At 51.8% G+C, this 283,954-nt stretch overlaps 2 protein-coding genes, 1 long non-coding RNA gene and 1 other non-coding gene across 6 annotated transcripts in view; 3 read left to right on the forward strand and 1 right to left on the reverse strand.

Annotated features, from left to right (window-relative positions):
- Positions 1–24,890: 24,890 nt before the first annotated feature.
- ATXN10 (ataxin 10) lies at positions 24,891–170,479 on the forward strand. Of its 3 annotated transcripts, XR_011256221.1 has the most exons (13): positions 24,936–25,272; positions 50,000–50,191; positions 55,412–55,494; positions 64,806–64,902; positions 67,225–67,383; positions 69,953–70,033; positions 78,930–79,095; positions 87,099–87,207; positions 89,368–89,537; positions 144,129–144,212; positions 156,288–156,396; positions 168,507–168,743; positions 169,239–170,479. XR_011256221.1 is itself a non-coding variant. In XM_069586165.1 (12 exons), the coding sequence occupies exons 1-12, from the start codon at positions 25,157–25,159 to the stop codon at positions 169,239–169,241; spliced, it is 1,428 nt and encodes a 475-aa protein (XP_069442266.1). In that variant the 5' UTR covers positions 24,891–25,156; the 3' UTR covers positions 169,242–170,479. The 3 variants fall into 3 exon arrangements, 2 of the variants coding, with proteins under 2 accessions (XP_069442266.1, XP_069442265.1); XM_069586165.1 differs by lacking the exon at positions 156,288–156,396 and having other exon boundaries at positions 24,891–25,272; positions 144,129–144,192; positions 168,556–168,743; XM_069586164.1 differs by lacking the exons at positions 156,288–156,396; positions 168,507–168,743; positions 169,239–170,479 and adding an exon at positions 145,806–147,681.
- LOC138437976 (uncharacterized) lies at positions 133,313–134,585 on the forward strand. Its single transcript, XR_011256222.1, has 2 exons — positions 133,313–133,448; positions 133,751–134,585. It is a non-coding gene; the product is annotated as an uncharacterized lncRNA (long non-coding RNA).
- On the forward strand, positions 137,737–137,873 carry LOC138438490 (small nucleolar RNA SNORA29). Its single transcript, XR_011256415.1, has one exon. It is a non-coding gene; the product is annotated as a small nucleolar RNA SNORA29 (small nucleolar RNA).
- A 61,838-nt stretch (positions 170,480–232,317) lies between the features above and the next one.
- Positions 232,318–283,954, reverse strand: part of WNT7B (Wnt family member 7B) — a 54,276-nt gene continuing 2,639 nt past the window's right edge. The window contains exons 2-4 of the mRNA XM_069581778.1: positions 259,071–259,297; positions 240,883–241,154; positions 232,318–235,096 (exon numbers count right to left, since the gene is read on the reverse strand). Of these exons, the coding sequence (XP_069437879.1) occupies positions 234,617–235,096; positions 240,883–241,154; positions 259,071–259,297 (979 nt within the window). The 3' untranslated portion in view covers positions 232,318–234,616. The remainder of the gene's footprint in view (positions 235,097–240,882; positions 241,155–259,070; positions 259,298–283,954) is intronic.

A 283,954-nucleotide genomic window follows, 5' to 3' on the forward strand; every position in this document is an offset into this window, starting at 1 on the left:
GAATTAGATGTTGATACAGTAGGTGTTTCAAATGTCAGATTTCAATGGTAATGGGAAGGAAAGGAAAGAAGAAAAATGGCTCCTTTAGAATAAATCAATTCATCATTTCCCCCTTTGCAAACATTGAAAAAAGCAAAAGAAGCTGTGTGCCTCTCCTTGAGAGGAGCCTTTAGTTCTCAGAGAGATGAAGTTTGGGCTGATGTCGAGGTTTCTAAGGAAACGATGTAGGCTTATGAACAGCAAAGCAAATAGACATATAGCCCTCGAGTAAATCATTAATTCATTAATATTATTATTGATGGAGGCTGGAGAGACTTATTCCGTCTTTATCCCAAGTTCTCAAAAGTTTTCTTTCATCGCAAGGCAAACACTCGGATGGCCACTTTATGGATAATTATTCCCTCTTGGCCTCACTCTTGAGTCGAAGGAGGACTCGCTCTCAGATTTTAATGGATCAAAGAGAATGAGAAACCAGGCAAGAGAAGTGTGCTTCGTGGTTTTTTTTTTTTTTTCTTTTAATTGGCGGCTGTGGGTTTTGTAGAGAATGGAAAATGCATCAAGGATAGTTTGACTTAAACACAAAGCGCTGGCTGGCTTGACAAACAGATTGAGCGGAGGCTAAGGCGCACTGTCTGCCCCGCGATTATGTCCATTTTCACGGGGACATCTGCAGTGGCCAGACTCCGTGGCACAGGCAGGGGTGCTGGCAGGAGGCGGTGAGGGGCCCCGGCCTTGATGCAAACCCGGGGGGAATGCGGAGCTGGTGGCCAGGCAAGGCCAGAACACCCCCGGGAGGCTGAGGTTGCAACACGAGGGAGTGTCCTGGCTTCTCACTATTTCCTATTATTTCTGCCCGCCAAGTGAGTCAGCATTTTCTCTTCAGGTGCCCACCAGGCCCAGGGGGTCCCGGTGGAGGTGAGCGAGAGGTGAACCCACCCAGCTGGGCTTTGCCTCTGGCCTTCCTCCCCAGACCACCTTCAGAGAAAACCCCCCACTTCACCCCTGTACCCATGTTCTCTCAGGATGACATGCCTGTGATCATTGCCACTAGTGAGCGTGAGACTGGGGCCAGGTCTGTTACTGCAGGGCCACTCCTGGGGTGCTTGCCAAGAGCGCGCTCATGCATGGGGGCTCCTGCACCTCCAGAGCTGTGTGCCCTGGGCAAGTTGCTTACCCTCTCTGTGCCATGCTGTCCTCCTCCATAAAACCGGGTTGGTCACAGCACTTACCTATGACAGTGGTTGTCAGAGTTGCCTGGAGGTTTTGTGCATGTTGCCAGCCTTACCACAGCGAGAGGAGCCGGAGCCCAGAGAATCTGGGCTAAGTTGGCACCAGTCCACCTCCTGGCCCTGCTCTGGGTACTGGACACCTGCAGAGCCTCCTTGGAACATTAAATGCGGAGGCACTTCAAGCCCCCCACCCCCCCACCGTCTACCCCTTCCCTTTAGACCAAGGAGAAGAAATCGTTTGCCTTCCAGCAGATTGGAGGGAAGCTCCCAGTGCAGTTCCGGGCTCTGGGAGCCTAGTCTGGACAGCCAAGGTGAGGACAGTGAATCATCAGCCAGGAGCAGGATGAGTGTTTATCAGTCAAATTAACACTCCTTGCCAGGAGGAGCTGTTGTGAAGGGAGACGGGAAAAGTCACAGCCCTGGGCACATGTGAGCCAGAGGTGCCTGGGAACGAGGTGCGGTGGGGGAACCAGGGGAGGCTTCCTGGAGGAGGTGGCTTTTGAGGTGGGTCTTGAAGAATGAAGAAAAGTTTGCAGAGGCTCAGGAAGCCAGGGAGCAATCCTAGGGAGGTGTGGTGTCATTGGGGGGGCTTGACAAGAGGAGAGGAAGCTTCCTGTCAGACCCTAAGGCCTCTGAAAGCAAAGCCACTCTAACCCCTCTTGAACCCCAGGGGCTCAAGGCAGCGGTGCCTGGGGACAGTCGGTGATACAGACTCACAGACCTGGCAGCCCCCAGTCAGGAGGTCATACTTAGGCTGCAGAGGGCCTGTCCCACGCTAATTGTCAGCCTTGGTAGGGGCAGGTCCCAGGGGCCTTGGTGGCAGGGTAGGGGGCTTGGGGAAGAGTCCCTGTGTCCCAGAGGAAGGGGACTTGGGGTGCTGGTTGAAAGTAGTGCCCAAATGTCCTCCTGAGCTTGCTGGCTCCGGTTCTGAGGCACATGGGTGAGGGATCCTGCAACTGGGGGTGTCCCAGAGGGGGGATGGCAGGTGGCCTGTGGGGTCCGCTGGGCACATTGCATTTGTGGCAGCCACACTCAGCTTTGAGGGCAACCAAGAGCTGGGGGCTAACGCTAGAGCAGTGGCCACCCTCCCCTGCTCAAGGGGGGTGTGGGAGGACAAGGGGGTCACCCCCACTGCCCCCAGCACTGGTCCTGCATGGTCAGAGTCCTTTCAGCCCCAGGAAGAGGCAGAGGCGTTCCATCTCCCGGGTCCACAGATAAAGCAGCTGAGTTTCAGAGAGGCCAACCATCATTCCCGCAGCTGTGCAGCCAGGAAGCAACCTGACGGGTCTAGGACCGAACTCCCAAAGCACCCCACGCTCCCCTCCCTGGTGCTCCCAGCAAAGCTCACGGATGGCCCAGCTGTCTGCCTCCCCAAGAGGCCGAGCAATCTGAATTAGAGGCAGTCACATGTCCTATAAAGATGAGTGGGGAAGCACTGCTGTGCCAGGCACCAGGTGACGACCGGGCCCGGGATCTCGGGTCCAACAAGCACGAGCCTCGACCTGGGCTGGAGCGTCCGGGCCCAGCCGTGACCTGGTGCTGCCCACCAGCGGGGTTTAACCAGGCTGACCCCGGGGAGCCCTCAGCAGCCGGAGGTTGAGGAAACATTTACACAGGGAGTGTGTGCGACGCTCCTTGAGAACGTGGCAGGGATGGGGCAGGACCTTGGCCCAGGTGGCGTTTTAGATTCAGTATTTCCATTGGCTTGTTTGGTTACAGACTCTGATCTGTTTCCTAAATTTGCGTGGTGCCCCATAGTGTGAAGCATGGCTGGGTCGGATGTCCACCCTTGGGCGAAGCACAGAAAGGCGGACTGGACTGTCCACCAGCGCCTGCCCTGTTGGTCTTGACTTAGCAAGTGGCCGAGTCTCAGAGGTGATGGAGAGCCAGACGCAGAAGGGCCGGGACGGGCCCGGGAAGGTGGGGTTTCAGCCAGCCCGCAAGTGACGGACCCTAAAGCAGGTGGTCTGCAGGGGTCACTCCAGGCCTTGGCCCGGGGCTGGGACCGCACCAGCGGAGGCCGGGTTGGCTGAGAGCTGCCAGGCCTTGGGAACCCAGGCCTGATGGGACTGGATTTGCTCTGGGTTTGGGTGTGGAGCCCACATGAGGGAGCAAAGCGTTTGTAGTCAGGTCATCATCAAGAATAAAGTCCTCATTCGCGGCTGCCACTGGGCCCTTTGCTGAATCTGTCCGAGGCGTCAGCCACTGCAGGATCCCCAAATGATAGGGCTCGAAGTCAAAACCCACTCCTTCCTCCTTCCCCGCAAGGCCTGTCTAGTCTGGACCCAACCGTGGGTGGAAATGCGTCTGTTTTCACCCTCTCCTGCCAACAAAGCACCTTTACTTCAGCTATTTAAAAAAAATTTTTTTTGTATTGGGGTATTGCTGATTAACAATGTGATGGTTTCAGGCAAACAGCGAAAGGACTCAGCTATACGTGTACATGTATCCATTCTCCCCCAAACTCCCCTCCCGTCCAGGGAGCTATTGTTTTTAGATTTGGAATTTCCATTGTCCTGTTCATATCAGTTACAGACCCTGACCTGTGTTCTAATTTTTCAGAGCAAAAACTCCCCTGGATGGGAGCCCCGAGTTTTCAGAGATTCATCCACTGTGCCCCTTTGGGGCCTGAGAAAGGCCCAGATGGGTGAGCGTCTGGGGGGCAGGGGGCTGGACCGCGGAAGCTTTCCGCGGGGGTCCCTACATTCCACCCGGTGTCCCTACCGCTCCCAACAGATTCTTTCTGCAGGGATTCAGCCCTCACACGACATGAACAGGCTCGTTTTATATCAGAAGGCTGAATTTTAACTGACAAATTGGACAGTTCCCTAAGGCAAGGGTTACTAAGCTTTGTCATTCTCACTAAAAATGTGATTTATAATATATTCCTATTTGCTAGACACTCCTGTTCCCAGGAATGAAGGCCTAGCACAAAAATACAGGAGGACAGGAGGTCTACTTAGTATCTTGACCCCACATAAAAATCCACCCCACCACTGTCTCTGTGAGCGTGTGAACAGATGTGCATAAATTAGGATTCCACAGAGTCCAGCAAGCTTAATTTCATTACGTTTTCATGACAGTTTAAGGGGTCAAGCACTTAAAATTCAGGATCTAGCAAGAGTAACACACAATTTGCTTTTGAATTTTATGTGTTGAAGGGAAGGTCTAAGGGCCTGAAGAAAGCAATGCTATTTCCTCTGCTTCCAGTTTATAGAGGTAAAAACAGTATTTGTTGTTCCTAAAATATGCTGATATTTATGAATACGGGTATGTCAGACATCGGAGATCAGTCCTCAAGCTACCTCAGAAATTCTTTGTAAAAACCACACTCGAAAGGGCAGCAGGGAAACCATCTGACCTCTTAAAAGTCGGAGTTAAAGTTGCAAAGTCATTTTGCCCGAGATAACCAGAACTGCTCTAAAGCTAAGTGGGCAGAAATGGATTTGATCTCTATATCTGATTGCTTAGCAGAAGCCATCCAGCCAATTTTTCAACAATGTCTCCATATCGTGGAACTTCCTAAAAAACTTCAAGGGGGTAACCTGAGCTTGTGAAAAATGATCCCGAATGTCAATAGGACAAAGTTTCCCTTCCAAGATGTAATTAGCGGGGTTTGGAGCGCCTTTCATATTTCACTTGACAAGCATCTTTTGCCTTTGTTCTGCCTGCTCTGGAGGGCTTTGCAGGGCTTTGCCATTTCTTTGTTAAGAGGAGTGGTTTTAAAAGACATATTTAGATAATAGTAATCGCTGAAAGTTGAATGCACCTGATAGGAATGTTCATATTTTACCGAATATTTTTGTGTGTGGAGAGAATCCTACTTTTTCTAGTAGTATTTATTTCATCGTAGGCACGTTTGACTGTGTAAGTTCTTTGTTAGAAACACTGACCAGGGACACACTGACCACGTGAGCCAAGGATTGCTAAGAAGGCTGATGGAATCTCTAGGCTCCACTGAGAGACGTCCGGCGTGTAGACCAGACCCCAGGGTGCCCAGGTGGGTGGGAGCCTGTCTGGAGTTCTGTACCATATCATGGTAGAAACATCGATGACAAATGGAGAGTATTCCTTGAAGAGGCCAGGTTGTTGAGCCATCTTGGGACTCAGAAGCAGGATTCCACAACCTCAGCACTAAGGCATGGCTGAGGACTTCCCTGGTGGTCCCAGGGGTTAAGACTCCACGCTGCTGATGCAAGGGGCACAGGTTCGATCCCTGGTCAGGGAACTAAGATCCCACATGCCACACAGCCAAAAAAAATTCTTTTAATGTATGCTCAATTAAAGTTGAATTTCAGATTAAATAATAAAAAAAAGCATCTCTGGGTAATTGTGTGGTGGGGAAGTGGGCACAGTCCCCTCCTCTGCAGCAGTTTCAGCATCTTGGCCTGTGACCACTAGAGGTCAGTAGCAGCCTCCCACCTCCAGGTGTTTCAACCTAGAGGTCTCCAGACCCTGAAGAACGCTGCCTGAGGGGCAAAGTCGTCTGCGGTTGAGAACCACTTCTCTGAAGAATGAAGGAAGCCGGGCATATTTCACCCCCAGATGACAATGTTGACAGAGAATAAGAAAGCTGTTTGTGGGCACTGCATAAGAAAAAAAAAAAAGATTTTGAATTGCTTCAGAAGGCTGAATAAGAACAAATGGGGCAAAATTGTAGAGAGGTCAACGTTGACTAAGGAACAAGGAGAACTTTCTAGAAGAAGTGGACAGCTCTCATCCCTGTAGTACTTATGTTTATTTGAGGCTAGAATCCCAGTTCAACATTCAGAGCTCTTTCCTCCACAGATCTTTCTTGGAGTGCTCAGGGCGGGCAGAGCGCTGTGTGGCTGCTTTCCACACACCGTCGAGTTAGTCTTCTTTGGGGGGCAACAGTTCAGTCAGTCAGTCCAGTCGCTCAGTCTTGTCTGACTCTTTGCGACCCCATGGACTGCAGCGCGCCAGGCCTGCCTGTCCATCGCCAACTCCCAGAGTTTACCCAAACCCATGTCCATTGAGTCGGTGATGCCATCCAACCGTCTCATCCTCTGTCGTCCCCTTCTCCTCCTGGCCTCAATCTTCCCCAGCATCAGGGTCTTTTCAAATGAGTCAGCTCTTTGCATCAGGTGGCCAAAGCATTGGAGTTTCAGCTTCAGCATCAGTCCTTCCCATGAATATTCAGGACTGACTTCCTTTAGGTGGTTGCTTTCCACCCACCGTCGAGTTAGTCTTCCGCTGGGGGCAACTGGAGCAGCTCTAAAGGCGGGCTCGTGCCCTGAGGAGTCCGCCCTTCCTCCAAGCCCACCCCAGTCCCACAGGGAGGGTGGGCAGGACAGCGGGGACGGGGGCTGTATGTGTGGCGGGCTGGGGGCTGCCGGACGACGGGGGTCCCAGAGCACGGGGGCAGCAGGAAAGAGCCGGCCGACACGCGGACGGCTCCCAGCTGGGGTCTGAGCAGGGACTGGACGCCGGAGTCGTCACTCATGCTCTTCCCAGGCGTCCTCCAGGAGCAGAGCCAGGTGAGCTCTCCGGGGCGAGCACCCAGCCCAGGTTCTCCCGCCCCGTTCCTTAGAGTCTTCAGTTCTAGGGACCCCCCTGGACCCACCCCTGGGCCCACTCCTGGACCCACCGGCAGCCGGCAGCCTCAGCAGGGTGCACGTCCCCAGATGACCACTAGGTGTCACCCTATGGTCTCAAATGCCGGTTCGCTGGTGCCCCAAGCAGAGAGCCGCTTTTTTCAGACTTCGACATTTTTCTCCTCTCTGCCTCCAGCAGAAACATTCCAAGATTCTGTGTGGCAGGTATTTTTGCTCTTCTGCTAAATGGCCTCCCTTCTCTTCTCCTTGCCTCTGCCTCCTCAACCAACTTCCTCCCCCTCTCGCAGACCCTTCCGTTGGCTTTGTCCCCCCGGGGGGCTCACCCGGCAGTGGTGTGGCTCCTGGGGTGAGAACGGCATGGACGGTCCCCATGGAAACGATTCTGTGAGTGCCTGAGAGGGCAGGAGAGGCCAGCTCGGCCTCCAGGGGCTTCTGAGCAGCCCTCCAACTACTACCTCTCCAGGAACGAGCGCATCTGGCCCCATACGGCCCCAGGCACGTTGCTTGTCCCTCTGTAACCTCCCATGGTCTGCCCCGTGAACGCCTGCCTCTTTGGTATGTTTCAACTTCTCGGCTGTGAGCCCTGGACATCTCCCACCTTTCTGGTCCCCACATCACGGAACAAAGCATATGGTAGGATGTGGGCTATTTGGGGTTGAAGGAAAAGAAGCATCTTAAACATTGAAGACTGACACACGGAGCCACTTTTGAAACCAGAACAGCTCTAACCACGAAGGTGAAGAGCACGGGAGATGTGTGTCCATGCCGAGGATGCGTGTGTGGAGGCCAGGAGCTGGCTCGGAAAGCTCTGGGTGGGGGGCGCGGACCAAGGGGACAGGGAGCACCCCCCAGGGGCGGGGCAGGGTGTGTGCTGTGCGTGGAGCCAGAAACCAGGGGTGCCCGTTCGGAGGAAGCAGAGTCTTCTGGCTGCCCAGGGGTCACCAGGGATTCCTGTAAATCCTGAGAGCTGCTCCAAACCCTTCCCCCTGCACCCTGGGACTCACTGCCCCTTCCAGATGATGTATGAACGTCTCCTCTCCCGGAAGCCTAGGTTAAAAAATGGCCAAACCGTCAACGACTTAACATTCTCTTCTGGGTGGTCCTGCAGGTGGTGGTGGTGGGGCTTGTATGTGGCATAAAAACAGGAGAAGACAAAGTTGGGGGCCACTGAGGAAGGTGGGAGCCCTTCTGCGATCGGGTGTCAGGCTTGCGGGATTGCTCAGCCCAGGACATGAGCTCGTGTGACCATCCCAGGGGGCAGATGGCGGGGGCTCCATGCAATGGAGGGGCCATGTGGACATTTTTAGACAGCGGGGTGAACTCGCAGGTTTCATGGTAAGAGCTCGTGTGTATTGAGCACCTACTATGTGAGACACTGTTCTAGAGCCTCTCACACCCTGGCATTAAATGCTCACAGTTGCCCAGTGAGGCAGGGCTGTCACCACTGGCCCATCTACCCTTCAGCTGTGGGAGCCGAGTCACATGGAGGTTTGTTACATGGTGGGGCACGCAGCTGGGGGTGCTGCCTGCAGGCGTTTGGGCACAGGCTGCTTGGCCAAAACTCCCCTCTCAACCAGTCTTCATCCATAGCCTCCGCTACAAAGCTTCTTCTTTTTTTTTTTCTTCAATTTTTGGCTGCACCCCATGGTATGTGGGATCTTAGTTCCCCCACCAGGGATCAAATCCATGCCCCCACCCCTGCATTAGAAGGCAGAGTCTTAACCACTGGACTGCCACAAGTCCCACTGTGAAAGTTCTGAATGTTATGAATAAACTAGCATTTTTCAGAGAGTCTTCTCCTCAGATCCAGACTGAAGGGACCCACATTGAAGGTAGGTACATGTTTCGACTTCCCAGGTGGTGCAAGGGGTAAAGAATCTGCCCACCAATGCAGGAGACGTAAGATATGTGGGTTCGATCCCTGGATCAGCAAAGAAGTCTGGGACAATAGTTTGCTTACATATTTGAGACTAAAATATTGTCATTGTATATGGAAAAAGAGTCTATATATGTATAACACAGCACTGTAAATCAACAATATTCCAGTAAACATTAAAAAAAATTGGAAGTATCCAAATGTTTAAAAGGATATACCACTATAACAATTAAAGGCTAACTGCTTTATCTGTGCAAAAAAAAAAAAAATGGAACACCATCACTTGCAAAGTATCTTCACCCACATAGTCACATGTGGTTCTCCCAAGGGGCCTGTGCAGAGTACAGAGCAAATGTTAGTGACCCCACCTCACAGACGAGGAAGCAGACTCACAGGCCAGTTGGGTGGCTCCTCAGGGGTGGAGCAGGGCTTAACTCAGGCCCAGTCTCTTCTGCCATCCAGTGAACTTCGGATAAGGCTGCAGCTATAGTTGTTCTACTGCAGGGGAACTAGCATACAGCAGGTGCCTACTATGTGCCTGGTATGTTAAGAGCCACCAAAAGTGAAAACAGTGACAGATTTTATTTTTCTGGCTCCAAAACCACCATGGATGGTGACTGCAGCCGCAAAATTAAAAAGATGCTTGCTCTTTGGAAGAAAAGCTATGACAAACCTAGACAGTGTATTAGAAAGCAGAGATGTCACTTTGCTGACAAAGGTTCCTATAGTCAAAGCTATAGTTTTTCCAGTAGTCATGTATGGATGTGAAAGATGGACCATAAAGTAGGCTGAACACTGAAGAATTGATGCTTTTGAACTGTGGTGCTAAAGACTCTTGAAAATCCCTTGGATTGCAAGGAGATCAAACCAGTCAATCCTAAAGGAAATCAACCCTGAAATATTCATTGGAAGGACTGATGCTGAGGTTCTAACACTTTGGCCACCTGATGTGAAAAGCTGACTCATTGGAAAAGACCCTGATGCTGGGAAAGATCGAAGGCGGGAGGAAAAGGGGGAGACAGAGGATGAGATGGTTGGATGGCATCACAAATTCTATGGACATGAGCTTGAGCAAGCTCCGGGAGATGCTGAAGGACAGGGAAGCCTGGCGTGCTACATCCTATGGGGCCTCGAAGGGCCAGACCCGACTTAGCAACTGAACAACAACCTCCCATTAGGCACCATCTTCCTTGATTTACTAAGGCTGAGAGAAGTGGCTTTCCTGAGGTTCCCCCGTGGCTGGCACAGACGGACATAGAACCCACATCTGTCTGACTACAAAGTCCTATTATTTCTATCCGGTCTGAGGGCTCCTTCCTGCCCGTTTCCTCCTCTGTACCCCCGCCCACCGGAGATTCAGCCCCTCTCTCACTCCTCACTTTGCGGATCTGTGTTGCCAACTCATGCGTAGGGTTTTAGCTTCGAAAATTGGAAGAAGGGGCTTAGCTTAAAACCCCTGTTATGGCCAAACTAATGTCCGAGGATGTGCAATAGACTAGATGGCTGCGGCAGCAAAGGCAGCAGGGAAGGAGAGGAAATGAGTGACAGAAAAACTGGGGGATGGGGAAGGCAATGACAGGGTGGCGAGAAAGGGAAGGCTGGGGTAAAGAAAGTAGGTTCTGTTTGAGAAACGTTCGGCCGTCAGGGGTGGTGAAACCTTGTTCACAGGACCGGGGGTGAGCGGGGAGGCAGAGAGGAGCGCAGGGCCCAGGAACCGGCCCCCAGGGAGGACGGGGGTCCAGGAGCGCAGGAGGCCGGCGGGAGGGGCCGTGCCTCCGCGCCGCCCCGCCCACCGCGCCCCCTCCGGCCGGTGACCTTCACCTCCGCTCCCTCCGGCCGCCCACACCCCGGGCCCTGTCATCACTCCAGGAGCCCACTGCCTGACCGCAGCTTCCGACGCGGCCCGGCCGCTCCCGCCTCCGTCCCGCCACACCCCCCCGCTGACCTCACCCTGATCCCCAGTCCCCGGACTTTCCCACGTGGACCAGCGCCTCCCGGCTCCCAGCTCCAGGCCTCCAGACCGCACAGGGCATGTCACGGCCGTGCTGGTGCCAGGACCCTCAACTGCTTTGCCCCAGTGTCCTTCCGTCCTGCTCATCCGGCCAGACTTGAGCGAGGGATCTGCTTCAGCACCTGTCTCCTCTGCCCTGACAGAGGACACCCCACACAAGGATGTTCGGTGCCCACGAGGCCTTGGTACCCGGAGTCAGCTGCCCACGGCAGGACTCCACCTCCCCCGCGCCTGGGCATCTCTTCCAGTCCTCCGAGACCTGCTCCCGGCAGACGGCTCTGCCTGCCGGTTCATGAAGGACAGAGAGGAGCTGGGCGCGCCAGCCGATCCTCGCGCCTACCCGGGCACACGCGCTCCGTGCTTTGTCCCTACGTTATCTTGTCTATGACAGAGACCTTCCTCCACTCTCCTTTCACAGCCAAGGCGCCAGCAGCCCCGTGAGTGGCCTCAGGCTCCAGAACCTGCCAAGTGGTAACAGTAGGCTGTCTTCACACGCGGGCTTTGCTTTTCCTTCTGGCTGCACTGTGCGGCTTCCAGGATCTCAGATCTCTGATCGGAGATGGAACCTGGGTCCCCGGCAGTGACAGCCCCGAGTCCTAACCACTGGGCGGCCAGGGATTCCCTCAAACGCATGCTCCTAATCCATAGAGCCAAGCGCTAAGCCAGATCCTAAAGTTAAAACAGTAAAAAGACTGGCAAGCTTCCTGCCCTCATGAAGCTCGTGTTTCAGAGGAGCAGACGGGCGGTACATAGGTAGACGAATGACTGTGTTAAATAACTGCAGGCTGTGTCACGGCCAGCAAAGGAAGCTGCAGAGTTCAGTGATGAGAACGCAGCCCCGACTGGCTGAGATAAGGCAGAGAGCAGGGGCCAGGAGGCCAGGTGTGCCGTCGGCCTCACTCACCACCCACTCGCCTGGAAGACATGCCTCCACCTGTTCCAGGGTGTGCACTCTGGATCCTATTCTTGGCAAAACAGGGTCGCCTGCCCTGGGAGCAGCTGTCTCTGGGGACTTGATGAACTCAGTGGCTGGATTACTGAGGCCCGCAGGTGGGAGCCAGATCAAACCAGTCCATCCTAAAGGAAATCAACCCTGAATATTGACTGGAAGGACTGATGCTGAAGATGAAGCTCCAATAATTTGGCCAGCTGATGCGAAGAACTGACTCATTGGAAAAGACACTGATGCTGGGAAAGATTGAGGGCAGGAGGAGAAGGGGTCGACAGAGGATGAGATGATTGGATGGCACACCGACTCAATGGACATGAGTTTGGGTAAACTCTGGGAGTTGGCGATGGACAGGGAGGCCTGGCGTGCTGCAGTCCATGGGGTCACGAAGAGTCAGACACGATGTTGTGACTGAACAATGAACAACAGCAGTAGGTGGCAAGGTAGTGGGGGCATTTCCAGGGTCAGTCAATCATCTAGGAAAGAGCTGGGTCCTTACACGTTTGGATCACCAGCTTTGGAGGGGGGCCTCAGCCGTCTTTCTCCACGGTCGGGAGAAGGATGGAACTGACCATGACAGAGGCAGGTAGTTTAAGTCCATAAACACAAACAGGTGTGGAGCACCTTGTCCCAGGCTGGGAGCCCCCGGGCGTGGGGTATAGAGATCTGGGTGCAGGAAGCTGTTGGGAAGAACCCTTGGGACCAACTCCTGCGTGAAGGCAGCAGAACCGCAGGGAAGGAGGGGGGCAGAAAACAAGACATTTGACAGAGGCCGTGGGCTTTGGTGGGGGCTGCCTGTGCTGCTGGGCCCACCCGTGGATGGCCCCAGTCTCTGCCACTGCGGCCCATCAACTCATGGGAATTCATGTGTCAGTCCCAGGGTGGCTGGTGACAAAGGCTGGCGCTAAAGCCATTCTGTCCACTTAGATGTCTGGTGCCTTTTTCTGTACTGGATGCTCTCCGGTGAGCATTAACAGGCAAAAAGCTTTCTTGCTGGTGCCTGTTCTCTTAGGTTCATACACATCTTCTTTTTGATCTTCTTGTTCCCAATTTTCTAACATTTCTTCTTTCAGGACTCTGAGCAAGCAACAAGCTATTTGCCACTGCTCTTTGGCTTCTATATATTCTAACCTTGGACCAAATCTCTTCCCATATGAAATGATTGACCAGACCCATGCTCCAAACTCTGTCTCTTAAGATTTCAACTCACTGGTGTCTTTCAAAGCCACCCCTGAACGGGGCTGTGGGGGGCCACAGTCCACTTTTGGCTCATACCCACATGCCAAGGGTGGTAAACAGAATAGTGTTCCCCAAAGGTGGCCCCACCCAATCCCTGGAACCTGTTGTTGTTATTCAGTTGTTCAGTTGTGTCCAACTCTTTGTGACCCCATGGACTGCAGCACAGCAGGCTTCCCTGTCCTTCACCATCTCCCAGAGCTTGCTCAAACTCATGTCCATTGAGTTGGTGATGCCATCCAACCACCTCATCCTCTGTCGTTCCCTTCTCCTCCCACCTTCAGTCTTTCCCACCATCAGGGTCTTTTGCAACGAGAATATGCTAAATTATGTGGAAGAGGGAATGGAGGATACAGGTGGAAGGTTGCTACTCAGTTGATCTTGAGATGGAGATTACCCTGAGTTAGCTGAGTGGGCCCGGTGTCATCACAAAGGTTCTTATACATGAAAGAGGGAGGCAGGGTTGTTATTGCAAGAGTCAGAAGAGGAGATGTGATGACGGAAGCAAGAATCAGAGAGACGGCAGCAGTGTGAGAAGGGCTCAGACATGCAGCTGTGTTGCCGGCTCTGATGGTGGAGGAAGGGGTCACAAGCTACAGAAAGTGGGTGGACTCTGAGACTGGAAAAGACCAGGAAGCATCCCCCTCCAGGGTCTCCAGAAGGAATGCAGGTGTGTCCCAGTCAACACCTCGATCTCAGCCCAGTGAGATATAGTTCAGTCTTCTGAACCTAAGTTTGGGTTGTTTCGAGCCTCTAAATTTGCAATCATTTGTTACAGAAACGAATATTACATGGAGCAGTCCTATCAGTGAACCGAGCTGGCTGTTTCCCTTCTCCATCTGATCATAAAAGACTCCCATGGGGTGGCCAGCAGTGAAGAGAGCTTAGGAACATGGACCAGGGTCATGGTGGAAGGACAGGAGTTTGGGTTACTTACTTTCGCCTGCTGACATGGCTGGTCCTCAGCCCCAGGTATGCCACCTCCATCCAACAGCCAATGGCTGTTGCACCCTTGGAAGTTCTGATGGAATTCAGCTCTTAATGGGTAGTACTGGCCACACGGTCTCTTGACATCGCAGTTAGGTGTCCCATGTCTACCAAGGCCTAGTAGCATGCCAGAAGCTTTTTTAAAACGGGTGTACTATTCTATTAACATGTAAAGAGTTCTTGAACACCAAGAACTCTTGAACACCAAGAGTTCAAGTATATGCTTACCACACGTTCAGATTTTTGAAATAAAAATAAAATGGATAAATAGCTCTGAGGGTGCAATGTTACCACTGCACAAAAAATCCACCAACTAGACAATCTCGGGGGGTGTAACTATACCCTTAGGAACACAAGTATAAGGACAAGCCCTGGAACTGGAGCAAAACCTTGCCATTCAGGACTGAACAGAGCTCCTTAGTGGCTGACGGAATCTCCCCTTGACCTCACACTTGAGACAGATCGAGAGAATCTGTCAGTATATGAAACTCACTGAATTCAGAACAAACGGTAAACAGAAGAGATTGGCCAGAGCCAGCTCGGATTGTGGGGGCCAGTCTGAAGTGGGCAGGGTTGGCTGGGGGCTGGAAGGTTGCAGGTACAGTCCAGGACTGATAGAGGAGGGCAGCCATCTTCTAAAAATCGCTGATTTCCAAACAAGCTTCTAAGATGCTTTTTCCAAACAGGGCCAGGAGTTTTAAAAATTGATCAGTTTGATGAGTTTTGGTAAATTTTTCAGTTGTGCCATCCCGATATTGCAGCCTTAGAACGCTTCCGTCATGCTCCCAGGCTACCCTCCTGTCCGTGCTGGGTCCATCGGGGATCCCACCCCCATTTCTACTTTCTGTCTCTGCAGTGTTTGCTTTTTCTAGAAATTTCATACAAATGTGATCACACCATATGGTGTCTCTTTTGTCTGATTTCTTTCACTTATCACAATGTCTTTTGCTGGGCTTCCCTGGGGGCTCAGTGGCAAAGAATCCTCCAACGTTGCAGCGACGGCAGAAGATGTGGGTTCGACCCCTGGGTCGGAAGATCCCTGGGAGTAGCAAGTGGCAACCCACTCCACCCACTCCAATATTCTTGCCTGGGAAATCCCATGGACAGAGGAGCCTTGCAGGATACCGTCCATGAGGTTGCAGAGTCGGACACGCCTGGGCATGCACGCACGCACACGAAATGTGTGTGAGGTTCATCTGTGTGCTTATTTCTCTCTCCAACCCGACTGGCCAACCTGAGCACCCTCCTCGCTGTGTGAGTGCTGGGGCCTGGGGCGCCGCAGCTCCTCATAGCTGTTCTTTGTCTCGCTTCATAAACTCTCGCCCTGTGCACGCACAGTTTAATAGTCTGAAACCCGAGCAGATTCCTATCTGCTTTGTTCTCTGCAGGGTTCCCACCTCTGCAAATTCCAGCCACTCTTGGTCTGCAGCATGTGATCTCCGTCTTATTTCAGTGAGACGAACTCGTTGTCCAGAGTCCCCCGCTTTCTGCGCTGCTGCATGGAAAGTGAGTCCTTGCAGAAACGCTGGGTGATCACAAAGACCCCCTCATGTACTTGGGTTCTCTTGGGGATCCCAGTGCTACATGCTTATTGTTCAGGGTCTAAAAAGGGTCTTTCCATATATTTTGTCCGGTTTTCCAGTTCTTTATAAGCATGAGGGCAGGGCTGCTGGTAGTTATCTATGATGGCCTGTCATGATTTTCTTGTTGTTGAATTTTTTTCACTAGCTATTATTATATACAAATTCACCTTTTTAAAAGTGCATAGTTTGAACAGTTTTGGTAATTGTATACCATCGGTAGCCACCTGCACCGTCATGATACAGGTCAATTCTTTTACCCTAAAATGCTTCCTCACTGCCCTTCATATCCTCCTGCCTCACCTCTACATGCAACTTCTTCCTGCCACTGTGAGTCGGCCTTTCCCATAATTTCGAAATTATACAGTAGTAGGTTGATATTTTCACTTAGCATGAGGTGAGATGCTCCATGTCGTTGCAGGCATTATTTTGTTCCTTTTTATTGCTGAGCAGCGTTTCATTCTGTGGAAATACCACCATCTGAAGTCAACATTCACAGAACTAAGATCATGGCATCTGGTCCCATCACTCCATGGCAAATAGATGGAGAAACAATGGAAAGCATGAGAGACTTTATTTTGGGGGGCTCTAAAATCACTGCAGATGGTGACTGCAGCCATGAAATTAAAAGACGCTTGCTTCTTGGAAGAAAAGCTAGGACCAACCTAGAGAGCATATTAAAAAGCAAAGACATTACTTTGCTAACAAAGATCCATCTAGTCAAAGCTATGGTTTTTCCAGTAGTCATGTATGGATGTGAGAGTTGGACTATAAAGAAAGCTGAGCGCTGAAGAATTGATGCTTTTGAACTGTGATGTTGGAGAAGACTCTTGAGAATCCCTTGGACTGCAAGGAGATCCAACCAGTCCATCCTAAAGGAAATCAGTCCTGGATATTCATTGGAAGGGAGTATAGCAGTATAGTATGAAGATGAAGCTCCAATACTTTGGCCACCTGATGTGAAGAACTGACTCATTTGAAAAGACCCTGATGCTGGGAAAGATTGAAGGCAGGAGGAGAAGGGGACAACAGAGGATGAGATGGTTGGATGCCATCACCGACTCAATGGAGGTGAGTTTGAGTAAGCTCTGGGAGTTGGTGATGGACAGGGAGGCCTGGCGTGCTACAGTCCATGGGATTGCAAAGAGTCGGACAGGACTGAGCAACTGAATTGAACTGAACTGAATCGAACCACCATTTGTCTACCCATTCACCAGATGATGGACATTTGGATTACTTCCTGTTCGAGTCTATTACGAATAATGTTACTAAGAGCGTTTCTGTATACCTCTCTGTGTAGAAAAGTATGTACATGTACTTTGCGTATAAGGAAATGCTGGGTCATGTTGTACACGTATATTTTAAAGACATTGTCATACTGTTTTGCAAAGCAGCTATACAACTTTCAGTCCCACCAGTGTCTCTGCATCACCAATAATACTGTTCCTGTCTTCCTAACTTTAAGCCTTTCTAATGGATGCATAGTGGTATTTCATTGATTTCTTCTTTGAATTACCTTGGTGCTTTTGCCAAAAACGAACTGACTATTGAAGTGTGGGTTTATTTCTGGGTTCTCTATTCTATTCCATCCATCTAGGGCCAGTTCCATACTGTCTGGATGACTGTAGCTTTAGAGTAAGTCTTGAAATCACAGGGCTTGCAGCCTTCAATTTTGTTCCTATTTTTCAAAATTGTTTTGGTTATCTTAGGTTCTTTGTCTTTTCATACAAATTTTTAAATGTCAATGTCTTTTTACAAAGACTGTTGATATTTTCATTGGAACTGCATGACTCTGTAGATCAATTTGAGGAGGACTGACGTCTTAATAATTTGAAGTCTTCCAATCTATGAACATGGCATATATTTTCATTTATTTGGGTCTTTTTCAGTTTCTCTTTGTAATGTTTTATAGTTTTCATTGCACAGGTTTTAAATATCTTTCATTTAAATTTATTCCTAAGTTTTTTCTTTTTTTGGCCATATGACACGTGGGATCTTAGTTCCCCAACCAGGGATTGAACTCATACTGCCTACACTGAGAGCATAGCATCTACACTGCTGACCTGCCAGGGAAGTCCCTATTCCTAGGTATTTTTGATGTTATCATAAGTGAAGTTGTTCATTAAATTGAATTTGTAATTGTTCATCCCCAGTATATAAAAATACAATTGATTTTCATATATAACCCTGCTATACTCCCTTACTAGTTCCAGTAGAGTTTTTATAGATTCATTAGGGATTTTTACAAACATGATTAAGTGGTCTGCAAAAAGGACATTTTTTTGTCTTTCCTAATTGGTATATCTTCCATTTCTCTTTCTAGTCTTGACTAGGACTTCCAGTAAATGTTAAATAGATGCAGTAAGAGCGCGAATACTTACCTTGTTAAGCACAGTCTTTCACCACTGAATCTGATGTCAGGTGTAAATTTTTTGTAGATGCTCTTAAACAGGTTTTGAAAATTTCCTTCTGTTTTTACCTTTCTGGGAGTTTTTGCCAAGAAAACCTCTTGAATTATATAAAATGCTTTTACCTGCATCTATTGAAATGATAATATGCCTTTTCTCTTTAATCTATTAATATGGTGAAATATATTGATTGAGTTTGGGATGTTAACCTAATTTTACATTCCCAGAATATGGCCCTACTTGGTCCTGATATATTGTCATTTTTAATATATAGCTTGATTTGTTAATATTTAGTTAAGAATTTGGGGGTCTATGGTTATGAGAGGTATTAGTCTATAGTTCTTTTTTTTCTTTTCTTATGAGGTCTTTGCTTGGTTTTGGAATCAAGATAATACTAGCTAGATTTATAAAATAAGTTGAGAGACGTTACCTCTTTTTTTTCTGAAAGAATTTGTGTAGAATGGATATTCTTTCTTAAATGCATGGTAATATTTGCCACCGAAGCCATGTCACTCTGGAGTTTCTTTATGGGAAGGTTTTTATTTATAAATTCAATTCACTTAATTGATAGCAGGCTATTTAAGCTTTATATTTTTCCTTGGGTGAGTTCTGGCAATTTCTGGTTTTCGAGGAATCTGCCTGCTTCGTGTAGATTGCCATATTTATCGCCATAAAGTTGTCCATAACATGCCCTTATTATTCTTTCAATGTGTATGGATTCTGTGGTAATGTCTTCTCTTTTACTCCTGATATTGGAAATTTGTATATTCCTCTTAAGAAATTAGCCCAACTAGAAGTCTCTTGATTTTATTACCTTTTTCAAGGAGCTAGCTTTTGCTTTCACTAAAGTTCCAATTATTTTCTTCGTTATTTCAATGATTTTCCCCCTTATCTTTACTATTTCCGTCCTTCAGGTTGCTTTGGGTTTAATTTGCTCTCCTTTTTCTAGTATCTTGAGGTGAAAGCTTGGGCTTCCCAGGTGGCATTAGTGGTAAAGAACTCACCTGGGTCCGGAAGATCCCCTGGAGGAGGGCATGGCAACCCACTCCAATATTCCTGCCTGGAGAATCCTATGGACAAAGGAGCCTGGGGGGCTACAGTCTATGGGGTTGCAAAGAGTCAGACATGACTGAAGTGACTTAGTACACATACATGCTAGGTTAAAGCTTAGATAATGTGTTTGAGCTCTTTCTACTTTTCCAATCTGTGCGTTTAAAATTATGTTTCCTTTTAAATGCTGCTTTAACCTTATCCTGAGTTTCCCTAGTGGCTTAGACGGTAGACTCTGCTTGCAATGCAGGAGATTTGGGTTCGATCTCTGAGTTGAGAAGATCCCTTTGAGAAGGAACTGGCAACCCACTCCAGTGTTCTTGCCTGGGCTATCCTGTGGACAGAGGATCCTGGCAGGCTACAGTCTGTGGGGTTGCGGAAGAGTCTGATATAACCCAGTGATTAAACAACAACAGCGTGGGGGGATCTTAGCTCCCACCAGGGACCGAACCCCCACCCCATGCGTTGGAAGGCAACCCAACTGGAATGCCGGGGAAGTTCCTGGAATGTTTTTAGGGATTCCATTTCAGTTTTTCTGTTGGCATCTTATCTATAATTCTTCGCATTTTTAAAGTAGTTGCCGCCAGGAATCTATTACACAATGCCCTCGCAGGTCATTATCTTCTCTCTTCTATTATTGCTGTTACACTTCATTTATAACCTCACAAGAACATGTTCTAACTTTTATTATAAACCAGTTTATAAAACAATTAAGAGGAAAAGAGCAAATAGAAGAAAATGGCTGCTTGCATTTACCCAGGTATTTACCCTTTCCAATTCTCTTCCATCTTGTCAGGATTTGCATTTCTGCATTTCCCTCAGCCCAAGGAAGCTTCCTTAGCATTTCCCATGGTGCAGTTCTGTTGGAGAGGAATTCTCTTACTTATATTTTACCTTAAAACCATGTCATAAAATACACATAACCTAAAATTGGCTATCTGAACCATGTTAAGTGTACATTTCAATGATATTAAGTGCTAGTGTGTAATAACCACCAGCAGCCATCTCCATAATTCTTTTCACCTTGAAGTTGAAAACTTTACATGCGTTAAAAAGAAAAATCCTCATTCTTTCCTCCTCCAGCCCCTGGCTGCCACATTCTGCTTTCTGCTCTAACTTTTGACTACTCTAAGCACCTCATATAAATGGGATTGTGCAGTACTTGTCTTTCTTGTGAATGGCTTACCTCACTTAGCTAGCCTAAAGCTCTTTAGCTCTAGAGCTAAATATATGACAGACACTGGGTTGACACAGACTATCTCACTGAATCCTCCAAACCACTAAATTAAGTAGGTGTTATTAATATTTCATTTTACAAATGAAAAAATAGGCTTTCAGAGGTGGTTACTTGCCCAAAGTTAGGTGCTAAGAGACGAAGACACAATTCCCATCATCCAAGATTGCCTAATGATCTAGAGCTCATGTTTTTTTACCAGAGATTAGCAAACCTTTCCTATGGAAAACCAAGCAGCCAAACAGTTAATTTCTTTTCTTTTTTTTTTTTTTTTTGCCACATGGCATAGCATGTGGGTTCTTAGGGGATCCTGACCAGGGATCACACCCTGTGCCTCCTGCACTGGGCGCTCAGAGTCTTAATCATTGGACCACCAGGGAAATCCCCTAATTGTTTTAATATTTTAGACTTGGTAGGCTATACAGTCTCTGCCACAACTACTCAACCCTGTCACTACAGCATCAAAGAAGCCACAGGCAATATGTATAATGAACGAGTGTGACAATTTCCAATAAAATTTAGGAAAATAGATAGTAGGAAAGATTTGGCTTGCAGGCTGCAGTTTGCTGATCCCTGCTCTTAACAATTACACTATTCTGTTATTTTTTCCTTTGGTCTTCAAAGTTTTCAGTTTCACAAATATTTATAGCCTTGAATCTAGGCACAAGGCTTTGAACTTGATCCTGAACAGGATAAGGAAGATAAAGTCCCTGCCTTGAGGAATCTCAGATTCAAAGGACAGTACACAAACACATGTGTAGCACGAGGGGGATTCTCCAAAGTCAGTGCCAAAGAGAGGTATGGGCTGACTTGAGCATCCACTGAATATTATGTTTTGGAGGAGGAGCTGATATCTGGCATACGCTTTCTCTTTAAAAAAAAAACCAAAAAACATTTCTTTATTTTGCGGAGTCTTAGCTGCAGCACGTGAAATCTTCAGTTGTGGTACACAGGGCCTTTAGTTGCAGGATGTGAACATTTGGCTGCTGTGGGATGGCGTTTCCTGACCAAGGATCCAATCCACGTCCCCTGCAGGGGAAGGTAGATTCTCAACCACTGCACCACCAGGGAAGTCTCTTTCCTTCATTTCTTTTTCCTTTCTTTTTGTTTATTTTCATTTCTTGATTATTGAATCGTGACAGATCCAGTTCTTCTGCAGCAGGCTCAAGACACGAACATACCACAAATCTTCATCTAAAGTTTAATTCACGCACATCTACATGGTGGCATGTTCATCATAAGGCATCATTATAAAACATTTTTTAAATGCTAAAAAAATGCTATTTAGCCCAAGTGAAATAATAACAGTTCTGTCAGTTCATCCAAGGTTGAAATCCTCTAGCCAGTTCCAAGCAGTCAGTAACACTCCACGGTTTGACCGATTTCATATCCTTTTGTTTCTCATACTCACCTATACGTCTAGCCTGTCCTGTTAATGTCTATTTTTCCTTCCATGGCCTTTAATGATTTTTTTCTTCCTCTTCCATCTTTCCTCTTTCTTGTACTGTGTGGATTGTTCGCCCACTTCTGGAGGCGTGTTATTTTCTTTCTCCTTTTTGAAAATGTATTTTAAAATATTTCTGTTCATTAATTTAACTGATGTTTATTGAGCAATTACCACATCCAGTTCCAGTTCCAGTTCAGTCGCTCAGTCGTGTCCGACTCTTTGCGACCCCATGAATCGCGTAAGTAGTCCTTTTCTAGAGGCTGAAGAGATAAAAGTAAAAAAAAAAAAAAAAAGACCAAAATCTCTGTCCTTGTGTAGCTTAAACATTTGGCAGCAAGCAAAATGGTAACAATAAATAAATAAACAAGTAAAGGATGTGATATAGGAAGTGTTAAGGGCCATGAAGAAAAATTCCAGAGGATCAGGAATTTGGGTGGTATGCTACAATTTTAAAGACTGACAAGGGAAACTCATTAAGAGACCTTTGGAGCAGATGAAGGAAATAAACCATGCAAGTATGTGCTAGATAAGCATTGAAAGTGTTTCAGGCAACAGGCACAGCATGTGCAAAATCCTGAGGCAGGAGCATACATCCCCAGGTGGAGGACAAGGAGGGCAGGGTAGTTGAAGCTCAGTGGAGGATGAAGAGACTAGCAGATGTGATCATAATCGGTGAGGGAGGCAGCCTATTTAGGGACACTTCCACTGGAAGAACTTTGACGCTTGCTCTGAGTGAGATGGAAATCCTTTGGATGGTTTTGAGCAAAACAAGATGTTGATTCATATTTTTAAAGGACTTATAATGTAGGGAGACAAGAGAAGAAGCTCAGCGAGTAGCCACGTTCACACTGCAATATTCCAGGTAATGAATTTGAATGTCATGGGACATGTTTTCTATGAGAATCAGAGTAGTTACTTTTGCTTTACAATTGACGATGGAAAACTAAGGGGTAAGATCTTGATTGGTGACAATACATTTTACTATTTCCTGTTCCTCGGGGAAAAGTTGGGAGATCCTGCCCTGTTAGTTTAAGGATTGTTAAACATTTTGGATGGTCTTGAGCATCTCTAGCCGATATAATGCCTGGCACAAAGTAGGTACGTAGAAATATTTGTGGAATTCATGAACATATCGTCAGTTAAATGGATAGGGCTGAATTACAGTCTCAGCTGCCTTGCTTGTTCATGTTTCATTTCTCCTGCATATTCTGGTGGTGTCTATCAGGTCTTTAAATTTTATTTAGCAAAGAACATCAAAAACATGTTATAAACACACCCCTACACTTCAAGTCAAAATGTAGAGAGTATTACTTATATATTCTAATTGGCCTCACAGCAATTTGTCTAGTCCTTTATTATAGCAGTAATCAACTGTATTCAATTCTGTTTGCCTCTCTCTCTGAATAGTCTGTGAGTTCCTTCAGGGTTGGGATCATCTCTTATAGATCTTTACATAGTCGGCCCTCTGTCTCCACACATTGCAGCATCTGTGGATATGGAGGGCTGACTATGGGACTTGAACATCCATGGTTTTTGGTGTCTGCAGGGTAAGGGGGTGTCCTGGACCCAATTCCATGCAGATACTGAGAGATCACAGTTTGTCCTGTACCTAGCATGGGGTCTGGCAACAATGTCTGTTCAAAGAACATAAACATGATATGATAAAGAAGTGAATCCTATGCAGTGAAAAGAGTGAGTTACCAGCACCCCTAGAGAAGCCTTGTCTGATTCCTGTAAAATATACTCACTTCCCTTTGCTGTTTTTCAGTCACTCAGTCGTGTCTGGCTTTTTGCAACCCCGTGGACTGTAGTATGCCAGGCTTCTCTGTCCTTCACTATCTCCCAGAGTTTGCTCAAACTCACATCCTTTGAGTTGATGATGTCATCCAACCATCTCATTTCACTTCCTTTAGAAAAACACAATTCTTAGCCTAACTCTGTAGAATTTAGCTTCTTGACTTCAAATTGTATATAAAGCCCTTAATGAACTGGAACAGAGTCCCTGGCCCAGTGGTAAAGAACTGGAACTGGCCCAGTGGTAAAGAATCCGCCTGCAGTGCAGAGAAGCAGGTTCTATGCCTGGGTCGGGAAGGTCTCCCGGAGAAGGGACTGGCAGCCCACTCCAGTATTCTTGCCTTAACGCCATGGACAGAGAGGCCTGGTGGGCTACAGTCAATGGGGTCGCAAAGACTAAACTTAGGGGCTAAACCACCACCAATGAACTGAAACAACAGTATTCTCACCCCAAGCGGGCCTGGTAAATGATCTGTTACTGTCCGTGTGTGTAAGCTGCTCAGTTATGTTGGACTCTGCGCTCCCACGGGCTGTAACCCACTTAGCTCCTCTGTCCATGGAATTCTCCAAGCAAGAATATGGGAGTGGGTAGGTAGCCATTCCCTTCTCCAGGGGATCTTCCCAACACAGGGATCGAACCTGGTCTCCTGCATTGCAGGCAGATTCTTTACCATCTGAACCACCGCCAGTAATTGATCACTAAGATCACTAATAAAGAAAGCTGAGCGGGGAAGAATTGATGCTTTCAAACTGCGCTGTTGAAGACTCTTGAGAGTCCCTTGGACTGCAAGGAGATCCAACCAGTCCATCCTAAAGGAAATCAGTCCTGAATATTCAGTGGAAGGACTGATGCTGAAGTTGATGCTTCAATACTTTGGCCACCTGATACAAAGAGCTGACTCACTGGAAAAGACCCTGATGCTGGAGGGATTGGGGGCAAGAGGAGAAGGGGACGACAGAGGATGAGACGGTTGGATGGCATCACTGGCTCTATGGACATGAGTTTGAGTAAACTCCGGGAGTTGGCGATGGACAGGGAAGACTGGCGTGGTGCAGTCCATGGGGTCGCAAAGAGTTGGACACGACCAGCGACTGAACTGACTGACTGAAGAACTGGGAACTGAGCTTCCAGGGACTGAGACCTGCAAGATGGACACAGACTGCTCCAGCTCCCAGGGGGTCGGTGTGAGCCCTGATCAACCCTCCCCACCGCTGGATCGAGGTCTTCAGTCTTCTCCTCCACGGGAGCCTCTGCAGGACTCCCCAGCCTTCCTCACATCCCCTCCTGCGGAGACCCCCGTCTGCCCGCATCTCCCCAAGGTGCCCTCGTCCCCCACACCCGCTCCCATGGAGACCCCCTCTGTCCCCACTGCCCCGCTCAGGGTGTCCTTATTCCGGGCCCAAGCCCGCCCCCCACCCCGCCGACTTCTCCTTGGGGACCCTCCGCCCTCCTGATGTCCCCACCCCCTCAAACACAACTTCCGCCCGCGCCCCCTCCCCACAGGGCGAACTTCCGGCCGGCGCCCCCTCCCCGCAGGCGGGACTTCCGCCCGCGCCCCCTCCCCTCGCCGCACCGTTGCGTCCTCCGGTTTGAGGCGAGCCTTGGGCGCTTGGTCTCGCGCTTTCTGGGCCGGGCCCGTGGGCTGCAGCGGCGCCGAGGCGGCGGCGGCGGCGTGCGGAGGCAGCAGCCCGCGCTCCACCCCCTCTCGCCGGCCCTCCTGCCCCTCCTCCTCTCGGTTCCTCGTCGTCGGCCGCTCGGCCCGAGCTGCGAGCGGCAAGATGGCGGCGCCCAGGCCGCCGCCCGGCAGGCTGTCGGGCGTCATGATACCCGCGCCCATCCAGGATCTGGAGGCTCTCCGCGCGCTGACTGCGCTCTTCAAAGAGCAGCGGAATCGGTAACGGCGCGGGCGGCGCGGGCGTCGGGGGCGGCCCGGCGGGGCTTGCGGGAGCGGGGCGGGGGCGCCCCCTCGTCCCGGGGCGGCGGTGAGGTCGCTGCTCCGCGCCTCACCAGCGGGCCCCGGGCTGGGGGCCGGGGGTGACACCTGCTCCCCACTCGTCAGTATGGGCGTGAGGCCGGGCGCAGGAACGGGGGCCTATCCAAGCGAGTCCTTCGCCGCTTCCTGCCTGTTGGGTTAGTTGAGCTGCGGTGATGGCGCCCGGATAACGTTCAAGATGGTCTCCTTGGCCTGGCTGGAGAGGTCTCCGGGCCTGGCAGGCCCCCAGAAGCCGCGGAACGTGCAGCTGGGGGAGACAGACGTTGCAGATGTGCCAGGTGGGAGGCGGCGTCACTCCGTTCGTCCTGTGAGCCCAGGCTCTGCATCCCCAGTGGTGGCCCCGCTTTGCGCAGTGGCCACTTCAGTCCCGACTCTGCCGCAGAAGGGCCAGATGTCCGTTGCGAAAGGTGACCAGGAGTCTGAAGATCTGGATTTGGCTCCTAGCCCTACAAGCGATGCGTTATGGTGCCATTTCTCCAAGCCTTAAGATTTCCTGCCTAAAAATGGTCGTACAGAGGAGTAAATGAAATAAAGCACGTGAAAATACAAAGTACCTGATGTCTCCAGTCAGTGCCTGTTTTGTTCTAGTCTTCTCTGGGCCGCAGTTTGTGTGTCTGTTTAATAGGACTAAGGTTGGACAGTACTTTCCTGGTGAGGTTGTCAAGATTAAGCGAACTCATGCATATTAAGTCCTTGGCACATATCTGACACATAGTATTAAACCAAGTTAGCTGATGCTATCCCTTAACACATTTATGGATGGTTCTCCGTAAGTGTTTTGTTGGGAAGCTCTGTTCTGCAATCGCAGAAGTATGTGTAAAGAGCAGAGGGAGTGTGGGAGAAGTCCAGATTGGTTTTAGAGGTTCACGTGGTCTGAGCACTTCTGCCTCAAATCACAATACTGTTGAGCAATTCAAAGAGTGTTAAGAGCCCTGGGCACTGCTCCTTTGGCTTTTGGGGAGATAAGCTAATTGATGTTGTACCTCAGAGAGATTTGTTGATTGCTTTAATGCTTAGGATATCTATACCATGATGGGCTCTCCTTTTAGTCAACCAATCATTAACCTTCATTGAGGACCTGCTCTGAAGCAGGTTCTTTGCTAGGGCCGAAGGTGCAGAGATGAACGTGATATCCCTTTTTTCAAGCAGGTTAGGGTAATTGCTGTGTAAACAAATTGTAAGAGGGTCTAGCCAAGAAGAGATGGTGGAGCTGGGGGAACTGTGGAGCTGGTGGAGAGATTTGTGGTCAGGGAAAGGCCTTAGGTTACTATGGCTTCTAGGCTTACCGATGAGAGGGCTAATTAGAAAGAACAGTATGTGCAGAGGAACAGTGTGCTGATTTTGCATGGTCTCTGAGTAAATGAAATAACATAGATAAGATATCTGGTAGAGAGGACATAGTCAAATATCAAGTTCCTTTTTATAAGCTGAAGGATAAAATCCAAGGCCCTAAGCCAGTTTACAAGGCCTTTCCTGACTGCTTATTGTGAGAGGAGTTTATGGGGAACCATGCTAGGAGATCAAACCAGTCAATCCTAAAGGAAATGAATCCTGAATATTCATTGGAAGGACTGATGCTTAAGCTCCAGTACTTTGTAAAGTGAAGAGCTGACTCACTGGAAAAGACCCTGGTGCTGGGAAAGATTGAAGGCAGGAGGAGAAAGGGGCAGCAGGTGATGAGATAGATAGCATCATCGACTCACTGGATATGAATTTGAGCAAACTACAGAGAGAGGAACCTGGCGTGCTGCAGTCCATGGGGTCCTAAGGAGACGTAACTTAGCAACTGAACAAAAACAATGGAAGTTTGTTTCAAGGGCATGGCCTGGCAAATCGGTATATTAGACAAATCTCTGGCTGCCATTGAGAGAGATACATTGGGGTGAGGCTAGAGGCAGATGACTTGATGGAGAAGCCCAAGTGAAAGAGAAAACTGTCGGAATTTAGGGTATTGTCTATGGGGGATCGGTAGGATAGATACTGAAACATCTTTATCAGATTGAATGGACAAGACTCAGGGACCAGTTGGATTGCTGGGGAAGAATGAGAAGAGGTGAAGGTGCATCCCATGTTTGAGTTTTTCCTGGGGCAGGCAGGAACTCTGTTCTAGTTCAGGAAGAGTTGAAGGCCGGGAAAGGTGACCTGACGTGTAGGTCTTGGAATCAGGAGGCAGATAGTCTGTGGTGGTGCAGAGAGCCCCTGATGAGGGTTTCTGAGCACAGGCTTCTGGTTCTCAGCGTCTTTGAACAAATCACTAGTTTCCCCTCAGAAGGGTCTCAGGGTTTCCAGAGGCCAGCTGCTCTGAGAAGATCCGTCCAGTGCTGATGGACCCAGAGGGAGGATGGGTGGAGGTGTCAGAGGCTGGATGGGACATAAAGTGAAGCAGAATGAGGCCTCACAGTAGCAAACTGAAAAATGCAAGACACAGCAGAATCACACTGAGGAAAGGAAGAAGGAATTTGACCTCTCCTCTTGAGCGTGGGCTGCACCGAGTGACTTGCTTTTAAATACTAGATGTGGGGGAAGTGACAGGGTGTGACTTCTGAGCACAGAAGGCCCTGAAGCTTCCTCGTTGCCTTCTCTCTTGGATTGCTTGCTCCAAGAAAGCCATCTGCCATGTTATAAGGACACCCAGGGGTCCACCTAGACAGGTCTGTGCGGTGAGGAACTGAGCCCTCCTGCCAGCAGCCATGTGAGGAGCATCCTGGAAGCAGATCCTCAGTCCCAGTCAAGCCCACAGCTGTTTGTACAAGTTGATAAGGGAATCTGACCTGTGTGAGACCATGAATGGAATGGCTTTAAAACTGCTCAGTTTGGGGCTCATTTGTTACGTAGCAGTGTGCTTAGTGGTTCAGTTATGTCCCACTGTTTGTGACTCCATGGACTGTAGCCCTGCCAGGCTCCTCTGTTCATGGGGATTCTCCAGGCAGGAATGCTGGAGTGGGTTGCCATTTTCTTCTCCAGGGGATCTTCCCAAACCAGAGATTGAACCCAGGTCTCCTTCCTTGCAGGTGGGTTTTTTGCTGTCTGAGCCGCCAGGAAGCTCCCCTGTATTCAAGTGTAGAGCCAAGTGATACTTTTTACTTCCACTGTCCATGCAGCTGCTCACATGTGGCTATTTAAATTAATCAGCAATAAGTTAAATTAATCGTTCCATTCCTGACTTGTCCCAGCCACATTTTCAGTACTAGCAGCCACACGTGGCTAATGGCAGCTTCTCGGACCATGCAGATACAGATTATTCCCATCACAGAAAGTTCTGTTGAGTAAGCTACTGTGTTTTTTTCTATAGGATTCTTGAGTATTCATGAACTAGTGTAATGTTTGGGTCCTGCTTTCCACAAATCTTCTCATGCTTAAACTGATAGGATTGCTCTTCCATCTGACAGGCTTGTTGAGTAAAGTGAGTGTATCACATTCCCTGGGTCCCTAGCATCTAGCATACAGTCTGATAATTGTAGGTTCTTAACAAAGTCTTGTGGAATTACTGCTATTTGTGTAAGTCATTATTTATGCGGCTTCTCAGGTGGCTCAGCGGTAAAGATAAGCCTGCCAGTGCAGGAGACGCAAGAGATTTGGATTCCATCCCTGGCTGGGAAAGATCCCCTGGAAAAGGCAGTGGCACCCCACTCCAGTACTCTTGCCTGGAAGATCCCATGGACGGAGGAGCCTGGTGGGCTGCAGTCCACAGGGTCGCCGAGAGTCGGACTTGACTGGGCACACACCGCACAGTTACTCATGGCACATGTGTAGTCTTTTGGTTCCATGGCACATGTGTAGTCTTCTGGTTCCATACTCGAATGGGTAAACTTTTTAAATCTTCTCTCAGTATGGGTTCTTTCTTCTTGTTAATGTGTGTTTAGTCCAAAGTATTTTCCCGATATCTTCCTTCCAGGCTTTGTGTATACTCTGTAATAGGGCAGGTGCTTCCCTCCCCTCCATGCTTTGGAGCCCCTTTATCTTATAAACCATATTTTCTTTTTTATTTTTTAAAGAAAGCACTTACTAGATTCTACATACTATGTAATTATTAGTAGAGGTTTCTCATTTATGCTCTGTCTTCTTCCAGAATGAAGGCCCATGAAGACAGAAATAGTTGGCTTCTTTTGTAATTACCCTCTTTGGATAATGCTTCTTGAATTTGATATCTTTGAACAGTTTAGGAAATTGTCAGCCAGTATTTCTTCAGCTGTTGCTTCTCTCATTCTTTCCTTTCCTTCAAGGAATTTAATTACACATATATTAAACCTTTCACTGTATTTTGTATATCTCAAAGCCTCTTTCCTGTATTTCCGATTCTCTCTGAGCTTTGGTTTGAAAATTTCCTCCTGTCTACTCATTCTCTCTTCTGGTTTTTGCTGTGTCCGATGTGCTGTCTATTGTATTCTTAGTTTCAGGTAGTTTTGAGTTTTGTAGAATTTCTGTTGGATTTTTTAAATGAATTACTCTGTTGAAATTCATAGCCATTTACTTTCTTAAGCATATTAATTACACTTATTTCAGATAACATGCCTGATAAGTATCTGTTGTCAGTTTCTGTCTTGTGTGCAGTCATCTGGTCTACTCTTGACTGAATGCTGAATGTCGTATAAGGAACGTTAAGACTGTTTCCAAACTATGTGCAAGTTCCAAGCCAAAGTCAGTCTAAAAACTCTAACCCTAATCCTGAATTCAAAAAAAACATTTTTTGAATTTCATTCAAAAAAAACATTTTTTGAATTTCATTCAAAAAATGATGGTAGGACAACTTGATATCTAAATGAAATAAAATGAACTTTGACCCATACCTTTTACCATTCACAAAAATAATTCCACATGGATTGTAGACCTAAACATAAAATTTAAAACTATAAACTGTTTAGAAGATGGGAGAGTATCTTTAATCTTGTGTGTAGGCAAATATTTCGTATCCAGGACACAGATAACATTGACCTTTCAAGAAAAATTGATTATCAAATTAGACTATCAAAATTAAAAAAACTTCTGCCTATCAAAAGAAAATGGAAAAGGCAAGTCATAGACTGAAAACATTTACAACACATATACCTAACAAAGAATTTCCCTTAAAATGTATAAAGTGCTCCTGAAACTCAGTAACAAAAGACAATCTGGTAAAAAATTGGCTGGAAAAAAATCTGGTTTAGAAGGGAAGATATATAAATGGCCAGCACACATGGTAAAGTACTCAACATCATTAATCATTGAGAAAATGTAAATTAAAAGCTCCACTGTGCTCTTTAGGATGGCTGTTACTAAAAAAAAGGAAAAAAAATGTTGGTAAGGATGTAGAAAATTTGGAACCCTTGTACATTGCTGGTGAGAATGTGAAATGGTTCAGCTATTGTGTTAAGAAAAAGTTTTTTTATGGTACCTCAAAAAGCTAAACATAGAATATGATCAAGCAGTTCCACTCCTAGGTATGTATGTACCTTGGAGGATTAAAAGCAAAAACTTAAACAGATACTTGTATGCCAGTTTTCACTGAGGCATTATTCATAATAGACCAAAGGGGGAAACAACTCAAGTGTCCATCAACAGGTGAATGGCTAAAATGTCATACGTACATGCAGTGGAGTACTGTTTAGCCCTAAGAAGGAATGAAGTACTGGTACATGCTAGAATGGGAGTGAACCTTGAAACCATGCTAAGGGGAAGAAGCCAGACATAGAATGACCGATATTGTATGATTCCACTTCTATGAAGAACTAAGAATAGGCAAATTCACAGACAGAAAGGAGATTAGAGGTTACCTGGGTTGAGGGGGAGGGAAGAGTTATTGTTTAATAGTTACCAAATATGTTTGGGGTACTAAATTTTTGGAATTAGTGCTGAGGTTTGTACAACATTATAAATATAATTAAAGCCACTGAATTCTATACTGAAAAATGGTCAGAATGTAAAATTGTATATTATTGGTTGGTGCAAAATTAATTTGGTTTGGCATTGTCGAACTTTGCCGTTTGATATTGGAGTACATTCTTAAATTTTCATGCACATTTCTCACTTTATTTGTTTTGCTAATGACATTACTTGCTGTTTATTTTATATTTATTTTAGACTGGAAATGTTAGACAAAAGGCAAGTTCAAGTTTGGTGTTTTTTTTTTTTTTTTTAAAATTCGAGTTCAAAATGCGTTGTAAAGCAGTGAAGACAACTGGCAATATCAACAACACATTTGGCCCAGTAACTGCTACCAAAGGTACAGTGCAGTGGTGGTTGGTTCAAGAAGTTTTGCAAAGGAGATGAGAGCCTTGAAGATGAGGAATGTAGTAGCAGGCCATTGGAAGGCGACAAAGGCCAATTGAGAGCAGTCATTGAAGCTGATCCTCTTATAACTACTCAAGAGGTTGCCAAAGAACTCAGCGTGGACCATTCTGTGGTCATCGGGCATTTGAAGCAAATTGGAAAAGTGAAAAAACTCACTAAGTGGGTGCCTCAGGAGCTGACTGAAAATAAAAAAACTGTCCTTTCGAAGTGTCTTCTTTTACTCTATGCAGAGGCAACAAACCATCTCTCAGTCAGGTTGTGATGTGCGGTGACATGTGGATTGTATATGACAGCTGGTGACAACCAGCTCAGTGGTTGAACCAAGAAGCTCCAGAGCCCTTCCCAGAGCCAAACTTGCACCAGAAAAGGTCATGGTCACTGGTGGTCCGCTGCCCATCTGACGCACTACAGCTTTCTGAATCCCAGTGAATCCATCACACCTGAGAAATATGCTCAGTAAGCCGATGAGATGCACTGAAAACCCAACGCCTGCCTTGGCACTGGTCAGCAGCGGGGGCCTGGTTCTCCCCACGACGCTGCCTGACTGCATGTCGCACAGCCAGTGCTTCAGAAGCGGAGTGACTTGGGCTGTGAAGTTTGGCCTCATCCTCCACATTCCCCTGACCTTTCGTTGATTGACTGCCGCTTCTCCAAGCGTCTTGACAACTTTCTGCAAGGAAAGGAGGCAGAAAATGCTTTCCAAGAGTTTGTCGAATCCTGAAGTACAGATTTTTATGCCACAAGAATAAACAAACTTATTTCTCATTGGTAAAAACGTGTTGATTGTAATGGTTCCTATTTTGATTAATAAACATGTTTGAGCCTACTTATAATGACTTAGAATTCACAGCCCGAAACTGCTGTTACTTTTGTTCCAACCTGATATATACATGCTGCTGTCGCCAAGTTGCTTCAGCCGTGTCCGACTCTTTGTGACTCTATGGACTGTAGCCCGCCAGGCTCCTCTGTCCATGGGATTCCCCAGGCAGGCGTGCTGGAGTGGGTTGCCATGCCCTCCTCCAGGGGATCTCCCCTATCCAGGAGTCAAGCCCGCATCTCTTAGGTCTCCTGCTTTGGCAGGCAGGTCCTTTACCACAAGCGCCCCGTGGGAAGCCCCTAATACTTAGATACTTTACCACAATTAAGTTAACGTAATATACCACAGTTGATAAAATTATGTAGTTAAGTGAGTGAATTGTCTGCTTTGTTTAATTATGTCTCAGTAAAGCTGTTATAAACTAGTAAAATCATGATGAGATACCTTTGCAGACTCATTAGATTTGCTGGGATTGAAATGACTGACAGCTTTTGGTGAGGCTTTGGGGCAGTTGGGGGTCTCGTCCATTGCTGGTGGGAGCATGGATGGTGCAACCGCTTTGGGAAACGCTTTGGCAGTTTTTTATAAAGTTAAACACTCCTGCCCATAACCCTAGGTTTTTATCTTAGAATATATGTCCACATGACTTGTGAAAGAGTGCTTGTAGCAGCTTTATTGATAGTAGCCAAGCACTAGAACCTGCTGCAATGGCCGTCAGTGGGCGGATGACTAAACTGCCTGCTAACTGGACCACCAGTTCACACAGCAGTGCAGGCGGGGCTCATAAGGCACCGACTGAACAAGGCCAGACGGACAGAGCGTGCTTCACGACTCTGAAGTTCTGCGAAGCTGGCCTTCTCTGTGTTGCTGACTGGTAATGAAGGCATGAACAGTGGTTGTCACAGGAGGCTGGGGGCTGACTGGGAAGGAGCATGAGGGAATTTTCTGAAGTGAGGGAAACCTGCTGTACCCAGATGGGGGTATTGGTTGCCTGGATTTGACATACTCGTGAAACAGTAGCCATCTGTATAATTCACTGTCCATTGTATCTCAGTTTTCTGGGTGTAAAATTATTCTCCCTGCCACGCCCAGAAGAACTTACTTGAGCTGAATCTCAGCCAGCCAGACGGAAAGGCTTGTGGAAATATCACTGGTCTCTTGCTTCCTAGTTGAGAATTATCACTGGTAAAACAATGTTTCTGAATTGTCACATTTCTTCCAAGAACAGAAGGAACTGGGCATCTGATGTTCTTAGTACACTCGGAGTGAGTCGGGATTTGATCCACGTGTTCCTCCATGCCAGACAGTGCTCTCTGTTTCCAGAGCCTGAGATGAGCTGAGGTGACTGATACTCATGAAGTGCTTGGAACCAAATCTAGGAAAAAAGGAAAGAAATCCTGGAAGGGTGCGGGCAGTAACGTGGCTCTGGAGAGTTCAGCTCCTTGTCCACTGAAGAGTGCAGTGGAAGGGCACTTTTGGAGTCTCGCTTTGCAGTGATGTCATGCTGCTGGTGTGGGGCTGAGATCTTCCTCAGGGTGGGGAGGCAGAAGTGGTTTATCATGGCTCCTCAGGATCTCTGGGTAGCACTGGTGGTTGTGCAGAGTGACGGAAATGGTTTTGTAAACAATTTGAGTTTGAGAGCGTCTTCCCCACCCCCTTGAAATGTATTGGTATGAAATACTGATACCTTCTGGGACTCAGTAGGTTTCAGGGGGAAGAGGCTTTTGTAAGGCATAGAGAAGCGAAAGGCAAAGGAGAAAAGGAAAGATTTACCCATTTGAATGCAGAGTTCCCAAGAATAGCAAGGAGAGATAAGAAAGCCTTCCTCAGTGATCAATGCAAAGAAATAGAGGAAAACAATAGAATGGGAAAGACTAAAGATCTCTTCAAGAAAATTAGAGATACCAAGGGAACATTTACTGCAAAAATGGGTGCAATAAAGGACGGAAATGGTATGGATCTTACAAAACCAGAAGATATTAAGAAGAGGTGGCCAGAATACACAGAAGAACCGTAGCAAAAAAATCTTCACGACCCAGATCATCACAATGGTGTGATCACTCTCACCTAGAGCCAGACATCCTGGAATGTGAAGTCAAGTGGGCTTTAGGAAGCATCACTACGAACAAAGCTAGTGGAGGTGATGGAATTCCAGTTGAGCTATTTCAGATCCTAAGATGATGATGCTGTGAAAGTGCTGCACTCAATATGTCAGCAAATTTGGAAAACTCAGCAGTGGCTACAGGACTGGAAAAGGTCAGGTTTCATTCCAATCCCAAAGAAAGGCAACACCAAAGAATGCTCAAACTACCGCACGATTGGACTCATCTCACATGCTAAAGTAATGTTCAAAATTCTCCAAACCAGGCTCCAACAGTACATGAACTGTGAACTTCCAGATGTTCAAGCTGGATTTAGGAAAGGCAGAGGAACCAGAAATTGCCAGCATCCATTGGGTCATCAGAAAAGCAAGAGAGTTCCAGAAAAACATCTGCTTTATTGACTATGCCAGAGCCTTTGACTGGATGGATCACAGCAAACTTTGGAAAATTCTTGAAGAGATGGGAATATCAGACCACCTTACTTGCCTCTTGAGAAATCTGTATGCGGGTCAAGAAGCAACAGTTAGAACTGGATATGGAACAACAGACTGGTTACAAATAGGAAAAGGAGTACGTCAAGGCTGTACATTGTCACCCTGCTTATTTAACTTGTATGCAGAGTACGTCATGAGAAACGCTGGGCTGGATGAAACACAAGCTGGAATTAAAGATTGCCAGGAGGAATATCAGTAACCTCAGTTATGCAGATGACACCACCCTTATGGCAGAAAGCGAAGAGGAACTGAAGAGCCTCTTGATGAAAGTGAAAAGAGGAGAGTGAACTAGTTGACTTAAAGCTCAACAGTCAGAAAGCTAAGATCATGGCATCTGGTCCCATCACTTTGTGGCAAATAGATGGGTAAACAGTGGAAACAGTGACGGACTTTTATTTTTTGGGGCTCCAAAATCACTGCAGATGGTGACTGCAACCATGAAATTAAAAGACACTTGCTCCTTGGAAGAAAACTTATGACCAACCTAGATAGCATATTAAAAAGCAGAGACATTACTGTGCCAACAGAGGTCCATCTATTCAAAGCTATGGTTTTTCCAGTGGTCGTGTATGAATGTGAGAGTTGGACCATAGAGAAAGCTGAGCACCGAAGAATTGATGCTTTTGAACTGTGGTGTGGGAGAAGACTCTTGAGAGTCCCTTGGACAGCAAGGAGATCCAACCAGTCCATTCTGAAGGAAATCAGTCCTGAATATTTATTGGAAGGACTGATGCTGAAACTAGAACTCCAATACTTCGGCCCCCTGATGCAAAGAGCTGACTCATTTGAGAAGACCCTGATTCTGGGAAAGATTGAAGGTAAGAGGAGAAAGGGACAACAGAGGATGAGATGGTTGGATTGCATCACCAACTCAATGGACATGAGTTTGAGTAAACTCCGGGAGTTGGTAATGGACAGGGAGGCCTGGCGTGCTGCGGTTTGTGGGATCGCAAGGAGTCAGACATGACTGAGCAACTGAACTGAACTGAGATGAGTGCCATTGTGCGATAGTTTGAACATTCTTTGGCGTTGCCTTTCTTTGGGATTGGAATGAAAACTGATCTTTTCCAGTCCTGTGGCCACTGCTGAGTTTTCCAAATTTGCTGGCATATTGAGTGCTGCACTTTCACAGCATCATTTAGGATTTGAAATAGCTCAGTTGGAATTCCATCACCTCTACTACTAGCTTTGTTCATAGTGATGCTTCCTAAGGCCCACTTGACTTTGCATTCCAGGATGTCTGGCTCTAGGTGAGTGATCACACCATCGTGGTTATCTGGGTCGTGAAGATCTTTTTTGTACAGTTCTGTGTATTCTTGCCACCTCTTAATATCTTCTGGTTCTGTTAGGTCCATACCATTTCTGTTCTTTATTGTACCCATCTTTGTAGTAAATGTTCCCTTGGTACGTCAAATTTTCTTGAGGAGATCTCTAGTCTTTCCCATTCTGTTGTTTTCCTCTATTTCTTTGCATTGATCACTGAGGAAGGCTTTCTTATCTCTCCTTGCTATTTTTGGGAACTCTGCGTTCAAATGGGTATATCTTTCCTTTTCTCCCTTGACTTTAGCTTCTCTTCATTTCAGAGCTATTTGTAAGGCCTCCTCAGACAACCATTTTGCCTTTTTGCATTTCTTTTTCTTGGGGATGGCCTTGATCATTGCCTCCTGTACAGTGTCATGAACCTCCATCTATAGTTCTTCAGTCACTCTGTCAGGTCTGATCCCGTGAATCTGTTTCTCACTTCCACTGTATAATCATAAGGGATTTGATTTAGGTGATACCTGAATGGTCTAGTGGTTTTCCCTACTTTCTTCAATTTAAGTCTGAATTTGGCAATAAGGAGTTCATGGGCAGGAGTCCCAGTCAGCTCCTGGTCTTGTTTTTGCTGACTATATAGAGCTCCATCTTGCCTGCAAAGAATATAATCATTCTGATTTCTGTATTGACCATCTGGTGATGTCCATGTGTAGAGTGTTCTCTTGTGTTGTTGGAAGAGGGTGTTTGCTCTGACCAGTGCGTTCTCTTGGCAGAACTCTGTGAGCCTCTGCCCTGCTGACGCAGAGGGTGTGACTGCCGGCAGTGGATGTGGTGGGCAGGGGCTCTTTGTCTCGCTTTCCAGTCTCATTCTTCCCTCCCGGCTGTGTGTTACATGGTGTGTTACGTGCTGTATATGCTTGAGTTGACATCTTTAATTTTTGCTCTGTTTTTACCAGTTTTCATACGTAGAGAGCTAGATCATTAACTTCAACTGTTGCGGAGTGTACGGTCATAAGATTACATCATCATTTATCTGCCTTTTCTTACTGTTGGGCATTTGGATTTGTCTTTAATGTTTGGTAACTCCAACAGCACTGTAGAGACCATCTTTATAAACGCCTCCTTGTATGCCTGAGCCTTTGGGCTTTTTCTCCAAAGCAGAATTTGAGGTAGGAACTTGGGTGAAGTAATTTAGCGATAGGCAAGCCCCAGCGATCAGAAGTGTGGGAGAGGGGAAGCTCGGTGTGGAAGGAGAGAGAGCTGACGTAAGGATGCCGTATTCAGTGGCGGCTGTTGGAGGCAGCTGGGGCTCAACCTGACTGGGGTTCCCTGGGGGATGCACCTCTGAATTGCCTGAGCATGGGGGTAATGAGAATTGCCCTTGGGGTCATTAACTAGATGGGCCAATGGTGTGTGATGAGGGATGCCATGAGCATCTGCTACAGTCCGCTCTTCTCCTGAGACCTCCCCTTGCCTGACACTGTCCACTCAGTCACGGACTCTTGGAGGCCATCGCTGTTTGGAATCTTAGGAGACCTCACAGGCGTGTCGGAGCAGTAAGTCCTGTCCCCCTGGCGCAGCCTATCCTGAGGCTGTTAGTGGACAGGTATCTGCTGGCCCCAGCTTCCCGTCTGGACTCCCTTGGCTCTCCAGCACTGTCGCCAGGCTCTGATGCCGCTGGGGCTGAGCCCTCGGTGGCCCTGCTCCCGTCACTGTGCGGTTGCTGCCCCTGCCTACTTATTGTTACCCCTAGACACACAAGTGCCAGGAGACAGCCCGTCGAACCCTGAGTTCCAGACCCACTCCTCCCTGCCCCCGCGTGTCATCGCAACCCTGGCTCTGCACGCTAATCAGGTGGGTTACTCCTCCTGTGTCGCCAGCTGGAGAATCTCAACGTGCTTGTTCTGTGGTCTAGTCTGAGGCACCCTGACCCCTTTCTGTGCTCCCTGCTGGAGTTCTGTGTCCTGGACTCAGGCTTGGCCCAGCACAAGCCTAGAGCTAGAGCCTAGACTAGCCTAGAGCCTAGTCTAGAGCTGCAAGGTTGGGAAGCACACACTCTGAAGGGTTGTTACAGAGAGCACTGAGGAAAGGCCTGTTTTCCCTAGGGTTAGACTTTGTCTGTGAACTTTCAGTTTGCTGGCTCACCTTGAGAGATTTATTGCGTTTTCTGCCTTTCTGGGCTCACTGCTCTCTGTATAATCAAGTTGCCCTTTCTTCTGCCTCCAGCCTAAGGTCAGGCCTTCCTTCTATCGGTTGTTTGTATCCTAGTGATACTGGGGGCTCGTGTAACTGGTCACCATGCTGGCCAGCATCGTGGACCAGGTTCCATCTATGAAGTTCCGTGGCTCCCTCCTGACATTGGAGTGCACAGCTTTGCATGTGACCCATACATAGGGCTGCACTGCCTGTGTGCATGGTAAGTCACGTCTGACTCTTTGTGACCCCGCGGACTGCAACCCACCAGGCTCCTCTGTCCATGGGATTCTCCAGGCAAGCGTATGGTAGAGGATTGCCATTTCCTTCATCCAGGAGATCTTCCTGATCCAGGGATTGAACCCGTCTCCTTCACCTTCTGTACTGGCAGGCGGATTCTTTACCACTGAGCCACCTGGGAAGCCCAAGGCTGCACTGAGTCCAGCTCTTTCCTGCTCTCTTCAGATGCAGGTCACCCTGTCCTGACACTGACTTTCCCATAGTGGCTCTGATCGCCAAAAGCTGGAGGGGCGCTTTTCGTCTCCATTGTGCCACGGTTGAACTGCAGATGACTTCAGACCTTCTGCATTACGACCTGGGTGCTTCTGCCTTATTCCCCTTACCTCTTGCAAAGAACTGCAGTAGAGCATTATGATCACTTAATCACCTACCTGTCCACTAGAATGAGCCCAAACCTGAGGGCAGGCGTCTTATTTACCTCTGTGTCCTCGGGGCCTCCTTTAATATCTAGCACAGAATGAGCCCTTGGTTGTGTTTTTATTACTTCCTTAAATAATTTCCTGGAGTCAGCATAGAGGAAGGACTCCGGTAAGAGAGGTATGAAACATTGTCACATATGACAGAGGATCGTGATTTCAAGAGGTCAGAAATGTTTTGGTGTCCCTCATTGCTTGCATCAGGACGTAGACTAACACTCGTAGGGAAAGGGTCTGTTGAGCGCTTGAGAGGCCGGCATGATGTAGAACTCGGAATAAGCCAATCATCTGTGTGTACGCAGGCTCACATAGGTTTTCGCCAAACACAACTGAGCCTCTGGCCCGCAAGTCTTTGGCTGCACCAAAGACAACAGCCAAACAAAACAAAAAATGCACAACACAAAACAGGCCCCCTTCAGACCCCCATGAGTTGTCAGCTTAGTGAAGGGGCCACATGCTGTCTTGACTCAGGCGTGACTCAGATCAGCTGTGCTGAGAGAGGACGCAATTATGCAGCACTGTAAACAGAACTGTGTAGAGTGCGGTGGCGGTTCCTTTATTTTTACCTGTGCCCTGAGCTGGACTGCCACACGGAACCGCTCGGTAAGGTGTTCTGACTCAGCTTCAAAATACAGATGTGGTCAGTGTGAGCCACCCCGCACATCCAATTATCTTAAATGGACAAGGTAGACAGGAAGAAGCTTGAGCCAGCAAATCAAAATGAATAAGGTTAGAATGGTGACCCACTGTGCCCTCAGAGGAGAGCTTCTCAGCTCTTTTCATCCTCCCAGTCTTTTGTAGTGGTCCCTGGACCAGAGGGTGTGGTCACTGGACTGTGGGCAAGGATACTCATTCAAAGGCAGAGGAACCCTGGGGCCCACTGCAGGCTGAGTTAACCTCTGACGGCCACAAGCCCAGAGAAGTTGCCTTAGAGCCAAGCGTGTAGCGGAGCGTGGCTGAGCGCAGACCTTAGCAGGGGCTGTTGCTGTGCGCTGGTAACCCGCACCCCCTTACCGGGAACCGGTCACTATTGGTTCGTGACGTGGTGGGCCCGCCCCTAGCAACCAGTTGTCAGTAAGCGACAGTTGGTGATCCTGGTTCCCTCTCAGCCATTGGTCGGTGCTGCAGTGAGCCCCTCCTACAAGCAACCAACTGTCAGTGAGCACTGTTAGTGGTCTTGGTTCCACTGGGGCCCCCTGGAGTGCCTTCTCTTAGCCAGGATCAGGACTTCGGAGGATGAAACTTGTGTTTTGGGACCTTGCCTTTCTTGTCAGAACAGGGAATAGCGTTCGTTTGGTAGATTTACAGGAACATCGCTACTGACTGTGACCTGACACTAAGAAGCTTGCAACAACTGCCTGTGCCCCTCCCTTACCTTTCCTAGAAAAGGGCTTTGCTGAAAACCTGGGGTTGTTAAGGCGTGAGCCACCCGTCTCTTGCATTGCCCTCAGTAAACCTCTCTCTGCTCCACACTCTTAGAGTTTTGGTATTGCCTGGCCTCTCTGTACATTGGGAACACAGACTTGCGTTTGGTAACAAGGACACTCTGTAAGTGAGGAATCCACTTAGGATGGCCATGGAGGAGTGTGTGTGTGTAGTGCTTAGCCAGGTGCTGGGCATGGCATGAGCACAGTTCACAGTGGCTGCCATCCTCACTGAGAGTATTATAATGCTACCGAAAGGTTACACGGTTATACCGTGATATGATAGGGAACACAGTAACACGGAGACATCACCTCTCCCCAGGCTGACTGGTTTCGGTGCCATTCAAAGGAAAATCTCAGCAGGGTTTTTGCTAGACATTTACAAGCTGATTTTCTAATTAATATGGGAAACAAGGTTTTCTGTTACTCACTGGTTCCCTTAAGGCTTTGTATGGATCCTTTTGGGCTCAACTTTTAAAACCCTTCCCATGTGCAGGGGGCTTTCCCGGTGGCTCAGTCAGTAAAGAATCTGCCTGCAGTGTAGGAGATTGTCTGCAGTGCAGGAAACCTGGGTTCGATCCCTGGGTCAGGAAGATCCCCTGGAGGAGGACATGGCAGCCCACTCCAGTATTCTTGCCTGGAGCATCCCGTGGACAGAGGAGCCTGGCTGGCTACAGTCCATAGGGTTGCGAGAGTTGGACATGACTTAGTGACTGAACCACCATCATGTGCAAAATTCCCTGTGTCTTCAACTTCTCTGGACATTCCTGTCATCTTGATCTAGGCGAGATATGGCTCACTTCTAAGGACAAACCTTTCCCAGAAAGCCCTCCCAGGTGGGTTGTTTTCTCCCATATCCTGTGTATTGCTTAGCTTGAGGATGTGTAGGTGCGAGGGTAACTGTCATTGCTGCTTTCAGAACTCTTTCCTCCATGATCCCTGCAACTTCCATATCATGCCGTCGGAGTGTGTGTAGCTCATAGATAGTCTCTTTTTCTGTTAAAAGTTCAGGTGGTCACTCTCATTCCTTGACGAATCTAACTTTGGTTCATGGTTAATTCTGCGTTACTTCTCCCATCTCAAGTCTTGGTTATTTTAGTGTTTACCTGGATGATCCTTTCATTACCCTGACTTTTTATTTCTTGACTGACCACCTCTCCCCTCCCCCACTTCCCCATCTAACCACACACTGCCGTGTGCTACCTAGGCCTTGTGATTAACCATGGCTGCGTGCCCTCCGCAGTCTTGATTCCAAGAGTCCCACTCTGACTGCCTGTCCTGTCTTGTCTCTCTGTGGGTCCCCTACTCCACTAAGTGTTACGCTCCCCGCTGGACACAGTCTGTTGATCCTGCTTCTTCCTAGTCTCTGTCCCTTTTGTTCCTTATAGTCACGTATCCCTTAAATCCAGGTTAGACCTATGGATCAGTGATAAAGCATTTCCTTGTATACATTCTCAGTTCCCTTGCCTCTTCTTTGTGATACTTTGCTGGTAAAACTCTAGTCTAGTTAAATCCAGCTTGCTGCTGCTTTTCCACTTGCACCCAAATAACTGAACAAAGATGGATAAAAAAGTAACAACATACTGATTGGGCTTTCTGCAAACTGAGGATCACTGACCTTGTGTAGGGATTTCGTGCTACCTGGCAGTCCTGCGGTTGCCCTGGTCCGTCGGATTCTTCCGCTTTCCTGGTTAGCTGACGTATGCATTTTGCGCTCCCTCAGCCTCCACTGGTTCTCCCTCCTCGTTCTGAGCTTCCTGCCTTTCCAGGAATTCCCGCTCTCCTTTCTGCACCACTGCCTCTATCTGTCCCCGCAGTTCGCCCTCCCTCGGGTGCTGTGGCTGAACGGCCTTCTCCAAATGCCAGCCCCCCTGAGGTCTGCACGTATTCCTCTCTGTCTTACACGTGTTGCTCCAACAGTCCTCTTCCCTCCCCTCTTTCTTAAATCATCTGTTTCACCCTTTCTATTGGACTATTCTCATCAGTTGATAAATCTGCTATAATTTTTCCCATCCTAAGAAGAATCTCTCCCCCATTTCCCTCATTTCTTTCTCCCATTTATATAAACTTCTCTGAGGGTTTTTATATTCATCTGCAACAGTTTCCCCTTTCTCTCTCTTGAACCCATTCCACATTGCCAGGCCCCTTGGTCTTCATCTAAAATCCTCGTCTTCTCTGCTGGTTGAGGTCGCTCATCACTTCTTTCTCCCTGGAACACCGTCTTCATTTGGCTCCTAGAGCCCCCCCCTCCCCATTCTGACTCTTCTCTCTTGTTGGCTGTTCTCTCTGAGGCCCCGCGCTCAGTCCCTCAGAGTTCTCCCCGCCTACCTGTGCTGTCGTGACGGTTGCCTTCAGTCTTGGGGTTTTGTTAGAGTTGGTGATAGCTCTGACACTTTCTTTAGCTGGACTTTGCTGCTGATGTTCAGACATGTAAGCTCATCTGCCTACTCCACATCTCTGCTTGTATTTCTAACAGGCATGTCAGATGTGGCAAGTCTCAAACTGAACTCCTGATACCCCCCTCCCCCAGTATCTTTACAGCAGTCTTCTCCAGTTCGGTCAACAGGAGATCATCCATCCATTTATTGCTCAGGCCAGAGCTGGGTCAGAGTTTGGCACCATCCTTGACTCTGCTTTCTCTGACACCCCTCATGATAATTTCTCATCAAATCTCATTGACTCCATCTTCAGAATATATTCAGAGTCTGGTCTCTACTTATTATGTCTGCCGCTGGCCCCTCCTTTCCCAGCCGCATGGTGGAAGAGTGTCCTAACTGATCTCCATGTATCTTTTCTTTCTTTTGCTGTGATCAGTTCTTTACGGAATAGCAGAAGGATCCTTTAAAAGTGAAAGCAGGTGACATCACTCCTCTGATTAGGACCCTCCCTGGCTTCTCATCAGGTGAGTGGTCCTTTCAGTGGCCTGCAGAGCCTATGTCTAACATATATTCCTAAATCCAAGTGGAGTTCCTCTTTACTTAAGGCTCCGGTTCTGGTTTTTCCCCATATGACTGGTAGTTGCTCCAGCGCCTCTTCTGGAACAGACTGGCCTTCTCCCTGGGCCTTTAGTGCCAGCCCTGCCGTCTGCCAGGCTCTGTGCGCACAGTTCTTTCCTGGGCGCCCTGGCTACTTCCGTGCATCCACCTTCTCTCTGCTTGCTTCCCTTGGCATAATGCACTTGAGAGTCTGTGTTCTGAGGAGAGATGCATTTTGAGTATGGTGAGGACATTGGAGTAAAAGGAGACAGGATTTTTTGGGGGGGATGAGGAAAGGACATTGAAACCCTTCAGAGCTGGGGTGAGAGTCAAATTTCGATCTGTGGGCCAAAACTGACCCATCACCTGGTTTTTTTTGTTGTTGTTGTTAATAGTTTTTGAGTTGAGTGATTTTTACATTTTTAACGGTAGGGGAAAATAAATTAATAGAATTCCATGAAGATGATGTGAGGTTTAAATCCCAGTGTCCATAGAAAGTTTCACTAGAACACAGCTGTGTGTGTGTGTGTGTGTGTGTGTGTGTTTGGATCCTGTCTCTGACTGCCCTAACCCTGCAGCAGCGGATCAGCTGGGCCAGAGTTAACAGGTCCTCACAGCCTGAACTATTTACTCTCTGGCCCTTTTCAGAAGAAGCTTGCCAGCCCTGCAGCTCTGTCTCAGGGGCAGCTTGAGAGTCCTCGTCATGACAGAAGAGGGGAAGACAGTGTATAAAGGAGAGGTTTGAGGTCTGCCAAAATGAGTTTCAGACTTTGGTGCAGGCTGTTTCTGACAGGAGCTAGAGATGCTTTTATTTCCTGTTTCAGTTCTTCCTAATGCAGTCAGATCAGTAAGAGGTTTATGGTTTTAAATAACAACCAGTGGTGGTTATTTTAATCTGAACTTGTGTGTGTTCTAATAGTTTTCCTCAGTGACAGTGGTTAAACTACTCTAAAGCACGTGTGCCAATTTTTAATTAAATCTCAGGTATTAGAATAAATCTTCTAACAAGGATGAAATTCTCAGTTGTGGTGTTACAGTGACAAGCAGTTTCCTTTTCAGTAGGAGGTCCCACTGATGAATTAACTGTAAGGTGTGTGCACAGATAGTGTGCTGGGCCTCTCTAACCCGCTGCACATAATCGCCGGTAGTTTTCTTAAATTTTACTCAAATGGGACTTGCCAAGATTAAACCTACAGATCTGTTCAAACTTGAAGGAAATGAAATTCTACCGTGTGTATAATTCAGAGGCTGTTTTTGTTCTGTAATGTAACATTTCATTTCAAAGTTGTCTTCAGGGTATGCATTCCTATCTAAAAGGAATGTCTATCGGTTGGATTTTAATTGTCCTTCTAAGCACTTTGGGCTTTCTGTGAATGAAGTAGCTAAGCTTTTTAAAATCTTTGCGAATATTTTGTGTTAGTTTGGTTGAAGCAGAAATGACAGCAATTTTTTACTATAAATCACATTTGTAACATACGAACGATTGACTGATCTTCACTAGTTATTTCACTGTCGTTAATCATTACACAGACTTAGCTGTGCTGTCTCGACAGTGAATGTGGAATTTGCAGACAGAGTACGTTAGGAGCGCCGTGTGTCTGTGCTGCCAGATAGCCTCCGTTCAAGGCCATGGGGAAGGTAGAGAGAGTCAGATGTTTTCCTCCTGGTTACTGTTAATGGAGCGCTTTCTTTGTCCTCATCTGGTGAAAGTTGTGTATTAAAATGTGGAGTAAGATCTGTAGCTATTTGTTATATGTCTCTGGAGGAAAAGGGTTTTTCCCCCCTCTTTCACCCTTTATAAAGGGATACAGACATCTGAGAAATAGTGTCTGCTTTCAGGAAATGTAAAATGGAGTTAATCGGGTTACAACGCCTCTCCTTTCCCTCCCCCTTTACGCTTACCCACTGTATCGTTTAGTAGGGGAGAAGAAATTAGATGTTTCTTAAATGCCAATTATAAGATGTCTACATCTTAAAATGTGACCCTGATTTTTCAAATTTTTGGGTCCAGGGGTGTGGATTTCTTAATGGATGAGTTAAGCTGGTTCCTGGGTGTTTTACCTGGTTCTGGTTGCTGCTGCAAAGTACGCCGATAGCCCTGTTCCCGACAGGCCTGGCGCCTGCCTGCGGGCTCAGAGTACAGGCTCAGTAGGCGTTTGGGTTCCATGGCAAGCCTGTGAAGCAGTGAGATGCTGCCCTGAAGATGTGACTAGTCTCATCTCTGTTTTAAATTTGCACAAATGCAAGTTAGTTAGTGCAGGTCTGGACCCTGAGGTGCGAAAAAATACGGTCTTCTCTTTTTTGGGGATCTGTGGCCCAGCTGGGGCGGTGGACCGGATCAGTGAATGTAATCCGACGTGGAGAAGTGTTACTGCATGCTGTGGACTGAATTCCAGGGGAGCGTATAGTAAGTACTCTGAGGAGTTCCACCAGGAGCCTCCCGGGTTCTCTCTTCCAGGCAGAGGCTGGGGTGGGAGTGGTATGAGGAGGGATTCTGGCGGAGGGCGCATGTGTGAATAAACCCAGAGGAGGGCCAGTGCCTGCTGCCCTCGGGAGCCCACGTGATCACAGTCCCCATGGATTTTCTCTTTGTATCAAAAATGTAAACTTTTGTGTGTGGAATAGAAGCTGCCAGGATTACTCTTGAGGAGCTGTTAGTAGTTATTTGTGTCAGGAGTCTTTTGATGGACTTTAGTTCAGTTAAACGTTTTCCTTTTGGCTGAAAGTGTAACAGAGGCGTGTGTGTGACACACAAAAATTGTGTCGCCCTTGGAAGTGGTTGACTTGGGGTAGTTCCTGAGCTTACTGATGGTGCGATGCTTGGCCTGCCAGTCACCCAGGTTTCTGGGAACAGGGCTTTTATTTAGTGTAGTCTGCTATTTGTTGTTGCTCAGCTGATGAGTCGGGTCCGACTCTGCGGCCCCGTGGACTGCAGCATGCCAGGCTTCCCTGTTTTTCACTCTCTCTCAGAGTTTGCTCAGACTCATGTCCATTGAGTCGGTGATGCCATCCAACCATCTCATCCTCTGTCTCGCCCTTCTCCTGCCCTCAATCTTTCCCAGCATCAGGGTCTTTTTTTCCAGTAAGTTGGCTCTTCATATCAGGTGGCCAAAGTATTGGAGCTCCAGCATCAGTCCTTCCAATGAATGTTCAGCTTGATTTCCTTTAGGATTGACTGGTTTGATCTCCTTGCATTATAGTTTGAGTTCAAAGCTTTTGTTGTGCTTGATAGCAGTTTTGAGTAAAATAGATGTTAAAAAGAGTGACACCAGAGAAGACCATTCACAGTAGGGAGGTGGTACCTATGTGAGAGGCAGCTGGCGAAGGACTGGCTGAAAGAAACCACACTGGCTTCTTTCTCGCTTCTTAGTCATCATAGTAGGAAAAAAGAGGCTTTATTGTAGCAGATTATTGAAGTTGTAGAGCTCTATTTTTATTTGACTGGAAGATTAAGTAATAAATGTCTTCAAAACTTTATGCAGATGGAGTAGATAGAAGTAATTAGGCTTATTCTTTGTTGTAGAAATCTTGACCACTCTTGGCATTCTTCAGAATACTTTAAACCTGTGGGTATTTTCTTTGTGTATTAATAGGGCCTGCTCTATATTTAGTACTGTTGGAGCTCAGAACACACCTCCCCAAATAAGCCTCAATGGCACGTTGAGTTTTTTGAATTAAAGTTAGTCAAGAAAGAGCTGATGCAGGAGGGACCCTCTGACCCTCCTGTCTGTGTCTGAAAGCAGGCAGTAAATCTCCATGTGAGAGGTACCCTCCCTGACTCCCGAGGCAGAAGGCCGCTCTCCCCAGAGACGGATTCAGGGCCCAGAAGCCTGTATGAACAAACCTGGTATCTTCTTGAATTTACTATCCAGGTGCGGACTCTGGTTAGGTTCTTCGCTAACTAAGCACCCAAGCCTGTTTCTTTGTCCTGTCAATTCCTCACAGATGTATCCTTTCCTTGTCTGAAAAGTATAAAAGCTGCCTGCTCTGGCCTACTTTCTTGGTCCTGTTTCTAGGAGACCTCCATGCACACAAACTAAAATTTCTGTCTCTCTTGTCACTCTGTCAATGTTATTGTTAGTCCAGCCTGGAGTAGGCAAGGTGGGTAGAATGGGAGATTTCCTGCCCCCGAGCAGCGCTCTTTAGAGCTGTCTTGATGGAGGTAGTGAACGTTACTGTCTCTGAAAGTGGCTTATACACTTCATTGTTTTATACGGTTTCTGAGGCTGGACTAATGCACAGCTCTGAACTTTGACCTTTTTAGTTGGTTACTCAGTCACTGAGACCTGAACCAAAGCTTCATGATCCTTGTTTTAGAGAAGGCTGATGGCAGGGGGCGGGGTGGGGAGGGGGCAAGTTATTTTCTGGGTGAATTTCCAAGTTTAGTTGATTAATTTATACTCTGTCTCTTTCTGAAACAAAATTTGAAGTGCTTTAAAAAAAAATACTTCGTAGCTCATCAGAAATAACTGACTCACACTCCATGGAAGCTCTCCTTGGTTTGGAGCACAGATCAAGAAGTGGGAACCGTGCTTGCTTTTTTTTTTTTTTCCCCACAAAGTGTTTTTTACATTATTGAAATAGATGCCAACGTTTAGAAATCAAATTTAACATGAAAATCTAGCTTGTCTTTTAAAATAGGTGGGTGTGTCCCCTTTCCCCAAGCCTGTACCAGCCATAGGCTTTAGCAGAAAAGATAGGACTTAGGCTTCCTGCTTTCCACAGCCCACACTTGGCCCAGCTTGCCACTCAGGGTACTTACTCCACGACTTCAGACATTGAGTAACTCTAAAGAGATTGGCTAAACTTGAACTATAATTTTTATGTATAAATTTTGTGTAGTCTAACAGTATACAAATTGGGGGAAAATGTAGTACTGTTGATATCTGTAATAAAATCAAGTTACCAAGCCAAAATAAATAAATACAGCTAGATAAAATAAAAGGTAAGGGAGGAAGTTGGAGGGAAGAGAAAAGCCGGATAGGAAAAATAAGGTTAGCACTCAGAAGTCATGCTGAGGGGTTTGTAGTGTTAAATATGGGTGGTGGCTTTGACTCCATGCTTCTTAAAGGCAAAGACAGGGAAGAGGACATGATGAATAATGTGATTTATTCTGTCCATCCTTAAGGTGAAAAGACAACACTTAGAGTACAAGTATCTATGGTCCTGAAGCTCCCAGAGAGGGTGTCTCAGTGGCCTGGGGCGCTTCAGTGGCGGTGGTTCTGTGGAAATGCTCTTCACCACCATCCCTTCCCACCGTGGTCTGGCTTCATTCAGGGGAGTAGTGTTCCTCTTCACTCCGCAGTGAGAGCACAAAGAGAAACCCCACGTGGTTAGAACTGAGCTGTGAGCATCTCTTCAATTGTCTAACAGCAATCTGTCTTCTACCATTAGAGCAGATTCTTGTTTCTCTAGGGGATTCATGGAATGAGGAAATTGGCTGGCATTTAGGTGCCGTGTTGCACACGAAAATTCTTCTCTTCATAACTCGGAGATGATAGCCAGTGCGGGCAGCGCTCCTGGCGGGAGCAGCGTGTGGGAACCGAGGTGCGGGCTGCATGGGAGGGAACCACTCTCCCGGGAAGGGCACTTACCCTGGCTTTCTCTCAGCTCTCTCTCTCTCTCTCTCTCTCTCTCTCTCTCTCTCTCTCTCTCTCTCTCTCTCTCTCTGTCTCCCTCTGCTTCTATCTCCTTCCCACTCCCCAAGCCCCCATCTCTGTGGTTGCACATGTATAAGCTCAGAGACCTGCTGCTGGCTTGCTGTATCTGAGAATGCATGGTGTCTTGCCCCTCAGGCAATCCTTCATGAGTTTTCTTTCTCATAATTTTACTTTAGGTACAGATACTGGGTGACAGAGGATGTGGTTATACTCTCGGTCCAGAACAGGAGATGCAGAGCTTCTGTTTTGAGAGCAAATCTGTAACCCCCATACTCAACAAAAGAATCCGAAATGCAGTACTTAGGTGCAATCTCAAAGCCCAGCAGAACTGACCATGAACAGTCACTGTAAATGGGGATTTGGGTTGTTGTGGGGAGTGGAGATCGAACCGTTTCAGTTGGGATTGTGGCTCCAAGGGTTGTGAGCTTAGTGACAAGGGCGAGTCACTCAGACTCCTTTCTCTGTTCAGTTACCTTTAAAATGCCTAGGACAGTGTTGGCTTCTGAGGTTAACGCGAAGCTTCAGTGAGATAATACAGGGAACGGTTGATGAATCGCTTAGTCTCTGTAGCTCTTTTGTGTCATAAATCGAGGAGCTGAAACAGATAGGCCTAACCTACCTCCCCACAAAATTAAGTTATCAATACAGGCAGTGTTCTGAAAATGACATTTGGAAATGAGTCTTTTTTTTAAACTGATGTGCAGCAATTTTATCATTTTTCAGAGAAACAGCACCCAGGACTATCTTCCAGAGAGTCCTGGATATCTTAAAGAAATCTTCTCATGCCGTTGAGCTGGCCTGCAGAGATCCATCTCAAGTGGAGCATCTGGCTTCCAGTCTGCAGCTGATAACGGAATGCTTCCGATGTCTCCGGAACGCATGTATCGAGTGTTCTGTGAACCAGAATTCAATCAGGTACTGTTCTTTCTAGTTACATACATGCCTTTGATTATATGGGCCTCCCAGCTGGCACCAGTGGTAAAGCGCCTGCCTGCCAGTGCAGGAGATACAAGAGATGCAAGAGATGTGGGTTTAGTCCCTGGGTCGGGAAGGTCCCCTGGAACAGGGCCTGGCAATCCACTCCAGTATTCTTGCCTGGAGAGTCTCATGGACAGAGGAGCCTGGTGGGCTATAGTCCATGGGCTCACAAAGAGTCAGACACGGCTGAAGCTACCTAGCACGCATGCATGCTTTGATTGTATTTCTTTGTGTCTGTGCGTGCTGGTTCTGCCGTATTGGCTTATCCAGTAGAAATGATTTTGGCATCACAGCTGCCTGTTTTTATTCAGACTCTCTCTCCACGTCTCGGGGACAAGCGCTCTGAAGGACTTGGCGTGGGAGACTCTTAGATGAGTCTGTAAAGGAACAGCATGTTTAACATTAAGGTTGTTCTGTTTCTTACTTGTATTTATATGTTTAGAGGTATTTGGTTTTCTACATAAAAGTGATTTGAACTTATCTTTGATCCTTTGATTCTGCCTGCCTAAAGGCATATGCAGTTTAGACTTCACTTATTAGCTGTAAATCTTTTAACTAGTTTTCGTGTTTTAATTAGTTGCTCTTGTCTTTACTTTCAACAGGGAGCACGTTGTGAATTTCTGAGATGAAATTCATATTGTGAATTTCTCAGCTTTCCTTAGGATCCTGTAAACTTGCCAGCTTTACTTCCACCTAACTTACAATGTACAATTAAAATGTAATTACAGAAACGAGCGAGAGAATTGCCCTGCGCTGTTCTTGTTCTTTTTCATGTTATACTCTGCTCCTGGAACTGAGCACCTTTCCTCTTTGGTTTTGTGGAATCTACTTTTTATTAAAAATTTTTACTTGAGGGGAAGTCAGAAGCCATAGAGCATGCTCACCTTTATTTCCTGGACTCGAGTGTAGACAGAGCCCAGGGGCCTCGCTGTCAGCTGCCAGGATGAGTGAAGTCGAGCTGGTGCAGAAGCCAGTAGAGGGTTTCCCTTTGCTGCCTGGACCGTCTTACACCTGAGGCTTGAATATGATTAATGAGATTCTTTAGATCAAAGGAGAGGGCAGGCGGGGAAGGCGAGGGTTTCACTTCAACACAGAGTTGAACATGGCATCCTATGCAGATGAATGGATAGACACAGTGACAGTCTCGGTAGGAATAGTTGACACGGAGGAAGCGCAGCTAGTTATGCGCTGGGTGCAGCAGGCCAGAGCCAAGTTTATTTTGTCACTTTCCGGGCGGGGAGGCCTGTAGTGTAACAGGAGAGGGAAGGAGAGCCCTCAGTGGAGATTCTAACCATCTGGGGCGTCAGCTCCTGGAAGAACCATTCCTCTAGTCAGAAGCACAAGAGAGATTCCGGTCAACCTCAGCTAAAGCTGATGTTGCCAAGCCTGTCAAGGTTCAGATCTCAAGCAGAATGCATTTTTCTGATGTTTTAAGTTATTAAAGAATCAATGAAAAAGTAGGATGCTGTTAGGGCCTAGGTCTTTTTATATCCTTTGTCTGAAAATTGCACTTTGTGTGGACTGGAATTGCTGTTTGCCAAGGCTGTATGGAACTTGGGATTTAATACAGCAGAGAAAACAACCTGAGTCATGAAATTTCAGGAAGTACTCCGAGAAGACTGTTAAAAGCAGTGAGCCCTGCCTGTAAACATGACCCCTGTTGCTGGGGTTGCTGGGCTGCTACTGCAGAGAGCCGGATGAACAGTTCAGGCTCTGTGGTCGCTGTCAGATGGCTCGGCTTCCCACTGCAGTGTGAAAGCAGCCCTACGCTGTGCGTGAAGAGACGCGTGTGCTGTGTCCAGTGAAGCCTCATTCGTGAGCATCGAAATTGAGTTTCATAGAATTCGCATGTCATGAAGCTGCATTTATTTCCTCCCCCGAATCTGGCTGATAGAAGTAGGTAGCCAGTGCGCCCAGTCACCTGGCAGCTGTTTGTATGTGTAAAGGCAAGGGCAGAGAGGGGAGCAGCGTCTTCCCTTCCGAGGCAGACGCTGAGCCGCTTTTCCCTCCAGCCCCGAATTTGAATAGAGGAGGGGCAGTGCCATCTGCCCGCCTAGGCTCGGGGAGGGGAGAGAGGGTCCTAGCCTTCGCACGCCCACCCTGACCCTCGTCTTTAGCAGTGAATGTCTTGGCCTAATTCTGATTCATGTTGAGGAGAAGTGAAGAATGTAGGGAGCTATATGAGTTTCTTTCGCTGCTGTAACAGATTACTACAAATATAGTAACTTAAACCAACAGAAATTTATTATCTGACAGTGCTAGAGTTCAGAAGTCCAAAATCCGTTTTTCTGACCTAAAGTTAAAGTGTCAGCAGAGCTGGCTCCTGAGTCTCTAGCAGAGACTCCATCCTCTTGCTTATCTGTCAGTAGCTTCTAGAGTCTGCCTGCTCTCCTCACTTCATGGCTCCATCTTCCCATCTCCAAAGCAGCACTGTAACATCTTCCAGTCTTCCCGACTCTGACCACCTGGTGTCCCTCTGGTAAGGACCTGTATAGTACATAAGGCCCACCTAGTAATTAAAAATAATCTTCCTATCTTCAAATCATTAATTTAATATACCTAGAATGGTCTCTTGTATTTTCTGACCAGTTCTTATTCTCCAACACCAGCTGGGAGTCCAACAATTCAAATCCATTCTGACCCTAGCATCCTCACGTTAGTGGTATCAGATCCCATAACTTGGTGATATCAGTCTCACAGGACTGTCCCACTTGATGCCAGGTGCAAATGGGGTCCCCAGGCTACATTTCTGCCCAGCCGACTGCAAACTCAGGGCTTCCCAGGGTACCCCCCAGGTTTGATAATTCAGTAGAATGACTCAGGGAACTCAGGGAAGCACTTTACATTCTATTGCAAGTGTCCTGTAAAGGGACAGTCACATGGAAGGGATACTCAGGATGGGGCAGGGCACAGAACTTCTAGGCCTTTTCTAGGCCTGCCAGCTTCTGGACACTTTGCAGTTGAAACCTTTCCAAACTCATTGTTCAGGATTATTCATGGCAGTTCTGTCACAGAGGCACGGCTGATCGGGTCATTGGCCAATGGTAGCTGAGCTCAGTCTCCAGCTGTCTTCCTTCCTCTGAGATGGGAGGTTGGGGTTGAAGGTTTCAGCTGTCTGACCTGATCTTAGAGTTGGTTCCTGTGGCAGCAGCCCCCTCCTGAAGCCGTCTACAGACCTAGTGATAGTCACCTAATATATTAGCATAAACTGAGGAGGGTTGAAGGGGCTTGGTAGGATTAACGAGAGCCCTTCCTGTCACACAGGGACTTGAAGGATATCAGGAGCTCTGTGCCAGAAACGTGGGGTCAAAGATTAAATAAATATTTATTATATCATACCTCTTTGGCCATGTGAGGTAACATTCAAAGTTTCAAGTTCAGTATGTGGACATTTTTCAGTGACCATTATTTTGCCTAGCATAGTCTTCCCTTTGGCCCCTAAAGATTCATGTCCATACTATGTGCAAAATACATTCATCTCATCCTGAGATCCCTCAAATTCTTGAACCGTTATAGCAGCAACTCAAGTCCAAAATCTTATCTAAGTCTCATTAGTGTCCCAAGTCTTACTGTCTGAATTACATATGGTTGAGATTCTGGGTGTGATTCACTCCGGGGCAGAATTCCTTTTTATCTTTGGGCTTGTGGAACTGGACAGCAGGTTGTCTGCTCCCAAAATACAATGGAGGGACAGGCATAGAGTAGCAGTTTAAGACATTATCCTCTAAAAAAGGAGAAAATTGAGGGAAAAGAGGAGTCATTGGTCCCAAGCAATTTCAAAATCCACTTGGGCAAGCTCAGGTTTTGAGGCTTGGGAATAATCCTGTGTGGCTTGAGGCTCTGCCCTTGCCCCTACCCTCAGAGTCATCCTTCCTTTTTCTTGAAGGGTAAGGGTAACACATGTTTTCACCCAAATAGTTTTATCAGTCTTCTTTTACTCTTTCTCCGTGCATTTCATCCACGTTGGCAGGGTTTCTACTGATATGACATTCTTAAAAACCTTGTGGGTCTCACGTGTATGTCATGGGGATTTATGCACCAGTGGGCAGCATAGAATGTGCTGTCGAGCTTTCTCAGATAACCCATCTCTATTCCTGACTTCTGCTGAGACGACCGAGGGGGATGCGGAACATGCCTGATCTCCTTAAAGAGCTCTCTGGGTGAACACTCACCTTTGAGTTCTTCCAAGTCATTAGCAAAAGGTGGTCCAGCCATGCCCTCAGCTTTCTCTCCAGAGCACACTTTCCTAACAGTGGATATTCTAGTTTTCAGCGTCTTTTGCAATCTGGATGGACCAAGAGTTTCCCAAGTTGTACCTGGCTCCCTTTTAGTCTGCTTTATCTCTACTTGCATTCCTACCGTGTGCAGCAAGAGGGAATCAGGGCACACCGTCAGTATGTTGCTTGGAAATCAGCTCAGCTAAATATCCAGTTTCATCTTTTGCTAAGCTTCTGCCCTGGTAGGAAAAGGATTGCCTTTCTTCCAGTTTCCACTCCCCTGTTCCTCACTTCCTCCTGGGATCTCACCGGCGGTGCCTTCAGTGTTCACGTTTCTACCAGGGATTTGTTTAAGGCGTCTTGGCTTTTCCTGTCATGCTTCTCAAAAGTCTTCCAGTCTCTGCTTGTCGCCGAAGTCCAAAACCACTTCTGTGTATTTTTTATCTGTTACAACAGCACCCTGTTTCTGCTACCCAAGTCAGTGTCTTGTTGCTACTGTGATAAATTACTAAAGCTTAGTGGTTTAACACAACACAGATCTATTATCTCACAGTTGTGGGGCTCAGAAGTCTACAGTGGGTCAGCATGGCTGAGTCCCTCCTGGAGGCTTTTCCTGGCCTTTTCAAGCTTCTAGAGGCTCCTGCATTTCTTGACTCATGGCCACCTTCTCTGACTCTTATGAGACCCTTGTGATATACTGGGGCCCCCTGGTTAATCTGGGAAAGTCTTTTCATCTCAAGGTCCTTAATTTACTCACAACTGCAGAAGTCTCCTTTGCCACGTAAAGTGACACGTTGACGAGTTTAGGAGATGAAGATGTGGGTACCTTGGAGAGCCACAACCTGCCCGCCATAGGAACGGTTAGCCAGTGGTCCCTGCATTCTTGGGATCATCATTCAAAGTGCAGGAATGTGTCTGACTTTGTCTTTTTTGAACACAGGAACTTGGGTACAATTGGCGTTGCTGTTGACCTGATTCTTCGTTTTCGTGAACTGCGAGTGGAACAGGACTCCCTGTTGACAGGTAACTGACAGTGTGAATCGTGGATTATTTATATCTTTGACAAGGATTTAAATACCACTGCTTTGAGTATTACATCGTTCATTAGAGCAAATATTCTGTATATTGTGAAACAGAGAAACTTCATTATTAAATGATATTAAAGGGTGATCATAAAAGAAAGGTGTAGTAACTTCCTTGCCTCCCTTGTAGGCGGTGTCCCTTTCTGAGTCCTTGCCTTGGGTCACTTCTGCATGTGACTGGCTGTGGAGACAGGGCCTTTACAGAGAGGATTAAGATGAAGTGCGGTCACGGGTGGGCCGTAATCTGCAAGACTGGAGTCCTGCAGGAGGGGGAGATTAAGACACAGACAGGTGCAGGGGACTGGGCACGTGAGAACACAAGATGACCATCTGCAAACCGAGGAGAGAGGACTCAGGAATCCAGGCCTGCCGACCGGAAGAAAACAAATTCTTGTTCAAGCGCCTCAGTCCCTGGTGCCTTGTGAAGGCAGCCCTGGCAGAGGGAGTGTCCTCTAACACGTGTGGTGGCTCAGGCCCTCTCCTGGGCACGGGGTGTAGTCTGAACAGGGGCCGTAGCGTGCAGATGTGTCTCTCTTCAGGGTGCTTAGTCCCAGTGAGGGCAGCCTTGCATTGCACGTATTAAATAAGTCAGATACATAGCATGACAGAGAAGGGAGTTAGCTCTGATTGTTAATAGCTCCTGATGTGGGAGCAAGAAGAAACCATGCTCCTTAATACGAGGACAAGAACCCCTTCCAGGCTTTGGGATGTTTTTGGTTCTTGGGCTACTTGCATCAACACGACTCCTTTGGACAGGGTTTATTATCATAACATATTTTAAAAAGCAGAATTTTAACAGATGATCTCTTTACGCAAAGAATTGAAATACTTGCTGGTAAACCTGTCATTTAGTAAGAACGTTTCAAATGTATTAAATATCCAGTTTATAAAATGTACTAGATTGGAGGTGAAGAAAATTCTTTTTTAGTAATAATTCAGTGAATCATTACTTTTAAATGAGAAATCTCCAGCTGTATTTAAAATATGATTTGATTTATAAGTTAATTTATATAGAGTTCTTAATGCCTATGGTTATATGAAGTGAAGCGTACTTCTGTGAGTGTTAGTGGGACGCTGCTGTGAGAAGGTAGAGAGAGAATTTGAGCTGATCATTTTTCTTCACAGGCCTGGAAACTGAGGCCCATGGGAAACAGGCTAAGTGAGCTGCTAGAGGTGCCGCCTGGCTTGCTTTAATTCTCATCCTCCTGTGATTTCTCAGTATTTTCATTTAAGATGCATTTGTTAAGATTCCTGCATCATTCTGTTTGATTTAGAATTCTTCCTCTGGGATGTTGTAATTGTTTACTTGTTTTTTATTCTATTTATGTTTTTTAAAGTTTTTTTGGGAGTGGCCCACACCACATGGCATGTGGGATCTTAGTTCCCTGACCAGGGACCAGACTGGCACCCCCTGCATTGGGAGCTCGGGATCTTGCCTTAACCCCTGGACCACCAGGAAAGGCCCTGTAATTATTTTTTGAACTAATTATGCAAGAATTTGCACAAAAAGTGTTTGCTCTAAGTTTTTTGAAGCAGCAGTAATTTCTTGAGTATTCTCAATTTGGTAGGGTGTAGGATTAGGTTGTAAAGTGTTTTAAAATGTTATGTATTTAGAAGTATTTTCATAGCTCCATTTTATGATAAAGCAAAAGCCTCAGAGCTCAAATTAGAGGATTAAAGATCAGCAATAAAATACAGATTTCACTCCCTTGCCTGGAAAGGCAGTTATTTTTGAAGTCTGACTGGTATGGTAATCCAGACAGGGAGTTCAGCATGTACTATGTTTTGTAATTGTTGTGAAGTACGATGTGGTGGGTAGCATGTCCCTGACAGAGCTGAGGAACTGGGGTGGGTAGGAGTAGGCTTCTCTCATAATGACGGATCCCTAAATAAGACGCCCAGAGGAAGCTGCACAAGCGCTGTGATTAAATAACCATCAGTGAGGAGCCGGCCGCCTCCGCTGTGCTGGGGTCCCGGCCCCACTTGCCCCTCAGAGGCCAGCTCTCCTCTCAGCACTTTTGCCCTCTGCTCCACCGCCTGTCAGCCTGTGATGGGATGTGCTCTCCTATCCTCCATCTGTCCCCTTGACCCTGTGTCCCCCTCGATCACTGTCCCTTCTCTCGGCCCCTCAGTGGCTGCGGAAGATCGGTTACTTGGTGTTTACAGTATAGGATAAAAGGTGTTCTGTCCCTTCTTCTCAGGATCAGTTTTCTGTTCCCTGGGGCAAATAGATGATCTAACAGAAAAATCTGAGGAGCCAGTTTCCAAAGCTGTTAATGAACTAGTTTGGCATTGATGAATAAGCTAGTTGTTTGGTTGGTGGCTTGGCTGTTCATTGGTACTTACCAGTCAGAGAGAGTAGGTCTGTGCAGGCCTGCTTGATGTAAGATGCCCTGAGAGCTGCTCACAGGCTAGGCAGCTGCGGCCGTATCAGGTAGTCACTGTCTTGCTCGCTGCTGGGACAGGCACATAGCGTAGCTCACCGCTTTAAAGTGAGCGGCGGGTGCGTTCGGTGCAGCGGCAGTGTTGCTCACCGCCACCTCTGTCTGGCTGGAACGTTCTCCTCACCCCAGAGACAGAGTCCTTGCCCCCAAGAGGCCGCTTCCCGCTCCTGGCCACCACCATTCTGCGTTTTGTTGCTATGGGTTTGCCAAGTCTGGGTTTTTCATATAAATGGAATCATAGAATTATGTGACCTTTTTTGCCTGGCTTTTTAACTTAGCATAATGGTTTTTGAGGTTCATCCACATTGAGCATGTGTCAGAGCTTCGTGTATTTTTATGACTGAGTGATACTCCGTTGTGTGCACAGACCACATTTTTGTTCATCTGTTCATTCATTGTCTCCATGGTTTGACTCTTGGGCCACTCACTCTTCGGCTGTTCAGAATAGCGCTGCCATGAACGTGCGTGTATGTGGATTTATCTGAGTACCTGTTTTTTTCAGTTCTTTTGAGTATATACCTAGGAGGGGAATTGGTACATCAATTTTATATTTAAATTTTTAAGAAACTGCCAGACTTTTCCATAGCAGCTGATGCTTTTATACTTTCACCAACAAGGTTCCAGTTTCTCCACATCCTTGCTGACATTTGTTTTCCTTTCTTTGGATTATAGTCATCCTTGTGGGTGTGAAGTGGTATCTCATTGTGGTTTTGATTTGCGTTTCCCTAATGACTAACAGTGTTGAACATCTTCTCATGTGCTTTTTTGGTTATTTATAAATCTTTGGGGAACTGTCTATTCAGATTCTTTGCCCAGTTTTTAATTGGGCTATTAAATTTTGCTGTCAGGTTGTGAGAGCTATTTATTTATTGTGGATACTGGGAGTTATGTTGAATCTGTAGACCCACTTGGGGAGAATTGCCATCATAACGATGCTGAGTGTTCTGGTCCATGAGTGTGGGACATCTCTCCCATTTGTTTAGGTCTCCTTTAGTTTTTCAGTTGTGTCAATTTCAAGTAGATAACTTGTGTTTATTAACCGAGTTGGAAGGATATTACTGAGGCAGGGAGGAGAATGAAAGGGATGTTTGTCATGCATTCTTGAAAGACGCAGCCAGTGATGTTAATGAATCTTATTTGGAATTCAAGAATGAAACTTTGGTGGCACAATGAAACTTAAACACATTTTATAGTGCATAAGTTCAAACTTAATACAGATCTTTTTTTAAAAAGTGTTCTAGCTCCTAATACAGCGCCTGTACCATCTTCTGATTCTTTTTCTGTGAGAACCTTATTCTTCATAGATTTTTAGCTGGATATTGGTGCCAGAGTTTTGTTACCGCTCTTGAGGTAAGAACTATAATTACGTTGTCAAAATAATATTTAGAGTATTATTTTCAGAGAATAATTGCAGTGGTGTGACGAATATCTTATGCTCATCAAATTTTATGTAAACATAGACATGAGTTATTTTAATTGAGTTATTGGTGTTGTTTTTGGCCTTTGTTCTTCCCTAATCTATAAAAATAATGTTGGGCTTTTTGAGGGGCTTTGTAACATTTGCAGTATTTACATAAAGATCAGTTGATAAGCTGTTTGGTAAAAGTAAACTGTCATTTGTACTTGCCTTGAGTTTTCTTTTCTTGTTTCTAGGATGTCTTTAAACCTTTTCCTTCCCAGAATTGTGTTCTGATTCAGAGAGCTAATTTTTAGTTGCCTGATGAGTTGTTGGGTTCATTGGCTTTCAGACTAACTTATATTGTTGGCTCTTCTTGTGTGTGTGAAAATTTTACAAGGATTTCAGTGTTAATATTCTGAAATATTCAGAAGAAATATTAATGTCATTTTAAACTATGACAAGATTAAAATGAAGATTTTTTATTATGAACATTTTATAAAATTTTATTATAGAGTAATTTTTTTAATACATAAATTTTTAAAAAGGCCTTAATATGCATCTCTGGATTTATCATCAAAACAATTTTTCATCTGATTCCAAAGAGGATTAGGCAAAAAAGAAAAAAAATTGGAGAAACAGGATTTACTCCCTAGCTTATCCCTCTGTCCAGTAATTTCTCCTTCTTTAATTTCTATAAGAATTTATCTTTTTGTCCAAATCTGACAATAGTGCATGCGGGCACCCTTTCCCATCCCGTGGCAGGCCATGAGCAGTAGTGCATGCGGGCACCCTTTCCCATCCCGTGGCAGGTCATGAGCCCGTCAGGCGCTCTTCTTGGAGGACTTGCAGAGTGATTTTTAAAAGCTCAGAAAAGAGGAGGAAGAGCCGCCGCCGTCTGTGCGGCCACACTAGACACTGGTTGCCGGTCGTCTTCAGTGGTTGTGTGTAGGGTGTGAACGTGTGCTTGCAGTCTGGCATCCTGCTTTATTTTAGGTTAAATGTTAACTTAATTCAGTTTTGAGGGTCTTGCTTCAGCATTTTGTTTGCATAGTTTTTTTTTTAATCTCAGTATTTTGCTTTTTGGCCACAGTTTCGCAACTCTTCTTTGAGCGGCCAGTTGTCTTGTTACTCTGAGTAAGTGACTAGCACCGACTGCTCACATGCCTCAGCCTTCTCCATCTTCACAGCTGCTCTGCCTCTGAGGTGCTGGAGCAGCAGCGACGGGCCTGAAGGGAAGCCTGGGTTTCAGGAGCCTGCGGACAGAGCCCCGCGTGCCCAGCAGGACAGGGGTCTAGGAGCGTGGAGGCCTGCAAGTCCTCTGCCCTTGAAAATGTCCCCTGGTCGCTGCCTGGCGGGATTTCCTTTAAGGGAGCAGGGCCTTGGTCTCATCCCAGCTTCTGCTGTGGCTCCTTCCCGACGAGCTGGTCCCGGTCCCCGGGAAGAGCTGCAGCATGTTCTCACCCGTCCTGCTCCTGCCACTTGTGGGCGTGGTAGCCCGGGCTGGGGGCCTGCCTTCCTAGCTCTGGTGACTGCACAGGGGGATGTCGCCCCCGAGTCTGCGGGGGTGTTGTGGGGTTAAGTGCGATGATGCCGACAGAACGCGGGTGTCCTCTCTTGGGAAACAGCGCGTGCCTGTCAGCATTGTCGCCTCTGGCCTCCCGCCTAGGCTCTCGAGGCTGTGTTCATGCCTGTGTTCCTTCCACAGGAGTGTCCTGCTCTGGTTTCACTCAGGGTCTCGACCCTCCACTCTGCCTGTATGGGCTGCCTGGGCCCAAGGGAACCACCTTGAGAGCAGGCGCTGACCCTGCAGTGTGGGTGCTGGGCGGGCAGAGCTGGGGCCTGTGAGGCACTGGCCTGTGGTCTCAGGTGTGAGCTGAGGCGGGGCTGGGGCAGGGGTGGGCGTGCAGGCGTCCACGGCAGTGTCTGTGACCGCAGACTGCACACCAGGATCGGGTGCCCGTGGGAAGTGGCTGGCTGGCTGGCTGCCCTCCTCGGTACGTGGTCTGGGGTGGCAGCCAGTATGGACCAGGGCCCTGGGTTGTTGCTGACCTGGACCATGGGCTTGACCGCTGTGCCTCCACATCTTCACCCGAAAAACGGAGATGACGATAACCTGCCATATGGTGGGAGTTATGATAAATAAGAATCTATGTGAAATGAAGCACTTAGAATGGTGTGAGTTGCATTAGTGATTGTCCAGTGTTAGGCGTTGCTCTGGTTCCGAGGCTGTCATTACGCAGCTTTGAGCTTAGCCATCTGTGCCGTTCGGTGTTGCTGGGTAAGCAGTGTCCACAAACTCGTGTCTCCTCTGTGTTCTGTGAAGTTCAGCCAGTGGAGGGTCTTGTGGGTGAATGGAAGCAGCAGGAAGGAGAGCGACTGCTCCCCACTCGTGTCTCCCTTGAACGGCCCCCTTTCCAGCTCCCTTCCCCCAGGAGCCTTTTGGTTTTCCCTCTGAGACACCTGTCAGCCAGCCTGGCCCTTGCTGAGGCTCCCCGCTCAGGGAGGTCTGGGCCCCCTGTGCGGAGCCCCCAGGCTCCTGGGTGCTTAGAGCCTCACCCCCTCCCCTTGGGCCTCCAGTTTTAAGGGTGGTGAGTGGTGGTTTCCTGTAGCCTTAACCTCCGTGTTACCTTAGTCTTGCCTTTTTAGTTTAACTGATGGCCACATATCAAATTTTCTTTGTTAAAGGATAGTTTGGCTTCTTTGTCTGATGACACGGTCCTGGCGGGTTGAGCTGTGTGTGTTTTCCAAGGCTGTGCCTCACGACACCTTTTCTTGCTCCCCTTTCCCTTCCTCCCTGCTGCCTGGGCCCCTCTCGCCATCTCTGCACCAGCTGGGGTGCAACCAGGAGACGGAAACCACACTGCAATTTGAATAGGGAAAGTTTAAAAGAAAGAATTACTAACTATAACAAAGGCTTGAAATAACAAGGGATTGACTACTGAGAAGTAAGGAGAATGCCGAAGAACACAGAAATTGCACACAGGAGGAGCGGCCAGGGCCCCAGGGCTGAGATGAGTGTCTCAGGAAGAGGCTCCCCGCTCCCCCCGAGGTCTGAGACCCAGGCCTCCTTGTGGAGGGTGCGGTATAGGGGAACGTCGTCCACAGGCTGCTTCCAGAACATGGAACTGGCTTCGAAGCGTCCTGAAGAAGCTCCTGCTGCTGGACGCTGCTGGTTGTCCTGCTATGCAGGAGCACGTCGCTAGAGAAGCTGTTCCTGCCTGAGATGAGCCCAGAGAAGCAGGAGAAGCCTGGCCAGAGGATGACCCCAGAACCAGAGGGGAACTCTCCCTTTCCCACAGGGCGAGCCGGGCCAGCTGATGGAGGAGGCGTCTGAAGGCCTGCCTTTATGTCTGCAGAGCAGGGGGAGAAGCTAAGAGGCAGCAGTTGGTAGCTGGTTCTCAGGCAAAAATAATTCAAATGTGCTTTGTTCACTGGTGTAAAGGACTTCAGAGAACCTTGAGTTCCTAGTGAACTGCGTTCTCATGAACGCTTTGTTATTTTCTAACTGAATTTTTTGCCAGTCTGGTGTGTGTAGTACAATCTTGTGGTTTTCCCATGGGCTCGAGTGCCTTTTCTTCCATACGTATGTGTATGTAGACACATGGACTTCCGGGTGGCTCAGCGGTGAAGAATCTGCCTACCAAGCAGGAGATGTGGGTTTGAAGATCCCCTGCAGGAGGCAGTGGCAGCCCACTCCAATGTTCTTGCCTGGGCAGTCCCATGGGCAGAGGAGCCGGGCGGGCTGCAGTCCATGGGCTTGCAAAGAGCTGGACATGACTTAGCGCCTGAACAGCAATGACATGTATACACATATATGTTCTATGGATTTGGACAGATGTGGAGCACATGTGTCCATCATTGTAACATCATACAGAGAAGTTTCACTGCCTTAAAGACCCTCTGTGCTCCACCTGTTCACACCCCCTCCCGGCCCCTGACCCCTGGCGGCCACTTGTCTTCTCACTGTCTCCATAGTTTTGCCTTTTCCGGAATGTTGTAAAGTTGGACTCACGCAGTTTGTAGCCTTTTCAGATTGGCTTTTCATGTGGTGTTTAATGTTCCTTTTCATAGCTTGGTCGCTCATTTCTTTCTAGTGCTAAATAATACTCCATTGTCTGGGTGGACCTCAGTTTATTTATCCATTTGCCTACTGAAGGGACATCTTGGCTGCTTTCAGGTGTTGGCAGTTAGGAGTAAAGTTGCTGTAAACATTCATGTGCAGGGTTTTGTACGGACAAAAATTTTCATTTACTTCGGGTAAATACCACGGAGTGCGATTGCCGAGTTGTGTGCTAAGAGTTTGTTTGGGTTTGTAAGGAGCCACCAGACTGTCTCATGAAGTGGCTGCGTGAGTCTCATCCCCACCCACAGTGAACCAGAGTTCCCCCGCTCCACGTCCTCACCTGCACTCGACAGCGTGCTGGGTTTTGTCCAGAATTTTGCAGTTTTATTTGTTGAAATAGTCTAAATATGTCAACTAGGTTGTTATTAAATCTTACTCAAATCTTCTAAATATGCTGATCGTTTTGTCTGCTTGTTTTATAATTTACTGGGGAAAATATATTGTTATTGCTGAATTTAACTGAATTTTTCTCTTTGCTCTATACTTTTGTCCATTTTTCTTTTATACGTATTTGAAACCATATTATTAGATGATTCCAATTTAAAATTGTGCCTTTCTGATAAATTAATTCTGAAATGACTTTTTAGAAAACCTTCTAATAATGCTTTTTGCCTTAAAGTTCATTATGTCTGATTTTAAGTGGTGTATGACTACCTTTGTAGGCTAGTATTTGCCTTATATATCTTTTTCCATTCTTTAACCATCAGTACTTCTGTAGCTTTGTATTTTACATGTATGTTTTAAATCCAGTCTCAGGGTAACTGTTTCAATTGGAACACATATTCCAGTGATATTTAGTGTGATTACAGGTAAATTTGTGCCTACAGTTACAGTCTTTTTTAAAAGTTAATTAATTTTGTATAAGAATATTGTTTTGGTGAGGGCTTTCCTGGTGGCTCAGTGGTAAAGAAGCCGCCTGCCAATGAAGGAGACTCTTATTTGATCCCTGAGTCGGGAAGATCCCCTGGAGAAGGAGTGGCAACCTGCTCCAGTATTCTTGCCTGGGAAATGCCATGGACAGGGGAGCCTGGCGGGCTACAGTCTGTGGGGTTGCAGAGTCAGGCATGACTTAGGGACTAAACAGCAGCATCATGCGTTGTTTTGGTAAGGTATTTAAATATCAACGTCATGCCCAAAGTTTCACTGTGGTGAGAGACTTTCATAGTTGAGAGACGCTAACAGAAACTTCTTGTTAAATAACATGAGGACTGTTTCCTTTCGGGATGTATTTTAGTGAGTTCAGACTCTTTACATCACAAATCTGTTTTGCTCTTGTCACCCCTCAGCATTTCGCTGTGGCCTGCAGTTTCTAGGCAACATCGCCTCCCGGAATGAAGACTCCCAGTCTGTTGTTTGGATGCATGCATTCCCAGAGCTCTTCTTGTGAGTATATTGATAAGAATTTTTCTGACTTCTGAGAAGGTTGTAGTTACATCACTCCACTTATGTGAAGTTCCAAAACAGGAAGAGCTAACCTTGGTAATAGAACTCAGGGCAGCAGTTGCCCTTGGCAGATGGTGGCGGGTTTGGTAACTGCTGGGAGAAGGCGTGAGGGCGTCTCCTGGGTCGAATGTTCAGTATCTTGGTCTGGGTGGCAGTCACATAGGTGTATGCATATCTAGTAATTTATTGGGCTGTACACTTAAGATTTGTGCCCTTCATTGTGTGTCAGTTTTTACTTTATGTGAATAAAAGTTTTGGTTAAGTAAATCCTGTTAAGGACACTTTTTAATAAGGAAAAAATGTAAAAGAAAAAACTATAAAGCACTGAAGTATGGGTAATGACTTAGTCACATGTTTGTTAACTGAGCATCTCTGTGCTCAGCACAGTGCTGTGCGTCTTGGTAGATATGGACCAGTGTAAGGTGTTGGAAAGTCAGTGTGTTTGTCTCGGCTGGTTCATGGTATTGTTTCTGGTGATTGACTGCTTTGCATTGATCAGCTGTGTTAGTGCATAAGAAACGGAGCCTTGAGATGAAAAGTGGGCGGGTGATGGCCACGGGAAAGGCCTGTGCAGGAGCAGGAGGCCTGCCTCTGATCCGGGGCCCACTCCAGCCAGGGGATGTCTTTGGTGGTGGCCACAGTATAAGCACCAGAGCAGCTGTTGTTCAGGTGCCCCGAGCTGGGGTTTACTGTGCATTTCCCATCCTCTGTGATGTCCCCGTGCTTCCCTGGTGGCTCAGTGTGAAGAATCCGCCTGCAGTGCAGGAGACACGGAGTTGATCCCTGGGTAGGGGAGATCCCCGCGAGTAGGAAATGGCAACCCACTCCAGTATTCTTGCCTGGAGACTCCCATGGACAGAGGGCAGGCTCCATAACTTAGTGACTAAACAGCAACAACAACGTACCCGCAGGACAAGCGGTACTGTCCCCATTTGGACAAATGGCGGAGCTGATGCTAATCATTGATAAATGGCGCAGCTACAGCGGGAGCCCTGTGCTGCCCTCCAGATCCAAGCCTACACTTTTTGAATACCAGCTGCCCAAACTCTGTGCTGTGATTGGGTAGGTTTTCTGGGCTCATCTGTACAGAGTTAGGATGAGGTAAATGCTCATGTTATCTCTAGCTCACTGCGCTGGTAACTGGTTCTCAAACTCCTGTCGATACTAGAGTTGAAGGCAAAAAGTCTTTATGGTTAGTAATAACTGAGCTTAGGCTGGAAGGAGGAGTTGGTGGAATTCAAGCTATAAAATAAACACCGCTCACTTTTGAGAATTTGTTCCTTTAAAACTGTCTGAGCACCTCATATCTGCCAAGTTCTGAACTAGCTGATTGGAAGAAGGGTAACTAGGTATATCCACTACTCCCTGAAGCCCATGCTGGAGGCATGTCATTGTGTAAGAAGGGATGTGACTCAGGGGAGGCCAGGTGTCATAGGAACACAGGAGAGGTCCTCAACAGGGCAGCCGGCATTTACCTGGTGGTTTTTACATTGGTTTGAGACCTGGCGCTCACAGAAGCCAGGGAGGTCTTGCCATCATGTTCCATTTTTGTGTCAAAAAACACACTGAAAGAAGTTATGTGCCTTCACTCTCTATGCGTTTGTGAGACAGACACAACCAGGTTTGAGCTCAGCTTTGGCAGGTATTGGCTTTGTGCCCTTGGGCAGGTAAAGTCAACACATTCTTCATCTGTGAAAAAGGGTAATAACTCCTCCAGAAGAGTATTATGAGGTTTAAATGAAAAGAAGTCCTGCCATAGTGCATGACTGTATTAGAATTGACAGTTGATAATATAGTGACCTTTTAAGGTCACACAGCTGATAAATGGAGGAACCAGGAGTTATCCTGAGGCTTTTGACTCCCAGGTTCTCCATATATCATCTTTCCCTGGCACATTCTGTCCCTCAAACTGTTAAAGAAATGCCTATAGTCTGGGAAGTATCTTTTTTTGCCTTTTAATTTTTCTTTCTAATAAGAATGAGCGTTTCAATGCTTTATATATGTAATCACTTTATTTTTTTCTTTAAACAGATGTTATTTGCTTTTTGCTTCTGAGTCAACTGCAGCTTTCATATCGGATACTTTGTTTTGTGTCTAATTTTATATTTGCTATTTTTGCCAGAAATAATGTTTCAAAGTTGTGATTCTTTGTTAGATCCTTAGAAATGTCAGTGTATACTGAATTTGTTAGTTGGATTATTGTCATTTATGAGTTGTCATATTTTATCATTGGGCCAACACCCTGATTTCTTTATTTGGAAGATCTTGCCTAAATCATCCGGACAGAAAAATTGTTGCCTACTCGTCAATGATTTTGTTCACATCCCTGAATTCTGAAAGAATGAAGGAGCTGGAAGAAAACCTCAATATTGCGATTGATGTCGTAGAAGCTCACCAGAAGCAGCCTGAGTCGGAATGGCCGTAAGTGTGTTGTTAGACATGCGCCTGCTTAAGAACAGCTGATGTCACTTTCCTGGTAAAGGTTCTGAGTAAAAGCTTGAATTACAACAGTTGAGCAATAAGTTAAAGTTTAACATATGCTGAAAAAACAAGGAAAGCCTTAGGAATGGATCCCATTGCTAGCCCTTTTTGTCTGTAAAGTAAATATGTCTTTCTCTGATGCCCTTTCTACTTGGACTTCTGCTTTGGATGGAGTGTATTTTTGATTCTCTCCCAAGGTAATTTGTTCTGTTTTTCTATAAAGTTGGAGTATTACTTACAGGCTGTAAAATGTCTTTGTGGCATTTTATGTTTCAGATTAGTGGGACCCCACCTCCCTCATAAAATATTACCACAAAATTTTTGCATTTACAGAAATAGTAATTCTATGAAATAATTTAATCACAAATTTGAATTTTGTCACTTGGAATATGTTAACCACTATTGGATCTCTACTAGTTATTAAGGTCTTTATCTTTGGTTCTTCCCTGGAGCAGATATTGGGTAAGAAAGTCAGTGCGATGAAATCTGAGTGAAAGTTGAGAATTTACTTGTAACTTTGTGCAGTACCTTAGAACAGAGAGTAATATTATATTTAGAAAAACAGGCCCAGCAGCTAACATAATAAAAACTTAACAGGTAATTGACAACTATTTAAATGACCACTTTTGAGTTGTAAGGAGAAAACCTACCTCCCACTGGCATTCCATCTTGCTCTGTGTGTATAATATTTGCAGCCAGGATTATGACATTCAGTGTAAGGTAATGTAGCCAAGAATTCCAGTTGTCTGTATGGATGTCCAGACAGAATACTTTTTTCTGCCTGTATTTGTATTGATAAATTATGAGTGACAGTTGTTATCCTTTAAATAGTTCTACAGTGAAAATGGGGCTTCCCTGATGGCTCAGTGGTAAAAGAATCTGCCTGTGATTCAGGAGACATGGGTTTGATGCCTGGGTTGGGAAGATTCCCTGGAGGAGGAAATGGCAACTCACTCCAGTGTTGTTGCCTGGAGAATTCCATGGACAGAGGAGCCTGGCAGGCTGCAGCCCGTGGGGTCACAGAGTCGGACATGACTTAGTGACTTAACAACAGCAAGAGCACACTGCTCTTCTTTCCTTCATGTTGCCTTTTCAAGTCCTTTTTGTCACCTCTAATTTAAATGCTCTTCCTTCCCTTTTCAACTAGGGATTCACCGACTCTTGATTTCCTTGCCCCATCCATCACCTCTCTCCCCACCGCCCCACCCCCACACCAGCCCTCTTGTTAGATAAACTCTGCTCTTTCTGTAATCCATGATGTGTCTGTATATTACACCGAAGACATTTTTCTCGGATTACCTATCTGTGCCCGTGTCTTTCTTCACTGTTAGAGTTTGGAACTGGGGCTGGGACCTAGCCCCTTACACACAGTATTTGGAACATTGCATTTTTGAATGAAAGTTGTTGAGGGAAGAGGTTTTGAGCTCCAAGTAGGTGGTTTATGAATGAACTTCAGAATCACAATTTTGTATACCTGGCTTGATAGGCTGAACTTCTATTGTCGCACTTAGATGACCTACCGAAGTTGATGTGAAAATTGAGAATCTTGAATATTATTCATTATTGTTAGAAATATTTTACATCAGTGTCGTTCCGTTATTTGAAAGGTTATGGGGGAAATAGAATGTGTGTTTCGGTTTTGTTTTTATATGAAGTGATGCTATGTTATGGTAGTTAATATGTTTCATTTGACTATCATACTTAAAAGATATGCTTTTATTCTGTTATTTACTAAGAAGTGATTAAACTGTGTTTATTGATATAATTAATGCTTTACTGTCATGCTTAGTACTAACCTGGATGATGAGCAGTATATTCCTTAGTTCTTAAGTCTTCAGGTACCCTCTGGTAAATACGATTCAGAGTTAATTAATAGTATGCTCAATCTTTTTAGTTGTCACAGTAGTGCTTTGAAGAGGCATGCTTACGCTCTTTGCCTCAGGGCTTCCCCAAGTTGGTCTCTGAGTTTCAATGAGTGCATTGCTTGACAGTGAGGGGTTTTCGTGGTGGCTTGAGAGTGCTTCAGCAGCAGACAGTCCAGCCAGCATTCACGGCTGTCGGCGGCGTGTGTTTCAGGAAAAAGGAGGACATGTCTGTTCCTCTGGTTAATCTTAACACTACACTTTTGACTAAAACAATTTAATGTGTTTTGTTATACCCGAGCTAAATTTCATTTTATCATTTAAACTATAGTGAACTTTTTCCTTTTGTAACTTAGATATTAGTAAAAAGTATGGTAGGCCCTACCCTTAAATTGAATAAATTTGAATCACTGTGATAACTTTTTTAGAAGTAAAATTGGAGAAAAATATTTTGAGGGTTTTTATTTTCTTTTCAGTGCTAATGGAAAAATAGTATGTGACCCTCTTAAAACATTTGAAGGTTAATTGAAGCTAATCAAAAATTCAACAGGAATACTTTATGTATAAACTATGTCTATAAAGTAGATAAGGCCTTGTCTGTTTTACTATGTTTCTAGTAACCAAACCCTTTCCTCCTTTTCTCTTAGGTTCTTGATTATTACAGACCATTTTCTGAAGAGCCCGGAATTGGTTAAAGCCATGTATGCCAAAATGAGCAATCAAGAAAGGTAACCCCAAAAACCAGTGTGGTTTTGAGAATTTAGCATTCCATAGAGAATATCCTGTACACATGACTGAAAAACTGTGTGGTTTCTTAGTTGGCACAAAATCTCTAAATACATGTTTCTGTGTCGGTAATGGTTTTAAATTGGTTGGTTAACATTACAGCTCAGCCACAACAGCAGCGATTTACCAAGCGTTGCAGAATTCAGGTTGGCGCCATTATTCAGTGAAGCTGTATCGAAAAACATTGAGAACAAAATGTTAGACTTGTCCTTCGTGTTTATAAAAGTAATTCCTGCATCTGCGTGTTAGAGCGCTGTAGATGGAACGTGCTCATTTGTCCACTTCCCTGTTGTCGGGATCCGGGATCCACTCTGTAGATGTGCAGTTCTCCAGTGTGTGCTTTAGAATGAGAGAAAATCAATACGTGTCTTCGGCCTTCGCTGCCGTGTAGTGGGAGGGGCTGTGCCCGCGGAGCCCAGAGACCGTGGCACCTCGGCCCGTTGTCTGGGTGCCCTCGGCCAGGCCTCTCACCTTGCTCTCAGGCTCCTGGCCGGTGAAGTCAGAGGAGTGAGCAGAATGATCTAGGGCTCTGTCCATCCCCAAGTGTAGGTTTTCTCTAACCTGATTGGAAATGTTGCCCTAGGAGAATAAGACTTATTCAGAAATCACAGATCTAATGATCAAAAACCTTAAAAAATGTTAATCTTTTGATTATAGTCACAATTTTTATAATTGCCGTGGTTTCGAAATTCTTTCAGTGCATTTGGGTTCCAACAGTTAATCTTTATGCACTTCTTTGTAGTCTTGTTAAGTAGTGCTTTTTTGTTCTTTAATATCTTTAACAAAAAGGGAAAGTTCATGCTTTTAAAATTCATTTAAATGCCATATTTATAAATCCAATGCCCCCCCCCCCCACGTATGCATACTTTTCCTGCAGAAAAATAATTAAAATAAGTATGTGAAGAACAGGGCTATGAATTAGTACATTGCTCTGCAGAGAGGAACATCTGAAAACAGGAACCACAGTTTTATTGTATTTCAGTATCAAAGCTTGTTTTTCACGTGTTCAAATGATCTTTTGTTAACTGATCCATTTCCTAACCCAATGAAGATGACAGACAAATGTTTCCCATTTTTATTACAGAAACTGCAGCCACCGCTTCGCAGCGTCATACAGATTTCTTGCTCGGGCGTCACCTCCCCTGCCCCATTATTTTTCTTGCACAGGAGAAGTGCCTGTGTTGCTCACACACTTGCTGGCAGTGTGGCAGCAGTGGATTGCCAGTGTGAGGCCAGGATGGGGGCTTTTTTAACCTGTGCTCTCCGTGTTTCCTAACCAGTGCTTGGCACATGATAGGTGCTAAACAAGTTTTTGAATGAAAGCTTGTGTGACTGAGTGGGTTTTCTCACTGGTGTACTTGTTACTGTAACATCGCTCGCTGGATGGGAAACCTCAGTGCCCTCCCCCCGCCGCTGCCTCCACTCCTGTTTCCCTCGGTCAGTAAGCCTTACCACCTAGACCATTTCAGTGTGCGGCGAATTCACTCCTGTCACAGCTCTGGTTTACATACCACCTTTGACTAGACGTGGGCTTTAGTGTGTTTAAAAACTGTGATAAAATACACTTAATACAGAAGTTACCATTGTAACCTTTTAAACATGTGCGGTCAGTAGTTTAAGTATAGTCACGTTGTTGTGCAGCCAGTCTCCAGAACTGTTTCCTCTTGTACCATTGAAACTGTACCCATTGGGAACTTCCCTGGGGGCCTGGGGTTCAAGAATCTGCCTTGCTGTGCTGAGGACTCCGGTTCCATCCCTGGTTGGGGAACTAAGATCTCTTGTGCCGCAGGGCAACCTGAGAGCCTGCATACCGCAAGGAAGAACCTGGAGAACACAGCCAAGACCTGATGCAGCCAAAAATTTAAAAAACAAAGGTCTACCCGTTAAACAGCTGCCCATTTCCCCCTCCCCCAGTCCCTGGAAAGCACCATGCTGCTTTCTGTTGCTGTGATTTGACTCCTCTAAGTACGGTTGACTCTTGAACAGTGCGAGGGTTTAGCAGTGCCAACCAGCAGCGCAGTGGAAACTTACAGCCGGCCTCTGCATCCGAGGGTCCTCCGCATTCCCAGATTCAGCTGCCTGCAGGTGGTGTCATGCGGTGGTGCCTGTTTACTGGAAAACTCCGTGTCCACGTGGGCCTTTGCCTGTGTTCCCTTGGCTCGCCTGAGTTGCCCAGGCAAAGTTATTTGCATCCTCCCCTGTGCATCGATCATGATCATCTGCTTTTTCTGCTGGAATATGTATTCTTCAAGGACAAAGATTGAATCTTGTGAGTTCTCTATTCTTAACACCTGCCAGGGTCAGTACTGGAACATTACTGGAAAGGGAAACTCTACTGATACCAAATACTTAACTGAAGCATCTCTTCAGGATGCTGACTCTGTCGATAGTGTGGACTGCAGATGACCCCATCCGCCGGGAGGACGTGTTTTGCCAGCAGGGGCCTGGCGTGGCTCAGCTGGTTCGGGTGAAGCTCGCTGTGGGAACTGCTGGGCCTGGCGGCTTGTCTTTGCTCAGTGGCAGGAGGAGGGGATGGGGGCTTTGCAAGAGCGCTCAGAGGTCTGTAGAGAAGTGGAGGCTGCTGGGTTCCTTGGTGACTCGTTTTGGGCAACGATGAATGATTCTTCAGAGTGCCGTGCTGACAGACCAACAGAGCTGAAAAGACATGGCTTTCTCAGTGGCGGTGTTTGATGAAATTAACTTGGCCCTTGCTTCTGGAGTGACGCTCCGTGCTGCCCTGTGAGAACTGAGAAGACAGGACACGTTCCTGAGAACTGAGAAGATAGGACACGTTCCTGAGAACTGAGAAGATAGGACACATTCCGTGTCCTGGGGTTCAGATGAGGGACTGCACTGGAGATTTCTGGGGCACTTGTGGTGTCTCATTTGGGGACATACAACAAGGGTCTACTGAGCAGTGCCCAGGCTGTGGCCCCAAGCTGCTGAGCTAGAGAATCCAGTTGGGTTGGGGGCTGTTAGATCAGAAAACTTTGGGGGCTCAGTCAGGAAAACAGGCACGGTGTTCATTAAGCCCCTGCTTGTGGTCTCTAGGGCCTGAGGGTGAACGGTGCCCCCTCCCTGCCCCCGGTGTGGGTGTGTAAGCAGGGAGGCGAAGCTTTCTTGTGCTGGTTCTACTGGTTGTCATGGTGAGTTGACTCCTTCACCCTGGTAGTTTATTTGGGCTGATTACTGGGTGAAGATATTTTGGATACAGAGTTAAAATCAACTCCCATAGTGTGATTATGCAGAAGTGAGTGCCTGTGTTTATACAACTTTCTAGTCCCCGTTCCCAGTGAATTGGAGTGACACTGAGTTAAACTAGCTGCTCCTAGAAACCAGCTTGTGGAGTTACCAGGTTTATAATCTGTGTTGTGGTGTTTTTCAGTTGCTTAGTTGTGCCTGACTCTTTGTGACCCCTTGGAGTACAGCATGCCAGGCTTCCCTGTCCTTCACCATCTCCCAGAGTTTGCTGAAACTCATGTCCATCGAGGCAGTGATTCTATCGAACCGTCTCATTCTCTGCCACCCCCTTCTCCTTTTGCCTTCAGTTTTCCCCAGCATCAGGGTCTTTTCCAGCGAGTCAGCTCTTCGCATCATGTGACCAAAGTACCGGAGCTTCGGCAAAGCTGTCTGCAAAGTTATCATCCGGGCGGCACAGGGTAGGAGAGCGGAGGCTAGTTGCGCTAGTTATGCCACCGTCTGCTTTGGACAAGGCACCTCTTGGAACCCTGTTTCATCTGTGGAATGAGGGTGGTGGCGGTAGGCACCCCATGAAATCGTTGTGATTACCAACTGAAATCTGTATGAAGTGCTCAGTGCTGGCATGTAATCATCGCTTGGTGAAAGTGAGGCGGTGTTTCTGCGTGCATATTCCTACTGCTTCTACTATAGTGAGCTTGACCTTTTTCTCCAGGTAGCATCACTGTTATGTATGGAGGCAGCGTGCAACCATTATCCTTTAATCCTCAGAGAGACCTTCTGAAATAGTTTTATTCTTGCCATTTTTTCACATCAGGTATCTGAGACTTTCAAGGTTAAGGTGTTTGTCCTGGGTTACAAAAGTAGCTGAGGTGGTATTTGAACTCAGTATGTCTGATGCCAGAGTCATTGATCATTTTCCCTGTAATGCACTAGCTTCTCATATATGTAATTTTTGACAGGATTAATAAGATTAATCCAGCAACAGCCTATATCTTGGTTAGCCTGTTGTCCAGGTTAATAAAACTTTTGGCCTTTGTGGCATGCCATTCAACAAATCATTCAGGTGGAGTAGTTCAAATATAAATTGAGAATTTGTTGGAGATGTCAGTCTTTGAATTACAGATGTTTTAGTTCCAGAATTGTAAGCTATTATTTCCTACCCTAGAATGCTCGTAAAACTCCCTCTCACTCTTTCCCCTCGTCCTTTGCCCCGTCACTCCAGTCCTCTCATGACGTACCCCTTTTAGGGCAGTGCAAGCCCGGGCTCTTGAGATTGTAGACTGCATCAGTTGAGGCATAACTTTAAAGTATGAACCTTGCTGTAGATTTTTTCCATAAAATCGTTCCCGTGTACATTGCTTTCCATTTTTTTATGAAACAGGACTCTTCATTTTGAGGACAGAGTATGTAACTATCAGAAGTGAATTAGAAGTAGGCGGCTCATGATAGCCGGCGATCAAGGGGTGAGTTGAGGGGTGGGGTGAGTTGAGGGGTGTGTCGGGGGGCCCGAGGCAGCGCCTGTGCTGGTCTCCGGGTTGCCGGAAGTGAGACTGAGGTGTTGTGATGACTCTGGGCAGCGGGTCTCTGGCCTCTGGCTAGCACTTTCTGGTTCTGCAGCCTCCACTCCTGGGGGAACGGGCCTCTTAGGCCACTCGCACTCCGCCATGTGTTCAAGGGAGTGTTCAGTGTGGTACCCTCGCAACTGCAAGAAGCAAGATTCCCTGTTCTGTCCCATTTCCCCTGACTCTGCAGTACTTTCCAACACACCCGTTTTCTGGCATAGAGCTGGGGCTGGCAAATGCAGTGCACAATCAAAGTAAATGCCTCTGAAAAACAATTTCCTACTCAAGTTCTATGTCCTGTGTATAATTCCTTTATTTTATGAGAAAGATGGGATTTTTTTTTTTTTGGTTTTTTGTTTGTCTGTTTGTTTTTTGTTTTTTTTGGCTGCATCGCGTGGCTTGTGGGATCTTAGTTCCCCAATCAGGGTTTGTACCCAGGCTCTTGGCAGTGAAAGCGGGGAGTCCTAACCACTGGACCGCCAGAAAATCCCTGAGAAGGATGATTTGGGTGGTGGCTAGAAGCAGAGGGAGTTAGAGAGTTCAGTGGGAACTCCGGGTGGGAGGACCCCGTCTTCCAGACTAAAGTTTTTAGACCCACTCCCCAACAGTGGGCGGAGAAGACTATGGCATCCCACTCCAGTACTCTTGCCTGGAAAATCCCATGGACGGAGGAGCCTGGTAGGCTGCAGTCCATGGGGTCGCTAGGAATCAGACACGACTGAGCGACTTCACTTTCACTTTTCACTTTCATGAATTGGAGAAGGAACTGGCAACCCATTCCAGTGTTCTTGCCTGGAGAATCCCAGGGATGGGGGAGCCTGGTGGGCTGCCGTCTATGGGGTCTTAAAGAGCTGGACACGACTGAAGTGACTTAGCAGCAGCAGCAGCAGCAGCTGACAGTGGGAGCCCTTAAAAGTTTTTATTGCTAGATGACTTAATATAAGGAGGATCATTTAATGAAGTATAATTTATTGCCAGGTACTTTTCAAGCTTGGTGTATATCTTTATATTTTAAAGATTCATCCCTGATTTTTTTTCATTCACACTCACTCCCTTCCTGTCTCTTAGTTCTCCCATTGCCTAATAGAGTGGAGCGGCGCCTCTCCTGAGCAGAGAAGGCGCCCGGGAGCACCGCTGCCTCAGCCTGCTGTGTGAGGTGGCCGGCGGGTCTGCGCTGCCCGCCTCCTGGGGCAGCCCCCTCAGCAGGGTGCCTGGGGCGCCAGGGCCTTCCCGCAGCGCTCGGTCGCCTGGACTAACACTGCCCTGTGGCCTGCCACTGTCCTGACCCCTCCCAGCTCTTTAGGACTGGGTTCTCCCTCCTTCAGCATCTGCGTGGCATTGCTCCTTTCCCCCACTTAGGACCTGTCTGTCTGTTCCTCATTCCTCTTCACCCTATTCTGGGTGATCGTCCCCTGGGTGCTCAGTTCCCTAAAGCTAGGGATCATGCCTTCTTAGACCCGGTAATACCTGCCACGTTATCCCAACTTACAGGGAATGTCTTTAGGGCAGACCTTCAAGTTCCTCTTGAATCACACCATGTGTGGCCTATGTGGCCTCTTCCCTGGCCTCTCAGAGGTCGGAGGTCGTCCTGCTCAGGGAAGGTGGGAGGCCTGGCTTTGTGACCGGAGCACCCTGTTGTCTTCAAGGATTGTATGTGAATTAGAGAAAACAGATGTATCTGAATGCATACTGAACTGTTCGTTGTTCTTCTCTGCTCAGTTGAGGGGATTATTTGTTGTATTTTGGATTAATAACTGCTGTAAGAAATGTGAAGTTTTAGGAGTTTTGAAAAGCCCTGTGGGTGATTTTCATAGACTAATGATCTTTCTGAAGAGGCCTTACAAATAGCTGTGAAAAGAGAAACAAAAAGCAAAGGAGAACAGGAAAGATATACCCATTTGAATGCAGAGTTCCAAAAAATAGCAAGGAGAGATATGAAAGCCTTCCTCAGCGATCAATGCAAAAAAATAGAGAAAAACAATAGAATGGGAAAGACTAAAGATCTCTTCAAGAAAATTAGAGATACCAAGAGAACATTTCATGCAAAGATGGGCTCAAGAAAGGACAGAAATGGTATGGACCTAACAGAAGCAGAAGATATTAAGAAGAGGTGGCAGGAATACACAGAAGAACTATACAAAAAAGATCTTCACAACCCAGATAATCATGATAGTGTGATCACTCACCTAGAGCCAGACATCCTGGAATGCGAAGTCAAGTGGGCCTTAGGAAGCATCACTACGAACAAAGCTAGTGGAGGTGATGAAATTCCAGTTGAGCTATTTCAAACCTGAAAGATGATGCTGTGAAAGTGTTGCACTCAATATGCCAGCAAATGTGGAAAACTCAGCAGTGGCCACAGGACTGGAAAAGGTCAGTTTTCATTCTAATCCCAAAGAAAGGCAATGCCAAAGGATGTTCAAACTACTGCACAATTGCACTCATCTCACACGCTAGTAAAGTGATGCTTAAAATTCTCCAAGCCAGGCTTCAACAGTATGTGAACCGTGAACTTCCAGATGTTCAAGCTGGTTTTAGAAAAGGCAGAGGAACCAGAGATCAAATTGCCAGCATCCGTTGGATCATCAAAAAAGCAAGAGAGTTCCAGAAAAGCATCTATTTCTGCTTTATTGACTATGCCAAAGCCTTTGACTGTGTGGATCACAATAAACTGTGGAAAATTCTGAGAGAGATGGGAATACCAGACCACCTGACCTGCCTCTTGAGAAATCTGTATGCAGGTGAGGAAGCAACAGTTAGAACTGGACATGGAACAACAGACTGGTTCCAAATGGGGAAAGGAATATCTTAAGGCTGTATATTGTCACCCTACTTATTTAACTTCTATGCAGAATACATCATGAGAAACACTGGGCTGGAAGAAACAAAGGCTGGAATCAAGATTGCCGGGAGAAATATCAGTCACCTCAGATATGCAGATGACACCACCCTTATGGCAGAAAGTGAAGAGGAGCTAAAGAGCCTCTTGATGAAAGTAAAAGAGGAGAGTGAAAAAGTTGGCTTAAAGCTCAACACTCAGAAAACAAAGATCATGGCATCTGGTCCCATCACTTCATGGGAAATAGATGGCGAAACAGTGGAAACAGTGGCTGACTTTATCTTTTTGGGTTCCCAAATCACTGCAGATGGGGATTGCAGCCATGAAATTAAAAGACGCTTACTCCTTGGAAGGAAAGTTATGACCAAACTAGATAGCATATTAAAAAGCAGAGATATTACTTTGCCAACAAAGGTCCATCTAGTCAAGGCTATGGTTTTTCTTGTGGTCATGTATGGATATGAGAGTTGGACTGTGAAGAAAGCTGAGCGCCGAAGAATTGATGCTTTTGAACTCTGGTGTTGGAGAAGACTCTTTTGAGAGTCTTTGGACTGCAAGGAGATCCAACCAGTCCATCCTAAAGGAGATGAGTCCTGGGTGTTCATTGGAAGGACTGATGATGAAGCTGAAACTCCAGTACTTTGGCCACCTCATGCAAAGAGTTGACTCATTGGAAAAGACCCTGATGCTGGGAGGGACTGGGGGCAGAAGGAGAAGTGGACGACTGAGGATGAGATGGCTGGATGGCATCACCGACTTGATGGGCAAGAGTTTGGGTAAACTCCGGGAGTTGGAAATGGACAGGGAGGCCTGGCGTGCTGCGATTCATGGGGTCGCAAAGAGTTGGACATGACTGAGTGACAGGACTGAACTGAACTAAAAGTAGTGAATAAAAGTTAGCCCACTTAACTTTGCTGTTGTTACAGTAGATGACGTGTTGTATAACTTACCTTGACAGCATTATTGAAATGTGGAATTTTATTTCACAGCTCCAAGTAATAGATATAACAAGGTGCTTATTTCTGTAGCTTATTCACTGCAAAGAAATCAAGATTTTGAAAAATAGGTTATTGATGAATTGTATTCACAAAAAATATGTTTTCCCTAAGTAGACATTATAAGTAAGTTAGGAATTTAAAAATAAAAGTACTCTCCTAAAATGGTCTCTAGAAATATTTTTAGTATTTTACAATTTCAGGATTACATATTAATGTAAAAATCTTCTCTGTTCTACAGGGTTACATTGTTAGACCTTATGATCGCCAAAATAGTGGGCGACGAGCCACTGACCAAGGATGATGCCCCTGTGTTTTTGAGCCATGCTGAGTTGATCGCGAGCACTTTTGTGGATCAGTGCAAGATTGTACTGAAACTGACCTCTGAACAGCCTGCCGACGATGAGGTGAGTGAACAGAGAGGTTTTCTGACTCAGCGAGGTCCTTGGTGACAAAAACTTTAAATATTATTTAAGTAACATACCTGCTGGGGACTGAATGCTTGTGGCTGGACCTCCTCTGAAGTTTCCTGGTCACAACCTGGTGCCCAGGGTGATGGTGACAGGAGTAGGGCCTTTGGAGACAGTTGGGTCATGAGGGCCTCATGGATGAGGTTGTAGAAGATATCCCACAAAGTGTCCATGCCCCTTCCACTACATAAGGCCACAGTGAGAAGTCGACCCTCTGCAGCCCTGAAGGGGGCCCTCCCCAGAACCCAGCTGGGCTTACACCATGATCTTGAACTTCCAGCTTCCGGAACTAAGAGAAATAAATGTTGTTTATGAGCTACTCTGTCTGGTATTTTGTTACAGCTGCCCAAGCTAAGACAGTATTCTTATTTTAGAACAGTTACTAAAATACAGATTAGTGAAAGTAGTGCCCTTATTCTTACCATCCTGAGTTTATGACTTGAGAAACCGTAATTAATATATCTTCTGGGCAGTCAACACCAAATACGTGCAGGCATGCACACACACAGGCTTTCACAGAGAAATCATTTTACGCTGCCTGTTTGTAAGTTGCTGTTTTTCCTTCTGCTGAGTGTGAAAAAGCTGTATGAGGGCAGACGTTTGGACGGTAATGTTCCTAGAACCGTGCGCAGAGGAGGCACTTGGCACCTGCCTGCTGAATGCATACGTAGAGCATGCACGGTGAACGCCGTGAAATGCTGCTGCGGCGTTCTGTGTATCGCCTTTGCCGTACCTGCCCTCCGTCCTGCTCATCACAGTCGGTGCTGTCGTCCGTCCACTGTCTCTGCGTGGGCAGGTGGGCAGGTGGGCCCCAACCCACAGCGTCGCCTTGAGAGCTTTGTGTTGGCGTGTGCACCTGTTCACTCCCACAGTGATTGTGCCCCTTCTGCCATGCAACTGCATTTCCTTCTTTGTGAAAATACCTTTTTCACAGTTGCTTTGCTGTGGACTTGCTGTGGGTCCCACACAGGCCATGCTGGGTCTCGCTGATAAGGTCAACTTCTTACTCTTACGTCTGTGATAGAAGAGAGGAAAGTCTTCTTACTCTTGGGCTGCTTTCCTTTCTGGGGAAAGATTCGCCCCTGTTTCCAGCAGGAGGAGCAGTGAGCTATGCTTCAAGAAATTTAAAAAAAATGAATTTTCCAGGAGACAGAAAATGAAGTAAAACTTAGTACTTGTTACATCACAGCTTTAAACTTTTTCAAGACATGAACATTTATAGTATAGATGATATCAATATTATAATAAGACATTACCTGATGTAACTTTTTATGTTTAGGAAAAGCTGTATCTTTCACACTTTTTTCTTTAACAGTGGGAGAAATTATTATGTATTAATAGCTAGAAAATTGTAGTTTTGGGGGGAAAGCCCAAATAGTCCACCTTTTGAAAATCCATCAATCTATACACTCAAATTGCCAACATCTATTGGATCATAGAAAAAGCAAGAGAATTCCAGAAAAACATCTACTTCTGCTTTATTGACTACACTAAAGCCTTCGATTGTGAGATCAAAAGAAACTCTGGAAAATTCTTCAAGAGATGGGAATACCAGACCACCTTGTCTGACTGCTGAGAAATCTGTATGCAGGTCAAGAAGCAACAGTTAAAACCAGACACGGAACAACAAACTAGTTCCAAATTGGGAAAGGAGTACATCAAGGCTTTGTATTGTCATCCTGTTTATTTAACTTATATGTAGAGTACATCATGCGAAATACTGGGCTGGATGAAGCACAAGCTGGAATCAAGATTGCCAGGAGAAATAGCAATAACCTCAGATATGCGGATGACACTACCCTTATGACAGAAAGCAAAGAAGAACTAAAGAGCCTCTTGTGAAAGGAGAATGAAAAAACTGGCCTAAAGTTCAACATTAAAAAAATGAAGATCATGGCATCTGGTCCCACCACTCCATGGCAAATAGATGGGGAAACAGTGAGAGACTTTCTTTTCTTGGACTCCAGAATCACTGCAGATGGTGACTGCAGCCATGAAATTAAAAGACGCTTGCTCCTTGGAAGAAAAGTTATGACCAACCTAGACAAAAAGCAGAGACGTTACTTTGCCGACAAAGGTCCGTCTAGTCAAGGCTATGGTTTTTCCAGTAGTCATGTATGGATGTGAGAGTTGGACTATAAAGAAAACTGAGTACTGAAGAATTGATGCTTTTGAACTGTGGTGTTGGAGAAGACTGTGGAGAGTCCCTTAGACTGCAAGGAGATCCAACCAGTCCATCCTAAAGGAAATCAGTCCTGAATATTCATTGGAAGGACTGATGCTGAAACTGAAGCTCCAGTACTTTGCCCACCTGATGCAAAGAACTGATGCTGGAAAAGACACTGATGCTTGAAAAGATTGAGGGCAGGAGGAGAAGGGGACGACAGAGGATGAGATGGTTGGATGGCATCATTGACTTGATGGATAAGAGTTTGAGCAAGCTCTGGGAGTTGGTGATGGACAGGGAGGCCTGGCTTGCTGCAGTCCACAGGGTTGCAAAGAGTCGGACATGATTGAGCAACTGAACTGAACTGATATGCTTGTGACTTGTGCATGTTAATATATATATTATCCTTTAAGTTAGAAGTTTTTTAAAAAAGCATTAGTAGTTTTTAAGGAGACCTGTACCTCAGTATTTAATATATCATAAACCCCGTGGTGCATTGGTGCTGGCCTGTACCAACTTCTGAGAGTCGGTTATTATTAAATATTCAATAATTTGTGAGCTGGTTGTTAAACTCTTGATGTTTTCAAATCAGCCACAGTGGAAGTGTTTATACCAAGTACTTATACTTTGGAAAGCAGGGTATGTTTACCAGTCGACTTCGCACTGTCAGTTTGCCAGCAAGCTGCTGCATTTACCCACCTGTGATGTTTTGGGGACAAGATGTTCAATAAAGTTCTCATGATGCTATGACCTAAAAATCAGAATGAAAATAGATGTTTTTATAGCATCTAGGCTTCCCTGGTGGCTCAGATGGTAAAGAATCTGCCTGCAGTGAGGGAGACCTGTGTTCCATCCCTGGGTTGGGAAGATCCCCAAGAAGAGGGCATGGCAGCCCACTCCAGTATTCTTGCCTCAAGAGTCCCTATGGACGAAGGAGCCTGTAGCCCTACAGGCCATGGGGTCGCAAAGAGTCGGACACAGCTGAGCGACTAAGCACCCAGCATACATTTTTTTATTTACATAATTATGTGGCTTTAAAATCCTGAGGTTTTATTCGTATGTTCTTTTATGCAAATAATCCTCGGTTCTCATGCTAGCGTGCAAGTCTCTGTCCTTTGGTATATTTTGGTGTACTACTCGTTTCCAGTATGTGGTGTATTTTTGTCAGTTCTGGTATGCTTATTTTTTTTAAGATTTGCTTTGTCTTAAGTTTCAGTCTTGTCACTTGTTGTAGTGAAACTTGCCTTCTTACAATATAATATTTCCTTTGTTGTAAGAAAAAGTAATTCAAGCCAAAGGCAGTGAAGCAAAGTTAAGGACTCCTCTTTTTCACCCAGGCCCCATCTATTTTCTATAAACTTAACAGCATATACTTTTTTCCTTCCAAAGGTTTTATTGTGTGTATACAAATGGCAGCCCACTCCAGTGTTCTTGCCTGGAGAATCCCGGGGACGGGGAAGCCTGGTGGGCTGCCGTCTGTGGGGTCGCACAGAGTCAGACACGACTTAGCAGTAGCACACACCTATATGTTTTTGTTACTTTTTAAAACACAATACTATATATTCTGTTCTGTAACTTTTTTTTTTCACTTACTCTGATATATCTTACCCTTGGACACATATATTCATCTCATTCTTTTTAATAGTTGAATAGTATTACACTGTATACAGCCATCAGAATTTTTTTTATTTGTTCCCATAGATGTACATATGAGTTGCTTCCACATTTTGGTTTTTTTTTTTAACCTTTACAAATATTACAACAGTGAAACACCCTTATAAAAATACCTTTCAGTTTTGGGCAAGTCGATCTGGGATTATAAATTCCTGGTAATTGAATTGCTGAGTCACAGAGAATGTGTTTATTTAAAATTTGTAAGAGTCGTTTCTAAATAACACACCTAAGTGCACAAGAGTATATGGGTCTGCACCCTTTCACTAATCTAATTACCATTTCTCTCTTACTTTTCAGTGACCTATATGTTAAGTTTGTTTTTCATATCAGGTTACCTTTTAAGATACTTTTTTTAATGAGCATTTTCAGAAAGTTAAATGTCACAAATAGAAGAAACTTTTTTTGCCCATAATTTTTTGTTTGACTTTATTTATGGTAGTCTTAGCCTTTTGGGAGTTTGTTTTAATTCAGTTAGGTTTATCAGTTTTATCCTTATGACTTCTGAATTTCTTTACAGATTTAGTAAAATCATCTTCCCTTAGATTGTGGAAATGCTGCTGCTGCTGCTAAGTTGCTTCAGTCATGTCCGACTCTGTGCGACCCCATAGACGGCAGCCCACCAGGCTCCCCCGTCCCTGGGATTCTCCAGGCAAGAACACTGGAGTGGGTTGCCATTTCCTTCTCCAGTGCATGAAGGTGAAAAGTGAAAGGGAAGTCGCTCAGTCGTGTCTGACTCTTAGTGACCCCATGGACTGCAGCCCACCAGACTCCTCGGTCCATGGGATTTTCCGGGCAAGAGTACTGGAGTGGGGTGCCTTTGCCTTCTCCGAGATTGTGGAAATAGACACCTGTATCTTCTAGTTCTTTCAGTACATTGTTCACATATTTAATTAACCTAAGATTTGTTTTTGTGTAAGTGTAGCATAGTTTCAAATGAGTTGCTTGTGTCTTTTAACTCTCCAAGATTATATAGTCTTTGGTAGAAGACAGCTGGATTTGAACCTGGATTTCTTCTATTTCTGGTGTGTAATCTTGGAAGTTACCTACCCTCTCTGTGCCCCAGTTTCTTTACCTGTGTAAAATGAGTTGCATTTTACTATAAGCACTTAATATACTGATTGGTACCTAGCTGCTGCTGCTGCTAAGTCGCTTCAGTCGTGTCCGACTCTGTACGACCCCACAGATGGCAGCCCACCAGGCTCCCCCGTCCCTGGGATCCTCCAGGCAAGAACACTGGAGTGGGCTGCCATTTCCTTCTCCAGTGCATGAAAGTGAAAAGTGAAAGTGAAGTCACTCAGTCGTGTCCGACTCTTAGCGACCCCATGGACTGCAGCCCATAAGGCTCCTCCGTCCATGGGAGGAGTAAGAGTGCTGGAGTGGGTTGCCATTGCCTTCTCCTGGTACCTAGCTAATATTCCCTTAATGTTATTTGTTAATTATAGTATCAGTACCATTTGTTGAATAATCTGATCCTTTCTACTAATTTTAATGCCACCCAAATCATATGTTAAATTTTTAATATGATTTTGCATCCATTTCTGTATTTCCGACCTTTTACAGTGGAAACCGGTAAGATACTAACCACTGTTAAAGAATTCAAAGAGCCACATGTTTATATGTGATAAAGGAATGCTGAAATGAACTTACAAAGAATTGCAGAAACTGGTCAATGAACAAGGAAGTGATTAATTGCATTCCAGCCAGACAGAAGTCATCTGCGTTTCTGTAGACAGGAGCACTTTGCATCATCAGCAGTTTTCTGCAATGACAGTATTGTAGAATGGCCCAGAGACGCTGCGTGGCAAAGTGAACCCAGACAGATGACCTGGAAACAGTCTGCCTCTCCTTCACTCATTTCAGAATTGTATCCTTTGCTTTGCCTGCATCTTTTTTCCCCTAGTGGTGCCTGACTTAATATACACAGTGTTACAATATTTATAATATTGGAATGGCATCTCACATATTTCTCTCGTTTTTTAAAGAGAATTTTTTTTACTGGCTGTTATTTCATTGCTGCTGCTAAGTCGCTTCAGTCATGTCCGACTCTGTGCGACCCCATAGACAGCAGCCCACCAGGCTCCCCCGTCCCTGGGATTCTCCAGGCAAGAACACTGGAGTGGATTGCCATTTCCTTCTCCAATGCATGAAAGGAAAAAGTGAAAGTGAAGTCGCTCAGTCGTGTCTGACTTTTCGAGACCCCATGGACTGCAGCCTACCAGGCTCCTCTGTCCATGAGATTTTCCGGGCAAGAGTACTGGAGTGGGGTGCCATCGCCTTCTCTGGTTATTTCATTATTAGTTTCCAAATACTTGTTAGAAGCATTTCATTAATGAAAGCATTCTGATGATTAAAATTGGAAATTTGTTAGGTGAGGATAGATTAATTTTCTTTTGGGTTTATTTCATATAATAATATAGAAATGAGTTCAAAGGAAACTTTCAGATCATCTCTTCCCACCCCCTAATTTTGTATCTTTTTATCATGAAAAATTTCAAACATAGACTAAGAGAAAAAATGTTGTTAAACCCCCATCACCCAGCTCCAGAACTTATCAGTTCCTCATGGTTCTTGTTTCATCCACAGTCCTTCCCATTCTTAGGCTGGATGCCCCAGATTTGCATAGGGTCCCGTGTAGTCCATCAGTTAACCTTTTATGCATGTGTCTGAAAGATAAGACTTTATATTAACACACGAGTGAAATACAGGTAACACATCCAAAAACTTAACAAAATATAAATATCAGATGAGTAGTATTCAACTGTTCCCCATTGTCTAATATTTTTTTTCAAGTTTCTTTCTTTGAATCAGGATATAAGTAAGAGCCATACATTACAATTTGTTGCTGTGTCTTAAATCTTTAAATAGCCTTCTAGAGCTGGTTTTGTGAATTTGTACAAAGATGATGAGTTGTTTAGTTTTGCTTTTAATCATTTTGAAGTCATGGCTTACAAACCATTGGCTTTGTTTTCAGTTTTAGCAGTGATTCTTCCTGATGGTCTCCTGTGCTAACCAGGGGAGCCTCTCCAGTTGCTTCTGATTTCTTCCAGCATGACCGAGGAGTGTCTTGATAGCTGCCTTGCTCCCTGGTATGACAGGGTGTCCAGGGCAACTTTATGTGTGCTCTATCCTGACCTACAGCCAGGCAGCTGCTTCCTCAAGGAGAAGTGGTGTCTAAAGATGCCAGTCTGGGCAGCTTCCCATTTAATAACAGAGGATGCCAGTGCCGTGCTAATAAGTGGATAGCTTTGCTCAAGTCTTTTGAACAGACTTAGCATCTGGATATTTTCTCCTAACTTTTAAACTAGCACATGAAAGCTGTGAAAGATACCAAAAATGTGTGTTTATTGCTATGTCAGATTTCGGAATACTATATTAAAATATAGTCTACTAATTGGAGAATAATAAATACACATTTAGAAGTTTTGAAAGGAGGTAGCTTGTTTTTCTTTTGAAGAACATTATCTGAGATAATAAAATTGCATTTGAAAATTAGACTGCCTATTGCCATGCAGCTGGTGGTTTCTTGATCACGTAGTTTATTTGATATAAATTATTTATGGTTATGTGAACATTGTCAAATAATATTATCTTTTCCAACTATTAGGATAGCATATACGTTTGTATTTACCCAGAAATAGTCCAAGTTATTGCAGTCATAGCTCTTTCAGGCATTGCATTTTACAAGATTCCTGTGGACAAGAAATTAATGTATTTCATGGGTTACTTAGTAGAATTTGCTTGCTGGGAATTCTTTAAAAAGAAAGTACTTGCATAAGTGTTATGTACATAGCTAGTAATTTTGAACTTTTATTCCACTGTTGGAAGGTATTTTTGCTTGAATAAGAACTTTTCTGACTCTTTGCTCTAAGAAGCCGCATAATCTTGCGTTCTTGATGGCAGACCTGTTGTTAGTGAAAACAATTATTCCTGTGTATATTTAATACTTGTGTTTTGTTCTTGATCGTTCTGGTTGTCTCTTTAGATGTGTTACAAGCATTGTCTCTTGACTGTTCTTTGTAACATTTTCGTCTCCTATGATTACTTGTGACAGTCACATCACTTAGCTTGTCTTGAAAGTCATGTTTTCTTTTCTTTTTAGGAGGCACTGGCTACAATTAGACTTCTTGATGTCCTTTGTGAAATGACCGCTAATACTGACCTGCTTGGCTATCTGCAGGTTTTTCCTGGCTTGCTGGAGAGAGTGATTGGTGAGTGAAATATCACACATAGTGTTGTTTTTAATCAAAAAATCTTTTGACTTGTCATACTATAGTATAAAGTTCAAGCACAGATCCTTAATGTTCAGTGTATTGGTCTTCTTTTAAGATGTTTGGGAATATTTCTTCTTGAAAGGACTCGTCGTGTTTTGGCAGCAGGTCTGGCTTTTGCCCCTTACCGCTGTTTATCGCCTGCTCAGTGGAAGGGGACCCTCGTCCTTTTACGCGGGGCGCCCCGAGTGGTGTCCCATCAGTAGTGCTTGTGACAGTGGTGATGGGGTAGGGAGGGTTATGAGAAGATGGGGGGGTTTCAGTGATGATGGTGATTTTTATGCTGCTGTCGTTTTACCAGTCTTGTTAGTAGATTTTTCCCAGCTTCACTTAGGGAACTTGAAGAATATTGCCTTACCCATAGTAATTACGTATTCCATTCTTATAAGGAAATTGTTTTAAACGGGAAGCTATTGTTTGAAATATTATTTTGTAAGTAATAAGTTCACTTACAACCTGTTGCTTGTGGTTAGCCATGCTTGTGGTTACTGTTCGCTGTTGGCTTTTTTTTTCCTTTATTAAGACAGTGCATTTATTCTGGAGACCCATCTTCCAGGAAAGATGAATTGGCGTCCAGATGGGTAGAGTTAGCAGTGAACTTTAGAAGATACTTAGAATCTCATATCAGTGCTTTATTTCGAATGCAGTGCTTTCAGTGATAGTTAAAATAAGACATCACAAAACTGAGAAACCAAATTATTGCAGGAAAAGCATGCGTGTGGAGCCTGAGCAAACGCGGGTCGTCAGCCCAACTGCCGGGTCACTAGCTTCTCCAAACCTGGTTTCTTCGTTTTCAGGTCAGGAAAGTGGCCTGCCTTTGCTGACTTTGTTGAGAGCGGTGCCTGAGATAATGTGGAAACGGTTTGTAAACCTCTGGAAGACTGTCCGCTTTCTCAGGCTGCCTGTAGGTGCTCTCATAGAGCATAATAGTATTAAGGGGTTTCTTCTGAGTGCACCCAGATGGTAGAGAACTTGTGCTGCCTTCTGGTTATCTGAGCAAGGGAAAGACAGTGTCAGCATGCTTCTTGATGTCTGTCCTATGGCTCGTTGCAGATAGGTACTGAAGCTGAGGGGCATCCATGGTGGCTTAAATGGTAAAGAATCTGCCTGCAGTGCAGCAGACGTAGGTTCAGTCCCTGGGTTGGGAAGACCCCCTGGAGGGAGGAATGGCAACCCACCCCAGTATTCTTGCCTGGGAAAGCCCATGGACAAAGGAGCCTGGCCGGCTGCAGTGCATGGGTGGCTGAGTTGGACACGACGGAAGTGACTGAGCACGCACTGCAGTTCACACGTAACTGACTGTAGCTATCACATGAGCGCCTTCATAAAGAGGTTGGATTTGGAAACCTTGTACTAGGGAAGATGGAAGAAAAGTTTTAGCTGACCTTTCTGTGTGGATAAACAGAAAGTCCAGGTTGGGCTAATCATTTAGCTTATCACCCCCCAAGTCAGCGTTACAGTAAATTCTAAGGCAAACGCTGAAGAGCTTTCTGACCGTTCCTTTGATGAAAGCTTTCAGTATTCTGTGTGTGCCTGTGTGCTAACTCCCTTCAGTCTTCTCTGACTCTTTGCAATCTCATGGACTGTAGCCTGCCAGGATCCTTTGTCCATGGGATCCTCCAGGCAAGAATACTATACCTGTATTTTATTTTAATCTGTTAAAACAAATCACATTTCTTTATGAGAATCTAGTGCAAAACAAGGGACCCTTGAGAGCCCCTGGGCGGCAGGGAGACCCAGCCAGTCCACCCTAAAGGAGGTCAGTCCTGAGTATCCTTTGGAAGGACTGATGCTGGAGCGAAAACTCCAATATTTTGGCCACCGGATGCGAAGCACTGACTCACTGGAAAATAACCTGATGTTGGGAAAGATTGAAGGTGGGAGGAGAAGGGGACGACAGAGGATGAGCTGGTTGGACGGCATCACCGACTCGATGGACATGAGTTTGAGTAAGCTCTGGATGTTGGTGATCGACAGGGAAGCCTGGCGTGCTGCAGTCCGTGGGGTCACAAAAGAGTCAGACACGACTGAGCAACTGAACTGAACTGAGTACAAAACAAAAATCTTCCTGTGGAAAACAGTTTATCCTTTCTGCTGCAGATCTTCTGCGCCTGATTCACGTGGCCGGCAGCGACTCCACAAACGTCTTCAGCGCCTGTGCTTCCATTAAACCAGAAGGTGACGTCTCCAACGTGGCTGAGGGCTTCAAGTCTCACCTCATTCGCCTGATTGGGAATCTGTGCTACAAGAATAAAGATAACCAAGACAAGGTAAGGTTCTTAGTATGCTTTATACATATACCACTTTATTTAGAATATAGTATTTAGGATTTAGAATCTATTCATTTTCTGGAAATGAAGCTTTGAAGTGCTTAGAGAGTATATGTATATGTGTGTATTTCCACAGCTTGACATAATGTGTCATATTTGTTTGTATTAGGGTTTCTATTTTTATAATTTCTGCATTATATTTGCTCTTTGTGTGTTTGAACCAGTCTCCTTTGTATTAAACAGTCAGTGTGTGTCCTAAGCCTGTGTGTTTGAACATACTACTTATTATATGGAGCACGTGAGTGAAAAATAGAACCTAGAAATTTTCAAGCACATAGTAGACATTGGATAAACAGAATTTCTTTTGGACCATTATCTTAAGAAACAAACAAATCTTAACTGACGTCTGTGCCCTGCCTTTATGCATCATAAGCATTTCTTCCAGATACTCTGACGTGGATATAATGTTTAAGTGTAAATCTCTGAAAACTCAACAGATTGCCGGTGGAGACCTCTTTTGTGCTGAACAGCTGAGGGGTAATTGTATTGCTAATATGAGAAGGTGATAAAAAGAGATAGCTGGAGGGCTGGACCGCATGCTTCTCTTTGAACAGCCTGCCTGTGTCTTTCCAGAGTCTTGCTTTTGTTTGGTGGCATTTGTTTTGCTTTGTCAGATACTGAACATATGTGGGGCAGATTATATTTTTCCAAGATAGCTGCAAAAATATCTATCACTGTGTATGTATTCCTGCAATGTGACTTTGCCACTTCCCCATCAGAGGTTAGATTTATTTCTCCATCCTCTTGAATCTCGATGATCAAGGCCTGTGACTGCTTTGAGTTATAAAATATGGTGGGAGGGATCCGGTACCGCTTCTGGTCTAGCCCTTAAGTGGTCGGGTAGATTCCATATCTAGCCTCTTAGAGGCCAGTCATCACGTGAGAAGTGCAGATTCCCTGAGATTACCACGTCCACATGGAGAAGCCTGCATGGAGGAGCATGCAATGCAGTGAGGAGAGCGAAAGGGGCTGGTGAGCAAGCCCCAGGGCAGCGGGCACAGACGTGAGAGGCTGGCTTGGAACGTTGTAGGTCATTGCCCAGTTTCTTTGTCCCAAGTGCAGCTCTTCAGTTGCCCAGCTGATGCCATGAGTCAGGGACAGCCTGCCTGGCAAAGCCCTTTCTGAATTTGTGACCTACAGCATTGTGAATAAAAATTTTGGGGAAAAAATAAGTTGTGTAGGTTCTGCTTCTGTTAATGGTCCTGTAAGCTACTACTGGACTGATCCTCCTGCAGGTAGTGAACTGTGGACAAAAGACAGCAATGTGAAGACATTCCAATTGGATAAAAGTTAGATTTTGGAGTCGAGATGACACTTGGATGAAGGGCACCACAGAGTGTGCCATGTGGGGCAGTTAAAGCTCTGATAGAAAACCTATAGGTCTTTTAGCTTAAAGAGTCAAAGGACAGTTTGGAGCAGCCACAGCTTTTGGAAAGTGAAAGTGGAAATCCTGGAAAGAAGAAAGTAAGCCCTACATACTAGGTACCAACCGCCTGAATCTCTGCTGGTGCCTGAATCCAAGACACAGCGTCAGGCTCCAAGCAGCTAAGCTAGGGACAACATAATGACACTGAAATTTGAGCCGCCAACTTAAGAGTCTCGGTTTAAGTTGAACCAAGATAATTACCTACTGAAACAAATAGGATACCAGTATTCTGTAGAGGAATATAATAGAACCTAGAGTTGCCCATACCATAGCATTCACAGTGTCCAAGATAACTTACATCCCAAACTTACGTGAAACCCATTATCAAGACAAAAAAGATGGTGGAGATGGAGTGTGTGATGACACAGAGGCGGGTTCAAAGCAGTTGTGACTGCACAAGGATGCAAGGGAAAGCTTGCTTTGAGTGAAAGAGAAGACCGCTTTTCTCAGCAGCGAAATAGAAGCTATGTAGAAGAACCAAACAGAAGTCTTAGAACTGGAAAATACAGTATCCAAATAAAATATAAAAATGTTACCGAATGAAGGTAACAATTCAGTAGAGAGGACAGAGGAAGCAGTCAGTGAACTTGGAGGCAAAGCAGTAGGAGTCATCCAGTCTAAAGAGCAGGGGAGAGAAAAGACTGGAAATGGAGTGGCCATCCTCAGATGCTAAAGCCTGGGCTAGTGTGATAACTGGGATCGTTCCTACAGGACGTGGCAGAGACATGCTGGGCAGCTTGCCCTTTTATTATACACGTATGCTATTTCAGTGACTCCTCATCTGTGAACAGGCATGAGTGGAAGACTACTAATCCACCCTTGGAAAATTACTGGGCTGATCTTTATAAGAGAAAGGTGATAGAGAATAAAACACTTTACCTTTTTAATGACCAAGACCGCCTTTCTTCAGGAGCACAAAAGAGGTGGGTTTCTTGTGTTTATCTATTCTTTTGTTGCTAATTTGGATTGCGTTCTTGAAGGAACAAAATGTAGTAACCCTTAAAAGGCTTATGAAGTAACTTACTGAGGTCGGATCAGATTGCAGCGTAAGTAAATACAGAGTGTGCCCCCGGGCTGCTCTGGAGAGGTCGCGGGGCTCACAGGAAGTCAATGGTGTGTCCTTCCTGTGTGCAGTTGCTGATAGCTCTGCTGGCTTCTGAGCAGACACTCTCGAAGGTATGAAGGCGTTCGTTCTTGGAGCGTAAGAATGCCTCTGTTTCTCCTACATTTTTTACCTACACCAGCAAAAAGCTTAGCCTGAAAGCATTGCTTGTGGGATTTTGTTCTCCTTCCAAAGAAGCTATCACAGAATCACAACCGTGACTCACTGGGTGTTAGCCTTGCTCATTGATGCTGCAGAGGGTGGAGTTCATTTTGGAGAAACAGATGGTTCTAGAGCACGTCCTGATCACCATACTGTTGATTTTCGTTATAGCATCTGGATTGTCTCATTTCTCTGCGGCTCGGGCCTAGAAGGATATTTGGCTCTTTCTCCATGACTAAAGATATGTTAAGTGAAAGTGAAGTCGCTCAGTCGTGTCCGACTTTTTGTGACCCCATGGACTGTAGCCTATCAGGCTCCTCCGTCCATGGGATTTTCCAGGCAAGCGTGCTGGAGTGGATTGCCATTATGTGTTAGGGGGATTTTATATCATCAAGCTTAATGAAGTTAATCCTTCACCCAGAGTGGAAACGGGGCTGATGGTTTGTTGAGTGTCTGCTTTGTCCAGCCTTGTGCTTATGGACATGTTATCCTCTTTCATCTTTGCATTAGTCCTGGAGTCAGGTTCTGCCAGGCACACTGTAGGGAGAGGCCACCAGTTAGTGATCTGCAGAGTCCAGAGCAAAGTTTAGGTTTGTCTGCGAGCCTGGGCCTGTGCTCTCTCCCCTCTACCATGGGGCTTCTCATCTGGAAGCTTTCCAGGGCTTTGGGGAAGATGTCTTAAATAGACTTCCTGAGTGACCTGAGATGCTGGAGGCTAACCAGGCTCCTTGGATCCGCTCTTGGTTCAAGTCGGCCACCCTTTTGCAGCTCACGTCTCTGTCTCTGAGTCATCCATTCATCAATTGTGGGTGGCCCTAGCCTTGGGGACCCTTAGATGGATAAGGCAGGCCGGAGTCTCCTCCTGTGCAGCTTCCCCTCTTGGAGCACGGAGGGACCGTCCTTCTTGTTGAGTCAGAATCCCAGAGTTATTGGCACATATTTCCTTCAATCTTCGTGCACTGCTGACTGTTCTGAGGTTTGGTCAGAAGTCATTTAAGCCCAGCTAGGTCTCTGCTTATCTGTGTAACTTTGTTCATCGCATTGAATGTGGTGCCCACCTGCGGATGGCTCCCCCCGTGATTAGTTATGTGACCCTTTCTCTGTTACAAAGGTCATTTCCTCTGCATTAGTTCTTCGGAACATTTTGACACCTCTCTGGCAAAGCTGAAAAGATATTGTCTCCATTTTCTAAATGAAGAAACCGAGGTTCAGAGGTATGGTTTAATTCAGCTGGCATGTGTGGAATGGACCCTGCTGTGTGCTGCGTGCTCCCCTTAGTAGGGAGGCATGCAGGGGCGCCCGCAGCTCCAGCCAGAGTCCCTGAGTTGAGGGGGAGGGCACAGTGGGGGAGGGGCAGCCCTCTGTAAACTCAGATGGGAGCTGGCCTGCACCATAGTGCCAGGAAGGGCGATAATCTTTCCATTTGTGTCCATGGGCAGTTTTCAGGAGGGTCAGGCTGCCTGGTCTGTAGTTGGAAGGTGCTCAGAGATTTGTTTGCCCCGGTTCTCCGTGTGTCCCAGCTTTGCACGTGGTGGAGTGTGTTTCCTGGGCTGTGAAGGAGTCTCTCACGCTCCCTTTCCCGGGTCGCCGTAGGGGCTGCTCTCCAGCGCAGCGCCTGTGCCTGCTGTTCTCCCTGTGGCTGCGCTCAGCTCGCATGGTGTGTCCTGCCGCCTCTGGTGCTGGCTCGCTGCTTGTAGACCTTGGTGGGCCTGAAATGGAGGTTGTGCTTTGGTTTCTGTCATGAGAAGCACATGGGTCTTAATGCTGCAAGCATGGCGAAAGCACTCTCCCGCTTCCCCTTTGTTAGAATAAGGAACGCTTGGTTCACGTTGTTGCTTCCTCATTCTTCTTCTCTTCGCTATTGTCATGAACTCTTTAAGTGGATGCTTATTATTGAATAGGAGAAAGACTGAACACGGTGTTTGGTTTTTTCATAAAGCTGAGTGCATTCTTCAGAATGGATGAGCAGGTGATCCAGTTTCTCTGCCTTCTCCCTGACACTGCCCCCCCACCCCAAGAACTCATAGTGGCTGAGGTGGGCCATCCACTGTTGTGGCTGAATTCATTCTGCTGAAGCTTTTGTGGAAATGCTGTTCAGTGTCTTGTCTTCCCCCTTCTGCTCCTGACTGAAAGATTGCTGGCTTTCACACATATGTTTGATCCCATGTGTTCAAACATATGCACCCATAAAGCTTTCATTACAGGCATGACTTCATTTTAAAAATAAGTCCATTCTATGTGGAAAAGTTCACCATGTAAAGACAGTGAACTGTTTGGCCACTTGTCTATTGTGAAGGCAGGTTTCATTTCTATATCTTTGTGATGCATTTTCCAGTAAATGTTTTACCCACTGTGTGACCCCCAGCAACTCAATTGTATCTGCCATATATAAGCATTCAGTAGATGTTTCTTGAATGAGAATTTATTTTAAAACATCTGTCAAGTGTCCATGACATACTGAGCACAGTTGTTGATGCTGAAGATACAAAGCAAGTAAGACACACTGTTCCTCTTCAAGGAACCTACATTTTACTATAAAATTTCCTGACCATGTTTGCAAACAAAGGCAATTAAAATAACTTTTTCAAACAAAAATGAATGTTCCGCTAAATGCTGGCTTTTGTAATTATTTGTAGTTTGCCTTATTTTTATTTAATTTATCCATAGCCAGGATATGTGTTAATATATAGCATAAAATATTTGCCAGTTATTAAAAATTTTAATTCAGTTTAAGCTTTGTAGCTCTGATTGCACTTTTTTCATTAAAATTTTAGAGTAAATAATGATTGTTAAGCATTCATAAGAGGATTATTTTTACATCCCTTTTTTGAGGGGGAGGGGTGCCTTTCACATCCATATGGGAGGAACCACAAACAGGCAAACCATTATATCCTTTTTCAGAATGATTTCTTTCTATTTAAAATGTTCTTAAGCAGCATATTTGCCTGTTAAATCATGAAACTTAAAAAAAAAAAATCAGTTGCTCTTTCCTAATTATTTTCTTTAGGTCGTTGCTCTTCGTGGGGATCAGTCCTTGTTTTGTACAGGATTACTGGCTAACTTACTAGTTACCTAGACAGTTGACTGACTCGTTTATTTGTTACAGTTGCAGAGAGAGCACCACTGACAGGCGTGTGCTAGTGTTTCCCTTTGTGCTGCTCTCAGTGGGTTTGGGGATTCCCAGGTGGTTCAGGGGTAGAGAATCTATTCTGCCTGCTGGTGCAGCAGACATGGGTTTGATCCCTGGGTTGGGAGGATCCTCTGAAGGAGGAAATGGCAGGCCACGCCAGTATTCTTGCCTGGAGGAGAATCCTGTGGACAGAGGAGCCTGGCGGGCAGCTGTCCACGGGGGTCACAGAGTCGGACATGACTGAGCATGCCCGCGTGCAGGTCAGGTGGGTTTGGGTGGCGGTGCCCTTGATGCTCAGCCCTTATGCAGGCAGGCATGTGCCTTCTTGGCCTGTGCTCGGCCTGTGGATGTCCCAGCCTGCACTCATCACACTGACCTTAATTTAGCCCTCAGAGCTGAGGATCACAGGATGCTTTTTCTGCAAAACCATCTGAGGTTGGTGCAGGGAAGCTTTCTTCTCTGCGCTCCCCTCTCTACCTTGCCTTGTCTGTTCCTTGTTACTGTCGTTCCGTCACTCAGTCGTGTCCGGTTCTCTGTGACCCCATGGACTGCAGCCCAGCAGGCTTCCCTGTCTTTCACCATCTCCCAGAGCTCGCTCAAACTCGTGTCCATGGAGTCGGTGATGCCATCCAGCCATCTCATCCTCTGTTGTCCCCTTCTCCTCCTGCCCTCATCTTTCCCAGCAGTGATAGCTCTGGCTTTTTAACATGCTCTCTAGGTTGGGCATAGCTTTTCTTCCCAAGGAGCAAGTGTCTTTTAATGTCATGGCTGCAGTCACTGTCCACAGTGATGTGGGAGCCCAAGAAAAGAAAATCTACCACTGTTGCCACTTTCCCCCATCTGTTTGCCATGTAGTGATGGGACCATGATCTTAGTTTTTGAATGTTGAGTTTTAAGGCAGCTCTTTCACTCTCCTCTTTCACTCTCATCAAGAGGCTGTTTAGCTCCTGTTCGTTTTCTGCTATTAGAGTGGTGTCATCTGCATATCTGAGGTTGTTATTTCTCCCAGCAATCTTTATTCCAGCTTGTGCTTCATCCAACCCAGCATTTCTCATGATGTACTCTGCATATGAGTTAAATAAGCAAGATGACAGTATACAGCCTTGGCATACTGCTTTCCCCACTTGGAACCAGTCCGTTGTTCCATGTCTGGTTCTAACTGTTGCTTCTTGACCTGCATACAGGTTTCTCAGGAGGCAGATAAGATGGTCTGGTATTTCCAACTCTTGAAGAGTTTTCCACAGTTTGTTGTGATCCACACAGTCAAAGGCTTTAGCATAGTCAGTGAAGCAGAAGTAGATGTTTTTCTGAAATTCCCTTGCTTTTTCTGTGATCCAACGGATCTTGGCAATTTGATCTCTGGTTCCTCTGGTTTTTCTAAATGCAGCTTGTACCTCTGGAAGTTCTCGGTTCATGTACTGCTAAAGCCTAGCTTGAAGGAATTTGAGCATAACCCTGCTAGCACATGAAATGAGCGCAGTTGTGTATTGAACATTCTTAAGCATTGCCCAACTCCCCTGCTTTCTACACCCTGCCCGATACCCCCAGTTTTTGTGCGTGTATATTCACGTAGCAGTTTTTGTTTCTAGTTCCTAGTGCAGCACTTGTGTGTTGTTTCTGCTTAAGACTTCAGTGTGATGCACGTAAACTGACCACCGGCAGAATCGTGACACAGAAGTTGATCTGAGTATCACTCAGGTGTCACTTTAGCGAGTAAAAGTGATTTCTTCCTAGTCACCCACAGCCGTCACCACTGCTCTTCGCTTCTCCCTTGAGGACGACTCCCTCATGAGACCCTTGCCCTAGATCTTCCTGGATGATAGTGGTTAATCCGCCCTCTTTCCCAGGCACATATTTTTCCGCTTTTACAGGAAGCTTTAATATCGTAACTCTACGCCTGACTAACTGGGGAATTCCAGGTAGGCTATTGAAGGTGTCCTGGCAGTGAGTCCTCCTGGCACTGGCTCTTCTCTTCCCGGGGCTTGTAACGTTTGGCTTCATAAATATGAGTGATGTATGCAGGGAAGCCTTACAACAGACAGACAGCTTGGGGTAGTGCAGAGAGTCCAGACAAGGCTGAGAGAAGCCCACATCACCTCTCAGTTTCACCACCTTTTAGCTGTATAGGATAAATTTGGACAAGTGACTTAACCTCTCTGAATCTCAGCTTCTTCACATGTAAAATGGAAACTGTTACACCTGCCTTACGGGGTTGGAAGGATTAAATGTGATCACTTACATGTAAAGCATTTGACAGTACCCCCTCCTCCTTCCCCCGCACCCCGCCACCTCCAGCCCCTCTGTGAGCGAGTAGCTGTAGTTCATGTCAGCGTCTCCCCACTGTGGTTATTGAAATGGCCGTTTGTGCACAGCATCTCACAGTATTTACAGACCATTCCATACTCTGTGCTTTGTTGTTGCTGATTAGTGCTAAGTCGTGTTCAACTCGGTGTGATCCCTTGGGCTGTATAGCCTGCCAGGCTCTTCTATCCGTGGCATTTCTCAGGGAAGGATGCTGGAGTGGGTTGCTGTTTCCTTCTCCAGGAGATCTTCCCAACCCAGGGATCAAGCTTACATCTCCTGCCTTGGCAGGCGGATTCTTGACCACTGAGCCACCAGGGAAGTCCCACTCTGTGTTTATCACCTTTCTAGTAAATGGGACTTTGGGGAGGAAGCAGAGTGAAAGCAAAGCATGCGAACCCTTTTTTTTTCCCCCTCTTTAGTTTGACTACCAGCACTTTCCCAGTTGAATTTCCCTTTTGTTATTGTCGACTAGAGAGCTGAAGGGTTTTCTGTGTGGATTCCAGAATTGGTTCTAGCTTAGTCTTGAGAGTGTTTTAAGGGACTTCTGAATTACAGGTTTATGGCCCATCTCAGTTAGACTGTGTGTTTTCCTCTGTCGGAAACTAGTTGCACAGAATCCCAGCTTATTGATTTGAAGATTGAATGTATAGACAAGAGCTGGCTTGCTTAGAATTCCACATCTTTGTAATGTAATCCGAGTTCAAGAAACATGTCAAAATTCATAAATCAAACCGTCACCATTAGTTTCCTGAACTTATAGTTCCTGCTGCAGTAAGTGAAATTAAAATTCCTAGCTAGAGGACACATACCATGGCTGAGTGTGTTGCAGCTGTCTGTATCTTGTAGAGTGATGAGCTCTTCTGCAGAAAAGGTTTAACATTATTTCAAAGGAAGAGTCATGCTAAATACAGAAATACCATGCGACTCACTGTTGTCTGTTTCATACTAACCAGGCTCCAGCCCATGCCAGGCTCTTCCATGCCGTGCTTTCTCCTGTGGCTCCCACCGTTGTCTTCCTCAGAGACTATGCTCCTTTGCAGGCAGGACACACCCAGTCTGGTTTAACACCTGCCATACCGCCGAACTGCAGTGTGAGGAGCAGTGAGAGCAGAGGGTGAGAGCCCTGTTCACTGGTTAGTCAGACCTTGGGTAGCTGAGTTATTTGGAGCAGTAGTAACAGGCTGACCTCTGACCTCCAGACCCAAACTCCGCTGTGCTCCACTAGGTTCACATTTGCTGGAGAAAGAGACATTCGAAATCTTGGACCAACCTGTAGGAGTACTTAAGGAGGAGCATCTTTTGTAAAACAGTGCACATGGGACTGACTTTTTCTTGGCAATGATTGTACTTCTTAATTCGTGTTGAACTGTTTTCAGTAGTCTATAACTTCTTCAGATTAGTGTAGAAAACTGCATTTCAGGGATATGCATATTTCTCAGAAGCATCATTTACACGTTTCTTACATACCAAAAGAAAGAGTGTGAAAGTCATTTGCCTGGGGTGACTCAGCAGTTTGTAAAAGCCTGGTGAAAAATTCCATTTTCTTTGCTAGGCCAACTGGTCAGTTTCTAAACAGTAAGGGTTTTAAATGGATTTGGGTTCAATAGTAAAAACCATTATTTTGCAGTATCCAAAATAAGAGGTATCTGAGACTTAGGTGAGGGGAAAAGAAGCTGCGTTCCTAGATAAAAATAGAGAATATTGTAAAGATACTTGTTTTTAGACTCATTGTTTGTTAACTGTTCGGCCAATTACAATCCCCTGAGGGGGGAACTCAGAATTTTGAGAAGACATGAAAATAATGGCGGAATTAACAATATTAAAATACACTTTAAAGTTAAAATAACAGTATACAGAAATGTATTGTTTAGTGGAAGCGTGCATAGAAGCAGATACCTGAGAAGTTATAAGAAGTGAGCATGCGACAAGGAAAGCCCAGAAACCCAGAGAGAAAAGAGACGTTTAGTGTGAATGTGAACGAGAGATGATTGATTAACTAGTTGGAAAAAAATCCAGCTTTACCCATAACAAACACCAGAATAAATCTGAAATCGATTAAAGTGTTAAAGATAGACCTGTAGACATATAGATAGTATTTAGTTGATTTTTTAGATTAAGCAAGGACATTTTATGGATTAGAAATAGTGAAGGTTATTCTAGATTTCACTATAAGTAAATGAGACACTCTGGCTCAAACCAGCCTCAGTTAAGTTCAGTCACTCAGTCGTGTCCGACTCTTTGCGACCCCATGAATCACAGCACGCCAGGCCTCCTTGACAATCACCAGCTCCCGGAGTTCACTCAGACTCATGTCCATCGAGTCCATGATGCCATCCAGCCATCTCATCCTGGGTCGTCCCCTTCTCCTCCTGCCCCCAATCCCTCCCAGCATCAGAGTCTTTTCCAATGAGTCAACTCTTTGCATGAGGTGGCCAAAGTATTGGAGTTTCAGCTTCAACATCAGTCCTTCCAAAGAGATCCCAGGGCTGATCTCCTTCAGAATGGACTGGTTGGATCTCCTTGCAGTCCAAGGGACTCTCAAGAGTCTTTTCCAACACCACAGTTCAAAAGCATCAATTCTTCGGCCCTCATCCTTCTTCACAGTCCAACTCTCACATCCATACATGACCACAGGAAAAGCCATAGCCTTGACTGGACGGACCTTAGACCAGCCTAAATAGGTTTAAACCTGCTGCTACTGCTGTTAAACCTGGGTTCTGCTAATTCATAGCTGGATGACCCTGAGCAGAATATTCAACCCCTTTGCAACTCTGTACTCATCTTATGGCAGAGCAGCTGTGAGGGGTAGATCAGCTCGCCCGTGTGAAACATCGGATAAGTGCTACATCACGGTCAGCTGTGTTTATGCGTATGCCGACTTCAGTATTGTAGATAATAGTAGAAACAGTCTACTTTTCCATCCACTGGGGCTCTTTTGCTCAGTTATGGTAATATGATATACAGCTAATACAATCATGTTTTCAGAAAGCAGGTACCATGTTGGTATAGTGCTCGTGATATCCTGGTCAGTGGGAGTTCAAAGTAGCATATAACATTATATCTCATGAGCACCTACTTTTTATGTTTCTGTGTCTGTTATATGTATATTTATGCAAACACATAATATGCATGGCCAAATGACCCCAAAGAAATACACTGCAACATTAATAGCAGTTATCTCTGGCTGGTAAAAGTAAGGATTGGTTTCTTTCTCCCGTATGCTTTTTATAGTCATCTCTCAAGAGCACTTGGCATTCATGCATGCTGAGCTGCTCAGTTGTGTCCGACTCTTCGTGATCCTATGAACTGTAGCCCACCAGTTTTGTCTATCTGTGGGATTCTGCAGGCAAGGATACTAGAGTGGGTTGCCATTTCCTCCTCCAGGGGATCTTCCCAACCCAGGGATCGAACCCGCCTCTCTTAATGTCTCCTGTACTGGCAGGCGGTCTCTTTGCCTCTAGTGCCACCTGGGAAGCCCATAGTCATATACAGTGCACATGAGTCATTTTAATAAGAAGAAGAAAATTCTATTAAGGGAAACAGGCCTGACTGTAGACTTCTGGTATTCCTCTCTGACAGGAGTGTGTCCTGAGTTCATTAGCAACCAAGGTTAGTTTTTTCTTTGTTGTACTTCAGAGTAGGACACCATCCTGACCCCTCTAACCAAGGTCTGGAGGCTTTAATAATTGCAGTTTAAATTTATTTTTAGTGGAAGGATTTGAAAAAATGAAACATGAGCCGAGGATCTGGATGATTTTTGCCAAGCAATAATAGCTGGGCTGGGGATGGTGCATGGGGTGTGTGTAGGAAAAAGAGAGAGGAGAGAAAATAATAAAGTGCATTCTTCCAAGGTGTGGAACGCTAAGAGGAATAGGAATTCAGATTCAGCCTTTATTGTCAGGACCTCTGATTTGGGCACATTAGCTTTGGCTGAGTGCAGCAGTTCCCAAGATTTCTGCTACATATCTCCACTTAATAAAATCGGAGTGCTTGTGATACTGTGAAATTTCTTTGTATCTCCCCAGGCTTCATTTCTTTGGCTAAATGAGAAAAGTGCTCTTATTGCAAATGTTAGAGAGTTCTCTCCTTTTCTAAAAAAAAAATATAATGGAGCTGTCTGTCACACATCTAAAACAGTTTTGATCTTTAGCATATTTCGTGTGTTTTTTTCCCCCTCCTGGCTGCAGCTGAAAATTAAGAGGATCAAAGTCACGTTCATATAAAAAGCCTTAAAAAAAAAATCAATACTTGAAGTCCCTATTGGACTGCTCACCTCTCCTGCTTTTAAAAGCCTCCTGCTTATCTCGTCCTGATAGAATTTAATTTCAGACCTATCACACTCTAGTGGACCGAGAATGATATTTAGTCTCAAACTGTGGAATTTAGTTGAATTCGAATCTGTTTCTGTGTTGCCGTTAAGAGTAAAATCAGGAATAATTTTGACTCCAAATATGAACGAATGTGCTATTTGGCATCGCGAGAGCTTTTAGTTCAGTTCAACAAATCTGTGTCTGCCGTCTGCTGTGTGGCAGCGAGGACTGTAGGCGCTGGGGCTGCAGAGATGGGTTTGGCCTGGTGCTTACTCTCAGGGAGTTCACACTCGAAGGGGGAGACAGGTGTGAACATAGGGTAGTAAGCGGTGTGTGCAGAGTCCTCAGGATGAAAAGTAGAAAATTCCTAAGTGCTTCATACCAAGGGTTCACCTTGGAGCTTCAGCAGGAGCTCTGGGATCTAGGCCTTCGGGGATGAACTGAGCAAGAGGCTGGCAGACCAGAGGGTTGGCTTGGTAGGCAGAATGGCTCCTGTGAGCACATGTGTGGGCCCACGTGCTGTGTGCTGGACTTCACTGGGACCCAGGGGTGGGAGGTCGGGTGGTGGGGTGGCGGGGGATGAGCGAGGTGGCTGGAGTGGAGGGCTGGCCAGCTGGGCTAAGCAGGCCTTTGTTTGCCATGCTGACAGACTCTGAACTCCACGGGAGACAGTCTCTGTCTTGATAGAATCATTAAAATATCTCTTGTTTCTGAAAACGATCTGTTCTTTTTTCAGATCCTCTTATCCCCTCATCGTGTGCCCCAGCTTCCAGGAACTTAGTCCTGGTTGGATCCCAGATCCCTTCACTCTCCTTTTCTGCTGTGGCTTTTCATTCTTGGCACCACGGGTGGTACAGAGTCTGCCCAGTGGCAGGATGTGCCCCAGGCCCCCAGGGCCTTCCCGGGACTACTCCGCCCAGCAGCCAAGCTGGCAGGGAGCCCAGGTGGACGTTCGCTGCATGAGCCTCCCCCGGACTCCCGGCTTCTGGCGTTCTCACAGTTACCTTCAGTACAGTGTCTGGGGATTTTTTGATTTGGGGAGAAAGTTTAAATTCCATTTTTGTTTACTTACTAAGAACACAAGCTCGGTACACTTTACTTCTCAGAGTCTCAGCTTCTTGGTCTGTAAAATGAGATACCATTACTGCATACATTTGTTCTGAGATTAAATTATTTATTGTGATGAGAACTGCTCTTTATGCGTGTTCCTCAGTGGGCTGTCTGGAAGGGAGTTCTGTCTGTCCCGTTTGTGCCGAGGCCCATGTTCCCTCACATTGCCCGCCTCTCGAACAGAGTGTCGAAGGGGCCTGGCTCCGGGAGCAGCCGTCGTCCCCAGCGGTGGCAGTGTCCTCCTTGTGGCTCTCGGCGTGGGCTTCTGGGGGGTGGCACCACGAGCAGGTGCTGAAGAGGAAGAAGGCTGGGCCCTGCCGGTTCCTCCTCTGCCTGGGAGCTGCCAGATGGTTGCCACTGTCCCTCGGCACGAGGCCTGGCTTGCTTTCTCTCGGAGGCAGCATCCTGGGGCCGGGGCAGGAGAGCCGCGTCAGCCCTCCTGGGGAGGCGCACGCTGCACGGTGCTTGGACGTCTGTGGGGGCCACCCTGGGCGGGCAGGGAGCCCCAGCTCTCCCAACCTTCAGGCTTCCCCGTGGTCGGCATCATGCTGTCATTCCCGTCGTCACCTTGTATTTCCTTCAGCTCGGGTTTGTGTACGAGGCGCACACACCTTGGAGAGGAAACACTTCAAGCCCTCGTCAGGTTTTCACTTGGTAATGTGGTTGGGAGCAGCCAGGACTCTCCTCCTAACTGAGCCTGAGGCCTGAGGCCCGTCACTGTAGTCTCCTCCTGTGTGGTTGTTAGTCGCTGAATCGTGTCCTGCTCCTGGCAGCCCCATTCAGGCACCACAGCCCGCCAGTCTTCTCATCCATGGGACTTCCCAGGCAAGAATAATGGAGGGGGGGTTGCCATTTCCTCCTCCCGGGGATCTTCCCGACCCAGGGATTGAACCTGTGGCTCTTGCATTGGCAGGCGGATTACAACGAATGAGTAACAACAAAGGAATCACAATACCAGAAGCAAGCGTTGCGTGGTGCTGACGGACACACACCTTCCAGTCTGTTTACACACGCCAGTGCGCTTACCCTCAAGTATTTCCTGGTGGGCTGCAGTCCATGGGGTCGAAAAGAATCGGACACAGCTGAGCGACTGAACAACAGTTTCCTAGACTGGCTGATACTGTCCTCATCATACAGACCTGTAAACTGAGGCCCATCAGGGTCGAACAGCTTGCTGAAGGTCACACACAGTCCACAGTGGAGGCCCGTGAGAACCCAGGCGGCCCAGCTCCACAGCCTCCCAGCGACTCGCTGCTGGGCACTGCGCTGGGCCCAGAGGCACTGCTGGCTGAGTCTCTGTGGCAGTCGTCTGTGGGGGACATAGTGAGCCACAGGCAGGGTGCTTCCTGTGTTCTCCTTAGGATCACAGATTCTGTTTCTGGTTGTAAAGGAATGCATGCTGAGTATCCACTATCAGTCTTACAGGTTTAAGAGTAAAAATGATTCTCTCTGCTTATCCAGACTATTTTTAAGTAGTTAGTATTCTGAGTACAGTCTCAGAAAACTGACATTTTCAAAAAGATACTTTTGTTAAAGAAAATTTTATCTACTAATATATACTATACACACAGACACACACGCGCACACATTTCCTGGAAAATTCCATGACAGAGGAGCCTGGCAGGCTGTAGTCCATGGGGTCATAAAGAGTCAGACACGACGGAGCACGCAGGTTTCTCATCTTACACACCTAAGCAGAGAGGACGTGTCCTGTGAGCATTTACAGACAGTGAGCTATTGGCAGTAAAAGAAAGTAGCTCGGTCGCTGTGATGAGCTTCTTAATGGATATTTCTAGTCTGTGTTTGACTGAAATTTCCTGCAAAGGCCCTTTGGCATCATTTCAGCCCCTCTGCTGAGAACTTGCTCCCCCGTGTGAGCTTGCTTGTTGGGTGGGTGGCTGGGGTGTGATTGTCCTTTTCGGGTTGGACTCTTTGTATTATTGTACATCTTATGTTACAAATCCTTCCCCAAGTGACAGTTAGCTCATGTTACTCTCAGACATTTGAATAATTGGTTTAACGTGAGACTAATTTCTGGGAATGACTCATCACTATTTATGTGGTATGAGTTAGTTCAATGTTGAATTTACCCACTGGAAAACTCCAACAGGAAACCTTAAAAATAAGTCCCTTCCACGCAGCGTTGGGACAGGAGCGGGCCTGGAGTTGAAATTCCATCTTTTGAGGCCCACGCAGGCTGTGCCTGAAGATGGAAAAAGAGGTGACTGGAGGATCATAGGCGAGAGGAGACGAGAATACAGTTTCAAATGTTTTCTGAAACAGATCACACCCTGCCCCTTTCTGTGGCAAAGAGTGACTTGGGTCTGCACCTGCAGCTCTGGAAGGACAGCCTAGGGCCTGGGGGTGTGGAGGAGGCCGGGCTGGGAAGTCTGAGCTGGGAGGCGCAGGGTGGGGGTGTTGACAGAAAAATCCGACTGGGAGCAGGGAGGGGGAAGGCGTGTCCCTGGCCTGCTGGAATTTCAGCCCTGGCAGCTCTCAGCTAAATCCTCCTCTCTCCCCCAGCCCAACCCAAACCAAACAAGAATGTCTCAGAGCTTCAGTGCAGAGAGGGGCAGTACCAGCTGATGGGCAGCCCTCCACCACCACCCCAGCCCAGGCCCCAGTGGAGGAGCGGCCTCTGTTTCCCGAAGCAGCAAGGCCAGTCAGGGGAGGCCCAGGACAAGGGCCCGCACCCTTATCTTAGTCAGATTTAGAATTCTGCTGTTTCCCCTCCAGGGCCCCTGGAGAACGTGTTCCAGAAGGAGGGGGGATGTTTCATTGAGCATTTTGAAGAAAGAAAGAAATCAGTCATTTCTGTAATGCCTTTAAGATGGACTTGTTTTTAATCTTGGAAAATCATTTCTAGCAGTTTTAGAAGATTTTTATAGCATTGGTAAATTTGGATAGGATTTTTAAAAACCCTTTTCACAGGCACATAGGATTCAAGGAATTTTTAGTATACTGACTTTATGTCAGATTGTTTTGAAATTTTAGTTAATGTCAGAATTGTGACTAGAATTCCCATGCAAATTAATGGACATTCTCTCTTTTTTTTAAGTATTATTCTCTTGTATAGTGTTTATAAACAGTTGAGCTTACCCTTATTAGAAAATTAAGCCTGATACACTTTTTCCAATCCATTGGACTCATTCAGGGTACATTTATTAAATTGGTGTTTATTAGACTTCTGCATACACTGTTTATTATTTTTAATTATGTTTCTAAAGGGGAAGAAAACACAAGCTCAGCTTCTGTGCTAAGATGCAAAAAATTCAAACTGTAGTTGATACTTCAAAATTTGAACTGCAAAGAGGGACTTAAATATTTGTCACTAGGACACTGCTATCAGAAAGGTCCCCCACGGGGGTTGGGGGATCCCAGCCCAAGTCAGCCCCTCACCCCCCACCCTACCCACGTCATCTGGAGCTTCAAGCTTCCAGCTTGGCTCAGAGTTGTCCAACCTACTCCCCTCTGTCATGTGCAGTCTGCTTAGAAGGGTTGTTGGAGTGTTACCTGAGCCACATTGCAACTTTCTAGCCATTTCAAATTCACATAAAAGCTCAGAAAAGCCAGTTTTACTTTTATAAAATTGCAACTCGTGGCTGGAGATACTCCCCCTTCAGCACTGTACGTTATGATCTAGGTTCAAAATATCTGATTCAAAGCTGTAGTTAGTCGCTAAATTGTACACAGCTTTTTGTGACCCCAGGGACTGCAACATGCCAGGCTCCTCTGTCCTCCATTGTCCCCCGGAGTTTGCTCAGATCCATGTCCATTGAGTCGATGATGCTATCTAAGCATCTCATCCTCTGCCGCCCCCTTCTCCTTTTGCCTTTTCAAATTATATCCAAGTATTGATCTTGAAAAACTGACATTTCTTACGGAGTATCACACCAGATTTCCAGGTTGCTTTGGATATGTTTCTGTGCCCGTTCGCAACCTTAGACAGTCTCGGTTAGTGCAGTGTTTCATGCTCTGACAATTATCTCTAAGATGTTGTCTTTAGGTTGCCAGGTGTTAATTTAAACACACCACAGCCTGTGTGCTCGCGCGTGCACGCATGCCTCCACACTCCCGCCGCAGTGCCAGGAGCTGTGATTTAAAGTGGAATTGATAGAGCAGTGGGTAATGTTTTATATTTAGGGCAGGCTCCTGATGTACAGCTTCATGTGACATCTCGTTTTTTTAAAAGCCTGAGGCATCAGTAATCTTCACAGCAAGAATGCTCATGCTTTTATGCATTCCAGGCTTACTGTCTGTTCTGCCCAGTAAATATACGGCTTTTATGGACTTATAAATCATGACAGTAGGATTCATACATATCCAAAAAAGAAGAGATTTAAATCTTTACTGAGTTCTCAAGATTTAATGTAGTTTAGCCATTATTCTTGCTTAGAAGTAACCTTCTTATCTAAAGGCAGTATATTTCATATCTTTGAAGGTAACCTTAAAAACGTATTGCAGAGAAACAAATATTTATTAAGAGCATCCTGTGTGCCAGCCGTCTCCTGAGTGCAGCAGAGAAGGCAGTGGGAGAGACGGCCCCAGTTCTTAAGTAACTCAGAGCCCAGAGGAAGATGCTGAAAGGCGAAAGATGGTGGCATCTGGGTCCTCTTTGGGATGGAGGAGAAAAGTCAGTGCCTTGTGGCGGGGCAGGGAAGGGCAGAGTGTCCCCCTCTGCACGGGGCTCTGAGCAGAGGAGGGGCCTAGTCTTTCAGGATAGAGAAGGAAATGGCAACCCACTCCAGTGTTCTTGCCTGGAGAATCCCAGGGACAGAGGAGCCTGATGGGCTGCAGTCTCTGGGGTCGCACAGAGTTGGACATGACTGAAGCGACGCAGCAGCAGCAGCAGCAGTATTTAATGATGTCCTCAGCAGAGGGCAGGTTCACCTGCATGATGGACAGTTTCCCTCCCTGCTCAGCTCTAGCTGGGGAGGGGGTCGGAGCTGAGGAACCACCAGTTGGTGGTGTCCAGAGCCAGCTCCTCTCTGTGTTTCTGGTTTGTTGTTCTTGTTCAGTTGCTGAATCATGTCCGACTCTTTGCGACCCCATGGACCGCAGCATGCCAGGCTCCCCTGTTCTTCACTATCTCCCAGAGTTTGCTCAGACTCTGTCCATTGAGTCAGTGATGCTGTGTGACCATCTTGTGCTCTGCCGCCCCCTTCTCCTTTTGCCCTCAATCTTTCCCAGCATCAGGGATGAGTTGGCTCTTCGCATCAGGTGACTAAAGTATTGGAGCTTCAACATCAGTCCTTCCAATGAATGCTCAGGGTTAATTTCCTTTAATATTAACTAGTTTGATCTCCTTACAGTTCAAGGGACTCTCAAGACCTCCAGCACCACAATTCAGACGCATCAATTCTTCGGCACTCAACCTTTATTACAGTCCAACCTCTCATATCCGTACATGCATACTGGAGAAACCATAGCGTTGATGATATGGACCTTTGTTGACAAGATGATGTCTCTGCTTTTTAATACACTGTCTAGATTCATTCATCTAGGTATATATATTTATATATCTATCTAGGTGTGTATATCTAATTTACACACAGACAAAATGCACAGGTTTTTAAAACTTTTTTAAAATCAGTTTTGATTGTACTGGGTCTTCATGGCTGCCCTTGGGCTTTCTCTGCTGTGGCAATCAGGAGCTGTTTTCTAGTTGTGACTCACGGTCCTCTCTCTTTGCAGTGGCTTCTCTTGTTGGGGAGCCTGGGTTCTAAGCGCACCGACTTCAGTCGTTGTGGTACAAGGGCCTAGTTGCCCCGAGTCAGGTGGAGTCCTCCCGGACCAGGGATCAAACCCAAGTCCCCTGCATTGGTAGGCAGGTTCTTAACCGCTGGACCACCAGGGAGGGCCATATGCACAGGCTTTGAGTGAATGATTTGGTGAGTTTGGGCAAACCTATACATCTGTGCCGCCGTCACTCCAGCCAGGATGCACTTGACACTCTCGTTAGCTCAGCACTCTCCACCATGTGGGGGCTGGCTTTTGTGTGCAGCTTCAGCCTCGTGCCCGAGTCAGGCCTGAGGCCCTAGGTGCCTGTTCCCTGTGGGCCTGTGTCCCTGTATCCCCCGGCCTTGCCTTAGACTCCCTGGGAGCAGCAGCCTGTAGCCTGACAGCGCTCAGCCTTTCCACCTTCAGATGACATCCTGGCCCTCCTCACGTGCCCTTAGCCAGACCTCACGAGGCTCCGTCACCTCTGTGAGCGTGGCTCCGTTACCACAGTCCTCTGCGTGTATGCACAGCACACGGGGGTTGAGTCGTGCACAGGGGTGATTGGTCCACACTACCCGCTTTAGCTCCGCGAGCATTTACTGAGGGTCTCCCATGTGCCAGACTCTCTTAAGCTTTCAGGTTCAAACTGACTCAGATGCAGACCTTACTCTCAGGTAGCTTCTGAGGTAGTATGGGCCCCAGATGAGGAGCAGAGCGCTACGACATGGTGTGGTCAGAGCTTGGAAGAAAGGACACGCTGGGCTTCTGATCAGGACATGGGGTATCAGCAGCAGCCTCCTGAGAGTAGTGATGGCGGCATCAAGAGTAACAGGCTTCCTGAGTGCTGGGCCTGCTTCTCCGCACTTCACTCTTAACTCATTTAACCCTCTTGAGGTTACTTTCCGCATTTTGCAGATGAGGAAACCAAGGGCCAAAGAAGTTATGTGCCCAAGACCACACAGCTGTTAAATGACATGAGCAAGAAATAAGCTTTGTCGTTTGTAGCCACTCGGATTTGTTCGGGTTTGTTATTGGCCCATAAACTGGCCTATCCTGACTTGCTAGGAGCATCCACATAGAAGGGCTTGGAGAAGAGCCACTCCCGGGGCGGGACCAGTGGGAAGTTGGCCAGGCGTCTGGAGTGGGAGGACGGGAGGCCTGATCAGGGGTGTGATGATAACGCTGGGAAGAGGAGGACAGCTGGGAGAGGAAGGAATCTGAGGAAGACAGGAATGCAGGGGATGTTTTCCTTTGCTGGGACTAGGGTGTCGGTGCCTGAGTGCTGCTCTACTCGTGGGAAAGAAGTTAGCTTTTCACTGCTGCCTTACCCGTTCAGTTCAGGGACTATTTCTGGTATTTATAGTGCTGATTTTCAGCAGAGATGTAAATACTGTCTAAAACCCCAGGAGCCTGTCAGCCCCCTGCCGTTCCCCTCACTCTTCTCAGCCACCAGTACCGTGCTTTGCCCAGAGCAAGTGCTCAAAATTTCTAGGGATGAACAGATGGCTAGTCTTCAATATAATTGCTTCCTTACGGTTAGACTTCTCTCTGCTCTTGTTTAATGCTACGTTTGCTGCTTTTCCATTTTCCTCCTACCTTTCTAGGGAGATGAGGTTCAAGAATGACAGTGGGTAGAACTATAATAAAATTGCATGTTGGTGTCGATCAGTCGCTAAGTTGTGTCCAACTCTTTGCGACCCCATGGACGGCAGCAGGTCAGGCTTCCCTGTCCTTCACTGTCTCCCGGAGTTTGCTCAGATTCATGTCCATTCCATCAGTGATGCTATCATACCGTCCCATCCTCTGCCGCCCCCTTCTTCTCCTGCCCTCAGTCTTTCCCAGCATCAGGGTCTTTTCCCAGATGAGTGTCTCAGCTGTTGGCATCAGGTGTCCAAAGTATTGGAGCTTCGGCTTCAGTCCTTCCAGTGAATTTTCAGGGTTGATTTCCTTTAGGATTGACTGGCTTGATCTCCTTGCTGTCCACCGGACTCTCAAGAGTCTTCTCCAGCACCACAGTTCGAAAGCATCAGTTCCTCAGTGCTCAGCCATTTTTATGGTCCAACTCTCACATCCGTACTTGAGTACTGGAAAAGCCATAGCTTTGACTAGGCAGACCTTTGTTGGCCAAGTAATGTCTCCGCTAAACTCCTTTAATGAGGTGAAGGTAAGGGTAATGTCACAGTAGAATGCAGTTTCTGCTAGACAATACCTGTTTTCCTGTTTTGAAACTTCTGAATACAGTGACTAGCACATTTTATACAAGTCTTCACTCTTTACTTTTTTATCATACACCTCTTCCCTGCTTTTGCCTAGTCATTATTAGTAATTATATAAAAATCAGTTTTAAGCTATACCCCAGGGAATAACAAAAGCTGGTTGCTTGTCTAAGTGGTCTTTAATTAAAGCTGAAAAAAATTAGGTTGTTGTGATGCAGATATTTTAAAAATACTGCCTAAAACAGAAGAGGCTGATCTAAGTGCAATCAGGTTGAAACTGTTTGTACTTAAATGGAATAAAATATACTCTGGCTCTTTTTTTTTTTTTTTTTTTTTTAAGAAAAACCACATCTGTCTGGGATGTGGTAGGTGTGGTCCTAATTTTAAGCAGGTGAATGGACCACATAGGCCTCTAAGAGTCTTCTGACTCCCAGATTTTTCTGACTTTTTTAAAAAATTCCTATTTAAACATATGTTTAATGTTTCACTTTATGGCTTAAGTGAGCTGAACAACAAAAGTTAATCATAAAAGAAAATGTTATGCTCATAACAATTACTGAGAAAGTGAAATGCTCAAAGTTACGGGTAAAAAGGTAAATTAATTTTCTCTGTGCTAGCTTTTGCCGTGGCATTTCTGAGACTGTGTTTGTTTTCATTTTGTGTGTCTTCCTTGTCTGGTCTGTATTTCTTTCTGTAGAGCCAGGTACTTGGCTTCCTGTTCTCTCTGTATACATTACTGACCAGGGGCCTGGCCCCAGGAGGTGCTCAGGTATTCAGGGACACGTCCGCTTTCTAGACAGGATGAATGACTGTTTCTTTCTTTATCTTTGAGTAATGACGGTAAGAGGTAAAATCAGTTCAGCCAGGAGTAAATGCAGTAGAATTCTTTTGACTATTGTATTTTCTTTGTTTAATATTGTTAATCGTGCGTGAGTACACACACACACACACACTTTGAATATAGCATCTTTGCTTTGAATGTGTCCCTGCACTACACTTGGCCTTTAAATGAAGTAGTGCCCTCATCCTGATTGGCTCAGGCGTAAGGTGGTGTTGAACTTGCTAGGCCCTCCTCCTTAACCCATCGACTGGGTCTGGGCAAGGCTCTTCCTTTCGGTCTCTCTCAAGCTAGTTCATGGAGAGCTGGGCCAGCGCGTGTGGCTTAAGGATCCACTGAGTGCCTGGACTCCTAGAGCAGGAACTGGAGGCACTGAAGACCCTCAGAGACCTCACACCCAGCCTCACACTCTGCCCTCAGCCTGTGCGTCTGGCCCAACTTCCTCGCTCTGCAGACTGCCATCTCTTTCGCTTGTGGCACCGGGTGGCACCAACCTGACCCTTGGTGCTTCCTTACCTCACTGCTCAGAACCTGCCTTTGGCAGGTGTTGTCTCTATATATCTTGGCTCCAAGTCTTAAGGAGAATTGTGTGGCTTCTGGATTTCCATCCTTGTTGGAGGTCCCTCACAACTCAGTGTGGACCCTGGACCCAGCACAGAGGCCACCCCTAGGGCTTTGAGCTGCAGAATCTCAGGCTCTGCCTCACACCTACTGAATCGGAACCTGCACGTTAGCAAGATGCACAGCTGGTTTGAATATACAGTAAAGTTTAAGACGCACTTGTGGCTCAGTGGTAAAGACTCCACCTGCCAGTGCAGGAGACACAGGAGACGTGGGTTCCATCCCTGCGTCAAGAAGATCCCCTGGAGAAGGAAACAGCAGCCCACTCCAGTATTCTTGCCTGGGGAATCCTATGGACAGAGGGGGCTGGTGTCACAAAGGTCCATGGGGTCACACAGAGTCGGAAGCGACTGAGGACACACAGGCACACATGCACGCAGGCCCTGGCCACTCCTGCACAGAGAGCAGCGTGGCTCTGCCTCCTGGAGGAAGAGGCCCCGGCCACTCCTGCACAGAGAGCAGCGTGGCCCTGCCTCCTGGAGGAAGAGGCCCCGGCCACTCCTGCACAGAGAGCAGCGTGGCCCTGCCTCCTGGAGGAAGAGGCCCCGGCCACTCCTGCACAGAGAGCAGCGTGGCTCTGCCTCCTGGAGGAAGAGGTCGTGAACGCAGCATTCAGCCTGGAAACAGCCAGGCCTGTGGCCACCCCTCCCTCTCTTTCCCACCCTTGTGACTGTCTCACGTGGCAGAGTGTCCTGGGGGTGAGCTGACAGGAGACGCTTTTGCAGAGATGTTCGGAGGAGAGGAAGGGGTAACTGGCTGGAAGAAGAGATTCTGTTCAGAGGCTCCTAAGAGACAGGCCTGTGAGGAAAGGTTTGGTCAGGGTTGCAGAAGGCCTTTGAGTATCAGGTGGCCTCCCGCTTCCCTCGCCGCTCTGACCTGCTGCCCTTCACATTCTCGGCTTCTGCCTTTACTCCTCTCTGTTCCCAGAGCTGCATGGCCCTATCCGGCACTTGCGGGAGGGTTTTGCTCCTCTCATGAGCGGCCTTTCCTCCCTCTCCTCCCTTTAAAGTTGTGCCCCTGCCCCGCCCCTCCCCCTCCCCCCCTTTGGCATTGGCTCCACTTCTCTGTCACACTCACTGCCATCTGTTGTCTGACGTGTTTATACGATGTTTGGGGTTTCATCTGTGCCCAGGCCCCGCTCATATTCCTAGAATGGAAGTCCGGTGAGGGTGGACCTGGACCATGAGTCTCTCACGCGTCGCTGTTCCACTGCCTAGATCGCACTGACCTACGGTAGGCCGTTAACGTGGGTCAGGGGCTGTGAATAGCGTGAAATGTCAGCTGCGCTGACATCTGTGACGTTGACATGCTGTGCAAGGTCCACAGAGCACCCAGATCACTCTTGCTGTCTGCACAGGATCGCTTTGGGACCGTGGCTCCTGGACTGCAACCTCAGATGCCTGCTTTCTTTCTAAGTCTGAACTCTCTGCCTTGAGTCGTCTTCGCCTTCCCCGCAATAGGAGAGCTCCTTCTCTGCACGGCCAGGCCCATCACCGCCCCCTCGCCCCAGCCTGCCTGCCCCTTCCTTTCACGCGAGTTCTCCCCACCAGCCCGTCCTCACAGGGCAGAGAGTCGTTAGGATTTGGGGGGAGGGTTTCTGCCAGCAAGACTTCTTTCATACGAAATGTGTGCAGCTCCTCCTCCCCCTCATGTGTCCTCAGATTTCGCGTCTGAGCTCAGGAACGTCGGGCTCACCGGCTTTGGTTTGGCCTTGTCTGCAGGCTGCACAGTCCGGCTGCGTTTATTGTCCTTTGTCTCTGGCACTTCTACTGATGTTTCCCCCCCATCCTTTGTGGGCAGATTTAAGTGAAGATAGGATCTTCTCTTTTTTCAGCATCAAAACCTTGCATGCTTTGCTGAAGAGGAACCAAACAAGCTTTTAAGCAACCAAGGAATTTATTCAAAACTGTGTTAAAATGAGACTCTCTGGGTGGAACAAATAACACAGTTTCGAAACCGCACATATATTTAGTAAGCTGTGTACTTATTGAAATTCACAGACACTTCAGCTCCTCACACATGCTGCTGAGTTCTCTGCATCAAACAACGAGAATGTCAACCCCATATGCCAGCACACCAGCACCATGGAAATTCTTGTCCATCTTCAACTTCGTTGGATTTTGATTGTCAACAGCTTCCCATCCTTAGTATATGCTGTTCGTTTATCAAACAGTTCATTCCCAACAATCATTGTGTCTAGTAATCCTGTTCTTTACAACACAAATGAACTTAACACTCATTTTTCTATTTTGTAAATGATGAAACTCCCTTTCAGGGGTTTTCAAGAGTTGTGCTGATAGGAAAGCAACGTGAGGGCAAGTATGCCTGCCTGTAGAAACGTTCTGGGTATCAGAGGAGATTTCTGGGTTGGTCCTGGAGCACGCCCCTTCCCGAAGCAGTGGCAAAGGAAGTAATTGGGCTTAGTGCAGCGGTGGTCAAAGGCAGTAGGTTGCAGCTGGCCGTCAAGAGTCGCAGATGGGGATGCAGAGAGCAGCGAGGAAGGTCTGAGAGCCGCGGGAGGGGGACTGAGAGCTGGGGAAGCCTGGCAGGCTTTTCAGTAAAGCCGGACTCCGTCAGTGGCTAGGAGAGAAGATAATTCACCTGTGCACAAGTTAGTCTTTGAGGATTTGGGGAGCATTTAACTCCTCTCACCCCAGTTTCACAGCAGGAAGTTGCTCTAGAGGCTGCACTGGGATGGATGGCTTGAATGCTGCTGGTTTTAACCCTATTTCCACTTGCTCCTTGGCATTGCCCAAGTTCTTCCCTCTTGGTTACTTAAATCTTTTGTGCAAATGTTTCAGAAGCCCCTTATGTTACCAATCACTCCTGGACATAAATTATTTCCTAGCAAATTGTAAATCTGGGTCTTGCTGTTCAAAAATACTGGTTGTTCTCATAAAGGCACTGCTGAAAGGGAAGCATTCTATTTGAAAGTGGTCACTTTGCGTACAATGTGCTGGGGCAGGAAGACTTGGTTTCACACAGGTGATATTTCCCCTGCCGCTTATTTATCAATTTAATGTGATCTCCAGTGTTCTCAGGTTTGTTTCTGGAGCTGGGTTCAGTGGCTCAGTGGTAGAGAGTCTGCCTGCAATGCAGGAGATGCATGTTTGATCCCTGGGTCAGCAACATCCCCTGGAGGAGGAAATAGCAGCCCACTCCACTGTTCTTGCCTGGAGAATCCCATGGACAGAGGAGCCTGGCGGGCTGCAGTCCATGGAGTCCCAAGAGCCAGACAAGACCGAGCATGGATGCACCCTTATATAGATGAATAAATGGGCAATAACAGCCCAAATACGTAAATGTAAAAACACCCAAAACCTACGTACATGAAGAGCAAACATGAGGAGTCTTTTTACATTATGCACTGAGAGTAGAGAAAAACCTTCCTATATACCTCATTCTAACAGCAATAACAGAAGCTTGATAGAGTTAAATATACTTTTTTAAAAAGCCTTTGCACATCAGGAAACAAATAAAGTAAAACGATAGATGACAAAGGGAAGAAAATATTTACAACTTAAATCACAGAGAGCTGAGAGCCATAATAGGTAATTTCTAAAATTAAGAGAAAGACCTATGACCCTATTTTAAAATTTATAAAAGATGAATAATTTACAGACAAATAAAACAAGGAGCCATCAAACTAATGAAACACTGCTCACTCTTGGTCATAAAAAGAAATGCACACTGACCAATACACATTATTTACGACTCTTCAGCGTTCGAGACAGCCAGTGTCCCTCAGCGGGGAGCTGTGGTTCGTCCGTACAGTGGCTTACAGTGAGTGCAGCAGCGTCGGTCCTCCACATAGTCTGTGGAAACAGCAGCCGCAGAGGACTTTGAGTGTGCTGTCTTTTGTATAATCTAGGGGCAGAAATATGAATTCCATACATTTTCAAAGAGAACCTGTGGAAGGATAAACTATGAACTAATTATTAAAAATTGGTTACCTGTAAGAGAAAGGGACAGTATGGAATAGATGGTGAGTGGGGCGTGGACTAGAATTCTCTGTGACTCAGTTGCTCAGTAGTGTCTGACTCTTTGCAACCTCAAGGTATGTAGCTTTCCAGGCTTCTCTGTCCATGGAATTTTCCGGGCAGGAATACCAGAGTGGGTTACCATTTCCTCATCCAAGAATTCTCTAGGGGTACCTGTTTTTAAGTATTATTTTAAATACACTAGAGGTGGAAAGTGTGGAAAGAGGTAGAGAAGCAAGGTTGACAACATGGTAACTTGAAGCTGGATATTGAGTATGTGGATATATATTGTATCTCTGTCTCTAGTTTGTGGCATGTTAGGAAAGTTCCACCAAAGAGGGTTTTCAAAAAAAAAAAAACCTCTTTTAATTCCTATTGTTGACTTTAGATTGAAACCCTTAGTGGACGGGGCGAATCATGGTGGAATCTGAACAACAGCTTCATCAGTGGAACAATGTCTGTGTGTGCTGGGCCACACACACAAATTTACATGTTTACACTGTCAGCGTTCGTAGGCACGACAGCTGCCGCATAATGGGATTGGTGCAGCGTGTGCTGGGTGGATGGGAAGTGAAGGATGAAGTGGTTAGGGTCCTGGCCAGTGAGAAGGGCAGACAGCCTGGGCAGCACAGCGGACGCCGCTTAGGAAGGAGGCTCTTGGGCCCGGCCCTGCAGGTAACAGTCAGCTGTGTGGCAGTGAAAAGATACTCAGAAAGGTGGATTGTCCCAGCACAGGGAGAGGGGAAGGAAAGGAGAGGGAGCCGGGGAGACTCTGGAATAGACTCCGTCAGGAGGGGAGAACAGAGGCCAGATTCCACAGGCCTGGGAGCCGGCTCAGAGCCGCTCTGGCCCAGAGCCAGGCCGCCTTTGTTCTGTCTCCCTGAGTAGCCTAGTGTAGTGCCTGCTCTGCATACAGTGAGGGAAACAGACCTGAATGAAAGCCTGTAAGAGTGTCACGAAGTTGAAAGAGCATGAAACTTTTTTGCGGGAACACAAGGTATAAACATGTTGGTTGACTAAAGAGTAAACTTGGCCGTAAGTATTTTGCCGCTCTATAAATACATTTCTAAATGAGGATGCCCAGATGCAGCCCCACAGAGCAGGCTGTGTCCCAGATGGTGAGACTCAGAGCCGACGAAGTGGGTTTTAGGGTTTCTGTTCTGCTAATAATAACGCTGGGGCTTCTTGAAAGCTTACTGTGTCAGGTCTGTGCCTCATGCTGGTCTTGTACCTACAAGAAGTATCCCCCCTGTTTCACAGATGAAGGACCCCAGAGTCAAGAAGTATTTGCCCAAACCAATTAGAGCAAAGTATGATTGAAACCTCGATCTGTTTGAAGTCCATCCTAAGCAGAGTATTTTTAAAACTGTAGATTGCAACCCATTAATGGAATGTGAAATTCATTTAATTCATCATAGCCAGAACTTTTTTTTTTTAAAGGAGCAGGATAAGATGGAATAGAAAACGTTTCACTTATCATCATGTATTTAGCAAGAAGTACGCATAGGGTGGTGCCTTGGATGCCCGGTGAGTCTCCACCCCCTCTGGACGCCTGTCAGTGTGTGGCTGCACGCCTGCTCAGTTCTCGTGGCCCCTTGTCCCGTGGACAGAGAACAGGTGCGGCACAGTCTTAGAGCTGAGACGGTGTAGGGGCCACTCGTGGGGAGCCTGCTGTGGTCCCCTAGCGCTTCCCGGGGAGACCAGAGCTGCCTTGGAGGAAAGGAAGGGCACCCGCTTCGTGGAGAGAGGCCGGTCCTGTTATCCGCCGCCGCCTTGCCTGCCTCCCCCAGCCCTGACCGGAGTGGACAGCAAAGAGGCCCACCAGCGAGTCTCCAGGTCCCTTTCCTGAAGAGGAAAGAGGATTTCAAACGCATTTTAAAAGCCCCACGGGGCCGGGGAGTGGGTGATATCGCACCGCAACGTGTTGCCCCCCTGCTTTCCGTCTCTGCTCCCCGCTCTGGACGTTTACGCTTGTCGGCGTCCTGTCAACAGAAGCCCTCGTTGACCAGCAGCTCTTCAGGCCGCCATTTCCAGAGGCTGTAGCTGCAGCCTGGGGCCACCTTTGAGAAACACCGCCCCTTAGTCCTTAGCATCCTCGGAGAAGGAGGGGTGGGGTAAGGGGTGGGGAGAGATCATGTGCGCTCCTGGAGTGTTGGGGTCGATTTCTGACTGACAGCAGAGCCCGCAGCCCGCTGGTTCTGAGGTGGGCTCTGTGTCTGGGTCCAGTGCTGTCAATCAGGACCTCCGCGTCGGGAGTGTGTGCGCCTTCTGTAAGTGGCTTCCTCGAGATTTTGTAAGAAATTAAAGTTAGAAACATCGCGAGGGTTTATAGAATGGCGTGCACTTGCCAAAAATTTATACTTAGCTCACATTTTAGCTCTTTTTAATCTGTTCACACATGTACTTATTTGCTTGTTGAATCATTCAGAAATAATTATTCTATAATGCTTCCATTTTATTAAAATACAATCAACACTGGAAAATATGGCTAGAATTAGGTGAATGCCTAAGGTGGCTTCGGGCAGTTTTCATCTGTGTAATAGCACCTTTTCTCTTTAGTGTGACTGTTCATGGTACAGACACAACTTGGAGTATTGTTAATGGACGTTTTGTGAAGCAGCGTCTGAGTAGTTTACATAAAGACTTTGTGCCTTACGTGGTAAGCATGGATCTTCAGCTGATTTAACATAGAGCCACCAGCAGTAAATGCTTTGGTGAGATCACCCAGCCCCTGACAACAGGCCTGTGAGGTGGAGCTTGGAGGCTGTGAGGAGCTGCTGTGGGCACTGAGGTTCGTCCATCCCTGGACTACACGTCACCCGTCTGCTTGGGGCTGGCCTGTTGCCACTCTTGAGCAGGTCGGGTGCTCTTTCTGAACTTTAGTTTTCATGTCCTTAAAACCAAGATGGTCATATATTCTGTAACAGAGGGAATATTCTGCAGAGATGAAAAAAAAAAAAACCACCCTCTGCATAAAGGCTGCAAGTGATTGTTTCCATTTTTTCCATCTAAAACTTAAGAAATGTGGACCATGTTTTGCCTGAATCTTAAATATGTTTGTTAATAATAATGTATCTTTATGCAGTGTTTTACAGTTTACAAAGCTCCTTGACAGGCACCTCACTGAAGGAGGTTTGCAAAATAGTTGTCTTTGCTCAAAAACACTCTCTTGAGAGTTGCAGTGTGTGTGAAGAGAAGGCAGTGGATGCAGAGAGCCTCTGTGTGCAGGGACGGGGCCTCCATCAGCTCCTGCGGAGAGCTGCAGAATAAGCTTCCTGTTTCAGGGGAAGTAGAAATGGTTTCCGGTTAGTGGAACATTCTACAGTGGTGCTTGTCTTGGGACTGGGAACCCGTGCCTGTGTTTTGTGCGTTTCTCATGGGGAAAGTGACAGTGGACAGTTCCTGCCATTCTCAAGGTGAAGAGTTATGAGTCTCCAGGGCTGAGCTGTATCACAGCCCCTCTGTCTCACAGACAAGCTGGAGAGGATGCGTCACTGTTCTTTTCAGAATTACAGAGGTAGACGGAGCAGTAGGTTTAGGTGGCAGTGGTAAAGAACCCGCCTGCCGATGCAGGAAACACAGGAGATGCAGCTTTAATCCCTGGGTTGGGAAGATACCCTAGGGGAGGAGATGGCACCCCACTCCAGTATTCTTGCCTGGAAAATTCCATAGACAGAGGAGCCTGTCGGGCTGCAGTCCCTGGGGTCACAGAGTCAGACTCGACTGAGCACGCAGAACACTGCAGGACCGTGGCCGTGCTTCGCAGGTGTGGTGCGTGACATGTATAATTCAACTGGCCGTCCCTTTCATTTTTTCTCCTGTAAGAAACTCTTCCTTTCAGAAAAGTTCACGTACCACAGCCACACAATTTTTCATAGAATTTGCAGAGGTCCATGAATTCCCTGGGAACTATTTTTGGACCTCAAAGTCAGAACCCTGCTTTAAAGAAGTTGAACTGATGTGGAAGAAAAATCCGGACTTGCAGGCTAGGCAGTTGCTTGCTGTTGTCGTTTAGTTGCTAAGTCATGTCCAGCTCTTTGCGACCCCATGGACTGTAGCCTGCCGGGCTTCTCTGTTCATGGCGTTTTCCAGGCAAGAATACTCTAGTGGGCTGCCATTTCCTCCTCCAGGGGGGATCTTCCTGATCGAGGAATGGAACCTGCGTCTCCTGCATTGGCAGGCGGGTTCTTTACCACTGAGCCTCCAAGGACGGCTTGGCAGACCTGATTCTAAATCATGTAGGCGCTCAGGTGCTTAGGAGCTTGGGGCGGGAATAACTGAGCCTCAGTTTTCTCAGTGGAGAAAAAGGAGAAGAATAACGCATGCATCTTGTCTTGCAGGGTTGTTTCAAGCATTAACTATCACATTGACTCAGATGCTAAAGAATCTGCCTGCCAGTACAGGAGACTGGGGTTCAGTCCCTGGGTCGGGAAGATCCCCTGGAGAAGGAAATGGCAACCCACTCCAGTATTCTTGCCTGGAGAATCCCGTGCACGGAGAAGCCTGGTGGGCTGTGGTGCATGGGGCCACAGAGTCAGACACAACTGAGCGACTAGCACTTCACTTTACTTCATCATCTCTGTAAAGCCCATCAAGAGTGCTTGGTATTTCACGGTCACCCAGAAATACTACCTGCTGCTGCCACTGTTTGCAAGCACTTACCGTCTAACTTAGTTTTTGTACCAGAGAGTCTGAGACAAATGTGAGGTTTTTTTTGTTGTTGTTGTTTTTGTTTTTTAAGGTTTATCGATAGGACGGACTATGCCTGTCTCATTTTTTTATTTTCACATATATTTTGTACATAATTTCTTGGTAAGTGTATTGAATTGAACTTTTTAAGCCAAGTAGTATTTATGTCACTTGAGTAGTGAGCAGTTGAACTTAATGGATTTTATATATATTTATCTTAAAGGAACCAAAGCAGTAGTTTTATATTTTGAGAAAGAATTGATTTGAATATTTCTTTTGAGATTCTGCAGTGTCACTCCTAAGTAGTACCTTATTTACTGAGATGAGCCAAAGGAGGAGTTTGTCAAACTTTGCTACATACTGAGTTGCCTGTAATTATCAAGATTATCCAGTTAGCATAAAGTGCAGTTTAGTTTCTGTTCTGTACTTGCTGCCATAGCTGGAGTCGGGTGGGTGTTTAAACCTTCATGAACTCAAAATTCTTTTATGATGATGGAATATTTCATGTTTTAATACTCTTGGTACAGAGTATGTGTTTAAATATTTTACCAGGCGTGTATTTTTTACAGGTTCATATAATATATAAAATGCATTTCTGTTCCAAGAAAAATACAAGTGGTAAACAATTGGGAGAGAGCTTGCATATTTCCCTTTATTATCCTGTCTGATGATTAATGCATTCAGCTATGTTCAGCCTCACGTGTAACCAGGTTAGTGTTTAGTTTGGGTTAGGCTGTTTTCCTTGTGAGAACAGAAATGGCCAATCCCGTGCCCCGCCCGTCTCCCAGATGGAGTCTGCATTGTTCCCACATCACGGTGCTTAACGGAAGGTCAGAGTTTCTTGTGAAAACAGATTTTGGATTAACTCTGTCTGTGCACTTGCACACACCCCTCCACACCTGCCCATGCGCTTAAGCTCCAGCAGCCTGCTACAGTCACGGGTTTAATTTCAAGATGCAAGAGAGTGGACATTCTGCTTTGTGCCATGAAGTGCAGGAACAAGTCTGAATACACCGTAGATTTGCGTGGAGACCATGAGGTTTCATAGAAAGAGCACGGACTTGCAAGTTCATGGTGTGACCTTGGACGAAGCCCTCAGTAGCTGAGCCTCTGGTTCTCGATAACCTGCCCTGCTTGATTATTGTGAGGATCTAATGCGGGCCTGGCAGCTACAGCCGGCAGGTCTGTTTTATGTCTGACTTTATGGAGACACAGCAGCGTCCCTTCCTTTAGGGTTGTCTCGGCTGCTCACCCTCGACACCCGCACGGTTGGGTAGTTGGGACAGAGACCACAATGTGGCTTGCAGAGCCTCAGCTGTTTATTTTCTCACCGTTCACAGAAAAGTTTGCTGGCCCCTGATACAGTGCAATCAGAAATCGTGATTTGAGTCTCAGCTGTGCCACTCAATACCCATGACCATAGTTGATCGTCTGTAAACTTAGTACTAAACTTTTTCCTCTATAAATATGATTTGTCCATCCATTCACTGAATATTGTTTGCTTGCTATGAGTCAAGCATTGTTCTAGGCTCAGGAAGTGCAGTGCTGAGCAGGATAGACGCAGATACCTGCCCTCATGGAGCTTGCATTCCAGTGACACATACTCAGCAAGGGTAACACCACCTCACAGGGAAGATTAGATGAAGCAATCCTTGTAAAACCACATTGAGAATATTCCTTGCATGAGGCATCATAAGGAGAATAGTAGTGTTGATGTTATTGTTATGCCAGGTGTAGGGCTGAAAATGAACATATTAGTCGCTGTCCAACTCTTTGAGACCCCATGGACTATAGTCCGCCAGGCTCCTCCGTCTGTGGAATTCTCCAGGCAAGAATAGTGGAGTGGGTAGCTGTAACCTTCTCCAGGGAATTTTCCCAACCCAAGGATAGAACCAGGGTCTTCTGCATTGCAGGCAGATTCTTTACCGTCTGAGGTTGTTAATGTGTAAAACAAAGTAGAACCTCAGGTCAGGGCTGAACCCTTGTAATTAATTCCATGCTCACTGTCCCTAACTAATGTTTTTATTGAAAGAGTGAATAACTCGAAGTAAATAAGATGGTACCATTACCCTATAGAGAGAGAATAGCTTGTAATAGGCTGAGTGTAATCTCCACCAAGTGCATAGGATAGCGCTGCTGAGGCCCCAGTTGGGAGCTGTGTGCAGTCCCTGGGCTGTTCAGGTTGCAGAGGCCTGTCCAGGTGGAGAAGATCAGAGCAGGAGACACAAGCATCTCACGCCTCTGGCCGCTTAGCATTTATTTTTGGAACTTGGAGTGAAAGCCTGGAACTGTATGTTCATTCCATATTTTAAATTCTCATTAGACATACCGTCCTTTTCTTAAGACCTTTGAATCTCAGAGTAGGGAGAAGAGACACTCAGGGATGTCAGGATAAGCTTAGATTAATAATCCCTTCAAGTGTGATTACATTTTAAGACTGAAGATTAGCTTAAAGAATATGAGATTGATCCTAGTTTCCTTATATACTTAGATTTGATAATCTAATTAAATTGGTGTTTGCACACAAGGTCCTTAGACCTTGTGTTTCACATCTTGGTCCTCAGTGATGAACGGGGTAGGCCAGAGTTTATTGGCCAGTGGACCGAGTACATACTGTCAGACAACCTGGGGAAGATAGCTAGTGTTGTTCCTTTTCCCATTTGTAAAGTAGGGAGATCAGACCAAGTTTTTCCACGTCCTTTTCAGCCCTAATCATGTGATTTGTGAATTTTCTCTTTGACCAGGTTGCCCAAAGTAGGAAGCTTTTTATTGCTTTTCTCTCCTGCCAGACACCGCTCCTTCTCCCCTGGTGTAATGACGTGACACCCTTGGTTTTTCGTGTTTCTAAGTACAGAACACGTAATATTAGAGTAACAGGGCCCTGCCCTTTCTAAGAAGTTGTCAGTTTCTTCATCTTCTTAATCAAGATCGTTTCCTTTCGTAATCCTCATCTGTAGGTGGGGGTATAATGGACCACGTAATGACCTAAGGCATTTTGCAGTTCTGATATTCTGAGATTCCAGAGTAAGATTCAGAAGACGGGAGGTGGACTAGAAGGAAGAAGGCTGTGTTATTTTGTTTTCTTCTTTTAAGGTGGAGGAACGGGAAACCTCCACAGCTGGGAGCTTTCCAGGACTAGGCTTGCTGTCGGAGTCGGGGGGTGGCTGTGACCCCCAGTAGTGATGCAGGTTCTCAGTGATGTTGTTCTCAACAACAACACCTCTGTTGTTTTTCTGCAGTATTTATGCAGATCTTCTTTCCTATTAAGCTCTCCATTTCTCACATAACTGTAGGAAGTGTGTATGCCCAAAAGTATGTATGATGGGAAGTGACCAATTCAAGATGGCCTGGTATAATTACAGGTGTACAAACTGAGACGTGAAATCTGTAGTTTGCGGTGTGTACTCTGGCAGAGAGCAAATAAAATTCATACACACTTGAAAATACAAAGGAAAAATCATCTGGACTTCATTTGAAAAGATGCCATTTTTCTGGAATTTTCATTTTTAGGGTAATTAGTGATAATGTTTTTGGAAAAAAAAGTCACTTGAAGTAGAATGGAAAAGTACACTTCAGCAATTTAACCTTTCAGGAATCATTGCCCTTAAAAATACAAGGTTATAAGGTCAGAAATTTTATATACATATATATATACACACACACACACAACATATATGCAGCTAATGCTACCTGTGAGTTAATATCTGCAGTATTCCAGATTTGTGAAACCCCAGCTGAGAAGGCTTGCATAGATAAAGGACGCAGTGTGGCTTTAAGCTGCTGATCTTCAGTCTGTTTCAGCGCCATGTGTTTTCGCAGGCAGGGAGCAGAGTGAGTGAAGGCCACCTCCCTGCCGTTTCAGAGGCTGGCTCGTGGTGCGGGCCGTTAGGTGGGAGTGTGGGGGTGAGGAGCTCTGGCTCTGGATTCAGATGGTCCAGGGCCAAACCCGGGCCATGCTGTGGGGCAGGGAGTGCCCTGCAGGAGTCTGCTCCCATTAGAAAGGCGGGACAGTGGAGGCTCCTCCCCACGCTTTCGGGAGGACGAGGACAGTTAGGCGTAGTCCATGTGACGTGAACAGTGCTGGGCAGAGCCTGAGCGAATATGAGCTGCCGTTGCCGTTGTTTGCCTGAGAGATCCTGATCTTTCTTCTGAAATCCCAACGTGGGTCATCCTCGACTTCCGTCTTTAGCTCCTAGTTGGAGGTCCTCTGGCCCCTTCAGAGCAGCATGCTGGGAACAGGGCTTTTTCAGTTGTGGGTCCAGAGTGTATCGATGCGCTTCCCTAGACTCCTGCTGCTACAGAGGCAGAAACCCTGGGCGTTCTGTGTGGAACAGCCGCAGGGAGACTCTGAAGGTGGAGGAGAGGCAGCTGCCTAGGGCCTTGGGGCTCCGGGGACGGCCCCTGGTGCGTTCCTCGGGTTTCCTTTTTGCCTCGTATTTCTCAGACCAGATATTAGAGAAGCTGTCGATCCAGAAGCATGGGAGCAGACCGCAAAGCCCCCAGGAGAAGCTTGCTCTTTCCGGCTGAAGGACAGGAAAGGGGCAGCCCTCATCAGCAGTGGCCAAGTGGGGAGCCTGCACGTAAACCTTCACCTGAGCGTGATGGGATAGCCTCTGACCTCTGGCTGGGGTCAGAGAGGACTGGGTGGGCAGCCAGGACCCTCTTCCCTGCTCCTCGTAACAGGCACCCTCCTTCCCTGCCTGGCCCTGCCGTCCGTGGAGGGCACGTGGGGAACTGGAGCTCACGCTGTTCCATACCTGTCCCAGAGGTGAAAACTGGCCTCCTTCCGCCCAGCAGGAAGGAGGCCGAGTGAGCCCCGCCCCAACATGGCAGTAGCAGGGTGCTGCTCCCCGCCCCACTGTGGTGTTGGGGAGCCAGCTAAAACGGGAGCCTGCCATGAGATCCAGTCCCAGCAGCATTCCCTAGTGTTCAGGGTAATTGAAGGTCCTGTGTTACACCGAGAGCCAGGAAAATCTCAACTTGAATGAGAAAGGGCAGTCAACAGATTCTGGCACCTCGACGACACAGATGCTGGAGTTATCTGACGGGGACGTTCAGGCAGCATTCATGAAAGTGCTGCAACGAACAGTTGTGAACAATGGGTGCAAATGAAGGAGCAGAAGATCTCACCAGAGAAAGAGAAGATGCAAAGAAAATCCAAATGGGAATTTGAGGACTGAAAAATATGACAACTCAAAGTGAAAAAGCTCACTGGACTGGTTAGATAGCACAGCAGAAAGGACAGACGAAAACAGCCAGTGAATGTGAGGAGAGAATGTAAAGTGTCCAGTCTGAATAACAGGAATAAAATAGACGGGGAGGAAATGGCCAGGGACAGGCAGGACCCTAATAGACGCTCTCACATTCCGTCATCAGAGTCCCAGGAGAACGGAAGAAAGAGGGCGGGGCTGAGGAAATGCTCAGAGAAACTGTTTTCCATACTTGACCGAAAAACCCAAACTTGCAGGCTCAGGAGGGCCAAGACCAGGCCACGTGTTCTCAGTTCAGTTTGTGGACAGTGACCGTCCCAGCTTCTGGAAACGTTTGCGATCTCAGTTACCCACCCGTCCTCCTAAGAAAGGATCTTGCTTCCTGTCTTTTATTCTCAATGACCGAGATCCTCTTACCTTATCTTCGTCGAGGTTACATCAACCAGCATTTTCAGTAGAAGCATAACAAGAGAGTCCTCCTGCTGAATTTCTTATGTTTTCCTTAGCCAGCAATAACCCGGGTAATAAACGGGTTGCTGTGTCCACCAACAGTCTTGTATACGAATGTTCATAGCAGGCTTATTTGTAATAGCCAAAACCTGGAGACAGCCCAGATGTCTAATAGTTGAACAGGTAGTGCCCCATGGGGTGTACACACAGTGCAACAATACGCAGCAGCGCAGGCGGCCGGCCACTGTGAGGTGCAGAAATAGGTGCAGTAAAGGAAACCAGAGCAGGAGAAGTGCATGCCGTAGGCCTCCTCACCCCAGTGAGGCTGTGAAAGTGCTGCACTCAGTATGTCAGCAAATTTGGAAAACTCAGCAGTGGCCAGAAGACTGGGAAAGGTCAATATTCATTCCAGTCTCAAAGAAGGGCAATGCCAGAGAATGTTCATACTGCCATACAATTGTGTTCATTTCACATGCTAGCAAGATAATGCTCAAAATCCTTCAAGCTAGGCTTCAGTAGTCTGTGAACCAAGACCTTCCAGATGTACAAGCTGCATTTTAAAAAGGCAGAGGAACCAGAGATCAAATTGCCAACATCTGTTGGATCATAGAAAAAGCAAGAGAATTCCAGAAAAACGTCTACTTCTGCTTCATAGCTATGCAAAAGCCTTTGACTGTGTGGATCCCAGAAAATTGTGGAAAATTCTGAGAGATGAGAATACTAGATCATCTTATTACCTGTCTCCTGAGAGACCTGTATGCAGATCAAGAAGCAATAGTTAGAACCGGACATGGAACAATGGACTGGTTCAAAATAGGGAAAGGAGTACATCAAGGCTGTATATTGTCACTTGGCTTATTTAACATCTATGCAGAGTACATCATGAGAAACACTGGGCTGGATGAAGCACAAGCTGGAATCAAGACTGCCGGGAGAAATGTTAATAACCTCAGATATGCAGATGACACCAACCTTCTGTCAGAACGTGAAGAGAAACCAAAGAGCCTCTTGATGAAAGTGAAAGAGGAGAGTGAAAAGGCTAGCTTAAAATTCAACATTCAGGAAACTAGAATCATGGCATCCAGTCCCATCACTTCATGGCAAAGAGATGGGGTAAAAGTAGAAACAATGACAGACTGTTTTCCTGGGCTCCCAGGAATTACTGAGGATGGTGATTGCAGCCATGAAATGAAAAGATGCTTGCTCCTTGGAAGGAAAGTTATGACAAACCTATATAGCATATTAAAAAGCAGAGACATGACTTTGCCAGCAAAGGTCCATCTGGTCAAAGCCGTGGTTTTTCCAGTAGTCATGTATGGATGTGAGAGTTAAACCATAAAGAAGGCTGAGCACTGAAGAATTAATGCTTTCCAATTGTGTTGGAGAAGACTCTTGAGAGTCCCTTGGACTGCAAGATCTAATCAGTCAACCCTAAAAAAAATCGACCCTGTATGTTCATTGGAAGGACTGATGCTGAAGCTGAAGCTCCAGTCCTCTGGCCACCTGATGGAAAGAGCCAACTCATTGGAAAGGACCCTGATGCTGGGAAAGATAGAGTCCAGGAAGAGAAGGGAGTGACAGAGGATGAGATGGTTGGTTGGCATCACTGACTCAATGGACTTGAGTTTGAGCAAGCTCTGGGAGATAGTGAAGGACAGCAAAGCCTGGCGTGCTGCAGTCTGTGAGGTAGCAAAGAGTCAGACACGACTGAGCAACTGAACAATACCACCACCCCAGATTCCAGAGAAGGCAGAAGTGATCAGAGATGATAGAGGTGAGAGTCCCAGTTCCTATAAGGACTCATGCACTGGTGGCTACTGGAACGTTCTCTGTCTTGACCTTGGGTAGTGGTTGCATGTGTGCACACATATGTGAAACTTCTCTAAGCTATCATACTTAAGAATTGTGTGCTTTATTGTAGTAAATTCGGTTTTAAAAAGAGTTTGTGTTCTGAAGCCTAAATCTCCTTGTAAACTCTTTCTGATGCCTTCAGGGTGAAGCTCACAGCCTTGGTTGCTGGGCCTTCTATGCAGGCCCGTCTAGAGGGGTTAGGTATGTCCCTCTCCTGCACCCCCAGGACACTTTGTGTGTCCTCCAGCTCTGGATATTGGTGGTGGGTTTTGCTTGTCTCGGTGGCCGTTTCTCTCTCCCTTATCCCCACTGCCAACTTGGGTAAGGCAATAAATGTGTCTCATTCACCCTTTAGTCCCCAATACAGGGTCTGTCATAAGTAGCTAGCTATCTTTTAAATTTTTGTCAAATTAACAAGTAGTTGTAGATGGCAATTCCCTGATAGCTCAATTGGTAAAGAGTCTGCCTGCAATTCAGGAGACCCCAGTTCGATTTCTGGATCTGGAAGATTCCCTGGAGAAGGCATAGGCTACCCACTCCAGTATTCTTGGGCTTACCTTGTGGCTCAACTGGTGAAGAATCCACGTGCAATGCGGGGGATCTGAGTTTGATCCCTGGGTTAGGAAAATCCCCTGGAGAAGGGAAAGGCTCCCCACTCCAGTATTCTGGCCTGGAGAATCCCATGGGCTGTAGAGTCCATGGGTCATAAAGAGTCAGACACGACTGAGTGACTTTCACACACTTGTAGATGAAAAGATTTTCAAGTGTTTGAGTATTAGCAAACAGGGAAATCAGAAGGGCCCTGAAGATGAAGTGTGACTTTCATGTCAGGCTAATGGTGAGATTTCTAGGGAACTGGAAAATCAGCCAAAGAAATGTGCCACGCGGGGCTGGTTGAGTTTGGCTCCTGGGTCCTCCTCCTGGGTGGTTCCTGACTGCTTCCTGGCAGGGCCTGCCTACCGTGTCCCTGTTCTGCCTCACTGGCCCCTTCCTCTTCCTATCTCAATCCTAAGCACTCTCAACTGTATACTTTGAGGTTTTCCAGCATATTTAATATTATTTCAATCATCATCTCTTTTCTGAAGACCTGAAATACCTCCTCCTGCAGTTTGTATGGTGCAGTTGCAAAAAAGCATGAATTTTAAAAGTTAACAAACCTGAGTTTTGCCACTCACTCAACTCTATGACTGCAAACACAGCCATTAACCCTCACAAATCACAATTCTTTTGTCTGATTCCTACCTTGCAAAACTCTTACGAGTGCCCCATTTTTGCCTGTAAAAATCTTGGTGAATAAGGAAATACTTGGTGTAGGTCTCCTTCCCTTCCTCTTTTCCATTCCCGTTCTCTAGCAGAGTGAGTGACGTTTCTCACCGTAGGTGTGTTTCTGAAATGTGGCATCTTTGTTCACAGACGCATCCCCTCACGATGGTCTCCTCCTGGAGGGTGAGAGTGGGCCTCCACGGGACGCCTTCGGGGGCTGTGGCGGTGTCCGCCAGTCAGGCAGGTGGGAGAGGGGCAGGGTGTCGGCCCCGTGCAGCTGCACCTGTTGGCTCCCTCCTGCCTGTGCCCACGAGGTGGGCAGCTCAGAGCAGGGCCCCCTGGAGGCCTGGCGCTCCTGCGTTCTCACCGCCGTCTCCCTCGTTCACAGTCCTCCCACAGCCCGTGTGCTGCCCTTCCTGGCACCGGCTGGAGGCTCATCGTGGAAAGTCTTTTTTTGTTAGCACCATGGGCCAGTTGATAAACAGTTTCTGAGACACTATTTGTTAGTGGCAGGTAGCTCATCAGAATACAGCATGCAGTTGAGAGTCTGTTGGTGGGTTAAAAATTAAAAGACCGAATGAAAACAGGACAGAATTTTGTTTGTTCAGCCACTGAAGTGTGACCTTGTAGACCGTGCGTTTTGGGTGGGAATTATACCCCAAGTACCAAAGGTGGCATGCATATTAAAAAAAGAAAAAAACACTGGCTCTGTGGGTTATTTTTGTTCTGAGCATAGCTGTGCGTGTTAGCGCAGCGTGCCTTTGTTTTCTCTGCCGCTGACACAGCGTTCCGACCCTTCTCTAGCATGTCTGATTTCTCCAGTCGTGTCCCGAGTTCCATGCAGAGGCTCCTCAGTGGGACTTTCAGTCTTGTGCGCTCAAGCATGCTGAGGACAGATTTGCTTCTAGACTCGTATATTCCCCTGCTTCTGCTTAAAACCAGAGGTCTTTCATCTAGCTCGTCACATATTTCGCTGGTCAGGTTTCGATGTTTTGCTTAATGAAACTCTTAAAATGACAGTAATGGCAAAATAACGCCAGGCTTCTAGTCTTCTCCCTCACGTTTCAGCCGGTCTGAGGTTCTTCACAAAGAATGCGGAGGAATGCTGAAAGTAGAAGGGTAAGTAAGGTGATGTCCATATCGAGCATTTCTTGGGCACTTCCTAGAAACCAGGTGTTGTGGAAGTCTCTCTCTTTTCTCACCACCTGCTTGATGACTCCCTCTGCTCTGTGGGGCGCTTTTGGCCCATTCTCCACGTGAGGCCAAGGCGGCTCGCCCAGGCTCACACAGCGGCGCTCGGGTCCTGCTCCCGCTCCCTGCCGTCATGTCACGGGGCCTGGGAGTCGGGGCCACGCCATGCGAGGCCGAGGCTCCGTCCTGTGGGACGGATCTGCTTGGCGCCTCTGACCCCTGTTCTCCTGGACCAGACACTCGACGATGTGTCCCACTCCAGATCAGCTGAAAATACCTTTCTGACATCCCACCCTAAAGGTTCTGGTTGCTTTGTAAGCGGTCAGCATGGAAGCAGATGCTCTCTGTGACAGCGTTCATTCTCTAGGGTTCCTACCATGTGTGAGGCACTTCCTTCTCACTGAAGGACAGGAACTCTTTTTCAGTCCTGTTAAGCAGAATATAGTAAGCTTCTTAAAGCCAGCTAATTTCATTCATTATTTAAACAAAGGTTTAACTTCTGGGTGGAGAATTCAGGAGAAAATCGCACCAAATTCAGATGCAGATGTTTGCCGAAAAAAAGTTAGTTGTTGATCTTCCTCGAATTTGGTGGTTGAACTTACAAAGTATTTGTATTGATCACATTGTTCTTTGTACTTCTGGACATTTTAATAGTCTCAGTATTACTGTTCTTGAAAAGCATCTCTGTTTTTCCGTAAGTGCTTTCAGGGCTCTGCTCTGAACCCCACTGAGCTTCCCTGGGGACCTGCAGTGTCATTTTCTCTCTGCACTCTCTTCTGGTATATGTATAATAGCTGTTACATGGCTTACTTTCTCGTGTGCTCTTCTTTTCTAGAGTGTTCTGCCGTGCAGTGTTGGTGGGGTGAGGAGGGGTGGTTAGCTTGTGGACTGCACCCTCTAAACGTGTCTGGGTGCCTTCCTCGCTGCATCCCTACCATGGGCCCCCTCAGCCCTCTGCTGGTTCTTTCCCTCCCTCCTCCCAGCCTCCACTCCCAGGACTGACAGCTTCTTACCTGGGGCATTCGATAGACTCTCTTCACAGGAACCTTGTCCATCAATCTTCTTGAAGTTGAACTTCTCATCAGATTCGTCTTTGCTTTTCTTGTAGCTTGAACTGGGACATAATGAGTAGGTTGGAATGAAAATATTTCCATGAGCTATGTATGTATATCTGTGTTATTCCTATGTAGTTTTAACAGAACAAGGTCAGAAATTTGTGTATCTTATAGTTCACAGTATAAATTTGGTTTGGAAATGAGCTTCTAAAGTTACCCTGAAAAATTACCAGTGGATAAATAATCTGATGTTGATAACTTTTAAGTTTTAAGGAAATCTTACCACTGTGCATTTTGAGTTATTGGTTATCTCCTTCCAGGAAAAAAAAAAGGTTCATATTGCCTGCAAAATAGTCCACTGGGAGTGAGTGCTTATGTTGGCTCTCAACTGTCTGCATCCAGCCCGTCCCCCCGACCCATGACCTCCAGTTCCCAGGCCTCAAAGACCCTCTATGTGCAGATGACCCCAGAGTACGTCTCAAGCCCAGACCTGCCCCCAGGCTCCACAGAGGGATGCCACTGCTCTGTACCAGCGATCATGGCACACACATGTACGCAGACACACATGCACAGGAGAAGTACTCAGCCATACAGAAGAACGGCATCTTGCCATCGTCACAGGTGGATGGACCTCCAGGGTGTTCTGCTAAGGGAAATGTCAGAGAAAGACAGATGCTGTAGATTTCACTTAGATGTGGAACATAAAAAACAAAACAAATGAACAACTATAATAAAGCAGAGACAGAGTCACAGTAGCAAAATCCAGAGGTGGTGCCAGAGGGGAGGGAGGTAGGGGTGAATGAAGTAGGTCAGGAAAGGTGAGAGGTACAGACTTGCAGTTTAAAATACATGAGGCGCAGGGACGAAGGGTGCAGTGTGGAGAATGCATCCAGTCATGCTGTAACAGCTCCGTAGGGTGGCACACTTACCATGGTGGTCATTTTATAATGTAGAGTGATACCATGCAGCTGGAACTGCCACAATCCTGTAGATCAGTGAAACAGAAACGCTGTCTGCTGGGCCCAGGACCCCAGACTTCCTGTTCAGCAGGTCTGGGCTGGGGCCTGATGGTTTGCGTTTCTAAAGAGCAGGTGCCCGGGCGATGTTTACACTCCTGCTCCAGGGACCCATGAGGAGACACCACTCCACAAGCCCCACTCTCCAGCCTCATCTCCTGCCATTTTTATCATCTGCCTGCACACAGCCACGCTGACTTCTTTCCGTAAGTCAGTTATGCTTGATTCTTTTCACCTGAGTCTTTGTGCTTCTGGTTCCTGCCCCATTTTTACAGCACAGGTCCCAGTTGAGATATCATCATCTTCTAGAAAAGTCTTACATAACTACCCTTTCTGACGTCCTGCCTCCACTGTCCCTCTCCGGTTGACCATCCTGCTTATTTCCTTATAGGGATTATCATAATCTGTAAATGTGTTTTCATTTGTTCACGTCTTTCTTGCTCATGCACTCTCTCCCTCTCATGCACTGTCTCTCTCTCTCTGTTTCTCTCTCTTTCTCTGTCTCTAGGCCCGTGTCATGAGCCCTGGGATCCTGATGACTTGTTACCTACAGATATGCGATGGGATCAGTCAGAAGAGCTGTTTTCCTCCACGCACACGGATGTTTTTCAGCAGATAGCTGTTGACATCGAAGGGCAAGGCAGGGGATGCGGGAACGAACGAAACGTGCTTCATTCGGTTGTAAACCCCAGAGTCTAATGAAAGAGTCAGCCCACCAAACGAGTAGCTGCTGTGGACCATGAACTTGATACGGTCAAACTCACTAATCCGATAGTTATGCCCGGGAAGGAGCCAGTCGCAGGCCCAGAGATGCCCAGGACTGTCCACGCTCGCTCCGCTCTCGCCGCAGCGCCACAGGGAAGATTCTTGTTCGGTCTCATTGCCCTGCTGGCGTGTTGGGCCCGAGCTGTGTCCTTTACCTGGGGAAACCCTGGGCCACCACCTTTTTAAGGCCGCTCCTGCCTACCCAGCCACACCTCTCCTTTCTCCTGGGCTACTGGTAGGGAGGATAGATTTTTGCCCCCACCCCCGAAGTTTCTTAAGTGGGTCAGACCAATATATGAATCAAATTAACTCCAAATCACTTTGACCTCAAGGCAGAAAATTCATTCCATATTAAGGTACTCCAGTGTAAGGCCTAAATTCATTGTAATCATAAAATGCCCACAAGAGATACTCTCTATTTGAATATTAATTCTATCTCATTATCAAATTCCCAGGGAGATGCTAAAATCCATAGATTACATTTCATTTTAAATTAAAGTCCAAAACATTAAAGTCAAATTCTCTGCCCATGTGACTTAAAATTCAAAGAAATTAAAGTTCTGAATGCACCCTCCCAATTTCTTATCCTTTTTAATCCCAGCTAGCCTGGTAGGCTACACTCCATGGGATTGCGAAGAGTCAGACACGACTGAGCGACTTCACTTTCACTTTTCAGTTTCATGCACTGGAGAAGGAAATGGCAACCCATTCCAGTATTCTTGCCTGGAGAATCCCAGGGACGGAGGAGCCTGGTGGGCTACAGTCCACGGCGTCGCACAGAGTTGGACACAACTGACACGACTTAGCAACAGCAGCAGAGGCGCTCTTAACACCTGCAGGGGGTCAGGAGTCTTTTAACAACAGTAGCTTGGGTGGGCGTCTTGAGGTTTCATGAACCCCAATAGTAAATCTCTGATATGCCTTACTTTGAAAAAGGAGGTGAACAGGACGCAGGCTTATCGTGCACTGGCCCCTGTACACCAGAGTCAGGAGACGGGTTCCCAGTCTCCTAATAGTTACCCCAAGCTAAAGCACGTCCACCAAAGCCAGCACTAGGTGTCTGTTGTCGAGCAGCAGTGAGTCTCTGATCGCCGAGGGACTGTCTTTCGCAAGTGGGTCTCTCTCCCTCTCCCTTGCCCTCCCCACTCTCCTGACGCCAGACCTGCTCTTTGCTTTCTTTCCTTTTCCTTCATCCACTGCCTCTGTTCTGGTGGTGACATTTACCACTTTTCACACCACTCTTAACTCCTGTTTGTTTCCTAGTGGCAGAATGGTCCAAGAAAAGACCTTTTAAAATTGCAGGATTTCTTTGAGTTTCTGTTTCTCCAGCGCAGTAAGAAGAGAGTAGCCTTGTGTTTTTTCTGGTCTTGGGGTCTATCTAAATTTTCTTACTTATGATATTTACTGTAGGGTTCTGGCACAAGCCATTTTCAAGTTAAAGTAGTTTTCTGGGATATAAAAAATAATAAATAGGTGCTAAGTATTCAGTTCAGTCGCTCAGTCATGCCTGACTCTATGCGACCCCATGAATCGCAGCACGCCAGGCCTCCATGTCCATCACCAACTCCCGGAGTTCACTCAGACTCACGTCCATCGAGTCCGTGATGCCATCCAGCCATCTCATCCTTGGTCGTCCCCTTCTCCTCCTGCCCCCAATCCCTCCCAGCATCAGAGTCTTCTCCAATGAGTCAACTCTTCGCATGAGGTGGCCAAAGTACTGGAGCTTCAGCTTTAGCATCATTCCTTCCAAAGAAATCCCAGGGTTGATCTCCTTCAGAATGGACTGGTTGGATCTCCTTGCAGTCCAAGGGACTCTCAAGAGTCTTCTCCAACACCACACTTCAAAAGCATCAATTCTTCGGCGCTCAGCCTTCTTCACAGTCCAACTCTCACATCCATACATGACCACAGGAAAAACCATAGCCTTGACTAGATGGACCTTAGTCGGCAAAGTAATGTTTCTGCTTTTGAATATGCTATCTAGGTTGGTCATAACTTTTCTTCCAAGGAGTAAGCGTCTTTTAATTTCATGGCTGCAGTCACCATCTGCAGTGATTTTGGAGCCCAAAAAGATAAAGTCTGACACTGTTTCCACTGTTTCCCCATCTGTTTCCCATGAAGTGATGGGACCGGATGCCATGATCTTCATTTTCTGAATGTTGAGCTTTAAGCCAACTTTTTCACTCTCCTCTTTCACTTTCATCAAGAGGCTTTTGAGTTCCTCTTCACTTTCTGCCATAAGGGTGGTGTCATCTGCATATCTGAGGTGATTGATATTCCTCCCGGCAATCTTGATTCCAGCTTGTGCTTCTTCCAGCCCAGCGTTTCTCATGATGTACTCTGCATAGAAGTTAAATAAGCAGGGTGACAATATACAGCCTTGACGTACTCCTTTTCCTATTTGGAACCAGTCTGTTGTTCCATGTCCAGTTCTAACTGTTGCTTCCTGACCTGCATACAGATTTCTTTTACCTGATGCTTTTTCTGTGATAGTGAGATAATTACTGGTATGTTAATGAGGATAATTGCCTTGTAGATTTTCTTATCTATATTAAGATGGAGATGAATTTTTAGGGTATGTTTAATTAACCTAATATTTTTCCAGGAATTTGCGAGAGTTGTCTTGGGAAGGGGGTATATGTTCATAAGTAAGTTCGTTATTTTCCTTTATTGGTCTGTCTGAATCCTGCTTTTAGAATCAGGCCATGGTAGCATCATAAAATGAATTGAGGAACTTTCGTTCCTTTTCCACTGTTTTTGAATAACTTACGTATAAAATGGGCTTCCCTGGTGGCTCAGTGGTAAAGAACCTGCCTGCCAAAGCAGAAGATGTAGGTTCAATACCTGGGTCAAGAAGATTCCCTGAAGAAGGAATTGGCAACCCACTCCTATATTCTTGCCTGGGAAATCCCATGGACAGAGGAGCCTGGTGGGCTGCAATCAATGGGCTTGCAAAAGAGTTGGACACACACTTAGGGACCAGATACCAGCGACAGATGTACATAATAGATTTATCTGCTCCTTAAGAACTTCTTGGCATTCACTTGGGGAGCTGTTTGGGTCTTTGTCTCTGTCAGTGAGTCTTGGTCATTTTCATATCTTTATTTAAATGCAACTGTTTAAAGTATTGACCTTTTCAAGCTTTTTATTTATGTTGTTTTCTTCAAAGTATCCATTTCATCTCAGTTTTTTTGGTTTTTCTTTTTTTCATTAAATTCATAATATTTAATTATTTATATTTTCTATATCTATTTCTAGCTCTTCATTCTGTTCTTTTAAAATAGACATCTCTCTTTTTTCCCTCATCATCCTCTCTAGGATTTTTCCATTCTAGCAGTGTTTACAGTGAACCAGCTTTTGATTTTGGTTCATTTTTTCTGTGTGTTCTTAGTCTCTAATTCATGGACTTGCCTGTCAGTCCAGGGGGAACAAAGATAAAGAGTGATAGCAGGCTTCACTCCAGAAATAACGCAAAACAGGAACCAAAACAACGACATCTTTAAAATACTGAAAGAAAACTAGAATCATACCCAGCCAAAATAGCCTTCACAAATGGGGGCAAAACAAAGACATTTCCAGACAGACAAAAGTTGAGCGGATTTGTTGTCAGTAGAACTGTGCTATGAAGAATGTTGATGGATGTTTTACCAGGTGAAGGAAAATGGTTACCATGTGGGCAAGAATGAAATACTTCTATCTTCACTTTTTAATTTTTTAAAATACATTTGGTTTCCCATTTGACTATCACATTATCTCCTGATAGATTTTAGTGGCTATGCTTATGGGATAGATTAGAACTGCCGTGATCTGAAGAGGGAGGATTTGCTCATGTCCTCCTCCTGTATGAAATGGCTGAACAAGAAAACAAAATAAAATAAAATACATTTGGGTCTTTGAAGCAATCTTAATAGTAATGTATTTGGCATTTTATAATGTATATACAAATAAAATGTATGAGAGCTGTTGCCCAGATGTCAAATGGAGTATATACTTGTAAGATTTTTACACTGTATGTGAAATAGTGTAATATTATTTGTAAATAGACTACTACAAGTCAAGATCCATATTCTAAACCTAGAACAACCACTTTTAGAAAAGGAAAGAGAGTTAGTTACTAAGCTAGTAGTGGAGGGGAAAAGATGGAATATTTAAAAACACTCAGCCTAGAGGAAGTCAGGATAAGAGAAAAAGGGGAATAAAGTACATTGGACTTCAGCAGTACGTGAACCGTGAACTTCCAGATGTTCAAGCTGGTTTTAGAAAAGGCAGAGGAACCAGAGATCAAATTGCCAACATCCGCTGGATCATGGAAAAAGCAGGAGAGTTCCAGAAAAACATCTATTTCTGCTTTATTGACTATGTGAAAGCCTTTGACTGTGTGGATCACAATAAACCGTGGAAAATTCTTCACGAGATGGGAATACCAGACCACTTGACCTGCCTCTTGAGAAACCTATATGCAGGTGAGGAAGCAGCAGTTAGAACTGGACATGGAACAACAGACTGGTTCCAAATAGGAAAAGGAGTACGTCAAGGCTGTATATTGTCACCCTGCTTATTTAACTTCTGTGCAGAGTACATCATGAGAAACGCTGGGCTGGAAGAAACACAAGCTGGAATCAAGATTGCCGGGAGGAATATCAGTCACCTCAGATATGCAGATGACACCACCCTTATGGCAGAAAGTGAAGAGGAACTCAAAAGCCTCTTGATGAAAGTGAAAGAGGAGAGTGAAAAAGTTGGCTTAAAGCTCAGCACTCAGGAAACTAAGATCATGGCATCTGATCCCATCACTTCATGGGAAATAGATGGGGAAACAGTGGAAACAGTGTCAGACTTTATCTTTTTGGGCTCCCAAATCACTGCAGATGGTGATTGCAGCCATGAAATTAAAAGATGCTTACTCCTTGGAAGGAAAGTTATGGCCAACCCGGATAGCATATTCAAAAGCAGAGACATTACTTTGCCAGCAAAGGTCCATCTAGTCAAGGCTATGGTTTTTCCTGTGGTCATGTATGGATGTGAGAGTTGGACTGTGAAGAAAGCTGAGCGCCGAAGAATTGATGCTTTTGAACTGTAATGTTGGAGAAGACTCTTTGAGAGTCCCTTGGGCTGCAACGAGATCCAGCCAGTCCATCCTAAAGGAGATGAGTCCTGGGTGTTCATTGGAAGGACTGATGCTGAAGCTGAAGCTCCAATACTTTGGCCACCTCATGTGAAATGTTGACTCATTGGAAAAGACTCTGATGCTGGGAGGGATTGGGGGCAGGAGGAGAAGGGGACGACAGAGAATGAGATGGCTGAATGGCATCACCGACTCGGTGGACTTGAGTTTGAGTGAACTCCGGGAATTGGTGATGGACAGGGAGGCCTGGCGTGCTGCGATTCATGGGGTTCCAAAGAGTTGGACACAACTGAGCAACTGAACTGAACTGAGGATAAAAAGAAAACAAATATTACAATGATATACTCAAACACAACTATGTTGATACGTACATTAAAAGTAAATGGCTTATATTAAAATTAAAAGACAGTGTTAGATTGAATTTTTTTAAAAGTGAGACTCAGTCGTATGGTAACTACAAGAAATACATTTTGAATGTAAAGATGAAGATAAGTTTATAATGAAAGAATGGAAATGCATACCATGCAAACACTTTTTGAAAAGATGGAGTGGCTATATTAACATCAGATAAAATAGACTTGAGATGTACAGAGGAATATTTCATAATGATTAAAGGATCAGCTCCCCAAGAAGAAGACATAAAAGCACAAACACATATTGCTAAGAGGGAGAAGGCAACGGCACCCCACTCCAGTACTCTCGCCTGGAACCTCCCGTGGGCGGAGGAGCCTGGTGGGCTGCAGTCCATGGAGTCGCTAAGAGTTGGACACAACTGAGTGACTTTCACTTTCACTTTTCACTTTCATGCATTGGAGAAGGAAATGGCAACCTGCTCCAGTGTTCTTGCCTGGAGAATCCCAGGGATGGGGGAGCCTGGTGGGCTGCTGTCTATGGGGTCGCACAGAGTCAGACACTACTGGAGTGATTTAGCAGCAGCAACATATTGCTAAGAGAACTTCGGCAAGTACATTAAGCAAAAACTGACAAAACTGAAAGGAGAAATAGATCTGTAAGGTTCATAAATTCTTACAAACGAGGAGAAAGAAACTCAGGAGTAATATAAACACTTAAATACGTTAACAAGTGGATGGATAAATATATGGTATATTCTTAATCAAAAATAAAAATGAACTGATACATGAGTAATACAAAAACTTGAGCACATAAATAAATGGTATATTCATAATCAGAAACAACAATAAACTGATACATGTAACAACATGGACAAATCTCAAAAACATTGAAAAAGATGTCTCTTCATATACACTAGACCATTAAGGTATGACCTAAATCAAATCCCTTATGATTATACAGTGGAAGTGAGAAATAGATTCAAGGGACTAGATCTGATAGAGTGCCTGATGAACTATGGACAGAGGTTCATGACATTGTATAGGAGACAGGGATCAAGACCATCCCAATGGAAAAGAAAGGCAAAAAAGCAAAATAGCTCTCTGGGGAGGGCTTACAAATAGCTGTGAAAAGAAGAGAAGCGAAAAGCAAAGGAGAAAAGGAAAGATATAAGCACCTGAATGCAGAGTTCCAAAGAATAGCAAGAAGAGATAAGAAAGCCTTCCTCAGTGATCAATGTAAAGAAATAGAGGAAAAGAACAGAATGGGAAAGACTAGAGATCTCTTCAAGAAAATTAGAGATACCAAGGGAACATTTCATGCTAAGATGGGCTCGATAAAGGACAGAAATGGTATGGACCTAACAGAAGCAGAAGATATTAAGAAGAGGTGGCAAGAATACGCAGAAGAACTGTACAAAAAAGATCTTCATGACCCAGATAATCACGATGGTGTGATCACTCACCTAGAGCCAGACATCCTGGAATGTGAAGTCAAATGGGCCTTAGAAAGCATCACTATGAACAAAGCTAGTAGAGGTGATGGAATTCCAGTTGAGCTATTTCAAATCCTGAAAGATGATGCTGTGAAAGTGTTGCGCTCAATATGCCAGCAAATGTGGAAAACTCAGCAGTGGTCACAGGACTGGAAAAGGTCAGTTATCATTCCAATCCCAAAGAAAGGCAACACCAAAGGATGCTCAAACTACCGCACAATTGCACTCATCTCACACGCTAGTAAAGTGATACTCAAAATTCTCCAAGCCAGGCTTTAGCAATACATGAACCGTGAACTTCCAGATGTTCAAGCTGGTTTTAGAAAAGGCAGAGGAACCAGAGATCAAATTGCCAACATCCGCTGGATCATGGAAAAAGCAAGAAAGTTCCAGAAAAATATCTATTTCTGCTTTATGGACTATGCCAAAGCCTTTGACTGTGTGGATCACAATAAACTGTGGAAAATTCTTCACGAGATGGGAATACCAGACCACTTGACCTGCCTCTTGAGAAACCTATATGCAGGTGAGGAAGCAGCAGTTAGAACTGGACATGGAACAACAGACTGGTTCCAAATAGGAAAAGGAGTACGTCAAGGCTATATATTGTCACCCTGCTTATTTAACTTCTATGCAGAGTACATCATGAGAAATGCTGGGCTGGAAGAAGCACAAGCTGGAATCAAGATTGCCGGGAAGAATATCAGTCACCTCAGATATGCAGATGACACCACCCTTATGGCAGAAAGTGAAGAGGAGCTAAAAAGCCTCTTGATGAAAGTGAAAGAGGAGAGTGAAAAAGTTGGCTTAAAGCTCAGCATTCAGAAAACTAAGATCAGCGTATCTGGTCCCATCACTTCATGGCAAATAGATGGGGAAACGGTGTCAGACTTTATTTTTTGGGGCTCCAAAATCACTGCAGATGGTGACTGCAGCCATGAAATTAAAAGACGCTTGCTCCTTGGGATGACTGTGCCCAGCCCTCTTCGAGTGTGGGTGCCTTGCTGTTTGTATATTCATGTAATCCTCACTCTAACCCTCTTGTTACACGCAAGAAAGTCTAGACTGAAGTTCAGAACCCTCCACAGGTTACACGGCCAGAGGGCTGAGCTGGAATTCTCCCGCAGGTCTGTCTGCCTCCAGAAGTAACCCCGTCCTCTGTCCTGGGGATCGCACCTGGTCTCGCTGTGGGCAGGCACATGCCCGTCGCATCCAGGCGGTTCAGGGGTGGTGACCCAGCGCCTGCCTCCTCCCACCTCAGGCTCCGAGCCTTCTGAGTTGGCGGTCGCCTCTGCTTCATCTGCCAGGGACAGCGCTGTCTGGGCGTTGCCACACCCACGTCGGCAGTGTGCTGGCCTCGGCAGGAGGACTCTGCTCACCTGGGCGCGTGTGCATGTACCCTGCGGCCCCCTGCCACGTCATCTCACTGGGCGCTTCAGTGGGAGATTCAGTCCTGCGTTGGCATCATGCTCTTGTTTTTCTTCAGGTTGTTGTGACTTTGCTATTTGCCATTCAGTGTGAGAGCAGACAGTAATGGAGCCTCTGGTGTTGTGTTTCTTTGGTCAGCCTAATACATTTTTCCCCAAAGAAGCTTAGATACTACTTGAGTTGGGCCTGGCCACCTTGCAGTGCATTCTCTGAGATTAGTGTTGGCCGCGGTGGGAAAGAGCAGTTAGCAGTCAGTGAGCCGTCCTGCTGTCTGCACTTGACTTCCAGAGGCTAAATGTTCACTTGTTTAAGCCAGACTTGCCGTCTTGTCGAGATGTGTTTCGTCGTGAAGCGTTGACTGAGCTTGGCTCCCTGATAGGAACTGTTACTGCAACTTCTGACTCATCATGGGTCTAGAATCAGTTCCCAGCACGTTAGCTAAAGAAACAACTTCCCTGTTTTATGAAGTGCGAACAGAAGAAAATGTGTTCATGTCCTAATCGTTTCCCCTGCCCCTGACGCGAGCTCCTCACTCGGCAGTGGCAGGAACCTGTAAACATAATCGTGGTGATGACTCCCGCAGCCGCATCTCCTGGAGGTGTCACGCCCATGGGTCCCTTTCTCAGTGACCGTCACCTGTGTTCACTCTCCAGCGTGTCATTATGTGTGTGTCACGACGTCACTACCGTCCTTTGTCTAGAATAGGTTATGTTATAAACCTTTAATGAATTTCTATAAAAAGTTATCTTGTATCATTTTATAACAGAGCGGTATGAATGAGAAGTATTAACCTTGGAGTGCATGCCCCGAGTTCAGGTATGGCTCTAGTGTAACCTTGATTTCCAAGAACTCTTTAATTCACCCGTACAGTCTGCTTTGAAATGTCAGTTTTTAGCATGTGATTTTATTTCCCCTTCTGTCGGGATCGTGCCACTAAGCGTCTGCTCAGGCAGTGTCCGAGGGAGCCAGCTCCTGTCGCCTCCCCAGCTGCTCATGTCAGAGGCGCCTTTTCCACTGTGGCAGCTGAGGGATGGGGTCGTAATTTGCCTGAGTCTTACTAGAAGCAAAGTTGAGCAGACTTCGACATCTCTGCAGTCCGCTCGCATTGCTTTCGTCTGTGCCATTTATGTTTATGTGTTTCATCCAGTTTTCTGTTGGATTCTTGATCTTTTCTCAACTTTTACAAAATCTGTACATATTAAAATATTAACCCTTTTCCTGTGGTATCTTTCAGATAATTATTACAGCTTTCACTTGCCTTTTTTAGGAAACGTAGTTAAATTTTAAAACTTGTCTGTTGCTTCTGGATTTAGAACCGTAGAAACTGCTTCCAACTTAGAAAAAGAATTTACTTACTAGTAAACCGAGATTCATTGGAAGTTTATGCTGGTGAGTAATACTGGGAAGAGATCCCACTTTATATATTTTTTTAAGTATATTAAAATGTAGTTGATTTGCAATGTTGTATTCAATTGTATTTTTTTTTAATATGTCTGCCTAGTTGCCCAACTTTTTGGAGGAAGGATGAAAAGAAAGTGTCATTTTTTATTTGCATGTCTCTTTTTAAACATTTCTGGACTGATAGAGGCATTTCAGGTAATTGCACTAACTGTATTTTTACAGGAATGAGTCAGGAGATAGAAAAGGAGCCGCAGACCTCCTATAGCCCCCATACCCCCAGGCCGTCCGAGTGTGTGAATTTGCCTTTTCTGTTCTTTGTAGGTGAATGAGCTGGACGGCATCCCCCTGATCCTCGACAGCTGTGGCCTCGACGACAGCAATCCCTGTATCCTTGACGTGCCCCCAGTGAGTTCACGCCCGGGGCCTCCATCTGGCGCCCCTTCACGAGAGAGCGAGCTGGCTGTCTCGTTGGCTTTGTCCCTAAGCACTGAGCCGCTTGGTCAGAGTTGGGGTGGGCCGAGCCGCACTCCTGCAGCCTGTGCAGCGCAGTGAGCGCAGGTTCTTGGCGGGGCGGGGTGGGGGTGGGGGGGAGGGCGTTCTCCTCCAGAATGCCTGAAGCCCCAGCTGAAAGCTCACCTGTGGGCCCTGTGTTCTCTGCCTGTCACTGACATCACCTTTCCAGACCACATGTTCCGCGGAGTGACTGTGGAGAAGGGTACGTCTCTTCAGTAGAGGTTCAAAGGGACCTCTGGAAGAACCATTCTAGCAGTGGTAGCTTGGAGACCTCTGAGAGCTCAGAAGTGGGAGAAGTGCCCTAGTGGCCCGGGAGTCTGGTTTTTGCTGGGTGCTGTCCTGGGGCCCTCAGCTACTGATGCCAGAGGCTCTGGGTCTTGCCCGTCCTTGTCCTGACCACCCTTCTGGAGGGCGTTGTGCAAGGAACTTGCCCACTCCCCACCTCTCCACCTAGGTCTTCCGTGTGGGAAACGAATCTAGTACAGTGATGAAGAGCGAGGCTGGAGGCAGCCTGTGTAGGTTTGAGAGAGAATCTGTTTCACTTCAAGACCTTCTGGTCCCTTGCCTGGCCATTGCATGGCCTTGTGCTTATTGCTGGTGGGTGGGCGGTGGCGGGGGTTGGGGGGTGTTAATAAGGCCGTTGCCAGGACTTTGAGATTGTGACCCTGTGGGAGGCCAAGTGAAAGTGAAGTCACTCAGTTGTGTCTGACTCTTTGCGACCCCGTGGACTGTAACCCCCCAAGCTCCTCCGTCCATGGGATTCTCCAGGCAAGAATACTGGAGTGCGTTGCCAAGGAGGAGGGGAATTTTGTGTTTAAAATGCTCACTATTGGTTTCTGTCAAGAAGAGAAAAGGAGCTGATGAAAATCATGTGTTGCAAAGTAAGTAGATTGAGAAATGCTTATTATTTGTGCTAAAGATACTGTCGTTTGTCTGATTAGCAATGGAAGAAAAATTCCTATTTTAAAGAGCATGATAGCTTGTAAGCTCAGTCAGAGAAAGAAAAGTAAACAGCCTCTGAAGAGTTTTCCTCAAGGTAAAACAGTCAGTTCACTGCCTTGCATTATGATCAGGCACTACAGGCTGTGCTCCTTAGACGGGTTTGAAGTTTTTTAGCCCCAAAAAGGGAAAGGAGAAAAGAAAGCTGTCACAGGAAAGCAATAAAAGAACATTCAGGTGTTACTGCAGGTGTTGCGTTTCCGGATGAAAAAGATGATTTATTGCAAACAAAAAAATTCACGCAATTTTACTTTTATATTCCCTGAATTGACCTTCTAGTGAAGAAAGGTTTTTTATTACTAATCTTTGGCCTTTGGCAAAGACTGAAAAATTAAAAGGCTGTTGCACACAGCCCATGGCAGCTCTGCAGATACGCTGCATGTGGTGCCTGCTTCCTAAGTCTTTGATGTTGGTGTCTCCTTGCCAAATACTCATTCATTCATTCCTTTCAGGAAGCATTTATTGAGTCCTTACTATGTGTTCCAGAGAACAGCAAGAAGAGATAAGAAAGGCTTCCTCAGCGATCAGTGCAAAGAAATAGAGGAACACAACAGAATGGGAAAGACTAGAGATCTGTTTAAGAAAATCAGAGATACCAAGGGAACATTTTATGCAAAGATGGGCTTGATAAAGGACAGAAATGGTGTGGACCTAACAGAAGCAGAAAATATTAAGAAGAGGTGGCAAGAATACACAGAAGAACTGTACAGAAAAGATCTTCATGACCCAGATAATCACGATGGTGTGATCACTCATCTAGAGCCGGCCATCCTGGAATGTGAAGTCAAGTGGGCCTTAGAAAGCATCATGAACAAAGCTAGTAGAGGTGATGGAATTCTAGTTGAGCTATTTCAAATCCTGAGAGATGATGCTGTGAAAGTGCTGCACTCAATATCCCAGCAAATTTGGAAAACTCAGCAGTGGTTACGGGACTGGAAAAGGTCAGTTTTCATTCCAGTTCCAAAGAAAGGCAATGCCAAAGAATGCTCAAACTACCGCACAATTGCACTCATCTCAACATGCTAGTAAAGTAATGCTCAAAATTCTCCAAGCCAGGCTTCAGCAATACATGAACCATGAACTCCCTGATGTTCAAGCTGGTTTTAGAAAAGGCAGATGAACCAGAGATTAAATTGCCAACATCTGCTGGATCATGGAAAAAGCAAGAGAGTTCCAGAAAAACATCTATTTCTGCTTTATGGACTATGCCAAAGCCTTTGACTCTGTGGATCACAATAAACTGTGGAAAATTCTGAAAGAGACGGAAATACCAGACCACTTAACCTGCCTCTTGAGAAATCTGTATGCAGGTGAGGAAGCAACAGTTAGAACTGGACATGGAACAACAGACTGGTTCCAAATAGGAAAAGGAGTACGTCAAGGCTGTATATTGTCATCCTGCTTATTTAACTTCTGTGCAGAGTACATCATGAGAAACGCTGGGCTGGAAGAAACACAAGCTGGAATCAAGATTGCCGGGAGGAATATCAGTCACCTCAGATATGCAGATGACACCACCCTTATGGCAGAAAGTGAAGAGGAACTCAAAAGCCTCTTGATGAAAGTGAAAGAGGAGAGTGAAAAAGTTGGCTTAAAGCTCAACACTCAGGAAACTAAGATCATGGCATCTGATCCCATCACTTCATGGGAAATAGATGGGGAAACAGTGGAAACAGTGTCAGACTTTATCTTTTTGGGCTCCCAAATCACTGCAGATGGTGATTGCAGCCATGAAATTAAAAGACGCTTACTCCTTGGAAGAAAAGTTATGACCAACCTGGATAGTATATTCAAAAGCAGAGACATTACTTTGCCGACTAAGGTCCATCTAGTCAAGGCCATGGTTTTTCCTGTGGTCATGTATGGATGTGAGAGTTGGACTGTGAAAAAGGCTGAGTGCCGAAGAATTGATGCTTTTGAAGTGTGTTGGAGAAGACACTTGAGAGTCCCTTGGACTGCAAGGAGATCAACCCTGGGATTTCTTTGGAAGGAATGATGCTAAAGCTGAAGCTCCAGTACTTTGGCCACCTCATGCGGAGTTGACTCATTGGAAAAGACTCTGATGCTGGGAGGGATTGTGGGCAGGAGGAGAAGGGGGCGACCGAGGATGAGATGGCTGGATGGCATCATGGACTCGATGAACATGAGTCTGAGTGAAGTCTGAGAGATGGTGATGGACAGGGAGGCCTGGCGTGCTGCGATTCATGGGATCGCAAAGAGTCGGACACGACTGAGCGACCGAACTACTACTATGTGTTTACATACGTTACCTTCTTTAGTCTTGACAACACTGTGAAGCAGGTCCTGTTATCATCATCTTCCACATCTGTAGATGAGAAAATAAACTGAGAACTAAAGGTCAGACTCAGAGGTTAAGCTTGTCGTGTACCTGATTCTCAGCCACTTTTCTAAACTGCCTCCTATGAGTCACTGGGATGGTCAGAACGCATACAGAGAAGGCATAGTAAGATACTAATGTAGTGGAGAAATGACTCAGAATTATACACTGAAAATTTTTATATGGACAGTCTATATGGATAACTGGCTTTTAAAATGGTTATTAATGAAGTATTGCAAGATTCAGGAATCTTCTCTGAATTGTCAAGAAAAGGTGAAACATTAGATGTTTAGTGTTATATATGTTTAGTAATTCTTTAGACTTTTGTTTTATAAAGGCCTACTAGATTTTAAAGACATGTAAGATATACTTAAGATGAGACCTAAGGGAGAGTGATGGTCAGAAATGAAAAAGCGTTATAGCCTAGAAATCCAGGTTTTGTAGGGATTCAATTTTTAGATGGGAGCCGTAAGTTGAAACCTGGCTGCCGTGTATTCAGAGCAGACGGGCCGGGTGCAGATCACAGAGTGGATCCACCCAGCGCTCCTCCTCGCTGTCTGCCCCTGCTGTCGGGGGAGTTGCCCCAGGCATTCTTTCATCACCGCACCTTGCCTCCTTACCTCTCCTTCCCTTTCCCACCCTCCTTTCTTAGGTTTGTTTCTCTCCTATATGTTTTTACTCATCAAAATACTACATCTGTTGGCTTTTTTAATGCCAAAGGTATAGATGGGAGAGTGAAATCTCTGGCCCAGTCTCCAGCACTTTGCTGTTCACTGTCTCAGCTGTTGCTTTTGTCGAGCTAAGTAATGTGCTTTGCCGCTGTCCCTTGGTCTGTCAGGTCCTGACGTTAGCTGTTTACTTTGTCATGACACTGGGACTTAGCTTCTGTTACCAGCCCCTCTGCTCTCCCCTTCGTGCTTCCACTGTAGTTAAGATCCCATTTGCTCTATTGTCTGCATTTCTGATTAGGCTGAACATCTTCTATTTGGATTGTGTATGTGTGTGTGTGTGTGTGTGTGTGTGTGTGTGTGTGTGTGTGTGTAAAATGTGCTTGATGAAAACCTTTTGCCCATTTTTTCATTGGGTTATCTTTTCATAGTTTGTCTGCAATAGATTGTTTCACATATTCTTGGTAGAAGCCCTTTGGCAGCCGTGCGTCTTGCTGATGTTCCCTTTCCCCTCTGCTATTACTTATCTTGTCATTCTCTGCATAGTTTTTTATTAACAAAATTTCTTACCTTTTAGTCGAGTTTACCACTGTTTCTTGATGATTAGTTTATTTGAGTGTGTATTCTGTTAACTATTTTCATACACTTGGGTCCTGACAATACTCTGTATTATCTTCTGAATGCTTTGTATTTTTACCTTTTATCTTTAGGTCTGCAATTCATGTGGGATTGATTTTTGGGCATGGTGTGAGGGAGGGTCTGTTTCTGTATTTTTCCACCGGAGCACAGCATTGTCCCGGCCCAGGTACTGGAAAGAACACGCGTTGGCTCCTGTGGCGCCGTGTGTCGTGTGGGTGGCTGTGGACTCTCCTCTCTTTCCCTGATCTCTGTGTCTGTCTGTGCCAGTGCTAGAGTCTTAGGTACTGTCGCTCTCTGCAGTTTCAAGATACTGTAGATTGATTGACTGAGTCCTTGATTGAGTTGATTGAGGCCTTCCAACTTGTTTCTTTTTTTAGAGTATTATGGCTATGTTTGGTCGTTTGTGTTTGCCCGTAAAAGTTTTAAAACCAGCTAGTCAGAGTCTACCCATTTGTGCCTGCGTGTTCATGTGCACACACGTTTACACACATGTACATGCTTAGAACCTCCACCTCTGCTCACTGAAATTGCATTGGCGAGAATCAGTTTAATGAGAGTTGACGTCTAAACAATACTGAGTCTTCTAATCCATCCACGATCATGGCATATCTGCCCATGTATTTAAGATTATTATGGGGTTTTTGACCCATGCATTATTTAGAAATGCGTTTCTTAAATTCTGAACAAATAGGAATTGTTTGGGGGGGACTCATTTCTCACATAAATATATTATGACCAGAGGGCGCATGCTGGGTGTTCTCTGTCCTGAAAATGTATTGAGACCTGCTTCATGACCGCTGTGTGGCCAGTTTCGGCAGCTGTTCTGTGTGTGCTGGACAGTCATATCTGCTTTCTCATAGTGGAGTACAGTATTTTCAGGTCAAGATTGTAAATTTTTTACATTTCTACTGATGCTTTTTTCTATTTTGGTTTATCAATTAGAGAGAGAGATGTTTTAAAAATCGGCCTATGACTATAGATTTCTCCAAATTTCTCCTCTTAGTTATATAGCATTTTTCTTTATATATTTTGAGACAGTATTATTAAAGTATCAGGTCTTGAAAAATGTCCCCGTTGTCATTGTAAAGTGACCTTCTGTATCTCTAAAAATGCTTTTTGCCTAACATGAATATAGCTACTTTACTTCACTGTTGATTGATATTTACATGGTAAAACCACTGCAGAACTTTTATTTTCAGTCTTTCTATATCAGAGGCATTGGCTGTAAAGAGCATGGCTGACTTTTCCTTAGTCTGGTTTCTTTGCCTTTTAGCTGCTGTGTTTGGCCCATTCATATTTAATGTAATTGCTTATCTGTTTATATTTAAGCCAGGCTGATTTGCTTTCTATTTTATTTTTCTCTTGCTTCTTTTGAATTGTTTTGTATAATTAAGCATTTATCTTTTTCAGTTTAAAATGTTTAATTTTTTTTTTCTATTTTGTTAATAGTTCCCTGGGAAATTATAACATGCATCCTTGACTAAGGAAAATACAATGTTTTTCAGATCTTTACCCCTTTTCCAGATAATATAGGACCACTTAGCATCCCCCAGCTTACATGCTGTTATATATTTTCATTCTATTTTTATAACCCTATAAAACGTTACTATCAATTTTCATTTAGATGGATCCACATACTTACTCCTTTCCTGCCTTTCACCCCTTCTTACAGCTTTGTCTGTCTACCTGGGGTCATTTTCCTTCTGCCTGAAGACTTTCTTTTAGAATTTCCTTTAAAATGGGTTCATGGGTGAGGGACTGTTTGGCTTGTTAGAAAATGTGTGCCTGGTTCCAGCATTTGGGATAGCTCCAGGATCTCAGTGTTTCAGTGCAGTGGTCCCCAACCTTCTTGGCACTAGGGACTGGTTTCTTGGCAGACAGTTTTTTCCACAGACTGGGGAGGAGGGTAGGGTGGAGATAGTTCAGGCCATCACGCGAGTGATGGTGGGGTTCAGGTGGTAATACCTTTGGACTCTGCCTGCCGCCCTCTGTCTCTCATAAGTTCAGTTTAGTCGCTCAGTTGTGTCCGACTCTGCAACCCCATGGACAGCAGCACGCCAGGCTTCCCTGTCCTTTACCATCTCTTGGAGCTTGCTCAAACTCATGTCCATCAAGTGGGTGATGCCATCCAACCACCTCATCTTCTGTTGTCCCCTTCTCCTCTGGCCTTCAATCTTTCCCAGATCAGGGTCTTTTCTTTTCCATCTCTCATAAACTTGGCCCTATTTACAGAACCTCCAAGCCTGTCTGCCATACTTAGAATATGTCCACAGGTTCCAGCATGTCCTGACAGGTCCTGTGTGTTCTGGCCCCACCTGCCTCTTCAGTTGGATCCAGACTGGTTTCCCTCTTTTAGCATTCCCCAGACAGGCCTCCTCTTTTGTTCCTCGAATCTGTGATTTCTCACCTCAGGGAAGTCATTGTCTTCCTCCCTTGGCTGCACTCTCTCCCCTGGCTCAGCCTCCTCTTCTCTTCCGCAGGGAAGCCTTCCCAGAGCCTCGCCAGCCCCTCCTGGGACCTGTTCTGCTCCTCCAGCTTGTCCCAGTCTGTACCTGAGTATTTGTGCATTTGCGTCCTAAGTACCCTCTAGACCAAGGGCCATAAGGGCATGGACCTATTTTTTTCTGTCTGTTTTTATCTCAATGTAATATGCCACTGATAGGCACATACTAAATGTCCAGTAAATATTTTAGGATGGGTACCTGACTGAGTAAGGCAGTGAACAAATGAATGAAAACCAGCAGCTTGATGAAGTGTGTGTGTGTGTATGTTTATTTGACAGGTAGGGAAGATCTTCCTAAGCAGGGGAGAAATTTCTCCCTTGGATTTGATGATTCTTTTGTGAATTGAATAAACTTGGTTTGGCAGCGGTATTATTTCAGCTTTGTTTGGTGGTTCAGCCCCTTCTATTAACTCACACCAGTCGAGCTTTCATTGAACTTTAATTTCAGTATTTTGTGTTAAAGAAAGCAATATATATTGCATGTGTGTAGACTAGGAATCAGAGCTGAGAGTAAAGGTCAGTTAATAAGAATAGCTCCGCTCTCTGGTTGCTCTGGATCGGCGGGCTGTGTTGTGTGCTCACGCATCGCCCATGGGTTGGGGATGAGGGCTCATGTTACCTTAGGTAGGCATCCTCATTCCCTGTGGGAAGTCAACAGTTCCGACCCCCTGGAAGACTTCCTCTTTCTCCACCACTCATGGGGATTAGGAATTTCTGGGTGGCATATCCAAGCATACTGGGCTGTCAACTCCCCTAGGCTAGGAACGGGACTGGAAGGCTGGCTGTCCCGTTTCTTGGAGGTGTCTTCTAGTGATGGACTGGGATTTCTAGTTCCAGGGAAAAGACAACATCCCAGGGGGTTGTTCACCCCGAAGGAAGGCCCTCAGCGGCTGTGCTACATCAGGACACAGCCCAGCTGTTCATCCGCCGCTCCCTTGCGGGGACCCGCAGTAATGACACAGTAGCAGATACCATCGGAAAATTCCAGCCCCGCCACCACAGAGTCAGTTTCTTATTTGTCAGTTTATTGTGGCAAGTGGGATTGTTTGTTGTTGCTGTTTCCAAATAGAAACAGCTGAACTTTATTTGAAATGTTTTTCTTTCATTCTTTTTTTGATCTGTGTTTTGATCAGTTGTCCTTGATGTGGGTTTTATATATATATATATATATATATATATATATATATATATATTGTTTTTATTGGAGGAGGAGGGGACAAGGATAGGATGAGCGTCTAAACTAGGTCGGGTTTTTTTTTCTGTTCTTTCCTTTCTTTTCCTTCCTTCCTTTCTCTTTTCTTTTTTCTTTTTATATTGAAAAGCCTCATTTGTAAGTGTTACGTGTGCCCAGAAGCGTACCTTTATAGGAAAGTAACCAGAGTCTCCCAGTCATGCCATGCCACGGAGGCATGGATGGCGTAGTGGCACGAGCACCAGCCCTGGGGGCCGCAGACACAGGCTCTGCCGCTTCTCAGCCTCGAAGCGCGCCGCTCCGCCTGTGTGGCGAGTCTCAGCTTATGTGTCTAAAGCGGGACGGACCCCCACAGGGCCGTGGTGGAAGGAGTGTGCTGTGTGCAAAGCGCCCAGCCTGCAGCCTCTCAGCAGGCAGATGCTGCCCCACAGATGTCCTGTGACAGCTGTGGCTGCCCAGGAGCAAGGTGGAGTTTCATCTGTGAGCGCACTGTGAGTCAGGGGTAAGACTTAAGTAATATTAATGATACTGCAAAACAGAAAAGAGCCCTGAAATGTACTCTCACATACACAACAAAGGCCCCCTGTACTTGAGGAGTAAAGGGTGGTCGTTTTCCGTAAATGATGCTAGACCAATTTAATATCTCTTAACGGGGAAGAAAAACCTGCCACTCGTATCTCACCCTGTTCACCCACACTAATTGAAGACAGCTCATAAACCTTGATGTGGAAGGTAAAACACAAGAGCTTCTAGGAGGAATCATAAGAAAGTATGGTTCTTGTCTTGGAACAGGCAAAGGTTTCTTAAACAAAACATCAAAATTTTAACTGGGAAAGCACTAACTCTGTAAAATTATTTGCATTGTAAACGTGTATCTGACAAAGGACTCATACCCATACTAATTTAAGGACTGTTGTGAAACAACAAAAGATAATTCAGGTTCTGAGAAAGAACAAAAGGCCCATGGCATCTCACAGAAGAGGAAACCCGGATGGCCAGTAACTGTACAGAAAGAGCTTAGCATCCTCGTCAGGGAAATACATGTTTAACCCACAGTCAGGAACCCACCAGAAGAGCTGGTGAGATGACAGGACCAGCGGATGGCAGAGGCGTGGGGCAGCCTGACCTGTGATGAATTGATTTGGGAGGTGTCAGTTAGGAAAGTCTCTCTGGAGAACTTGGGCAGCGTCTGCTGACTCCAGGCCCACCCTGTGAGCCCAGAGTCACGCCCCGGGGGGGGCACACACGTGTCTGTCAGAAGACATGTGCAGAAGCGTTCCTAGTCACAGGGTTTATAACAGCCCCAAAGCAGAACCCTCCCACGTGGTCAGCAGTTGCAGAAGAGCGTGGACGTCCATCCCACAGCGCGCTGTGCAGCAGCAGAGAATGGGCTGCCCTGTGTAACGGGTGCGTCTCACTACCATAGCACAGAGCTAAAGAAGCTGGATTCAGAGAGTGTACGCTCTGTGACTCCCTGTAGAGGAAGTTTACCAGCAGGAAGAATTAATCTGTGACAGTAGCAGTCAGGATGGTAGTTACCTTGATGGGTAGGAGGGTGGGCACAGGTGGGCAGTGGTACCCAGGGGCCTTCCAGGTGCTGGGCATATTCTCCATCTCAACCTGGGCGGGCTCATGTGACGTGCGCCCGTGAGGAAATGTCAGGATGTACACAAGGAGGTGTGCGTTGCTGCTTCTCACACTGACATTTTAAAAATCATTGAGTAGTTTCTAGGTGCCCAACCCTGTGCTGTATACATATATAACCTTTAAGCTACATTACCTTGCACAGGCGGTTTCTTTCCTCCTTTTTTTAACAGGGCTCTTTGTTAAGCACTGTCATTTCACAGATGAGAAGAAAGGCGCTCATGGAGTTGGTTCCCCGAGCACAGCTGGCTCTGCCAGCTCCTGGGCAGCGGGACCACGGGGCCAGCCCAGCGCTGTCTGTGCCCTGCTCCTCGTTCAGGCGTCTAGACTTCTTTGCGGGCGCCTCTCCGCTGGCCCAGCCCTTCCCCCTCTTAGACTTGAGCACGCGTGTCCTCCTCCTGGAGTTCCCCCGTGGCCCCCAGCGGAGCCCGAGTGCCTCGGCTCTCTGTGTCAGCGGGCTCCTCTGCCCCTCCATGAGCGCAGCACACGCAGACCCCTGGATGTGTAACCTTGCCCTCCAGAAAAGCCTGTCCCGGGCAGGACCTATGCCACACTGCACACCCCATGCCAGACCCAGCAGGCCCCAGGGGTGTCACTGCAGTGTGTCCCAGAGCGCATTTCTGTCTGCAGCGCCTTAAACACCTGTTATGTCGGAGAAGTCTTCTAAGTAATGCACATAGGTGTCAGACGTGTGGTAGGAAGGCGTCTGCTGCAGGACTCCCTGGAATCTGTGCGGTTCTCGTGTGCCTTTTGGAAATTCTGGGCCACAGTGCCACATCTTGGGGAATGCAGGGATTTTAGTGGAAACTTGAGAACATGCTCCATCCCGTCCTTCGCTTCACGAGCAGTCTAGCTTGTGTCTGGGCCTGCCGAGCCGCCGCCAGAGGGAGGTGTTCAGGGAAGCACCTCAGACACTTCAGGCTCGTACAGCTGGCTGACCTTGCTGCTGTTTATAAAGGCACCAGCGAGCCCCCACACCAGGGAAGTGCTTGTGTTGTGCTCACTGCAGGCCTGCTGTTCGTGTCTTCCTCTGCCCGCCCTGACACTCACATAGCCAGGACGTTGTCCTCCTGAAATAGGTCTTGCATCCTCCGGAGGGGAGCGATGCCTGCTGTTGATTTCTGTGTCCCCAGCACCAAGCCCCTGGTGGTCGTTCAGTGATCTTTCGTTCATTTGTTGAGCTGACATTAATTTAAGCTAGAAAACCTTTTACTGCCGTTTGGCTTTAAAAAGATAAACTTTGGGTTTAGCTTCCCAGTTACATGATGTGGGTTTTTTAAAGCCTCTCACTGATGCTTTTACCCATTGCCTAGTGTGGCTGAAGGTGTGTGAACCAAGTCTTTGTCCTTGTCCAGAGCAAACAAGCGTGGACACAACTTGCCTCCCTGGGTCCTGTGTGGGCGTGGGGCTAAGGATGGGCGGCACTCAGCCACCACACTGCACCCCACACCCCTCAGGCTCCACAGTTGCAGGCCAGACCCATTCAGAGTGAGAGGGGGCAGGAGCTCTACCTTTGATGCAGCTTCTGTGGTATCCTAGCAACTGTTTGATGTAGCTTCTACAGTATCCTAGCAACTAGTTCCCCAGCAATCAAAGCTGGAAGTTGGAGGAGTGGGATGTCCTGTCATGAATGAGACGCTCACAAGAGTGGACTCTCCTTCCTTGTTCAGGTGTGTTGGCAGATGGTCCGGCTGTTTTACAGTAAGACTGACATGCTTCAGGTTATGCTCCTTCAGATTGTGTCTACTTGGCTTTTGGTTATACACCTCTTGTTTTCTTACACTGTGAGGCTCACAGCGACTCGAAGTGAACAGTGTCATCACACACTGAAACGTCTGCGTGTGGAGGCTGTGAGCAGCACATGCCTCGTGCGCACACGGAGGCCAGATGGTGGTCTGCCCTCTGACCTCGGGCCTGCACTCACGCCTGGCCACCCGTGGGTCTTGCTCAGCCTGCCTCACTCAGCCGTCTCCTCTCCTCCTAGAGGTCAGAGTGCATCAGTCCTGCTCCGGCCTGTTTACTTGCACGAAAGACAAGACTGCTGGAGGTTTACTGTCACGCCTCTTGGAAAACGGGAGTCTGTCCTTCACAAGGTGAGGTGCTTGGCAGGAGCCGTGTGGCCTGCAAGCAACCGTGTGCCCCTTGCTCCCCCTCCACCTGGGCTGGCGAGAATGTGGAAGCTGCTGCTTTCGAGTCCCTGTCAGTCACTTGGCCCGCCTGGCTTGGCGACGACACTGTTTTCTTAATTTGGCTTCTCCGTGGTTACTGTTCATGTTTTAAGTGCCACCGTGTACAGTTCATTCCATACAGTTTATTGCCATTCGTTTTTGTCCTTAAGGGTTTGCTCCTTTGGCTGGTTGATTTAACGAACACCATTTAAAGTTTAAGTTTTATTTTCACTAGGAGGCGTCCCCTAGACCGTCCCCACACTGCCACACCCAGTGTCAGGCGGCCCTTCCTGACTCTCCTTCGGCACCTTGGCTCCCTTGCTGTCCGTCTTCCCGGGGTCTCCTTCCGTCTACACTGGCCATTCTCCCGGGTAGAGTTAACCTTATTTATTTGAGAGAAGTCTGCCAGAATCCCAGTTCAAATGAGGCCACTTTTTATTGTCTCGTTTATCCTGTCATTTCACATTGTAGTTGTTACACCAGTTCGTAGTGTGTTTATTTCTGTCCGCTGGACATTCTAGGAAGTTCAGGGGGACTGCGGCGTCGGGCCTTCACCTCATGGGCACTTAGCTGAAGCTGAGTTTACAGGTGAACATACACGTGCCCACCTCTCTGCTTTGCCCCCCTCCGTGGTGATCGCCTTGACTCTCTGTCCCGTAGTTGGAGATTGGCACAGGGAGAATGAAGACCTGAGAAATGGTGTTGTGTTTAATGAAATCCTCTTGTGGCCTCTAGTGCTGGTTGAGAAACAGTGACTCGTGAGAGGCCGTGAACTGGCGACCCTTCCTCGGGAGGAGTGCTGGCAGCTGGCGAACTAACCGCTGTTGATAACTGAGCAGATGGGGTTTCATCGACCTGCGTGATCTGGCTTCTCTAGCCCCCCAGGCAGCTCTGTCCATGGGGTTCTCCAGGCACAAGTACTGCAGTGGGTTGCCGTGTCCTCCTCCAGGGGATCTTCCCCACCCAGGGGTGGAAGCTGCGTCTGCTTTCTCTGACAGGCGGGTTCCTCACTGCTGCACCTCCTGGGAAGCCACCTCGCCTGGGCATGGAGCTCAGGCGGGCAGCGCTGGAGTCTGAGCCCGGGTCTTTCCTCGTCCACTCTCACTCCTGCTGTCGTGGATGCTGGTTGGTCCCCATTCCCACGCTGTCTTCCCTCCAAGCCACCCTCCACGGCTGCCAAAGAGAGCTGCCTGATTTTTCTGCTTCAGCTCTTTCAGTGGATTCTCATCGTATAAAATGCAGACTCCTTCCTGCAGCCTGAAGCGCCTCTGGCCTCGACCCCTGCCCTCTGCCAGCATCCTGCCTCCAGCCCCAGCCTTGCCCAGGTTGTGTCTCCTGTCGTGAGGTCGCGCACGGCTGGCGCTGCTGCTGTCTCCCCAGTGCACCAGGTGACCAGCTTCTCTTTATCCCAAGTTCTCACCTCAGTCCCCTCCTCAGAGAAGCCGTCTCCCACCTCCCTCATCTGTGTCTTGTCCTCCTGTGCTCATGCTTGACCACATCAGCCTAAAGGTCTGTCTCTCTGAGGCTGATGCCTGCCTCCTGTCTAGAACGCCAGTGCCACAGGGGCAGGGACCTGCGTGTCCTGTTAGTTACTAGATCCCCAGCGCCGAGCACGGGGCCTTTGTGTTTGTCAGACGAGCACCCAGATGGCAGTTAAGTCCTGAGAGGCTGGATGTGTGTTAACAGTGGAAAGCCGCCTTTGTATCTAAATCGCTTGCTCTCATTCCAGTGTAAGTGTCAAGAAGCGTGTTGTTCAGAGGAGAGGGAAAACATGTTGAAGTGTTAGATTTCTGAAATTGAGTGAGGTTCCCCCAACGTGGGACAGCCAGTACTTTAGAAGTTTTAGAAAGACCTGCGTCAAGGAAGAGCTTGAGACGTTAGTATTCCCCCTGCAGGCAGCTTGGCTCAGGTGTCACGGGTGCTTATTTCCAGGTAGTGCTGGAGGCGTTGCACGCTCTCGGTTGCTGAAGGTGGTCTTGACTGTGCAGTGGACACCGCACAGTGGTGGTCCTCCCTCAGTGAGGCGACAGAATCGCCCATGCCCCCAGTGCTCAGCTCAGCTGGTAGTGATTGCAGTGTGCACAGACAGCGTGAGGCGTCCGCGGGTCTGTGCCCGTCCAGACCGTGGGCTGGCTGCTCTTGCCTGCTGACTCTGGTTGCTGCTGTGGGTGGCGGGAGGAGAGGCCACCAGCCCGGGCTGCGTGACCTGGGGGCTCATCGTGTCCAGACTAGTGGAGTTTGGACTGAGGACAGGTGGCACAGGCACTCGGGTGGCCTGCGTGCCGCGCACCGACCCCTGGGAGCCGCTGGGAGCCCTCCAGAAGCCCCGCGCTGCTGGTGCTCCTTGTGTGCGCCTTCGTGTCTGAGAGCTGCTTTTGACCCCTGGCTGTGCTTTATTCATATACAGATGTTGTTAGTGCCAGGCAAACAATAATCTTCCGTAATTTAGATGCGGTTACTTACTTTTTCTGGGCTTCCCGGGTGGCTCACTGGTAAAGAATCTGCCTACAGTGCAGGAGATGCAGGAGACACAGGTTCGATCCCTGGGCTGGGAGGACCCCCTGAAGGAGGGCCTGGCAGCCCGCTCCAGCGTTCTTGCTGCAGAGTCCATGGGCAGAGGAACCTGGCGGGTTGCAGTCCATGGGGTCACACAGGGTCGGACACGGTGATGTGACTGAGCGCACGTGCGCCTTGTCTACTCCAGGCTGGAGTTTCATCTTAAATGGGTCACTGTCACCCATGAAGGTGTTCTGCGGAGGTGATCACCCTGACCAGCATCTGAAGGCTTATTTCATCTTTTGAGAGAAAGGGACTCTGTTTCAAGTCTTAAAAACCTGCCGCTCCTTCCCCTGATGTGTAGGCAGAGCTCAGAAGCTTGAAGTCAGCCTGGCTGGAGGGGACCGCTCCGGGCCTCCTCCAGGTCTCCCCTCGTGGACCAGTCTCCCCCCTCATGGGCTGGTCTCCCCTCGTGGACTGGTACCCCCCATGGACTGGTCCCCTGTCATGGACTGGTCTCCCCTCTTGGGCTGGTCCCCCCACTATGGACTGGTTCCCCCCCACCATGGACTGGTCTCCCCTCTTGGGCTGGTCCCCCGCCATGAACTGGTTCCCCCCCCCCCCCATGGACTGGTTCCCTCCCCATGGATTAGTCCCCCGCCATGGACTGGTCTCCCCTCTTGGGCTGGTCCCCTGCCATGGACTGGTTCCCCCCCACCATGGACTGGTTCCCCCCGCCATGGATTAGTCCCCCTCCATGGACTGGTCTCCCCTCATGGGCTGGTCCCTGAGGAGGGCTTAGGGCAGAGGGGCAGGGGCTGGAGCCCACATCCAGACCAGGCCAACCCCATCAGGTCCTCTACCTGCTGGGTCTGTTTTCTCATCAATAGAAGGTTTGGCATCACCTCCCGCGAGTGCTGTGCTGGTGAAGGTGGGGACTTTCTGTCAGTGCCTGGAGTGGCTCTGCGGGTGATCACACCACAAGCTCTGTTATGCTTATTATTGCTGTTATGACTTCATGCAGATAAATAGCAGTGGCTTATGTGAGAGACACTTAATTCCCCTGCAGAGCTTTGCTTACATTGATTGAAGCTAGAAATTTGTTCAGGCCAGCAAGTCCTTTCTTCCAGAGAGCAGAGTGCTGTGGACGTACCCTCTCCCCTGGCGGGCCCTTGAGAATCCCTGCCTCCGCCGGCTGCTCCTCACAAGTTTCTCTCTGTCAGGGCCCAGTGACCTCCCCATCAGCGGAGCCCCTGACGTGAGCGGAGCCTGGGTCCTGGCTTCCCTTGAGCAGTTCACCTCTCAGAAGGCCTCTCCTGGAGGAGGTCTCCCCGGAGCCCGAAGGCTGAGGTGGTGTGGCGGGGGGCCTGCCTGTGTGCCATCAGCAGAGTCGCGCGTACCGCTCAGCTCTGGCAGGACTGGGGTCTGCCCCCTCAGCGGACGGAGGCCAGGCACCTGCAGCGTTTACCGCCTCCTCCTTGGTGAGCACACGTTCCACAGGAGGGTCAGAGTGAGCGGTGGCGGCGGAGGGAGTGAGGGCTGTGGTGGGGTGGGCAGCACATGGCAGGCCTGGCACCACGTGGCAGGCCCTGAGCTGGCCGTCCCTGCCCCGCCCCGCACCAGGCTTGTCAGTCTCAGACTGTGTGCCCTCGAGAGCCCCCAAGTACACGTGGAGCCGCCTGGTGGCCCGGCCCTCTGGTGTGGTTTGGTTAGACGCGGCCTCGCTCCATCCCAGCCCGAGACCGTTTGTGGGGCTGTTGCCAGGCTGACGGCCGCTCCACGCGGCTCTCTGAAGTGGTGAGATGGTCCCGGAGTGTGTCACAGACAGAATTAGCTTCAGGCCCGGGGGGCCCTTTCCCACGGAGCTGTGGACATGAGGTACCTGCCCGGCAGCCCCCGTGCACCACAGGACTTTGGAGTGGGGAGTGTGGGGTGGCCACAGGCCGAGCGTGGTGTCGTCTTCTATGGCTTTGCCCCACGCTGACAGGCTGCGAGGCGGGGTGGCAGCGGCGAGCCTCGGAGGCCGGCGCCTGACCCATCTGGGCCCTGAGGGCCGGAGGGCTCATCGCGGCCGGGGCCAGGCTGAGGACAGCGGTTCCGCGGTTCCTCGCCCACGTGGTGACGCAGGGAGCCTGGGGAGACGGCAGGATGGCTCTGGCTCCTGAGCAGAGAGGAGCCTTCAAGCTGTGACTGTCCCTGCCTGCAGGCGGTCGTGGATGGGAAGTCAGCCGTGCGCACCGAGGCTGGTGAATGCAGCCTTTGTCTCAGAATCATTCAGACACAGGCGGGTTGTGTTTCTCTGGTGGACACTTGTATGCTGGGATGTTTCTGTGAGAATTCAGCCGCGTTCCCCTGGGCCTCTGCGCCACTTCCTTTGATGTTCTAGTTCCCTGGGCGTTTGGAGGCTGAAAAGCAGCCCCAGCTCTCAGAGCAGAGGAGCTTCCGAGACGACGTTCAGCCTCAATAAAGACTGAGACTCTGCTCCTTCCGGTAGCACCTATGAAACACAATCCTATCACTTTACTGTGATTGTGGCCTTCATTTTCCAAATCTGGCAATAATTTGCTCACCTGCACTTTTCTGTTGGGGCTTCCCTGGTGGCTTAACTGGTAAAGAATCCACCTGCAATGCAGGAGACCAGGGTTCGATCCCGGGGTCAGAAAGATCCCCCGGCAAAGGATGTGGCAACCCGTGCCATTCCATACTTTTGCCTGGGAAATCCCGCAGCAGAGCCTGGTGGGCTTCAGTCCATGGGGCCGCGACAAGTGGGTCGTGGCTGCGTGCTGGCACGCTCACTTCTCGCCTCCCCTCGCCTTGCAGTGCTCGTTCACTGCGTTCAGTAGTAGCCGTCAGCTGTGAGGCGGTGAACGAGAGGGCATACACGCTGACCTGCGCTCACTGCTAGGACGGACTCCAGGGCCTCGAGCGGTCTGCGTTGGCCGGCGTTGACACACCTGAGCCGCAGAGATGTGCCCTCGGATTAAAATGCAGAAACGCGGGGGGGAGAGTTAGACTCCAGACAGACCAGCAATTCGGAGAAGGAAGAGCGCGCCAGCGCGGGTGGTTTGTGGTGGGGACTGAGCACACTCTGGTTTCCAGCGCCCTACGAGGGGGCCAGTATGCCGTCTGCCCAGTGAGGACCCTGACTTTCTGAGCGAGGAGAGCCTGTAGTTTAACTGAGTGAAGTGATGGTTGGAGATGAAGGCAGAGCTTGGATGCGGGTCACCACGCAGCCGAGTGTCCCCGCGTTTGGACACAGAGCTCAGCCCTGCAGATGGGGGTGGCTCCTCATTAATGGGCACTAGCAGTGTCTTTCAGACTTGTCTCCTCCACAAGGACCCTCTCTTCTGGATCCCCCGTGTCACAGGCAGGTTGCCCGCTGTCCGAGGACGCCCGTCTCCCCCCCGCCCCAGCCCCACTCGGGTGTCCACTGCGGTTTGTTTGCGCAGGTTCCTACTCCGGCAGCAGCAGCCTTGGTGGGGCCTGGCCTTCCCTGGCAGCAGTTTGGGAAATGCCTTATTGTTTTTTTTTTTCTCTCAGAAAGTAAATACTTGAAGAGCAGAGCAGAGGCTGGTTAGGGCACTCTTGCAGATGGGGTCAGGGTCAGAGAAGTGAGCCCACTGGGAACACGGCCCCTGGGCACTCATGGTCTCTCTGGCTTGCGTGGCCGGGGGGAGGCAGGACGGTTGTCACTCAGCAGGAAGAGGAGTCGCCCTCAATGTCCCATTCCTGCCCTCCTGCCCTCTGGCTGGCGAGAACTGCCGTATTTTGAGGTGTTTTGGTTTTCAGCAACGTGAAGCATTTTGGAAAAGTCTTGAAACAGAACTAATGCTTTGCACTCTGAAAAATTCTGCCATTTTAACTAATCTGAGAAGATACCAGCTTAGATGTGGACGTTGCCTCCAAAGCATCCTCATGTTGAGGGAAGTCTCAGGGCAGGTGACAATGTGGTTTTCAAGCCTAACAAGGTGGCCTGGGCGTCCTGTCCTCAGGCCAGCTTTAGCCGAGGTGCTGACGTGTGTTCTCTGCCCTGCTGAGTAGTGTGCTTTGGAAAGTTTGTCAAGTATGTAAACCCCTGGCTGTACATGGGTCTGTTGTCTAAAAATATATTTCTAGTATTCTGCAAGCAAGGTGAAATATAGATACTGTATATAGCACAGATATCTGTTATGTGCGTACTATACATGGGATGTTAAATATATGCACATTATACATCTGCAGGCATGTTAACATATAAAAACCATAAATAGATACTACATAGTTTATGTACATACACACATATATCCTGAGAAGTCAGTAAAATCCTTCAGCATTCAAATTGTTTTAGTCTAAATAGCTGAAGCTCCAGTATTCTGGCCACCTGATGTGAAGAGCCGACTCATTGGAAAAGACTGATTCTGGAAAGGACTGAAGGCAGGAGGAGAAGGGGACAACAGAGAGATGAGACGGTTAGAGTCACTGACTCAGTGGACACGAGTTTGAGCAAGCTCTGGGAGGTAGTGAAGGACAGGGAAGCCTGGCATGCTGCAGTCCATGGGGGTCACAGAGAGTCAGACACGACTGAGCAACAGCAAATAGTTTTAAGTTTTTAGTGCCAGCCCTTTGAAAAGTTCATTTGTTCATTCAGCTAGTATATATCGGTTCCTTCCATGGTCCAGGGCAATTTGGCAGACCTCTTCTGTAAGGGGCTGCTTTTAATCAGTATTTTAGACTTTGCTGGGCACTCTGTCTCCATCATAGCAGTCCAGCTCGGCTACTGCGGCCCAAAAGTGGCCATGGACGGTCCGCACATGAGTGGGTGTAACTGTGTGCCAATAGAACTTTATTTGTTATGGATACTGGAATTTGGATTTCACGTAATTTTTGTGTGTCGCAAATTGGTATCTTCTTTTTGTTTTTTTCCCCAACCATTTGAAAACATGAAAACTAGGGACTTCCTGGGAGGTGCCGGGGGCCCAGGTTCAGTCCCTGGTCGGGGAGCTGAGACTGCACAAGCTGCACGGCGTGGCCAAAGTAAATTAATGAATTTTAAAAATATGGAAACTTTTTAACTTGCATCCATTCAAAATCACAGGCCATAATCCCCCAGCTCCTGTTCTCAGCAGCTTCTACACACTGAGCACAGTGGCCAGAGCAGAGTCCCTCTTATCACAGGGCCCTGGTCCCCCATCACCTGAAGGACCTCAAGTTGCAGTGGTTCCAGTAGCTGGAAGTCAGATGAGAGTCGTTGTCATCAGCAGTCCCAGCACCAGTGTCCTGACTCACCGGACTTGGCTTTTTCAGAGTGTGTTTGGCACATCAGTCCTAGCCCTGGGCTAGCAGTGCCGTGGCCGTGAGGTCTCTCTCTGTCTCCAGTTGCCTCCCAGCCCGCACTCCCCTGCCCCGCCCTGCCTCCTCACCTGCCTGGTGCGGGGCTGCAGGGCTCAGCGTGGAGCCGACGGTGTGGAGAGGATGCACTCATGGCTGCCGACGCTCGGGTGCTGGGTCCTGGGGCCGCATCTCACTTCAGCTCTCCAGGCCCCGGGGTTCCCAGGCGCTCAGTCCGCGGGCTCATCACTAGCGGCTTTCAAGACACCACGTGCTCTGGTGAAGGGCCGGCCGGACTGTGAGTCCTCACTCCAGTGCTGATCGCAGGGTTCTTTGAAGGCAGTTTTGTTACAAACAGGCTCACGCCTTCTGTTTGGAGTAGCTATGGAAACGTTAGAAGATCTCTTTCTAAAGCCGAGCAGACAATGGAACGCTTGGAGTGTTGGTAGGATTAGAGACTCTGGAAGATGTTTAATTTTCTCCCCCCCTCTTGCTTGTTCTCTGTCTCGGTAGAGAGGGAACAAGAGGGCAATGTGAATATTAACCGGGCCGCTTTCATCTCCCTGTGACCCTCCAGGCTGTCTGGGTCTGCAGGGCACCCAGCCTGGCCCTTCCGGCTCCTAATGAGGGGAGTCGTGCATATTCATGAGCCGGGTCCTGGGGCTGGGATTCCTTGCTTCTCTTCAACGCAGACGTTGCGAAGGAACAGCTTAAAATTAGGAACTCAGAGATCCTAGACAGTAGTGGCAGGATGTTCTCACTGGAAATAGACACACATTGGAGGATATTGTTGCGATATTTTGATTTACAGGCGGACAGCACAAACCCCAAACGGGGTGCTCACTTAGGTCGACATGGAGGGCACATCTTTCACGTCTAATCACAGTGTCCGGCAGGACTGGGTGAGGTCCGCCTGAGAGAGGAAGTAAGGTTGGTTTCACTTATGACATAAAGAATATGAAATACAAGTCTGAGTGAGACGTGTTGGGGTCTCGCTGTTTTGTGTGTGTTTTGATTTTCAGCGTTCTGGGAAATTGACCCGGCCGTGACCGTGTGGCCTTACTGTCTAGACCCCTCCCACGCCCTCCACTTAACCCGTCTGTTTGCCCTTTGAACTCCAGTTTTGGGAGAAGACTGAACTGCTGCTCCGGCTTTGGGCTCCAGTGCTGCTCCCGTCAGGCTGTGCCAGGAGCCTGCTTCCCGGGAGACAGGGATGGTCCCAGTTGTCCCCACAGCCCCGGCTGGGAGCACCACCCCGGGTGCTTGTAGGGTTGATCATCAGGACGGTCGTCATCAATCTCACTGTTGCCTCCGTTCAGAGTAGTGACTGTGAGGGTTCTGCAGAAATGAGCAAGTGAGCAGTGGGGCAAGATGCTGAAACGCCGCCACAGGATGCCCGCAGAGCCCAGGGCCACTCCCTAGGTGGCGCAGCTGCAACCCACCCTTCCACCCGTCCACACCGGGGTCCTCCTGGGTTTCGCCATCCTGGACCTTTACTTACACGGTCCGGCTTCCTTGCCTGAGTTGCATTTATATTGATTTACTTTCATCTAACCTTCCACCCTGCGAAGCCCTGAGTCAGGAAACCACACCAAGAACAAGACGGAAAAGCACAGCCCATGTGGGTCACTGCACTGCCACCACACCCCCTCCACACACACACACACATCCACACTCACGTGCACACACGGTGGGTGGGAAGTGGCATCCGCTCGCTCGGACAGCGAGCAGATGTTTCCAGCGCCACGCTTGGAGCAGAGGACAGAAGGTAAATAAGCCATCATCCTGGCTTGTGAAGAGCTCACAGGGCGTTGGGGTGGACAGAAATAAGAACAAATAAGTATAGCTTTCAGGATGTCAGCACACACATCATCATCCACTGTGTGTCGGGTCTAGCTGCATGCTTGGGACGAGAAAACGGATTCTGGCTCCTGCCCTCTTAGAAGCTCACCAACGCATAAGCAGATCAGCAGGTGCAATGTGATGTGAACTAGTAAAGGAAAAAGAAGAAGGGAGAGAATGTTTGGAAACACGCAGTAGGCACGCCCAGCTCAAGCTGGTGTCAGGGCTGGCCGGGACAGAGCAGGTGGGTTTCCAGGAGCGGGGTCTCAGCTGCTCGCCCCGGGTGGGGAGGGGCAGGCGAGGGGGAGCAGGTCCCAGGTCAGGGCTCGCATGTGGAAAGATGGGGGCCACCTGGCGAGGTGATGTTGCCGGAGCCTGGGGTGTCATTTGCCCTGGAGCTGAGATCATCTGACAGTCCGAAGCTCTGGAAGATGGCCCTTTCCTCCAGAGACACTCGGCACTGGCAGCTGGTGGTGGCGAGACTGGCATCTGATGCCTCGATTGCAGAGCTCGCCAGCCCTCCAGTTGTGAGGCGCTGTCAGTGCATTTCTGGGAATTTCCCCTCTTTCTTTCAATTAAAGTGAATAACCAGGAAGCTGCAGAAAGAAGTGTTTTGCGCCTGTCATTTAGCATTGGAGAGTTGTCACACACAGGAACTGGAGTGCTCCAGGCTTATACACGGTCTCGCCCAGATTCAGCCTCAGATGCTCGCTCCTGCACTCAGCTCTCTTGACCCCTGCCTCACCTCTTTCTGCAGCAGGGGTTGCATGGTGATGATGGCGTCCTGCGCGAGACGTGAATTATAGTGAGTGATCCCTGCTGAGAAAGTCACTAATGTGTTGAAAGTCTTTGTTGCCCAGGATCATCCTTTTCATTCTCTCTCCCATGACAAAGTGGGGTTCTGGTGATTGTGGAAGAGGAGGAGTTCAACTTGTATGCGTTTGAGAGTCTGTGGATTCATCTCCAGAAAAGAGGTACAGCCTTCTAAAGGCCCTGGGCTTTGTTGTGAGAGGGTGACAGGTCCTGGCGAGATGAGAGCATTTTTCCCATTTAGGGCAGTTATCTTAGGATTGCATCAGCCACCATTCTCTGCCCTTTGTGGAAAAGGTTGGTCACTTGTACCCACCAGTGGTCTTGGTGGTCTGCCTCCAGAGACCAGTGGGTCCGTGTGCGCTCGTGACTGTGGGCCGCGTTGGCGGAACCGAGAGGGAGCAACCAGCCAGCACTTCCCGAGCCCAGAGCCGCTGGTTTCCTATGTCCTGGCTGCCTGACTTGAGTGGACAGGCTCATGTTCTGCTGCTTTCCTTCAAGGTCAGTGAACTAGGGGCAGTTTGGTTCCCGCGCTCTGTGCGCATGGAAGCCTTTCTGTGCGACTCCCGTGCTGAGGAGAGAAGCCTCACCGCTGAGCCAAGGTTTGGGATGGCATCCGGAGCGCAAACTCCTGAGTTCAGGGACCCGTCTGATCGCCTTTTGGGGAGCAGATGCCTCGATGTGGCATCAGACAGGCATGCCTGGGGACGCTGGTAACAAGGAGGAAGGACTTGTTTTCCTGCTGCTGTCCCCCTGATCACGGGGCATGGGGGCCTCTGTTCCTTGGAAAAAGTGTTTATTCCACACTTGGCACTTTGTTCCTTCTGAACCAACAGAGGGTGCCAGGCCCAGTGTTCCTGGCGTCTCTCTGTGTCCCTGGGCCTGAGACTAGGGCAGTCTTACGGAAGGACATTGCACTGGCCGCCTAGCGCCCTCCTGAGGTTCCCACAGCTCTTGGGAAGTACAGACCTCAGCATAGAGCGCAGTAAGTCTACGTTCCTCGTTAGTTGTCTGCGTGTGCCATGACCGACACCGCACGCAACACCTAGGTCCGGGCTGGGGCACAGGGAGGTGCCGCGTTCAGACGGCACAGTAAGGCCTTCACAGGCCTGCTCCGCCTCTACAGAGTGAGGGGATCCCACGTGGCGCCCAGGAGACCAGTGCTCAGCTATAACTGGGCTTACTTTAAACAAGACGATCTTGCCCGATTCTACCTTAGCATCTTTGTGACTCATTCTATATTGCTCTTATTCCTTCCCTGGTGACTCAGTAACAAAACTGTCCAGCACACAGGCGCGCGTGTGTGTGCGTGCGCGTGCACACCGACGTGCGTGCTTGTGCTCACACACTTCCCGTGCGGCTGCTCTAAGCCTCTGCCTCCCGCTCTGTTCTTTCAGTCCAGCACCTCTCTGTGCCAGTTGCTGGACACACGCAGTGTTGGACATACGTGTGTGTGTATGTGTGTCTTCGCCTCTTGAACTATTTCCCGCTCTGCATGCATATTCACAGCACGTCCTCCAGGAGAAAGTGTTGGTTGACTCTGGGTGTTAGGGTCGTCTGCCCGTCTCCTCCTCTTCCAGTGATGCTCGGGTGAAAGCATGTTGGCAGATTCCTTCACTCTGCTCCCAGTTCTAACCCAGTGGGTGGTGTACGCCATCCGAAACCTCACGGAGGACAACAGCCAAAACCAAGACCTGATTGCGAAGATGGAGGAGCAGGGTCTGGCAGATGCATCCCTGCTCAAGAAAATGGGGTTTGAAGTTGAAAAGAGGGGTGACAAGCTGATTCTGAAGTCAACTAGTGACACGCCTCAGCTGGTAAGTATTCAGGAGGAGGACTAGTTCCCCTTCAGTCTGTGGAAAGTGGTCCCCACTTCCCCATCACCTTCGAAGTGACACTTTGATGTGATTGCTTCATAAGAACATGGGTGGATGTATTTTGCCTCCTGAGATGGCAAAGAAAGCCCTACATTTAATTGCAAATAACTTTTTGTTCGGGCTTTACCCTGCCATTTTCTTAAGAGAGTTGAAATTTCAGACTTGTTCTAGGGGAGAAAAAGAAAAGGCATATCAAAATTTTCACGTGGTGTAAAAGTTTCTGGCAGTAATGAGACCTTCTTTAAAAGACAGCTAATGTTGGCTGCAGTGAAAAGAACAGAAAGCTCCTTGTATGATGCTGAATGGGTTGTTTCAGGTTTCTTTCCGTTATTTCTATCGTTGACCAAAATTCTCTTGTATTTTTTTCCTTTGATGGTTCTTGTAAATAGCTCTGTTACATCTGCAATTTTGTTTCTTTTTTTTTTTCCCTCTTAGTGAATGAACTCTCCATCCAAAAAAATCTGAATTTTTGGAATCTGTTTCCTGGATCTTTCGCAGTATGTGAAATCGCAAGTGTTTGAAGATTTTATTACATACACGTTTAAGAATCTGTGAATCTTCTAGATAATAGAGTTAAATGCATATAAGCTTAAAAGTGAAAGTGCTTGAGGGTCCTGTTGATTCTTTGCTTTAAAATGTAGCTGTCTGGTTTGCTTCTGTCCCCGTGGAATACAATGTGCGTTTAAGTGATAGATTGTACTTACTGTGGCCGCAGATAGTAAATTACTCTCGCTGAGCGCATGTCCCTTCTTTGGCAAAGACTTGGAAGTTTGCTCGGGCCCGCTCTCCCCTTCCCTTCTTTGTCTCCTCTTGGGGGGTTTTCTGGGTGCTGGCAGGCGGCTGAAGTAGTTCTCACTGTGATTAATTCTAGCCATCGCTTTTCCTCCCTCTGCCTTTCCAAAACATTGACAAGACTCATTTCCAGTTAATTAATTCGAGAGATGGCGAAGAATAGAGGGCTCTCAGAGGGCTCCCGCTCTTCACTCGGGTCCTGGGCAGCGTGTCACTGAGCCCTGTCCCTCTGGAATGTGGCGGGAGCGAGCGGGTGAGGGGACTTGGGGGCCATTAACCCTTCCCATTCCAGATCACCCTAGACCTAGGCGTCCCCAGACCCCTGAGGCTTACCAGCCGGTGCCTGCATCAACCACCGCCCTGGCTGTAAGCAGGAAGGAAGATCTCACGGTCGCCTGGGTGTGCAGAACCTCGGCATATAAGGTTCATCCAGGCCTTCCTCAGTTTAAAAAGCACTGGTCTCGGAAAGGCACCACTCAGTTTCAGCCGGGGCAGTGGAGCTGCAGAAGCAGCTGGAGGGAGCAGGGCCATTCTGACCCGTGTCTGTCAGTGTGCGCGCACTCGGGAAGAACCGGGTTAGATGAGTGCGGAAGTCCTTGCAGCCACCCAGACCACTGATGTAATCAGCAAACACTCTCGGGGCAGGTCGTGTTGTGGATGCTTAAAATGTGTTGTCTTCTGGAACAGCCGTGTTACTAAGCTAAACTAGCGTGAAATCTTGCATAAAATGAAAATGGCCAAGACCCACCAGAAGTTTTCTAGAAATACCGATTGTTCCAAAGTAAAGTGCTCCTAAGTTTTTGTAGCTGTACTTAAATTGCTTTGTGGGGGGAAAAAAAAAACCAACTGAAGCATGTTAAGAACGAAATAAAAGTTTTCCCATATGTGGTCTAATGTCTTCTATATAACTGAAGAAATGCCAGTTTCTACAACTGTAGAATCTGGCATCCTTTGTGACGTTCCGTTGGTAAAGAATCCTTTGCAAAATCCAGAATGCAGGAAGAAGCCCTTCTCTTCCGGGACACAAGGAGTTAAACCCCTCGTCTCCAACTAGAAGTCTGGCCAAAGGGGAAAGCAGTGGGAGTCCCTTTTCCTTTTAACAAGTTTGCAATAGACACTTCTTTTTTTCCCTGTCTCAATGGATGTGTGCACACCAGTGGCATCACACAAACATGTCGGTATAAGCCATGTAATAACAAACACACACACATCAAAGGGAGCCTTGTGAGAATACAGAATGGGATGAGGACTGTGTGTTTTCTAAATAGGAAATGCGGGGCTTGCATAGTGAAAACACGCTGACGGCTGCATTGTGGCTGCGTTTGGTGCCTCCCGACACATTAATTCCTGAACACAACAGCTTCCCTGTCCTCTGCCAGGGACTTGGAGCTTCTGAGAACCTTGTTTTACACACCACAGAGGATTAAAGCACCACCTCAATCAGTCGTTTAGAAGGAAAGGGGAAAAAAAAGGCAGCCCAGCCTCACAGAATTTGTGAAGAGAGAGAACGGTCACAGCAAGCTCTGTGGCTATAGTATCGCTTTCAAGAGCGGACTGGCAGTGCGGTTCAGTTCCATAGCCTGGTCTCTTCCAGGAGAGAGCCGAGAAGGGCCTTCCTGCTCAGCGCCGAATCCGAGCGCTTACAGCATGATGCCTTTTAATACCTTAACAACGGGTGTTCGTTTTTCAGAAGTACTTGTTTTCACGGTTTTAGGCATAAACTATTAGAATTTGTCTTTATGTCCATTCTGTTAATACACCTCATAGATTTGACTCTTTTGGAAGCTGATACCAGATGCATTTTTGTTCGGTAACTTCTGAAACCAACAGGATTCTTTGGAAACTGCTGAAAGAAGCCTGACCGAGGAGTGATTGAGGTCATGTGGGCTATTAGTAAATCTCAAATCAGAAATTGAGATTTTTACGTGTGTATATCTTGTGTCCATTAGCTCCTGAAGGCACTGATCTGTGTCTCTCACAGCAACAGCTGGCAGCTAAATGTTAAATTTTTGTGCTCTTTTGATTTCTATTAATTATATAAATAATGATAATATGCATGGGTAAACAAAGGTTTTGGGACAAAAATGCTTTCTTTGCAAGAGGAAGCCCTAAATATATATTTATATAAAATGCTGTCAGTTCTACACAGAAAGGAATCAATCTGTGTATGAAAGGCAGTAAGATTAAGACACAATTTTTAAATGCAAGGAAGGGAGGGAAGTACCTTAACATTTAAGAGAAAAGGCCCTTTCAGTGCTGTCCAAGGTTCTGATAATTTCAGCTACAGTGGCCTGGGTATGGAAAATCAGTTAAAAACCTTTTTTAAAAGAAATTTAGATTTTTTTCTCCACTTGTAATTATATGATGGAATATCTATTTTCTTCTTCCCTACACATTTTAATATTTTTTTTTTTTGAGGTCAAATCACATTCAGGTGGCATTTCACAGTGTAAACATGATTTGCTGTCTATAATATACATGAATTTTAAAGGTGAGCTTCTCTGTAGATGCAGTGCGTATGGCAGCCCCCTCCAGTGCTCTTGCCTGGACAATCCCGTGGACGGAGGAGCCCGGTGGGCTGCAGTCCAGGGGGCCGCAGAGGCGGACGCGACTGAAGCGGCTCAGCAGCAGTGCTTGCAGTTTGCTCATGCGCTCCTTCATCACAGCCAGACAGTTACGTCGGAGAAATGGCTTTCTGAAGGCTCTGGTAGTTGTTTATTCCTGCTCAAGTTGAAACCTTAAATTAGGGACATTAAGTAAAATGTTTCTTTTTGTTTAAGCAACATAATGTACATTGTTCATTTGAATATAAAATTGCGTTGTGCTTTTCTTTCAGTTAAGCAGGTTCTTAAAGTGATGTTTTATAGCCTGGATAACACTTTTTACCACCACCGTGTGCAGTGGTGGTCAAGAGTATAAACTCGAATGGGTGCTGGAGTCCAGGCCCGCTCTTTCACCTGGGAGACTACGGGCAGATTGTGTCATCCGAAAATGGGTCTTGTAGCACCTGCAGCCTCTCAGTGTGTGAGGATGAGCGCGAATGTGTGTGGAAGCACTTAGGACAGTGGCTGACACATGGCAAACACTCACTCAAGCTACTGTTGGCGTTTTTAAGCCTCTGACACCTTCACTGTGAGCATATCTGAGGGACGTGCGTGGAAACTGTCTTGTCTCCTCCTCCTCCTCCTCTCAGCCTGCCCCAGTGCTGGGCATACAGTAGGTGCTCACTAAGTGTATTCTGTTCCTTTAGCAGATTCTTGTATGGTGCTTTCCATGTACTGGGCAATGTTCTAAGACTTAAAAAATATTAACCACTAATCCTCGCAGCAGTTAGGCAGTCTGTTCCAGTATTAATCCCATTACATGGATGAGGAAGTTGAGTTGCAGAGGTTAATGCCTGGAGTCACACAGAAGTAGATGCTTAATGAATAATTGCTGTGGTTAATTAGCAGGGAGTGAATGAGGGGGCAATACAGCTTCTTTCCGCAGAAGCAGAGAAAATAAATGCAGCCGAGATGCCTAAACTGTGGCTTTCGATACAGAGCCAGGGGAGCTTTATGGGGAGAGCACGAGTGGAGAAACCCAAACTCACAGCTGAGCTCCACCTCCTGCCAGCTCAGCAGCTTTGCTCAGGTTGCTTGACCACTCTGAGCCCGTTTCCTTCGTGAGCAGCATACCAGGCAGGGCCTCGGACGCAGCACTGAACAGGACAGTCTGTGGTCCCCGAAGGCTGACATCCTGCTGAGAAGGAACGGATAAAACAGCAACGAGCACCACATACTCTAGTCCGTGCGGTGATGCAGACAAGGTGAGGATGTCGTTTAGTGTTGACTTCCGGGCGAGCAAGGAGGGAGCAGCGGGAGAGAATTTGCCTCTCGCTCGTCTCTCCTTGAGTAAACCCAGGGGTAGTTAGTTGTGAGCAGCCCAGGGGAGGGGCTGCGTTTCCAGGGCTGCTGGGTCCTTTTCTCCCCCCGCTTCCCTCCCTCCCTCCCTCCCTCTGTCCCCGCTGGGCCTCAGCTGTCCCTTGCTCCCAGCCAGCTGTCTCGAGACTGCTTGTGGATGTTCTTGCCCTGATCTGCGTGATGGTTGGAGCCATCCTGTGGTCAGCCTGCGGTGGTCTGTCCTCTCAGTAAGTGGTAAAAACAGTAAAGGAGAGTGAACATTTGATGACTGTACTTGGAGTTTTCCTGTTTTTGATTTATAGAACAATACTCCCAACAACTGCAGAATACATGTTCTTTTAAAATATGCATGGAATCACTTATCAAACATTGGTCCTTTTGCTGTGCCCTAAGACAGATCTGAACAGATTTCTAAGGATTGAAATCATAGACACAGTATGTTCTGACCCTAGTACAATCAAGCTATATATCAATACCAGAAAGGTAAGTAGAAAATTAAATAATGTGTTTTTCAAATACCTAAGGGTCAAATGAAGAAATAGAGATAGGAGATATTTTTAATTGGGTGTTAATGAAAATGCTACATGTCAAAGCTTGCAGGCTGCAGGACCTTCCCTGGCCACTCCAGTGGTTAAGACACTTGCACTTCAAGGCAGGGGGCATGGGTTTGAGCCCTGGTCAGGGAACTAAGATCCCACGATGTCACATGGCGCTGCCACAAAAAAAAAAAAAAAAAATTGTGGGCTGCAGCTAAAGCTATTTTTAGATGGAGATTTATTACCATAAGTGCTTCTCTGAGAAAAGACAGAAAACCAATAAGGTAAGCATTATCTTAAATAGGAAAAACCACAGTTGAAGGGTAATAAAGGAATAAATATGAGAGTAGAAAATAATTAAACAGGAAGCAGCCACAGTAGTAATAATTAAAAAAACAAAATTAGGAACATACAAAAAAGACAAAGCCAAAAATTGGTTCCTTGAAAAATACGTTAAATTGAGAAATCTGTGGTAAGACCAGTAAAGAGGACGCTTAGAAAATCATTATCCCCATAGATCTTGTGGACATTAAGAGGCCTTAAAAGAATATTGTGAATATTTTATGTTAGTGAATTTGAACTTTTAGATGACATGGACAAATCCCTTAAAAAAAAAAAAATCCTGGTTTAAATATTGACTCTTCAGTACTTCCACAGAGAAGACTCCAGGCTCAGCATCAGCAACAAATTCTACCAACGTTTTAGCAATACTGCCAACCACGCACAAAGTTGCAGAAAAGGGGACGATTTCACAAATTTTTGTGAGGACAGCATGACCCTGATGTTCGTCTCATGCCCGAGCAAAGATCCATCCAAAGATCCTGAACGCGTTACTAACAAACCATTTCCTAGGGATGCAAAGATTGGGATCACGTTTTTTCAAAGTAGTAAACTGAATTAAAAAATAAGAGACAATCACGTTTCATGCAGAAAAAAATTCACAAACATCCAACAGATTTTAAAACACCTTTGCATGTTAGAAACAGGTTAGTTGCTCAGTCATGTCTGACTCTGGGACCAAAGGAATGTAGCACACCAGGCTTCCCTGTCCTTTACCATCTCCCAGAGCTTGCTCAAACTCACGTTCATTGAGTCAGTAATGCCATCCAACCATCTCATCCCCTGTCGCCCCCTTCTCCTGCCTTCAACCTTTCCCAGCATCAGGGTCTTTTTCAATGAGTCAGCTCTTTGCATCAGGTGATCACAGTATTGGAGCTCCAGCATCAGTCCTAATGAATATTCAGGGTTGATTTCCTTTAGGATTGACTGGTTTGATCTTGCAGTCCAAGGGACTCAAGATCTTGTCTTCTCCAATACCACAGTTCAAAAAGATCAGTTCTTCAATGATCAATCAGCCTTTATGATCCAGCTCTCACATCCATACATGACTACTGGAAAAATTCTAGCTCTGACTATATGGACCTTTGTCAGCAAAGTAATGTCTCTGCTTTTTAATACATTGTCTAGGTTTGTCATTGCTTTTCTTCTAAGAAGCAAGGGTGTTTTAATTTCATGGCTGCAGTTACCATCTGCAGTGATTTTGGAACCCAAGAAAATAAACAATCTGTCACTGTTTCCATTGTTTCCCCATCTGTTTGTCATGAAGTGATGGGACCAGATGCCATGAATTTAAGCCAGCTTTTTCACTCCCCTCTTTCACCCTCACCAAGAGGCTCTTTAGTTCCTCTTCATTTTCTGCCATAAGGGTGGTGTCATCTGCATATGTGAGGTTACTGACATTTCTCCTGGCAGTCTTGATTCCAGCGTGTGCCTCCTCCAGCCGAGCGTTTCTCACAATGTGCCCTGCGTAGAGTTAAATAAGCAGGGTTACCGGATGCAGCCTTGATGCACCCCTTTCCCGATGGGGAACCAGTCTGTTCCACGTCTGCTTGCTGCTTGACCTGCATACTGGTTTCTCAAGACAGGTACGGTGGCCTGCAGCAGTCCTGGGAGGACAGGCATGCTGACGTAAGTCCTTTTGGAGGAGGTTACCTTTACCTCTAGCATTGTGTGGCCTCAGGCCAAACTACAGGGAGGGAACACAGCCCTACCCATCAGCAGAAAACTGTTAAAGATTTACCAGAGCTTTGGTGGGCAAGCCCACGAAGTTCTACCCACAGCGAGTCCCTCCCATCAGGAAACTTCCACAAGCCTCTTCTCCATCAGAGAGCAGACAGTGAAAACCACAATCACAGAAGACGAAGCAAACTGATCACACGGACCACAGCCTTGTCTAATTCAATGGAACCATGAGCCACGCCATGTCGGGCCGCTGAGGACGGACGGGTCATGGTGGAGAGTTCTGACAAAACGTGGTCCGTGAGAAGGGAATGGCTAGCCACGTCTGCATTCTTGCCTTGAGAACCTCATGAACAGTATGAAAAGGGACAGGAGGGAAGTTCCTTGTTCTGATAAGGAGTTACCTAGGAACGTGCACTCAGCAGATAGCAAACAAGAAGTGTCGAGAATTGTCCTCTTGACGTTACAAAGGTGGGATTTCAGTCACACCACTTGGAATGGAAAGGTGAGCTAGCCCAGGAAAAACATCCACAGAGGAGGTGGAAGGGCGGTGATTGCAGAAGAAAAACTCAGAATTGTTGATCGCTAAGCCAAAAGGAGTCTGTACATAAAGTGTTAGGATCAATCAATGAAAATAGCTAGGTTACTGAACACAAGATTAATACACAAAGATTCACTGAATTTCTACAGACTAGCAACAAACATTTAGAAAGTTAAAAAAAATTCTAAAATGTATAAGGAAATGTAAAAAGCCAAGAACGGTCAAGACACTGAAAGAACACCACGATGGATCGAAAGAACACGATGGTTGAGGATTGAAAGCCAAGTTTCCTTAGAACAGTATTGCATTGGCACAAAGATAAACAGACCAGAGAGACAGCAGAGGCCGGAAACAGACCCTCACAAGTGGACACTGGGTATGTATGTAAAGTGGCGTCACAGAACACGGGGGGAGGAGGATCTTTTCAGCAAATCCTGCTGAGACCGTTGAATATCTAGAGAGGGCAAAGGGGAGTGACCCCTACCTTACCGTGTGAAAATGTCCCTTCCTACTCCGATTGCCAGTCTGAAAATAGGGAAAACAAGCTACCAGGAGCTGTAGAACGTGAGTTTCACCTTAGATAGGGCAAGATTTCTTAACTGTGTTACGAAAGTGATTAGAATGGGCTTTATTAAGAACTCCAGAATCACCCGTAAGATCGTGAGAAGGCAATGGCAGGAGTGTCTGGGACTGCAGCCACAGTCAGCGGGGTGGGTGCCCAGCGTCCAGTGTAAGACACTGCACAGGTGATTACTGTAGGGCCCCGTGGGCTGCAGCCCGCCAGGCTCCTCTGTCCATGGGATTCTCCAGGCAGGAGTGCCGGAGCGGGTAGCCATTCCCTTCTCCAGGGGGTCTTCCCTAGCCTGGGTCTCCCCGCTGCAGGCGGATTCTTCACTGGCCGAGCCACCGGGGAAGCCCCGCTGCGCGACTCTAAAGGTCCCCTCGTCCTGACAGTCGCTGGCTGGGCTGTGTCTGGTCGGGTGGCCTTGTGCCCCGCAGAGCGCTGGTGGTCCCTGACTGCAGGAAGTGGGGGTGGTGAGGTCTCTCCCAGTGGCCACGCCTGCAACGTCAGCCGTGCACCCAGGGGATTTCCTCCCAGCCCTTGACTCTAGTGTTCTAGCCTCGTGTGGCCAAGGGCCAAGTGGGCACAAGTGTCTGGCCGGAGAGTCCCCAGGGAAAAGGCCCTATGAGGACACACGCAGCCCTGTGCCTGGAGAGGGCGTCAGGCTGGGCCTGAGGAGCCAGCCACCCCGGACCCCAGAGCTGGGTGTGAGGGGCGGGTGCGAGCCAGGGTGGCTCAGGGAAGGACGAGAAGCAGGGAGCGGGAGACGGCGATGGGCAGGGCGTGGATCCACGGAGCCTTGTCTTCAGCAGGAGGCCCCGGTCCGGGAGCCCTCGCTGCCGGGCCAGGGCCTGGAGGACTGACTCATGGGGTGCATGGCTCACTCCTGGGGGCAGGAGGCGGCAGCCCGTGCCACCTTGGGGCCCAGGAAAGTCAAGCAGAATGCCAGGCCCTGGCACAAGGCCTCTCCCAGGTCCACGTGAGCCTGAGCTTCCTCGTCGGTGAAACGCCGAGGACAGTGCAGCATCTGCGTGTTGATGTCGGGCTTCTTCAGGGAAACAGACCCCACAGGATGTCTGCACACGGCCTAAGAGACGTGTCCAAGGAGCTGTCGCCTGTGGCTCTGGAGGTGGCAAGTCCGGGAGAACCAGCGGTGGAACCCCCGGCCCGCAGGCTTGCAGGCTCGATCCCCAGGAAGAGCCAGAGTTACTTCCAGTCCAGAGACGGGGAGGAAACCCGTGTCCCCGCTCCAGGCAGGCAGGCAGGGGAGGAGCAGCCCTTTCTCCGGGGAGTGTCGGCCACATGGTTCTGTTCGGGCCCCCTCGCAGGGATGGCCGTGGGCTCCGCTTACCGGATTCCGGTGTGAATCAGCCTCCCCAGCGCCCACTGTCACGTTTGACCCCTTGTCCACGCTGTGGCCTGGGCAGGTTGGCTCAGAACGACCATCGCCCCTTCTCAGGGGCTGTGAGGGTCTGTGAGGCGGGGGGCGTGCAGGTGCCTTGTCGCAGTGGCCACCGGGGAAAGGGCCCTTAGCTGGCACTGCTGCCCCTGGGCCCGTGTCGACAGCTTGTTGGATTGCCTGCGTCCCCGCTGTGCTGGCCGGCCAGGCAGCAGGGCCCGTATCTCATGTGCCCTGTGTATTGGGCGCTGTGTGTGGCTCCATCACGTCACCCATGCTCGGGTGTCGAAGCCCTGACGCCCAGCACCTCAGGATGTGACTGAATTCAGAGACAGGCCCTTTAAAGAGGTGACTTGGTTAAAATGAGGCTGTCTGTGTGAACCCAGTTCAGTTGGTCAGTCATGTCTGACTCTTTGTGACCCCATGGACTGCAGCATGCCAGGCTTCCCTGTCCATCACCAACTCCTGGAGCTTGCTCAAACTCATGTCCACTGAGTCGGTGATGCCATCCAGCCATCTCATCCTCTGTCGTCCCCTTCTCCTGCCCTCAATCTTTCCCAGCATCAGGATCTTTTCCAATGAGTCAGCTCTTCGCATGACAGCTGGAGTCTCAGCTGCAGCATCAGGCCTTCCAGTGAATATCCAGGGCTGATCTCCTTTAGAATGCACTGGTTGGATCTCCTTGCAGTCCAAGGGACTCTCAAGAGTCTTCTCTAACACCACAGTTCAAAAGTATCAGTTCTTTACCACTCAGCTTTCTTTATAGTTCTAATCTCACATCCATACATGACTACCTTTGTTGGCAAAGTAATGTCTCTGCTTTTTAATACGCTGTCTAGGTTGGTCATAGCTTTTTTTCCAAGGAGCAAGCATCTTTTAATTTCATGACTGCAGTCACCATCTGCAGTGATTTTGGAGCCGCCAAAATAAAGTTTGTCATTGTTTCCCCATTTTTTGCCATGAAGTGGTGGAACGGGATGCCATGATCTTAGTTTTCTGAATGTTGAGCTTGAAGCCAACTTTTTCACTCTCCTCTTTCACCTTCATCAAGAGGCTCTTCAGTAATTCTTCGCTTTCTGCCATAAGGGTGGTGTCATCTGCGTATCTGAGGTTATTGATATTTCTCCCGGCAATCTTGATTCCAGCTTGTGCTTCATCCAGCCCAGCGTTTCGCATGATGTACTCTGCTTATGTGTGGGACCCAATCCACTCTGATCAGTGTCTCCATGTAACAGGAGGACATTGGGACACGGACACGGGGGTGCTGGCGTGCTCAGAAGGGGACTGTCTGCAGTCTCAGGGAAGAGGCTCAGAGGGAACCAGCCCTGTGGACGCCTGATCTCAGACACAGGGCCTGTGAGAATGCAGGTCGCCGCCCCCTCGCTCATGCTGTGGGCACGTGCATCAGCATCAGCATCAGCATCAGCGCCCCTGGAACTCCGGCAGGACCTTGTTCCCCACCCACATCCGCTCCTGCTGTCTGCGCTCACTCTGCCCTCCGGGCCTTGAACAGGCACTCGGGCATTTCCCACCCAGACCCACGCCTTCCTGCCTACGCCCCTGTCAGTGGGGGAGCGCCCCTCGCTGAGGGCTGGGCCCTGCTCACAGGCCAGTCCCTCCCTACCAGGATCCCGGCCTCAGGGGCGTCTCTTCTGTCTTCAGCCTCTCCGTCCTCCTTGCTTCCTTTCCAACAGGCTCAGGTTTCACCCACCTTTTAAAAAAAAATTTCAGATACCCTCATTATTTAGCTCATTTGTATTCAAAGTTTTTGTTCACGTTTCACTAAAGGAACTTGGAAAAATCGACACCAACATTTCAAGTTGATATCTTTTTTCATCGTAAATCTTTATAGTTCTAAAATGATATAATTTGCAACAAACAGCAGAGATGCTTTAAAGAGAACTGTTAGCATCACACCTTTAAATGATTTTAGTAGAACTGAAATACAGAAAAATGTGGTTCCGAACATAATCCATTTTAAAAGTGAGCTTGCTTTCTTTTAATATTTGAAAATATTATTTTTACTTTTATTTGGAATCTGCATTTATATTTTATTCTATTCACAGAATGTTATCCTAATGTAGTACTTGTATGCTTGAAACCATGCAGAGTATTACGATTTCACATACAGAATAAAATCTTGGCCAGAGCAGAACTAAACTAAAATCCATGGGGAAAAAAAAAGATAGCTGGAAAATATCTCAATATTTGGAAATTTAAAGGCACACTACCAAATAGCCTGTGGGTGAAAGAAGAGATTATGAAACAAACTTTAAGTGTTTAAATGATAAGAAAAACGGCACGCAGTCGGCTGTTGGTGGCCGTGGGGTCTGGCTCCAGGGCCCACCTCAGGCACCAAAGTCCACGGGCGCTCAAGTCCCGCCATCGGCCCCAGGTCCTGCGTCTGTAGAGACAACCAGTGCAGGGTTGTGTCGTGCTGTAGTGGGGCGGGGGGGGGGGGGGGGGGGCGGGCGGGAATCTGAGTCTGAATGGACCCACCCTGTTCAGGTCTGTGTTGTTCAAACTGGAAAAAGAAGAGCTAATGAAACAAAGTTGAAGGAAGGGAATAAAACCGATAAAAGTAGAAATCAAAATAGGAAATGGACACACAATAGAGAAACATCAGTGAAACCAAAAGCTGGTTCTTTTAAAAGATCCATAAGGTTCACAAATCTGCAGTGAGCATGCACAAGATTAAAACACACACACACGAGCTGTCAATATCAGCAAGAAAGATGGGACATCACTACAAATCCTCCAGACACAAAAAGGAAAACCAGGGAGTATGAGGGAGTCTTTGTGACCCCATGAACCACAGCACACCAGGCCTCCCTGTCCATCACCAACTCCCGGAGTCCACCCAAACCCATGTCCATTGAGTCGGTGATGCCATCCAACCATCTCATCCTCTGTTGTCCCCCTCTCCTCCTGCCCTCAATCGTTGCCAGCATCAGGGTCTTTTAAATGAGTCAGCTCTTCAAATCAGGTGGCCAAAGTATTGGAGTTTCAGCTTCAGCATCAGTCCTTCCAATGAACACCCGGGACTGATCTCCTTTAGGATGGACTGCTTGGATCTCGTTGCAGTTCACGGGACTCTCAAGAGTCTTCTCCAACACCACAGTTCAAAAGCATCAATTCTTGCACGCTCAGCTTTCTTCACGGTCCAACTCTCACATCCATACATGACCACTGAAAAAACCATAGCCTTGACTAGACGGCCCTTTGGTTTTCAATATGCTGTCTAGGTTGGTCATAACTTTCCTTCCAAGGAGTAAGCATCTTTTAATTTCATGTCTGCACTCACCATCTGCAGTGATTTTGGAGCCCCCCAAAATAAAGTCTGACCCTGTTTCCACTGTTTCCCCATCTATTTGCCATGAAGTGACAGGATCAGATGCCAAACAACTTTATGCAAAAAATAATTGAAGAAAGCAAATTATTTCTGTTTACAGACATGAATTATTGAAATGGACACAAAAAGAAATAGAAAATCCAAGATAGTCCTGTGTCTATTAAGGAAATGTGCGATTGATCTTTCCACAAAGAGAATCCCAAGCCTCTGTCTTCGCTCTCAAAGCCTCTAATGCACGCCGCACCTGGCAGCCAGGATGGTCTTTCTGGAGCATCAGTCTGTCCCATCATCCCCTACCCCAGAGTGTGGCTTATTCCCCAGAATGACTCTGAAGGCAGTTTGAGCCTCCTCACAGCCTCATCTCTGGCCATCGTCCTTCCCCATCCTGTGCACCCCCTCCACACATACACACGGGAGTGTGCACACGCCTGACTTCTACCCCACTAGTTCTCGACTGGCAATACCCGGTACCCCCACCAGGGCACGTTTGGGAATGCCTGGGAGCGCGAGTTGTCACAGGCAGCATGGATGTCACTTGATGCTGAGCGGGCAGGGCAGGCAGACACCCAGCAGTGCCCAGATCAGACGCCACGGTGAAGCCTCACTCTGACTCTTCTCTGGGCATCTCCTCTGGGGGAAAACACACTGTTGGCTCTGCCTGCAGGCCTCGTCTTCACCTGGCTATTCCCCACTCAGGGCAGGTTTTGGAGCTCTGCTCCCTACACACTGCTGCTGCTGCTAAGTTGCTTCAGTTGTGTCCGACTCTGTGTGACCCACCAGGCTCCTCTGTCCCTGAGATTCTCCAGGCAGGAATACTGGAGTGGGTTGCCAGTTCTTTCTCCAATGCATGCATGCATGCGTGCTGAGTCGCTTCAGTTGTGTCTCTGTGCAACCCCACGGACAGCAGCCCACCAGACTCCCCTGTCCACGGGACTCTCTAGGCAAGAATACTGGAGTGGGTCGCCATTTCCTTCTCCTCCCTACACAGTGACTAAGTCGATTTTGCCTCCCTCCTACTGCCCTTTTCCATTAAAGTAAAGGTTCAGTTCCAGGAGCGGAGACTGTTCGTTTCAATATACCCTGACAATCACTCATTGCAGAGGGGCGGGGGGCTGCCAATTCCAACATTTACACGGGAACCGCGGTTAAGCCTCCCTGCTCTGGAAAGAGAGGCTCCATCCTGATCTTCATTTTCCTTGTGAGTGGTTTCCCTGGCTCTCCGGCCCACACCTGGGCCCCGGAATGTGCCTGCCTCCTCCCCTCACCACCTCCCTTCCCTGGCCCGGTTCATCTCTGGTTTTAATATCCTTCATCTTTCCCCCACGGCCGGGCTCCGTCGAGCTTTCCCCCTTCCCACTCCCAGTCCGGCAGCGCCCATCCCCCACGCCTGCCCTGGGCAGCAGAGGGCTGAGAACCTGCAGGTTAACCCCAGGCAGGCCCAGAGCCACCCTCAGCCCTTGCCTGGCGTGCTCCAGGTCTGCCGTCTCTTGGACGTTTCGCGTGGTGATTGCAGGCGGTGGTCTTCCCAAGACCCGACAAGGAAGACGAGAAGACTCCCCCGAACCCAGCCGCCACACTCTTACCATTGACTCGCTGCTTCTCTGCATGCCTTCGAAGGCTGAAGACCTGTCAGTCAAAGCGAAAGGATTAGCTTCACCCATGTGAAGGGAAAATTGGGAAGGAAAAAAAAAGATTCCTTGTCTGAACTTGAAAATAAAAATGCTGATGCGGTTTTTATTCCAGAAACATATCTTACTGATTAAGGGCACGCAGCGCTCCCGGCTCGTGGGTGGGCCAGGTCGTCCACCTCCCCGCGCTCCGCGGCCAGGCCCGGTGGCAGAGGCAGGAGGCAGTCGGGGTGCCCAGCGCCTGTCTCTGGTGATGGTCGGCTGTGCACACAGACGCACGCAGGACGCTGAAATGGACCCCCTGAGGCAGGGCCCGTCCCTTGGCTCAGCTAGCTCACCTTCGCATCGGGGCAGCGTGGACATGGGGTCAGGTAGGGCTGGTCGAGGCCCGCTGCTCGTGAGCTAGTGACCCTGGGCCATGACAAGCCCCTTAGGCCCTGTCACCACCTGTGAAGCGGAGGTAGCAGCGCCTGCTTTGCAGAGGTTGGGATCAGGCAACGACTGCCACTGGCACCTGCCCGCACAGGCCAGACACCCAGCGATGGGCCACTGGGCCAGGACCAAGATGGCAACCCAGAGCACACACACCACCCCCCACCCTCGAAGAACCCGAGGACACCTGAGGCCACTGCCCCCTCCCAGTTCCTCTTTCAAGGTTCCCTGCCGTGGGTTGGAGTGGCAGGAGCGGCCTGGGCCCTGGCGGGCCTCAGTCTCCATGGCTGTGAAATGGGGCCAGCACCTTTGCACACCGCGACCACACAGGGCTTGTGGCTTGGCATGGCCGTGGAGGCTGCTGCCAGGGGGGGCAGCCTTCGTCAAGGGCTGGATTCCTCCCAGCCATGCCCAGCTGGCATTTCCTCCAGTTTCACTGGGTTGGGTTGCAGAGCGATGGCACGATTGATAATGCTGTAATTGGGGTGACTTGGGCATTTTCCTAGGTACGGCTGCCGATGACTCACACTTGGAAAGTCAACATTCCACCGCCATCAGGCCCAGGAGACAGTTCGGTAGCCTCACAAGGATTCGAGTTTCACAACTTCGGTGTCTGATTGTGAGGTCCTTGAGTCACAGAGATTGCGCACCTCGGGAGATGTTTAGGTGGGGCCTTTGTTCCCCGGGTCCTACGCGGAGAGACTTTTCTTTGAGGCGTTGAGCTGGCACCTAGAGGGTTTCCAGCTGCAGTCTGTTCCCAGCAATTAAGATCCTGTAAATAATAAATCCGCTCCAGAGCCCAGCTGCTGAGCCCCTCAGCTGTTCCTCTCTCCTCCTCCCTGCGTTCTCGGTCTTTCCAGCTACTTCCTCCCCGCTTCTCCCCTTCTCTGGATTGCTCTGTTTTCTTCTGCTTCTTTCTGGGGTCCCCCCCTTCGCCCCTGGTGCTAGGTGCACTCATTCCTTGCCCCCTGCCACAGGGCACAGAGCTGGCTGCAGTTGGAGGGTGGAGTGGGCAAGCGAGACCCAGGGGAGGGGCAGGTCCTGGGGGATCTCACAGACTTGGTGTGGGGTCCAGGGCACCCCAGCCATCCCAAGCCACCTGTGAGCCTGGCTCCTCGCCTAGGGCTGTGCTGAGGGACGTGTGCCTGGGCTCAAGAAGGCGTGCGAGCGCACTCTCCTGTGGGTCCCTGCGAATCCTGAGGTGCCCTGTGGCACCTGTTAGTCAAACCAAGACTGCCTGTGGGGGCGTGGAGCCCTGGGGGCCTGGAGGGGGCTGCCCTCCTCCTGTGCCCACGTGCGGTCGACGGCGCTCACGAACGCCTGGTGCAGGCCGGGTCCCTGCCCTCCTGAAGCCGATGCCAGTTACAAGACAACCGCTGGTGATCGGCCAAAGAAGGGACAAGCTGGTGGGTGGGGGGGAGGACGGGGACCCTGTCGAAGGTACCAGGGGGCCTACGCATGCCCATAGCACCACGGAGGGACCGGGGTCCTGGCTCCCCGAGGTGGACCCCAGCTCCTCCTTCCTGGCTGGGTGGCCTTGGGCAAGTCGGTCCACCTCTCGGGGCGTCAGTTTCCTTCTCTACGAAACCAACGGAGGGACGGTGGTCCCGACCTCCAGGGTCTGCTCTGAAGGCCCCCGTGAGACGGCTTGCACACAGCAGCTCAGGGTCACCCTGAGCCCAGATGCTTTCTCCAGCAGGGGAGAGGAGGAGGACAGGAGCTTTCAGGGCAGAACCCAAGCCAGGCAGGTGGAGGGCCTCCGGGCACAGCCAGCTTCCAGCCCTGGGGAGGCGGCGTGTGGCCCAGAGGCAAGCCTGTACTGCCCTCTGGGGGACGGCCCTGTGGGGAGGAGGAGGCTGGGCCCTGGGCACGGGAGCCTGGCCCTCAGACCCCCCCGGGGGCTCCCCCTGCATCTCCTTCCGTCCTGCAGCCCCGAGCTCACTCCGAGCTCCTGCGGCTTCACGGTGGTGCCTAGACACCTGCCCTCCAGAGACTGCCCTGGCCCAGGTCCCCGGTGCCCCTGCTCCCCGTGACAGTGCAGACGGGAGCTGGCACGCGCCCGGTGCCCCACTCCTGCGGACAAGATGCTCGCACCAGGTGTAGCCCCTCAGCAGCCTCTGGGGCGGTGCTGTCATTAGTTCCACTTTACAGATGAGGAAACTGAGGCTCAGAGAGCGATGTCAGGGACCCGCTAAGCCCCCGCCTCCTACGGGCACAGCCTGGAACTTGTCCCTGCCAACAGCCGCCTCTGGTTCCAGATGCCCCCAAGCCACGGCACCCCACCTGCTCCCCACATCCTCCTCCCGCCGCCGCCCCACTCCCCACCGGACCCTTCCACGGACTCCCTCGACACTTGGCTCAGGGCACCCTTCATTTCCATCAGCGCCCACACACGCAGCCCCCAGCCCCTCTCCCACAGGGAGCTCTTCTTCTACAGCATAACCCCAACCCCGGCTAGATGCCCCTCCTGCTCTCTTCCCTGGGGGAGCATTGGCCACGCAGCCGGGCAGTGCCCACATGACCCTGTCCCAAGTGCCTGAGCACCTCTGCCCACGGGTCACAGCCCTCCCTGCCCCCAGCGCCCCTTGTTCCAGACTCCACCCTGTGGAGCCCCTGGCCCCCAGCTCGGGGTCTTCCCTCATGGGCTCTGCACACAGCAGCAACTGGGGACTTTCATGTCCGTCAGCGGGTGACGGGCACGCGGAGCTCCCTGGGCACAGCGTGGCCCCGGCGGCCACCCTGGCCCTTTCTCCCCATCCCTGCCCACAGCTGCCAGCCACCCCCTTGACTGCCTTGTCCCCCTCGGCCAACCCACAAAGCCCATCCTTCTCCAGGGTGCGTATGGCGGAGTTCTCTCTTCAGCATCCACTGATGCCTGGAAACCTGGCCAGTTTCAAAGCTTTAAATTGCAGCCGTAATCTGACGGCCGCAGACTCGCCATCACACGTTCCAGCGCCGCCGTCTAAGCCTCCACAGACCCCCCGTTGTTCCCCGGGGTGCTGGGGATTTGCCTGCTTAGGTCATTCTTCTGCCGAAAGCCCCCACAGACTCTGCTCTTATCCAGAGCAGGGCCGAGTATCTCAGGGGTCCACGGGGCTGCCTGCTCTGACCGGCTGCCCTCCAGCTCCCCTGCGCCCCTGAGCGGGCCTGGCCCTTCCAGAGCACCCCTCCTGCAGCCATCTGCCCGGCTCACCCCCTCCCCTTCCCCTTGTGTGCTCTGGAGCTTAGTCTTCTCCAACCCCGCCAGGCTCCCCTGCCCGTGGGCTCCTCCAGGCAAGAATACCAGAGTGGGTTTCCATTTCCTCCTGCAGGGGATCTTCCCAACCCAGGGGTGGACCGCGCGTCCCGCCTCTCCTACGTTGGCAAGTGGGTTCTTCGCCCCTGCACCCCGGGAGCCCTTTCTCCTGTCTTGGCTAAAATGTCCTCTTCTCAGTGAGCCTGCTGCTCAGGCCCTTCCCCACAGTAGCCCTGCCTCCCGACTCTGCGTGCAGCCACCCACTGGCCCAGGGCTGGGTCACACGTTCTTGGCTTCCTAAGGGCAAGGCTTCTTCCTCTCTACTCGCTGCTCCGTAGCCCGTGCCCAGAACAGCCCTGGCACACAGCAAGGGGACTTGTCCGCTGAGTGAATGGCACAAGGAAGGCCCTTGGCCCCGTTCTCAGAACAAGGTGTCCCAACAGGGAGGTGCTGGGGCAGGTTCTCCGTGGTCCCAGGGAGGCCCTGGCCCCCACCTGCCAGCCTTCAAGTGGCTTCAAATCAGGTTGGGTGGGCTCGAGTCCACTCAGCATCTCTCCAGGGCAAGAGCAGGTGGTCCTGACCCCAGTGCCCTGGACGCTCCATAGGTCAGCATCAAAGCCAGATTAGCTGGAGCTCAGCCCCGGCTGCCACATTCTTCTGACAGTTATCGGCTGGGAGAGTCAGCGGCTCCAGTTTCAGACTTGGACTCAGACTCTGGGAGTCCCAACTGCATGTGTGCATGCGCACACACACACATGCACACCCATGTGCACACATGCACGCCTGCACATCTGCACACCCCCACACATGCACACCCGCGTGCACACATGCACACCTGCACGTGCACACCCGCGGCACACCCGCACACATACACACCCGTGTGCACACCCACGCACATGCACACCCGCATGCACACATGCACACCCCACACACGCACACCCGCGTGCACACCCACACACATGCACACCCGTGTGCACACATGCACACCTGCACGTGCACACCTGCAGCACACCCGCAGCACACCCGCACACATACACACCCGCGTGCACACCCACGCACATGCACACCCATGTGCACACATGCACACCCACGCACAAGCACACCCCACACATGCACACCCGCGTGCACACCCACACACATGCACACCCCACACATGCACACCCGCACAGATGCACACCTGCACATGCACACCCCACACATGCACACCTGCATGTGCACACCCCACACGTGTACACCCATGTGCACACCCGCACACGTGCACACACACACACCCACACATGCACATGCATGAGCTGTTTAGGGAGCCAGGGGCCCTTGCCTTTGCTGATAGCTCACCATGGCCCTGGTCTCGGACGCGACCCCAGAGAGCCAGCACTGGCAGCCCTTTCCTGTCAAGGCGATCTTGCCTAGCATCTCACAGCACAGCCAAGGACCCTGCCCAGAGGCAGGATGTGGTTTGCATCACCTTTACTCCCAGTTCCAAGGGCCGTGTTGCTCTCCTGTGCCACTTTACGGGACAAGCACCAGCCTCAGTACCTGCTGCCCAAGTGGAAATGTGTAAGGAGGCCCCCCTGGTAACCACGTGAACCCAACCAGATGACCAATGGGAAGGGCCCAAAGCACAGAGGCGCAGGGGCTTCTCAAAGACAGGGTGGTGATGACCGGCTGTCGTCACTGATCCTACAGATGCACCTGCACTGATACACTCCTCCATGGCTGTTACTTTGTTTTGCCCTCTTCTGGGTAGATTGGGTCACACCCTTCTCCCTGACCCGTCACACCACGGACCTTCCTTGCTGGGGCATCAGTCTTTTTCTCCAACTCAGGAGAAAACCGCTCCCTGATCACCAACCGGAACCAGAGCTCAGGGTTCCCGGCCCTCTCAGCGAACACCAGGTTTCTTTTATCTGAATCAGCAGAGGCCCTGAGCATCCTTACTGACCAGGAGGCCGGCTCGTCTGCGTCCAGTAATGTGTCCTTCCCTGACCAGCCCAGGCACCTGACAACTTGCATCAAATCACATTTCACTCTCTTTCTGCTGAAACCTCTGTCTGTACCTTCTGCCACTTCTCTTCCCCGCCCCCACCCTCCCCCCCGCCAAACTTGCTATCTTTTGGGAGTTGTGGTGAGGACTCGTAGTTAGGAGAGGGCTGGTGCCTTGTCCAGCATTCCAGGGTCACACACCCAGCAAGGGGAAGGCAGCCAACACTTGGTTTAAAAAGAGAGAGCGCTTCTGTTTCTGGTCAAGATGGAGTAACAGGCTATTTTTACCACCACATGAAACAAACAATAGAGAAGGCTGAGCGCCGAAGAATGGATGCTTCTGAACTGCGGTGCTGGAGAAAACTCTTGAGAGTCCCTTGGACTGCAACGAGATCCAACCAGTTCATACTAAAGGAGATCAGTCCTGGGTGTTCATTGGAATGACTGATGCTGAAGCTGAGACTCCAGTACTTTGGCCACCTGATGCGAAGAGCTGACTCATTTGAAAAGACCCTGATGCTAGGAAAGATTGAAGGTGGGAGGAGAAGGGGATGACAGAGGATGAGACAGTTGGATGGCATCACCGACTTGATGGGCATGAGTTCGAATAGGCTCCAGGAGCTGGTGATGGACAGAGAGGCCTGGAGTGCTGCAGTCCGTGAGGTTGCAGAGATTCGGACACGACTGAGCGACGGAACTGAACTGGAACAACCAAAAGAACCAGACAGAATATATACAGTTTTCAAGACACTGGACATCAGGCAATGCCAGGAAATGAAGTGACCCCTGAGAGACAGCAAACAAGGTGCTGCCTTGAGAGTCCTCAGGCCACAGCACAGGGAAGGGACCCAGGAAGATCCTCGGAATCACCCTGAGTGATTCCAAAGATGGTTCCCAAGATGGAGCTGAGTGCCCAGGAGGACCAAGGTGCTCAAGTTGGCAGGCTTTGTTTCAGAGAAGAGAGACTGCACAGGGACAGCCCTGGAGACGTCCATAGGATGCCCCTCGTGTTCCCCAAAGGACTGGTCCCTGCCTGCGTGTGAGGACGCTACTCAAGGCCTGTGAGAGAATCATCCTAACGGATAAAGGACACAGTGCCCAGTGCTCCCAGAGGGCTGAGACTGACGCTTGTTCCCACCAGCTAGACTGGAAAAAATTGTAATTCTGGTGAGTGAGACATCTCGGGGAGGAGCACAGAGGCCTCGGAAAAGTGGTGGAAGACAATCATCCCTTGACCGAACCCTTCCCCACGCCTACCTAACGGATCGTGAAAGCAAGACCCCAGAGGATCACACTAAGTCAGAGTAACCTGTCTGCACTCCAGGTCGCAGTTCAGGAATGCTCATGGAGATACAGTACTAGCTAAGGCCCCCAAAGGTAAATTTTTACAAATGTCAAGCGTTCCACCAAAGATTATGAGGCAGTCAAGCAAGCAGGAAGTGTGGTCCATGATGAGGAAATAGTCCATCAAAACTGACCCAGAATAGACAGGTGTTGGGACTTCCCTGTAGCTCAGATAGTAAAGAATCTGCCTGCAATGCAAGAGACCTGGGTTCAATTCCTGGGTCAGTAAGAGCCCCTGGAGAAGGAAGTGGCAACCCACTCCAGTATTCTTCCCGGGAAATCCCATGGATAGAGTAGCCTGGTGGGCTACAGTCCATGGGGGTCAAAAAGAGCTGGACACAACTAAGCGACTCACACACACAGACACAGACACAGATGTTTCAATCTAGAGGAGAAGGCATCCTACCTGCATTCTCCCCCTAGTTCAGATAATGGACGCACAGAGGTTAAAAAAAGACCCAAATCAAACTTCATGGAAACCTGAAATGCACAAGATTAAAAAATACAGTGGATGGAACTAACAGAAAGTTAGCTGTTAGAGGAGAGGTGAATGAACGTGAAGACATAGTGATAGAAGCCGTTCACGATGAAACACACAGAGGAACAAGAACACCCGATGAGAAGGGCATCACTGGGTTGAGGGGTCAGCTTCTAGCAGCCTCATCTACGTGTGATTAGAGTCCCTGAAGGTGGGGAGGCAGGAAACGGGAAAAATATTTGAAGAAATAATGGCCAAAAACTTGCCAAAAGGGTGAAAGCCCATAGATCCAAGGGCTCAACAAACTCCAAGCACAATAGGTGTAAAGAAAAGCAAGACACATTATAACCAAATGGCTCAGAGACAGTGCTCAGGATAAAAGTCTTAAAAAGCGGCCAGATAATAAGAAATATTACATGGAGATGAAGACCGTTAGAATGACAGCAGACTTCTTGTCAGAAACAATGCAAATGAGAAGACAGTGAAGCAACGCCTTTAAAATACTGGAAAACTATCAACCTATACTTGTCTCTAAAACAAAGATATCTTTCAAAAGATAATGTCAGCAAATATACACCAAGTGAAATAGCTTTCAAAAGCAAAAGTGAAATAATAACATTTTCAAACATATAAGAGCAGGAAAAAGATTTATCAGCAACACACTTGAACCATACGAAATGTTAACCTGCTTCATGCAGAGGAAAAATAATACCATCAGGAAACATAAGTCTAACAAAGAAATTAAGTACACTGGAAATGGTATCTACATAGGTAAGTATGTAACATTAAAAAAAAAAATTGAGTCCTTTTAGAATGTAATTGAAAAGCCTAAACTATAAACTTTAGAAGATCTTTGTGATCTTAGGTTACACAAAGATTTTTTAGGTATGACACCAAAAGCATTATTCACCAAGAGACAAATTGGTAAATTTGACTTTATAAAAATTAAGCTCTTCCATTGCAGAAAACAAGCTTATGATTACCAAGGGGGGACGCGGGGGTGGGATGAATTGGAAGATTGGGATTAACATAAATGACTACTAGATATGAAACAGATCCTGATGAGAACCGACTGTATAGCAAAGGGCACTCTTCTCAGTGCGCTGTGGTGATCTAGATGGGACGGAAATCCAAAGAAGAGGGGATATAGGTATACACAGAGCTGATTCATCTTGCTGTACAGCAGAAACTGAGCATCATAAAGCAGCTATTTGTTTGCTGTTGTTTAGCCACTAAGTCTCATCCGACTCTTACGTGACCCCATGGACTGTAGCCCACCAGGCTCCTCTCTCCACAAGATTTCCAGGCAAGAATACCGGAGTGGGTTCCCATTGCCTTCTCCAGGTGATCTTCCTGACCCAGGGATCGAACCCACGTTTCCTGCCTTTGCAGGTGGATTGCTTATCACTGAGCCACCTGGGAAGCCCTGTTATCAACCTGCATTTCTGGCATCCCCAGCACTGTCAGGTAGATTCTTTCAATGAGCCACCTGGAAAGGCCAATATTGCTCATTCAGTTCAGTTCGGTTCAGTTCAGTCGCTCAGTTGTGTCCAATTCTTTGCGAGCCCATGGACTGCAGCACGCCAGGCCTCCCTGTCCACCACCAACACCCGGAGCTTACTCAAACTCATGTCCATTGAGTTGGTGATGCCATCCAACCATCTCATCATCTGTTGTCCCCTTCTCCCCCCGCCTTCAATCTTTCCCAGTATCAGGGTCTTTTCCAATGAGTCAGTTCTTCGCATCAGGTGGCCAAAGTATTGGAGTCTCAGCTTCAGCATCAGTCCTTCCAATGAATACTCAGAACTGATTTCCTTTATGATTGACTGGTTTGATCTCCTTGCAGTCCAAAGGACTCTCAAGAGTCTTCTCCAACACCACAGTTCAAAAGCATCAATTCTACGGTGCTCAGCTTTCTTTTTGGTCCAACTCTCACATCCATCCATGACCACTGGAAAAACCAGAGCTTTGACTAGACGGACCTTTGTTGGCAAAGTACTGTCTCTGCTTTTTAATTTGCTGTCTAGATTGGTCATAGTTTTTCTTCCAAGGAGCAAGTGTCTTTTAATTTCATGGCTGCAGTCATCATCTGCAGTGATTTTGGAGCCCCACCCCAAAATAAAGTCTGACACTGGTTCCACCGTTTACCCATCTATTTGCCATGAAGTGATGGAACCGGATACCATGATCTTCATTTTCTGAATGTTGAGTTTTAATCCAACTTCTTCACTCTCCTCTTTCACTTTCATCAAGAGGCTCTTTAGTTCCTCTTCACTTTCTGCCATAAGGGTGGTATCATCTACATATCTGAGGTTATTGATATTTCCCCCGGCAATCTTCATTCCAGCTTGTGCTTCACCCAGCCCAGCATTTCTCATGATGTACTCTGCATATAAGCTAAAAAGCAGGGTGACAATATACAGCCTTGACATACTCCTTTCACTATTGGGAACCAGTCTGTTGTTCCATGTCCAGTTCTAACTGTTGCTTCTTGACCTGCACACAGATTTCTCAGGAGGCAGGTCAGGTGGTCTGGTATTTGCATCTCTTGGAGAATTTTCCACAGTTTATTGGGATCCACACAGTCAAAGGCTTTGGCACAGTCAATAAAGCAGAAGTAGATGTTTTTCTGGAACTCTTTTGCTTTTTCGATGATCCAATGGATGTTGCCAATTTGATATCTGGTAGACTTCCCTGGTGGCTCAGATGGTAAAACGCCTGCCTACAATGCAGGAGACCTGGGTTTGATCCCTGGGTCAGGAAGATCCTCTGGGGAAGGAAATGGCAACCCACCCCAGTACCCTTTCCTGGAAAATCCCATGGACAGAGGAGCATGGTAGGCTACAGTCAGTTCATGGGGTCGCAAAGAGTCAGACATGACTGAGCAACTTCACTTTTCACTTTCCTCTGCCTTTTCTAAATCCATCTTGACATGGTTCACATACTGTAGAAGCTTGACCTGGAAAATTTTGAACATTATTTTGCTAGCATGTGAGATGAGTGAAATTGTGTGGTAGTTTGAACATTCTTTGGCATTGCCTTTCTTTCCAGTCCTGTGGCCAATGCTGAGTTTTCCAAATTTGCTGGCATATTGTGTGCAGCACTTTCACAGCATCATCTTTTAGGATTTGAAATAGCTCAACTGGAATTTCATCACCTCCACTAGCTTTGTTCATAGCGATGCTTCCTAAGGCCCGCTTGACTTCACATTCCAGGATGTCTGGTTCTAGGTGAGTGATCACATCATCGTGGTTATCTGGGTTGTGAAGATCTTCTTTGTACAGTCCTGTGTATTCTTGCCACCTCTTCTTAATATCTTCTGCTTCTGTTAGGTCCATACCATTTCAGTCCTTTATTGTGCTCATCTTTGCATGAAATGTTCCCTTGGTATCTCTGATTTTCTTGAAAAGATCTCTAGTCTTTCCCATTCTATTGTTTTCCTCTATTTCTTTGCATTGATTGCTGAGGAAGGCGTTTTTTTTTTATCTCTCCTTGCTATTCTTTGGAACTCTGCATTTAGTTGGGTATATCTTTCCTTTTCTCCTTAGCCTTTCACTTCTCTTCTTTTCTCAGCTATTTGTAAGGCCTCCTCAGACAACCATTTTTGCCGGAGTCCAGCCCCAGTGGATCCAGGGTGATTCGAAGATGGGGGGACGGAGTCGGCATCCTTGGAAAAATACATATTTAATTATAGATATAGAGAGAGATTAGAAATGGATAGTGTAGTAGGAGATAGTGTAGAAAAGGAGGCTGAATAGCTTGGTTTACGTGGAATAGCATCCATGCTCCAGATGGGAATTCAGCCAGAAAAACGGGAGCAAGAAAGAAGCGACATGGGGGAATCAGTCTTTCCAGAAACTGATCCCATTTTCTTTATTTTTAGGTTTGCTTATATACCTTTTGTTACACATAGGGATGAATACAGAGTCACACGGGGGTCAGCAGTCCTGACCTTTATCAAAATCAGGTGCTTCACATAAAAAGGTCTTAGGGATTTTATTATCCTTTCTTTCTGATAACCAAAAAACTTATTTTTTCCAAGGGTGTTTTTTCTTAAACCAGGCACCACCCTCCAAATAAAGTTGCATTCCTATAGGGTGAGGGTGTAGTGAATTACAATCAAGAAAGGAATTTATTTAGCCCAAGGTTAACATGATTAATCTTAAAGGTTAATACTTATTTCTCCTATATGCTTAAAGGTTAATGCTTATTTCTCCTATATGCTAGTTATATTCGTTATAAGGGCAGGGAACATGGAGATTTAGCAGCAAACATCAGCCCAACAAATAAAAATCCTTTCACCAATGTTCCCCTTAAGATCTATTTAGTCTTAAGATATGATAAGGTTACATTTTTACATAACAAGGACACAGTGATTTATAACAAAGCACAGTGATCTATTATAAAATGAAAATCCATTAACTCAAAAAGTCTAGTATTGCTAACCTTAAAAACTACTATATTTCCTTTTCTATATTCCAAATACATTGATTAATATATTCCCAGGTGCCTAAGGATATGGAGGCCTGGTGGCAATCATTGACTCAACAATGAGAAAAGCCCTATGCTAATTAAGACTCTCAAAATACAGCCAAAACTCTCTGTGCTGTTTATGGTTAAGAGGTAGTAAACAATCATGTGTGTAGTGGCAGGAGTATGGATAATCCTGTCACACAAGCTAGTCTGTTAGCAGAGAGGTTTGACCTGAGACATCCTTGTCACACCCAGGGTAGGGAATTAGCAGCAATTATTGGCACAACAAATGAAAAACCCTTCACCAGTATAATTCCTAACCAACCCACTGTACTAATAATTTCCAACTCCCTGAAAGAATTTGCCTTTAGTAAGTCTAAAACATCTCGTGCCTCTCAGATTGGGAGGCTGTAAACAATCACATGTGGCCGGACGAACCTATACAGGCGGGCTGGATAACCTTCAGAGGAGTCCGTAAGCTGAAACACTCTTGTCACGCCCAGGAATTTTTATTGCCTTGGAGCTGCACGTTTACTCCTTCTCCGAGAGAAACGGTTATGGGGGAGAGCCCCCCGCAAAGTCAGAGGTGTAGGTGAGAGCATAAAACAGACTCTGGTTTTGGGGTAGATGCTCGGGAACAGGGGGTTTCCTGAGGCTTGATCACGCCTTTGCGTATGCTAAGCCTCCTTCCTCATGACCTTTGCCATGGGCGGAGTTCCTCATGCTGGCCCCCAGCACATTTTGCCTTTTTACATTTCTTTTTCTTGGAGATGGTTTTGATCCCTGCCTCCTGTACAATGTCATGAACTTCCGTCCATGGTTCTTCCAGCACTCTGTCTATCAGATCTAATCCCTTGAATCTATTTGTCACTTCCACTGTATAATCACAAGGGATTTGATTTAGGTCATACCTGAATGGTCTAGTGGTTTCCCCCACTTTCTTCAACTTAAGTCTGAATTTGGCAATAAGGAGTTCATGATCTGAGCCACAGTCTGCTCCCGGTCTTGTTTTGCTGACTATATAGAGCTTCTCCGTCTTTGGCTGCAAAGAACATAATCAATCTGATTTCTCTGTTAGCCCTCTGGTGATGTCCACGTGTAGAGTCTTCTCTTGTGTTGTTGGAAGAGGGTGTTTGCTATGACCAGTGCGTTCTCTTGGCAAAACTCTATGAGCCTTTGCCCTGCTTCATTTTCTACTCCAAGGCCAAATTTGCCTGTTACTCCACATATCTCTTGACTTCCTACTTTTGCATTCCAGTCCCCTATGATGAAAAGGACATCTTTTGGGGGTGTTATTTCTAGAAAGTCTTATAGGTCTTCATGGAACTGTTCGACTTCAGCTTCTTCAGTGTTACTGGTTGGGGCATAGACTTGCATTACTGTAATAATGAGTGGTTTGCCTTGGAAATGAATAGAGATCATTCTGTAATTTTGAGACTGCATCTAAGTACTACATTTCAGACTCTTTTGTTGACTATGATGGCTACTCCATTTCTTCTGAGGGATTCCTGCCTGCAGTAGTAGGTATAATGGTCATCTGAGTTAAATTCACCCATTCCAGTCCATTTTAGTTTGCTGATTCCTAGAATGTCAACGTTCACTCTTGCCATCTCCTGTTTGACCACTTCCAATTTACCTTGATTCATGGAGCTGACATTCCAGGTTCCTATGCAATATTGCTCTTTACAGCATCAGACTTTACTTCCATCACCAGTCCCATCCACACCTGGGTATTGTTTTTACTTTGGCTCCATCCCTTCATTCTTTCTGGAGTTATTGCTCCTTAAGGAAGATGCTTATTAGGGAAATGCAGAGTAAAATCCCAGCGAGGTACCCCATACATCTATTTGAATGGCTAAAACTGGGGAGACCGATCACAGCAAGTGTTGTCTAAGGTGTGAAGGAACTGGACCTCTCACCCACTCATGGTAGCCATTGAGTGTAAAACGGCAGAAGCACTTCGGGAAGCAGTCTGGTAGTCTCTTAGAAAGTTAAGCATGTGCCCGCCCTGGGGTGCAGCCGCTCCACTCTTGCGTTTACCCAAGGGGAATGCAAACACAGCTCCACGTGGAGATTCGTATACGAATATTCACAGCAGCCTTGTTCGTCACCCCGAGTGGACACAGCCTAACTGTCTATCAGCCGGTGAATGGAAAAGCAGACAATGGCATAGACACTGAGGAATAAAAAGGAGCCACTGCCAACTGGCTCTACAATCTCGAAATCGAGTCTCGAAATCGTTATAGGGAGTGGATGAGCCCACGCAAAAAGAGAACTTACTCTGGTTCTGCTGGTCTAAAAGTCCAAGAAATACTGGCTAATTTATAGTGGCAGAAGGCAGATCAGGGGGGGCCTGGGGCCAGGGTGGGGTGAGAGGAGGAGGGGGAGGACTGATTACAAAGAGACTCCGATTTGTTCATTGCCTTGATTTTGTGGTACCCAACTGTCGACTTTACACATGTGCAGTTAATTGTCCCATGATTGTACCTCAATAAAGCTTCTTTTAAGGAAAGAGCAAGAGGAATGTTCCAGAAGCGAGGCCTCTTCCTTCACTCATAGTGGAGGTTGGATGGGCTCATGCCTGTCAATCACGTGTCACAGTGCCCCGCAGGATTTCTAAGCCACGCCCACACCTGGCCACTTGCCTTCTGCCGCGACCAGGCTTCCAGGGCCTTCTTTCTGCCAAGTCCTCGCACGGGCGCAGGCAAGTGTCCTCCTGGGTGGAGGGAGGAAGGGATGGAAGATTCAGGGTGCCACCTGCCCCTTGCATTCGGTCTGTTCTCATGGCAACCCTGGCCGGTGAAGCCCCGTGGTTGCCTCTGCACAAAATGCTGGAGATGACACTTGGCCAGCCTTGCTGCTGCTCCTCCTCGCCCATCTCTCCAAGGCATGCCATTGTCCCGCCACCCCTTGGAATATGTCGGACATATTTGATCAGAATCGCCTCCAACAGTGAGGTCCTCAAAGCCAGCACCAAGGCACAAAGACATGCCTCCACCCCAACCCCCGCCAAAGCTACCCACAGGGTCTCTTTGCAGAAAAGGCTCCAAGCTCCCTTCAAGATCAGACATGCTCTTGGGACCCCGCCTGCCCCGGCAGGACAGATTGCCTTGGCGAGTCTATCAGTTCTAATTAGCGCTAATTAGTGCCCAGCATCTGTGAGAGGAGGCGCTGGTAGCCAAGCTGGCCTCTGGTTCCGAACATCACAGGGGACTGAACATCAGCCGGTGCCTGCTGAAATGCCCGGGCACTCCCTGCCCCTTCTGTCTGGGCATCCCTGGACCAGTGGTATCCACAGGATGGGCTGTGGGCGGCTGGGTCCTGGCCCCCTGCTCTTTCCGAGGGCACTCAGCTGCCCTCGGGCCAGACCTGAGGTTTACCCAGTCCCTTCCATGCGCCAGTTCTGTGCTGGGGCTGGGGGCCCATTGGTGGAATAAGAGAGGGGCTGCCATCCTCAGGGAGGTCTCACAGGCTGGGGTTGGTCAGAACGCCCGGGGTCTGGGGCAAGAGGGGCCCCTTCTGGAGGAAGAGACAGCAGAGGAGCTGGGCTGGGGGCTGGGGACCTGGGCAGCGGGCATTCAGACCAGCACTCTGCCTCCAGGCGGTGGGGGGGGGGGGCGCGGGGCAGCCTCCTCACAGATGCGACGCGACCACGGCCCCGTCTTCCCCGAGTGCTCTGGGTGCCAGGCCCAAAGTGCCCACTTCCCAGAGCGGGTGATAGCGGCCAGGGTGTGCCGAGTTGCATGGAGCCTGGCGGGGGCGGAGGGAGTGATCAGAGCCCTGGCGCTCGGACTTGAGCTCCGTGCTCGTCCCAGGATTTCAGGCGTGGATGGACTTTGCCTCTTCCTAGGGTCAGAGGGGGCTCTGGAGAGGAAAACAAAAAAAAGGCTGGTTCAATTTCTCTTTTGGTGTCATACTGATATTCTGGAAATAGTTGGCCCTCCATGGCAGAGGAAGTCTCTGGAGACACGGAGCATCTGGAGATGAGACGGGACACTTCGACAGGCCCTCAGTCCACTTCCAGAGAAGGGCCACAGGCAGGCTGGGAGCAGGGCTTGTCCACGAGGGCGGCTCTGGGAAGGCTGGCGCGGCTTCCTGGGCTGTGGGTGGGTGGCTCCCTGTGAGGCGTGGGGACAGTGAAGCCACCTCCCAACTCTCCTTTGGGAGCGGTGGCTCCCTGAGGCCCTAGGAGCACCCTGGGAGGGACCTGGGGACAGAGGCCGCCGTGGGAGGCAGGCCTCATGGATCCAGCCACCTGCCGAGGCTTCCCGCATCCAGGCTCCAGGCTGCCCCTGACTGCCTGTGGCAGTTCTGGGGGGTGGCCGAGTCCCAGAGGAGGAGTGGGGAGATACTTTCCCACTCAAAGTCCAGCAACACCTGTGACCTGCCCCGGGGGCTGGCACCAGGATACATGGAGCTGGCCTGCTTTGCTGGCCACCCGCCTGCTCAGGACAGTCTTGCTTTCACGCCACGGTTGGTGGGGCGGGAACGGGGGCGATCTCCCACCACCCGGCCTCCCCTGGGTGCGAGAGAGCACCCCCTGGCTGCATCCTACGCAGCTGGGGAGAAAAGCCGCACAGGAACCCTTGATCGCATTGATTTGCTCAGGATCTGGGAAGATGTCTCTTCCCTGAAGGATTTTTTTTTGTTTTGAAGCACTGTTTGGCGGGGCTTGGGTTTCTTCTCTCCTAACTGAATTCTGCTTGTGCAGAGGAGAACAGAAAAAAGACTGTTCGCCTCTGCCCCGCCCCCCTCCCCCCAGTTCAGATGTGGCCGAGGAGGCGGGCAGTGGCCTGGAAGGGGCTCCTTTCAGCCCCTGTGAAGGAGCCAGAGCTGTCGTGACTCGGTGCCTGAGCAGGACAGGACAGGTGGCGGTGGGGTGGGGGGCGATAATACCCACAGGCAGCTGGGCATCCCTCAGGGCGATGGTGGATGCTGGGGACCACCCGGGGGAGAGAGTGCGGGAGGCAGCCGGGGTCCTGGGGGGCGGCGCCCACGGAAGGAAGCCCCCTGGGCAGGGGGCAGCTGGGGCAGGGGGGAGCCTCTGCTGAATGCAGACCCCCTGAGACCCTATTCAGAGCGTGTCCCCCCTCTGGGGCCGCCACAGATGTCCCAGAGGGTGGAAGGCTATCCAGACACAAAGGCCCTGGTGGGGGCTGGGGCTGTGTCTTGTCTGGGTTTGGGTTTCTTGGGCTGAAGCCAGTGAAGTGAGGGAGGCCTCTGCTTAAACTTGACCTCTGGAGCCCACCGCCGTCGTCCCAGGATGGGCTCAGACTGAGCCAGGCTGCTGGGGTGTCCCCAGCCTGCGTTCCCGCCGACTGCACTCCCTGGGGATGCGGCAAAGGGTGAGAGGCAAGAACCACAGGGATGATGACACGGCTCTCCAGGGGCCTCTCCTCCCGTCGCTGTAGCTGTTCAGTCGCTGAGCTGTGTCTGACTCTCTGCGACCCCATGGACGGCAGTGCATCGGGCTCCCTGCCCATCACCAACTCCCGGGGCTGCTTATGTCCATCAGGTCAGGGATGCCATCCACCCCCCGGCTCACGCTGTCTCGCGTCTGTGAAAGACGAGGAAGCTGAGGCCGGGGCAGGTGGGGCCGATCACCCGCACAGCCCCGCGACGTCCAGGCCGGGAACACAGGCCTCCCCGCTGCCCTGGCTTTGTGCCTGTCTCTTGCGTGTCCCTGTGCCCAGCCCCACGCTGGCACGTCCCTCCGGGTGGGAGGCCTGGCCTGCCCAGCTGCTGAGGCTCAGGCCAGCACCGTCTTCTCAGGGCCTGTGGCCGTAGAAACCGCCTGCCTCCAGCCCAGACCTCCCTGGCGTCTGTCACTGCTTGTGGGGATAGACGCCCACTGCAGACTGTGACCGAAAGCGCTCCAGACGGGTGAACGAACTCAGTGGGCAGTCGCCGCACCCTGGCTCACTGCCGTGATGAGCCCAGGGTCCCACGATGGCCTGCGCCCTGCGGCCGGCCTCTGGCTTCTCCCCAGGCCCGTGTGTCACTGCCTGCTAGTCGGGCTGCTCCCAGGGGGTGCACAGGTGCGAGGCAACAGCGCAGATGGGAGCCGGCAAACAGCCACACTCCTGACCCTGGGAGGGGGCGGCCCATCCTGGTCCGGGGCTGAGGGTGCAGGGGGAGAAGGCACCCACACACCAGTCCAGGACGACCCCTCACCCACGTCCCTGAGCTGGGCCAGCTCCCACTCCAGCAGCCAACTGGCTGGCCAGTATATACCATGTGTTAAACAAGCTGGCCTAAGGGGCCAAGGAGGCCCCGGGGTGCCTGGAAGGTGGGGTCGGGGCCCCAGCTCATCTCGGGGTTCAGGCACCATCGCCAGGGCCCGTCTAAGTTGTGTTTACTGGCTCTAGGCTGGGCCCCACCCATCCCGCCCGGGCGGCCAGCGTTACCGTTGTTAACAGAGAAGAGGTTAAATGCCTCTTGCTATTAGACGGTCGTGCTGCAGTCATAATGAAATCCCTGGCTAAGCGACCTGCTGCTTCTTCAGATATTAACCCTCAAGTATATATAGCGTGTGCACATCCCTTTACCACCATTTACCCATCACCTTATTTAGAAAACGCATCTTTTCTAATGAAATTTCAACTATTTTCCACTTGCTGTGTGTGCATTTGTGTCAGAAGATTGTGTGTTTGCTATAGGAATAATATGACATCTTTTATTCTCTTGAACAACTGTTAGATTTATGAAGAAAGATGCGTGAGCATAAGAGGCTTGTGAAAGCTTTCTGATGGGAGGGACGGAGGGTCAGAGTGTCATCGACCCAGTGGACAGAAATCTGAGCTCTGGGAGACGGTGGAGGACAGGGGAGCCTGGCCCGCTGCAGCCTGTGGGGAGCAGACAGTCACGTACCACTGAGCAACTGGGCATAGCATAGTCAGAGCTATGGTTTATCCTGTGGTCATGTATGGATGTGAGAGCTGGACCATAATGAAGGCTGAGCACCAAAGAGTTGATTCTTTTGAACTGTGGTGTTGGAGAAGACTCTTGAGAGTCCCTTGGACAGCAAGGAGTTCAAATCAGTCAATCCTAAAGGAAATCAGTCCTGAATATCCACTGGAGGGACTGATGCTGAAGCTGGAACTCCAATACTTTGGCCACCTGATGTGAAGAGCTGACTTATTAGAAAAGACTCTGATTCTGGAAAAGATTGAGGGCAGGAGGAGAAGGGGAGGACAGAGGATGAGACAGTTGGATGGCATCACCGACTCAGTGGACAGGAGTCTGAGCTCCGGGAGACGGTGGAGGACGGGGAAGCCTGGCGTGCTGTAGTCCGAGGGGTCGCAGAGAATCAGACACAACTCAGCAACGAGCAACAGCAATGACAATGAAGAAAGATGTCCTATGAATAGAGACGTTAGCAAACACCCAAATAAGAGACAAAATCTCCTCGATGTACTGCAGTTCTTGATGTCCCTGAAGGAGCTAACATTTTACAAAGTAATTTTTAATTGAACACTCCAAGTTCCATAAAAAAAAACACACACACAAAAAACAGAGAAACAACCGAGGTCAGAGAGGTTAACCAACTTTCCCGAAGTCCCACAGCTTGAGAGGAAACAGCAGGTCCCCGCAAACCTGCCAGGCTCCCTGCAGCAGTGGCTGAAGAGGGAGAGGACAGCCAAGGGGTGAGGGCGGGGATGGAGGCCCAGGAAGGAAGGCTGGTGGGGGTGGTGGTTCATGCGAGTGTGCGAGCTGGTGCTGGGGGCCTGGCCCTTGCCCCGGGCAGCCTGGCTTTGCAGCTGCAGAACGTGGAGCTCGTCCACCAGAGAGGAGGGAAGCAGTGGCGGCTCCACGTGTCCCAGGCGCCAGGTCTCAGCCCCCAGGGCTCCTCCCTGATGCCGCCTCCTCCTGCCTGCAGCCTTGCCTTTTTATATCTGGCGGAGTCCCCTGGCATCCGTCACCCACGCTGGCCTGCCTCTCCTGCTCCCGCTGGTGGTCTTCAGGTGGCCAAGAACAATAATGTGGCTGATAAATCTCATCACCACCACCGTGATCGAGCGCGGGACGCGCCAGGCCCTGTGCAGGGAGGTGCACGCCCGGGCCCGCCATTGCCTGCCCCCCTCCCAGCTTCTCCCGCCCCCAGATCTCCGGGAGTTGCCTCGAGTAGACCCTGGGGTTGGTCTTTGCACGCCTTCTCTCTGCTTGCAATAGTCTGGCAACTGTCTTGCAAAATCTTGCAATGCTTGCAACTCTCTACTTGTTGCCAAGTAGATCACCCTATTTTATAGACGATAGACTGAGGGTAAGAAACATGCTCAGGGCCCCGAGAATGGCAAGTGTAGCGACCCGGAGTCCCAACAGATCACAGGAGCCCCGCTCCAAGCGGCCCGGACAGAACGATGAACCGGTGTCTGTTCTTGTGTGGGTGCAGCCGGCCAGGGAGCCCCTCTTGTCCTCAGGGTGCCCTGAAAAGCCGCCTCCGCCCCAGGGAGCAGCACCCCGAGCCCCCCACCCCACGATGGCCCCGGTATGCGGCACTGCCCAGACTGGGCCCTCCCTGGGCAGAGTGGCCTGCCGCCCAGGGCACTTCCTCAGCAAGCCATGGGCACCCGCCAGACCCTGGGCCTGCTGCTCTGTAATTGCGGGTGTAGCCGGGCATGTGTGTGTTATCGGGTGATACTTAAATCCCAACCTTTTCAAAAGCAAACCCAAGTAAGTACACATTTGGGAACAATAATTCCAAGCTTGGAGGCGTTACTTGAGGCAGACGGGGAGCGTGGCACCATGACCGCTAACCGGCCCCTTTGCGTCCTTGGATTTGACAGCATCTGTGTCCATCTGGAGGGAACTTCTGAGACCAGTGCCTGTCCAGCCCTAGGTCCAGCCCGAACCACTTTGCAGCAGGGTCCAGCAGGTCCCCCAAAGTGCAGCTCCCGGAGCAGAGCCTGGTCCCTGGCCAAGTCTAGGTCTCTGGGGCCGGACCCTGGATGCAGGAGAAGGACACCCTCCATCCTGAGGGAGTCCAGAGGAGCAAGATGCCCAGGGGCTCATGCCATCGATGGCTCTAAGGAGCACAAATGGAAGCCAGGAGCTGGGGGTGGTGTGGGGGGATGGCCCACCACAGGACTGGGGTTGCTCAGCCCCAAGCTGAGTCCTAGAGAGAGGCCCACGGAGAGAGGGAACACAGTGCGAACCAACCCACCCCGGCTGCAGGAACCTCGGGGAAGGCTTGGCGGGAGGGGAGCCCTGGGGGTGGGAGGAAGCAGAACACATTCCAGGGAAAGTGATTACAGCCTGTAACCCCTAGCAGGTTGCAGGGTTGTTCCCAGCCTCACGGCAGGTGGCAGGTGCGGGGCTCACGGGCGCCTGAAGAGCTGGGGAAACGTCAGGACCTTGGTGGCCTCACTTGTGCTCACCCTGTGATGGGGTGACCTCGTGAGGTGGTCCTGGGGGGGGATGGGCAGCTGGAGCCAGGAGGAGAGGGCCCCCCAAGAGGCCGCGGGAGGCAGCAGTCCCTGCCCCGTCACTGACACGCTAGTGGATGGCCTGCCTGTGAGCAAGGCAGTGGGTGCTTAGCAGTTCCTGGGAAGGTGATTTAGTGCCAGGAGCCGCTGCCCGGGAGCCTGGCCCTGAACCTCAGTGCTGACCTGGTTCCTGCCGTGGTGACGAGGATGCCTCCCTCCGCATGCCATCCCTCCGTCCCTGGAGCACCGAGCCTCAGTTTCCCCAGATGCTGCAGTCCCAGGTTTGGTACAAGGCTGGGTCCCGGCTCCCCTCCCCCTGTTCCTGGGCCCAGCCGATGGCCTCTGCCCGGCAGGAGTCTGCCCTGGCCTGTCTGCTCAGAGAGTGTGGACCCACCAGGAAGCCGGCAGTAGGCCCAGCGGGGGGCACCTCTGAGCCCCCAAGAGCAGGGTGGGCAGCCAGCTTGGAGTGCGTGTGTCTGAACAACCCCCCAGGGAGCCCCCTCCTGTCAGGAGGCTGAGCCTGGCCCTGGTCCCCAAAGGGGGCACTTCTGGGTCCTAGGATACAGCCAAGGACAGCGTCAGCCCCCAGCCTGCTCCCCAGGCCCCCCATCCTCGAGCTCAGCCTTCAGGGTGTCACCTCATCCCCGACAATCCCCACTCCCACTGCCACCCACTCGGAGGTCTCCTGCCTGCCTACCCCACTGGACCCGAACCTTCCCTGTGATCAGGGCTGGGGGTGGGGGAAACTGGGGGTGACCCACCCCCATCCTGATCAGGACCCGCCTGTGATGAGGACCCCTGACCCCCAGATCCCAGCTCCCAGAGGCCAGGGAACAAAGGCCGGGCCCGGGGCTGACCAGCGGTGACTGAGCATTTCAGGCCGCTCACTTGCTCTCTCCAAACACATTAGCTTTCTGGAATTCACGCTCCCTCCGCCCTCATTATCCACAATTCAGATGACATTCCCAGGCAGCTCTGGGCCCTCCAGGCTTAGGCGAGTGCCCCTGCAGGGTCCCACGCGGCCACCTGCACGGGGGGAGCGGGCCAGCCGCCTCCTGGTCCGAGGCGGCTCTGCCCACCCGCCCCCCGCCATGTGTGTGGAACCGCACATTTGACCACTCCATCCCCAGAGGCGGCGGCTCTGGGACCCCCTGCGTCAGGCAAGGGGGTTGCCAACCAGACACTTCGCGCCGGGTGCCTGGGGTTGGAGGGGGGGAACGGGCACAGAGGACTGCAGAGCCCACCTTCCATGTGAGCCTCACGAGGGGTCTGTGCCCCCGCTCAGATGCGTCCCCCAGCCCCCCGCACACCTCCACCCCTGCCCTCAGCCCAGCCGGCCTGTGCTCAGTCTATACATTCAACTCGAACACTCCCTCCTCCATGAAGTTCTGCTTGACTGCACCACAGCCCAGTGAGGCAGGTGCTGGGGTCTGGTAAGACGTCAGGGCTGGGAGCAGCTTCTGATCACCCTGGGAACCTTAGCCCTGGGCCCTGGGCCTGGGCCCTGGGCCTGGGCTGTGGTGGGACTTTGGGAAGGTTCGCTGAGTCCGAGGTCGTAGAGATCGTGTGGAAGCCTCCTTGCTCCTCATGGAAGGTCCCTCGGATGCCCTTGGCTAAGTCTTGGAAGGTTCTGGACTGTTGAGAGGGTGATTCCTCTCCTCCTCATGCCTGCTTCAGACCTCGTTTCCTGTCCCCTCAGGTGGGGGGAGGGCCAGGCAGCAAACAAAGTGGAGACTTGACCCCCAGGCTGTCCGACGGGGGCCTCTGGGGCCTGGGGTCTGGAACCCAGACAGGCCTCGCAGGACCCCTCCTGCTCCTGGTGCCGGGACCTGAGTGCCAGCCACGCACACACGTGGACACACGCACACAAACACACTGGCATGGGTGCACACACACAGCCACTCCTGACCCTCTGAGTGCCCTCTGGGCCGCCCTCGCCGCAGCCCACGGATCTTGGCCAGGCCTTTAGTCACGTCCTGGCGGAAGACCGTGGCTGGAGCCTGGTGGCCAGGGCGGGGCGCGGGCCGGGCAGCTTCCCCGGGCCCCACCTGATGAGAGACGGCTCAGTTGAGTTGCTTCCTCATCAGAAATGTTCCCTCCTGGCTTTGGAGTGGGGCGCCCAGGCCGGTCGGCAGCAGGCCGGGCCCCTGCGGCTGTTTTTCCAACTCCCACGGACGCCACACGCTCTTGGCCAAGGGCAAAGCTGATGGGACACAGATGGGCAGCCTCAGAGGCCCGTGCAGGCCGGGCCGACGCCAGGGGCTCCACCTCCCAGCTCAAGGGGGCCCTGCTCTGCCTGAGAGACAAGGACACCGACACCTAGCAGTCTCCCCAGCAGCCCACCACCTGTGTCTGCTGTGCCCTTGGGTGCCCAGGGGGCTCTGCGCTGGGGCAAGCCCACCTTACCTGCGGGGACAGTGCAGGCCTGTGGGAAGACAGAGGGGTCAGTTGTGTGTTGGAATTAGTTAGGGCAGCCTCCAGACACGGTGAGGGGAGCCCCCATAGTCCTTGGCCTGCCCAGTCCCCTTGAGCCTCAGTTTCCATGGGAGTAAACGTGGTAACACCCTCTGGGCAGTTCAATCGGTGTAGCTGTGGCGTGTGGAGTCTGTGCCAGGCCTGGCGGGTCAGGCCCTGGGGTCCAGGGCTTGCTGCTCTGGCGTCTGGATGCCCCCCGAGCAGGATGGTCCTCTTGTGGGCCCCGGGCCCCACCCTCCTTCCAGCTCACCCAGGGATCCCGGCTGCCCGCCAGCACCATCACAGTACCCCCCTCGACTAAATGCAGTCCCGAGTGGCCCACGGTGCTTCCCATTGTCCACCCTGGTTGGGACTGGGCCCCCATCCCAGCTCCCTTTCAAGAAAGCCTTGAGAAAGTGTTCAAATGCAGGTTGAGCTGGTCCACCCACCCCTGTGAGCTCCTTTCTGCGACCTCGGGGCTCTGGGGGGGAGCCCAGGAGGACCCACCTCCTAGAACCACCCATTTCCTCTGCCCCTGCGGCTCCTCCGTCCCTTGAAGCCTGGGCCCAAGGGGATGCCCCGTCCTTGCCCTCACTGCTTCTTGCCATCAGTCTGAAGCCCCCTGTGCCCTGGGGTCTCAGGCTCAGACGAGATGGCCAGGGGGCTGCCTGCTCACTGGGGCCCAGGGTGTGGCCTTGAATCCTAAGACAGACCCCAGGAAACCAAGGCTGGGGTCTCCGAGCAGGCCCTGGATCTGCCCCTGCTCCCTGCTGGGGTCTCCTTCTCTTGAGGATACCCCTGCCCTGCACTTCCCTGCGGCTCATGCCTCCCCCCACCGAGCCCCTCAGGTCTGGCATTCGCCTATGGTCACTCCCTGGACACGCAGACCTGGGCCCAGAGACCAGGCCATGGAGGACGAGAGGGCCCTGCTTCAGCTCCCCTGGGCTGCCATTCGGCCCCTGAGAGCTGCAGCTGGAAGGTGGGCACTGCCGGCTGCGGGCTGTGGAGGCCTTGCCCCCCTGGGCATGGTGAGACTGGCCCTCCTCTGTCCGTGATGGGCGGGCCGGCCCTGGGGCCCACGGGGGTGGCGTGTGGCGGCAGTGGGGACCTGGAGGGGGTCTCTTGGTGTTGGTCAGGCCTCCTCTGGACGGGCCTCGAGCCCTCTGAATTGAGGGCCACGGGCAGGTGGGCTCCGGCCATGACGCTCTGGTCTTGACACTCCTGGGAGGGCCAGCCGGCAGGGAGCTCTGGGGGGCCCTCGCCCCTCCTGCCAGTTGCACCGTGACTAAAGCGGAGCCCCCCGCTGCCTGCCGCGGCTCCACCAGGCTTTGTCCCCAGGCCGTCCTTTCTCTGCCGGACCATGGAAAAGGCCGCGTCAGCGCCCGCCTTTGTCTGGCCCGCGCCCCGCTGTTCTCAGGCTGGACAAAGCCGGCCCGTTCACAGCCGCCCGGGCGGATAGAGCGATTCAGTGTTTGGATAATTCAACCACAAAAAGCCTGTGGCCCTTTCGCCTCCATCAGCTGGGCGCAGCACTCCCGCCCCTCCGGCCTTTCAGGACTCTTGGGAGAGAAAATTCCCACAGGCCCCAGAGGCAGGCGTGAGCCCTGGAAAAACAGCGGCTTTGGCCTCCGACAGGACACCCGCAGCCAAATCCCCCCGCTGCCTGAGGCCTGGGGCGTGTTCCCACCCCTCCCAGCTCCGGCGGCCCATCTGGAAAAGAGGTGCGGACCTCCCACCTGAGATGAGGGGCTGCAGGGGAGCAGGGAGCTTTTCTCTCGGCTAACCGAGGCAGGGCTCTGGGCAAGCCACCCCCCTTCCCACTGGCCTTGGGTTCGTTTCTTTCTTTTCTATTTTCCTCCTTTTATCTAGATGCCCCAGCTCTCAGTGGTCGCACATGTGATCTTCCATCTATGTTGCAGCTGTGGGATCTCATTTCCAGACCCAGGATCGAACCTGGCCCCCTGCACTGGGAGCGCACGGTCGTCTTAGCCACTGGACCACCAGAGAAGTGCCTCGGCTTCGCTTCTGATCTACAAAAATCAGGGCTGAGTCTGAGGCAGCAAGGGCTCCCGATGTCCAGCAGACAGTGTGAGTGCTGCCGTGCGTACAAGGGAGCAGAGATGAGGTGTTGGGACGCGTGCAGTCATCAGGCTGCCAGAGAGGAAAGGGCCAACGGCACCAGGCCCCAGAAGCCACCTCCAGCACGCCCTCGCCCACGGTGTGTCAGAGCAAGACCACCCATCAGCCCGCCCCTTGTGTGTTCCTCCGTAGGACCCTCACACCTGAGCTCCCCATCCCCCACTCTGACAACAGCCCTTCCTCCTGCTTCACAAGTGCTCAGACAGAAACCTCGGACCCCTGCCGCCTCTTTCTCTGGCCCTGAGTTGATCAGATCGGTCGGCAGATCCTCTCGTCTCTGCCTCCCCCGGGTAGGCATCTGGAACCGACCGCTCCCGCCCGCACACCCCGTCGCCTACTCCCAGCCTCCAGCCTTCCCCCCTCAGGGGCTTCCTCCCTGGCACCCTCAGGCCTCTGCCAGCGGGTGATGCTCACTACCCACACACACAGGGCACCTTGCACTGAAACGGCTATCCATCCCTCCTGCCTCGGCTGCCTTGCGGGCCCCTGACCACAGCTCCTCGGAGCCTCTGCCTCCCTCCTCGGTCCATTCCCATGGCCGTGATGGACTGGCAGGTCCAGGCGGCACCTCCCCTGGTCTGTCTTGCTCACGGCTGCATCCTCAGCACCCACCACATAGCTGATGCATGTTGGGAGCGGGTGCCTGTTCCAGTGGGGGAACTTGGGACACCCGAGGGCCTCCCGGACTGCTCTGGCCCCAGACCCCTCCCTGGCTCTCCTGACCACAGTTTCCCCATCTGTGAAATGGGCACAGAGTCTTCCTCCTCAGCCACAGCCTGGACCGTGGGCACTTTGAAGTCCTGTCGCTGCACCCATGTGGCCATCCCAACCTCAGCAGCACTCGTTTCTGGATGAGAGCCTGAGGCCCAGAGGAGGGAAGGGCTAACCAGCCCCGGCACCTGGACCCAGCGCGCCCTTGTCACACAAAGTGCCTCCCGAGAGGGCCCCAACTGGCCCTCTGGGGCTCTTCTGCCCACAGTGACCCTTGGGGGCCTTCTGCCTGTTGGCAGGTTGCTTGTGCCCGGCAGCCTTTCTAAGCAGTGGGGCCTGGTTCTCTTGCCGCTTCCTGCACCTCCCTGTCTGGGCCTGGCCCCGGGTGGCTGGGACTCCAGGGTCTCAGTGGGCAGGACTGGGGCTCCTCCTGTGTCTGAGCTGGTGTGAGCGACCCTCACTGGGACCTTGTCCCTTCCTGCACCATGTGCCCAAGGCCCTAGGGCAGGGGCTCCCCACAGAGTGAGCGCTCGGGGACCTCACCGTGCCAGTGGGGAAACTGAGGCAGGGAGGGGCATAGCTGCAGGCTGAGCAGGGAGGCTCCACGGTGAGAGGCCACCCTGCGGGCTGGGCGGCCTCCGCCTCCAGCTCTTCCAACTGCTCTCACTGCAGTGGTGATGAAAGTGGGTGTTGCCTGCTGACTCCCAAACTGTGCTTCGCGGAACCCCTCGAAGCACGACAGCTGGACCGTAAAAGGGCTCAGTGGTCACGGAGGCGCAGGAAACACCGCCCAGAGCAGGGGGCCGTGGGTGGATGGCCACAGTGCCGCCACTTCAGGCAGTGGACAAGCAGCTCAGGCGCTGGGACATCCCCAAGGTGCTGCCACCTCCGGGCAGGGCCCTGCTGGCCTCCTTCCCCAGGGGCAGCAACCCTGGTCGTGTCCTTGCTCTCACCCAGGAGGCCGGTGTGCCCAGACCCCGGGGCACCCCAGAACGGACCCCTGGGGTCTTGCAGCCCCCGGCCGGCACCGCCGTGGAGCCCCATGACCTGCCCTGGGGAGCGGATGTGACGTGAGGACTGCTCAGAGCCGCCTTCCTGCTGTGCCTCCCCACGCAGCCTGGAGCCCCCCGCTTGCCACGTGAGGACCGCTTGGGGCCCACAGCCCAGCCGCGGCTCACTCTCCTCTTGCAAAGCACAGAGGGGTTGAGTAGCTTGTCTGAGGTCACGGTCACAGCAGGGTCCCCAGAACTCACTTTCTTCTTTATTTGGTTGCATGGGGTCTTATTTGCTGCACTTGGGATTTCGCTGAGGCATGTGGGATGTAGCTCCCTGCCCAGAGGTTAAACCCAGGCCTCTGCACTGGGAACCCAGAGTCTTAGCCGCTGGGCTACCAGGGGAGCCCCCAGAACTCACTTTCTTGACCACTGCCCTTCTACCTTGCTTGCTCCCATAGAGATGTGAATGGCCAGCGTCAGGCCCACCTGACTCTCCTTCTTCAATAACTCCTTCTTATTGCCTCTTAATTTAAGTCTCTGCTCCATTATCACTTCCTACAGGAAGCCCTCCTGACCTTCCGGCAGGCATGGCATCCTGGGTGTCCCTCATCAGGGCCTTGCCTGGTGAGGAAGCAGGGAGGGCTTACTGGAAGAGGGGGGGAGCTGGAGCTTTGTCTCAGAAGGTGAGAAAGAGTCGGACTGGCAGAGAAGGGAGGCGAGGACCCAGCTAGACTCTGAGGTCAGGCAGGCCTGCTGGAGGTTGGGGGGCCAAGGTGAGGAGACTGGCAGGAGGGGAGGAGCTGAGGCCAGGTCTACGGCAGAGGGAGGCCCTGTCTGGGCAGACTTTCGTGGTCTGTGCCCTGCGCAGCTGCTGGTAAACCCACACCCGTGACTGGTTTGGCCAGTTTCTAACGTCCTCCTGGGGAGCCTGGGGGGCTCGCTGGACTTGACAGATGATTCTGCCAGCCTACTGGGCGCTGTACACCCTTTAGTTGCCAGGGGGCTCTGCCCTGGGCTGGCCTGGCTTCAACTCCAGGTCTGTGAGACGAGGGCTTGTGCACGGTCCCTAAGGCCCTGTGCTCCCCACCCGGGAGCACAGCCTGGGCCTGAGGAGGAGCCCGCCCGGAGCCCACACCCACTGGGGCCTCCTCACTTCCTCGACTCAGTGACGCCTCCAGAGCCTTGAATGTGCTCTTTTAGTCAAGGGATTGGATGTCCTGAGAGGGACTTGTAAATTATAGCCACCCACCAGGGCCTACCGTAGCGGTCTCCCTCCACCACCATGCCCTGCCCATCCTGGAACCCTCCGTGGCTCCCACTGCCCAGAGAACAGTCTATACGCCCAGAGCTGGCTGACACCCCTTCCTGCTGCTCCAGTCTTAGTTCTTAAAATTTCCTTAACCAAGCCCCAGGCCAGTGGGTTGCTTCAATCCTCACCAGGTGGAGAGCCCGGCCCCTGAGTGAGCCGGTGCGGGGAGGCAGGAGGAACCAGGTCTGGGGCCCTCCATGACTCCTACATCTCATCTGTGCCTGGCACGTCATGCCCCTTGTCCCTTGGGGAACAGGGAGACACCTGTGACTTAGGGACAGAGGTGCCTCAAAGCTCCCCTCGAGCCCCTCTCCACCACCTCTCTGGGCACCTGCACCATGCTCACGTTCCAGTTGACCTTGGCATTCACAGGTCTGCCTGGCACTTTACAGTTTGCAAAGGGCTTTCTGCCCATTGCCTGACCAGACCTCACGCCCTCTCTGGGCAGGGCTGATGCAGGTGAGGAAACAGAGGCTCAGAGAGAGAGTGACCTGCCAAGGTCCCACAGGGGCTCGGTTCCCCTCCTCTCCCCTTCCCCTCCCTGCCCCGAGCCTGCAATAGCATTGATGGGGAGTCCTCTCTAGAGTGGCCATGGGAAGCCATCAGTGGGAGAGGTCCACCTCAGAGGAATGGAGACCCCACGTCGGGTGCCCCCAGGCCTCGTCTGACTGATAGAATGGTTAATGTTTAAACTGCAGCAAGGAATTCCCCCTCCCCAATCTCCCCATTTACACACACTTCCTACAAGCCTGAGAAACAAAACCCAGCTGGCCAACAATGGGGAGATGAGGAGGGCCCCCCTCCCCTCTGCCCTGACACCCAAGGGTCCACTGTAGCCTGGAGGGCACTGCCAGGAACCAGGGGGTGAGCGGAGCAGACACCTCAAAGAGCAGGGCAGCTGCAGGCAGAGTCCTTGCTACTGTGACATCTCTTAAAAATAGTACTGGTGGTTGTTTGGAGTGTTACATGAGACTCACTAGAAAGCTGCAGTGATGGACGATACACAAAGCTGTAAAGCTGCAGTAATCCAGACATGGGGTACTGGTGCAAGAACAGACAAATGGACCAGTGGAACAGAATAGACAGCCCAGAAATAGACCCCCATAAATGCAGGCAGCTGACCTTTGATGAAGGAGCAAAGGCAACTGGAACAAAGGAAAGTCTTTCCAGCAAACGAGGCTAGAATAGCTGGACAGCCACATGCAAAAAGAGAGTTTAGATGCAGACCTCACCCCTCCACAAAAATGAATTCAGAATCATAGGCCTCAACGTAAAATGTAAAACCATAAGATGCCTGGGCTTCCCTGGTGGCTCAGACGGTAAAGAATCTGCCTGCAGTGGAGGAGACCCAGGTTCGATTCCAGCTGGAGAAGACCTTGGTTTGCAAGGAGAAGGAAATTAACTCAGAATATTCATTAGAAAGACTGATGCTGAAACTGAAGCTCCAATACTTTGGCCACCTGATGGGAAAAGCCGATTTATTGGAAAAGACCCTGATGCTGGGAAAGATTGAAGGTGGGGGGAGAAGGGGACGACAGAGGATGAGACGGTTGGATGGCATCACTGACTCGATGGGCATGAGTGTGAGCAAGCTCTGGGAGTTAGTGATGGACAGGGAGGCCTGGCGTGTTATCATCCATGGGTTGCAAAGAGTCAGGCACGACTTAACCACTGAACAAGAACAGCAATAAGACTCCTAGAAAATAGCACAGGAGAAAAGCAAGATGATTTTGATAACGGCAATGGCTTCTTAGATATTGCACCAATGGTGTGATCCATGAAGGAAATAACTGATTAGCCAGACTTCATTAAAATGAAACACTTCTGCTCTGTGAGAGACAACGTCAAGAGAAGAAGAAGACAAGCCACAGCCTGGGAGAAAATATTAGCAAAACACATCGGATAGGGCTCCCCAGTACACCAGGGGACAAGCGCTGGATTCCTGGTCTGGGCAGATCCCACGTGCTGAGGGACAGTGAAGCCCAGGCTCCAAACCATCAAGCCGATGTGTCGCAGCTACTGAAGCCTGCTCACCCTAACGCCCGTGCTCTGCAATAAGAGAAGCCGCTGCAATGAGAAGCCCGCACCCCGCAGCCAGAGAAAGCCCAGATGCAGCAACAAAGACCCAGCATGGCCAAACGTGGTCAACTAACAGAATAATCTCTTCAAAAACCTGATAGAAGACAGGTGTCTTAAATACACATGCAAAAAATAAATATACAGAAAAAAACCCCACTTAAAATTCAACAAAAAGAAAGCATGCAACCTAATTTAAAAAGTGGACAAGAAGTCTGGAAAGACACCCCCGCCAAAGAGGATACAAAAGCACATGAAATGGCTGTTTCATAACCTACCTTGCGGAAAATAAAACATATGAAAAGATGTCCGTCGTCATGCAAATTAAAACAGCAATGAGATGCCAATACACACCCATTAGAAGGGCCAAAATCCAGCTCTCCGACAGCTCCAAATGCTGGCAAGGACGTGGACCAACCAGAACACTTGTGCCTTGCAGGCAGGAATGCAGATCGGTGCAGCCACTTTGGAAGAGAGTTTGGCAGTTTCTTATAAAGCTAGACTTACTTTTACCGTATGTTCCAGCACTCACTCTCCTTGGTATCGACCCAAAGAAGTGGAAAGCACGTCTACACAAAAACCTGCACCTGGATGTTTCTAGCAGCTTTATTCATAATTGCCCAAAGCTGAAAGCAAACAAGATATTCTTTGGCGTGCGAGTGGATACACAAACTGGTCCATCCAGACAACAGGATAGCTTTCAGCACTAAAAAGAGATGCGCTACCAAGTCACAGAAAGGCATGCAGGAAGCGGCCCTGGATGCATGTCGGTGAGTGAAAGAAGCAGGTCTGAAGGGCTTGTTGTTCAGTCTGACTCTCTGGGACCCCGTGGACCGCAGCACGCCAGGCTTCCCTGTCCTCCACTATCTCCCAGAGGTTGCTCAAACTCCTGTCCATTGAGTCAGTGACGCCGTCCAACCATCTCATCCCCTTTTCCTCCCACCTTCCATCTTTCCCAGCATCAGGGTCTTTTCCAATGAGTCTCTTCGCATCAGGTGGCCAAAGTATTGGAGCTTAAGCTCCAGCATCAGTCTTTCCAATGAATATTCAGGGCTAATTTCCTTCAGGATTGACTCGTTGGAACTCCTTACTGTCCAAGGGACTCTCAAGAGTCTTCTCCGGCATCACAGTTCAAAAGCATCAATTCTTCAGCACTCAACCTTCTTTATGATCCAACTTTCACATCCATACATGACTACTGGAAAAACCATAGCTTTGACTATATGGACCATTGTCGGCAAAGTGATGTCTCTGCGTTTTAATATGCTGGCTAGGTTGGTCATAGCTTTTTTCAAGAAGCAAATGTCTTAATTTCATGGCTGCAGTGATTTTAGAGCCCCCAAAATACAGTCTGTCACTGAAAAGGCTACATATTGTATGATTCCAACTCTATGTCATTCTGGAAAAGGCAAAACTATGGAGACAGTAAGAAGACCAGTGGTTGCCAGGGGTTATGGAGCAGATGAGATGAGAACAGGTGGAGCATAGAGGGCTTTTCAGGCAGTGAAAGCACCCTGTATGATCCTGCAATGGTGGGTATATGTTCTTATACATATATGTGTCCAAACCTCTAGAATGTATCTGGGCTTCCCAGGTGATGCTAGTGGTAAAGAACCCAGTTGCCAATATAGCAGACACGAGAGAATCCGATTCGATTCTTGGGTCAAGAAGTTTCCCTGGAGAAGGAGATGGAAACCCACTCCAGTATTCTTGCCTAGGAAATCCCATGGACAGAGGAGCTTGGAGGCTACAGTCCATGGGGTCGCAAAGAGTCAGACACAGCTTAGCAACTTAACACAGTCAAGCACAAGCACATAGAATACATGACACAGAGTGAGCCCTAACGGCAACTGTGGGCTTTAGTAATAAACATGTATCAGAACCGGTTCATCCGCGGTGACCATGTGCCTCACTAATCGTAGATGCTAATTGCAGGGGAGACTGTAAGGGTGTGGAGAGTGAGGTATAAGGGAACTTTGTATTTTTCCTCAATTGTTTTGGTAAACCAAAACTGCTCTTCTAAAAAGTCTGTTTAAGAAAAATGGAGCATTGGACTTCCCTGATGGCCCAGAGGTTAAGACTCCGTGCTCCCAATTCAGGGGCGTGGGTTTGATCCCTGGTTGGGGAAGATCCCACATGCGGAACAGCCAAACAAAAAACAAAAAACAAAAAAAGGGTGAGGGGGGCAAGGAGCATTACGTGAGTTACAACCACACTCCATATCTTGCAAACACCATTTTTGTTTGTTGATGTACGCTTTCATTTTCAGCTTTTTTGAGGTACCGCCGACCCCAGAAGTGTATTATTTGAGATGCGCCATGCGAAGTTCTGATGAAGCACACGTGGGGTGGTGATTACCCCGATCCAGGTAACTCACACGTCCCTCCCTCACATAGTCATCTTCCTTGACAAACACAGAGCTGAACACAGCATCTAGACAGCCGAAGGGACAGGCCATGTGACCCTCCCTGCGGGGATAAAGCAGGCGGGAAGTGAGGGGCACGGCCCCAGGGAGGGGACCGCAGCCAGGAGGGGCCCTGGGGCCTCTGGGAACCAGCCTCGCTCTGTTCCTGGTCTGCGGACGCTTACGTGCAGGGTTTGGTTTGTGAAAATTCGTTGAGCTGTACACTTCTGCGTCCACTTTCCTGTGGGTTATACTTCATTAAAAAGTTCCAGAAAAAATAGTGTTTGCGGCAGAAAACTGGAAATCCCAGAAAAGGAGAAGGAAGGTGGTTCCTCTCGTCCGTCCTCTGCCCACCAGGAGGGGTCCTCGACTCAGGGTTGGGGGAACGGCTTGCGAAGGGGACATCTAGGCTGCAGATCGCCCGGCCCCCTGACCCCGCACCTCGGGCCCCGGACTGGGTGGGGGTCTTCGTCTCCCTGGGACTCCAGCGCTGAGCCTGCCGGGATGGGTGAATCACTGCATCCTGGAAGGGTGATATCTGGTTCGGGAAACTCCCACTCGGTACCCCTGTGGCCCAGCCCAGGAACAGGGGACTCAGGCCCCACCTACCGGGGGGCCCCCACATTGATGTCCTGGGTGTCCAGGGGCAGGGATGGGCAAGACCACCCTAGGACAGGCCCCCGAGTCTGTCCCAACCCCGGGTGCCCCACCACAGCGGCTCTGAACAGACCCCAGTGTGCCCCTTGTTCTAGGGAGGCAGGGGCCTGGCCGGGGCCAGGGCCAGGGCTGGGCCTGGGCTGGTGACATCATGGATCAGGCCTTGCCAGTTCCTTCCCGACCTCGGAAACCCCAACACCCCGCTCCAGGAACTGGCCTGTGGAGTTGGCTTTGGCCGGCTGCCCCCACAGTGCGGCGGGGAGGCCCCGGCCCCACAAGCCCTGGCGGCCTGTCCCCGGGGCCGCCCTCCTTTCGGGGGCTCCTGGGGAGTCTGTGCCCGTGTGAGAACCAGCGGGGTCAGCTCTCTCCGCCCCCGCCCCCGCCACCCCCCTGAACAGCAAGGAAAATAAACAGCTGTCCGCCCCTCTCCACAACTGGAAACACCGCCGGGCCCGCGGCCTCAGACCAAGCTGTGGGGCTGAGTCACCGGCCAGCCACCGAGGAGGGGGCAGACCCGGGGCTGCCCCGTGGAGACCTCAGGCCAGGCCGCCCCGTCTGGGCCCCACGCTGTGCCCCTCCCCTGCACCCCAGGTCTTCCGAGCCTCAGCTCCCGACCGCCCTGGGCCTCCGTGGCTTCACCGGCTGACCCAGGGGCGGGCCCGGCACTCTTGCTCCCTCCATGATTGTGGATAGTGACCGAGCTGCCTGTGGCTCTGGGATCCGACCGGGGGCCGCAGCCCGTGGCAGGCCTCATGGAGCAGAACAGGAGAGCAGACGTTTCAGAAAGATCATTCACAAAGGTGGAAGTGCAACGGGCCTCCCGGGGGGGGGGTCTTGCCCAGTTGGGGGGTCTGACGACCCTAGAGGCGCCGAGGTCTGGTCCCCAGGGCTGGCACCCCCTCCTTCCTGCCTTCTTCCCTTTCTCCTCCACCCTGTTCTCTGTCCTTCCTTCTCATCCTCTGATAACATTTTTCTGGGGCAGCACCCTCCTGACTCCAACCTGTAATGACCTTTGCAGGTACCTGGCCGTCCCCCAGGGGCCTATGGCGTGCTGGGCCCTGAGTCCTTGCGGGGGTGGGGGGGTGGCAATCCTGCCTGGGGATGGATCCACACAGGGACCAGTTGGAGGTTGGGATGTATAGCTAACAAGCTACCCACTGTGAGGGCCCCACAGCGGCTCCCTGCCCAAGGATGGTCTCTGGAGAGGCTGGGCCAACCTCACTCCTGCAGGAGGCGTTATCCCAGGATCGAGGTGGTGGCAGTGGAGGGTGTCAGCTGGGAAGGGGGGCCGGCCAAGCAGAGGGGTTAACCCCGGGCAAGCTTCAGGTGCTGTGCGTGGCTGCACCGGGCCGAGGGAAAGCGTGCCTTTGGGGCAGAGTGTGGATGCTGGCCCAGGGCGGCAGCAGCTCCAGGGAGACCAGCCAGGGCTCCCCCGGACTCCCCCGGGCTCTGCAGCGCGACGAGGGCGGGGTGGAGGCTGAGCAGAGGGCCCAGCGGGGCAGGGAGGATCAGAGGGCAACCGGAGTCCCTGCTGGGTTCCCACGCTGGACAGCGGGGCAGGTGTGGCCTCGGGGGTCACCGAGCAGCGGGAGGCCAGGGAAAGCCCGGTGTCTGGCCTGGGCGGACGGGCGGGAGCATCAGCCAATTAACCTGCGATCGCCTGGGGAGACTCTAAGAGGATTTGCCTTTTGTCTGGCTAATTATTCCGCGTCTCCACTTTTCCTTTCCTGGGGAGCCTGGGCCCTTTGCGGAGCTTTAATTAAAAGGAAGCCGCTTTCTCAATTACCCCAAGGGTGGGGCAACCAGTGGAAACCCCGGGGGTCACCCTCTGGGGCGAGCAGAGTCTGGGGCGTCTTCCCAGGGCCTGGGATTATCACTGACGGGGAATCAGAGGCCCTCAAGGGGCCCACCCGTGTGGGCGCTCCTGGCCTGGTTGACCACGGCCTGCCGGGCCCCTCTGAGCTCTGAGGCGTCCCGGTGAGAGGCGGGAGCCCTGTCAGCTCACAGGAGTGGGGTCATGCTGTGACAGTGCCACACAGGGGACCCGGGGGGCTTCCCCAGAGGCCCGGGACCACAGGGCCACTTCCTGGGCCCCTCCAGTTCCAAGGGGTGCCCCCACATCCCCTCCCCAGCCCTACTGGGCACCCTGATGGGTCAGTGAAAGTTCACTGTTCAGGGAGAATGGAGCCAGGCCGCGGAAACCAGACCTCATCTCGATAGCAGCCCCCGGCGGGCACGACACAGAGAGAGGCCATGCCTTCCTGCTGCCAGGCCTCTCACCCCACCCGCCCCTCTGTGCCCAGCACGGGGTGTCTCTCTCCCCGACTCCACTCCAGGCCCGCCGTGGGCCCCTGGGAGGGGTTGGCAGTGGGCTGTGGAGTTCTTGCTCCTGCCCTTGTCTGCGTGGCACCTGGGGCTTCCAGGAGGAGATGACGCGTGAACTGCTTTTCAAGGATGCGCAGGAGTTTGCCAACAGAGGACTGGAAAGTCACCTTGGGGGAGGCAAACCGAACCAGTGGGCCAGGGGCCAGCGGCACCAGGGAGCGGGGCCCTGAGGTACCGAGGGTCTGAGAACGGGCCACTCTGGCGCCAGGGGCCAGTGGCACCAGGGAGCGGGGCCCTGAGGTACCGAGGGTCTGAGAACAGGCCACTCTGGCCACGTTCACAACCTGTGGGAGGCCGGGGAACCACTGGGGCTTCAGCGACTTGGCGGCCACGGAGGCCCTGGGGCCCCCGTGCAGCCCTGCCCTGCCCCCTCTGGGGTGACTGCTCTTTCGGGAGGCTGTCCGCTCCCGTGTTCTTCCCAATTCACCCGTCCTGCCCCTCACCGGGCCCTCACTCTCGCCTCCTTTCATTCACTCACACGTCCTTTTGCTCACCCATCCGATTGTCCGTCCTCCCACTTGCCCCCTTAGGGAGCGCTGGGCAGGTGCTGGGTGTGGGCCCATGGAGGAGAGAGCTTCCTGACAGAGCTGACCTGCAGCAGCGTCAGATGCCTCGAGAGTGCGGGACCAGGGGCTGCTCTGACCCCAGGGTCAGCGGGCCATGCCAGGGGTGGCATGCTTCCTGGGCGGGGCCGCAGAGTGGGTGGCCCAGACGCGGCACTCCAGCCCGGCGCACTCAGGACCCCGAGCTCCACTGGCTCCCCGTGGGCACCGAGATGCTCACGTGGCCTCCCCTGCCTTGGCCTGGGCTCTGGGATTCCGAAAGCTGACCGTGGTGCTGGGAAGCTGCTGGGCTCACACTGCCCTGCCTCCCACCAGGCGCTACTCTCTGGGCCCTGGGTCTGGGCCTCTTGCTGGGCAGCTCCTCCTGGAGAACCCAGCCTTTCCCACCTCCAGCCAGGAGGTGTGGGGTCGTGGCGGTGCGGGCTGGCGGGCTGTGCCCTGGGCTTGTGAGATCAGGCGACACTGACAGCCTCCCTCTTCCTGACCACAGGCGCAGGGGACTCCGCCAGCTCGCCCGGATGTGTCTGGATGTCCCCTCCCCGCGGGGTGACGCCAGCAGTGGCAGCAGCAGTCAGGCCTCCTGGGCAAGGGCAGGTGGGCCTCCCACTGCCACCCCAGGTAAGCCAGCCTGCACCTGGCAACAAGGTGTCCTTGTGCGGCCTGCCCCGACCCACGACCTCCATGGCCAATTAGCATGGCTGAAAGCCCTCCGAGCCGTTCTGGAACTCGTCTTTCACATGACAGTTTCACTTGGGAACGTTTGAGCACAGACCCTGGCCTTTGGCTTCCTCTCGGGGGCCCCGGCTGAGTCGGGCCTGGGGCAGCAATGGGACCAGCTCCGGGCTGCCCTGTCACAGGCCACCCTCAAGGTTCTGCAGAAGCTGAGAGCATACATCCAGGGAGCCTCTGTTTGGGGGTACCCCGGCGTTGGCAGACGGGGGTGGGACCAGTGTAAACTGTGAGGCCCGAGGCAGATAGCATCCCTCTGCGAGCCTCACGCCCTTTGGGGGTTGTCAAACACTTTCAACAGCAGAGCCCTTTGGGCCAACTCAGCGTTTGCGGAACTCCAGCCTGCAGCACCGGTCATAGGGAAGCTGCCCTGCGGAGGAGGGCCACAGGGCCTGGGGCCCCTGCCCCGGAACCCGAGGCTACAGGGGACACACCCCCACACCGGCCCCGTGCTGCCCCCATCTGAGAATAAGGTCTGAGCAGGAAAGGCCAGCTGGTCCCGTGGCCGCCTCCTGCAAGCCGGCGACGCCAGTGATGCGGGGCCCGAGCCCTTCCCTGCTGCACACACGCGGGCTGTGAGGGGGAGAGGGCTTGGGGTCTGAACCACCCAGAGCGCTCCAGAGTTCTACCCGGCTGTGGCCACCAGGACAACCGGGTCTTGTCTTGGTCTTCCTTTTGATTTGCTTCAAAAGTCGTCACTGAGCCCAACGGTATGCTTGGTGCCGGGACACAAGGGAAAGATGTCCAGCCTTGAGTTCTTCTCCGGAAAGATCTCCTGGGCTGTGAGGATGGGCTCAGGGCCTTGTCAGGGTCCCCCAGCCCGGGAGGGTGCTTGGATGGAGCACTCTCTTCATTGGGTGGTCTTGGCATCCTGGCATTCCCTGGTCCTGGTGGTAGAATCTGTACATCCTGACCCTGTGGACTGTAGCCCGCCAGGCCCCTCTGTCCAAGGGATTCTCCAGGCAAGAATACTGGAACGGGTTGCCATTCTCTTCTCCAGGGGAACTTCCCAGCCCAGGGGCTGAACCTACAACTTTTGTGTCTCTCCCACTGCAGGCGGACTCCTCACTGAGCCACCGTGTGGGCGCCCAGTAAATGCACTCCTTGGAGTTCTAATCTCCTAGAAGCCTGAACCCAGCCAGGACCTCGGCCCAGGGCAGGCTGGGAGTGGGGGGGGGGAACAACGTGTTCCTGGGGTCACCAGAGCCGCTTGCTGGCTGGGCTGTTGGCATCACTCACCGCTCAGGCTTTACCCTTCCCTTACGCCCTTACCCTTGTTGTTTTCTGGTACTTAAGGCATTTTCTCATCAAACCAATGTCTGGAAAGTTTCCATCCATCGATTGGGTCAACACAACACAGCTGCATTCCTGCTGCACCCTACGCCCTGTCGCTGGGCCTTGGTGGTGACAAGCCAGCGACAGTCGTGCCTACCGGCGGCACCAGCCGGAAGTCTGGAGACAAGCTCCGTGAGAACCAGCTCCGAGGATGGGGCAGGCGGTGACGTGGCCTCTGCAGTTTGGAGCCCGAGGGGCTCTTTCTGAGCTGGCGACCGCCAGCCTGCGACTCCTAGCAGGGGAACGGCCACACAAAGGTCTTCAGGGGGCTCCGCAGGCCGGCGGGGGGACAGGAGGTGTCCAAGGGGACCTGGGCAGAACCTGGCCAAGTTGGAGGTGAATTGCATAGGCCTGGGCGAGGACGGAGCAGAGTCGGCAGGGTATTAAGAGCCACCGTGTATCCCTGGTTCACTCCTCACCCGCAAGGTTCTGCTGGCCTCCACGAGGAAGGGCCCGCGGAGGCGGGGTAACCCCGACCAGCCTCGGGCAATGCTTCCTCAGTGGCACTCGGCCCACGAGCGTGAGCCCGGCTGACCCAGGCCTGCTCTACCCCAGGGCGGCCCTCCCCACCGAGCCAGCAATCACACCTGGAGGGCTGGGGTGCACCCAGGAGCTCTGCGTCTCCCCCAAACCCCAGTTCTGGAGACAGGGCTGCCCTCTGCCTTGTGGACCCCAGTTTTGCCCTCTTCTCAGAAGGCACTGCCTCTTGGGGGCTTTGGGGTGTCCCTCCTGGGGAATCCCCAGGCTGTCGGTCTTGGGCTGAACAGTTGCCTCCGAGACGGCCAGATCCAAATGCCAAGCTTGCACATCTTCCCTTATATGGTACGTGTGGTTGAGGCGAGAATCCTGAGATGGGAGCTAATCCTGAGATGGGAGCTTATCCCGGGTCATCTGTGGGCCCTGAACGCAATCACAGGTGTCCCAGGAGGGGGCGGAGGGTCTCCGGCGTACACAGAGGAGCAGCGGCATGAGACGGGGCAGAGAGAAGGGGGGAGATGCTGGCCTTGAGGGTGGGCGTGATGCGGGCACAAGCCAGGACGCTGGCGGCCACCCAAAGCCGGGACAGAACCTCCGGGGGGGACAGCCCTGCCCACACCTCGACTTAGGGCTTCTGCCTCAGCAGGAAAGCCTCCTGGCTGTGGGGGTTGTCAGAGCGGCTGCAGGAGAGTGCGCGCTCCCCGCCTCCTCCCCAGCGCCCAGGGGAGCCCAGGCTGCGTCCTCAGTGCAGCGAAGACATCCCCACACCCCTTGCCCTGGGTGTGGTCACCGTGGGATGTCTTCCTCACGCCCCAGACGGACGCAGCGCAGGAGCCCCAGGAGCAGTCAGACTGGCACCCTCAAATAGGGTGTGTCTGGTGCAGTGAAGAATCCGCCTGCAATGCAAAGACCTGGGTTCAATCCCTGGCTTGGGAAGATCCCCATGGACAGAGGAGCCTGGGAGGCTGCAGTCCATGGGGTCGCAAAAAGCTGGACATGACTGAGCGACTTTCACTTTCTTTCTCATTTAAAAAGGTCTTCTGGTGGCTCGGATCGGAAAGAATCTGCCTGCAACATGGGACACCTGGATTTGATCCCTGGGTTGGGAAGATCCCCTGGAGGAGGGCATGGCCACCCGGTCCAGTACTCAGGCCTGGAGACTCCCATGGACAGAGGAGCCTGGTGGGCTACAGTCCATGGGTCGCAAAGGGTCGGACACGAATGAGTGCTAAGCACGGCACGGTGCAGTCCCCCGGCTGATGGAGGGCCCGGGGGAGACACCCCGGGAGGCCGGGGTTCCGGGGCTGCAGCGGAGAGAGGGGCATGGTGCTCCCTGGTTCCGGCTCCTGCGGGACAGTGCTGCTGCGTGCGGACCAGGGAGGCTCTGGAGCGCAGGCTGGGGGCTGCGGGGCATGCGGGGACAGGCGCGCCTTCCCCGAGCAGCGTGGCTCAGCCAGGCGTGCGCTGCAGGCCCCAGACCCGCCGCCCAAGCCCTTTTAAGAATAAAAACAAATATTTGTGCTGCATGGTGTGTGTGTTGGGGTTTAGTTTTCTTCTCCAGGCTAAAAATAGGCGCCTCTCCCACCCCGGCGGGGGTTCCTGCCCCGCCCGCCCCTGGGCCGGGCCTGGCCTGGCGCTTGGGGCTCCTGCCAAGTTCTGGCTTAACTGCCGGTGACAGGCGCGCGAAGGTATCAGAGAATGATTACAGGATTAAGGTGCCCGTTACGGCGGCGCGGGGGGCGCTTCAGCGCCGGGCCAGCCAGGACGCGTCAGGGGTCGGGGTCCCCAGAGGGGCTTGGACAACCGCCCCAGGCCCCCTTCACCCGAGGGTAATAGTGACACCACCGCCCCCGTCTGCACTAACGAGGAAAGAGGCACCACTAACACCACCGCTTGGGGTTGGGGGGGGTGGGGGGCGGGGCTGGCACAAACGGGCTGTCCGGGCAGAAGGCGCGTTCCGGCCGGGGGGTGACCGGGGGCCACCAGGGGAGGGGCGGGGACCCCAGGAAAGGGGTGAGCGAGGGGGTGGGCTGGGGGGGGCAGGGAGGAAGGACAGGCGATGGGCAGGCTCAGGGGGCTGAACAGTGCAGGGAGGTTCCGCCCGGGGGTCCATTCACACCACGGCCGTGCTGCCATCCAGGGTACAGTGCGGGTGTGAACCTGGGGGCCTTGGGGAGGCAGGTTGGCCAGACGATGGGGTGGGGTCCAGGGCAGGTGGCCTCAGGGAGTCCCCAGAGGGGAAGGGCAGTTTGGGGGACACGCTGGTGCCACCTGCAGGAGCCAGGGACTGGAGGAGGTCTGCGGCCACCCTGGCCTGGGAGACAGTAATTCAGAACCACGGACAGCCCTGTGACGGTGAGAACCCCCGTGGGGGACAGGAGGCGGGGCCGACAGAGTCCCTGAGCCCCAGCCCCACACGGGGCCAGCAACGGGTGAGACCCCCAGAAGGAACCAGGCAGGGGCAAGGGCACCAGCTGAGGGGCCGGAAGGAGAGGGAGAGGTCGGGACCTGGGGCTCCCGGGCCCTGGGGCTGAGCCAGACAATGGTCATCAGGGAAAGGGGTAAACTGTAAAGTGCGGTGGGCACACCAGGGCGGCGCTCTCAGAGCCTTTCCATGCAAACTGTAAAGTGCGGTGCCCACTCTGGTCCGGGCTGGCCGGGACTGTGCGGTGTCTGTCTGCAGGGGGAGTTCCCCAGGGAGACAGTCCTGCTTTTCCCTGGGGATGGGGGAGGCGAGCAAGGAGGGACTGCCCACTCCCACAGCTTCCCCACCGCCCAGGAGCCTGTCCAGCAAGGTAGGGACCGAGCAGGGTGGGTGGCAGAGGGGCTTCCCCGTGTCCTTGCTTGGCTGCCAGCCTGGGGGATGCTTCTTCCCTCTGCCCCGAGGAGGAGGGTGGAGGGCGGGCGAGTTCTGAGCGCTCCACACAGGCCATCTCGCAGGACGCTCCTCACAGGCCCTGGACAGGCAGTCCATCCTGTCTTATAGAGGGGAAACCGAGGCACAGTGGACCAAAGACACAAGGACAGGAAAGGGCTGGTACCAGAGCCCCTGCTGTCAACCAGCTCCGTCCCGACCAGCCACGCTCCGCCCATGGATGGCCCCTGCCCTCCGCGCGGGGGGCAGGCCTGCATCCAGGCTCCTCCCCGACCCCGAGCACCCTGAGGAGGCCCCCGTCCTGCACCGGTAGGGCTGCTGGCGCCCAGCTCGCCGCCCACCAGCCGTCCCCTCTCCTCCCGGCCTCTGGCCCGGTGGGTCCCGCTGCCTAGGGCGCCCTCTCCCTCTCCTGCCCTGGCCTCCGTCAAGCAGCAGCTTGTCCACCTCACGTGGTCCACGCTGACCGCCTGCCCGTCTTACGTAACCTGCCTTGGCCTCACCTCAGCCCTGTCTCCTTTCTCACATGCTGGACCCTTCATGGTTTATGCTGTTCTTTACATTTCTGATAGATGGCCTGTTGCCTTGTGGCCCCTCCAGACGGTCAGCTCCCCGAGGGCAGGACTTTCACTGCCTGCCCAGCGTCTGACACACGAGAGGGGCACAGTGAAATTCATCGAGCAAACGAGTGAGACCAAGTGCTTCTCGCCTCCAGAGGGGACTCCAGATGAGGCAGAGGAGAAGGGGACCTGGGCACGGCAGGCCTCCCAGAGCCCAACACCACCCATCCCCTGCCCGCCTGGGCCCTGGCCCACAACCGTGACCTCCCCTGGGCAGCAGAACCGAGACCCCTGGAACACCAGACAGAAAGCACAGGCTCTCCGCGTCTGAGAATCGTGAAACCAGAACGCTGTGGGCGCTGCAACCCCCCCTCGCCACCGTGTGGAGGTCAAACCATGCTTAAATTCCTCTAGTGACGAGGAGCTCCCTCCTTCCAGCAGCTTGGGCAGTGAGCAAAGCCTTCTAACGGCCTGAGGCCCACCCTGCCCTGGACCTCCTAGGGCTGCCTCTCTGTGAGCTCGGTGAGCGGTGCTGGCAGGCCCTTTCCACCGGAGCAGGGATGGGAGACTGCCCCTCCCGGCAGTGGGCACGCCCTCAGCTCCTGGGGAGACAGCCCCGGTGACTCAGCTGTGTCCACTCCCTCCCCTAGCGTGTTTGCCGTTGAGATTTAATCGATGCTCTTTCCCTGGGAACCCCCGTCCACGAGGCCAGCCCTGCTTACTCGGCCAGCAGCCGGCCGCCTCCCCGGATGGGTCAACAAGAAGCTCAAAGCCCTGGCATTGGCCTCAGCAGCTCAGAGCCAGAGGTGTGGGGTGCCAGGGTGGCCAGGCCTGTCCTGGGTCTGAAGAGGACCTGAGGAGCCGCTGGAAAACTAGGTGATGGATGCCCGGTCCCCCGGGCTCAGTGGAGGAGGGGCTAGTGGGTGGGGGAGCTGCTTCAGGAGGGGCTCAGCGCCCAGCCCTCCTGCCCACAGCCCTCCCAGCCTGGTAACTCCTGTTTGAGAGCCTTCTTTCTTGCAGCAGGTTGAGCATGTGGGATCGTAGTTCCCCAACCAGGAATCGAACACGTGCCCCCTACATTGCAAGCGCAGCGCCTTAGCCGCTGGACCACCGGGGAGGTCTCACTGAGAGACTTTTCCATGGAAGAGAGGGCCGTGGATTGCAGCTCAGGTGTCAGGGAAGCCAGCTGGCTTTGCCTGGAAGGCCCAGATCCGGGATCTGCGGTCCGCGATGGCCCTGAGGAAAGGAGAAGTGGGGAGTGCGAGTTCTGAAAAAGCTGGAAACCATGAGACTCAAGGGCCAGGCTCCCTCCTGTCCTCCCAGAACCTTCTGGAACCTGGTCAGCGGTGGGGCAGCTGTCCAAGCTCCACTCTCCCCACTGCCCAGCACCCCCACACTCCAAGCTCTGTGTCCCTCCAGCCACCCAGCCCCAGGTCCCGCCCGAGACCCTCACTCGCCTCTGCTCCTGACCCCGAAGCGTCTCTTTCCCTCCGGTCTCGCTCCCAACCCCTCCCTTTCCTCCCTTCTCTTCGAGGCTCCTCCAGGGAGCTTAGCTGACAGCCCCCCAGGGTCGGTTCCCCACCCATCTTGCTCCCACCCCTCCTGCCTCCCCTGCAGCCTCAGGGATGGGGGCAGGGAGGAGGGATGAAGGGACCTGCTGCCCCTGTCCTGGTTTGAAGCTATTAAAGAACCTGATTTCAGCATCAGCTCTGGGCCCCACCAGGCCCAGCCAGGCCCCGGACCCCAAGGAGATGAGCAGTGATGGATGAGGGGACAGGGGAATGCGGGGAAGAGTGGCGTGCTGTCCTGTCCTGCTTGGAGGAGGGGGACTCCGGAGCCAGCAGTGAGGGTCTGAGCCAGAAGCCAGGGGAGGGACTTGGTCAGATGCCTCCAGCCCACCGCGGGCCCGGGGACCCGGTGAAGCAGCAGAACAGCCCCCGTTGTGGCCCAGCCCCCGCAGCTCAGGCAGGGGGCTTCCAGAGCTGCAGACCCCTGGAAAGGCCTCCTTGGGGGTCCTGCCTGGCCTTACCAGCGAGACCCTACGCTGGGCTAGTCTGGGTGGACTGGAGTCCTAGAGACCACCCTGGGGCCTGAGGGTAGGTGGGCCGGCCACCCACAGGGGACAAGCAAGGCCACCTGTGCCCAGCACCTGGAGGGCATCCCAACCGGCACTGGCCTCTGCCTGCAGGTGGAGTAAGAGGACTCCTGATCCAGGGCCCGCATCTGGGCCGCTTCCTGGCGAGGCTGGAGGGCTTGCTGTTCCTCGGCGTCCCAGGAGGCTGCAGGATCCCAGCTGAGCTCAGGGCAGCGTGCCACCCAGACCTCGAAAGGACAGGCCAGCCAGAGGGACCAGCCAGGCAGTTCTGCCTGGGCGCTGCTCATCCCTGGCACCCTAGGAGCAGTGCCTGCCCAGGGCAGGCTGTGGGTAGGCCCTGACTCCCCCCCTTGCCAATTCATTTGGCAGACCACCTGCCTCAACCCAGGCCTCTGCTGGGCACTCCTGGGGGTGCCAGGCCTCCCTGTGGCCCCCTGCGTCCTCAGACCTACAAGATTCCCAAGATTCCCGGATGCTCAGGCCAGGCAGCTGAGCCCCCAGTTCCTACAAGACCAAGGACCTGATGAGGAGGCAGGGGCATCACAGAGAAGGGAGGTGGGCACAAGCTCAGACTGGGAGCGGGAAGGGCAGGGGTAGCTGCAGGGGAGGTCCAAGGTGATGATCAGCTGAGCCTCCTGGCTCCCGGGGCCCCTGCCCCAGTGCCGTGCCTCCCAGGGGACGTGCTCTGCTCAAGGGCCCTCAGCCTGCCCGTCTGCCTGAGTGCCAGGAGCGCTAGTCCTCACTCACCTCTCGTGCCCTCCTGGGCCCTCGGGCTCCCTAGACCACAGCCCTGCTTGCCCCAGGCCCCTCTTCCCTTCACCAGGTCCGTGACTCCACCCTCCTGACCCCTTCCCACCTCCCGGCTCTAAGAGGTAGGAAGTTCACCCAAGTGTCTAACCCAGATCCCGCCTGCTGCATTTTAGCCCAGTCTTCACCATTCTGTGCTCAGTGAAGACAGCTGCCATCATCTCCTCCCTGGACCCACTGGATCCCTGGATCTCTTCCCACTCATCTCTGTGAGGCCTTGGACTAGGCCTCGGGGCCTCAGTTTCCCCTCTTGGGAGTTGGCATGGAGCTGGGTAGAGGGAAGACGCCATAAATTTGAGTTCAAATCCCAGTTCTGCCTCTCACAGGCCAAGGACCTGGGACAGAACCCTCTATTTTCTGTGCCTCGGTTCTCCCATCGATAAAACAGAATTAGCACCAACCTAACTAGGAAAGGGGTGTTGTGAAGTTGTGGGTAACCGTGGGCCAGAGCCAGGCACTGGCATGGTGGGGGGCCTGTTCACTTCCAAGGGCCCCCAGCCTGCTTGGGGGGGCCAGTCATAGCAATGAGACCTCTCTGCCCACGAGGACGGAGAGCCGGGATGGAAGGTGAGGGAAGGCCGGAGCCCTGGCAAGCTTGCTGGGGGAAGGTGGGCGTTATGGGGGAGAGGGTTGCAGGCCGAGGATGGGAGGAGACACAGCTGCAGCGAAGACTGGGTGCGAGGCGGGGGTGATGGGCAGCTCTGGGGAGGAGAGGCTTGCTGGCAGGGTGGGGGCTTTGCGTGCGGATGGGGCAGAGGGTGGCCTTAGGGGATGAGACAGGTCAGGAAGGACTTCCAAGGCCGCAGCAGGGAGACAGCCTCTGTCACCACGGACACAGCACCCCTGGGAGCGCTGGCCACCGGACAGCAGCTGAGTGGGCAGCCCTGTGGGGAAACAGGGTGGGAGGCCTTGTTGCCAAAGCTTGGCCTAAGCAAGGTGTGGGCAGGAGCGCCCCCCAGACAGAGAAAGCAGGAGCGCTGGCCTTGCCAGACAGCTGGCTCCCCTGCGTCCACTCTACAGAGGGGGACGTTGCGGCTCAGAGGTGTGGGGGAGCCAGTCCAAAGCCCTTTCCTCTCTCCCAGGCCGCCTCAGCCTGGTTGCACCCCTGGAATGGGCTGCCCTGCTTAGGGCAGGAGAGAAGCGAAGGCCTGGAGCCCCCAAGGGGCAGGGGCAGGCTTGAACCACTGCCATCTCCAGGGCCAGATGGGGCCTCCAGCAAGGCTGAATGCGTGAATGAATGAATGAGTGGCTGGTGGAGACATGCCCCCAGGACTGCAGGCGCCCTCCATCCCACCCCAGCGTCCCCAGACCCTGCCCTGGGAAGCCCTCATGACCCACCAGCCTTGGTGATCCTTGCTGTCTCGTGCACAACAGTAAGGCAAGCCCGCAGAAGCTGCATTCTGGGCAAGTTCAGAGGCAGGATGGGCCTGCACGCCCGGGGCCCACAGAGAGAGATGGGGGCACGGGAGTCACTCGGGGCTGTGGGGGTGCTGGGCTGCCTGGGGAATGCTTCTGAAACATCAGCCTCAGAGGTGGCGCCTGGGCTGGGGTGGGGGGGTCTGGGGCCCCCAGACCAGGCCAGGCCGTGTGGGCTCAACGCCTGGGGCAGGGCTCCTTGGAGGGTGTGTTGGGCGGCCCTGGGAGGCCGGGGCTGGGGTTGAACCGTGGCCAAGCAGTGAGTACAGTCTGGGCACTGGGGCCGGGGCATTCTCAGAGCTCTTTCCTCATTCCTGGCCCTGTGGGAGTAGCCGGACCCTGGCGTTCCTCGGCTGCCGCCACCGCGGACGCGCTCACCGTCTCGTGGGGAGCAGGGGCCTCCTGCCAATCTCCCCGGGGCCCCCGGGGCCTGGTTTGGGGCCCTCCAAAGCTCGTCGACCCCTGAGTCCTGGCCCCAGTCACCTCCCACTCTGGGATGGGGACGCTGATATATCTGATTCAGACGCTGATAAATACGGGGGCAGGGGCACCAGAGGCTGTGCCCAGGGCGGAGGCGCCGGGAGGGACAGAGCTGAGATTTCAGGTGCAGGGCTCACCCCATCTCCCTCCCTCTCCACGCCCTGAGGGGCACATCCTCCTCCGAAAGCCCACCTGGGAGCCCCTCCCTCTGGATCTGGGCCTGGGTGCCCAGGCGGATGGGGGCTATGTGATGCCAGGCTGCCTCGGGACAGCGGGCAGTGGCCAAACCGGCCCCGCCGCATGCCTCCGGCCCTCGGCAGGAATGCCATTCATCCTCCCTGCTCACAGGGCCTCTGGCAGAAGCAGTGAGGCCTGATGGCCAGCCAAGGGCCTGCGGAGGGACCCTCGGGCTGGGACCTCCTCCCAGGGACCTCGGGCTGGCTGGCCTCACCTGGAGAGGGCAAGGAGCGCCCCGGGGCAGGGGGTCATGGAGTCAAAACCCCCCAGATACAACTGGACAGACCCACGGGGACTCTGAGGACAGATCCCACTGGGGTCAGAGAGGGAAGGAGACACAGAGGGAGACAGATGGCCAGGGCCTCCCACCTTCAGCCCCTTCTCCCGAGAGCAGCTCCCTGACACCAGGCCATGACCCTCCTGCCCCTGTGGCCTGACCCAGGCTGTCTGGGGAGGCCTCAGAGTCTGTGTCCAGCCCCTCAGCTGTGGCCCTTGCTTGGTGGGGACAGGCCCAAAGTGCTTGGGGGCAGGCAGGATGAGAACCAAGCTCCCGCAGTGAGGTGTGAAGGACGGGGTGGGGGAAGGGCCATCAGCACAGCGCCAGCTCTGCCCACACAGCAGGGTCCAAAGGGCGGGGGGCCTTGTCTTCAGGGGCCTGCTCGTGCATTCCCTCTCCCACCCCCGAGTCAAGGGCTGCAGAGACTTCACACACTTGCTTCTCTGATTCCAGCTTTATTGGAGCCAAGCGCTCCCCTCCCGGGGAGGCCAGACACAGCCCATCAGAAACCCGCCAGCTCTCCTGAAGGGGTGGGGGGTGGGCAGCCACCACAGGGACACACAGTGCCTCGGCTACCAGCGTCCCTGCCTGGGCCACAAGACAGCCCCGCCCCTACCCGAGGGAAGGGTGACATCCTATTAGGGGAGGGCGGGGTCTCGGTGGGGGCCACCGAGTAGCCGAGGGACAGTGCACGTGACTTGGTGGCATCAGGGGCCCCAAGGGTCCAAGGGCCGGGTTCAAGCAGAAGGAGGAGCCTAGCTCGGGGACAGTGCGGCCATCCCCCCGCCCCCCAGTACCCAGTGTAGGTCACAATAATTTAAAAGACACTATAGACATTTCGACGCTATATAACAATATAAGTTAACCAGGTTTCTTGGCAGAGGATGCTAGGCCTGTGGACTCAGCGGGGTATCCCGGAACTCGGGGTAGGGGGTGGGAAGGGGGCTGGGGGGCATTCACAGTGGCCTGGGAGCTCCCAGGACAGCAGCTGTTGGTGGCATGTCCTGGCATCGTGGGGGCAGGTAGGGTAGACACCAGGGCCACGGCCCAGTGTCACTCACCCCAGGCTAGTGTCCAGCCCACTTGTCTGGTTAGCGGCCTGAAGACCACCTCCACAGGATTCTGAGAGAAGACGCCTTAAGCTCAGGACAGGGACGAGCGCACGGACGGCGGTGCGCACGGACGGCGGTGCACACCGTCCTTTCCAGCCCCAGACACCTCGTGCCTCGGTCTCCCCAAGCTGGGCAGGAGTACTGGCAGAGGGCATGTCCAGCGCTGAGTCTCTCCCCACCCGGCCCACAGCTAGAGTCAAGCAGGACCCCTTTCCATTCCTGTCTCCCGGGTTTCAGGGTAACTTAACCTCATGGCAGGGTCTGTGTGGGGTGGGGGCCACGGATGGCTGGAGGGCAGCCATCTGCTGGCGCAGCAGGTGGGACCCTGGTGGAGCAGTGCCCTGGATCCGAGCTTTCTCAGCACCAGGGTCGGGATGAAAGGACCTGGACTGGGCAAGGAGACCACCAGAGAAACCCTCAAAGGCACCTCGAGGTGGGGCGTGGACCCCATTGAAGCTGCCGGGGGAGGAAGGGCACAGCCAGAGTTTTCAAGGCATGGGGACTGCCTGTCACCCTGGGTGTCCGCAGAGCACGTCCTTCAAGGTCAGGAGCCCTGGGACGACCGTCAGGGAGCCTGAGCCCAGGTGAGAGCCTCCACTCACAGCCTTGTGGGGTCTCTCACTAGCGCTTGAGCTACTCTGGGCCTCAGGGTCCCCATCTGTCAAATAAGGCAAATACCCCTGAACTGGCCCCCTGTCCCACCAGCCTGCCCCGGCATGGTGCTGTCCTGGGGGTCCAGCTGATTCCAGGGTGGGAGGGGGTTCTGTAAACCAGGGGGCGTCAGGCTGGTGGGGGGCTGGAAGAGCAACAGCACTCAGGGCCGCAGCACTCCTGGAACCTGACGTGTGTGACAATCTGATTTGCTAGATATGATTTTCAAAAGAAAGGAGGAAGGGGCCAGAGGCCCCTGTCCGTGGCTCTCCTCACAGGCTCTGGGCCTTGCCCCCTGCCCAGCTCACGTGGAGACCACGTGCACTGGCCACCTCCCCCCAGACAGGGCCATGCACAGGGATGCTCCCGAGGGTACCCAGGGGCCAGAGGGGGGAGCAGAGGGCGGCAAGGGTACACACTAACAGAGTACAGAGTTAGGACCGGCTATGCCTTAGTGCTAAAATCCTCTCCGGATACTAAGGAAACATAAATAATTTTTGTCGACATCTGCCCAGACTGCCCCGGAGCCCAGTGACTGCTGAGGCCTGGGACGAAGTCTTTCTGCGTCCTGTACCACCAGGCTGGGAGAGAAGGACGCTCGGAGTCTTGTCGCTTTGCTTTCCGAGTATGCGTGTGTCCTTGAGGTTCACTGTCCCAGAGAAAAGAAATGCACTGGGCGCCGCTGGGGACACTCACGCCATCGGCCTTGCCCTCTGGACCAGCTGATGGGCACTGTTCTGCCACAAGAGGGGACTGGCGTGGCAGGAGAGAGCCACTGGTGGGCCAGGAAAAGGTGACCGCCCCGTGGGAGCTCTCTCGCGCCTGGAGCGCCCACCTCATGCACACACCTCTGCCCGCTCGGTCAGGCAGGCGGGAGCAGAGCCGCCAAGGGCGCGGGGCGGGGCCGCGGACAGAGTGGGCGGGGCCGCGGGCGGAGTGGGCGGGGCCGCGGGCGGGGCGGGCGGGGCCGCTCACTTGCAGGTGAAGACCTCGGTGCGCTCGCTGCACGTGTTGCACTTGACGAAGCAGCACCAGTGGAACTTGCAGTTGCATTGCCAGACCTTGGTGTACTGGTGGGTGTTGTAGCCGCGGCCGCAGCACATGGTGTCGCAGCCGTCTGCGCCGGGTGACGTGCGGTTGCACAGGCGGCCCTGCGTGCCCACGCTGCCCGTGGCCGCGTCCTCCTCGCAGTAGTTGGGGGACTTCTCGATGTACACCAGGTCCGTCTCCATGGGCTTCTGGTAGCTGCGCAGCTGCTTGATGCGCAGGAATGTGGGCTGGCGCAGGCGGCTTGCGCGCACCACCTCGACCTGCACGGCCACGTTGTACTTCTCCTTCAGCAGGTGGCCCACCTCGCGGAACTTGGGCAGCGTGGTCCAGCACGTCTTGGTGGTGCAGGAGCCTGACACGCCGTGGCACTTGCACTCCAGCTTCATGCGCTCCTCCAGGACCTGCGGGCCACAGGGCAGGCTCAGTGTGGGCTGGGGAGGAGTCGGGGCGGGGGCGGGGAAGGCAGGTGGTGGGGGGCCCGCCACCTCACCTCCATCTGACCTGGGTCTGGCTCTCCACTTCCCACCGTGTGACCACACATCAGTGTTTCCTCCTCTCTGGGCCTCAGTCTCCTCATCCATGAAATGGGGTTACTGACCACAAGGTCCCTAACTTCATGGGACCCTATGAGGGTCCCTGTGAGAATGTTCAGAACTCGGCAGAGCGAGGCGTGTGCTCATCAAATGTGTTCCACGAGGTTCTTACAACCCTTCAGGGAGCTGCAAGTCAATGCACTGATGAGGAAACTGAGGCTGGGTGGAGGGGCAGGCGCGGGACTCAGTGTGGCAGGTGAAGAGCTGGTGCATGCGCTCTCCAGGTGGGGTAGCAGGCCCAGCAAGAGCAGGTGCTCAGTGAATATGGACCCCCCTCTGGTCTCTCCTGTCTCCCCCCCCTTGTCGCTGGTGTAGGCTTTGGCATGCAGTCAGCACTTAATAAGTGGCTGTTCAATGGAAGCCTGGCACACACATGGAGCTCTGCACACCTTTGCTGAAGGACGGAGTGGGGGCAGGCGGGGGGTGAGCGCACGGATCAGTGAGGCCCAGGCGTGCCGTCTGCTGGGAAGCCGCCCTCCGACCAGTGTTGTTCTTTCTCCCCAGCTCCCTGAGGGCCCGTGATGGGTGCAGCCATGTGTTTTCCTTGGGCCTCCCTCCTTGGCCCCGGAAGGCTGATTCCCAGAGCCAGCCCTGACCCCGGGCACTCATTTACTCAGATCGAAAAGGCCCTGCCAGCCGGGCCTGATTAAAGATGGGGAATCATTAGCTGCCGCCCCACGGCTGCACAAGGGCCATTTGTCAGCTGTCTTAGTTCCCGCTGGCCTCATTGCGACAGCCCAGCCCTACCTGGTCTTGGCCACCCTCTGCCTCCTGGTCCAGAACCCCAGCCCTGACCCTCAGTGAATGAATGAATGAATGAACAAATGAAAGAGAGAGACAAACATCCCACGGTGTTGGTGACTGCCCAATCCCTTTCCTGCCTGCCCTGATCGCACGGGCCCTGGACCCAGGTGAGGAACCCCGGGACTCCCCGGAAACTGACACACAGAGCAGCAAGTGCAGGGCCTTGTGAGAGGGGGCGGGTGCCTGGTGTGGGGGCTTCCTGGGGGAGGTGGTGCCTGTACCAGGTGTCGACAGAGGAGCAGAAGCTCATTAGACAAAGAGGAGCAGCGCTCCAGGAGGGGTGCTTGGCGAGAAGGTCTGGAGAGCTGCCACCATCAACACGAAGGGAAGATTTGACCCAAAGGAGCACAACGTGCGGCTAGCGGCCTGAAGTTTAGGGGGCGAGGGTCTCCCCTCCTGTGCGGATGCTGTTCTGGGTGGAGACGGGAGGAGCTGGGGAGGAGGCAGCAGGGAGGAGACGGAAGGCTGATGCTCCACTACGGGCAGGCCAAGGTGGGGATGGACCCGTGTTCAGAGGAGGGAGAGGGGGCCCAGGGGAATATTCAGAACTGGAAGCGCAGCACTTGATGACTGCCGTGGGGCGTGTGGGTCAAAGGCACTGGCCAGAAGTCTGGTCTGGGGGTCTGTGTGAAGGTGCGACCACTTCAGAAAAAATGTATCTAGGCCTCTCCTCTGCCTCCCACCCCTCTCCTCACTCTTGCTCATCCCAGTCCGACCTCTCGTTCCCCTCCCTCCACCCCACCCCATGATCATCTTTGCTTGGACTGTTGCGTGCTAAGTCACTTCAGTCTTGTCTGACTCTTTGCGACCCCATGGACTGTAGCCTGCCGGGTTCCTCTGTCCATGAGATTCTCCAGGAAGAATCCTGGAGTGGGTTCCCATGCCCTCCTCCGGGGACCTTCCCTCTCCCCGAAAACCCCTCACTCTACTAATCTGCCCTTCAGAGCTTGGAAGCTTCCTTGGCCTGGTCACTCTGCCTGCCATGGATGCGCCAGGCCAGGGGCTGAGCGTATGCATAGCCCTTTCAGAGCCCCAGCCTGGGGGGCAGCTGGCCCCACGCCATGCTGCTGGCCCAGGAGGCACCTCCTCAGATGGGCGGAGATGGCCAGAGCCCTGGCAGAGCGCCCAGGCCAGCCTCTATGCAGGCCGGGTGGTGCATCGGTGCCGCTGAACAGCTGCCCTCGCTTCGCTCTGCCACCCGCCCTGAAGCCCTCCCCTCCACAGTCAGCTCCTCTGTGGACAGGCTGGTAACAGTGCGCAGATGAAGTCGACTGGACTGCTGTGCGCAGAGCAAAGGGCTGAAGCCTCACTTGGCTGGGTCCCCGGGGCTCACTCTCCCGGGAAGTGATCACAGGATTCAAGAATGTGCTGTTTCCGGCTCCAGCGCCCTCATGATAAGGGAGAGAGGGATGGTGGCGCCAGCCCCCACTGCCCTAGGAGACCACCTAGGAGGGTGGAGAGCGACCCACCCTGCCCAGAGGAGCTGCTGGCTGAGCCCTGGGCCTCACTCCTGCCCTAGGGAGCTCCAGAAAAGGGCAGACTGGGGTTCTTCCCAGAACAGGGGCTGGCCTACACTCTGGGGAGGGTGCTCAGTTAGGGGGAGTCCCCGGTTGGTGGACCAAAGCCCTGAGAAGCTCAGAGTTGAGCAGGTCTGCACGCTCAGCTTGTCTGCTCCTGGCCCACGAGGGATTCAGTGGGCCGTGTCCCAGTCTGGGGTGGGCTGAAGAGTGTCCTCCCAAATGTGTGTCCACTCAGCCCCTCAGAACGTGCCCTTCTTTGGAGATCGGAAGCTTGCAGATGTAAGTAAGGTAAGGCTAGCGATGAGATGGTCCTGGTTTGGGGGGCCCTGAGCCCAGGGACTTGTGTCCTTGTAAGAGACAGGAGAGGAGGGAACACAGACGCAGAGGAGGGGCCGTGTGAAGACAGAGACCCAGGCTGGATGATGCGGCCACAAGCCAAGGCCTGCCTGCAGCCCCCGGAGCTGCAAGAGGCCGGAAGGACCCTCCCCCGGAGCCTTGGGAGGGAGCTCGGGCCTACGGACACCTTGACTTTGGGCCTCTGGCTCTGTGCAAGAACAAATTCCTCTTTCTCGAAGCCACTTCGCTGTGGCAGCAACAGCCTCCTCTCCTCCTGACTTGCTGAACTCCGTCCAAGGCCCAGGGGCTGGAGGTTGGGGCTGGCTGCTCTATGAGTGGGCCAGGGTGCCCAGCACCCAAGTGACCCTTGAAGGTCTGGACTCAGCTCTCCAGGAAACCTCAGAAGCCATACCCACCAGTCTCAGCTGCCATGATGAGCCCCCACGGGGCCCTGTGTGGTCAGCACCACTGGCCTTTTCCAAGAGCTCAGACTACACACGGGCTGCACGGCCCCACGGGGTTGGGGCTGTTGGAGGGGCAGGGGGAGGGGCACAAGATACCTTCTACCTGCAGGGAGGAGATGGACGTGGGAAAGGGACAGGGCCAGCCAGGGCATCACGGACAGCCGGGGACAGTGTCAGCAGGAGAATCCTGGCTGCCGACCACGTTAGAGGCCTTTGCCGTGGCTGCCCTGGCCCCGACAGGCCCTCGCACGGCTCATCTGCACCCCCTTGCCTCCAACAGTCTGCTTCTCCTTACAGCATGGCTTCCAGGTTTCACGGTTCCACCCCAGTCAACCCCTGCCAACATACTGACTCTTCTCCATCCCAATTCCTCCCACTCCCCGAACAGCCCCAGGCCCATCACCAGCCTCCTGTTGTCAGCCCTCCTGTCTTCCTCAGGCCCAATCCTGCTAGTCTCCACTTCCCCTATGCCTTTTTACCACCTGGCAATTGCCACCCCCTCTCCCCCCAGCCATCAAGTCCCCAAATATAAAATGGAGGCAGCGAGACTGTTCTCCCAGGGGTGTGGGAAAGCCCCTGCTCAAGACCTAAGCCCCTGCAGAGGCTCAAAGGGGATTGGTTCAGTTTAGACTTCAGATGTGCCTCCTCCTCCAGGGAGCCCTCCTGGTGTCCTCCATATAAGTGAATCTCTCTTTCCTCTGCCCTTCCAGACACAGATCACCATTGCCTGCTCCCAGAGAATGGATCCTGGGGCTTCCCTTGTGGCTCAGATGGTAAAGAATCTGCCTGCAATGCCAGAGACCCAGGTTTGATCCCTGGGTCAGGAAGATCCCTTGGAGAAGGAAATGGCAGCCCACTCCAGAATTCTTGCCTGGAGAATTCCATGGACAGAGGAGCCTGGTGGGCTCCATGGGGTTGCAAAGAGTCGGACCTAACTAAGAGATTAACACACACACACAGACACACAGACACAGAGAAGCCACAGCCTACATGTTGTCTGTGAGCTCCATGGAGGTCCAGAAATGAACTCATTTCTTCACTCATTTGTTCATCTGACAATAACTGAGCAACCACCGGCTGCAAGGCAATCTCCACTTCTACAAGATGAAGTCAAAGCCTGGGCCTGGCGTTCAAGGCCCATTCTGGGCTGGCCCCTGCAGATGTCTCAAGCCCTGTCTCACCCACCCCTGGTGCTCCCACAAGCCTGAACCCTCTGCAGTTGCCCCCTCTTCTCCGGGTCCCTCCCCGCCCGCACCCCTCACACTCTGCTTCTGCTCTTCTCAGCTCTGGAATGTCCTTCAAGGTCTCCCTAGGACACTACTGCCTTCAGGAAGTTACTGCCACGCCTCCCTCAGGCCCCTGGGCTCCCTGCATGTGGACCCACTGGGTGCTGGGAGAGCTCCCACAGCCAAGGCATATCTAACCCCACCTGTGCCCTGTGCCCAGCATGATGCCTGGCACACAGACCGGGCAGGAGCACTGGTTGAGTGAATGAGCTCAGCTCTGGGCTTGGGGGCAGAGGGCATTTTCAAGTATTCTTTGCCTGGAAAGGCTAGTCTGTCCCTGGCCTGCACAGTCCCTCAGGCCCTGGTGCCCTGCGTGCAGCCCCCGGGGCTGGAGAGCCAGACCCAGAGGCGTTCCGCTCAGCTGGCTGCCCTATCTCGGGCCATCTTGCCGCCATGGCAGCTGCTCCTCCCAGCCCAGTATCTGGGGCCCTCATCTCCCCAAGGCGGGGCTGGACTCGCCCTGACTTCTTCCCCACTGTGTCCCGGCTTGAATGTCTTCCATTATCACGCACCTCTCTGCACCCCACCCCACGCATGAAGCTGGCTGCTCGAGAGCTTCCAACTCAGCTCCTGCCTTTCCTCAGGCTGCTCCTGCTTCCTGGCACCACCCCTTCCTCCAGCCTCTCAAAATGAATCAAAGGCTGCCTCCTCCAGGAAGCCTTTCTGGGTGTATTGGCATGACTCCTACAGGAGCCGGGCAGGGACACAGACTATGGCCTAGAGGCCTCCCCCCACACGACACTTGCCAGGCCCGGCTCCTACCCTATGTGCAAAAAGGGTCCCCGTCTCACACCACTGCCCACCAGCTGGGGGCTGCGGACACATCCCTTCTCTAGTCCCACCCTCAGTTTTCCAATCTCCGCAATAGGAATAGAAAGGCCCACCTCTTGGAGCTTCTGGGATGGGCAAGTGATGGCTTGTGCTCAGCACTCCCCACCCAGCACATTCAGGCCTCAGTTCACCAACTCCCTTCGCTAGAAGAGAAGCCCAAATCTCAGAGAGGTTCAGACCCTCCCTGGATAACTGGGTAACTCAGTTGTCACGCCTGAAGCAGGCCTGCCCCGCCCCGCCCCTTCCAGCTCCTGCCCCGCCCACCGCCGCCCCGGCCCGCTCACTGGTCGCATCACCCCGCCCCTCCCAGCTCCCGCCCCGCCCCCCGCAGCCCCGCCCCGCGCCCGCCCTACCTTCCTGCCCGCCTCGTTGTTGTGCAGGTTCATGAGGCGCCGGGCGTTTTTCTTGATCTCGCGGGCGTCCACGAAGCGCCGGGAGAAGTCGATGCCATAGCGCACATCGGCGGAGCAGCCGCCCCACTTCCAGCCCTCGGCCTGGTTGTAGTAGCCCTGCTTCTCGCGGTCGCAGCCGCAGTTGCTGAGGTTGCCCTGGCTGCAGGCGGCGGTGACAGCGTGGGCCACGCCGGCCGCGGTGATGGCGTAGGTGAAGGCGGCCTCACGGCTCCCTGCGGGGAGTGGACGGGTGCGGACCGTGAGCCCCGCAGGCCCCGGCCCCAGATCCTGCTGCCGACCAGCCGTGTGACCCTGGGCTCAGCCCTGGCCCTCTCTGAGCTTCCGATTCAGCCACGTCGGGCTGATGGAACCCACCTGGCGGGGCTGTCATAAGGACAGTACACCCTGGGCACTCGGTGCGTGCCCTGGCCCTGCCGCCAGCACGGAAGGCGCTTCTCTTTCTGTCCCATGAGCCTGGGCGGGGGCCCAGTTTCCTCCTGGGAGACAGCGCAGTCGGGGATCCTTGGAGGGGCTGTTTGGGGTCTGCACCTCTGCCAGCCTCCCAGCGCTGCTCTTCAGGAGCGGACCACCTGTGCTGATCACTTTAGGGGCGCCCACCCCACTGGGCAGGGGCCAGGCAGAATCCCCCCAGCTCAGGGTCCACTGACCCGGAACCCCTTTGCTGCCATCTCTCTCTCTAACCACCCACTGTCGCCCCATCACCAGGCCCTGGCCGCCTGAGTCTTCCTTCTCCATCACCCCTGCCTGCTTCAGGGGCCACTGAACTGCCAGGCTGGGGCGCGCGTCTCCCCTGCCACCCCCACTCCCCCGCCGTCCTCCAGGCGGATGTAAAGTGCAGTTCCGCACACACGGGTACTACATACCTATTCCCTCGCTCTCCTCTGCCAGAGCTGGAAAGGGAAAGCCTGAAGCCCGTGCAGGCTTGGATCCCCAGCCCTCTCCCTATCTTCCACCCCAAACAACTCAAATTCCGGTGCTGGTCACATGCTCCTGGAGGTTTCCTGGTCTTTTGGGTGGAATTTCCTTCCCTTTCATGCCCAAATTTCTACAACCTTCCAATGTCTCCTCCTCCAAGCAGCCTTCCCAGACCACCAGCCAGAAGACAGCCCGGGCTGCCTGACCACCCTCAGTGGCAGATCTGACCCTCTCATTGCTCTTGACACTGTTCACCTGGTGAGCCCTACCACGGGGACTTCCTGGCTCCATGTGGGTCAAAGGCCCCTTAGTTGGGCAGTCCCAACTTGAATTCTTTATTTCCCATGCCCCGTCCCCTGCCTGTGCATCCAGCCATCCCAGCCCCAGTTTCTCAGGGACCCCTCCCCTTGCCCACAAGCAGAGAGGCTCCCTGAGGGGAGTGTGTGACTGGGACTGTGTGGTCCCCAGCACCTGCCACTACGGGTCTGGAGCTCAGCGGTGTTGACTGGACCAAAGCCCAGCTCTGGTGAGCGGGAATGGCAGTGCCCTCAGCCACAGCAGGGCGTGGGCCAGTCGGACTCGGGGGGGCCTGGAAACCCAGGAGCCCTCCTTGCACAAGCCCAGCACTTGTGCTCCAAGAGTGCCATCATGCCCCGTGTGCTTGCCTACTGTCCCTGTTGTTGGGGGCTGGCATGGTGCCCCCAGCTTGAGAGAGGGTTGAGAGTCAAGTTAGGTCCATTCCACAAGCATCCACTGAGCACCAACTGCCTGCCCGGATGCTGGCCGTGTGTTCTGGGGCCCACCTCCTCACCCACCAACCGGCTGAGGGGGGCTTATTCAGACGGGGTCCCCACTCCCTTAGGAGGCTCACCCTTGGTGGGGGTACTCATCCTCAGCGAGTACCTACACTCTGGGGGCTCACCCTGGGGGCTCACTTATCTTGGGTCCCTGCTCCTGGGGTTTCTCCCATTCAGGATAAGGACCAAGGTCTCAGGGGCCCAGGGCAGAGGAGGCTTTGGTTGGCCTCTGCCTCTCGGAGAGGGCCATGGCTTCCTGGAAACTTCCATCCTCTGAGAAGAGCTGAGGGAAGGGTGGTGTCTGACATCCCTTCCTCCCCAGAAAGACCAGGGGCTGCAGAGGGCACGGCCTTCCCAGGGCCTTGCTGCTCATCCGCCCCTCCTCCCAGGCAGGCCCGTCCTGCCTACACTTTCCCCTCCTGCCTGGGACCACTCTGATGGCACTGCTCGGTCAGAAGTCAGCCTCAGCCCAGTGAGGGGATCTTGGAGAAGCACGGAGGAGCCCTGGTCCCGCACCATCCAGGCCACTAGCCAGGAGCACCAGACAGACAGGGGCAGGGAGAGCACGGTGTGAAGTGGGCGCCTGAACTCCTATTGGTGTTGGTGTCGCCCGAGCCCAGCAGAGCCTGCTGACTCTCACGCATGGGCATGCATGGGCAGGGGAGGTGGCAGTGAGCTTGAGGGGTTCCAGGAGAGGAGGCGACCACAGAGCTCTGCAAGGAAGGGTGCAAGGAACCACGGAACCTCCAAAGATTCCTCAGTCTGCCTCTCGGTGCGGGGTTGGAGGTGGGGTGTAGTAGTCAGGGAAGGCTTCCTGCAAGAGGTGACATCTTAAAGTAAGTCTTAACAAGAGGTATGTGTTAACTCATCATGGTGTGTGTGTGAATGTGTGTGTGTGTGGTGTCTGTGAATGTGTGTGTGGTGTGTGTGAATGTGTGTGTGGTGTCCAAGTATGTGAGCGTGGGTACATGTAGTTGTGTGGTGGGTGTGTGTGGCGGGTGCACGCTCCTGGTGCACGTGCCGCAGGTGCAGAGGTGTGCAACAGTTCGGTGTTCCCGGGCCAGGAGCAGGAGATCGAGAGCTGTGAAAAAAGAGGTGGCCCATGTGCCAGGGAGCCAGAGATGTCCCGTGAAGCAGGTCGCACTTTCTGCTGGTGTGGGGGTGAGCGAGAAGCTGCGGGGTTTAGATCTTAGAGCCCACGCTGGCTTTCAGGGGGAGGGGGCTCCTGGAAGAGATCAGCGGAGCTGTGCTTCCCTCCTCCTCACCGGCTCTCACAGCACCAGCAGCCCCTGACCCTTCGTACGTGTTCTCATCAACCTGTCCCGACGATCATGTGACAGGTTTTATCCTTATTCCCATGTCACAGGTGAGAACACCGAGGTACACAGAAGCTGTGAAGTGAAGTGAAGTGAGTCACTCAGTCGTGTCTGACTCTTTGCGACCCCATGGACTGTAGTCCGTGGACTTCTTCAGGCCAGAATACTGGAGTGGGTAGCCCTTGCCTTCTCCAGGGGATCTTCCCAACCCAGGGATGGAACCCAGGTCTCCCTCATTGCAGGCGGATTCTTTACCAGCTGAACCGCAAGGGAAGCCCAAGAAGACTGGAGTGGGTAGCCTGTCCCTTCTCCAGGGGATCTTCCCGACCCGGGAATTGAACCCTGGTCGCCTGCACTGCAGGCGGATTCTTTACCAGCTGAGCTCTCAGGAAGCTGTGAAACGAGGTGTTAATGGATGAAGCAGGACTTGAATCCAAGCCCAGCTTTGCAGAGGGAGGGCCTGGGGCATAGGTCATGGAGGTCATCCTATCCCCTCCGTGGCCCTTTGCCCTCAGCCATCTTGGGCAGGAGGAGACAGGGAAGAGGACGCACAGCCCCTTGGAGGGGGCGCGACTCTGCCCCTGCCTCTGCCTCTGTGGGCAGTGGGGTCGGGGGTGGGGGAGTGCTAACCAACAGGTGAACACTGGTTGGGAGCCCTGGGGAGGCGGAGCTAGCCTCGGAGTGGGTGTGCCACACGCTGGGCACCGGGCAGGGGGTGAGGAATCTCCTCTGGTTGTGTAATCCACCAGGAGGCCAGGCCCACAGAGTTAAAAGTCCCACAGCCAAGCCCTGCCTGAGCGAGCAGGATGTGGGCGTGCCCTCGGAGGCCCCGGACCCCCCAGCACCCTCCATCCTCTTCCCCAAACGCCCCTCCTCCCCAGCAGCAGCCAGAAGGAGGACTCCCACATCCCCCACCCTAAAGCACCAAGCAGGCCAGCAGGTGCCCAGGCCAGGGCCGGCTGCGTGTTTGGAGGGCATTTCACAGAACCCCCCCTCCCATCTTTTCTGCTCCCGCCTGGTTTCTGCCCGTGCTCAGCTCAGACCCAGTTACTCATCAGTTACTCACCCGGTTGCCTAATTCCTTTTTTATTTGGTTTTAATGAGCCAAGCCCTCTCATCTCACCATGGAGACAAGCGGGAGGTGAGCATGAGGGAGGCATGGTTTGGGGGGCCGAGGAGTCACGTGGGGTTTGGGATGGAGGGGATCGCTCACCCCCACCCCCGCGCTCTGCAGGTGCATCTTGATTAATGCAACGGCTTTGTTGCCCCATTTCACAGAACTGGACGCTGACGCAGGGGGCTGATTCACAGTGTGCCTGGCCTGGAAGGACGACATGGGCCCCTCCCCCACCAGATCACACCGGGGCGGCTGCCTGTCCTCCAGGGTGTCAAGGGGAAGGGCCTGGATTAGAGAGAAGCCCCTCAAACCCGTGAGCCTTGTCCCAGCAAACATCCGGGACTCCCAGGCCCCTGAGATGCCCTCCAGCCCTGCCCACCTGTCCCACCCACCACTCCTTGAAGCCCTGCTTGTCCAAGCCCAACAGCTGGTCGCCTGTGGGCAGGTGCAGCTGCACCCCCATGCACACCGCTCTGCTGGGATAAACAGCAGCCCGATTCCTTGCCGCCTGCGTGGAGAACACTGGCTCCCTCTTCATGGAGCCCTGCCTGCCTGCCCATGTGCCTGCAGCTCACCCAGGCTCTGAACGCAGATAGGAGGACCCCTGCTTCCAGAAACCCCACTTTGGGGTGAAATTCCCTCCCCTGGCTCTTGCCAGGTGCCCGCAGGCTGCAGGGGTGGTGGGCGGGACCCATGTCTGACTCCTTTGTGTGCCCCCACCCCGCAGCGTTACTCCCTGAGCCCGCACGTGAGCAGGGCAGGGGCTGGACGCGCGACAGGCTTCATCCCCTTCTGTCTCCATGACCACCCATGGAATAACGCCTCTGGATGAGACCCATCTCACAGATGGGAACACTGAGCCTCAGTGCCGGGAAGTGATTTGCTCAGGCAGCAGCAGTGACGGACACGTGAGCACAGCGGCTGCTCCAGATGCAGCTGGTGATGAGGGTGGGGAGCTGGGTGGAGGCAGCAGGGACAGTCTGTGTGGGGCCAGCTGCTGTCCTGGGGGGCACTCTTTGCTCTCGGGAGCCCAGGGCCCCCGCTTGGGATCCGGAGCCTACACCAGACGGATCTGCACTCGCAGACCCCAGAGCCAGCAGCAGGTCCGGCTGTCTGTCTGGCACTCGGGAAGCCACGCAGGGCCCCCAGCCCAAGGTTTCAGGGAAGCAGAGAGGGAGGTTCGGGCAGACGCGGGGAGGAGCAGGCAGGAAAGCCCTGGACTTGCAGTCTCACACCTGCTGCACGGCCCCAGGCGTCACAAACGCTCTCTGAGCCTGTGCCCCCTTTTGCCCCACGGTCCCAGGAGAGCTCAAAGAGCAAACAATATAAATAGGCACTGCCCTCACGGTCACCAAATGAGGGGGCCAGGGCGGGCCACGGACGACTAGGTACTGCTCGGGGCTCCCAGGACGGAATGGGCGCCTCTCTGTGCTATCTGCAGCCTCCTCCCAGGCAGCCTGCCCAGCTGCCCCCTCCATACATATTCTAGATGAATCCAGAACAGCTGGCCCTCGGAGACCACTGACCCATAGGCAAACTGAGGCACTGGCCACTCAGGGGCCATCCAGCTCTGCTCTCTTTCCTACCGGTTACTCAGACTTAACCCCGCCCCCCAAGCAAAGACCCACCCCCCCAGCCCCAGCCCCGCCACCGCATGCCAGCCAGACCTGAGGTCCAGGGAAAAAAGGTCTTCCCGGATCATCAGGGCCTCCCTCGCTCTTCCATCCCCTCACCCTGACCTCAAGGAGGACGCTGGGGACCAGGCAGTGATTTGCGAGCAGTTACTGGAGGAGACAGGCTTCCTGGTAGTTCAGGGTGCAGAATCTGCCCGCAATGCAGGAGACACAGGTTTGATCCCTGAGTCGGGAAGACCCCCTGGAGGAGGAGATGGCCACCCACTCCAGTGTTCACGCCCAGAGAATCCCATGGACAGAGGGGCCTGGCGGGGCGCAGTCCATGGGGTCGCAGAGTCAGCTGTGGCTGAGCGACTGCACACACTGGGGGGACAAGTGTGGCGCCAGGGTAGGGGGGCCTGGCAGAACAGGGCTCCTCTCGCGCCCCCAGAGCGGAGCTCCCTTGCTGGCCCGCCCCAGGCCGCAGGCACACACACCTACCTCATGGTCCTCTTAAGCCACATCCCGCTTCCTAGCATCCCGAGGGGCCTGGCACGCTATGTTCAGAAAGCCACGACCAGCGCTAACTGAGCTCATGATGACCTGATTAGCTGCGGGCCTGGGGAGGCACGGTGAGAAAGGCGCTTGTCCCCTCCGAGAAGGGGAGCTGGGAGGGCCTGGAGGCCATCCGGTGCCACTCCACAAGGAGTCTGAGGCCCAGACAGAGACAGCATGCTGCCCGAAGTCACACAGTGGCTCAGGAAGTGGTGAACCCAGACCTGACATTCCGAAATGACTGAGGTGAGGTCAAAGTCGAAGGTCCCAGGGAGGGGCCTCAGAGTCAGAGCCCTCGAGTTCAAGTCTAGACCCTAAAACTGACCAGTTGGGTGGCCTTGGACCAATCAAGGGGCCTTTGAATATCTCAGTGTTCCCGCTTTGCAAAATAAGGATAATAAGGGTAATTGCTCTGATGTGGCTGAGTCCCCGTGTCAGAGGACCCATGTGTGGTCCCAGGGGCAGGCCTGGCCCAGCACACAGAGGGTCGCTGACCTGCACTTCACGTCCACACGTGTGTCCCACACCGCACATGGACTCTCCGTGGTGTACACAGGTTCGGGCATCCTGTGTACCGCTGCCTGTGTTCTCACACGTGTCCTGGGTGTATGCCTGGACTCACACGTGCACAAATGCAGTTCCCATGAGCGTGAGCAAACGTGTGCCCGTGCTTGTGGCCAACAGCTCGGTTCTGTCAAACCCCACCTCTCTGCCAACCTGTACTTCCCCTGCTTTGAAAAAACACAGTATTTTCTACAATTCAGTAACAAAAAGGCAAGCCACCCAATTAAAAACAGGCAAAGGATCTGAATGGACAGTTCTCCAAAGAAGGAATAAAAATGCCATTAAGCCCACAAAAAGATGCTCGACTTCATTAGCCGTCAAGGGAGTGCAGATCAGAGCCACGATCCAAGCATGCCACACCCCCTTTGCTGTTGTGGTTCAGGGGCCAAGTCATGTCCGACTCGTTGTGACCCTGTGGACTGCAGCACGCCAGGCTTCTCTGTCCCTCACCATCTCCTGGAGTTTGCCCAAGTTCATGTTCTTTGTGACCCCGTGGACTGCAGCACGCCAGGCTTCCCTGTCCCTCACCATCTCCTGCAGTTTGCCCAAGTTCATGTTCATTGAATCAGCGATGCCATCCAACCCTCTCGCCCTCTGTCGCACCCACTAGAATGACTGAAATAAAAAGACACTAACAAGTGTTGATGAGGATGTGGAGAAACCAGACCTTCACGCACCTCTGGTGGGAATGGAAAATGGTGCATTCGTTATGCAAACGGTTTGGCAGTTGCTCAAAATGTTAAATACAGAGTGACTCTGTAACCCAGCAACCCCTCCCCCAGATATGTACCCAAGAGAAACGAACATGTGTCCACGCAACAGCTTGTATGTGAACACTCACGGCACATGATTCTCGACAGCCAGAAGGTGGAAACAGCCCAGATACCCATCAGCGGATGAAGAAAGCCCGGTCCCTCAACACAATGAAACTCGGCAGACACACAGAGGGACAAAGTACGCACAAAGGCTACTGCGTGGATGAGCCCTGGAAACGTGGGGCTCACAGCTGCCAGATCATGCCACTGATGTGAGATGCCCAGAGCAGGCAAGTCCACAGGGACAGAAAGCAGCAAGTGTTGCCAAGGGCGAGGGGGACTGAAGGGTGACTGCTGTGGGGTACAGCATTGCTCTTAGGATTGACTATGGTGATGGTCCCACAGCCTATGACCACTAAAACCACTCAGTTGTAAACTTTAAATGCATGTGTTGCACTGATATGAGCTATATCTGAATAAAGCTGTTATACAAACACAGCAGGGAACTCCCCGGTGGTCTGGTGGCTGAGACGCTACACTTCCAGTGCAGGGGGCCCAGGTTCGATCCCTAGTCAGGGAGATAGATCCCACATGCCGCAACCAAAAGTGATCCCTCACACTGCAAGGGATATCAAAGACCCTGCGTGCTGAACCGACACAGCCAAATAAAATGAATATTTTAAAAAATACAGCAAAAAACTGCCCCCAACCAAAAACAAACAAAAAGCACTACAGCAGTTTTCCAGTGGATTGCACCCAACTCGTCCTAGTTGATTTAAACCTTCATGGGGTCCCCCATCACAGTGAGGGTGCTTAGCTCTGAGGAGGCAGGGGACCGGCCCGAGGTCACATGGAAGGCAGGCTGACCTCAGAGCTGGGATCTGACCCCGGACCCTAGAGTCCATGCTCGGACCACTCTCCACCCACCAGAACGGAGAAGCTGCACGGTCTGTCTCCCGCCTCTCTGACCAGACCTGGGACCCAGGCACCCTACTCCATCTCACCCCTCCTTCCCTCACGTCCCTGCACTTACCATCCATATGTCTCCCCAGCACCAAGCACAGTGCGCCCTCCTCACTGACCCCACGGACTGGAGCCCCTACCCATCCCCAAGCCCAAGGCCGCCAGACAGCAGGGCAAGACTGGCGCATCACAGCCCTAGTGACTGATGGACTGGGAGAGGGTTCACAGGGCGTGCAGGCAGACAGCCTCAGTCAGAGCCACTGAGGGTCGGCCAGACGGGGTGGTTGCAGGGAGGCACTTGGGTGGAGGGTGGCCGGTGCAGGCCCCTCTCAGGAAGGAGGCTGAAGGGACTTCCCTAGTGGTCCAGGAACCAAGGCTCTGCACTCCCAATGCAGGGGGGCCCAGGTTCGATCTCTGGTCAGGGAACTAGGTCCCACATGCCACAACTAAAAAGACCCTACCTGCCACGATGAAGAGGAAGATCCCATGTGCTGCAACTAAGACCCACACAGCCAAAATAATAAACAGACAAGGACACCAAGGGTAAGCTCTGAACCACAAGAGAAGCCAGTTGTGCAAAGGCTCAAGGAACAGTGTTCAGGCAGCGGGAACAGCAATGCTAAGGCCCTGAGGATAGAATGAGCTGGGGGTGTGTGGTTTGATGCAGGAGAGACAGCCACACCGTGTCGACTCTGGGAGCCCACAGGGAGGAGTTTACATTTTATTCTACGAAGATGAAGAGCCCCTGGAAGGTGCTGCTGTGACGGACATTGGAAAGGACCCTCTGCTTATGGCAGGTGTGTGGTGGAAGCGGGGAGATCCATGGGGAGGCTGTGGAAGGGTCTGGGTAAGAAACACTGACGGGCTGCCAGGTGGAGGAGGTGAGCAGCCAGGCTTGGGATACAGTCTGAGGGTGGAGCCGATGGGACCGGCTGGGGGACTGGGTGAGGAGGTTTGGGGAAGGACATGTCCAAAAGGAGTGGGCAGCTGGTAGGGCCATCACCACGAGAGGCGCGGAGAGGTCCCAGCTGGGAAAATCAAGGCACTGCCTTGGCCACAAGTAGGGGGCAGCCGAGCACTCACGCCCTGCCCAGGAGACCCGCAGCCCCATCCAGATGGGCCTGGGGCTCTTGGGTGGCCCTGGCCCGGTCCTTCACTCCCCCAAGTCTGTTTGCCCACGTAACACAGAGGTGGGGCCCAATGCAGTGGGTTCCAAGCCTCCTTAACAGGAGCCTTTGCCAGACTTGAACTCGAGGTCCAGGTGAGGCTGCCAGGGCTGAAGTAAGGTAGGCACGTGGGCCAGGGTGGGCTCCTGGGCCCTCCAGGCCCAGCCAGTGGGCCACTGCCAGCTAGTGGGCTCCTCCAGTCCTCCGAGACCCCCACCCAATCTGGGTCTCAGACTCCCACGAGCTTGGAGGTGGAGAGAACACCTCCCCTACCCGCAGCGTGTAGGTGGAGAGACAGAGGCCAGGAGACACCCCTGGCTGCACCAGCAGCTCCTGGGTTCCCTCAGCAGGGTAGGTGCAGTGCCCGTGTGGCCCTCGGAGCTGCCACACCCCAGCCTGGCCCCTGGCCCCCAGCCTTGGCCCAGTCACGGGACCTGGGCAGGTGCCCCCTGCCTGCGCTGAGTCCCAGTACACGTGGGGTGAGGCAGGAGGCGGGGGCAGGCGAGCCCAAAGGGACCTCGAGGCTGCCGGGCCCCGGAGCCCCATTTGTGCACCCGAAGACTCAGGAGCCCAGAGCCCCCGGCCCACCAGGGCCCCTGCCAGCCTGACCTAGGGTTCTGGGAAAGGGGGCCCCGCCTGGACCCCCTGGGTGATGGCAGAGAGGCGCTCTTGCTCCCTGTTGCCTCTTTCTGAATCCCCCCCACGACCTCTCGGGGTCCAGGCAGTGGAGTGAGGGTTCCGGAAGTGCTCAGCACGCGTGGCCGTCTCAGAGCCGCCTGGACCCTGGGCCTGGGTGGGTGAGCGGGTGGGCGGGGGCCCGCCTGTGACACGTGTGTGTCGCCCTCTCCGGGTCCCTCTTGCTGGGAGGCTCTGCCGGTCCCTGCCCTCATCCCCCCCACCCCCCCCCCCCCGTCTGCGCCTCCATCCCTCTGTCCCTCGCTGCGCCCCCCTCCGGCCCCACCCGGCCCCCACCCCGCTGGTTCCTGGCTGAGTCAGTGTCTCCGCGCTAAGCTCTTCCCCGCCGTCGTCATAAACACAGGGCTGGAAACAGCCCTGCCAGGTCCGAACACGCCGGCACACCCGTGCCCGAGGCCTTTGTTCTGACCTAGCGGGGCCCTCGCACCCGCAGCGGCCGTCCCGCGGAGCCAGGCTTGGGCTGGCCTTCCAGGGGCTCCCGTCCTGCCCGGGGCTCTGGGAGGGGCTGGCCGGGCATCTCCCGGGACCCCAGCTTCTGGCGGGCGGCCCCTCTCCTGAGGGGGGTCAGCCCTGGGCAGCCTACCCTGGAGACGCTCCCCCCTGTCACAGGCCTTGCAGCAAAATCAGCGGATGCCTGTGAGAGGGAACTCGGTGTGACCAGAGCCCCCTCCCCACGTCCCGCAGTTGCCCCTTGCCCCCTCCCCCAACCGGGCACCTGGACCCTCGCTGGGCACAGGGCTGACCCGTGGGTTCAGATGACTGCTTCTTACCCATGTGTGACCTCGGGCAGCTCAGGCTTCCAGGGACTCCGTCTGTGCCATGTGGACAGTGAAACCAGGAGTGAGTGGTGTTTGCGTGAGGGCCTGGCCGCAGCAGCCTTGGAGCGATGGTGCCCCTGATGCGGTGGCGGGAGGGGCCCACGGGGAGACAGGCTGAGATCTGGGTCAGGTTTGCCCTGGCAGCTCGAGGATGGAGGCCTGCCCACACTGTGACCTGTGTCCAGTGTGGTGGACAGGAGCCCGGAGGCCTGGACCCCTTGTCCATGGAGACTTGGGCAGGACCGCAGGGTGGACACCAAGGGAACTTCCTGCCCCTATTCTGGGGAAACTTCGTCCCAAGTCCTAGGGGAATCAGGACCCCGGCCTTGGCCCTGGTGGGCAGACGGGGGCCCAGAGAATGTGAGACTGTGCCCAGGGTCACCCGGTAGGACCCGGGCAGCTGGCCCAATCTGGTCTGTATTTCCAGCAGTGCCCTCTCTCCACCCACAGCCTGTCCTGTCTGTCCGGGCTCTGCCAGTCGAGGCTGGAAAATCCCCACCCTGGATGAGCGCCAGGCAGGCCTTGAGGGGTCACGTGGATGGACTGGCCGCCTGCCAGCCCAAGCCCCCAGCTGGTCACCATTGGACGGTCCAGAGCCTGCTCACCTCAGGAGCCGCTGCTTCTGGAGCTAGGGGCCTTCCGATGTAGGGCGCAGAGCCAGGACCCCCGGAGTGACCACAGGCCTCATCCATCCTGAACCAGGAGTGAACCAGTGGGAGCGCTGCCCTCAGGGAAGTCTTCCTGACTCTGACATTGGAGGCCCCAGGTGTCCCTAGTCTCCTGGCAGCCTGGACCCCTTGAAAAGCTCTGTTCTGCTGCCTCGGGCTGGGCCCCCAGGATGGGAGTAGGGGTAGGGAGTGACCAGACAGACAGGACAAAGATGGGCCTCCCTGAGAGGGTGTGCAGGTTCAAGGCCAGGGCCCAGCTGGGCCTCCCAGCCCAGCCCCATCAGCTCACCCAGGGCATCCCGGTTGCAAGGCTCCAAGAGCAGCACCGGGTGGCCGTCACACCACCACCAGCGCCCTGCCCCAGGCCTGACATACAGCAGGCACTCAAGGCCTGCAGGCTGAGCCATCTGGGGCTGCTGAAGGGAGCCACCCTCACACCCACGTGCTGCCCCAGGAGGCAGACAGCAGTGACCCTCTGCCCGCGGCTGAGCTGGAGGATGGTGTCCTGGGAAGAGACACTCAGATCTGGGTTCAAACGTCCACTCGGCCCCTGACCCGGGTGACACAGGGCAACTCCTGACCCCTCTGAGAACAGGGCCACAGTGTCCCAAACACAAGACACAGGGGTCATTTAAAATTCTCTAGCAGCCACATAAAGACAAGTGAAGATCAGCAGATGAATTTAGATTTGGTGACATATTTTATTTAGCCCATATATCCAACTATTACCATTTCAACATCTTAATGTAAAGATCTCCCAGGTCTCCCCCATCGCAGGCGGATTCTTTACCAGCTGAGCCACCAGGGGGGCCCAGGAATACTGGAGCGGGTAGCCTATCCCTTCTCCAGCGGATCTTCCTGACGAAGGAATCGAACCCAGGTCTCCTGCATTGCAGGTGGATTCTTAAGCCCACTGAGCTACCAGGGAAGCCTGAATATTACCATTTGAACATCTTAATGTAAAGATCATGAAACAGACATTTTACTTGCTTTTCTCTTTTGACGTCTTTGAAATCTGCTGTGTATCCTGCACTCACGGCACATCGCGGTTTGCACGGGCCATATTTCAAGTGGCTCCTCTGCCCGCGGGGGCCTGTGTCCCCAGAGGGGACAGGGCAGCCTTCGAGCCCTGGCCCCTCCTGGGGACTCAGGTGGCACCTCCCTGAGCCTGCGCTCTGAGGCCTCGGGCAGGGGTCCAGGCACAAGCAGGGCCGCAGGGCTGCGGAGTTGCCCTTCTTACTCCAAGGCCCCGGCCACTGCCCCACGGGGAAGCCCCAGACCGTCCCCTCGGACGCGTGGAGGGAGGTCTCGGACTGTTCAGGAACTGACGGCCTTTGCTGAGCCCTCACTGCAGGCGGCCAGCAGGCAGAGGGCCTGCTCCCAATGCCGATCTCACCCACAAAGCAGACAGGCCCCACGTGAGGCGAGATTAGGGGTGGCCCTATGCCTGGTCATGTCCGAGCAGCATGTGATGGGCGGGACTCTGTTCCATGGCAGCTCAGGGTGCGGGCAGGGGCCGAGAGCATGCAGCCGCGGCCCCTGTGTCCTGTGCCAGTGGGTCTCCAGGGGCAACAGGCACAGCCGGGGGCAGGGCAGTGGTGGCAGGGAACCCTCTCCTGCTCAGAGCCATCTGGGCCTTCCTGGCCTTTGCAGCACTCACGCCGCGGGCACCCTCCAGCCCTGACCCCTCCTGGGCAGCCTCGGGTCTCCCCATCTTCTGGTTTGCTCTGATGTTCCCGCAGTTCCTGGAAAAACCTCCTGGTGTTCCCTCCACCCAGGGCCCCCTTCCCTGCTCTCAGCTTTGGGCTGATCTGGGTCACTCTGATAGTCACTGGGTCTCCACGAATGCTCACCCCATCAAGGAAGCCCTCGATAGGACTTCTGGCTCCATCATGGCGCCTGTTAGAAACGCCCTGCCTTGGTCAGGGGCCCTGGGGGCCCTGAGTTGCTAACAGGTGTCCCTGGAATACGAGGTTCACTCTGGAGACTCTCATGCCCCCCCATCCTTACCCCACTCCCTACCCCCACAAGCCCATTTCCAGGTAATAGGAGAGACGGGTTGAAGGGGCTAGGGTGGCCCAGCCTCACTCTCTCGATGAGGAAATAAGCCTGGGTGGGCTTGGGGTCCAAGGGTGGAGGCTGCCAGGCATGAGGGGAGACTGCATTGGTGGAGGGTGGGCAAGGGTGGGCCTCAGCTCCCCAAAGGAAAGTCCCAGCACACAGAGACTGGCACCCAGAGGGCCGCAGGTCAAAGCTGGTGCAGGGTCATCATAAGAGACACCAATTTCACCTGAAGTAGTAAGCCCCTCGTCCCAGGAAGCATACAAGCAACAGCACCAGGAGCTGGGAAAGGGGCTGGAACTTGGACAAGGCTGAACAGCGCCTTCAAAGGGTTTCCCTGCAGCTCTCAAGATCTGGGCATGGCCCAAGGTCACAGGCAGGACCTAAAGGGGGCCTATCCCACCCACCCAGGCCATCCCCCCTCGCAAGGCCAATCATTAATTGGCACCGCTCGAGTGCCTGCCTGCCCGCCCAGAGCCAGGCTCTGATCCCGTGCCCGGGGCACCCGCGTGCTTCTGACACGGGCTGGCCTCACTTCCTGCTCGTGACTCCCAGCAGCTGAGCCCTGGCAGGAGAAGGGTGCCAGCTCGGGCCACCACTGCAGCACCCAGCGGGACTCTGACAGCCCAGGGCTCAGCCTGGCTTGGCCTGCCTCCGGGGCCCCCCTGGTTGGGAGCCGGGCCTTCCTTAGAGGTCAGCAAGGGGCCGGGGAGGGCGCTAGGCCCCAGGCGGGAGCCAGTCTGGTGGGAGGAGGCCCGCGCACTGGGGGCAGAGTGCAGGGAGGCCTCAGGGCAGGGGCTTAGCGACCCCAGGAGGGTGAAGCTCCTGGACGTGACTCTGGCCTGGCTGTGGACAAGGAGGTGCCAGGGGCGGGTGGACAAAGGCGCTCGCTGGCCAGTGGGGTAATCAGACGTGAGCAAGCAGAGCTGAGGCGGAGGGCCTCCCAGGGCGAGAAGTGGCGGGAGCAAAGTCCCAGAGGAGGGAAGGGGCCTGGCCGGTTTGGGGAGGGGAAGGCAGGAGGCGATGGCTGGAGCTCGGCTCGTGGCTCTCGAGAAGGGATGGAGGGAGGCAGGGGTGAGGGAGGCAGGCGCTATTCAGACTCCACGCCTAGAAGCTACCTTCATTCTAGGCAGTAGGGAGCTACTTCAGGTTTCGGAGGAAGGGAGTGAGTGACAAGGCTGGGGTGAGTAGGAGGCAGAGGGAGGGGCTGACAGCCGCCAGTGGAGAGGCAGACCCGGGGTCAGCGTGGAGGGAGGGGCAGAGACGGCTACTGCCGAGACGATGGGGTGGCCAGGTCAGCAGGGGGCTGAGGATGGAGCCTTCAGGGGCAGGACGCCGCGCGTTCAGCCGGGGGTGCCCATGATCAGCCTTGCCTAGCGGTCCACGGCCGGGGGGCAGGGGACATACTGGTCTTGACCCTGGGGGAGAGCTGCCTGGGGAGGGGCTAGGAAGGAGCAACCAGAATCAAGAGGAAGCCACGGAAGCTGAGGCCAGCCAAGGAAGAGGGTCGGTCGGCCACACGAAGGCAGTGAACGGCCTAGCAGAGGGCACCGGGGGGCATCCCAGATGGCACAGTGGTAAAGAATCTGCCTGCCAAGGCAAGAGGCACAGGAGAGGCGAGTTCGATGCCTGGGTCGGGAAGATCCCCTGGAGGAGGGCATGGCAACCCACTCCTGGACTCTCGCCTGGAGACTCCCCATGGACAGAGGAGCCTGGCAGGCAAAACGTCGGGCACGACTGAGTGGCTGAGCGTGCACAGGGGTGACAGGAGGAGGGGAAATTGAGGGACGCGGATGGTGGGTGGACATCTCTGCCTAAAGTCTGCCTCTGAACTGCTCGAGAGCGAAACGGGTGAAGCAGAGCCAGAGAGGCCTGATCCCAGAGGAGCTCAAGGCATGAAGAAGGTCACAGGCAGAGCCGCCCCACCCACATCGACCAGTCCTTGGCGGTAGGCGCCTCTCTCCGTGGGCAGAGGGCTGGTCTCCAAGAAGGAACAGCTGGGAGCTGGGAGCCAAGAGCCTTGGAAGCACCAGGGGATGCTTTCAGGAAAAGTGATCTGGGTTCCCTGTTGTGGGGGTGGGCCAGTCCCTGGTAGGAGTTGGGGGGGCGACACCACTCCTCTGGGCTTCGCAGGGTGCCTCAGAGCCCAGCATTTCCTGGGTACTCTTGGTGAACCTCCCCGCCCGGGAGGACGCTGAGGAGAGGCACAGAGTGGCTAGCTCCCCCTCACCGCCTGTGTCTCAAGGTCCTAAGCGGAGGGCAAGCTCCTACTTCTCTTTAGGCCGTGGACCACGTCCACCGAGTTTCCCTGTGCCCAGGGAGGCAGGCAGGGCTATCGGAGGGGGGATCTGAACCCAGCTCCCCCAAGTGGCCACGGGACACCGCACACCTCCCTCGGCCTCCGCGTTCTGGGAGCCCAGGGTCTCGGGCCCACGCCTGGCGCCCACGCCCTCCCAACTGCTGCAGGTGTGGAGGCAGCCCCGCCCTCTCCCCCGGCACCTGGAGAGGGGAAGCCGCTCTTGGGTGGTGGGGCCCTCGGGAGGGGGCGGTCTCACTCTCCTGGCGCTGCCAGGTGCCACCCACAGGCTGCTCACCGCAAAGGGGCCCCTGGGGGTTTCCCCTGCGCCTCCCCCAGCCCCACGAGCTCAGCACTGGCCTGGGTCCCGGCAGCTGGGGCTCCACTCGGCAGGCAGGCCTGGGCTCCTTGGGAGGGACCTGCGCTGTGCACATGTTTGGAGGCCCGCCCTGTGACCGCAGCGGGGGCCTGGGGTCACAGCACAGCGCTTCTTGCTGGGCACTGCGCCCCGTCCTCACTCCCCGCCCTCTGACACTCCTGGAAGGGGCAGGCCGGCTTGCCACCCCCACCCTCACCTGTGCAGCAGCTGATTATTAAGCACTTACGGCTACTGAGGCGGCGCTAGTGGGGAAGAACCCACCTGCCGAGGCAGGAGCCGTAAGAGATGCGGGAAGTTTATGGGTGTGATCCCCGGGCCAGGAAGATCCCCTGGAGAAGGGATAGGCTTCCCACTCCAAGATTCATGGGCTTCCCTGGTGGCTCAGACGGTAGAGAATCCGCCTGCAGTGCGGGAGACCTGGGTTCGATCCCTGGGTGGGGAAGATCCCCTGGAGGAGGGCATGGCAACCCACTCCAGTACTCTTGCCTGGAGAATCCTCATGGACAGAGGAGCCTGGAGGGCTACAGTCCACAGGCGCGCAGAGTCGGACACGACTGAGGCGACTTAGCCTGCCCACAGGTGGGAGAGGCCCTGTGAGGGGGGCCCAGACAGATGAGGAAACTGAGGCTCGAAGCCCCGAGCGCCAGGCCAAACGAAGGCCGCACAGCGGCGGCCGCACGCGCTTCTCCCTTCAGTCCTCACTCCCCTTCCCTGGAAAGCAGGCTCGAGGGAGCCTGCCCCTGGCCCATGCGGGGAGCCCGAGGCACGGCCGTGCAAGCATAGTGGGGCTCAGCCCCCCGAAACCTTGCCTGGCGGCTGCAGTGGCCATCACTGCCGGTGTCCCCAGAGGCCCACTCCTTCCCCACCCCGACTGCCCTGCACACCCGCCCGCCCGGCCGTCCCTCAGCCGGGCGCCTCCCTGCCCCGTGTGTCCGCTGCGGCGTCCCGCACCCCCTGCTCGCGCCGACCCCTGCCTACAACCCCTTCCACTCTCAGAATCACAGCAGCATCTTGGGGGCCTTTCCCATCAAGCCCCCCGCCAACCCCCGGCAGGAGCTGTGACCCTTAGCTCATTTTCAGACACAGGCGCAGAAACAAAATGGGGAGACAGAGCCTCACGCCCAGGACTGCCCAGCGGCCACCGACCTGCAGGGCGGGCCTCTAACCACTGCGCCACATCACCCCGCGGCCGGCCCGCTGCGCACGTCCACCCCGGGACACCGCAGAGCATCCATTCACACGGGCTGGCTTCCATCGACACCTGCCTCGTCCCAGAGCCCCAGAGGGCCGCGCAGACACAGAGCAGCACTGGGATGGCAGAGGAACCAGCCAGCGGGTGCGGAAAAGTGAGCAGGCGCAGCCGGGCCGGCCTTCCGAGGGCGAGGGCGTGCCTGGCCCCGGCGCCCACAGCTGGACGGCGGGCTCCCGCGGGCCCGGAGGCGCCCTTACCTACTCGGAGCTCTTGGCCGAAGACGGTCTTCTCGCCGAGGGCGGAGCAGTTCCAGCGCCCGAAGCGGAACTGGTACTGGCACTCGTTGATGCCCATCTGCGCCCCCTCCCCGATCACGATGATGGCATCGGGCCGGCTCTGACAGATGGCGCGCTGCCGCGGGGCCAGGCCAGGAATCTTGTTGCAGATGATGTTGGCTCCCAGGGCCACGACGGATGACAGCGCTCTGTGGAGGGGAGAGGACCAAGGAGGTGAGCTGCCCGCTGTGCCCGCCCCGCCCAGCCCCTCGGGCCGCGAACGCGTCCCCTCGCCACGCTCTGCCTGCCAGGGAGCGAAGTGCAGACCCCTGCCCTCAAGGGACCAGGTCCCACTGACCCCCACGCAGGACTCTGTTTTGAAAAGACATGCACGCACCCCCCGAGTCCCCTCAGCCTCAGATTCACAAGAACAGGATGCAAGGACCACAGAGTCACAAGTCCGATGAATCGACAGTCCTCCAAACACAGGAACCACGCCTCTCTGAACCTCGGGATCAGACACACAGACTCTGCAGGCACTTGACGGCCACGAACTTGGGACTGTCCACAGCTGCCCCCAAGCGGCAAACCGCAACTTCCCCATCACCTGGAGACCCCCAACTCCCCTCTCCCCCAGGGGCCCAAAGTCAGGCAGGCTGCTATGGAGGCCGGCCAGGCCACGGGCCAAGCCCAGCGGGTCCTGACTCCAGCCGCAGCCCATGTGTACCCTGCCTCTCTGAGCCTCGGTTTCCACACCCTCAATATGGGGTATAAAACACCTATTCCCACCACACAGGCTCAGACCAGAGAAGCATGGGGGAGAAAGGCTGTACACATGGGGATGACTGTCGTTTTTATTCTCGTTTCTGGAAGTCAGGGTGCACGTGGAGAAGACAGGAGCCAGCATGAACTGAGCCGTGTGCCGGACTCGGCAGGTGCTTTACTGCAGTAAGTCATCCTCAGAGCGACTTCCTGAAAATGCTCTGAGTTAATCCCCAGCACCCCGCAGGAACCCGGGGCACTTGCTGGGCTCTTTCTCTCTTCGCTTGGGTGTCATCAGCCTGACTGTCTATTTAAGGAGGTCGAATTCACACGGCAGGAACTCTGCCAGTTTATAATCCTGCGGCATCCAGCACATCCCCAATGTTCATCAACCACCACCACTACTAAGTTCCAAGGCATCGCCACCACCCCAGAAAGCACCCCCTACCCCTCGGCAGTCACCCCCCGAGCCCCCTGGCAGCCACGACTCTGCTTTCTGCGCCTGTGGACTTGCTGGTTCTGGACATTTCATACAGAAAGAATCAAATAACACATGCCCTTTTGTGTCTGGCTTTTTTCACTTAGTATAACCTGCTCGAGGTTCGTCCTCATTGTATCAGGAACTCCCTTTTTTGTGGTTAAATAATATTCCTTCATTTGACGAGATCACATGCTATTTATCTGCTCGGCACTGACAGACGTTGGGCTTGCTTCCAGCTTTTGGCTCCTGGGAATAACCCTGCTCTGGACACACACGCAGCTTCAGTCTGAGTCCTCACTTTCCGTTCTCCGGGGCAGGTGCCCAGGAGCGGAACTGCTGGGTCACCGGGCCGTTTGTCCTGCTCTGTGAAGAACCTTCTGACTGCTTCCCACAGAAGCTGCATCCACTGCTTGGCTTTAAGCACCCAGGGAAGGGATAGCAAGCTGAAAAGAGGGGAGCTGGTTTTCACAGGCCCATGGCAACAGCTGGTTTTAAGACGGAGTCTGACTTCCAAACAGCAGACCAGAGGGCAAGAGGCGGGAGTGGGGAGGCAACGAGGGGCTCCCCGAAGCCACTGCCTAGGCCCTGGTCTCCTAGCATGATGAGCTCGCTCCTCCGCCCAGGGCCTGCCAGCCCCTTTCTGGACAGAAGCGAGCCAGTGTTTTTCCAGGGCAGCTGGGCACCCACAGACAGCTGGGAAAGTCCCCATGTGGCCTGAGCCCACAGCACGTGCTGTGCCCAGGACGCTCTGGCGACACTCAATCCCCATGGCCCGCCCGCCCCACCCGCTAATCTGGCCAGGACCCCCCTGGGTCTCCCACGGGCACAATGGGCAGAAATGCCCGGGGCTGGCTTGGAGGAAGAGCATCTGGGCAGGCGGGGCTGGGAGCGGGCTGGAATCTGGGGAATTCAGCCCAAAGTAACCGTAGACGCTCAGAAAACCAAGCCGGGGAAACGAGATGGATGGGAACTCTGCCGGGCACCGGCCTCCAGGCCTCGGGTTGGAGCCTGGACACGGAAAGCACATTCCCCGTCCTCGGATTCTTCCAGCAGGTTCTGGGCCGCCAAGGGTGAGAACCCCAGCGCCTAAGGGCAGGGCCTCAGGCAAACGAGGTCTAACAGGATGGACCTGGGGGCAGAAAGAGGCTGTGCAGCTCCGGTCCCCTCCTCTGGACTGGCCACCCCAGCACCCCCTCCCCCATCCCTCACTCCCCCATCCCGCAATCATGCCCCTCAGAGCCCGCAGCTCCCCAGGCTCCTTGCCCAGAGCCAGAGGCCTCCCAGGACCCACCCCCTAACGACCCTGCTGCCACTTCTGCTCGTGCTGGTCCCTCTGCCTGGGACGCTGGTCTCCCTCCCTTTTTTCTGTCCTGCAAATTTTTCTTCCCTCCCAGGCCCCAGGGCAAGCCCACCTGGGCTCAAACCCCTCGGCCCATTCAGTTCAGTTCAGTTCAGTTGCTCAGTCATGTCCGACTCTTTGAGGCCCCATGGACTGCAGCACATCAGGCATCCCTGTCCATCACCAACTCCCAGAGTTTACTCAAACTCATGACCATCGTGTCGGTGATGCCATCCAGCCATCTCATCTTCTGTCATCCCCTTCTCCTGCCCTCCAGCATCAGGGGCTTATCCAATGAGTCGGTTCTTCACATCAGGTGGTCAAAGTATTGGAGCTTCAGCTTCAGCATCACGTGGGCCCGTTACCAAGGACAAGTATGGGGGACACTGGTCTCGTGGACACAGACACCCCCCACCCGGTCTCACAGTCGTTATTTCCACACCTGGCCTCTCTCCACCCAAGACCACAAATGTGCCTAGGGCAGTGCAGATGTGAGCTGACCCTGGGGCCTCGGGCTGCCCCTGTGTAGCCCACCGCGAGTGTGCAGTGGGTGAAAGAATGGACAAATGAGGAGATACTCAGAGACTGGGACTTCCCTGGTGGTTCACTGGTTGAGAATCCGCCTGCCAATGCAGGGGACACCGGTTCGATCCCTTGTCTGGGAATATCTCACATCCCACAGGGCAGCTAAGCCTGTGAGACACAACAAGAGAAGCCACCAAAATGAGAAGCCCAACCAGAGAGTCGCCTCTGCTTGCTGTAACTAGAGAAAGCCCGCACACAGCAACGAAGCCCAGGGCAGCCAAAAATAATAAAATAATAAAAATAAAAATACTCAAGGATTGCGTCTAAAAGACCGCCTGCAACTCAGTAACCAGAAGGCAGCGCGATTTGAAAATGGACGAAGGACTCAGACATTTCTCCGAAGAAAGACAAATGGCCCCCAAGCCCGTGGAAAGACTCTAAACATCGCTCACCACTAGGGAGATACAAACCAGAATCACAGTGAAGAGACACCTCCTGCCCACCAGGACGGCTGTGATCAGACAACAGAAAACAGCAGGCGTGGGCAAGGACATGGGGAAACTGGGACCAACTGCGTCATTGGTGGGGCTGCAAAGTGGGGCAACAGTTGGGATGGTCCTTGAAAAGTTAAATAGAGAATGAACACAAGACCCAGCAATTCCACCCCTAGGTGTGCATCCAAAAGAATGAAGCCAGGCGTTCAAACAAAAACCCGTTCACAAATGCTCGCAGCAGCACCAGTCACAACAGCCGAAAGGAGGAAGCAGCCGAAAGGCCCATCAGTGGATGAATGGACAAACAGGACGTGGTCTCTCCAGACAATGGAATATTATTTAGCCATAAAAAGGAATGGGGTTCAGATACACACTCCATGGATGAACCTGCAAAACATTATGCTCGGTGAAAGAAAAAGAGGCCAGACACAGAAGGTCACGTGTTATAGGATCCCTTTGATAAGAAACGTCAAGCAAAGGCAAACCCGCGGAGACGGAAACAGCTGTGGGACGGGCAGTGGGGAGTCCCCGCTTCGTAGCTGCGGGATTTCCACCCGGGGTGACGGAGGAGTTACGGACTCGACAGAGGTGATGGCCACACGGCACTGTGAATGCTCTAGGTGCCGCAGAACTGTACACTTTACCCATGGAAGGGGACATTTTAGGTTAAACACAATTTTAAACAATGCTACCTGTACACGGGACTTGCACACCCTGGCCATAGGTGAGATGTGTGGAAGGGGCCGAGAGGGGCCTCGCCCGGCTGACTCCCTGCCTGTGGCTGCTAGTCTGCCTTCCCCGGGGCGGTGGTGCTGATGGCGGATGGGGATGGGGGCCCCAGACATCCCCCAGATGCCAGCGTGTGCCTTAGAGGTGAGACAGGGCTTCCCAGGTGTCTCAGTGATGAAGAACCCGCCTCCCAATGCAGGAGACCCAGGTTCGATCCCTGGGTCGGGAAGATCCCCTGGAGGAGGAACCCTCTCCAGTATTCCTGCCTGGAGAATCCCATGGACAGAGGAGCCTGGCGGGCCACAGTCCATGGGGTCACAAAGAGTCGGACACGATTGAGCAACAACAAGGGCTTCTGAGAAGAGAGCTGCATTGCACCCCAGAAGCATAAGTAATCAGATACGGCTGATAATTCAGAAACGATTTCAGAACTGTGTCCTTTAGAATGCAGGGATTATTTTCCCCCTAAAGATATTCAATACTCCCATTCTGAGCACCCTCCGTGGACCACACAGGCCTCTGCAGAGTCTCAACCCTCTCTTGGCAGGATGAGCCTTGTCACCTCCACGTGACAGGTGTGCAGACTGGAGTTCAGAGAGGCTGGGGGTCCTGCCCAAGGCTACCCCGCCAGGCCTCTGCTTCCAGAGCTCAGCACAGCGTGGCTCAGAGTACCGCACAGGTGTGTGCTCTGTCGCTCGGTCGTGGCCGAGTCTTTGCGACCCCGTGGACGGTAGCCCACTACGCTCCTCTGTCTATGTAATTTTCCGGGCAAGAATACTGGAGTGGGTTGCCATTTCCTGTTCCAGGGGATCTTCCCCTTCAGTTCAAGGACTGAACCTGGGTCTCCCGCATTGCAGGCAGATGCTTTGCCCCTTGAACCACTGGGGAGGACCATGCACAGAGCCGAGTGCGTAGCAGGAGCATAATACAGAAGACGGCCTGGGGCGGGAACCTGCGCCCACTCTCCATTCTCCCAACACAGCCTCCATCCGTCCCGCATTTAAAATCCCCCAGGGGGACTTCCCCGGTGGCCCAGTGGTTAAGACTCCGCACTTCCACTGCAGGGGCCCAGGGTTCAATTCCCGGTCAGGGTGCCAAGATCCCGCATGGCACACGGTGTGGCCATACGTAAATAAGCAGATAAATGAAATGAATCCTCCAGGTCACTTGTTAGTTCATCGAGGTTTCTGGGCAGCTCCCATGGCTGGCCTTCAAGGTCTGGCAACCAGTCCATCCCCTTCCCGCCACTGACCTCCTTGAGCAGGCCTGGCCCCCCACACCCCAGGACTGTTCCTTCCGCCTGGAAGAGCGGGGGCTGCAGATGTGAGGGGACCAGGGAGTCCAGGGAAACCAAACCATCCGCGTGGGAAAGGGGAAGAGATACATGATCGCGAAATAGCTGGTGCCCTGCAGGAGACAGGCGGGAGGACGCAGGCGGCATGCTGGGGTAACTGGCAGTTTGGGGGGGTGCTGGACAGGCTAAGGGGACTCTTAGCAAGTGAGATGCCCCACCAGGGGCAGGGTGGTTCTCACCCTCTGGGAGGCTGCCCGCCCAGGTGCCCGGGGAGAGGCTGGCAGGGCAGCTCTGTGGAGCCCTGAGCACAGAGAAGCAGGGCGGGGCGCTTGTGTTTCAGTCACTGACTTTTTCCATGGAAAATTTTGCTCTGGACTCATCCCCTCGGCTATCCGGGGGCCTCGGGACACAGGCAAATACCAGAGGGAGTGGGCAAAGCTGAACATCCAGAACTTTGCTCACCCCGGCCGGGGCCAGTCCCACGGGTTGGTGGGGGGAGTTTGGAGGAGGGAGGTTCAGGCCCTGCAGACAGGAAGCCCTTGCCTCTTCACTGGGGGCTGTGGACAGGGCTATCTGGTCTCAGAAGCAGAGGGTGCTGAGACCAGCATTGGCACAGGAGGCGGCTGCCCCTGAACAACTAGAAGGTCTTTTACCTGCCAGAGCAGTGCAAGTGGGCGGGACCACCTGTAGGGTGAGGGGCTCCAGTGGGGGTGGGGGAAGGCGTGCTGCCAGGCGGCTGATGAGCAGAGAAATGGCCAGGGGCGGGGCTTTTGCAGTGCTCTTAGCCAGCCTGCTGCCTGGCCATGCTGTGGGGAGGGGCTAGGAACGCGAGCGCCGGTGCTGGCCAGCTTGGCTGGAGCCCTGGCTCTGCCTTTTCCCGGCTGTGAGACCTCAGGCAAGTTTCTTAAGCTCGCTGGTCCTCAGTTTCCACATCTGTAAAGTGGGAGTAATAACTGCACTGGCACATCACAGAACTGCCTGGACGGGTGCATGAGTCGAAGAACATGGCGCTTTGCAGCTGGCCCGGGGGAGAGGTCATCAGTGTTAGCCATTAGTAGCCAATCCTCACCGCCTGAGACTGCATCCGTCACTGACCCTTTGCAGGGAGCCGCCAGGGTCCAGCCTCCTTGTGGGGACCAGGGAGAGACCAGATACGTCTCTCGGAGGACCAAAGCTTAAACCAGCAGTTCTGCAGCAAATCGGTGCCACATCGGCCTCTGCACCCACCCACCAAGGGGTACATTCCTGGACCAGCTCTCCCCTCTGACCCAGCAATTCCACTCTGGGGTCTATACACCCAAGGAAACCAAGCACTTATGTCTGCCAAAGGACATGCATGCAGGTCTCCAGCTCAGACTGAGAACAACCACCCGCTGTCACCAGGAGGATGACAGACAGATTGTGGCATATTCACCCCGTGGGACGAGACCACTCACACGGGTGACTCTCTCAGGCGCCACGCTGCATGAGGGACGGCACAACACTAATGCTGCTACACAGAGAAGCTCCAGGCCGGGTAAGGCTCTGCATCAAGCCAGAAGCCGGGAGGGAGTTACCCTTGCGGGGAGGTGCTGACTGGGGGGGAAGGGGTGCACAGGGGAGCCTCCTGGGGCTGAAAGGCTCTCTGTCCCGAGCTGGACAGTGCTTACACGGGTGCCCGTGTATATAGACATGCATCACACTGTCCATCTGAGATCTCTGTGTTTTAGGCAAGTTATACCTCAATAAAAAAAGTTAACTGTTGCAGTACAGCAAGTCCCCCACATACAAACCTTCACGTTGTGAACTTTCAAAGATGTAAACGTGCCTGCCAGCCCCTGGATGCCACCTGTTGTGCCGTACTACTATACTTTTCAAGGAACTGTGAAAGCGTCAGTCGCTCAGTCACGTCTGACCCTTGGCGACCCCGTAGACTGTAGCCCACCAGGCTCCTCTGTACTGTAAAACTGTCTTTCTTTTTTGTTTGTTTTTTATGTTCGTATGGTTTATGTGAAAAGTATCATAAACCTATTACGGTACAGTACTATATAACCGATTGTGATAGCTGGATACCTGGGCCAACTTTGTGGACTTACGAACGCACTCTCAGAACAAAACTCCTTCATGTGTAGGGGTCTTATTGTGCAAGACTTTACTGGGATGGCAGAACAAGGCAAGAAGGAAAAATCCAAGTTTTCTTACAAAAACTAAAATTAAAAAAACACCTTTAAGAAATAAAATGTGAATATTAGAGGACATCCCTGGTGGTCCAGTGGTTAAGAATCTGCCTTGCAATGCAGGGGGCACAGGTTCGATCCCTGGTCAGGGAACTAAGATCCCACGTGCTGCGGAGCAACTAGGCGCTCGGGCCACAGCTAAAGGGTCTGTTTCACAATGAAAGATCCGCATGGCACAACTATGACCACAACACGGCCAAATAACGTATTTTTTAAAAACGTGAACCTTAAAGATGATTCCTGTGTGCTTGAAGGCCGCTCACCCCTCCTGCAGCACAGGCTTGTGGGGGCAGCTGTGAGCTGGCCCCCTCTGCAGGCGGAGCTGGAATGGGCCACAACACAGCCCAAATCCAGGCTCAGAGGCTCCGGGATCAAAGGGCACCCCCAGCCTGGCTCTGCTTAGTGCCCACCACCCTCTGCCTCTGCCTAGACTCTGTCCACTGATGTGGCCAGCCTGTGCCCACGGGGTCCTGGTCCTCTGGGAACCCTGAGTAGGGAGGCAGGCTCCGCTAGCAGCTCCCGGGGCAATAAGGAAGGTGGGCACAGGGACCCTGAGAGCCGTGGGGGTGGAGGGAGCCCTACGTGGTAGCGGGGGACTGCACTAGGCAGGCCTGTTGCTCTTGGCCTGCACCTGGCCAGCACTTGGGGCCGGAGGCAGGGCTGCCCACCTGCTAGCTGTCCTCTGTCCAGAGGAGCCGGGCTGGGCCCTGACGGGCAGCCTCCTCCCAGCACTGCCCCACTAAGACCCCTGTCGAGGCCAAGCCCCCCTCCTGCCATGGCCCAGCCTTGGGGCTCTCCGAGCGTCCTTGCAAAACAACCTCAGGGATGCTGAGGGCCCAAGAGGGGTCGACTGGGGGGAGCCAGAGTCTCCCCAGTGCTCAACTAGAACCATCCTGTCCTTCCCCGTCCCTGTGTAGGACACCCCTGCTGTGGTCAGGAGCCAACACCCTCCAAACCCGCCCCGGTGGCTAGTAGTCTAGCCTAAATCTTTCATGCTGTTGGACTCAAGGTGGCATGAGCGCCTGCTGTGTGCTGGACTCGGCTCAGAGTCCCCTGAGTAGTGGGGAGGCGAATGTTATGACAATTATAGTAATAGCTGCTGTTGTTATTCCTCAGAATAAGCATGAAAGGTTCCGAAGGTCCAACCACCTGCCCAGGAACTCAGGGAGGGAGGGAGGGAGGGAAGGAGCCTGGTCCCAGGTGGTCAGTACCTCATCGCCTCATCCTTGACCCTCAAAGACAGTTAAAGGGTCACCTGTCCACCTGGAGAACCATCCTCCCCCATCGGTCCCCAGGGGCCACACTGGGGGGCTTCCCCGGGGGGCTGCTGAAGGAGGCCCCCAAACTCGTGCCAGGTTGGGAGCAGGGCCCGAGTCCCAGGCCCTCCCCACACTGGCAGCCCTCCGCCGCCCCCGCTGACTCACTCCCCACAGTGCGCTCTGCCCCACCCGCCAGGCCCCATCCAGCCTCAGTGGTCCTCGTGGATGCTGGATGGACCTGCGAGTGACCAGAACATGTGAGAACATCCGCTGGGGCCTCCCAGGGACAGGGACCCCACCCCCCGCACAGAGAGCAGGACCCTGCCACTGACATAGCCCCGGCAGGGCGGGTGCCCCAGGCACACCGCATCTTCTCTTCGACTTTTCCAGGTCCATAGAAAGCAGCCTATGACAGTGAAGGGCAAAGAAGTCTGGCGTGCTGCCATCCACGGGGTCGCAGAGTCAGACACGACCGACTTAGCGACTGAACAAGAACCTTGCCACTTCACACACTGTTGAGCGAATGCCTGCCTCCATGTGAGGTCTAGCGCTGCGAGCCCTGGAGGTGGGCAGGCTGCTGTGATTATGAGGGGAGGCCACCCCAGAATGCCCTCCCCTGGGCCCTGATCTGCTGGCACCCGTCTTCCTGAGAAAGCCAGACAGAGATGGTGTCACTGCCAGCCCGGCCCACATGACAGAACAGCCTCTGAGGCCCAGAGGAAGCCTCAAGCCATCTGATCCGTCCACCGGGCCTTAAGGCGACGGCCACGCATGCGGCCGCTGGGCCAGGCACCTCCACCTCAGCATGCTGCTTCGCCTACAAATTCCCTGATGACCGACCCGCAAACCACAGCCCGAGACAAAGATGCCTCCGCAGAGGGCAAACGCCCGCTGTGGCAGGGACCCCCGGCTTCCCCCTCACAGGACAGAGTCCCCGCCCTGATGCGGCCCACCTCCCCACCCCAGGGCTGGGCGTTAAGCCTGCCCTGAACCCACCAAAGGGTCCTGGGAAGGCCCCTGAGCTCAGGACTGGGGCAGCACTCCATGGGGGGCTGGCAGCCAAGGACTTTCCGGAACCCAGACCTCATGACTTAGCCCAACTGGGCCTCCACACCCCAGACCCCTCCCAGAGACACCGGAGCCAGGAGCTGGGAGTTACGGGGGAGGGGGCGGGGGGACGACCTCTGACCCCTGTCGTCCCCCTAGGGAGGAAGCATGTACCTGTCTTGGGGAGGTGAGCAGTGAAGAAAGGGTTTTCCCGCAGGACGCCAGCCAGCCGGCCCCCTCTTCCCTCTGGGGATGCCCTCCCCAGCTCCGGCCTGCCCCTCTGCCCCGCCCCAGCACCGGCTGGGCGTGGCTTCAAGGCCTGAGTCCCGCGCTGGACTGTTCCTCATTGGCCCAGGGTGCTGTCAATCACGAGGCTGCCACACCCCTTCTCCCTCGGGTCACTAGCTCTGTGCTCTGCTTCTGCGTCTTCACCGTTTGGTCCTTCTCCCAGACCTCCTGACCTCCCCACCTCAGAGACCCTCCTCCGAGAGGCCTTCCCACCCTTTCGGTCCCCCAAGAGAGCCAGACTCTAAGCCTGACCCCTCAGGCTTTTCCTGAGGCCATGTGGGGCAGGGTCTATCCACCCCTGCCAGCTGGGAGGGCACCCAGCCAGACCTTGGACATGACCCCCCTCCCCACCCCAGCCCTGCCCCCAGCTCCCTGGGAGGCAGGGACAGGCTGGCTGAGCTGAACCAGATCCCGCCTCCCTCCAGGCCCCCAACCCTGGCCTAGCCCCGGGGGGCCCAGCGGCCCAGAGCTCCTCCAGCCCACGTTCCTGGCCCGGGGCGCTTTGTAGTTCTTCCTTCTCGGGCATCCTCCGGCAAAATATTTGAAGAATGTTCTAATTATCTGCGATCAGCCAGGGAGGCGAGCCTGGGTCCACTTGTCCAGGAAGTAACTGGGCAAATACCTGGGAGGGAGGCACCTGGCCCCGACGCCCACCCACGGCTGCATCCCCGCCAGCCTCTTCCTCGGGTGGCCAGGGGTTGGCCCAGAACTTCCCAGCCACAGATGAGCCGGAAGAGGTTCTTAGTTCTGGAGCCCAGCAGGGCCCCGAGGGGCAGAGTTGGGGTAAGGAACGCATGGTGGCCTCAGTGCTCCTGCTTGTCAAGCACGGACAAGAATGTCTTCTGGGTCAGGGACCACTCGGCAGACCCCCTGGGCCTCCATCACAGCCCCAGGGCTCGGCACCAGCAGGGTCTCCACAGCCTTCCTCGGCCGGAGGGATCAAGAGGGAGCGGAACAGCAGGCTAAGAGGCTGGTGCAGGCAGAGCAAAGGCCCAGGGGCGCACAGGCCACCTGCCCCGCCCTTGAACCGGCCTTGAATCTGCCGTCTCCGTCTCCTTCCCCGGCTGGGGTTCTAGGCTAGCTTGAGGGGAGGCATGTGACTTGGGGACGTCCCTGGACTACGGGAAGGCCACTCCAAGGCTACTCTTCTGAGACTCAGTTTTCTCATCTGATAGTAAAGCACAGTCAGCCCTCTGCTGGCAAACGGCTTCTTCCCCTACTGGGTCAGGAAGTGCTTTAACGCCCCGGGACAATAGGGGGAGGGGGGGATGTGCAGAGGGCTGGCTTTACTGAAGTCTGCCAGGCCATGTGAGGCATCCCCTTGCCTGCCCAGTCAAAGGGCCTGCACCAGAAGGGAGGAGGGGGCCACAGGACAAAAAGACCATCCTTCCCGAGCGGCCTCCTCCCTGTGTCCCGCACCATCTGCAGCAGGTCTTTTCAGGGTGTGCCCTGCCAACCCCCTTTACAGAGGGGGAGACTGCGGGGAGTTCCGTGGTCGGGGGCACGGAGGAGGGGTGCCTTATGGCCCCCCGACCACGCCCAGGCCTCAATGTCCCATCTGCGCAGTGGGGCTGGGCAACCATCTAGGTACTGCCGCTGGATCCTAGAGCCTTCTCCAGGTCGGGATCCTGTGTTCAGGTTCGGCTCAGCCCCTGACTCTCGCTGGCCCCTGGGAGCCTCAGTTTACCCATCTGTCCCCTGTGGGGAACAGCCCCCACTTGCAGGCGGGGTCTCCTGTGGGCTGGCTCCTCGTGCCAGGTCCCAGGCTGCAGTCTTTCCAGGCTACTGCCCCGCTCAGCTCGCTGCCCGCAGTGTTCCGGGGAAGAGAGCACGGCGTCCGCCCGCTCCCTCGCGCCCCCGTGGGTGGCGCACCGCCCCCCCCCACCCTCCCCGCATAACTGGCATTCCTGGCTTGGCATCCGGGGACCCCACCCTGGAGAGAAACCGGGTGGCCTGAGAGAGAGCAGGAGGCGGGTAGGGGGTCCTGGGCAGGGACTGCAGCCACCAGAGGCAGACACGCACAGCCTCGCTCTCCCAGGCCCTCCCTGGCCTGGGGAGCTGGAGGATCCATCCAGCCCCCACGTCAGCCAAATCTGTGAAGTCCGAACCTCACCCGGTCACTCAGGACATTGACCTCCGACCTCAGAAACATGCCGGCCTCTGCTGGGCGTGTAGGCCCTTCGCGACGCTCCCGGGGGTCTGGCCACACTGTGCCACAGTCCCCTCCCGGCCACCCTGTCTCCCCCAGCAGCCAGGCAAGGTTCAAGGCCCAGTGATGCCCTCTCCTCCAAGAAGCCCACCTGGGTCTCTCCTCCATTCTCCCTTCCTCTGCCCAACATGGGCGCATTGACGCCAGGCTCCTGAGGAGGCCTTAGGGGCTGCGATTCAGCAGCTCCTGTCTGCGCAGGGCCATGGCCACGCTTCCTGCACCTTCTGCTGTGCCCAGACCTTCCCCAGGCCTGAGCCCTGACCTTTCTCCTCACTCCCCGAGGTGCAGGTGGGGATGTTGATACCCAGAGGTGCCCGGGCATCTGAAGGCCCACGGCGAGCTGAGGGCCGAGCAGGCATGAGGCCCCCAGCCCGGGGGTCAGCCTCAGCCCTGACGCCCCAGACCTGTTGGATGCGGGGGCGCCTGCAGGCCTGGGTGACCAGGATGCAGTCTGAAACCTCAGGACAGACAGACGGACGGACAAGTGGGTGGGACAGGTGGGAGGAAGCTGGCAGGCCCCGTAGGCCTGTGGCCAGGCTGGGAGTCTGGGCACCTAGTGGCTTGGCCAGCGCCGCGGCCTTCCTAACCACCCTGGACACAGTCTGAGCAGCAGGCCTGGGGGGCACATTCCCATCAGACAGTGGACAACGAACCGTCCCCTCTGGGCAGACAGGGAGGTCCAGTCCCCATCCCGGGCACCAAGCCTCAGGCCGGCGTCCCTCTTCCAGGAGCAGGTGCAGGCGGGGACCTGCCTTGGCCACTCAGCATCTCCGAGTGACGGTGACTCAGCGAGCCCCACTCACCCAGGCTCTCCCGTGCTCCACAGTCCGCCCTCTGCTCTCCCCAAAGCCGGGCAGCCCCTCTGGGCCAGTCGCCCCTGCACAGCGCCCTCGCCATCCCCGTCTCTTTAAAGCAGCCCTCTGTTCTGGACTGATCCCTCCAAGGAGTCCTGGGCCACCAGGGCCTCCCCAGCCAAGGACCTCCCAGGAGCAGCCCGTCCACCACCCGCGCCAACCCCCAGCAGCCTGGCTGTAATGACCTGAACAACTGCCCTGAACAACTTCCTGGGGCCAGCCCCCTCAGGACACCTCCCTGAGTTCAGGGCTCCCCAGAGCTCGACCCAGGTGGCCCGGGTCCTGAGCACCAGCCCTGTCTCCTACAGCCCGCCCCGGGTTAAATAAGGGGGCAGGACCTTGGCCCCAGCCGCCCAGCCACCTGGCGGGGATTTAGTCTCGGAGCCAAGAGCAGGCTTGCAGCCTTTCTCCCCACTTCCGGCTCAGCCCCAGGCCCCGCCTGTCCCTTCAGCATCCTTCAGCTCCTGCCATCTTCTCTATCCCCCTCCCGCTGCCAGAAGTCTCCAGAAGTCGCCAGGCTGAGCAGCAAGCACAGGGTGGCCCCAGGGGGTCAGCCAGAGTCTTCCCGCCTATGCCCACTGCTGGGGCAGAAGCTGGACGTCCAGGGGGACTCCCTAGCCACTGGGGTCATCAGCCCTCAGCCCCTGCCTGCTCCTGGAGCCACATGGAAGGAAACGGCTTCCATCTCCCGAGGGGGAAGGGGCGGGGGAGGGGGCGGGGGAGGGGGCGAGGGAGGGGGCGGGGGAGGGGGCGGGGGAGGGGGCGGGGAGGGCATGGTGCCGTACACAGCTCCTCCGGGAGCTGCGGCCGGGAATGAAGCCCTTCCTGACCACACAGCCCTGGGCCGGCATCTCCCGCCCGCTGTCCTGGGGGTCCCCTGGGCCCTGGGCGATGAACCCAGAGTCCCTGTGTGCTCTGAACCCCTGGGAACAGGGGGAGTGGCCGAGCCCAAGGCGGCTGACGCCCTGTCCAGCGCACCGCAACCAGCTTCACTGCGAGCCCTGGGCTCCTGGCCCAGCCAGCCCCTGGGCACACGACCTAAGGCACCCCCAGGCCACCGCCTTCCCAGCCCAGTCCATGGACCCGAGGCTCAGGAGGGTCACCATGGGAACCTGGGCAGGCAGTACCCCAGGCTCCACTCCCCAGGAACAGCGGCACCATGAGAGGCCAGGACCCTGCCAGGGCGGGGCCCGGGGCCTGGCTTGTGGGGGCCGCCGAGCCAGCACTTTGCCTGCCGCAGTGACCCAGGGCAGCCAGGGACCGGGGACACAGGACAGGCCCAGGAGGATGGGCGCAGCGAGGGGATGGATCTGGCTGCTTCCGGAGGGGGTGTCAGCAGCCCCCGGAAACTCCCAGGTCTCCTGCCAGTCACCCTGGGAAGATGGGAGTCTGGGGAGCCTCACCGCCGTCCTGCCCCCGGCGACGCCCTGGGCCCACCTGTGCCAATACACCCAAGGCCGGGAGGCCTCTGCCCTCGCTGGGCAGGGGGCCCTGACCAGGTCCGTGGGCCTTGCTGGGCCCCAAACATGCAAGCCGCCATCAGACCATCCGACCTGTGTGTACTGGGAACCAGCTGAGAGCCGAGTGCTGTGCTGGGCGCTGGGGGATCAGCGGTCAATCCCACAACCACAGGCCTGGCCTCTCGGAGCCTGGGTGCTGACAGGGCTCCCCTCCCACACTCAACCTCCCAGCAGCCCTGCCGATCCACCTCCCCTGGGCACCCCTCCCTCTGAGGCTGGCCGGACCAGCCTCCTCCCCTCCCCCACCAACCACTCTGCACCCAGGGTCTTCCCTTAGCTCGGAAGGAAGCAGTTCACCCCTGCCCTGCAGCTCCCCAGGCCTGGGGCCCCCTGCCCTGCATCCACGCAGCCCTCGCCCCCCACTGCCCCACCCCACCCTAACCAGGGCCACCTCCTTGCCGTCCACGGCCCCCAGGCCCCCACTCCCCTCTCCCAGTCACCTCGCTGCCACAGACACCATTCTCCTCTCTGGCCCATTCTCTAGGACCCAGGTCAGAGGTCACCTTCTGGTCTACCGTCACTGTTGATGGATTAGGGCTCCTGCTGTGGGCACCACAGGGCTTGGCTCAGTGATGGAGAAGGAAGCGAGCTTCCCCATTACAGCCGCGAACATGACCAGTATAGTCAAAGCAATGGTTTTTCCAGTAGTCATGTATGGGCGTGAGAGCTGGACCATAAAGAAGGCGGAGCGCTGAAGAATTGATGCTTTCGAACCGTGGTGAAGACTCTTGAGAGTGCCTTGGACTGCAAGGAGATCCAACCAGTCCATCCTAAAGGAAATCAACCCTGAATATTCATTGGAAGGACTGATGCTGAAGCTGAAGCTTCAATATTTTGGCCACCTGATGCGAAGAGCTGACTCATTGGAAAAGACCCTGCTGCTGAGAAAGACTGAGGGCAGGAGGAGAAGGGGATGACAGAGGATGAGATGGTTGGACGGCATCATGAACTCAACAGACATGAGTTTGAGCAAACTCCAGGCGATAGTGAAGGACAGGGAAGCCCGGTGTGCTGCAGCCCATGGGGTCACAAAGAGTCGGACACGACTGAGTGACTGGACAACAGCAACACGGCCAGTCTTGTTCCCCTGGCACAGAGGCTGCGTGGGCGCTGCTGGTGTGCAGAGTGAGCTCGGAATGCTGGGAGTCTGCCAGCTGATGGCGGGAGGGCTGGAGGGGGCGGGTGGTCCCTGAGCATCTAGGCCCATCACCTGGAGGGAGAAACTGAAGTCCAGAAAGAGGCAGGGTTGCCCACAAGGCTGCCTCAAGTCCATGGCACATGCTGACCCGACAGAGATCTCAAGCTGGCAAGCTAGGGCCGCCTCCTCTCTGCTCAAGCTGGTGTCAGAGGAGAAAGGTTGGGGGCCAAGGGAGGGGAGGAAACTGAGGCCTTCTTGGCTCCCTACACCCAGTGGGAAATCATCCCCGCTGGCCCCAAATCTAAGGCAGCCCTCACTTGGACCCTCAGGACTCCTGGTCAGCGGACAGTGCTAACCAGCTGGGTTAGCTGGTTTCTCCACCCATGTGAGGTTATGGGCAGCGAAGTAAAGGGCAGGGGAGTCTGTGGCAGGCAGGAAGCCTACATCAGCAGGACTCCATGAGAGGCAGCACAGAACCTGAGAGTCAGGCAGAGTGTGTGTGTATGGCTCTTTGTAATCCCATGGGCTGTAGCTCCCCAGGCTCCTTTGTTCATGGGGGTTTTCCAGGCGAGAATCCTGGAGTGGGTTGCCATTTTCTTCTCCAAGGAGTCTTCCCAACCCAGGGCTTGAACCGGGGTCTCTTGTATTGGCAGGCAGATTCTGTACCAGCTGAGCCACCAGGGAAGCCCAAGAATCAAGCAGATTCAGCTTCAATCTGGGCTCAGCCCCACTGAGCATGACCTAGAGAGTTACTCCATGCTCTGACCTTCAGGTTTCTCCAAGTGGGGGCCCTTTCCTAGCTCCCCTTTCTGGCAGGCCAGGAGGGAACAGATTCAGAGCAGGCCCCAGATGTGAAAGTAAGCCTTTCCGAGGAGCCCTGGTCCTGCAGAAGTGGAATGCGAAGCCCTGGTCCCCAGTCAGGGGCCCACGGAGCGGGTAGTGAAGGAATTCCCATTCAAAAGCGTTTTCCGTCTGTTTGGCAGCTTGGTTCACTGAGGGCCTACGTCCTGGCTCTGGATCCCTTGGCAGCCTTGGCAACACTGCCAGGTGCCACGGGAGGGTGAACCCAGCCCCCGCCCAGACTCCCGCCAGGGTCTGGCCCCTTTACAGCTCCAGTGGGCATGGCACTGGGGCTTTCCAGCACAAGGCATACCTCTGGCCCAGGAGGCACGTGGGGAAGGGTCGGGAGCAGGTGTGGCCTTGGTAAGTGGCTCCAGAAAGGGATGAAAGCCCACAGGTGTCCCTGGGCTGGAACCACCGGGACTGCTGACTTGGGCTTCTTCTGTTGATGCGGCGAGCTGTTCGCTGGGCAGGGCCAAGCCCCCGGGGCCTGCTCTGGGCCGCTGTCAGGCTTTAGGGTCCGTGGCTGCAGTGGCTACTGCAGAGCTGCAGTGTCTTCCACTCACAGCCTCAGACCAAGCCTTTCTGGCGTCCCGGGCACCTCACAGGCCACCTGCTCCAGCCCAAGGCTGGGCGAGGCTTCAGTGGGCAGGGGGCCAAGCCTCAGTCGGTGCTCCACTGCTAAGGCTGTGAGATGACCTGCCGGGGGCCTCAGCAGCCCATCCACAGAGCAGGTCGGCCACGCCACGTGGCTGACTCCCACAGAGGACCAGGAGTGCTGGCTTCCTTCCAGGCGAGGCCTCTCCCTGTCATCCCTGAGCCTCCCTCTTACATCTGCTTGTATGCCTCCAGGGCCAGAGAGCTCACTGCCTCCATGCCAACCGCGGGGCTGGCCCAGAAGGTGTGGATGCCCTGGGTGGGAGGCCGGACTGGGAGGGGGTGCCTGGGCGAGTGCAGCAGCTCCTCCGTGAGGGAGACGGGGAAGATGGGGAGGGAAGAGCGCACACCTGTGCCCACCCCCCTCTCCCGCCGGTCAGCCTGGGGGGAGGCCCCCACCCCGAGCCAGGGAAGGAGGACAAATGCTGGTTTTGTCCTTGGCCAGCGGGCGGCCCGCGCCACACAATGACCCTTTCATCAGGCTGAGGGAGCCCTGGGCCCGGGTTTCATCTGACAAGGGAGGGCGCCGGGCTCCCGTCCCCTTGCTGGGAGGGTTGGGGGGAGTGAAACCCCATCTGAGCCGGACCCAGGGCCCTGCAACGTGGAGGCCTCAAGAGTCAGCTGAAGCCCCGCTATCGGCCCCTGGGGGAGCGGGGCCCACGAGGTGAGGGGCTGCCCGCAGGCCGCATGGAATAGCCTGCTCTGGGTACCCCGATCCTGAGCTGACAGGGCGCCCACCTCTCCACAGTCAAGACCCCCATCCCCCACCCCCACCCCTGCTCCAGAGCATCCCCAGCAGCGGCTCACCCTGGGGCCCCAGAGCTGCCGGGCTCCTCTCCTTATTGGACCAGAGCTGGCAGGGCTGACATCCTGGGGCCTGGGTGACCTGAGCAAAGGGTCTCTCTACTGGACCCTGGCATTCGTGTCTTCCCACCTCAGGAGGACACCATGAGGCTCCCTGGAGAGAAACCCGGGGTGAATGTGTTTGACAGTGAGTATTGTTCCCTCTTCTGGGAGTCTCTCTCATGCTCCTGTTTAGTCCAGGCAACTCCTATCCATCCCTCAAAACTCTGTCTACATGTCACCTCCTCCAGGAAGCCCTCAGAGATACCCTAGAGAGTTCATTACTCTCTCCTGAACAATTACAGCCACAGGGCTCCCCCCTGTCATGGGTGGGCAGCCTCTCTGCTCCTAATAACTGCAAATGGCCCCATCTTCTGAGCACTAACTATATACCAGATACCCAGCTGAGCACATCCTTGCATTTGCTTGTTGAATTCTTACACTCCTCTGAATTAATGTTCCCCTGCCCCTCACTGTACAGAGGACATAGCTGAGGTTATGGGATGCACCCAGGCAATAACAGAGCTGTGAGCCCGGTATCTGGGTCACCATCAGGCCCCTTGGTCTCATAAGGACCAACAGGGACACCTGGTCAGAAAATGGGCCCTTTTCCTGCGGGCCTCAGTACACCACTGCAGGGCCTAATGCGGCCCCAGGAGGAAGCATGTGGGAGACCCTCCTTCCCCTGCCGACCCTCCACCCCACACACAGGGGTCGAAGGAGCCATGTCAAAAGGCACACTCCCCTTGTAGTGGCTGCAGAGCCTCACACACATGTTATCGGTGTCTTGAAGTTCTCTGCGATCAAAGCGCCTCTATTTGTGTATCTTGAGCTGGGGTCCCTTGGGGGCTGGGATTTCGTCGGGATCCCTGGCTCCCACTGCCTGTGTGCACGCCCTTCTCCAGAGTCACAGGTACTTTTGAATCCCAGTGGTGTGTGGGCCTGACCTGAGCCTGTGAAGCGACCGACGACAACAAGCAGACTGAGGCCCAGAGGCCACTCAGCAGCGTTCCTCCCGCACCTGGACAGACACGGTCCCCCTGGCTGCGAGCTGCTCCTCCTGAACCCCTTCTGCCCCTGCCTGGGCTGGTGATGCCCTGGGAGTGGGCCTGATCCAGCAACCCCCACCCCCCAGGGCCATGCCCACAGGGCCTCTGGGTCTGCGGTTGGCACCACCAGTAAAGCCACAGGGGCAGAGCCGGGAAGAGGCCAGTTTGGCAAGGCAGCGGTGAGCGCCCCTCACCCCCCGCAGCCAGGTGGTCGGTGAGTAATTGCCCCGTCACCATGACTCACCCAGTTCCCCAGAGCGGGCGGTCACCATGAGAAACTCCTACCGGAAGGTCTGGGGGGGATCGCTGCAGCCAACCCCCGCATCTGGGAGCAGGAGGCCGAGGCCGCAAGGGACCTGCCTGAGACGGCAGGCCAGCCTCGTCCTGGCACGAGGCCTCGGCCAGGCCCCCCTACCAGCCCTCCCCTCGGCCTGGGGTCTCCCACCTGCCCTCCCAGAGGCCCTGCGGACCCCCACGGGCCCTGAGAGCGCCTGTCCTGATGATACGGGAGAGCAGCAGCTGCCTGGTTGGCTGGCCGGGCAGAGCTCAGAGTCCGGCAGGGGCTCCGGGCTCTTCCAGGCCAGCACGCCCGTCCGACCAGATCAGTGGCAGCAGCCCAGGCATGCATCTGGGATTCGCTGTGCGCGGACCACAGCCCGGGACGGGGAGCTGGGAGAGCAGCCCAGATGAAAGGGGCAGGATCAATTGTCCGCCAGTGCTTGTGATCCCAGCCATGGATGCCTTCTGGAAAGTTCTCTGGAGCAGAAAGATGCCTCCGCCCAGGGCCCCTCCTGCCCCTGGCATCTGCGGATCCCGCAGTGCTAACCTTACCGCTGACCCTCAACACTGATGGAAGCACTTTGCACCGCGGCACCTCACCTGCAGCCTCACCTCCATTCAGGCCAGGACTGTAGACACCCCGCAGCGTCTTCTCACACACTCACCTTCGTTTGCATTACTGAGGCCCTGCTCCCACCCCGTGGCGTCTCACACTCCTAACTCTAATCCAAGTCAGCCCAGTGCCCACCAGCAGGTGGGGAAACCCCAGGGATGCGGGAGCCTCCCTGGTTCACTCTTGGGAACCGTGGGGTTAGTTTCTGCTTCAGCAACCCCCCACCCCCTGGTGCTGAAGACCAGCACCCCACTGGGGTGGGGGTGCTGAAGGCAGGGAGGGGGGCAGAGTCTGTCTGACTGCCCTCCCCACCACCACCCACCCCAGACCCCAGCACTAGCCCAGGAATGTTCCAGAAAGCTGTCGCCGGAGGAGAATTTCTGCCAACAAAGCTGGCAGCGCACACTCTGAAGTGTGTGGAGTGAGCCTCTGTGGGCACAGATGGTCCTCACTGCAGGCCTGGATCTGGGGTGCCAACCCCAGTGGAAAACTCTGGGTCCGTGGAGGAACACTGGCCACCACCTGCCCCTGAGCCCCTCAGCTGCGGCCTGGGCATTCCACTCTCATCAGCTCCTGAGACCGAGGACCAACCCCCTCCTCCCTGCTTCTTGCTCCAAACCACCCTGGGAGGACTCCTGGTTTCCCATCCCTGGACACCACCGCCCCATCAATGCCAGACCTCAGCCAGCTGGCCCCGAAAGTGATCTGTTAAGCAGAGTAGCTGCTGGTTCTCCAGCAAGGCTTAAGACAGACTGTGGGGGGTTCTGGGGAGCAGGAACCGTCTCCACCTCCCACCTCTGAGAACCAGGGCCTGAGATTTCAAGACCTCCCCGAGTTTACCCCTATTCCCGGAGGGACGCCAGAAGCAGAACTCTCTAGCCTGGCACTTTGCTAGCCTGAGTCCCCGACGATCAGTCGGTCCCCACCCGGCTCTGCGCCCTGCCCGGGGCGGCCTGCCCCCCTCCCCGCTCCAGGCGATGCCTCCGCAGCCAGCCGGGGCTGCCCGCCGGGCCTGGAGCGCTCTCTGCGCCGGGACCTTGTAATTATGTCCCACAGCCCGGGAAACCGCGGGCCTCGCAGCATCTGGCTGCGGTTGCGAACTTTTGTTTCAAGATGCGCGACTATTTATAGAAGGAAAACTGGTAGGATAGTAATTTCCTAGGAGCTTGAGGAGAAATTGGCTGCGTCTCTATTAAAAGGGGGTGGGGGCGCGGCGATTTATTAGGACTGCGGCCGCGCGGGGGGCGGGGGTGGCACACGGAGCGGGAAGGCAGCGGCTGCCCCCTCCGGCCGCGTTAGGCGACCCCGGACGTGGCCCGCGTGTAAAGGAGAGGGAGGGGGAGGGGAGGCAGCACTGGCCCTGAGGTTTAATCAGTAGCATCCAGCTTCAGTTCCCCCAAACGGCGGTTCCATAAATCAAACGTCTTTTTTAAATCGGAGGCCAGGGCATATGCGTCCCATTAGGGAATCCGGCGAAGCCACCGCTGCGCCGACGCGCCCCTCCGCTCCGTGGGCCCTCTCGGGCCCTGCCCGGAGCTTCCCGAGCTCGGCGGGCGCTGCCCGGCCCGACGCGCACGCGGGCCCACGCGCCTCGCGCTGCCTTGCCGGGAACAGCCGGGCGCACCTCGGCCGGCCGCGCGCGGGCACTGCGCGCCCCGCCTCGCCCCTGGTGAGGGTCCGGCCGCTCGCCGCGGCAGGAAGCCGCGCGAAACCTCGGCAAACTTGGGGGACGGCTTGGGTGCTGTCTGGTGGGACGCGCTGTGCACGTGTGCGCCAATGTGCACGCGGGGCAACGGGCGTGTGCGTTCGGCTCTCTCGAGGGTGGCGCGGCCTTGCGGGCCGCGTGGGTTTATCTAGGAGGGGGACCTTGCTGGTCCAGGACTTCGGCTGGGACGCGCCGGGGATCTTCGCGTTGCCCGCGCGCCCTCCGGACCTCGCGCTCGCGCTCGGTGCGCGCAGTCGGTCTGCCGGCGCCGTCAGGCCTCCAGCGGGCCGCCCTTTCTCTGACCTCAAAGCCAGAACCTCTCACTGCCTCAGCCGCCCCCCTAGTTCCTCAACCTTGGCGGCTGACCCGGGCGAGGAGACCCAAAGTATCCCGGCTCCCGCGCGCGCCGGGCACCCGGCGCCCCGCCCCGGGACCTCACCGCGGTGTTCCCCGCGAGCCCAGCTCCGCCGCCGGAAGCCCAGGAGGGGGGCCCGCCCGCCCGCCCGCCCCGCGTGCGGCCCGCGGCACTCACAGGTAGCTGCCGCTGGACAGGATGAGAAAGAGCTGCGGGCAGTACACGGAGAGCAGCGCGCTGCGCGGCGACAGCAGGAGCATGGTGGGCCGGCGCTCCCGGCGGGGCCGCGCAGGCCCCGCGGGCAGAGCGCGGGGGCCGGCTGGGGCCGGGGTCTCCGCGGCCCTCCCCAAGACAGGGCGGCGGAACCGGGCGCTAGGGACCCGAGCGCGCGGGCCCCGGCGCAGCGGTCACCCGTGCCCCGCCTCCAGGGCCTCGCATCTCGCCGGGGCTGGGGCTGCGGCGCGCGCTGAGCCTGGAGGGCCCGGTGGGGGCGCGGGCCGTGGGCGGCGGGTGCGCCTCGGCCGCCGTCCGGCCCTCCGTCCGTCGATCGGTCGGAACCAGCTCTGTCGCTCGCTCAGCCTCACGTCTTCAAGTCTCCTGAGGCGCCCAGCTGCCATTGGACGGGCCACCCCTACATCCGCCTCCTCCGCGGGCGGGTTTTTTTAAAGGGGAGGCTGACCGAAGCGTGCGGCGGGAGCCGCCTCCAGGGCTTGCCCAAACCACCCCGGCTGGGACAGCTCCCCCACCGACTTCGGCGAGCCCCACCGTTCTGGTACGCTCTGGAGGGCGCATCTGGGGGGCAGGCATGGCGGGCTAACCGCGCGGGGGCGTGCGCGCCTCTGGGGTGTTGTGCGAGGCCCTGTGCTCCTGTGTGCGTGCGCGTGCCTGCATATGCCTGTGCGTGCCTGCGGCGGCGTGGGCGCGTCTGCGAGGGTGCAGGTGTGTTCGCTGCGCCTCTGCCTGCGTGCGCCCCTGGTCTGGGGAGACTGGCTTTGGTCGCAGATGCTCACTGCCATGGCCAACCGGGCCCAGCGTGGCAGGGCTCACCTATGCGCCAGCGCACCGGTATCTCTGCAGGCTCCGGCCTCCGAACCTCTTTGGAAAGCCTGACAATGGAAACACACCCCCAAACAAGTGCACAGAAGCCCCCAACCCTGGCTTCCTCTACCTCACTCTTTTGCCCTCCTCTGAGGAGTTGGTTGGGGCAGGTGTGGGGTGGAGCCAACCGAGGAGAACACCCTTTTCTGAACTTCCAGTGTTTGGTGTTTTTTTTTAAAGCCCCAAACAAAAAGATTTTGAGTCCCGTCTCCTATTGTCTGCCCAGCTGGAGCTGCATATGAATGTCTCTCGATGCCGTGTAGATCACTTAAGCAGGAGTTAAGGCACAAAGAGGGACAAGGACAAGAAAAGAGAGGCCTGTGCAGTGGGGCCAGTGGTCCCAGAGGTAGTAGGTCTTCTGGCTTCTAGAGCTGGCATGGAGACTTGTCTCCAACACCCAGGAGAAGGGGGCCGCCTCCTCGACCTTCATCCCTCTGGGCCCTTCTGCCTCTCCTGAACCCCAAGAGCATGGGGAGGGCAGGAAGCAAGGTTGCTCCTGAGACTTCCCGACCCCAGTTCCAGGGGGCAGAGGGTGCCTGGACCCCAGGTGGCTCCGTCCAGCCCCGGCTTGGCTTCCTCCAGGGCGGCATCCTACAGGTTGCTCAGTTGCAGAGTCATTTGTTTTGAAACTGCCTGAAATCCAAGGCACGTCCAGGGACTGAGCCTCTCCCCTCCTGCCGGCCCAGAGGCTCCCCGGGGCTGCACGTCTGCACTGGCATCGGGGCTGTGAGGCGTGTGTGTGTGTGTGTGTGTGTGCGTGCACACATACACATGTCGAGGTGGGGGTGAGGGATGCTTCCCTGAACATTGATAAACATGGGGATACAGGCTGGGGGAGGCGGCTGTGATCACATAGTAGTCCCCCCAATACACATGATCTCAGATATTTACTTGGAACTCATGTGACCCTAAAACCCACACTCCTGAGATTCGTGGTCCTGGAGGAGTCCCCGGGTGCCTGCGGTGGCTGTGATGTCATTAACAACAGGCAAGGGTTGACTTGATTGGGACCTCTTCCACCCCCAGAGCGAAGGCGCCCCCCCACTCCGGGACTGACCTTCCCAGGGCCCAGGGCAGGAGGTGCGAGTGTTACCCCAAGTTTCAGATGAGGGAAGGTGAGCTGGCAGGTGAAAGAGCTCGCCCAAAGCCACCCAGTGAGGTGTGACAGGGGAGGAACCCCAGACCTTTCCTTGGGCACTAGGCTTCAGGTCCTCGAGCCCCTTAGGCCACATCTGGCCCAGCTGCCCCTCTCCGCATCTCATGCATCCCCCT

Source organism: Ovis canadensis, chromosome 3, assembly GCF_042477335.2.
Source record: "Ovis canadensis isolate MfBH-ARS-UI-01 breed Bighorn chromosome 3, ARS-UI_OviCan_v2, whole genome shotgun sequence".
Taxonomy (NCBI): Eukaryota; Metazoa; Chordata; class Mammalia; order Artiodactyla; family Bovidae; genus Ovis; species Ovis canadensis.

Bases quoted from the DNA above. Each gene is read 5' to 3' on its own strand.
- ATXN10 (XM_069586164.1), top strand. From the start codon at position 25,157: ATGGCGGCGCCCAGGCCGCCGCCCGGCAGGCTGTCGGGCGTCATGATA. The intron at 70,034-78,929 runs GTAACCCCAAAA...TCTGTTCTACAG, and splicing joins AAAATGAGCAATCAAGAAAG to GGTTACATTGTTAGACCTTA. The intron at 89,538-144,128 runs GTAAGGTTCTTA...TGTTCTTTGTAG, and splicing joins ATAAAGATAACCAAGACAAG to GTGAATGAGCTGGACGGCAT.